This window comes from Leucopleurus acutus (assembly GCF_964270905.1).
Source record: "Leucopleurus acutus genome assembly, chromosome: 7".
NCBI lineage: Eukaryota > Metazoa > Chordata > Mammalia > Artiodactyla > Delphinidae > Leucopleurus > Leucopleurus acutus.
This window is the reverse complement of record NC_139150.1, coordinates 7533815-7810582: the sequence shown is the minus strand read 5'-3', so window position 1 is coordinate 7810582 and position 276768 is coordinate 7533815. Positions and strand designations below refer to the sequence as shown.

The window sequence follows — 276768 nt, the reverse complement described above, 5'->3', positions numbered from 1 at the left end:
ATTTCTGGGGTCCTTCCCAGTCAAGGGACACAGCTGACCCAGACTAGTCAGGGCCTTTTGGGATCAAAGAGAATTTTCTGGCCTGATACCCCGGAGGGTGGAGAAAGTTAAAACTAATAATAATAATAACAACATTTATTGTGCCCTAACTGTGGGTTAAGAAATTTACAAGATGTTATCTCGTTTAATCTTCTCACCATCAGTCAATGGCTCCCTAGTGTTCTTAGTTTAAAGGTCAACACTGGTCCATAAGGAGAGTGTGATCCTGTTAACCCCTTGGTCTTATCTGAGTCCTCTCTCCCCTTCACTCTCTGCACTCGTGTTCTTTCAGTCCCAGAAATGAATGTGACATGCCCCTCCCACCTCAGGGCCTTTGCACAAGGCGTTCCACCCACCAGGAATGCAGTTACCTTGCTCTCCACTCTTTTAGCAGCTTCATCCTATGGTCTCAACTCAATGGCTGTCTCGTTGCCCACCCTCTAGCTAAATCAGGTTCCTGCGTACTTGCACTTGATTTCAGATGACATATTCCCCACATACAAGTACATACAAATAGATACCTGTGCAGTTACCTGGTCTGGCTCTGCCTCCCATTAGACCATGGGGACCAAGAGACCAGGATGCTTCTTTAGTATGTTTTCAGAAGGAAGAGAGAGAGAGAGAGAGAGAGAGAGAGAGAAATGTTTAGTGAAGGAATAAAGAACAGTACCCAAAGACTGGTATTGTTATCATCCACATTTTTTCTTTCTTTTTTGTTTTTTTAATATTTATTTATTTATATATTTGGCTTCGCCGGGTCTTAGTTGCAGCACGAGGGATCTTCAGTTGCAGCATGCAGGATCTTTAGTTGTGGCATGAGGACTCTTAGTTGTGGCATGTGGGATCTAGTTCCCTGACCAGGATTGAACCTGGGCCCCCTGCACTGGGAGTGCAGAGTCTTAACCACTGGACCACCAGGGAAGTTCCCACATTTTTTCAAAAGCAGTTATGGGCTCCGAAAAGATCAGAGGTTTGTCCAAAGTCACAGGCAAACCTGGAAAGCTCCTCTCTTTGCAGGAGGTGGGGACTGGGGCTAGGGCCCTTCTGAGCCAGAGGGTCACAGTGAGCAGGGGGTCAAGGCTGGAGGAACTTGAGCCTACCCGTAAAGCCCGTCTGCTGGGGAAGCGCCTTCAAGGGCTGCACTGAAAGAGGATGTGCTGAGCACAGCTGCCCCAGCAGAAGAGGAAGGAACTGAGGTGGGGTTGGGCTGGGGCCCCAGACCCTGCTCCCTGCAGCTGCAACAGAATCTTCCCCACGGTCCGGCACCTCACCGCCCTCCCCCCGCCACTTCTGTGACACTTTCACACACTCATGCTGCCTAATGATGCTGTTTAAGTGGCTTTTCAAGCTTGGATAAGGGTTGGGGACCTGGCCCGCTTACCCACTGTGAGTAGGAACACAAACTGGTACAACCATTCTGGAGGGCAGTTTAACCATATCTGTGAAAACTTTTCAAGTGCATACCATTTGACCTAGCCATTCTGCTTCTGGGAATTTATCCTAAAAACACCCCTGGTGGCACAGTGGTTAAGAATCCGCCTGTCAAAGCAGGGGACACGGGCTCGAGCCCTGGTCCGGGAAGATCCCACATGCCGTGGAACAACCAAGCCCGTGCGCCACAACTACTGAGCCTGTGCTCTAGAGCTTGCGAGCCACAACTACTGAGCCCGTGTGCCACAACTACTGAAGCCCACGCACCTAGAGCCCATGCTCTGCAGCAAGAGAAGCCACCGCAATGAGAAGCCTGCACACCGCAAGGAAGAGTAGCCCCCGCTCGCCACAACTAGAGAAAGCCCGTGCACAGCAACGAAGACCCAACGCAGCCAAAAATAAAAATTAATTAATTAAGGAAAAAAAAAAAAAAGAAATGTCACAAAAAAGAATGAGCTGATCTATATGAACCGACCTAGGAGGATGTTCACGATATATATATGTATTGTTAAGATTTTTTAAAAGTTGCAGAACAATCCATGTTTCTATCATCTATTGCTTAGTTACCACTCCGAAACAGGGCAGTTCTTCAGCCCCACAAGGCATCAGCAGGGCTCACTCATGTGGATGCCTTCACCTGGGAGCTTAGCTGGCCTGGAACTTCCAAGGTGGCCTCTCATCCTCCAGGGCCTCTCTGCACGTATCTGCTAATCATTCTGCAGTCTAGACTGAGGCATGGCGGCTGGATCCCAAGAATGAGTCTTTCAAAAGGACAAGCCTCAAAGTGCAAGCCCTCATCAAGCCCTTGCTTGCTAATGTCCCTTGGACCTGATCATGATGTCACATGATCAGATTCAAATTCGACATGAGAGGGGCCTACACTAGGGCATGGATGCTGGAAGGCAAGATGCTTTGGGGGCCATTACAATAACAATGTAGCACCATATACGTAATTAGATAATATTTTAAGAAACTCTGCATGTTCTTTTTTTTTTTTTTTTTGCGGTTCGCGGGCCTCTCACTGTTGTGGCCTCTCCCATTGCGGAGCACAGGCTCCGGACGCGCAGGCTCAGCAGCCATGGCTCACGGGCCCAGCCACTCTGCGGCATGTGGGATCTTTCTGGACCGGGGCACGAACCCGTGTCCCCTGCATCGGCAGGAGGACTCTCAACCACCGCACCACCGGGGAAGCCCAGGATTTGAATATTTTAAAAGTGAGATGTGTTATTTTTGCAGTAAAAATTTTTCATAATGTACAATGAAAACCTTTGCATTAGATGAAAATTTTCAGCACCGGTTTTGATAGCATCATGCTCATTTCCCTAATGCAGGACATTTAGGCTGTTTCCAATTTTTCTGCCATCGCAGGCACATTCTGATGAACATCCCATGAGCCAAATCTTTTCACAAGTCCTAAATTATTATCTCAGGATAAGTTCTAAGAAAAGGAACTGCTGAGTTGAAGGTTAGGAACATTGTAAGGATATAATTATACATTAAGCCAGATTGTCCTGCCAACCAGCAGACAGACTCTCCCAGCCCATCAGCAAGGTAGGGGAGTGTACATTGTGGTCCAGTCTGGTGTCCACCCTCATAAGAACCCAGTGCCCATTTCACAGATGGAAGAACTGTGACCCAGAAAGAGGAAGCAGCCTTCCCAAAGCCAACACAGCAATATGCAGCCCTGGGGTTGGGGCACCAGCCCAGCTGGGATTTCTTTGCCCCCCACCTAGCCTCTGATGTCCCATCCCAGGCCCTGTCTCCCCTCCTGCTCAGGGCAAAGTCTACCCGCTCCTGACGGTGAGTGGTCTGGGCCCTGCTCACCTGCCTGCCCCCTCCTCCCTCATGACCTCCCGCCCTCACCCTCTCCCTCCACCAAGATTAATCTGCTTTCACTTCCCAGAAGGAATAAAATGCTGCCTGGTCTCCAAACCTTCATACAGGCTGACTCCTCTGCTTAGAATACCCCCCTCACCACACTCCCACCCCGCGCCACTTCCTCCTGGAAGCCTTCCCTGATCACCTGAGAGGAAGTTCAGTAATGAAGTCACATGCACACTGCTGGATTTTCCATTCATTCATGCCTGCTTGCATTCATTTATTCACCCAGCGCTTACTGGAGGCTAGTTTGTGCCAGGCACCAGGCTGGACAGAGGGGATGTGGGGTGAACAGAACCTCCCTGCCCTGCAGAGCTCAATCTCAGTCTGGATTGGGGGAGGGAAGAGAACCGGGGATGGGGCACACGATGCCAGACCACACGTGAACAGTGCTGGACTGGACATGGGCCATACATTCATGGCAGCCCAAACTTCCTCCAGCTCAAATATTAAAACCATCCATTTAAAGGGGGAAAACCTCCAGAGCCCCAGAGGTGACAGATGACTTCAGTAATTCTCTTCCCTAAATATCTATGAACTTGATAACTGTACTAGCTCACGTTTATTGCGCCCTTGCTCTGGGCCCCTGACATGTATTAACTCACCGAGTTCTTACCACCACCTGCGAGATAGGGATTGCTATTGTCCCCATTATACAGAAGAGAAAACTGAGGCTCAGAGACCTCAGTCATTTGCCCATAATCACCCAGCTGGGAGAACCAGGCTTTGGACATACACAGTCAGGGTCCTGAGTCCTGTATTCTTGGCCACTACACCACACAGCTACAAATCAAGCACAAAACAAACTACAAGAACAACAGCATTCAAGCTGCTGGACAAACTGAGTGTGACAGATGATGATGTTTTGTGGAAATGAGGTTGCCCCTCCACCGTGTTGAGTTCAGGCCTTGTGTTCCCCGGGGGCCCTGGCCTGCCCGCTAGATTTTCCTTTCCAAACCACAGGGAAATTGTCAGCTTTTTGTCCTTCAGTCGGCATAACAGCAACTTTTTTCTTTTTTTTTTCTTGGCTGCGTTGGGTCTTCGTTGCTGCGCGCAGGCTTTTTCTAGTTGTGGCGAGTGGGGGCTACTCTTTGTTGCGGTGCGTGGGCTTGACATTGTGGTGGCTTCTCTTGTTGCAGAGCATGGGCTCTAGGCACCCGGGCTTCAGTAATTGTGGCACGTGGACTTCAGTAGTTGTGGCTTGCGGGCTTCAGTAGTTGTGGCTTGCGGGCTTCAGTAGTTGTGGCACGCGGGCTTCAGTAGTTGTCGCTTGTGGGCTCTAGAGCGCAGGCTCAGTAGTTGTGGCACACAGGCTTAGTTGCTCCGCGGCATGTAGGATCTTCCCGGCCCAGGGCTCGAACCCGTGTCCCCTGCATTGGCAGGCAGATTCTTAACCACTGTACCACCAGGGAAGCCCAAAGCTGGAACTATTTGAGCAACAAAATAAATAACAGTATTGGATTACAACTCAAAGTGTAAAATAAGTATACAAGTCCATACTGATATAAGAAATTGATTGAATAAAGAATAAATGGGAGAGAAGGGACAAATCATCTTTACAGAAGAATTCCAACTAATTTACCATACTCCTCCAGCAGGTGGAGTTTAATTCCCCACTCCTTGAGTATGGGCTGGATTTCATGACTCACTTCCAAAGAATAGAGTACGAGGAAAGAATAGAGTACGAGGAAAGAACGGTAACCTTACAGTGAGGAAATATATCAGGAACCAGTTTAACCAAGAGAACCAAGAGATGAAGGTTAATCTCCTAGATGACGTCACATGGGGATCAGGCACCCCCCTAATATAATGTAATGAGGAGGGCACTGCATCTACTTCTGTGGTTTCCTACTCCCAAATCCATAACCCCAACATAAGCAAAGGAAAAACAAAGACAAACTCGAACTGAGAGACATTCTACGAAATACTTGGCCAGATCTCCTCAAAACTCAAGGTCATGAAAAGCAAGGAAAGACAGAGGAAACAGACCAGGAGAAATCAAGCAGACTTGACAAAATGCAATGTGGTATCCTGGATTGGACCCTGGAACAGATCCTGTTCATCAGTGTGAACAGGAGTGAAATCTGAATAAAGGCTGGAATTTCGTTAATAACAATGTACCAAAGCAGATTTCTCTTGACAAACATTCCAGGGTAAATTAAGATGATAACGTTAGGGGAAACTGGGTGAGGGATGATAACAGAAACCCTCTGTGTTATCTTGGCAGGTTTTTTTTGTAAATTTCGCATTATTCCAAAATTTTTTAAGTTTAATAAGAAAATGGGAGTTCCCTGGTGGTCCAGTGGTTAGGACTCTGCACTTTCACTGCCAAGGGCCTGGGTTTGATCCCTGGTCGGGGAACTAGATCCCACATGCCGCAACTAAATTTCCCACACGTGGCAACGAGGATCCTGAGTACCGCAACTAAGACCTGGCACAGCCAAATAAATAAATGTTAAAAAAATAAAAGAAAAAATGTGATGGGATGTCACTGCTGAGACTAGGTTATAGAAAGACACAGGCTTGCGGACTTCCCTGGTGGTCCAGTACTTAAGAATCCACCTTCCAGTCCAGGGAACGCGGGTTCAATACCTGGTCAGAGAACTAAGATCCCACACGCCGTGGGGCAACTAAGCCCGTGCTCCGCAACTACTGAGCCCACACACTCTGGAGCCCACGCAACAAAACAAGGAGCCTGCATGCCACAGCAGAGGATCCCGCGTGCCGCAACTAAGACCCAATGCAGCCAAAAATAAAATAAATAAATAAATATTTAAAAAAAGAAAAAGAAAGACACAGGCTTCTATCTTGTTTGCCCTCTCTTGCTTTCTTACTTGCTGGCCCTGATGAAACCACCTGCCATGTTGTGCCGCCCTATGGAGAAGCCCACGTGGCAAGGGACTGAGGGAGGCCCTGACCAACAGAACACAAGGAACTGAATGTTGCCAATAAGCAGGTGAGTGAGGTCGGAAGCAAATCCTCCTCCAACTGAGCCTTGAGGTGGGCCCCCAGCCCCTGCTGTTTGCAGTTTTGTAAGGGACCTTGAGTCAAAGATTCCTGGCCCGCAGAAACTCTGGGATAGTAAATGTTTCTTGTTTTAAGATGCTGCATTTTGAGGGGGGGTGATAAGTTACATAGCAGTAGGTAACTAATACAGCTCCCCTCTCTTCTCCGTTATTTTCTCCTTGTCCTTGACATAGCTCTACTTGGCTCAGACACAAGCAGAAATGCTACCACAGGCCAGGCTCCAGCCTCCCCCCTAGTCCAGTATGGAGGCTGGCGATTTTACTGGATTAGTGAAATAAAAATTAATAACTTGAAAATGTGCAGGGACCGCAGTTTGAAAAATACCACTCCTCTGCTTCAGTCCTCCGATATTATCTCACTGTTCTTCAAGCAGAATCCAAAATCCTTACTGTAGCCTGCAAGGCCCTTGGGGTGTCCCCTACCCACTCTCTGAGCTCACTTTCTATGTTTCCCCCTTGCTTCCTAGGCCCCTGACCACCGGCTTCCCTGTCCCTGTCCATGCCTGCCTCAGGACATTTGCACATCCGCGTTCTCTGCCTGGTATGTCTTTCCCCACAACTTCCCATGGCCTCCATTCAAATGTCACCAACCGGGAAAGACTGACCATGATCGTCTATCTCTCTGTCCCCTGCGTCTCCTGGCTCTCTGAACCACATCTCCCTACGTTCCTTGCTTCATAGCATTGATCACTATCTGAAATTATCTTGTTTATTTATGTGCATGTTTTCTGTGGGTTTTTTTGTTTTGTTTTCATGAGTGTGCTGGTTAAGAGCCTTGGACTCTGGTTGGAACCCTGCCTCCACCACAACCAAGCTCTGCCTTGGAACAAGTTATCTAGCCTCTCTGGGTCTCAGCTGCCTCATTGGAGTAATGACAAAAGGACTGTTGGACGAATTTAAAGAATATGTAAAACGCCTGGCCTGTGCCTGGCACATCGCAAGTGCCCCGCATATAGGTATCCCTCACTTTTTGAAAGTTCGCTCTACGTCACTTTGCTTTGGCAAAAGACCTACATTAGTACTTGCTTTCCCTAACTGAAAGAAATCCGAAGAGGATTTTCGTTTTCACAAAAAAGACGAAAGAGAAAATTAAAAATAGCATTCAGTGTTTGTCTTGCAGCAAGCCGCTATAGAGGCAGCGCGCACCCCATGCAGCAAGAGTGGCACCGCCAAGCTCCTTACCGGGGAAATACACTCAGCACCTCAGCGTCAAGCCACCAAAGATTTGAACTGTGTCTGTGAGCATCTGTGCTTCGTCTCGGTTTATTTTGTGCATCCATTAGCAAGACGTGTCCTAAAGCAATTGCTTCTTTGCTTTATGCCGTTTCAGCTTATGAAACGTTTCATAGGAACACTCTACTTTCTGATAACCTCTTGTTTGCCATTATTTTTATTGTTATTACTCTTCTCTGTCTCCTACCACCCCTGAGCATAAGCTCTATGAAGGAAAGGACTTAGTCAGTTTGGAGTTTTGCTCACTACTCTATCCTTAACACAGAGCCTGGCACACAGTAGAGGGATGAATGAATGAATGAATGAAGTGGAGTAAGGATGAGGAACACTGGGTTTGGGGTCAGCAGACCTGCTTTCACTCTCTTCTCAGCCTCATCCCTTAGGAGCTGTGTGACCTTGGGTGAGTGATGTCCCCTCTCTGAGCCTCAGTTTGCCCACCTGGGGCTCCTCAGAGGCTTGTGGGAAGGGTCCTGCACATTCCTGCGGGGCGGGCCCTCAGCACAGGGCCTGGGGTGCGGGCAGGGAACAGGGAACAGCAGCCACATGCTTCTTGACCTTGGTCAGCCTGGTGCTGCCGGCTTGCAGATACGTGCGGATGCACATGGCAGTTTGCAAACAATTCCTGGGGCTCCATGACCCCGGGTTCATGCTGAAACAGCCCCACCCTAGGTGATGGGCCCTGCCCCTGGGAGGGGAGGCAGGAGGGGGCACCAGGTCAGAAGGCTGTGCTCCTCACTGATGGACCGGACCACACCGGACAGGCTGGGCCCCCCTCAGAGGAGAGGTAAAGTTCTAGAATGTGGCGCATCAGCACTTCCTTCCTCTGGGTGGCCGGTAGCATCTGGGGGCAGCAGGAGGGCCTTGCCCTGTTATTCCTGTGGCTGAGGTTCTCGGATGGGACAGCACAATGAAAGTTGACAGTCATCTTGGGCGGCCGAAGGGTAGATGGTCCCGAGGTCACGCACTCGGAGCCACAGCCAGAGGATAACTGAGCTCTGGCTAAAAGGAATGTGGGCAGAAGTGACTGAGCGTCATTTCCAGATCTGACCCACGAGAACTTCTCCCACTTCATCCTCTACCCTCTCTTTCCCCGTGAGCCAGCTGGATGTCTGTGCCCAGGGCCGCCTGGGAAACCACGTGTGAAAACACAGAGCCCCATGAGCCAGCCAGATCCCCTGACAGCTCCGTGAAGCAAAGTCCTTCCCACCCACCCCTCACTGCTGCTGATTGAACTTTACAAGACTAAGAAATTAACTCCTAATCTGTTCAACACTGAGATTTCAAGCATTATTTGTTATTGAAGCCAATTTACTCTAATATGTTTTCCTACCAGGCTCATTTTAGGCAAATCTTTAAAAAAAATATTGGTTTTCCACCAGTTTACCAAACTAAGATGGTTACATCATAAAACGTTCAAACATGACGTAAATAATGAGTGAAGGTCTCCTGTGCACCCTCCCTGCTTTTGCAATGAGAGAGAACACCACTATTAGTAGTTTGGATTAATTCCTCCAGATTTTTTGGCTAGGCAATGACAGCACATTTCTATACAAAAAGCATCACATGATACATAATTGTTCTGCAAGATTTCCTTTCACTTAGTGGCATCCTTGGATATCTCTCCATGTTTCAACACAGGAATCCACCTCATTCTTTTTAACATTGGTCTAGACTTCCGTAACACGTGTACACGAAAATGGATCTAATGGGGCCCTGTGTCAAGTTATTTACTGCTGTATAACAAACTACCCCAAAACTCAGCACCTTAGAAAAACAAACATTTAGGGGCTTCCCTGGCGGTCCAGTGGTTAAGACTGCATTTCCACTGCAGGGGACACGGGCTCATCCCTGGTCAGGGAACTAAGATCCCAGTGTGGCCAAAAAAAAAAAGAAAAAACAAACATTACTATCTCAGAGGTCCTAGGGGTCAGGAATCCGGGAGTGGCTCAGCTGGATGGTTCTGGTTCCGGGTCGCTGGGGAGTCAAGCTGCTGTCTTCTGTAGGGACTGGAGAATCGGCTTCCAGGCTCACTCCTGTGATTGCTGCAGGCGTCCGTTTCTTGCTGGCTGTGCCTGGAGACTTCAGTTCTCCCGATAGGCTGTCTGAGTGTCCCCATGATGTGACAGCTGCTTGCCCCCGAGTGAGTAATGAAAGAGCCCGAGATGGAAGCCACAGTCTTTTACAACCTCACCTCGGAAGTGGTTATAATACTGCAAGGGCCGGCCACTCTCCCACCTCTGTCACTCAGAGCAACTCTGGCATGTGGGAGGGGCTTCCCAAGGTGGAACCCCAGGAATCCAGGTGCTCTGAGGCTATATGGGAGATGGAACATGGAGATGCCCCCCTTCTCTCCATCCCAAATCCTGCTGCCACGAACCTCCTTGCTTGTTTCCCTTTGCACGCCTGTGGAGGGGAGGTTTTCCATCGGGTAAGATCCGCTGGGCAATTTACACGTATTAACTCACCAAGTTCTCCCCACATGGCAGTTAGGCAGATACCGTCATTGTGCCCATTTCACAGATGAAGGATTCGATGTTCACAGGGGTCCCTCAGCTCGGTCCCATGAGGATTCCCAGCACCCTCGGGAACAGAAGAGTCTCGGGATGAGGTTTCTAGATGGGCTCTTTTGATGCGAGAAGAGGGTCAATGGAGCTGAACAGTGAAGATGACCGTGAACCACAGTAACATCAGTCTCACCCCTCGACCTGCTGTAGGTAAATGATGGGGGGAGCAAGGCCACCACCCCCATCATACAGATGAGGAAACTGAGGCTCAGAGAGGCAGAGACTTGCCTCCAGCTGCACAGCTGGTCAGTGACAGACCCAAGGGTCACATCTATGTCCCCGGACTCCTAGACCCTCCTCCTAGATTCCCACCAGGTGCCGTGCACCACACAGAACACACATCAACCCCTCCAGTCTCTAAAGAAGAACTATGAGGTCAGTTTTACTCTTCCTCCCATTTGACAGAAGAGGAGAATGAGGCTCCGAGACACGAGGTGTGAAAACGCTGCAAAAGCTGCAGGCGGGCCATGGCCATGTGCAGGCTGGGGGCTGCTGGGGGTCTGTGCAAAGGGCCAGAGGAGAGAGGAAGGAAAGAGGAGGCAGGGCTTCGCATGAGAGATTAGCTCCTGAGGCACTGTTATCGACAGTTCATATCTTTGAGGCAGAACCGGAAACAGGATGTACGTTGCCCTTTAAGAGGCTGATGCCCCAGATGGACCTGTACCATCAGATATGCAGAAACACCGTGGGAGAGGCAGTGCTGCTAAGGGTTAGAGCACGGGCTCTGGAGTCAGACAAGCTCCTGGCTGTGTGACTGCAGACTCCTGGCTTGACCTCTCTGGGCCTCTGTTAGGAGAGCTGGTGAGACACTCAGTAAATAGTGACAAGGGCTCTTTTTGGTGTTGGGAGGTGGGAGCAATTTCTTTGCCAAAAGAGGAGGCAAAGCCGAAGGACTGCTTGGCCGGTTTTATCCCCCTCCCCGTCGTGAGAACCACCAGCAGCCCTGTGCCCCGGAGACCTTGAACAAGCACACCATTGCCCAAAAAGAGTGAGCTTGCTACGGAATCCAGACAAGCCCTGGTCTCCGCCCACAATGTCCCTCCCCGTTGGTGCCCCGAGGCTCCTCCTGTGGGGTTACCTTGTCCTGAGGCCAGCCTGGCCCTGCTGCTGATCCAGGAACTCACTGCTATGTTCATGTGACAAGTTTGTTGGGCCCCTCCAGGTACCAGGCCCTGCCCTGCCCTCCCAGGGATCTCCCTGGGCCCCTTAAATGGTGCCTGCATTTAGGAGCTGCAATCCAAGCTCTCAGTTGGGTCCTGAGTATCAGGGTAACAGTAAGGGAGAGACCAGATTCCAGAGAAGGACACTGGACTGGGGGTTAAAGGCCCAGGTCTAGACCTAACTTGGCTTTGTCTCGCTGTGTGATTTTGAGCCAACCCCTGTCTCTCTCTGGGTCTTACAACTGAAGGGACCATAGATGGAGCATTTTCAAACTAACCAAAACAGAGGTAACATACTCAGGAGTCAGGCAGCCCCTAATTTTTTTTTTTTTATTGAAGTATAGTTGATTTACAATGTTGTGTTAGCTTCAGGTGTACAGCAAAGTGATTCAGATATATAGATATAGATATAGATAGATATATAGGTATTCTTTTTCAGATTCTTTTCCATTATAGGCTATTACAAGATATTGACTATAATTCCCTGTGCTATACAGTAGGTCCTTGTTGTTTATCTATTTTACATACAGTAGTGTATATCTGTTAATCCCAAACTCCTAATTTATCCCTCCCCCCGCTTTCCCCTTTGGTAACCATAAGTGTGTTTTCTGTGTCTGTGAGTCTCTTTCTGTTTTGGAAATAAGTTCATTTGCTTTTTTTTTTTTTTTTTTTAGATTCCACATATAAGCGATATCATATGATATTTATCTTTCTATGTCTGGCTTACTTCACTTAGTATGATAATTTCATTTATTCACATTTTAACATCTTTAAAATCAAGATGAATCTTTTCACAATCAGTGGTGCACCTGACAGCTATAATTGGCAGTGTTTTTTTCTTGATGGTCCATAAGTAATGGTGCGTGTTACAGTTGGTGACGTCTTAGATTCATTGAAGTATGGCATTATTTTGATAAAATAACAATTATTTTAAATAAAAAAAGAGCTAATTGGAACAGCTGCTGTTTATTGCACTCCTACTGTAGGTCAAGAACTGGGCTTCCTGCCCATGTGCTTACTTAGTATTCTAAACAATTCTGGAGTATTATCACATTTTTTAGGGAAGAATTTGGGCCTCAGAGAGGCTAAGTGATTTCCTTAATGTCACCCAGCCAGTAAGTGATAGATACAAGATATATATATATATATATATATATATCTGAATCACTGTGCTGTACACCTGAAACTAACACGATATTTTAAATCAACGATACTTCAATTTTTAAACATGTGAATAAATGGGCATCTTAGAATTGATGCAATTCTGTCTGGGCATGGGAAGCAAAACCAACCTGTGCTAAAAGGAAGATAACAACATGCATCAGTTTCCTGTCTGCCCCTCCCTCGTCTCCCCACACCACCCCACTCCAGAAGCAACCACTTCTGAGTCTTTGAGCTCGTTTTGTTTTCTAGCACTTACACATCTCATATTTCTAAGTAATAAGCACATACCGCTGTCTTTTGATGCATTCCTTTTAGCCATTATTTACTACCTACCCCGTTTACCTGTCTACCCTACACTACCTGTTATGATAAAGGAGGAATTAGCTCTCCTGCATCACCACCACCCCATTTCCTGTCCTCCCTCATCTACTGTGGAAGGTCATTGCAATTTGGGGTTAAATCACTAGTCACACTTCAGATTTATACACTTCTATATGCAACTCACCTAATATATTTAATACCTCAATTTAAAAAAATCACTCTTCAGGGCTTCCCTGGTGGCGCAGTGGTTGAGAGTCTGCCTGCCGACGCAGGGGACACAGGTTCGTGCCCCGGTCCGGGAAGATCCCACATGCCGCGGAGCAGCTGGGCCCGTGAGCCATGGCCGCTGAGCCTGCGCGTCCGGAGCCTGCGCTCCGCAACGGAAGAGGCCACACAGTGAGAGGCCCACGTACCGCGAAAAAAAAAAAAATCACTCTTCAGTGTTTACATGATTTTTTTACTGTAAATATTTTTCATAGCTAAGCACTGCTTTACTTTCTTACTGTTTTTCCTGAAGTTAATAATTACTTTTGGGGACTTCCCTGGTGGTCCAGTGGTTAAGACTCCGTGGTCCCAATGCAGGGGGCCTGGGTTTGATTCCAGGTCGGGGAACTACAGTTAGAGTTGCTGCAACTAAGAGTTCGCATGCCGCAACGAAGAGTCCGCATGCCGCAACTAAAAAAAAATCCCACGTGCCGGAACTAAGACACGGTGCAGCCAAAATAAATAAATTTTTAAAATTACTTTTTATTACAGATTTATTGAGATATAATTGATGAACAATAAACTGCACATTTAAAAGGTACAAGTTTCACTATGTGACCACCCGTGAAATCATCACCACATGCCAGACAGTGACTAGATCTGTTACCCCCATGAGCTCCTCACTCCCCTTGGTAACCCTGTTTTTCCCATCCTCCCTGACGCCCCACCCTGTTAGGCAAACACTGATCTACTTTCTGTCACTATAGATTAGTTTGCATTTTCTGGGATTTTATAAAATGGAATCACACAGTGTGGATACTTTTTTGTCTGCCTTCTGTCACTCAGCATCACTATCTTGAGATTCACCCATGTTGTTGCTATGAAGGTCAGCGATTCATTCCTTTTTATTGCCTAGTATTGTGGGATGGACACACCACATGGCCATTTGAGCCGTTTTTGTCTATGGTGAATAAAGCTGCTATGAACCTTCCCGAACAAGTCTTTAGGCGGACATAAGTTTTCATTCCGTTTGTGTAAATACCTAAGAGTGGATTTGCTGGGTGTGTAGTAAGTGTAGGTTTAACTTTACAAGAACTGCACAATTGTTTTCTAAAGTGGTTTTTCCATTTTACATTCCTACCAGCAGGATATGAGACTTCCAGTCGCTCCCTCACCGGCACTTGGGATTATTGGCCTTTTTAAATTTAGCCATTCCAGTGGGCAAACAGGTTTCAGTTTGTACTTCCCTTATGACTAATGATGTTGAGCTATCTTTTTATATGTTTATTGGCTGCTCATATATCTTCTTTTGTGAAGTAACTTTTCAAATATTTTGCCCATATTTCAGTTGAGCTGATTGTCTTATTATTGAGTTGTAGACATTGTTTTGTATATTCTGGATACAAGTCCTTTGTCAGAGGTATGTATTGCAAATATTTTTCTCTCAGTCTATGGCTTGCCTCTTTATTCTCTTTTTTTTTTGTTTGTTTTGTTTTTGCGGTACGCGGGCCTCTCCCTGCTGTGGCCTCTCCCGTTGTGGAGCACAGGCTCCGGACGTGCAGGCTCAACGGCATGGCTCACGGGCCTAGCCGCTCTGCGGCATGTGGGATCTTCCCAGACGGGGGCACGAACCTGTGTCCCCTGCATCGGCAGGCGGACTCTCAACCACTGCACCACCAGGGAAAGCCCTCTTTATTCTCTTAATGACAACTTTTGAAGGGCAAAGTTTTTAAATTTTAAAAGTCTAATTTATCAAGTTTATTTATTTATTTGGCTGCGCTGGGTCTTAGTTGTGGCCTGCGGGATCTTCCTTACCACGTGCGGGATCTTTTAGTTGTGGCATATGAGCCCTTAGTTGCTGCGTGCAGGATCTAGTTCCCTGACCAGGGATCGAACCCAGGCCCCCTGCATTGGGAGTGCGGAGTCTTAGCCACTGGACCACCAGGGAAGTCCGAGTTTTTCTTTTATAATTTGTGTTTCTCGTGTCTTTTCTTTAAAAAAAATCAATGGCTTAAAACAAAATCTCTTTACTGTAGTTTTAGGAGGGAGACAAATTAGGCATGTACAATTAATCCACCATCTCACCAAGGAACTTCTCTTAGCTCATTTTCTTTGATGGGAAGTTCTCTCCCACCCTGTTCTGCATTCCCTTCCATTGCAAGAGGTCAGACAGATATGGTAGAAGGTGCAAACAGATCTACTTTTCACACATGGCTCCAACCACTCACAGTTCTGTAGTCTTGGGAAAGTCATTTAATCTCCTTGGGCCTCTGTTTCCCAATCCAGGGAGTAAGGGAAACATCTTGACCTCAGGGGCAGGTGGCAAGGTCAGACAAGGAGAGGGATGTCACAGGGCTTGGGGCTCTGCAGGTAAGCCAGTGGCCTTCTGGGCAGCTGGTGGAGGACTTTCAGCCACCTCAGACCTTTACTGTTAGGGGTCAGATGTGGCAGGCTCTCACACCTCCACTGAGTAGGAGCGAGACTGGGGCCATAAAGGGAAGGGGAGCCAGAATCACACAGCTTGGCCAGGCGACGCAGGGCTGCGGACTTCTGTTCCTAAGTTCTCTCCACACCCAGATCTGCCTCTGGGCTAGATGGGCTGGTAGAACTGGCCATGGCTTCTCCCTGGGGTGGCGGAAGAGCCTGTTCCCCTCCGGAATAGGACACTCCTGAGGCCTCCCTCCAGCCTCACCCGTCCCCACCCTCCAGCATGGGACTTCCTCTAGGCTGTGCCCAGGGCTGCGCCTGACTGTGGCTGTCTAGTGCCACCTACAGGAAACACGGAGAACGACATGCCACAAGGCTTCCAGCCCCGATTCCCGAAACTCTGGCCTGGGAAGGCGCCCGTGGATAGAGCGCTCCCCTATGGCCTCCCAGAGCTCTGCGCCCTACAGGGGTCTCTAGCACTGAGTAAAATATGACACACTTCCTTATCACTTAGGAATTTTATTTTTATACTTATTGAATGCATTTTTTAAAATAAATTTATTTACTTATTTTTGGCTGTGTTGGGTCTTCGTTTCTGTGCGAGGACTTTCTCTAGTTGCAGGGAGTCGGAGCCACTCTTCATCGCGGTGCACGGGCCTCTCACTGTCGCGGCCTCTCCTGTTGCAGAGCACAAGCTCCAGACGCGCAGGCTCAGTAGTTGTGGCTCACGGACCCAGTTGCTCCGCGGCATGTGGGATCCTGCCAGACCAGGACTCGAACCCGTGTCCCCTTCATTGGCAGGCAGATTCTCAACCACTGCGCCACCAGGGAAGCCCCGAATGCATTCTTTTAAACAGACATTTTAATCATATATCACTATTGTGTATACATAAAAAGGAAGCTATGATCAAAATAATTTAGTGAAGATATTCCTGAAACTTTTGCACACGCAGAATCTGCATTTTTTTTTCAGATTTTATTTATTTATTTATTTTTGTTGAAGTATAGTTGATTTAGAATCTGACTTTCCTATGTCACTTTTTTGTTGGGAGTCAGAGGTCTGTGTTGTCCCAGGCAATATTGTCCTGTATCATCAAGAGCACGGGTGATGCAGCCTTTCTTCAGAGTGTGCCACTCTTGTCTCGGGGATGTCCTTCCAAGCTGCAAGTTTTGATGCACACGTGCAGGTATTGGAGAATATGTCTCAGTTGCTACCTGGTCACTGCAGTTATAAAATATTTCCTGATTTCAGAGATGTTAAAATGTGGGGTGAAAACACATCTTAGAATGGATGATAAAGGGCATTAGCACTACTTGTTCAACAGAGTTACTGGGGTGCCTACTCTCTACCTAGCCTGTGTAAAGGGCAGGAGACACGGTCCCAAACAAGACTGTATCGTCCCTGCTCTCAGGGAGCTCCCAGGGCCACAGGGAGACAGGCATCAAACAAATCATCACAGACATCGTTGTTTAATGACCACAGCTGTGCGATGACAGAGATCAGCAGCAGGAGCGACTGTGTCTGGGATCAGGGAAGGCTGACCCCGAGGAAGCGGCATCTGAGCTCTGATGAATGAGTAGGACCAAGCAGGGGAGAGAGGCTGAAGACAGGCAAGGCAGAGGTAAGAGCTTATGTAAAGGCCCTGGGGTCGGGGGGGGGGGGGGGGGGGGAGGAGTTTAGGGGCTCCACCGTGACCGGAGTGTGATGAATGAGGTGGGTGGCACCGGGAGAGTGGCAGGTGGAGCTGGAGAGGAGGGAAGGAGCAGATCATGAGGGCCTTTTTCCAAAGCAAATTGAGGAGCCATTGCAGGGTTTTAATTTGATGCAGAAACTGAGGTACGTGAACGAAATAATGCTCTTTGCAGCAGCATGGATGGACCTAGAGATGATCACACTCAGTGAAGTAAGTCAGACAGAGAAAGACAAACATCATATGATAGCACTTATATGTGACTCTAAAAAAATGATACAGGGCTTCCCTGGTGGCGCGGTGGTTGAGAGTCCGCCTGCCGATGCAGGGGACGCGGGTTCGTGCCCCAGTCCGGTAGGATCCCACATGCCGCGGAGCAGCTAGGCCCGTAAGCCATGGCCGCTGAGCCTGTGCGTCCGGAGCCTGTGCTCCGCAATGGGAGAGGCCACAACAGTGAGAGGCCCGTGTACCACACACAAAAAAAAAAGATACAAATGAACTTATTTACAAAACAGAAATAGACTCACAGACATAGAAAAGAAACTTATGGTTACCAAAGGGGAAAAGTGGGGGGTGGGATAAATTAGGACTTTGGGATTAAAATATATACACTGCTATATATAAAATATATAACCCACAAGGACCTACTGTATAGCACAGGGAACTCTACCCAATATCTTGTAATGACCTATAGTGGAAAATAATCCAAAAAAGAATAGATAGATAGATGTATAACTGAATCACTGTGCTGCACCCCTGAAACTAACACAACACTGTAAATCAACTATATTTCAACAAAAAAATTTTAAAAAGAGAAAAAGAAACTGAGGTATGAAGAGGCTAAATAACATGCCAAGTCACAGAAGATGATGGAGACAGAAATGGAACTCAAGTCTGGAAGGTTTCGACACCCATGCTCTCAGTCCTCACTGGAGGGGCCAGAGGGGGAAAAGACTGGGCCAAGTGGCAGAGGAGGAGACAGGTGCTAATCTAGAGTCCTGGTCTCCAGGCTCCCAGCTCCCTTCTCCCGCCTGGCTCCAGCAAGTCCTGGCCTGCCTTGACCAAGACCCCACCTCCCTGTGTCCCAGAGAAACCACTGGTATGTGGAGCAAAGAGCTGTCCTTTCTTAGGTCCCAGGTAGCTGTGTCAGCCAAGTGTCCCCTGTTCTTAGTCTGTACTGGTGGTGGCTGGTTCGAACCTCCGAGGCCAGGCCAGGCTCAGGGTGGACCCAGACTCCTGATGCAGTCGGGCGAGACCTATACTGCACTTTCCTCCGGCCACCCTGCTGGGGGGACCCGTCAAATTTTAGCCTCACTGACCTCCCAGTCCCTCTGAGCCTTCCACCCAGGACTCTGAGCACACAGGGCAGAGTATCAAGCTCCCGCGGAGGCCAGCCAGGCATGTCTGCAGCCCCCTCCTGTCAGCACAAACCCAGGACCAAAGATCCTGGAACAGACAACTTACTGCTACTGTTTATTTACTCTTTCAGGAAGAATTCCTAGAACAGAACTCGCTGAGTCATAGGAACCCATATTTAAAGATTTTGATGAACTATCAGCAAATAGTCTTCTCAGGATTTTGCACCAATTTCCACTCCTGCTAACAGAGTATCAGGAGTGTTCCCGCGACTCCCCATCACCAATGCCTGAGGACTCTCTTTTTTATTTTTGCCAGTCGGATGGGCCAGCACCTCTTACTGCTGTTTGAATTTGCACTGCTTGTCATTGAAGAGAGGTTCTCAGACTCAATGTGTATGAAAGTAATCTAAGGCATTTGTTACAAAAATGAAAAGGCATGCACAGACTGGGAGAAAATACTTGCAAAAATATAGCTGACAAAGGACTTGTATCTAGATAAAGAACTCTCAACACTTATTAATAAGAGGAGGATTTAAATAGAATAGTCACCTCATCAAAGAAGATCTACAGATGGAAAATAACACCACCATTAGTCTTAAGGAAATGCAAATTAAAGCCACCATGAGGTACTACTTCCCACCTACTAGAATGGTTAACATGAAAACCCCACCAAATGTTGGCAAGCACGTGGAGCCACCAGAGCTCTCATACACCGTTGGTGGGAATGTAAAGTGGAGCAAGCGCTTTGAAAAACAGTTAGACAGTTTCTTCAAATGTTAACCATACGCCAGCCATGTAATCCAGCCATCCCACTCCTAGTATTTATTCAAGGGAACGTAAGCATTGGTACCCACAAAGACTTGTACACAAGGACAACACAAGGTTCACGGCAGCTTGATCCCTCATAGCTAAATATTGGAACAACTGAAATATCCATCCATATGTGATTGAATAGATAAGCAAATTACAGGGTTTCCCTGGTGGCGCAGTGGTTAAGAATCCGCCTGCCAATGCAGGGGTCACGGGTTCGAGACCTGGTCCGAGAAGATCCCACATGCAACAGAGCAACTAAGCCTGTGCTGCACCACAACTACTGAAGCCTGTGCGCCTAGAGTCTGTGCTCCACAACAAGGGAAGCCACTGCAGGAAGCCCGTGCACCGCAGCGAAGAGCAGCCCCCGCTCACCGCAACTAGAGAAAGCCCTCACGCAGCAACAAAGACCCAACGCAGCCAAAATACAATAAATAAATTACAAAAAACCGACAAATTACAGTGTATCCTACTTAGCGATAAAAAGTGAACTACTGTATTGATAAACACATCAACATGGGTGCTTCTCAAAATAATTAGGCTTAGTGAAAAAAGCCAGTCAAAAGAACAGTACACGCTGCGTGATTTCATTTAGGTAAAATTCTGGAAAATGCAAACTCATCTATAGTGACAGAAAGGAGACCCATGATTGTTTGGGGAGAGGGAGCAGGGAGGGAAGGATGATTTTACAGGAGCACCAAGAACCTGCAGGATCCAGGAATCTGCATTTTAAACAGATTCCAGGCAATTTCAAAGCACATCAAACTTTGAGAAGCACTGTTGCAGTGAAATCCTTCTGCCACCTATACCCCATGTCACCAAGACCTCTCCTGATGGAAGGAGTGGTTTAAGCAGAGGCTCCTCTGTGAGGACCTGCTGCATACCTGGGAAGGGTATAATGTATCATGGCGCTAGTCATTTTACAGATAAGGAAACTGAGCTCTTGAGAAATAAACTACAGCTTAGGTAAAGGTCTCTTGGCTACAAGTAGCAGAAATCACCCGAGTTAGTTACTGCAGAAAGTGGAAGGGGCTATAAAAATACGGGGTCCCGCAGGCAGTGGGAAGGGAGACTTGTGCAGGGGTGTCAGGGTGGGGAAACTTATGGTACCGTGGTCACTTACATTGAACTCTCTCAGCCCCGCCTCCCCTCCTGTGTTCTCTCCTTCCTCTCCCTCCTCTGAGCAACAATTTTTTTTTTTTTTTTTTTTTGGCCGTGCTACGAGGCATGCAGGATCTCAGTTCCCCCGCCAGGGATGGAACCATGCCCCCTACAATGGAATCACACAGCCCTAACCACTGGACCGCCAGGGAATTCCCTGAGCAACCTTTTCTACTTCTTGGAGTGTGAGGTGGAAGAAAGTTCAAACAGCCACAAAAACTGAGCAGGTTTCTGGATCCCAATTCCAAATTTGGGGGAAAGAAAGCCAATTGGCCCAGTTTGGACCAGGTATCCTCTCCTCATCCAATCAGCTGTGGCCAGATTGGTGGAATCACGTGATTCAAACGTGGAGGGAGGAGGGTGGAAAAAGGAGGGACAGAGGCCGCCAGTGTTCTCCACCTTGAGGTTTAGTCAGAGTCAAGTGGGAACTTGCTGAAAATCCACATGCCTACTCCCACTCCAACACCACCAGTATCTGTTTCAGTTGGTCTCAGGTGGGGCTCAGAAATGTACATTAACAGCCCAGATGATCCTAAAGGTAAATCTTCTCAGGTTATAGCATGAGAAACTAGTCTAGGCCAGTACTCTGAAGACACTTTGACCTGGTATCTGAATCATAGACCCTTAGGGTTGGCAAACGCATTAGGACTCGTTTAGCTGCTAATGACAAACACCTGCTTAAAATGACTGGAGATTTGCAGGTGCTGTAGCTGGTACATCCAGGAGGGTAGATCTAGCTTCAGAAATTACTGGATTCTTGATATAACCACTATGGAAAACAGTATGGAAGTTCCTTAAAAAACTAAAAATAGAACTACCATACGACCCAGCAATCCCACTACTGGGCATATACCCTGGGAAAACCATAATTCAAAAAGAGACAGGTACCACAATGTTCATTGCAGCACTATTTACAATAGCTAGGACATGGAAGCAACCTAAGTGTCTATCAACAGATGAATGGATAAAGAAGATGTGGCACATATATACAATAGAATATTACTCAGCCATAAAAAGAAACGAAATTGAGTTATTTGTAGTGAGGTGGATGGACCTAGAGTCTGTCATACAGAGTGAAGTAAGTCAGAAAGAGAAAAACAAATACCGTATGCTAACGCATATATATGGAATCTAAAAGAAAAAAAAAAAGAAAGGAAAAAAAGGTACTGATGAACCTAGTTGCAGAGCAGGAATAAAGAGGTAGATATAGAAAATGGACTTGAGGACATGGGGTGGGAGGGAGAAGCTGGGACGAAGTGAGAGTAGCATCGACTTATATACACTACCGAACGTAAAATAGTTGGCTGGTGGGAAGCAGCAGCGTAGCACAGGGAGATCAGCTCAGTGCTTTGTGATGACGTAAAGGGGTGGGATAGGGAGGATGGGAGGGAGGCTCAAGAGGGAAGGGCTGTGGGGACATGTGTATGCATACGGCTGATTCACTTTGTTGTGCAACAGAGACTAACACAGTATTGCAAAGCAATTATACTCCAATAAGGATCTATTAAAAAAGAAATTGCTGGATTCAAGTACTCAAACCCCAGCTGAAATCTTTCTTAGATTTCAGCTGCTTAGCCTTTCCTTGGTTGGCTTCATTATTAGATGGGCTTAGGTTAGGTGACCTTCCCAGAGCCTCGGGTTTTCATCCCACCAGCTTGGAAACAGCAATGGAAAGAGCAAAAGTCCCAGGGCAGACTCCCATAGGTCCAATTGGGTCACATGCTCACCCTTAACCAATCACTGTGGACAGAAGAATGCTGTTCCTCTCATGGACCAGTCCTGCACCACATCCGTACCACTGCAGCCAGAAATGGGATCTCTCCCTCAAACTGAATGGACTGAGACTGGAGGAGGGATGGTTCCTCAAAGAAAAACCAGAGTGCCACAGCCAGGAGGAGCCCTGGGTGTTGAGCAGGCACTAAAAACAGCCGTAGGAGATCATGGAGGCCTTTTGGCCCAAACTCGCACCTGGACAGGACCCTGTTGGAGGCCTGGCTGGAAACAGTGGTTCTGCCAGCCTCAGCCCTGGTGGGCATTCCCTGCAGTGGCCAGTCCCCGTTTGTGCTTGGTTCCTGACAGGCAGGTGGCACGTGACTATCACTGCCACATGTGTCATGACTGACTCAGCTCGGAGCCAAGTAAAGAGCCCAGGTCAGATCCTCCCACTGAGTCAGGCCCAGCCTGGGCAAAGGAGGGGTATCCAGGAGGGACCACCTTCCTAGGAACCATTCCAGCTAGGATGGCCCACACCCATCGTATGGATGGGGAGACTGAGGCGCAAGAGAAAGAGGGATCTGGTGCCCAGACCTCCTGCCTACCAACCTCTGCCTTCCTCTGGCTCCTCCTGAGGGGTACGGACTGGCCCCCAAAGGGTGACGTACAGCTTGCAACCTGACATCCATGGCTTGACTTTAGCCCACAGGTGTGTTTCACTTGCCTTGCACAGGCTTTACAAATATTTAGTAGTTGAAATATTTAAACTGGGAGATTTCTCATAAAAGCCCAGATTTCTGGCTGCTTTTGTAAAAAGGGACTACCTGGAAGGGCGGGCCCACATTCCTGCCTGTCAGGATTGCCTAAAGCCTAGAGTACAGCCTCTATCTAGCTAACCTCCTGCAGATGCAGGCAGGAACCTGTTATCTGAGCCAAGAGATTCTTACCTGAGTGGCTGTAGGCTGTAGGACTCAGGATCCGCAGAATCCTTGGAGAATGTGCTGTCAGGGGTCCTCAGGAAGGCCCCTTCCTGCCTCTTCCTCTCTTCATATCCATTACCTTTCACAGGCCAGGCTCTGTGTGGAGCTCCTGGGTACAGACAGCCCCTGCATCACCCCCCTACTCCATCTATCTCATTTAATCCTCTCATCAGCTCTCAGCAGAAGGGGGCTGCACAGGAGGGGAAACCCCACAGCCCAGCGGGGAGGTGTGACCCGCCCAAAGTCACAACACTCAGGTGGGGCAGGGCCACTCAGGGTGGGGTTCCTGACACATCTGTCACAGGTCCAGGGTCCAGGCCACAGCTCCAGAAGGCTGATTCACGCTCAGCCTCTCATGAGAGGCTGACTCATAAGGAGGAGGCTGTGTAGCCAGACACACATGGGATAGACTCCCAGCTCTGCCTTTTACAAACGATGTGCCACCAGGTGAGTCCTGGCTTTAGTCTCTTCATCTATCAAATGGGGAAATGCAAAACATCTTATGGGAATGCTGTTGACATGTAATTCAACCAACACCGCACTAAAAAGTGGATTAGGGACTTCCCTCGTGCCTCAGTAGTTAAGAATCTGCCTGCTAATGCAGGGGACACGGGTTTGAGCCCTGGTCCAGGAAGATCCCTCTTGGTGTGGAGCAACTAAGCCCATGTGCCACAACTACTGAGCCTGCGCTCTAGAGCCTGTGCTCCACAACAGGAGAAGCCACTGCAGTGAGAAGCCCATGCATCGCAATGAAGAGTAGTCCCCGCTCTCCACAACTAGAGAGAAAGCCTGCAAGCAGCAATGAAGACCCAACGCAGCCAAAACATAAATAAATAAATAGATAGATAAATAAATAAATAAAATTACTTTACAAAAATGTGGATTAAATAGATATCCAGGGACTGTGCCATGTACTTGACAGGAAACTATAAGACAGATGTTATTGCCGTAGGACAGTTGTTCTTTTTTATTTTTTGGTTGTTCTGGGCAGCTTGCAGGATCTTAGTTCCCCAACCAGGGATTGAACACAGGCCATGGCAGTGAAAGTGCCGAGTCCTAACCAATGGACTGCCAGGAAATTCCCAGGACAGCTGTTTTTAACTGGGGGTGATTTTGCTCTCCCCACCATGGGACACTTGGCAATGTCTGGATACATTTCTGATTGTCATGACTGGAGCGGGGGGACATGCTACTGGCATCCAGTGTACAGAGGTCAGGATGCCGCTAAGTACCTTACAGCGCATAAGACAGCCTCCCACAACACGGCATGATCCAGCCCAACATGACAATTGTGTTGAGCTTGAGAAACCCTCCTATAGCAGGACCCAAACATTTAAGAGTGCGATAAAATTAAAATTTAAAAAGGGGGGAGGGATAAATTGGGAGATTGGGATTGACATATACACACTACTATACATAAAATAGGTAACTAATAAGAACCTACAGCACAGGGAACTCTACTCAATACTCTGTAATGACCTATATGGGAAAAGAATCTAAAAAAGAGTGGATATATGTATATGTATAACTGATTCACTTTGCTGTACAGCAGAAACTAACACAACATTGTAAATCAACTATACTCCAATAAAAATTAATTTAAAAAAACATAAAATTAAATTAAAAAATAAAAGTGCGATTACAGCACAGTGTGAGGGAGGAAACACAGGGTGTGACTGAATAATGCTCCCTGACGCCCAAGCTGGATGTGAAGGATGAATAGGAATTAGGAAAGGGATGAGCAAGAAAGTTGTTCTGGGCAAGAGGAACAGCAGAGACAAAGGTTTGGAGGGTAGAAGGAGCCAGCATCTTTAAGGAAGTAAATTTTCTTTTGTTTCCGCCCCCGACCATACCCCCCAGTTTTATTGAGATATAAATGACAAGGAAGTAAACTTTCAGTGTGGCTGGAAAGGAGTACAAAGTAGGAAGCAGCATCAGACCATGTCTGTAGGTTACGTTCAAGAGCTTATACTTCAATTCGAGAGTTAAGGAAAGTCACTGAAGGGATAGAACAGGGAGAAGCCTGGTTAGATTTGCTTCAAAAGACCATCCTCAGAAAGGCCTGGAGGCAGGGAGGCCAGTGAAGAGGCTGCTGTGGGCAACCCAGGTGAGAGAGAAGGCAGGGTTGGATTTGGGAAAAGAGAGACAGATTGGACAGATTTAAGGAACGTCTGGAGGACTCTTAACAGATAGTGGATGTGAGGGGCGAGGCAGTAGGAGGAACCAAGGATGTCACCTGGGCAACCAGGGGAAGGACGGTGCCATTCGCAGAGCTGGGCTATAGCTGGTAACAAAGTGGACAAGGTCGCTGAAGCCAAGAGGCTCCCAGTGAGGGGTCAGTTGGAAAACAAGCAAGTCCACGTGGGATGAGAGTTAGGGAGCCGACGGCAGGGGCTATGGGAGTACACAGCAGCAGGGAGCCTACCTGGGCTGGGGGTGGGGTGGGGAAGGGTCTCTTGAGCTAGTGACATCCAGGCTGAGCCCTGAGGGCTGCCCAGGAAGAGGCGGGCAGAGAGGGTGACCGTCCTGAGTCAGCAGAGAACCAGTACATTGCAGCTCAGCCTCTAGGCCTCTGTCTCTGGACAGGTCATTCTGAGAACCACGTACCCCTTTGTAAATACCACACCAAGTTTAGCTCATCTTCTCTAACCAAGAGAGTGAGTTTGTCCCTGCCTGTTCCTCTCAACAGCCACCTTGCCACCCTCCAAGGCCCTAACCGATTGTCTAGAATGTCTCCTGGAGTCAGGAAGTCTTTTCAGTGAGATTTCCAAGTGGGTCTGCACAGATGGTCCCCACCTTAGCCTCGGACTCCTTTCTAATGTATAAAGATTTCCAGAGTAAAAAGAGTCAAAGTGACCCAGGTCTTGCCAACGTTTTTCTCCTACTTTCTCCTTCTAATGTCTTGCCTCAAAGCTACAGGAAATGGAATAACTTCAATAGATTCCCTTGCAAAACTTGGGGAGCTCCCTTGCCTCCTGATTGGTGCACTGCAAGCAGTCCTCAATGAGGAGGAGAGGTTATCTTTCGTGGGTCTGGAGTCCTGACACCCATTTATAATAAAAGCAGCATGTTAGCTTATTTCCAACGATGGCCACCATCAGGTCCTCCTCTCCCTGTATCAGTAGCCACACCTCCATCAAGAGGTGGAGTCTAGGTACTTCCTTAGTGGTCCAGTGGCTAAGACTCCATGCTCCCAATGCAGAGGGCCCAGGTTCGATCCCTGGTCAGGGAACTAGACCCCGCATGCCGCAACTAAAAAGATCCCGCATGCCGCAACGAAGATCCCACATGCGGCAAACGAAGATCCCACGTGCCGCAACTAAGACCTGGCCCAGCCAAATAAATTTTTTTTTTTAAAAAGAGAGAGATGGAGTCTATTCCTTCGTTCCCCCAAATCTGGGCCAGCCTAGGATTGCATGACCAAGAGAATATGACAAAGTGATGCTGGCCAGATCTAAGCCTAAACAGAGGACCAGCAGTTTCCACTTCTCCATTCGCGGAACCCCCAAGCACCATGCTGTGAGGGAGCCCAAGCAGCTGCATGGAGAGGCCCAGGTAGAGGAGAACTGAGGTGCCTACCCCACCCCTGGCCCCAGATGACAGATTCAGCAGAGTGCCCAGCCCTCATGTAGCATCAGCTTATAAGACGTGTGAGGGAGCCATCTGGAAAGTGGATGGGCCCCCAGGCCCAGGAGAACTGCCCCAGCCGACACTGACAAGACAGTGACAAGCTGTTCTCTCTGGGCCCTGCTCATCCTGAAAAATCATGGGCAAATAAATGATTATTGTTTTAAGCCTCTAAGTTTTAGGGTGATTTGTTACACAGCAATAGCTCACTGAAGCAGTTACCATTATTTAGCACCTACTATGTGCCAGGCACTGTGCTAAGTATTCTGTGAGCATTAACTTGTTAACTTCTCACATCAACCTCGTTAGAGAAGGATTTTTAGATAAGGAAGCCAAGGCTTAGAGAAAGTAAGTGACCTCATGCCAGGGCACACAGCCAGTAAGAAGCAGGCTGACTCCAAAGACCTGGGACACACTTGTGAGGAGTTTAGCTCCTGGCCACAAACCAATGTGTGATCTTTCAGGCCCAATCACAGGCCATTTCAAAGGCTTTATGTGGAAGGCCTCATGTGCTCTTATGCAAAGCTGCATTCCTAGCCCCGGAGCTTCCATTCTGAGGTCTCAGTTGCCTCGGCCAAGACCTTCATATCAGGAGGAGTGGGGAGACACTTTGCTCTGACTCCGTACTTTTTCATTCCTGTCCCTTCCTGCTCTCATTCCCCCAACACACACACAAGTCTGTAAAGCAGGGGCTTCCCTCAACAGTGAAATGATTCCTCATCTGCAACACATCTGACCCTGCCCAGCACTGTCCCATGGGGAAAAATGCAACACTGGGAGAGCTGGCACTTCCCCTCTTGCTTATATCATCACAGTAAGTGATTAAAAACTTGACTGTTGGGCTTTCCTGGTGGCGTAATGGTTGAGAATCTGCCTGCCAATGCAGGGGACATGGGTTCGAGCCCTGGTCCGGGAAGATCCCACATGCTGTGGAGCAACTAAGCCTGTGCACCACAACTACTGAGCCTGAGCTCTAGAGCCCGTGAGCCACAACTACTGAGCCCGTGTGCCACAACTACTGAGCCTGCGTGCCTGGAGCCCGTGCTCTGCAACGAGAGGCCACTGCAGTGAGAAGCCCACGCACCGCAACGAAGAGCAGCCCCCGCTCACCGCAACTAGAGAAAGCCCACGCGCAGCAATGAAGACCCAACACAGCCAAAAATAAAAATTAAAAAATAAATTTAAAAAAAAGAGCAGCGGTTAAAGAGATGGGCCACCCCAGGGTATAAGACAGCTGTACGACTTTAGGCAAATTGTTCAACCTCTCTGATCCTCAGTGACCTTATCTGTCAACTGAGAACAGCATTAGTACCTGATTCATGGGGCTGTTGCAAGAAGTCAATAAGGTAATGCCTATAACACCTGGGCTCGGTAACTGTCAGTTTTTATCATCACTAAATATTGGAGAGAGTGATAACTGTGTCTAGAAAGGCTGGGCTCCCTCTAGAATGAAGGCCAATCTCAAGTGAGAATCTCTGCTTAGCAGGACCGCTCAACTGTTGAACAGAAACTCCTGAGAACCAGCCCTCCCTGGGGCATTATCCTGATTCCATCTGAGTTTGTCTTCCAGTCTCTGAGCCAAAGTTCTTAACCTTCAGAAAATATCAGAATCACCCAGAGAACTTGTTTACCATGCATATTCTTAGAGCTCTCCCTCCAGGAGTCTCTTCTAGGTTTTAGATGAGGCCAGGGATTGGTTATATTAAAAACACCCCATGTAATTCTCATCCAGAGTTTGAGACACTGCCCTAAACCAGGGGTAGGCAGCCTTTTGTGGAAAGGACCAGAGAGTAAATACTTTTGGCTTGTGGGCCAGATGCTCTGTCACAACTACTTAACTCTGCTATTGTAGCAGAAAAACAGCCAGACATTAAGCAGAAGAAGGGGTATGGCTGTGTTCCAATAAAACTTTATTTACAAAGACAGGTGGGCGGGCCGGATTTGACCTGTGAGCCTCTGCTCTGCCAGCCCCTATCTCTTCTATATATAACCAATGAAGACACAGACATGTATATCAAAAAAGGTGATATTTCTTTAATTTAAAATTATGATCTGGAAAGAACCAGTCAGTTGACGTGATCCAAGCTTCCTCTTTATACCCAGTTGGAACAGACACAATACTGGCTCAGATTGCCAACCCCAGAGAAAAACGAAACCAAGCTGCAAACCCTCAGGAAGTCCCTGAAGCTACCCTGATGGGGCCATCAGGCTCCATGGAGGGAGGGCACCCAGGCTGCCAGGGGCTGCTGCTTTCCAGCCACACTGAGAAGACCTTTCCTTCTGCAACCCAACTCCCTCACCGGCCTGATTCCTCTCCACTGCTCTGTAGCTGGCACTGCACATGTACCCCGCAGAGAGGATGGTGGTAAAGCAGTCACCTCCCAACCATCTTTGGGGGCATCTTCCCGTAATTGCAACAGTGGAGCTGAGCGATTCTTAACGTGCTCAGAAGGGCAGCACCTTTGTTGTTTAGCTGAGATCTGGAGCCTTGAGTTTATTTATTTATTATTTTTTGCGGTACGCGGGCCTCTCACTGCTGTGGCCTCTCCCGTTGCGGAGCAACAGGCTCCGGACGCGCAGGCTTAGCGGCCATGGCTCACGGGCCCAGCCGCTCCGCGGCATGTGGGATCTTCCCAGACCGGGGCACGAACCCGTGTCCCCTGCATCGCAGGCAGACTCTCAACCACTGCGCCACCAGGGAAGCCCTGGAGCCTTGAGTTTTAACCATCGGTCACGTGTGGCCAAGGCCTCGACAGCAAAATGGCAAACTTGGGAAACGATCGGGAAAGATGCAAGGGTCTCGGTAATCGATGGCGATTCTGAAAATGAAACAGACAAATGCCATCTGGGTAAAGTCCTTACACATGGGGAGGAAGCGCATCAAGACAGAACAGTGAACACCACCTCCTTCGGCACTCCGAGGTCGGTCTGCTCTTCCCCGAGCACAGAAGTCCAAGGTCCCACTTCTTAGGTCAGTTTCAATTCTCCCACTGCATACATTCAGGGCCAATCAGGCCTTCAGAGTCACCTCACCAGTCAGTGGGAGTCTCACAAGAACACAAGGTGCTGAACACTGTGAGAAGGGAGTCCAGGGTGTGATGCTGAGCAGGCTGTTTTCTGCACTGAGTTTTGGAAATGCACAGTCAGTAGAGAGGAAAGGAGGAAGGGCGTGGCCAGAGCTGCCCTCGGAAGGCTTCCCAGAGGGGTTCATGAACAGAATAAATACAACCGGCTTGCAGCAAGCCTTCTGGAAGGAGCCAACAGGTCACCTCAGACCCACTGCAGTGGGGCAATAAGTAAAATTTACAGCACCCAAAGCCTGATACTCGACCTGAGTCAAAAGCTGTTGGGACAAACCACCAGAGGGCTGCGCGGGGACACAGTGGAAGACCAGATGGCGATCAAGCTGTCCCCACCACACACAGAATTCCTGAGCCCCACGGGCTGCAGCCTGGGTGTACAGCAGGGGCAGCCCAGGGCACTAACAGGGCCCCTGCTGTGCCCGGGTGCAGTGGGGTGGGGGGACAGCACGGCACTAACTAGAGTCCCCTGAGAACTGAGGCACAGTGAGAAGGAGAAAAGGGTGGGGTTTCCTCCTCAGGCCCAGCTGTCACTCTGCCTCCCAAGGGGAGGAAGAAGATGTTTTTGTGCTACTGCCAGCACCACTGATGTTATCTTACTCCAAAAGATGGCACCTGGGTGGGGGGCGGGTATTTCCGCACAGACCCCCAAGCTGTGAGATGGTCCCCAGTGAGGGCCGACAGTTGTCCTAGTCCAAGTCTGGGTCATGTCACAAGCCCTGGCTCATGACAATATGGGTCCCATCACCAGCACCTGACCCCCACCTATCCAATCTTCAGGTTCTTAGCAGGACAGCTCAAGGGGTAGGGGGAAGAGAGTTTGGGTCCCAGGAACCCAACAAATTCTTCCCAGTCTGCTTCATTTCTCGGAAACCGTGGACCCCTAAATGTCTGTCAAACTGGGAGCCGTCCACATGGCCAGGCCTAGACTGAGGCCAACCACACAACCCACTTACAAGACCATGTGGTGTCATCCATTCACAGCGGAAGGCTGGCTCGACCCCTGCCCTCACTGGATGATGCTGTCCGGCTGCCCATTCTGGGCCACCTGTCCAGGGTCAGAGGCAGTGGTGGGGTTGGGCATGTTGCTCTGCAGGTAGCGGCGGAAATCTTTGATCATGGGCCGGAGGACCTGGATGAGGACGCTCAGGGCCGCCTGGGTGCCCTCCATGGCCTGAGCCTGGCGCTCTTGGGCACAGGCCTGCACCTCCTGGGAGCGACGGATCATCTGTAGCAAGTCATTCTGCTGCTCCAGGTGCTGGGCAATCTCCTTCACGTGCAGGTTGGTGACCCGCTGCTCCTGGATCAGCTTGGCTGAGTTGAGGGCGATGCGGCTCTTGAGCGCCTGTGGCTTGACTGAGGTGTCGGCATGCTGGGCCATCATCTCCACGGGGGCCTCCGCTGGCAGGGGTGGGGGGGCCTCGGCCGTGCAGTACTCCACCACTCCCTCCTCCAGCGTGTGATAGGCGGTCTCTGCGGGGACTGTGGGGAAGAAAGAGCAAAGGCAGTGGCAGGTCACCTTCTAGAAAGAGGGAGGCTAGCCAGGCGGGGTGGGGAGGAGGCCATTAAGCCCTCCCCTGGCTTTATAGCCTTTCATATATAAATCTAGAATCGAAGGGGTTTAGAACCTTAATCTACTTAATAACCAAAGGGCCAGCCCCAGATCTGGCAAAAGCAAAGATGCTAATAGTAAGACTAGCAAAAAATGTAGAGCGCCTACTACATGCTAACCCTTTGCACTCATGAGCTCCATGAATCCCCATAATGACACCAAGAGGTAGATACTGTCACATTCATTTTCAGAGAGGAGGTAGACTCAGGAACATGGAATGACTTGCCTAAGGTCAGCTGATTCATCAGGTCCAGGAAGAAATGCAGGCCTCCCCCAATACCAGAGTCCAATGTGTTCATCATCACCCCACTGAGCTGCTTCTGGCTAATAAAGGCAGAGCCACATGCTCCCCGAAGTGCCCCACTGGTCCGGCCTTCTTCAGTGCTTTCTTGACTTCCATGTCTTTTACGGCCAAGCAGAAAAGGAGGTGGGAGTGGGAAGGCACTAGCTAAAGTGCCCAATAAATGCCTCCCTGTCTCCTTGACCACCTTGGTCAATGGAATACCTAAAGGTCCTCCCTCTTCCAGAATAGCAATTGATTTAGACCAGTGTTTGACCCCCTTTCCCACCTCCATATCCTTGAGAAATATGACACTGTGGGGTTATGGCAGTCACACACACACACCCAATTCCCCCAAGCCCCACTGAGAATCACGGATCGAAACAGTTCCCAGCCTATCACAAAGAGCACTTAACAGTCATTGGTGCAAACCTTTATCTAACTAAAAAGTCCAACCAACCAGTTTCATTGTCATTCATAGGCGAGAACCTTTGAAGCCATTCTAGCTGGGCTGTTTGGGCCTCCAAGCATGTGGGAAAGGTCAGTCTTCTCCACCCTTTAATGCCAACATCCACTGTGTGCCCCCAACCCCACCAGGAAGCCCCCTTTCTCTTCTGAGTCCTTAGGTTCTCCCAACTGACAGTGCAGTTATTCATATATTCGTCTTATCTGTCCTACTAGAATATAACCGGCCTATCTCTTAGACACCTTGGTAATCCCAGTGCCGAGCCCAGGGTTTGGCACAGAATTGCCCTAGTGGTTGATGAGTGAACAGAAAGGTAGATTAACACCTGGAACCATGAGGTTCCTCAGCTGTGCCTGATGAATGTTCACCACACTGAAAACCGGAATGTCTTTGTCCAGAATCGATGTCCACCTACCTATTTATTCAACAAATATGTCCTGACTGCCTACTAGGTGCTAGGCCCTGTGTTAAGTCCTGTGGAGATATAAACATGGTCTCTGTCTTCAAGGACCACACAGTTCAGTCATGGACATGAATGGTGGCAAAACAGTGGAGAGCAAGCCAGCCGTCAGAAGTCCAGACTGCGTGCTGAGGAAGTCCCAGAGAGAACAGGATCACTTCTGTCTGGGGATCTCTTGGAAGGCCGCATGGTCTTCCAAGACTCCCATCTGACCTTTGACCCTTGGCAGCCAACCTTCCCTGGGCTGCCCCAGCTCTTGCTGGCCCTTCCCATTTAGGCACGCCAGACTGGGTGGGAGAGGTCACTCACTCTGTGTCAGGGTGACCGTGGCTGCGGCTGCAGTAGCCGTGGGTCCAAGGGCCACGGGGTGGATCTCTGTGGTACTGGGCAGGCTGATGATGGTGGCCTCACCCAGCAGGTTGCAGATGCGCTGTTGCATGGGGGTGAGCAGTACGGGGGCTACAGCTGGGCCACCAGCGCCACTGCCACCACCTGTCCCAGGCCCACCAGCTCCGTCTTCCTCAGTGGGCCCTGGGGCCTCGCCACCCTCCACAGCCGCCCGGACCTGGGCAACCTTGCGACGGACCTCGGTCTTGAGGTCAGACCACTTCTTCTTGACCTCAGGCAGCTCCCTGCGGCAGGTGGCCACGGCGTTGACCCTTCTCAGGATGCCATGCCATGCCGCGCTCTTGGCAGCCAGAGGGACCCCAGCGTTGAAGTGGTTCACCAGCAGGTGCTTCTTCAGTTCCAACTCCTCCACGATGATCTCCACCTCTCGCTCAGAAAAGTTCATTTTCCTTTTCTTGGCTGGGACGGCCATGGCCTCTCCCTACCTTGCTTTTTAAAGAAACTATAATCCCCTAACTGCCCCAATTCCCCTTCTCGCCTTCCTCAGCCTTTCTCCTCACCCACCCCCCCCTACAGGGGATAGGCCGGCCTTGTCCAAGGCCAAGTACCAGGCCTTTGGTAACCCCCCTTGCTACGCAAAGTGCGTAGGGCCCAGCCCCGACCGGCCCAGCTGCTGCCAGGCAGCTGCGTAATGGCTTCCTGAATCTGCCTCTTCCGCCGGGATGTGCGGAGATCCGCCCACTTCCCCTCTTCCCGCCTCGCAGCCCTTCTCCAGGGGGACCCGCCCTCCCGGTTGGTCGCGGCTCAGATATCACGTCGATCACTAGTTCTTTCGATCTGTCGCTCAGCTAAAGAGCATGCCTACTTACTGGAATTGGCCTGATCATTGGTCTAAAGGTGTGTCTGTCGCTACAGAGCGCTCCACCCAACCTAGCCTTTACTCACTTCCATTGGAAAGTTGTCCTGTCGTTCAATCATCAGTATTACGACTTTTACGCCGTTAAATTCAGCTATTTTATTGGTGGTTTTAGGGAGTTAGATTACCAAAACCCGGCTTCCTGAGGATTCCTAGTGCTTTCGGTCTTGAGCCGTTAGCCAGTTAATTTTCAGTTCCACCCAATGGCGCAAACTCTGCCTTGCAACCGCAGCTCACAATTGTTCCTCACGCAAATCCTACTTCCCACCGTAGACTGCGATCTCTCCTTACACGATGGCCCCTCCCATCCTTACGATTTCGCCGTCTAAACAGCGTTTCTCAATGGAAATAGGACGCGGGGCCTTCCGCCTGCCAATCACATGACTTATGCCTATCGCACCGTGATTTCCTCTCTCCTGCCCGGCTCAGCCAATCCCCGCCTCCCTCAGTTTGAATTGCCCCACGCTGAGCGGGGATCGCCCCGCCCTCTCCATTGATTCGGGTAGTCAAGGCCTGCGTGGGCAGTCCTCGGTGGGAGGTTCCGCCCCTCCGGGTGGCCCTCCGGGTCTGTGACTGGTCAGCGTCGTGCCTGGGGGTATGGCCATCCAGGCGGCGCGCGGCGGGGCGGGGCTCCCGGAAGTTGCCCATCCCGCCCGCTTGCCGGCACCTCGGAGCCCGCGCTAGTGGACTGAGGTCACCGGCGTGTCTAACGCGCTCTCCCCGCCGGCCCGTCACCCCCGCCTCGCGCCCGATGGTGAGCAGTGTGTTGTGCCGCTGCGTGGCTTCCCCGCCGCCGGACGCCGCCGCCGCCGCCTCGTCGTCCACCTCATCGCCGGCGTCCGTTGACCCTTGCGGCGGCGCCGTCTGCGGGGGCCCGGACCACCGGCTGCGCCTTTGGAGCCTTTTCCAGACTCTCGACGTCAACCACGACGGCGGCCTGTGTGTCAACGACCTGGCCGTGGGACTTGGGCGCCTGGGACTGCACCGCACAGAGGGCGAGCTCCAGGTAGGCAACGCGCACCGTCCGCATGGGCGGGGAGGGGACCCCTTCGTGCCCCCGCACCTCCGGGAGGTCCAGGTGACAGGTCTGGTCTGCACGACCGGCTTCTTTGGCAGTACCTTGGAGCTTGGCAGTCTTGGTGGACGGCCTCTCGGACTGGCTGGGACCTCCTGAGTGACAGACGGACACCCCATTTATGCCCTGTGGGGAGTAGAGCTCCTTCTTGGCCTCTGTGGGCGCTTGGGCCAGGGGGAAAGGCTCCCCCTGGGTACAGGTGGGCACCTTCTGGGCATTCTGATGGTAGAAAAGCCCCTTTTTGCTGGGGCTTTCCCCAGAGTAGAAGGCCAAGTCTCAAGAGTCCGGCTTATGTCACCTTCTGACCTCAGGACTAAGCTTTGATGCTCCCCTCTACCCATCATTAATGGTTTCATCCATCCTCCTCCAGGAGCACCCCTCCCTCCCCTCTCGTTTCCATACCAGTGGTGGGCCCTGATCTCGTTCCTCTCAGAAGCATGTGGGAGTTGGAAAAAATGGGAACTGAGGTTTCAGGCAGATCGTGACATGTGGGTGGTGAGAACTGACAGTTCTCATGGGTTAGATTCATCCCCAATTTGACATGCCTGTCCAGAAAATGGGATCGTGATCTCTTACAGGGTTGCAGATTAGCATGAAAGAATCTAGGGGAAAATTCTTCGTAAAAGTGAAAGTGTGGCCCACCTAGGAGGGGATTTTTTCCCCTTGTCCTAGAGTGGGCACCTGGCCAAGGGGGAAGAGGGGACAGAGATGTGTTGTCCTTTCTGTATAAATACCTCGAGCAGAGGCTGGTTCTTCCGCTTCTGTTTCTCATGGTATGTTTTCCTATCTGACTTTGTAGCTGTAGCTGCCCTTTTCCAGTATTTTATTTATTGTGGCTTAGCCTGATGTATAGCCTGGAGGAAGACTACTGAGTATTTTAAGTAAATTGTTTCTCTTCTAAGTTAGTTCCTTTGGTCCATTTGTACATACCGCAATTACAGAATCTCATAGCTAAGTGTGAAAAAAAATTTTGTTAAAACGCCAGTGAGTTAAACCAATTAGTTTGTTGGGTAGGTATACATAAAATTTTTAACTCATGTCCAGAATATCTTGGATCAACACCCAAGCTATTTAACCTAGTTAGGATAAGCCTAGGTTAACACTGTGCAAGGTAGAATCATTGGGTTAAGTCCAGCAGGCTTAGAGACAAGTTTTTTTTTTAAGTCTTTTCAAGTGAGTTTTACACAAAATGGTGTTGTGAGCTGGATATTTTCCAACCCAGAACTGATGAATAAATCACTTGGAAAGATAGGATGGCTGAACTCAGAGGGTCTGTGTCTTATGGGCTTGGGGATGTGTGGGCCTAGGAGAGCCTTTCTGCTTTTATGAACCTACCCACCTGGCATATGCCACCAGGAGCATCGAGGGCTCTTGGCTAGGGGAGTGTATTCAGTGTTTATACCATGCTTTGTGCCTCACCTGGAGTCACAGTGTGTTTTCAGTTCATGGCACATCTGATATTGATCCTAATCCCTTTTTTTTTGGCAGTAAATTTCTAAGGGCAAATAAGGAGAAGGTGATCATTTTTCTCTCCAGTATTGAAAGGAAACCTTTTAATTAGCCAAAGGGAGCCTAGCCCGTCAGGGTCACATTGGCTCTAAAATCTTTACCTCTGTGACTAAGTTCTACCATCTGAAACAATTCTTTTTCATCCTTTCGTTGTATGGCTTTAGTATGGACTACTTCTACTCTCAGCTTATGAATGTGAAATTATACAGCCTTGAGAGATTGGGAATGACCCATTTTATTTGTTTATTACCTGTGGCGGAGCACAGGCTAGTCTGTGGCGAATGGTTTAAGTATTAGAGAGAGAACCTGCCTTTTTGTGAATAGCTGGGCAACAGGAAGACACCCTGCCTCACGAACCCCATACCACTTCCTGTTGCAGTAGTATCAGAATTAGCTACATGCAGAAAAAGTAGTGTTGCAGTTTTGCAGAAGTAGCAAAGGCCAAAGAGAATTTGGGGGCCCTCCAGTTCAAAATGGGTTATCTGCCATGGGAATAGGCATTGAAAAACACAACATCAAACTTCGGTAGCTGCTTCAGATAACCCACAGGACCAGTCTGAGGTGCTAGGGTTTGCACAGGAATCAGCTGTGAGGGCTTTTCAGTGGGTGATGGGCGAACCAAGGCCTTGTGACTACACAAAGCCTCCCACTAGCTAACCACCACTGGGTCAAGTTTTCTTTAGAAAAGACCAGCGATTTTTGGCATCTGCCTTTGTTTCAGAAGAAATTGGGACAGTCGAGAAAAATTTACTTAAAATGGCAGTGGGCAGGCTTCCCTGGTGGCGCAGTGGTTGAGAATCCACCTGCCAATGCAGGGGACACGGGTTCAAGCCCTGGTCTGGGAAGATCCCACATGCCGCGGAGCAACTGGGCCCGTGACCCACAACTACTGAGCCTGCGCGTCTGGAGCCCGTGCTCCGCAACAAGAGAGGCCGCGACAGTGAGAGGCCCGCGCACCGCGATGAAGAGTGGCCCCTGCTCGCCGCAACTAGAGAAAGCCCTCGCACAGAAACGAAGACTCAACGCAGCCAAAAATAAATAAATTTTTTTTTTTAAAGAATGGCAGTGGGCAGAGAAACCGATGGCAGCCAGCCAGAGAAATTTTCCTTGTAAAGAGCATGTGAGCAAGAAGCCTGTCCTGGGACTAAAGAAGGGAAGAGTTTAGTAAAGACAGAAAAAAGATGATGCCAACAGTAGCAACTTTAGGAGATGAGACTTCAGCTAGAGCTAATTATAGCATTGCCTATTTAAGGCATTTTCATGTGACCAAACAAAATCTCTGTCTGAAAACAAATTTAACACATAGGTTAGAACTCAGGCAGCCAATTAGGGAAAGAACACAAGCTGTGTTACATGTCATCAGTTGTTCCTTCAGCTGAGGCTTGTGGGGCTCTCCTAAGGGGCTGGTGTTTGATGCAGGTGAGGATTCTAGAAGATGGAGGGGTTGAGGTTGTATATGCGCCATCTAGTTTGAGCCTCACAAACTGGTCTTTGGGGAGAACTTGAGGAGCAATCCTTTTAGAACCACATCTGTTATTCCCAAAATAGGTTTCAGGATTATCCAGAGATGATCCTGTCAAAAATGAGAATCTGCCCTGCCCTAATTCTCTCCTTGACCAGAGCAGTATATAGGAGGCAGTCTCTGTTGACCTGAAATAATCGAATGGAAGGTCATTAATATCAACTTGGTATTGCTTAATCAAACAGTACTGTTGAACTCTATACCTTTTCAGTGTTTGGCCATTTGTGGGGCAGGTATTTGCATAAGTAGCTGGACTTAGGTAAGACAGTCTACAGAAAAAGAGCCTTTTCCGTAGAAAAGGGGCAGACATAATTTGGTATAATAGAATGACACATTAGAAAAAGAAAAATGCTCTTTGCAGACTGGATTGAGTTCACATATTAAACTGATTGTGTTGTATTGTAAAATTCCTGGCTTGGAGGAATTATCAAGTCAACTAGAGGATGTTTTAAAAAATTAGTTGATATCTGGACTTCCCTGGTGGTCCAGTGGGTAAGACTCCACACTCCCAATGCAGGGGGCCCGGGTTTCATCCCTGGTCAGGGAACTAGATCCCGCATGCATGCCGCAACTAAAAGATCCCGCATACTGCAACTAAGAAGTCTGCATGCCACAACTAAGAATCCCGCATGCCGCAACGAGGATCCCACGTGCCGCAACTAAGAGCCGGCGCAACCAAAATAACTAATAAATAAATATTTTTTAAAAAATTAATTGATATCTGCAAAGGTGGAGCCAAGTACCCTGATCCTAAGACTGAGTGATAAATAAGAACCTACCAGAGTGGGCCTGATCTGGACCTTCAGTGGATGAATTCCTTTGATGTTCAAAGAGCCATCAATTGTTGAAGCCTCACAGAAACCACGGGGGAATGAGAAGAACAAATATTTTGCTGGTATTCATTTCTAGCCCAGCTGAGTACACAGCCGTGGGATGAATTCAGTGAACAAAACTGTACTCAGAGAGGACTAGTCTCATTAAACTAAAGCTGAGCAGACTTTTCATTTGTTGACCATTTCTTCTACCAGTGTGAATTTTGCAGAACCGAAGAATTTAGTCTCGGACAGGTCACTGGCCATCATAGGCCAGCCTCCCACCCAGTGTGGGAGGCATTCCTCCTGTGGCATCCTTCCCAGAGGGTCACCCAGCCCATTCCTTTGTGGACCTAGTCGGGGCCCTTGTGAGTTCTTTCTTAGGTCAGACTGAAGTCCGTCTGCTTGCATCTGCTACCCATTTGCCCCAAGGGTACCTTCAGGAGCAGCCCAGAAATGTGATCCAAGGGTCCTTGAAAACAGCTGTCTTATCTGAAAACAGCTATCCTCCTGTAATCTCTGCTGCTGCTCAGAGCAGTAGATTTCACCATGCACTTCTTCCATGGTATGCTGTCCACACTCCATGGTCCCTTCCCTGAGGCAGTGTGCCCTGGAGTTTAGACTACAGATTTTCCCTGGAAACATAACACGAAGTGAAGGAAGCCAGTCACAAAAGACCATATGTATTACATGGTCCATTTTCTATGAAAGTCCAGAATAGGGAAAGCTGTAGAGACAGAAAGTAGATTAATGGTTGCCTAGGCCTGTGAGCAGAGGGGAACGGAGAGCTAGGAAGGGGATAACTAATAATAGGTCTGGGGTTTATTTTTTGGGGGGTGTTTAATTTATTTATTTTATTTATTTATTTTCAGCTGTGTTGGGTCTTCGTTGCTGCGTGTGGGCTTTCTCTAGCTGTGGCTAGCAGGGGGCTGCCTTTCATTGCTGTGCGTGGGCTTCTCATCGTGGTGGCTTCTCTTGTTGCGGAGCACTGGCTCTAGGCCCACGGGCTTCAGTAGTTGCAGCACGCGGGCTTCAGTAGTTGTGGCTCACAGGCTTAGTTGCTCCGCAGCATGTGGGAACTTCCCAGACCAGGGCTCGAACCCGTGTCCCCTGCATTGGCAGGCGGATTCTTAACCACTGTGCCACCAGGGAAGCCCAAGGGTTCTTTATGAGGTGATGAAAATGGTCTAAAATTGACCATGGTGGTGGTTGCACATATCTATGAATATACTAAAAGCCATCAAATTGTACACTCAAATGGGTGATTTGTATGGTATGCAAATTGTATCTCAATAAGACTTCTTTAAATAACCCAGTACAGTCTTTGTGGTATAATGTAAACCTGGGTTCAAGTATTGTCTGTGCTGCTTGCGAGCTGTGTGACCTTGAGCAAGTTACCCAACCTCTCCAAGTCTTATCAGCCTCCTTATCTTGGTGGTAGGAATACCTACTTCAGTGGGTTTTTGTGGGATTGAATTAGAAGAAGTACAAAGAACCTGGGACAGGGTTCAATACAAAGTGACTTGTCCCCCCATCGAGTCTGAAAATAAGATGCCCACAGTTGGTCGTATCCTCTACATTTTTTTCTTAGGTTGCTAAGGTGAAAAGTGGGCTAGAGGGCTTCCCTGGTGGCGCAGTGGTTGAGAGTCCGCCTGCCGATGCAGAGGACACGGGTTTGTGCCCCGGTCCGGGAGGATCCCACATGCCACGGAGCGGCTGGGCCCGTGAGCCATGGCCGCTGGGCCTGCGCGTCTGGAGCCTGTGCTCCGCTGCAGCGGGAGAGGCCACAACGGTGAGAGGCCCGCGTACCGCAAAAAAAAAAAGTGGGCTAGAAAGAAGGAGAAGGTCTGGGGGATGTGGGTAATAAAGGGTGTGTCAGTAATAAAGGGCGTGTAGCACCCAGGGAGAGCACAGTCTCCTGTCAGCTGACAGAGCTGCGGAAGCCCGGGCCCTATAGCTTTAAGGAAGATTAAAACAGAAAAAAAAAAAAAGAAAAGAAAAAGAAACCCCAGTGGCAGGAGACTTCTAAGAAGTGGTCTTGTCACTCTACACCCAATGATGTCTTTGGCCCAAATGTTTCCCTGGATGGAAATGGGCCCCCTTGAGCACCGCTCTTGTCAGCCTGTTGCCCGTTGCATGAGCCATAGATGGTCTTTTCTCAAATATAGAGTTCACTTTGAGGTTGTGAAAATGGAAGCTTCAAGTAGAGCTTAATTAAAACCTTTGGAGATTATGTCATTCACCTCATTAGTGTGTAGAAGTGGGACTGAGGCTGGTTGAAAGCAAAGGCAGCGGCAGAACCCAGGATTTGGACTTTGCCCAATTTAGCTCAACATACACTGCCTCCTTCCTTCCGTGGCTGGAGGTACTTAACTAATCCTTAAAACTTTGAGACCTGGGCTTCCCTGGTGGTGCAGTGGTTAGGAGTCAGCCTGCCAATGCAGGGGACATGGGTTCGATCCCTGGCCTGGGAAGATCCCACATGCCGTGGAACAACTGAGCCCGTGCACCACAACTGCTGAGCCTGTGCTCTAGAGCCCGCAAGCCACAGCTACTGAGCCTGCATGCCACAACTACTGAAGCCCGCGTGCCTAGAGCCCGTGCTCCACAACAAGAGAAGCCACGACAATGAGAAGTCCATGCACTCCGACGAAGAGTAGTCCCTGCTCACCGCAACTAGAAAAGCCCGTGCACGGCAACGAAGCCCCAACACAGCCAAAAAAAATAAAAATAAATAATAATAATAATAATAAAACTTTGAGGCCTTTATTTTCACAGTTTGTGACAAGGAAGTATCTGTGCCATGACACCAGCTGAGCGTTTTAAGACCCCCATAGTGCTCAGGAAGCAGGGCCTGAAATGATAGGTATGCTCTGGTCTATAAAAGACTCAACACAATACCTAAAAAAAGAATTTGTTGTCTTAAAGTGCGCCTTCCTTTAAAATAAATGAATAACAAAGGTAGGACAGAAGGAGCTTCTTATCTGCTTTAAACTCTTGGCTGGGAAGCTTGAAAAGGAGGTGAGTCATGGCTTATTTTCCCAGGGTCCTGGGGAAACTGGAGCCGGTGGCTGTCCCTGTTCCTGCTGCTGCTTTGTGAAGCTTTCCACATTCCATCTACCCCTGGCCTCCTGCCTCCTTTCCTCCAGCCCTCCCTCCTCCTGGGCTGGAGTCTGATGTGACTCTTCTTACCAAACACAGGGAAAACCACCTCCATTGTGTGAGAAAACTCGCAAAAAAAGAAATGCCAGTGATGAAAAAAAAAGGGAAAAAAAGGGCAGGGAATGGTTTAGATCACCCAGAATAAGCACAAAGTGTTGAATCCTTGTCTTTGGTCTGTAACAGTGAAGATTCCTGTTGGTTAAAACCAACTCGCTACTGTGCCCACCTTCACCATCCTGTTGGCCTTTCTCCACCATCGCTTCTGGTTAAATGACTTGTCCAGGGTCTTACAGAAGCACTACAGGGAGAGATTACATTCTTATAAAAGCCTTTAGTGATGCATTTATGGACGTGGTTAACTTTTTTCCTTTATGTCTTGGATGTATTTTTTTTGCTAGAGTCTCTTCTTTAACCTATATAAGCAGTAAAAATAGGATCTGGTAAATAGTTCTACAGCTAAAAAAAATGCCTTTTCTGAATTGTTTCTAAGTGCTGACGATATAAACCAGTCATTCTTACACAGAATTCTCCCAGCTGCCCTTCACACCCTGAGCAGCTCTGATGTATATTTGCTGAAGGCAGCTGTCCATCCGGTGGGCTTCATGCCTGTGTCTGGGCTCTTCTCTCTGAGGTCCTCCCCCAGGACAGCGTAAGCAGCTGGTGACAGTTCCATTCTCACTCATTCAGATGATCTCAGTTTTAGAGTGTGATCCTGAAGTCAGCTTTAAGAAACCACAAACATTTAGTGTTGCTTTAATAATAAATCTGCTAGTTTGCCTTTTCACGTGGGAGCAGAGAAAGAGCGAATAAGGAAAGCGTGGCTGCCACAAGTGGGCTGAACATGTACCGGTGGTTTGGCTCCCACTGGTCAGTTTTGGGTTGGTTGGGAAATTCTGATTATTTAAGGTGATTGGGTGTTTACATGCCGGCTTCGATACCATATTCTCCCCCTGCCCCCCTTGTCATCTATCTAATCTGAAAGGAGAATCAGGCTCCTATAAGAGCAGAAAAAGAAGAGAAAGTATGCTGTGTTTCTATGTGGTCTCTTGTTTCTACAGATCTTTAATTTATGTGCTACATCTCAAAATCCTATACTTAAAATCAGGTTAATTTTGTACACCCCTAACTTTCTTTTATTTTTTAGAAGTTTATTTATTTAATTTATTTATTATTTTTGGCTGCCTTTGGTCTTCGTTGCTGCATGCAGGCTTTCTCTAGTTGTGGCGAGCAGGGGGCTACTCTTCATTGCGGTGTGTGGGCTTCTCATTGCAGTGGCTTCTCTTGTTGCAGAGAATGGGCTCTAGGCGCACGGGCTTCAGTAGTTGTGGCACGCAGGCTTCAGTAGTTGTGGCTTGCGGGCTCTAGAGCACAGGCTCAGTAGTTGTGACGCACGGGATTAGTTGCTCCGGGGGCTTAGTTGCTCCACGGCATGTGGGATCTTCCCAGACCAGGGCTCTAACTTCTGTTCCCTGCATTGGCAGGCGGATTCTTAACCACTGCACCACCAGGGAAGCCCCTAACTTTCTTTTAGAGAAAAGAAAAAGACATCTTTGTTAGCAGGCATTGACCTTGAACTTGGGACCTCAATGGAGACTGGCTTTTCACCAGGAATAAATAAGCATCCAAGAGACTGTTTTCTCGGTGGGGCACTTCTCTTTTCCACAGTCACAGGAGTCCCCTTCAGGGAGTTTTGGCCAAAGCTAGATTTTCTGGTTTTACTTCCTAAAATGGAAATAGATTAGGGGATTTCACCTTTTTCATTACTGCAGTTTTGTCGTCTTCAGTGCCAAATGAGGCTGGTGCCTGGCTCCTCTTCATTGTCTAATTGTGGGCTGAGTCGAGGGCATGAGGCTGTTTAATAGTCCTGCCTGACACCCTGAAACCACTGCTGCCATGGGACGGCACAGGACAGCACCCAGGATCTAAGTGTTTAAATTCTCCGGTTGATTCATTTCAGAGAAGGATAGTCACCTGCCACAGTGGCGCCTTTGAAATAACAAATCGTTACTACCAACGTATAAAGAGATCCTTCAAGCTCTTTTGCTCCTGTACCATCCGAAAAGGATTTTATTTTTTATTTCATTCTTTTTTTGAAAAAATATTTATTTATTTATTTATTTGACTGCGTCAAGTGTTCGTTGCGGCACACAGGATCTTTGTTGCGGCTCGCAGGCTTAGTTGCCCCACAGCATGTGGGATCTTAGTTCCCTGACCAGGGATCGGACACGCGTCCCCTGCGTAGCAAGGCAGTTTCTCAACCACTGGACCATCAGGGAAGTCCCCGAAAAGGATTTTAAAAAACAGTGTACCCCGTTGCACGTTAAGTTGACATCTGAACATTTTTGTCATAGGTTTAATAGCTGCAGAGGATATAATTTCTGGCATACTGTGTATCTGCCTTAAATGTTTTAGTTTGTCGGTTTGGGTTTTGATCAAAACCTTAGAGTTTTGCAGATTTGACTCATCCAATTTATGGAAAATGCCTTCCATATAACCTATTGGCCAAGCCAGTCTTCATTTTCAAGTCAAATCCATTTGACTCTCTGTCAAATAAAATCTGACTTCATTTTTCAGTTAAAAAAGAAAGTCTTAGTGGTCTTCCCTTTGACAACATCTCTTCTGAATGCTAATTGTAATTCTAAGATAGATAGATGGGTAGTAGGTAGTGAAACTTGTAAACAAGGGACATGGGGAGAGCTCTCTGCCCTGTTATAAGATGCCCTCAGGAATCTGCAGTTGTCCTTTTGTGTGATGTCCCAGGGGCTTTTATACCCTGGGCAATTCATCAGGATAATTTGGAATGGGTTCCCGCCGGGGGTTCATTCCATTAGAATTTGTTTTCTCTGAAAAGTACGGGAGATCTTGTGACACAGTTTTATCCCCAAGTCTCTATTTTCTAGATTCTTGGAAGAGTGGGTTGCTTCTGCAGGTGATTACCCTCAGCTTAACCAGGTTCTGTGGACGTTTATAAGTCTACAGTTACTGGAGCGTTATACTTGCCAGCCCTGTCTCTGGATATGGGTGGTCCCTCATACCCAAGAAAGTTAAGTGAGGTGGAATTGTATTATAGTAATAGCAAAAGAAACTAATGATCTCTACCAGATATTGGTGGTTTAGGCGATGCTGTGGTGTAAGGAAAGAGATGTACTGCATTAACCCACAAGGAGATCAAAGGTGCTTTAAAATAAAAATATTGGCAAAGTATGCAAATTGAACAGATTTTCATTGATCCCTGTCTTAGGTGCTGGTCAAGGGAGATTTTAGGATAAATAAGGCCTGGTCTCTTCCTCGCCTAGTTATTATTTCTTTTCTTCTGCTGACTTTGGGTTTAATTTGTTCTTTTCTGGTTTCTTGTGGTGGAAACTGAGGTCATTGCTTTGATACCTCTCTTTTCTGATGTAGGTATTCCCTTCTAAGTCCTGCTCTGGCTGCATCCCACAAGTTTTGCTGTGTTGTGGTTTCACACCATTCAAAATACTTTCCAATTTCTCTTTTGATTTCTTCTTGAGCATGGGCTCTAGGCACGCGGACTTCAGTAGTTGTGGCACATGGGCTCAGTAGTTGTGGCTCACGGGCTGTAGAGCGCAGGCTCAGTAGTTGTGGCTCATGGGCTTAGTTGCTCCATGGCATGTGGGACCTTCCCAGATCAGGGATCGAACTCATGTCCCCTGCATTGGCAGGTGGATCCTTAACCACTGCGCCACCCGCCACCCGGGAAGTCCGAACTGTCACTTATCTTTGAAAGAGATTTAAATAATAAGGAAAAAGTTCTTTCTATCTACCCACACAATTACCATTTCTAGTGCTCTTCATTCCTTTCATTCCATTCTTCATCTGGTTATCATTTTTCTCTATCTGAAGGATTCCTTTAACATTTCTTGTAATGCAGATCTGCTGGTGGTAAATTCTTTCAGCTTTTGTATGTCTGAAAAGTGTTTATTTTGTCTTCCTTTTGGAAGGTATTTTTCTAGGTATAAAATTCTGGATTAACAGTTTCTGATGGAAAGCCCCCTGTCATTCTTGTTTTTGTTCTTCTGTAAGTAATGGGTCTTTTTCTCAAGGTGTTTTTAAGATTTTCCTTTATATCACTGGTTTTCAGAAATTTAACTGTGATGTGCCTGAGTGTAGTTTTTTGTTTTGTTTTGTTTTGTTTTGATTTTTTTATGCTTGGGGTTTGCTGAGCTTCTTGGATCTGTAGGTTTTAATAAATTTGGAAAAAGTCTGGCCATTATTTCTTTAAATATTTGTTCTGTCCCCACCTCCATGAACTTCAGTTGGGTGTATATTAGTCTATTAGCAGTTCTCCCACAGCTCACTAATGCATTTTTCATTTTTTTGTATTGTTTTATTTTTTCTCTCTGTGTTTCATTTTGTAAAGTTTCTATTGCTGTGTCTTCAAGTTCATTAATCTTTTCTTCTGCATTGTCTAATCTGCTATTAAAACCATCCAGTGTGTTTTTCGTCTCAGACATTGTAGTTTTCTTCTAGAGTATCTGCAATGTCTCTGTTTAACGTTCTTGATCTTTCTTGAGCACGTAGGATACAGTTATGACTTGCAGTATCCTTGTGTACTAATTCTGTCATACACGTGATTTCTGGATCAGTTTCAATGGACTGATTTCTCTTCTCATCATGGGTCATCTTTTCCTGCTTCTTTGCATTAGGCTGTTAATTTTTTATGGGACTTTTATCTTGGATATCTTTGTATTCCTATAAATATTCTTGAGCTTTATCCTGGGATGCAGTTATTCAGAAACAGTTTGACCCTTTCCGAGCCTGCTTTTTTTTTTTTTTTTTTGCGGTACGCGGGCCTCTCACTGTTGTGGCCTCTCCTGTTGCGGAGCAACAGGCTCCGGGGGCGCAGGCTCAGCGGCCATGGCTCACGGGCCCAGCCGCTCCGCGGCACGTGGGATCTTCCCGAACCGGGGCAAGAACCCGCGTCCCCTGCATCGGCAGGCAGACTCCCAACCTCTGCGCCACCAGGGAAGCCCTGAGCCTGCTTTTTAAAGCTTTGTTAGTCAGGCAAGAACAGCATTTAGTCTGGGGCCAGTTTTGCCCCACTATTGAGGCAAAACCCTCTGAGCACCCTTCCGGAACCTTCCTATATTATGAGGTTTTTCCACTCCAGCTGGTGGGAACAGGAACTATTCTTAGCCCTGTGATGCCTTTGGCTGGTTCCTTCCCCACCCACAGGCAGTTTCCTCATACTCACTTGCTCTGATTTTGGGGGGCCCTCAGCAGAGCTCCAGAGCTTGCTCTCTGTGTAGCTCTGTCTTCTCTGGTACTCTGTCCTGCAAACTCTAGCTGTCCTGGCCTCCCAGCTCCTTCTCTTCAACATAGGGAGACTACTGGGCTCTGCTGGGTACCCACTCTCTGTGCCATATCCTGGAAACTCCAGGCAGGAAGCCTGGGCAGTTGAGGGGCTCATGTGTTTAGAAATCTCAGGAATCACTGCCCTTCGTTGCCTAATGTCCAGTGTCTTGAAAATCATTCTCGTATATTTTGCCTTCCTTTTGGAAGGTATTTTTCTAAGTATAAAATTCTGGATTAACAGTTTCTGATGGAAAGCCCCCTGTCATTCTTGTTTTTGTTCTTCTGTAATGGTTCTTTTTCTTAAGGTGCTTTTAAGATTTTCCTTTTTATCACTGGGTTTCAGAAATTTAATTTGTTTTTTCAGAAATTTAAGTTGTTACAGGCAGGAAGGTGAATTGGTTCCATCTTGGCTAGAACTCTATCTTGGCTAGAACCCCCCCACCCCCCGAGTTCATAACTCAGTTCCGTGGTACAGAGTAGTCCATTAAATGAAAAACCAGTAACCTCCTCAATAAGGGATTTATCTCATGTTTGTAGATGGGGGCCTAAAACATCACTATCTCCCCCAACTCACCAGATTTTCAGTGCCTAAAAAAAGATTAATTTTCACTAAAGGATTACTTATTTATATAGGGATTTTTGCTCTGGACTGGCTCTTCTTTAGTATTCAAGCTATTTATTTCTATGAACTCACAATCATTTTCTTTTTATTTATTTATTTATTCATGGCTGTGTTGGGTCTTTGTTGCTGCGCGTGGGCTTTCTCTAGTTGCTACAAGCAGGGGCTACTCTTCGTTGCAGTGTGCAGGCTTCTCATTGCAGTGGCTTCTCTTGTTGTGGAGCATGGGCTTTAGGCGCCTGGGCTTCAGTAGTTGTGGCACGCAGGCTCAGTAGTTGTGGCACATTGGCTTAGTTGCTCCGTGGCATGTGGGATCTTCCTGGACCAGGGCTTGAACCCATGTCCCCTGCATTGGCAGGTGGATTCTTAACTAACATGCCACCAGGGAAGACCCTGAACTCAATCATTTTCTTTTCTTTTTCTTTCTTTTTTTTTTTTGCTGCACCGCACAGCATGTGGGATCTTGGTTTCCCCACCAGGCATCAAACCCATGCCCCTTGCAGTGGAAGCGTGGAGTTTTAACCACTGGATCACCAGGGAAGTCCCTCACAATCATTTTCTAGATAAAATAGCTAATATGTACTATTCTAAGAGCTTTGTACATTATTTCATTTAGTCTTTAACCGACTCTGTGAAGTAATGATACGGTTCTGTTACTATCCTCATTTTGCACATGAGGCTATTAAAGCACAGAGAGGTAAAGTAACTTGATCAAGATCACACAGCCAGTAAGTGATGGCCAGGAGTGAACCTGGGGTCTGGCTCCAAAGACTAGACATTTAATCAACACACAAAACTGCTTCCAGGTAAAGTTGTTCTGTATATCCAGTGAGAGGGCAACTGATGCGGGTTCCTCAGCTTTCAAACAAGCATGCTGCCTTGCTTTCCCTTGTCGTGTTTTCTTTTTAAATTACGGTTGTACGTATGCACACGTGTGTGCCTGGTCATACATGCACATGATTTGGTTTCACCAGATATAAGAGGATATTCAAAGAAAATAAACCTCCCATCTATCTTTCTTCCTTCAAACCCCCAAGTTCCCCCCCACCCCACCCCAAACCGTTTCTTCAATTTTAGTTCGTCTTTCCAGAGAGATTCTTCACGTACACAAGCTTAGAAATAGATGGCAGCAAACGATCCCCTTTCTTCTGCACCTTGCTCTTTTCATCTAACAAGATATTTTCAAGTCATTCCATAATAGTAGGTGTAGAGCTGCCTTCCTCTTTTTTACAGCTGCCTAGGGCTCCATTGTGGTTGTGCATTAATTTATGACCTACTCCCCTTCTAAAGAATTTTACATTGTTTCCAAACCTGTGCTATTGTAAGTCAGGCTGCAAAAAATATCCTTATATTTTATCACACGTATGTATCCCATATATATCACATTTGTATATGTGATTTCCCACATGTGCAAATATATCTGCAGGATAAATCACTAAAAGTGGAATTGCTGTGTCAGAGCGTTTGTGCTTTTGATCTGTTGGTAGCTGTGACTAAATTGCTCTCCAGAGAGATTATACTGATTTACACTCTCATAGCAGCGTGTGAGGGTATATGTTTCTCTATACTCTCCCCAACACAGTCTATTAAACTTTTTTCATGCTGTGTTTGTTTTCAAAATAATGGCTGTGAACACTGTATCAAAGGGTTACCTTTGTGAGGGATGACCCGGCACTGCATTTGTCTGCCAGGAAACTAAGAAACAAATGACCAAAGATTAATTCCCTTTTGTTCATGATCATTGACTCATTTCAGCCCACAGACTTCATCTGTGCCTGGTTCTGGGCACTAGGGGTAGAAAGATCTGCGACTTGGTCCCTGTCCCCAGGAAGTTCATCTTGTAGAGCGAGACTCAGAGAAGTGGCTATGATACGGTGTGCATCGTGTTACACACAGTTGCAGAGAATGGGATAATGGAACAAGGGAAAGTGTTGCTAGATGTCTTAGGAAGTGTTGCCAGGATCTCTTGATTGTGCTAAACTTGATGGGGAATGTCATCCCGGAAACAGCCAGGTGGAGAGAAGGAAGTTGGACTCTTGAGGACCAGCCAGCTCAAGGTGGCTTCTGTGAGGCTGGAAGCTCCTCTGGAGGTTACCGCGGGCACCTCCCTGCAGAACTGCCGGCTGCATGCAGGGAATCGGTCGGCTGTGATTGGAGGGATGTTGCTGGTGGGGATAATGAACTCGGTAGTGTCGGCAGAGGTGATTGGCCGCGCCCTGCTGCAGTGAGAATGCAGGCTGGATGCTCAGGTCCTCACTTGCGTGATGATCATTAATTGAGCGAGGACAGCTGAATAATTGGGAGCTCGAAGTTGCTTCTGCCTCCAGGAGAGGTCTGTTGGGCTATCGCTTTTTTCCTTTTTTCAAAAAGCCAAGCGTTTGATCACCGTCCACCTGCAAAAGTGAGTTTTTATTGAAGAAGCTCCAGCTGCTCTCTCGTTGTCAGCGACCCGGCGGGGCTTTCAGAGTGAGCTGCTTCTCAGGCCAGGCACGACAGCAGCGCTAGCAAATTTGAGAAGGCAGGAAACAGCCACTGCATGCAGAGCTGCCAGCCTTACAACTCCCCAGGCTAGTCGTCCAAGCAGCTGTGTAGCCAGAGACCCTTGGTATTGTGGTCACATCCCTCCTCAAAAGTGAACGGTCACCGTCGTCGACGTGGGGAGGAAGCCGTGATGTTGCAGATGCTGTGGCATTTTCTGTCTAGCTTCTTCCCCAGGGCCAGGTGCCAAGGCTCCAGAGAGGGGAGCGGGAATGAAGTCAGAGGCACCCCGGCTCCGGCGCGGGGAGCCCAGATGCCAAGCTTTTTGGGGAAACAGGACGGAAGGGCTGAGGCCACGGAAAAGAGACCCACCATCTTGCTGGTGGTCGGACCCGCAGAGCAGTTTCCAAAGGTAATGGCAATGTCGAGAGGACCTCCTAGGTTAGGGGCTAGCCTAGGATCATTTTCCTGGAAAAAGCTGGAGTGTGGGGGAGGAAGAGAGGACTTATGAATGAATCCGTTTGGTCCCGGGGGCCTGGGGAGAAGTGTTAGACAATGAAGAAGCCCAGCTCCAGTCCAGAATCTTTCTGTGGTCACTGCAAAAGCTTTATTACCCAATTGTGACCACTTCAGTGCGGCCATTTGAAGAAGGAAGGTTGAATGCAATGGAAGATTTACCTTAGGATTTGTCTCTTTGGCCCCAGAAAGCCATTTGAAAGGCAGGGACAAACAATTACACCGTGTCTTGGTCTTAGCCTGTTTAAACAGCACAGGGAGGACGGAGCTCAGCGGGCAACAGAGCAAACCTTCCAAGGTGAACCCAGCTGCCGGGAGCTGGGGAGGACCAGCCTGCCCTACATCCCAAAGGTCAGACCCTCTGCCTTGGTGGGCAGGGGACCCGTCTTGCCTTTCTTTCTGGGAGAAAGGGAGCGATGAGGCAGAGTGGAGGCTGCAGTCTCAGTGTACGGAGGCCGGCACTCCTCACGGGTCTGCGGGTCTGCTGAGCGCTGGGGCCTTCCGTCCATTTCGTGCCCTGAGCGTGGCTTATGTCATCTGATCCTCACAAGAACCAGGGTAAGTGGTAGCACCCCCATTTCACAGATGAGGAAACTGAGGTGCAGAAAGGTTAAGTAATTTGCCCGGGATTAAACAGTTAAGAAGGGGTAGAGGTGAGATTTCATTTCAGCCTACCTGGAACTTTGCCATGTACTGCCCTCATCTTCCCTTAAGAAAGCCGTTTTTAATGGCACCAGTCGAGTTCTCAGGATTAGAACAGAAAGGCTACTTGGCTGTGATTTCTCCTGCCTGGGGTAGGAGAACCTTGTTCACCTCCTGAGGCTTGGTTATTTTGAATCTTTTCTCCTTTCTCAGGATAAAAATGAACTGGAAAAAGTAAGGAGATTCTGCCCTGTGTGTGGCACGCTGTAGAGTCCAAAAAAGGTTCTGCTGAATTGAGCTACTGCATTTAAGAAATGGACGTTCGTTTTTCCTTTGCTAAGTGGGAGGAACTTTTGATGCAACAACTTTTGCAGTGGTTTCAGGTTAAGCATTGAGGAGAATCCTTAGTCTGTGATGGGCTCATCCGGGGCGACAGGGGTCTCGGCATCTGTACTGTGCCTGAGATGTGACAGGTGTCGCTTTCTACCTTTTGATCATTTTACAGGAGCTCGGAAATGGCCGTGGCGTTATCTATTATGAGGAACTTTTATCTCCAGACCTGCTTGCCTTATGGCCAAGGGCTTAAGGGACTGGCTGGCTCCTTTTAAATTCACCCACTTTTGACTTTAATAATTAACTGCCCCACTTCCCAGACTCACACCGACTGGCAGCTCTTGTCAGCCCTCCCCCTGGGCTGGCCTGGCATCAGGACTGTTCTGAACGGCTTCTTCCCTGGCCTACAGAATCGGGAGCAAGGCGGGCTGAACCTGAGACCCACACCTCTCACTGACACTTCTCCCCAGAAGGGAGATGGATCAGCTGCCTGGGGGTGTGGGGAGCCCCAAGAGGGAGGTGCGTCAGCTGGTTTTGGTTTGAAACAAGCAAGAAAGCGCTTCTGGGCGGTGTGGACCCTTTAAAGGCAGACAAATTAAGAACTGGAAGAGTGTTTCAGCAGCGTGCGTCCTTTTCCAGCACAGCTGCTCTTGAAGGTAGGGGTTGGAGGTTGGGATCGTGGGCCGGTGGGGCCTGGCTCGCCATTTCTCTCCGGCAGACGCTGCCGCAGCCTCGTGGGACCCTCGTAGAGACGTTCACTTTGGGTCTCAGCCTTCTAGGTTTCCCAGTGGCGCTACTTTGTTCGACTCTCATTTCTCTCTTAAATATGTCTGCTGGTGAGTCAGGTTCCGGCCAGCTTTTATTCTCAGAACTGTTCCAGTTTCCCCCCTTATCTTTGTCTTACAGTCGATCTGCAGTTGGAGAAGAAAGCCATTAGTCTGGAGTGGGAGGTGCCCTGAGCGGCATTCAAGCTTTCAAATCCTGAGGGGCCGTCTTCTCAGAAGCTCAGAGAATTTTGCTCATTGTGTGTCTAATTGCCAAGTGCAGGCAGGTTTCATTGGAAACCGGCTCCACTGGGCTGTCATGGCAACCCGATCATCAAATGACACTACGGCTACAGCAGCAAATGAGGCTCGAGGGCCTTACGGGTGGGTGGGGCTAGAATATCTGGATGCTGGCAATATATTAATATTTTTGGCTTGGTCTGAGTCACTGGCGGGGCGGTGGAAATACTGTATGAGCTAATGCCACACTCCCAGAGGTACTCTACCTGCCCTGTTGTTACTCATGGTATTCCGGCACTTACGGGGATCTTTGGCATGAAACAGTGGTAGAACAAGGAAAGCTGGTGGGGTGGGGGCATGTGCAGATCTGAGGGTGAGAAGATGCTTGTGAGAGGAACTGCTACTTAGCAGATTAAGGGAAATCGAATGCCACTGAATTCTAAGGCATCTGGAGTGGCTGCCATTGTTTCTGAGTACTGGTTGTTACAGGAATGGACATTGGAAGAAAGGAAACAAAAGTAGATCTGGGTCACAAAATTAGAACAGGTAAAGATAGCAGAGAAGACGTGTCGATGGCAGGAGTGGGAGAGAGCACTTTACTCGGGCCTCCAGAAGCACCGGGAGCTGGTGTGAAACATCAGGAATGGAGCACAAGCCCTGCTTTATGAACTTTTTTTTTTTTTTTTTGGCCACGCCACGTGACATGCGGGATCTCAGTTCTCCAGCCAGGGATAGAACCCGTGGCCGCTGCAGCGGAAGCGGAGTCCTGTCCGCTGGGCCGCCAGGGAAGTCCTGAGCCCTGCCATATTCGTCTTCCTTATTTGTATTTCTCACGTATGTGTTCAGAGCTGTAACAGATACATTTTTTGTGTGGTTTTTTTTTTAGCTAAGGCTAAAATTACTCCCCCGCATCTGCTGCCTTCCCATGTGAGGTACTGCTCACTGTAATTCTCAGGGTCAGGCTGACAAGTGTTCTTTGGAAGCTGAATTCTGAAATCTCTTTATGGCAGTGTCAGGCTTGGATGCTGTTTTAAGTGGCCATTGTAACAGGAGCCAGGCTCTGGTGAGCCTCCGCCAGCTGGCTCTGGGGCCCGGGCAAACCAGGTGGCCTCTCCTGGTCTGTTTCTTCATCTCGGAGATTCAGAGATGACCCCAGGGCCCCTGTGGGGCCCAGTGTCTGTAATTCCAGGGAGAGAGCATTTGCCTTGGACACCAGGTGCCTGGAGATTGGTTCAACTGAGAAGTAAAGGTTTCTGTGTGACAACAGAGTTCTGCATGACCTATGCAACTCAGGAAGATGGGTGGTTTAAATAAATAAGCAAACGCCAGTTTACGTTTGTCCAATGAAGACATTCTGTTGGACTCAAACACAGTTGCAAAATAGAAATACGTTGGAGCCCTTTAAGATTAACACTGGAATAGAATTAATGTAAGCGTTGTAAAATAATAACATCTTGACAAGCACATGCAGAACTTTTCAGAGAACATTTCCTGGCCCTGTGATACCAGTGGTCTGTAGAGTAATGAGCTCTGTTATAATCAAGGACATTCCATTCTGTTGATTCTAGAAGATAGTTGCCCTTGTTTGATAATGCTTTAATAATTGTTCCTTATATATTGAATGCTGATTTCACTTTCATTTGGTATTGTTTTCAAATCTCTTCTCAGATTTGTCTTGTAAATACATCATACAACTCAGTGGTACCAAAAAAAACCCCTCAATGGTACAATTATGTTTACCAACATTATTTGAAAAACATAGTTTAGTAGGAAAGGAACATCTCCAGTTGAACAACTTATTTATTCAGTCAAAATATTTGCCATTTTGTATTGGAAGGACTGCAGTTGTCATTGAAATGAGACACTTCAACAGATCTGTGTAATTTATTTTCGTTTCAGAAGCAATCGTGAATAATTTTAAAAAGGAAGATCAGCATTTAAAATTCAGCTCTTTTATTTATAAATGTGAACTTCCTTTAAAATAAAAATAATAATACAGTATCTTTCTGAGTTGAGGTGGACAAAATACCCTGAGGACTGATTTGCTGGCACTCGGGAAGCCAAACCTAAGGTATTCATCAAGAGTGGTCGTGTTTGTTTTTTGGGGTCTCAGAGGCCTGCCAAGCACGATTCATTCATTCATTCGGAAACTGCTTATGTCAAGCACCTCCGTGATCAAGGCAAGGGCTCATTCCAGGCAAGGAGGTACAAAGGCCCTGCCTTTAGGACCCCAGCAGTAGAGATAAGATGTACGTAAAAATAGCCGTAAAGCAGAACATTCTGGATTGGGTAGCTTAAGAGACAGCTGAGTATCATGGATTTAGGTGGAGGCTGAGCAGGAATTTGCCTGAATAATCCTGAGCTGCCTCTGGATACCTCATCGGATCCTCCCTAGTGGATGGATGAAACCGCCCAAGACCTGTTTTTACAGACTCACCATCAGATCTCTTTTAGAAGGGCTGAAATATCATATAAGTTATTAAAATCTGTTTCATAATGATGTATATAAGCATCAACATCTTATTTTCAGAACCTTTTTCAAATTCTCAACAAAAAACTTTTTAGTGAATTTAAGAAGTTCCTTTTACTTTGGTGGATCCCCAAATGACATCCATCTGTTTTTAATGCATCCTGGTCGCGAGGTTTCGTCTATATTAGGAAGTGGTGCACTGTAGATGGAACATAGCGAGATGGATTCCTTTTTCATCTCTGTGACGTGGGCTCTTCCTCTGCAGCATGAATCTGACATCTTCCTTGGGAAGGAATGAGGTGGAGGTGGCAGGGTGGCCCTTAAATAAAGGTCAGATCCTGACTCTCCAAGACCTGAAGTTTCCTCTCATTCTCACCTAAAAGGGACATTCTAGGGCAGTGTTGCTCAGTAGAACTTTCTGTGATGATGGAAATAATGTGTGGCCATGCAACCAAGGAAATGAACTCTTAGTTTCATTGAATTTTAGTTTATTTAAAATTGAGGACTTCCCTGGTAGTCTAGTGGTTAAGACTCCACTGTTCAGGGGGCGCAGGTTCGATCCCTGGTCAGGGAACTAAGATCCCACATGCTGTGTGGCGTGGCATAATAAAATAAAAGTATTGAGCAGCGCAGTTGTAGACCAGAAAGCTCTGCTGCACTGAACGTTAGAGTGTCCTGAATGAATGTGGGCTCTGAAGACCACATCTGTGGATCTTAAGTGAGGCCCAGGCTGAGCCCAGATTGGTGCTGCTGAGGAGTGCCCCGGCACCATGACCTGTGGCCTAGAGTGTCCTCTTCCTGCCCCCATCATTTCAGCCTCTCGGTGCTTGTGGGGTCCCCAGGCAAAGCCTACAGGGGAGGGGCTGCTCATGTGCAGGGTGGCCTGGGGAGGGTCACTAGAGCCAGCCAGAGCTGTGCCTGGAAAGCCCTGTGGCCCAGGCAGCTGGCTGAGGGGCAGCTCCCCTGCAAGCGAAAGACCCCTCCCCACCCCCACCGGGGGCTACTTCCAGGACTTCTCCCCCCGCCCCCACCCCCCCCCCCCACCCCCACTGACTTCTACCCTCACGGCGAAACGGGGCCGTTTCAGGTGAGCATTGATTCATTCTCTACCTCCACCCACTTATTTTTCTGCTGGGAATGATTTACCAAGGAGAGAAACCACTGTATTGTGTGACGCGTTTGGGGACCTTGTGGAAAAACAGGCCAAAGGCTGTTTGTTTGGAGGGATTGGCAGCCAGAGGGTGAAGGTTTCTGGGGCAGATCCCAGGGCAGGGCAGAGTGCTCTGCCCGTCTCCGAAGGGTTAACTGGGGAGCAGGTGACGTCAGTCCTGATCTTTATCCCTCTGCACTCGGCCACGCACGCCTCCTTGCCGGGCTCTGTGCTCATTGGCTGTGGGCGGGAGGTACAGTGAGCAGACTTTTTTCAATTAAGTGAAAGGACAGGGTGGAGGCAGCCAATGACAGCTGCGCCCCAGCATACCTTGTGCAAGTGTGCTGGGCCGGGCAGCATTCTCTTGCCTCCACGCCGCCTGAAACAGCTCCCACCAGCATGCTCTGCCTGTGCCTGTACGTGCCCCTCATCGGGGAGGCCCAGACCGAGTTCCAGTACTTCGAGTCCAAGGGGCTTCCCGCCGAGCTGAAGTCCATCTTCAAACTCAGTGTCTTTATCCCCTCCCAGGAGTTCTCCACCTACCGCCAGTGGAAGCAGGTCTGTACCGTGGAAGGCAGCGGGCGTTTCATCAGTGTTGGCTGAGTGAATGGATGAGCTGGTAGAGGGTCCGCCTACCGCAAAGGTCCCCACCATTTCTAAGCGTGCCAGTTTTTTCCCCAGCTGTCGCGTAACTATAGGCAGCTAAAGGGCTATTACGTCATGGGAGTGACCGGCTCTCATGTGACTTCCAAGGAAGGCTGGAATTATAGGGAAGGCGCTTGTGGGAGACGGAAAGGAATTTTCTTGCGGAGGGCGGGGTTCTAAGCAGTGCAGGGCCAGGAAGTGCAGGGGCACAGTCTAGCTGCTTTATCTGAGCTGGGGGGCAGGAGGGGAGGGGAGAGGCCCCTCATTGGAGACCCAGGAGTTGGAACCGTGGCTGCGGAGGCTGGAGGTGACAGGGCTGTGCCCTGGGTGAAACAAACCAACGGGCAGGGGTGAGGGGACCTTCCTAGGCGTCTCTTTGGAGCAGGAGGCAGCAGAAATCATTACTAATTTAAATATGGGGAAACAGCTACAGAGTCTGAGGGGGTCGCCTGCCTCCTAAAGGGACACCCCAACTTCTCCGTTAATCAGATCCTGTGCTATCCCCCCGTGCTCACGATGGCAGTGACGGTCAGATGGTGTGCAGGGGGTGGTGATTTGCATATCCTAGGAAGGAGACCGGACTGAGGTGGAAGCAACGACTTAGAATATTTTGAAATCAGCTGCATGAGCATGTCCTTGAGTTGTCTGTGTCACGGGCACCCACCCAACAAGGCACATGGATCGCGTTGGTGCCAGAGCAACCCAGATACCAGCGAGCTTCGTGCCTAGCGTTCGCCTCCTCTCTAAGTGACGTGCAGGTTCTATTTCCGCTCCTCTCATAAATCTAGGGTGCTTAACCTATATGTAATCTGCATTTTGGTGGAGAGCACAAACGTCTGCAGGAAGTTAACGTAACTCCAGACAGCTGACAGAACACGTGCCAGCCTGTGTCTCCCATTCCAGCCACACCCTCCCTGAGCTGTTCTTTGGATCATGTTAGGTGACACAGTATCTGGAGAGGACCAGCTAGCCAATGGCCCATCAATTTCCAAACCCACTGGCTCAGAAGACTTTGAAACCCACACTGGTTTGTGGAGAGTGACTGTATTTCTTGCTGAGAGAATTGGGCAACACAGGGAGACTCTAACCATTTCCCTTAGGAGATTTTTGGTCCTAGTTTTGGGGTGTTGCTGGGTTGGAGTGACTCATGTATGTTCCCCACCTGCTTGAGATTAACCTTTAGAACGGCAGCAGACACTATACAGAGGTGGCTCTGGAGTCCATCAGGCCTGGCTTGAATCCTACCCACCAACTTCCCTAACTGTGTGACCTTGGATAAATTACTAAACCTCTGTGAGCTTCTGTTTCCTTCTCTGGAAAATGGGGGAAATGATAGTACCCACCTCCCAGGCCTGTTTGCGAGGATTCAGCGGGTCACTAGAGGTAAAGCATTTAGCAGGACCCCGGGCACAGACCAAGTGCTTGTGCTTTTGTGGAAAAGTTCCAGTTGCTGAGCATCGAAAATGGACTGCAGCTGCTGAACAGAGCTCATGCCTAAGGGCAGGCGCAGGTTTTTGGAACCTCACTGCCCAGGAAAGTGTCTTTTAAAGCTTCCTTGGGTCACTGAACTATTCCTAAGTGGAGCTGCCCTGCTTTTCAGTGCCTGGTTAAGGGAGCTGAGGTTGGTTATAGCACCTGGCTCCCCTGAGATCAGAGACAGGCAGCGCCATCATGCACAGGCCCAAGAACAGTTCCCATTGCTCTTACCACTTCTCCATCCTCCAGAGTTCTCTCTGGCAGTATTTCTGCCAAGCAGCCATTGGCAGGGGCCAGCTCTGCCCTGTACCTTTACCCTGGTCGCCCCCAATTGTTCTTGGGCCAGTGCCACTTTTAGGGATAAAAAGAGCAAGCTGCAGAGTTTCTGAGGGAATCTGGAGCTCCAGGGCCACCCCACATTTGGGCAGAGAGCATGTGGGGCTGAGGCCTGGCACCAGGGACAGAGCTGCAGGGGAGCCGGGCAGCTGGCCTGGTGGAAGTACCAAGCCCACCGCTGCCGGCCTCTGTCAGAAGGGCTCCTCTTGCGGCCTCTTTTCCCTCTTTCTCATGAGGGAAACACGGTGGGCCCTTGGCTGGGTTCTGGCCGGCCCTAGGGGATCCAGGTGGTGGCCCTGGGAGTGGAGGAGGGGAAGTGTCTCGGGTCATGGGGCCACCTCTGTTCACAGTTGAGCAGTTGTTTCCTGGGAACGGGACACCACGAGGGACCCGAAAAGCTGAAGGACAAAACCTTACTTTTGTTTTATAGAAAATTGTACAAGCTGGCGACAAAGACCTCGATGGGCAGCTAGACTTTGAAGAGTTTGTCCATTATCTCCAAGATCATGAGAAGAAACTGAGGCTGGTATTCAAGAGTTTGGACAAGAAGAATGATGGTGAGCATTGCCCCCGGGGGCCAGCGGCGGGCCCAGCGGTCCTGGGCCTCTCCACAGGGCTGGCTTCCGGCTCACGGCCTTTGTTGTTCCAGGACGGATCGACGCGCAGGAGATCATGCAGTCCCTGCGGGACCTGGGAGTCAAGATATCTGAACAGCAGGCAGAAAAAATCCTCAAGAGGTGAGTGCGTAGCCGCCCCTGCGTTTGGTTGAACAAAAGTGTGACGAAAGAAGGTTTCTTGGACTCACTCCCTCGTGCTGTTCACTGTATTGACCCTGTTTCCGCGAACTTTGGCTTCTGGTGGTTGGAAGGGATGAATAAGTAACCCCTCCCAGAGAGCAGCTGCTCCCCGGGTTCCTGGTCAGCTCCGGTGGTGGAATCACAGATCACCTGGCGGAGTGCCTGAGCGCCAGCCACCCGCTGAGAGAGAAGACTAGTGGGGGATTTCAGTAGGTGAAAGGCCAGCCCGGTCGTTCAGGGGCAGGGCTCACGTGGCCGCCCTCCACTGTGGGGAACTTCCTCTTAACACAACGCTCAGATGCGCTGCCCCGAAAGGCATCCCGCAGGCCAGGGGTGGTCCTGGGGACTGGCATCATTGCTGTGCTGGGAACTCGCACAGAACAGCCCCAGAGCCACTTCCTGTCCTCCGGAGCCTCCCCAAGTCCCAGGGGCCCGAAGCCGGCTGGCCAGGGACGGCAGCCTCTGGCCCTTGCTCCCCTCCGCGTGGAGGGCGGCCTCGCGCCGTGCCGTGGCATGTGCTTGCGCCACTAACCTCCGCTCAGAGCACTTATTTGTGTTGTTTCTCCTCTCTCCTCTGCATCTTCCTTTGTCTGTCTGTCAGAATACGAACGGGCCACTTCTGGGGCCCTGTCACCTAGTAAGTATCCGTGTCACTCGCGGGACCGCCTCCCTCCTTGACCTCTGTGCCCGATCAGGACGGGGTTCTCGTGGGCCGTCAGATCCCGTTTTTGGACCAGGTGGGATGTGGAGCCACCTGGCCTTTTCTCCTCCGGGGCAGAGGCGCCTTCTGTGGTTTCCTGGTGGCCACGCGCCTGCCCTCGGCTCCCCTGGAGGTGGGAAGCGCGGCTGACAGATGGGGCCTGTTGACAGTTGGGCGACCCACATATTTGTCTTGCAGCATGGACAAGAATGGCACAATGACCATCGACTGGAACGAGTGGCGAGACTATCACCTCCTGCATCCCGTGGAGAACATCCCTGAGATCATCCTGTACTGGAAGCACTCTACGGTGAGCCCCGCGCTCCCGGGGCCGGAAGGTGGTTTCTCCCTCGTCCGTTCATAGGGTCCCCTTTGCCCAGCATCAGCCCCCATCCTGGTGGGGGTTCCCAGCCCACCTCCCCTTCAGTGGTGGGGCTGTCTGCTTCTCTGCCAGCCTTCCACATGCTCCCTCCATCTCCCTCATGCCGGCCAACCTGAACGGCCCGCCCATGCCCCAAACACGGGGCTCCCTCTGCTAGAAACAATGCCCTCCTGTCCCCACGTGCTGCCTGTTCTTCAGGGTCCACTGTAAGCACCCTCTCCCTGAGCCTCCTTGTTCTTCCAAAGCCTCCTGAGGGCTGCTCTGCAGAGATCCAGTAGCAGAGCTGTTCAGTTTCTCCCCCCGGCCACCCCATTTTTTGTGTCATTTCTCTCTATGGCAAAAGAATACCTCCCCACTGCTCTTTCACCCCCGGTCAGAAACACACAGAGCTCTGCACCCTCACTGGTAGTGGCCCCATGGACCCCTCGCCCGCGAGCCCCCTTCACGCGTGAGCGTCCCTTTCTGCTGGTCCTTGCTGAGTATCCCCTGGTGGCAGTCTTATCCATCCTGGACCGTCGACTCCAGAAGAGGAGGCCACAGGTCCTCCTCTGTCTCCCGAGGTGCCCTCAGGGGACGCCTGGCATCTTCGTTGGCTGAAATTAGGTGGACGCTCTGCGGGTAGGAGCCGCTGCCCCGTGGGTCTGGCCTGCAGCCCCAAGGTTGGAGCAGAGCTGGCTCTGCCTGCCGAGCCGGGAGGCCGCCTGGGAGAGAGGGCATTGCACGGGCAGCACAACCTCTCGTGTTTGCAGAAGTCTTGCATAATGTTCTGCCAACGTGATCCGGTTACACATCAGGTTTCAGAAGCATTTTTATCCCTGACTTGATCCTTCCAGTACAGCCAACCTGGTGATCCTCAGCTGCAGTGCCTTTGTCAGCTGTTCTTGCAGGAGCCCCTGGCAGTGTCCCGAAGGGCTGTCCGCATGGTTTTCTACCTGCGTTCTTCCAGCTGTGCTCTCAGTTCTAACCTGGGCCTCTCCAAAGCCACAGACAGCTCAGAGCTTTGCTGCCTCCACATAGCGACGGGGTAGGGGGTCCATTCTAGGCGGCAGAAGGCTGTGGACCTAGCTGTCTGCCGGCAGTTCTGCCACAAGCGTCGGGAGCCTGCTAGATTTATCGTTGTTGGTCTTCCTCACAGATCTTTGATGTGGGTGAGAATCTGACGGTCCCCGATGAGTTCACAGTGGAGGAGAGGCAGACGGGGATGTGGTGGAGACACCTGGTGGCTGGCGGTGGGGCGGGGGCCGTATCGAGAACCTGCACGGCCCCCCTGGACAGACTCAAGGTGCTCATGCAGGTACGCAGGAAAACAGGCCCCAAGCCACCTGGTTTCCACCTTGGGTTTCTTTGGTGGGTTGGTTTCCCCTCCCTTATCTGGGGCCCTGCTTTGGGCCCATACTTTCCTGACCCAGTAAATCAGATTGGAATTATTGCTCAGACAAGGATGACATTAGATCCTGGCCTAGGTGGCCTTTTGCACATTAGATCCTGGCCTAGGTGGCCTGATCTAATTTTATCTGAGGCCCTTAAGCCAGGAGTCACATTACAGGGCCATACCGGAGGCAGATGACCCCAGTGAGAACTGGGGTGTGGCAGGAACCTGTTTCCTTAGGCGCATCTTACATAGGTCACCACGTGGGGGGGCCGTGCGAACAGATCCTCACCTGGCCTGGACACCATTCCCTTGGCTGGGCACCCAGCTCCACGTCCACAGGGCAGGTTCAGCTCATGCTGAACCCAAGTCAGGAGCAAGGTTGTGAAATCGAGCTGCCTGAGGACACACCAGTGGACTCCAGTGTCTTTTGGACAGTGGCCAGTCACCCCCTTGTCCCCTGACTTGCGTCCTGGCACTTTTAGTGCCAGGAACCCTGCTCAGAAAAGGTGTCATCCTTTCCTTACCCCCTCAGCGCCTCCTGGGCCTACCTCGGTTTGAGGTCTATGGATGGAAGAATGAGAACTCCCTTCTGGTGCTGAATCAGGGAGGCGAGTGGTTCAGGGAGAGGAGCCCTGGGCCTGGGACCCGACCCGGGGTCCCACTGTCCCAGCTGGGTGACCTCAGGCGAGTCACTCCAGCCCCAGGACTTCTACTGCTCTGGAAACTAAGGGGTTCGAACAAATTGCCTCATCAGTGTGTTTTTCTTAGCCAAATCCCCAGGAATGCTGTAGAGATTAAAAACTGTCCTTGGGTGAAACGACAAAATGCCAGGGAGGTGCTTTAAATTAATGGGCGTGGGGGAGGGGGAGCAGGGGGAGGGGGTGGGGGGCATCAGTTGGCTGGTTTGATGATGGTTGAAGCTCATTATGGGTTCATGGAAGCTCATTATGTAATCCTCTATACTTTTATATATGTTTGAAAATTTTCCATAATAAAAAGCTCAATTTTTTTTTTTTTTTTAATTTATTTTTTGGCTGCGTTGGGTCTTCGTTGCTGGGCGCGGGCTTTCTCTAGTTGCAGTGAGCGGGGGCTACTCTTTGTTGCGGTGCGCGGGCTTCTCACTGCAGTGGCTTCTCTTGTTGCGGAGCCCGTGCTCTAGGCGTGCGGGCTTCAGTAGTTGTAGCACACAGGCTCAGTAGTTGTGGCTCACGGGCTTAGTTGCTCCGCGGCATGTGGGATCTTCCCAGACCAGGGCTGGAACCCATGGCCCCTGCCTTGGCCACCAGGGAAGTCCAAAAAGCTCAACTTTGGGCTTCCCTGGTGGCGCAGTGGTTGAGAGTCCGCCTGCCGATGCAAGGGACGTGGGTTCGTGCCCCGGTCCGGGAGGATCCCATATGCCGCGGAGCGGCTAGGCCCGTGAGCCAGGGCCACTGAGCCTGCGTGTCCGGAGCCTGTGCTCCGCAATGGGAGAGGCCACAACAGCAAAAAACAAAAAACAAAAAGCTCAACTTTTTTTAAAGCAGTCCTTGTGGAGGTGTTTAGCATGGGGTTGGCACCAGCAGGTGCACAGCAGAATCTAGTGGGACCTGGAGCAGCCACGTTAGACTCTCAGGGTACCGAGCTGGCCTCAGAGTGCCATGAGGGCGGAGCCTGCCTGCCGTCGATCTTGGCTCTTTGTCAGGCAGCGGTGGCCCTGTGGCCGCTGAGCTCCTTCTGACCGCTTGTCCTTCCCCACCCAGGTCCACGCCTCCCGCAGCAACAACATGTGCATCGTGGGTGGCTTCACCCAGATGATTCGAGAAGGAGGGGCCAAATCACTCTGGCGCGGCAATGGCATCAACGTCCTCAAAATTGCCCCCGAGTCGGCCATCAAGTTCATGGCCTATGAACAGGTGAGGACCCAGCTCCCCAGGGAGAGTCGCCCATCAGCAGCTGCTTCCTGAGCTTCCCCTGGAATGAGGTCCCTGCCCTGTTGATTCCCTGGAACCTGGAACCAGTCCTTGTACCTGAGGGACAGCAGGGCTAGGTGGGGGGTGGGAAGGCCTGAGCCTGACCCCAGCTCTGCCAGCAACCAGTTCCACGGGGGGCCAGTTCCTTCCATTTCTGGGCAGCATCAAAAGTGCCAGGGATACCAGGTCTTGGCTAAAGCTGACAGGCTCCGGGAGGAAGGGCGGGGCAGGAGCAGGTATGCTGGTCTCTGGGGGGGTATCAGTCTGTTTGCTCCCTGTTCCAGATCAAGCGTCTCGTTGGGAGCGACCAGGAGACTCTGAGGATTCACGAGAGGCTTGTGGCAGGGTCCTTGGCGGGGGCCATCGCCCAGAGCAGCATCTACCCGATGGAGGTGAGGGCCACGGTGGTCCTGGGGCGGGCCGTGTGCGTGGAGGTGAGGGTGCGGAGTGGGCTGGGCTCACACTTCCGTCACTTCCGTTGGGCTCTGCAGGTCCTGAAGACCCGGATGGCCCTGCGCAAAACAGGCCAGTACTCGGGCATGCTGGACTGCGCCAGGAAGATCCTGGCCAGAGAGGGCATGGCCGCCTTCTACAAAGGCTATGTTCCCAACATGCTGGGGATCATCCCCTACGCTGGGATAGACCTGGCCGTCTACGAGGTGAGGCCCTAGAGGACTCAGGCCCCTTGAGCAGCAGGAGAGATTCAGAAACCCCCTCCTGGCCATGTGTCACCCCTCCACCCCGCTTTGTCTCCTTCCAGACTCACCTGTCCATTGCAGGGGTGTCCTAGGAGTCACACTGCCTGCCCCTGGCAGCCCCCAGGTTCTGTACCCCCAGGGGCTTGGCAGGCAGATCTACAGAGCACGATGCCCTGGGGGCTTCCTGGGCCCCCAGCAGACTCCGGAGCACAGGAGTCCGGCTCTCGGGGGAGGGAAGGGAGGGGCTGCCCCTGCGGCATCCCCATCCTATCCAGAAATCCCCAGTGACAGCAGAAACAAAGGTCAGGCAGGCCGGGAGCCCAGCCAGCCCCGGGCTGGCCCAGGCCAAGTGAATCAGGTTACAGTGGCCTCGCGGATCCCATGTGATGGGGCAACGCCTCCTGTGTGGATCCGGTAACTGTCCCCTCAGCGCCCCAGTCTCTCACTGCCTCACAAGCCCTTTCTTCCTGGGGCCTGCAGGCCCTTTGGCTCATCCCCGCCCCCCTCTGCCCTTTCAGACACTCAAGAATGCCTGGCTGCAGCGCTATGCGGTGAACAGTGCAGACCCCGGCGTGTTTGTGCTCCTGGCCTGTGGCACCATGTCCAGCACCTGTGGCCAGCTGGCCAGCTACCCACTGGCCCTGGTCAGGACCCGGATGCAGGCCCAAGGTAAGGCTGGTCTTAGGCCAGTCAGTCCCCAGGGGCCCGTCTCCCCGGGCAGGTTGGGACGTAGGGAGGGGCCGGCGAAAGGCCCCTGACGGGCGACCTCGCTCCCTGCAGCCTCCATTGAGGGCGCCCCGGAGGTGACCATGAGCAGCCTCTTCAGACAGATCCTGCGGACCGAGGGGGCCTTCGGCCTGTACCGGGGGCTGGCCCCCAACTTCATGAAGGTGATTCCGGCCGTGAGCATCAGCTACGTGGTGTACGAGAACCTGAAGATCACCCTGGGCGTGCGGTCGCGGTGACGGGAGGGAGGCCAGCCTGCCCGCGGACTCGCTGATCCTGGGCCTGCAGCCCCGGGATGTGGAGCCATCTCATTCTGTGAATGTGCCAACACTAAGCTGACTTAAGCCAAGCTGTGAAGACCCTGGGACGCACCTGCATGGGTGGGGGCAGAGCCGGCAGGCCCGCTGGGTCTGTCCTGCTGACCCTGGCTGACCCTCGGGTCCATTCCAGGGAAGACCTGTGGGTGTTCCTCAGGGTCCAGGGCTCAGCAGGACACAGGCTCGCGTGCGTGGGGACAGGACATTTCCTGTGCTGCCTGCCGAATAGCTGGGCTGGGAGGCTGGCTTAGTTCTTCCATCGCGTCCTCGCAGCCAGACCATTGGCGCGGGGCACCTTCGGGCCTGCTGAGCGTCCTCCCCGGGCCCACCTTGCTTCCTTCCTTGCTGCTGTTTTAAATGGTAGGAGGAGGGCCCGCAGCCCACTCCCCCCGCCACGCTGCTCCTCCGCCCAGTCCGTGGGGAAGGGTGGTTCTACCTGACCTAAGCCCGACTTCCCAACCGGCAGCGCAGCCACTGGCAGGGAAGAGGGAGGAGTCTGGCTTCTGAGCTGCCCCGCAGACGGGCACCTGGATGCCCATGTGCGTGACGAGGGCAAGGCTGCCTGGCGTCCTGGCGCATGGCTTCCTGGGTCCTGGGGCCCAGAGGGCCTCTGCTCCCTGCTGCTGGGGGGCTCGTGGGGCAGGACTGGCACCAGCTCAGAACTAACTCCCTCTCCCTTCCCGCCGGCATGAGGGCAGTGGGCATTGTGTTGAAGCAGGAAGGGCAGTTTCTGCCCTGAGTCTGCACGCCCTGGTGAGAGAAGGAAAAGGTGTTCAAGGCCTTAATTATGTATTGTTGGAAAAAGGGTTTTGTTCAGAAAGACAAGCCGGACAAATGTACAAGTTCTGCTCTTCCAGGGAGAAGACAAAGAGAGCCAGTGGCTCAGCCGACCGCATTAAAGTCTGTTTCTGACGCCCCGGGGATTCGTGTCCAATCCCAACTGGGGCAAAGTGGGACCAGCCTCACATTCCACTGACGCAACGTATCACACTGCTGGGAGCCTATTTATTTTGTATTTATTTGAACAGAGTTATGTCCTAACTATTTTTATAGATGTGTTTAATTAATAGCCTGTCATTTTCAAGTTCATTTTTTATTCATATTTATGTTCCTGGTTGACTGCACCTTCCTAACACCTGTGAGGTGGGGGGGGAGGAGGAAGGAGGGGGCCGTGGCAGTGACCCTTCTCGCTGCTGCACCATGTCTGTCCAAAGAAATTTCTTTCGGAACTGGCGACAGAAGAAAGGCAAGAAGGCAGAAGGGCCCTGATCACGGAGAGACGGTCCTTCGGCGGGTCAGGGCAGGGCCAGCACCTAGGAAGCCTTAGGATCTGAGGGTTTGATCAGAGGCCAGGAAGAGTGGGGGGAATCTCAACCCTGTTCAGGATGGAAGTCCAAATCATTTCTTAGACTGGGAGGGATTTCTTTATTCACCCTTTTGGAAAGACAAGGCAGTGAGGTGCCTACCACTGTGAGTTTGGGGTGGGGGCCAGAGGAGAGGGCGGCCGGCTCCCCCCCGTACCTGTGAAGCGGGCTTCCTCTGTCCTGGGCCCCCCGCTACCCCTGCTCAGTAATGCTGGTCAGCGTGCAACTGCACAGCCACACTTCCATTCACCAGAACGGCCTGATGAGGACAATTTAAATAGGATGCAAAGATCAATGCAAGATTTATTGTTATATATAAATAGAGTTATAACTGGAATTGGTGACAAAGCAAATTAAGAAAGAATTGGAAGTTGTCATTTAAAACAGCCTTCTAATAAAGTTGTTTCAGAGCTGATGATGGAGCCGTGGTTTTCCTGACCTGGGCTTGGGCAGCATGGGGCTGTTTACATGTTAGAATACAAATCCCTTTTTCTCATGAGAGAACGTGAGAAAGCTACCCCTCAGAGTAGCTACCCGCTCCGGGCTTCTGGACGCACCCCCTCTTTAGAATGGATGGTCATTGTATTTGGGGTGCTCTGACAGGTCTCCAGTGCCCCAGGAGATAGTGAGTCTGGTCCTTCCTCAGCCCTCAGCTGATTCAGCCCATGTCGAGCCGAGCGGATCCCTTGTCTCCTGCTTGAAGCACCTCCAGACACCACTGTGCCTCTCTTCACTTCACCGGGTGCCCCTCCCCAGCCTCAGATTTGGTTCCTGCCCATCCTTCTGACGTAGAGATGCTGGAGGGCCCCCCTGGACATTCTTTATTCGCTTTCTGGGAACAGGGAATGTGTCTGCAGTTGTACCTCTAGCAGTGCCCAGTGCACAGAGTGCTCAATGAAATGTTCATTAAATAACTTGACACCCCCGTCCCCATCCCCCCACTGACAGCCCTTGGTGCCACTGGCTGGTGGGGCACTGTATGAAGCAGCCTGGGGAACGTGCCAGGGGGCTCTGGCATTCAGAGGCTGTAGGGAGACACAGAAGTGTGCCCTTGCGTGAAATGCATATACCACTTGTGCTGGGTTGAACAGTGTCTCCCCAGAATTCTTGTCCACTGGGAAGCTCAGACGTTGCTTGATTTGGAAGTAGGGTTTTTGCAGATGTAATCAAGTCAAGATGGGGTCATCCTGGGTGAGGGTGGGCCCTAAGTCCAATGACTGGTGTCTTTATAAAAGAGGGAAATCTGGACAGGCAAGAGAGCGCCACGCAGGGAGAAGGCCACGTGAGGACAGAGGCAGAGGTTGGAGTGATGCATCGACATGTCAGAAAATGCCAAGGATGGGACTTCCCTCGTGGTCCAGTGATTAAGACTCCATGCTTCCACTGCAGGGGGTGCGGGTTCGAGCCCTGGTCAGGGAACTAAGACCCTGCAAGCCTCGGGTGCGGCCAAAAAAAATAGGATTGCAGGCAGCCACCTGAGGCGAGGGGAGAGGCAGGAACGATTTCTCGCTCAGACCCTCCAGAAGGAACCAACCCTGCTGGCACCTGGATTTCTGGCTTCTGGCCTCCTGAACTGTGAGAGAATTCATTTCTATTGTTTGCGGCCATCCAAGTTCATGGTGATTTGTTATGGCAGCCACAGGAGACAAATATGCCACTTGCGTCAGCTTGTTACCAGGGTAACGGGCATAAACCATTTCCCAACCATTGGTTGGGTCTTGTCAAGTTGGTCGTCCCCGCCCGCCCCCGTCCAGGCTTCTCCTTGGGACGGTGGCCGGGTCCCAGGTTCCCAGGTCCTCAGTTCCTTCCAGCTGAGAGTGGGGCTTCTCCAGCACAGAAGTTAATTTTGGGAGGTGCTCTGAGGTGGGTGACACTCGATGTGTCACCAAGCCAGCCTCCCTCCTTTGTTCCTTCATCCCTCCTTCCAGTCTTTAATTGAAGGTCACTTTCTTCCAGAGGCTGTCGCTGGCCACCCTGCTTCCTGTGGCAGCCCTGTTCCACGCCGTTCGTTCTTCTCCCTTGCACTTCTCCCCGCTAACTAGAGGGTGGGAGTACCGGCTGGCTTTCTCACTGCTGTTCCCAGTAGGTGCCCGGCACCCACTACATGCTTAATGAATAGTTACTAATCGGATAAAACCCATCCAAATGTTCTATGGTGTGGGAAGCAGAACTATACCCCCTCCCAAAGACAGCCACGTCGTAACCCCCACCACCTGTGAATTAGGTGGCATGGCGAAGGCTAATTAAGGTCACAGATGGAATTAAGGTTGCTAATCAGCTGACCTTAAAATAGGGAGAGTAGCCTGGATTATCCAGGGGGATCCAATGGAGTCACAAGATCCTGCCACGTGGGAGACAGAGGCAGGGAGAGGCGGGGAGGCGGGCGAGGACTCAGCCCTAGGTCGCTGGCTTTGAAGATGGAGGAATGAGGCCCGAGTCAAGGAATGCTGCGGCTTCTAGAAACTGGAAAAGGCAAGGACCAAGTCCTGGAGAGCCTGCGGAAGGAACGCTCCCCTGCTGACAACCCTGATTTTAGCCCGGCGAGACGCATTTCAGACCTCCGTCCTACCTCCAGACGAGCCTGGGAGGGCTGCTGGAAAGTTGAAATGAGACAGGAAACGGAAATGGCCAGTCCTTAATAAAGAGTTTTATCTCGCAGCTCCCCTGCCCCATCCTGGATTCCAAACTCACAGAGTGATTTCCCCTAAATGCTTTTCATTCCAGTCCCCCCTCCCTCCTTCCCGGGGTGAGGAGGCCTGGGATTTCTGGCATGGGATGGGGGTGGGGGCAGCTCCCACCGTGGGATCTGGCCCATCCTCTTCGTGCTTCCTTTCTGAAGCCAGACCTTCTCATCTCTTAGTCACGGGAGCGCCATCGCTGAGCGCCATCTGGGGCTCTGCAAACACAGGGCACAAGTGCTGCTGCCGCCATGTCCCCATTTTACAGAGGCAGAAACTAAGACTCCAGGAGGGGAAGGGACTCGCCCAGGCCCTCACCGTGAGCAGGTGACGCGGCCTCGAAGGCAGGTCAGAGGACCCCACTCCCGCTGCATGGTTGGGGGGTGAAGATGCCATGGGTTCTGCTGGGGCCCCTGCCCCCAGAGCAGGCCCGGCGGCCTGGAACCACACCACGACCCACCTGCAGGGACCTTCACTGAGGGGCAGGTGCTCCTTGCCTCACCTCAGGTAGGTGACACCTGGCGTCTGGCTGCTCTCCTGGCCAGGAGGCCACAGAGAGCCGGAGAAAAGTGGGGCAGGCCTGTGCTTGAATCCTGGCACCTGGCGGCGTGATCCTGGGCAAATCTCATGCCTCTCTGAGCCTCAGTTTCCTCACGAGCAAGACGGGCACAATATTTGCCTTACAGCTCAGAGCTGGAAGGGACTCCTCCGGTTCATACAAAGGGCAAATGTTGGGGATTCCCTGGTGGTCCAGTGGTTAGGACTTCTCACTCTCAATGCTGAGGGCCCGGGTTCGATCCCTGTTCAGGGAACTAAGATCCCACAAGCCATAGCGTCCCCCCACCCCCCAGAAAAGGGCACATGTTGAGCCGGGATTCAAACCACTTTTGCTGACTCTGAAGCCCTGTTCTCAACCTCAGCTCTGGCCTGGCTGTCCCCAGTCCGCATCTCGCTGGTCTGGGCAGGTTGGAATGTAGGGGAAGGGTGAGAAGAGGAACAGCCTGCCTGCCGGGCCCCTCTGCCCAGGCGTAGACCTTGGTCCCTGCCCTCCAGGGCCAAGAAGCAAGAGCAGACCAGCGAGTCCCAGTTATAGTGGCTGGAGAGGCTGGCCAGTGCTGGGTGGGAAGGCCAGCAGGAGGGGAGTGATGCAGGAGTGCAGGAAGGAAACAAGAAGGCCAGAGGCCCACCCCAGCCCCCAGGGGCCAGGCAAACCTAGGCCTCTTCTGCTGTCAGCGTCCCATAACACAGAGGCTGGCGGGGGAGCGGCACAAAGGAACAGTCTCTTCGGGCCATTTGCTGTCTCCGCTCAGCACGGTCCCTGTGGCCGAGGACCAAACATTATCTCCCCACGGCAGTTGTGAAAGCCCCATGAGCTGGCTCCACCCACGCCTGCCAGGGTTGGGGGTCCCCTGCTGCACCAAAGAGCCCAACCCCTGCCCCTCATTTTAGGGAGGAGGAAACTGACACAGGGCAAGGGATTTGCCCCCAGGTCACCTGGCTCCCTGTAGCCGCTTCTCTTCCCTGACTACACTGGTCTGTACCATTTGTATTAGTGTCCTACGGCTGCTGCTACAAATCATCACAAACGTGGCATCTTAAAACAACACAAAAGCAGGACTTCCCTGGTAGTCCAGTGGTTAAGACTCCGTGCTTCCATTGCAGGGGACACGGGTTCGATCCCTGGTCAGGGAACTAAGATCCCGCATGCTGCGTGGCACAGCGAAAAACACACAGACACACACACACTTATTCCTTTACAGTTCTAGAGGCCAGAAATCCAAAATCAATCTCACCTGGGCCAAAATCAAGGTGCCCCACAGGGCTGGTTCCTCCCAGAAGCTCTCAAGGGGAACTCATTTCCTTGCCTCCTCTGGCTTCTGGAGGCTGGCTGCTTTCCTTGGCTCTCGACCTCTTCCTGGCGTCATTCCAACCTCTCACTTCTGTTCTCACATCTCCTCTTCTTTAGTCAAACCTCCCTCAGCCTCCCTCTTATAAAGAGACTGTGATTACATTTAGGGCTCATCTGGATAATCCAGGAAAATCTCTCCATCTCAAAATCATTAATTTAATCACACCTACAGAGTGTCTTTACCACATAAGGTAACGTTCCCAGGTTCCAGGGATTAGGACCTGGATATATTCGGGGGCCATTATTCAGCCCACACCACACCATCCCCCCACTACCACGTCTGTTCCCCATTAGACACTTCTGCCCGTCCACATCCTTCCCATTGGACTGGTTAAAAAAATTAGGGAAGAGTCATCTAGTGGAGCATGGCATACCGTGGAACAGTCATTAGAAATGGTGAGGGAGAACAGTTACTGATCTGGAATGTGATTCAGGAGCTACTGTGTGATCTGAATTTTTATTTCAAAAAATATGTATCTAGAGAGAGAGAGAAGTAATGTGACATTGTGATTAAGATCATCGACTCTGGAGCCAGGAGATCTGGGTTCAAATCCTGCCTGTGCCATTTACTGTGTGACACCAGGCAATTCACTTAACCTTTCTGATGCCTCAGCTTCCTCATCTGTAAAATGGGAATATTTGTACTTACCTCATAGGGATGTTGAAAGGATTAAATGAGGTAATATGTGTAAAGTGCTTAAAGTGGTGCTTGCCACAAAATAGGCCCCATTTAACTGTTAGATATAAATATTGTACATAAAATATAAATTATAAATATAAAATATTTTATGTGTGTGTATATATATATACACACATACACACTATATGCAGATACATAAAAAATAACTAGAAGGCTATTCTCAAAAAAAAAAAACTTTTTTTTTTTTGGCTATGCCGCGCAGCTTGTGGGATCTTAGTTCCCCGACCAGGGATCGAACCTGTGCCCCCTGCATTGAGAGCGCGGAGTCTTAACCACTGGACTGCCAGGGAAGTCTCAAAACTTTTTAAATTTTTGATATTTAAATTTTTAAATCTCAGTGATGGGTCTGTGAATAACTGGTATCTTTTTGCTTATCCACAAGCTCTATTTATGCACAATGAACAATTACTTGCATAATCAAAATGAAAATTTTAAATTTAATAATCTAACAAAAATAGTGAACCAGAATCCTAATCCTTAAAGCCCCTGCTGTGGCTTGCTCTCCTGAGGGAGCCCTCCCTGACTCCCAGGGAGGAGGGATCTCGCCATTCTCACGGCTCTCTTCCCTTCTTACTTCCTGGAGCACTTGGTCGTGAACTCCAGGAGCCCAGCAGGAAACAGCAGGGAGTGTGTTCTGAGAAGAGACAGCAGACCCCACCGGCTACAGAAAAACACCCCTCACACATCAACAATGCACATCAACTTTGTGCAACCTTCCCATCCCTGATTTCAACAACCCCATGAAGGGTAACTGACCTCCGAGAGCTTGCCCACGGATGGGCAAGGATGGGGCTTGCCCAAGGTCACAGCAAACAATTGCAGAGTTCCCACTTCAGGCCTTCTGCTGCTACCAATGCCCACAGGCACAAGCCATAACCTAAGCATTACCAAGATGGGGCAAGGGATCCTAGCTTGCGGCCTTTTCCCCTGAAAGGTGTGACTTTTCCTACCTACCCATCTTCAGCACTTTGCATGCTAAACCCATTTTACAGATGGGCAAATAGAGACCCTGGAAAATGAAGATGGCCCAAAGGTGCGATCCCAGAATTGGCCACAAGGTGGCAGCACCAGGTCTTGTGGCCATCCCCTACAGGGCTTTTGCATCCTCTACCGCCCTCTGCTGGTTATGGGAAAAGGTAACTGAGGCAAGGTTGTCACCTGGGGTGGGGGGGGGTGGAATACTCCATGAGAGAAGCAGGACTCAGTGCCCCGTGGTGGCCTTGCATTGACTGGCCATTCTCCAGCCTGTCACAGGGAATGGGTCTAGTTAGCACAGTCCTTTTCATCAAGGTGACTTTTCATCAAGGTGACCATTTAGTGGAGGTGGGTGAGGAGGGTGTGGGCAGGCTCCTCTCTGCCTGCTGCAGCCCCAGGGATAAAGCCCCAGTCAGGAGTGAGGCCCCTATCCCCGGCATGGCTCTGCCATCAACCATATCCTCCTCTGAGAAATGCAAAGACAGAAGAAAACATCTCTGTGAAAACAAGGAGAGGGGTGGTGATGAGTAGCTGGGGTCTGGCCTGCCCCTGGCACCTCCTTAGCCAGACCAGGCCTCAAGAGGAAGACATGATCACTGGATTTAGCAGGGAGCAGAAAGGGCAGGAAGCACAGGGTGGGACTGTGGGACGTGAGACCCTCCCCAGGCCACGGTGCCATGGACTGAAGGTGGACGCCTCATCCCAAGCAGGTCACATCAAATGCTCCCTTTGGGGAATTTGGGATTGAGACAGAGAAAGGCGAGTCGGCCTCCTTGAGCAGCTGGAAAAGCACCAAGTAACCCTGGGGGGTGACAAGGAAAAGGCTGTCTGTGAAGAGCAGGCAAAGTGGGGAGGGGGGCAGGGATGCAGCCCCGAGGTGCTCCTGGCCTAGTTCCTGCCGCACTGAGGGAGGCTCTGGGGTCCACAGGCCAACGCAGGTCCTTGGAGCAAAGGCGCCTTGGGACTTAAAGGCCGATCAATGAAGGGGGATCTGCATCCTGGACACAGCGGTGACTCGGGAGACCTCAACACCTGTGGGCCCCCTGGAGGCAGCTTCCACGGCTCCTCAACCCACAGACTGGTGTGGCCTCAGGCCTCAGCTTCTCTCCTTCCTCCCAGAGGAAGGAGCACTCTGCAGCCATGAAGACCCAGCCAGTGTGACACGGTGACAAGGACAGATGCTCGCCATGGGAACAAAAACAAGCAGGTGGCAGACAGCCCTGCAGAAGCTGAGGCCACTGCTCCCAAAATGACACTGTCTGCCTCCAGAGTGCTTGTCGCTTCTACCTTATTTGAATGTTTGCTAATACAAAAACCATGAATTTTTTTTTTTTTTTTGGCCACGCCGTGCAACTTGTGAGATCTTAGTTCCCCGACCAGGAATCGAACCCGTGCCCCCTGCATTAGGAGCACGGAGTCTTAACCACTGGACTGCCAGGGAAGTCCCCAAAGACCATGAATTATTTTTATGTTTTAAAAAAATTAACAGGGCTTCCCTGGTGGCACAGTGGTTAAGAATCCGTCTGCCAATGCAGGGGACACGGGTTTGAGCCCTGGTCTGGGAAGATCCCACATGCCACGGAACAACTAAGCCCACACGCCACAACTACTGAGCCTGCGTTCTAGAGCCCGCGAGCCACAACTACTGAGCCCGTGTGCCACAACTACTGAACCCCGCGGGCCTAGAGTCCATGCTCTGCAACAAGAGAAGCCACCGCAATGAGAAGCCTGTGCATCACAACGAAGAGTGGTCCCCGCTCGCCGCAACTAGAGAAAAGCCTGCGCGCAGCAACGAAGACCCAACGCAGCCAAAAACAAATAGATAAAATAATTTTTTAAAAAAAAAATTAACAAAGAAAAAATTTAAACTCTCCTGAGAGGGTTGCCCAGTCACTGCACAGTAGGGAGGGCCCGGGAGGTAGAATTCAGCTCACTGGCTGCCTGTCGGGCCTCTGCAGGGCCACCTCAGCAGACCAGTGTGCCCCTCATCTGCTGAAACTAGGGGAACAGGGACCCCACAGCCCTGCCTCGTTCCCAGAACCGCTTCTCTCTATAGCCCCCTGTCCCAGCGTCCCCCCCACCCCCCCACCACCGTGAAATGCCAGGCCTGGGAGTTGAAGCCCTGGGTGGCTCTGTGCTGCCAGAGGGGCCCCTGGAAGGCACTGTGTCCTCTGCACCCTCGTCTCCTGGTCTCCAGAGCAAGACTGGAACAACCCCGGCCCCTGCTGCACCAGGCTCCCTTCTGCACACGTGACCTGTATCCTGTCATCAAGCCCTCACAACTTCCCCTTGAGGTGGGGACCACCACATTGTGCCCATCTGACAGATGAGGAGACTCGGGCCGAGAGGGGTGCCCCTGCCCAGAGCCCCACGGTCAGCGGGGAGCAGAACTGGACCTGCACCCTGGGCCATCTCTGCACCTCCCTGCTGCACATCCCATGGCCGTGTCCCAGGGGTTATGGGACACAAAGCCCACTGAGCCTTTCACCCAGGCCTGACACTTAGTAAGCACTGGACAAACCGTATTTACTGGCTGCGGACCTCCACTATGGTGCCGCCACGCGGGGAGCAGCAAACCTTTTCTTTATTGTGAACATGACACACAGTCCTGGGGACACCTGGGAAGAGCAGGAACCAGGGGGAGCCAGGGATGGGGCCTCCCCAAACCGGACGGTCCCTACTTCCCTTGCCCAGGGCAGGAGCCCAACCTGATTCCCACCCACGGGGTGTAAACACGGCAGCCTTGAGAGTCCCAGAGAAGGCTAAAGAGCAGGGAGGCCCAGGAGGGGGTCCAGCTGGTGAGGGAGGTAGCCTTCCATGCCCCGGGGGGCGGGGGTACATTTGTGAATGGAAACTGAGCCTGGGCTTTGTCCCCCAGCGCCCCAGGGCTCCAGCAGACGTCCAGTGTTAGAAGCGAGGGGGCAGTTAGGGTGGGTGGGCAAGAGGTCGAATGATCCTGTCCTCTGCTGCACTGTATCACAGCATCAGCAGGTGCTGGCCCAGCGGCCCTGGTCCCCCACAGCCGGTGTCTTCCACTGTTCCCTCCCTCCTCCCGGCAGGGATGCTCAGTTCACTGGGGGGCCTCAGCGATGGCCTTCTCCACCCGCAGGTACCAGGGCTGGATGTGAGTGTGACGCATCAGGTCGTCGAAGGCCTCCAGACCCTCCATCACACGCAGCACACCGTACACTGCCTGGGGGAGGGGGGGGCAGGTACAGAGGGGGTGTCCATGCCTGCCCCGCCCTCTGCCCCGTGTGTGCCCTGGGCCCATCACCTCCCCGTTCAGGGAGCCCCGTGACCCACTGACGGGCCAATTTTGCACGCAGGGCCTTGAATGAAGCGTGTGGGTTGGCTGTAGGATTCGGGAAGAGCGGACCCCACCACTCGCTCCAAGACCAGAGCCTTGCAATCAATATATTCTACCCCGGCTGTAGGACTGCTTCAAGGATCGGCACTGAAGTCAGGCCAACAAGACACTGTCCCAGGAACCTTGCTGGGCAGAAGCCTGGAGCACTGGTTTTCCTTAAGCCCTTGACAACCGGTGGAGGCAGATGCCTCTGGGACGGAGGAGCTGTGAGACGTAGGTATTGCCTGCCTGGGCCTCCCCCACCCCAAGGACAGACCCTTTGGTCTGTGCACCCTCTGACACCACCACACTCACCAGATCAGCCAGGTTCGGCCTCTGGCCCCCCATGAAGGGCCGGTCTTTGCCCACAGCTGCCACCCACTTGTTGGCAGCCTCGTAGAGATCCTCACGCACGTCGTCCTGGAGGCGGTGCCTGGGTAGGAACGGGGCAAGTCCATCAGAGGAACTCTGAAACCTGGCCCAGGTGGGGGGAGCGAGAAGGCCCGGGGGCCAAGGCTACTTCGGGGGGTGGAGCGGGACAAGAGACCCAACCATGGAGAGGGAAACAGAGGAAGGTACAAGGCAGAGACCCAGCTCTGGACTCCCAGGCCAGCCCTGCTTGCCCTGGGCTGGGGGAGGCAATCAGGGGTTCTGGGTTTGAGTCTCAGCTTGGCTAACGCTGGGGACTTGGGGAGGGCAGGCCCCCAGGTGCACGCACACACGAGCGCACACACACACATGTGCACCGTCACCTGCTCTTGAGCCGCTTGCTGATGAAGTACATGGCAGCTGCGCCCATGTACTTGGCCATGGCGCCCTCCACAGTCCCGAAATTGCCCTCCTTGACAATGTAGTCAAAGGAGGCCAAGGCTTCGGTCGGCGTGCGGTACACATTGGGGGAGATAAGGTGCACCAGCCAGTCGTCTGCCCACTGCCGCCACTTCATCTCCTCCCTGCGGGCAAGGGGGGACAGAAGGTGGGCCAGGTGGGCTCCCTGAGCCAGGGCCTGGGAGCTGAGGGAGCAGACGCACTATCTCGACAGCCCAGTGTACGGACGGAAGCAGGAGGTCCGCAGGAGAGTCAGTCACGCCCGTGGCTCAGCCCCAGCCCTCGTGGTCTCCCATGCTGCTCCTGGCTCACAGCATCTCGCGCAGCCTGGTCCCCTCTGGGGAAGACCAGCCCCTCCCCACATCCCCAGGGCCGGCCCCGGCCCCACTCACGTCCTGGCCTCCTTCCCACCATACATCCGCTGGGCCTCCTTTTCATCCAGCATGAGCCAGTACTTGTTGCAGAATTCGGTCACCTCCTTGCCCTGGTCGTTCACAGCCTTCATGGGTGGGTAGTAGGTGATGATGTCTTCGAGGGGCTGCCTTTGGGAGATATCCAGAGCCTCACCCTGACTCCCTCTTCCTCCAGGAGACTAAGCCCTCACCTCCTCGGGATGAACATCTACCCCAGCCTGATCCAGCCCCAGGACTGACCCACAAAAGCTTTCCCACCCTCCTGTGGGTGACACAGGAGGTCCTGCAGCAAGAGGGACTTGGGGCAGATACCAGAAGCACTTCCCCAACAGAGGGAGATGCACGGAAGAAGGGGAAGTCTCAGAGTGATGCCCGTGGCCCATCCTGGAAATCTAAGCAGCAGCTCCACCCCACTCCCATGCAGGAACCTAGGGGAGGCCTCCCTGAGACAGGAGACAGGATGAGATGCAGCGCCAGCCTGGGCCTCAGGGGCTCCTTACCCCGACACCAGGTAGGTCTTGAGGGCACTGATGATGACAGAGGAGTCGTTCAGTTGTTGCTGGAGAAGAGGATGGTTTAGATCAAGACTGTGGGGGGCGGGGGGTACTGGCTGACTGGCCACTGGCAGGATCACCAGGGGCTCTTAATCCTGACACCCAAGCACTCTGCAGAAGCTGGTCGGGTGGAACCTGGGCATTGTCTGTCCCTGGAGGTTCACCCCTAAAATCGATGCCCACTGAGCTTTCCCTTCCCCCAGGACCCACTCCCCGCCCTCAGGGAAGCCTGTCCCGAGTCAGGGAGACCCAAATGTGGCTAATGGGGAGGAGAATGTGGGTAGGACCCAGGATCTGAGCCCCGCCCACTCACCCGCTTGGCCTCCTGGGCACTGAGGGGCCGGGAAGACTCAGAAGCTACGTACTAGGAGCCAAGCCCTACACCCTGGAGAGTATGGTTCTCTGTTGATTAATGAAGCAAACCCAGAGGGGCTAAGTGACTGGCCCCAAGTCACACAGCCAGTGAGTGACAGAGCCCCACCTTGAACTCAGACCACCCTGACTTCAGAAGCCACGTTGTTAAGCTCTGTGGTCCTCTGTCTCCCTTAGACTCACGGGTTCATAAGCCCCAGCTGAGGCCCGGAGAGCCCAAGTTCCTTCCAGGGCTGCAGAGCAGGGCCCAACTCAGGACAAGCCTGGACAACGGGGCGGGGAGGGAGCTCCCCAAGGCTCACCAAGCTGTCTCCTTCCTGGGCCAACAGGATGGGCACCTTCCTGTAGGAGGAGAACTTGATCTCGGCCCTGCGCACAGGGTTCACCTCCACCACCTGGTAGGGCAGGGCGTGGAAGTCGAGGAAGGCGCGGACCTTGCTGCAGAAGGGACACGTTTTGTACTGGTACAGAGTCAGCTGCAGGCGGCTGGACAGGGAGAGCTGGATGAGGAGCAGAGGAGGGCGCTTCTGAGGCGTGGTGCCCAGGCCCCGCCCCCAGGTCCAGGCCCCACCCCCAAGCAAAAGTTTCCCAGGAGAGTTTTCTAGGATGACCTGAGAACTTCAGGAGAAATGCGGGATGGGTGACAGGGGGAAAGGGAGGTGAAGGGAGGTGGGCAGCAGGCTCCTGCAGTGGACAGCCAAGCGCCCATCCTGTGGGCTCCCCAGGTAGAAAGTCTGTTCTGTGTAGGAGGAATCTTCTCATCTCTGTCCAACGCTAGACAGACATCTCTCCTCTCCTTCCTGTCCCAAGGGAACTTCAGACACCGCCAGGTGTGCCCCCCCAGATGCAACTGTTTCAACTTGGGAGTGCCCACCCCGACCCCTTCAAGGGGTGTGGAGGCAGAGCCCAGCGTTTCCGAGCGGGGTCTACCTCAAATCTACAAGAGGGGAGCGTTATATCTGGGCCACTGGCCTGCATAGAGCAGGAGCGCCTCACGAGAGCTTGCAGCATATTCATGTATGAAAGCCACAGCTGCAGTACCGCTCCCCCATTGTTCAGAGATGAGAGACTGAGGCTGGGCCATGGAGGTGGGCGGGCAGGCAGACACGGAATTCCACTCCCCATCTACCGTTCCTGTTCCCATGGGTTCAGGAAAGGGGCGCCTGTGGGTGTGTGTGTGTGGGGGGTGCTGGTGCTGTGTACAAAGCATCGCAAGGGCAGCTGGGCCACCACCCGGCTTGGGGGACATACCCTTGTTCCTCCGTGTCTCAGGGCCTGGAGTCTAAGGGTCATCAGTTCCGTAAAAATACTAATAACAGTACTAATAAATACACAACCTCGGGATTTGGAGACAGTGGCAGGGACACGATAAAATGTTTGTAAAGCCATCCACTGTACAAGAGGCTTTCCCTTTTCAGTGATCTCCAAATCTTTCCATCAAAAAGTCTTAAAACACGTTAGAAAAACGACTTTGAAACAACGAGAATTCTAGTCAGCAGGCATCAGTAGCGCCCCATTTCACAGATGAGGACGCTGAGGGCTCGAGGACTTAAAACCAAGTCACTGGTCCAAGGTTAAGAGCGGACGGAGGAGGCGATTCCTGACACCGCCGGTTCCCAGAAGTCCCGAAGTTCGGCGCTGACCCGAACGCCCCTACCCAAGGCTTGGTCCGACCCGGGCTTACCTGCGCGGCTGAGAGGTCGGCACGGAGGTTCTGGGCGCGCAGGTGCCACCGTGCAGTGTGGTACAGCCCCAGGGCTCCTCCCAGGGCCAGCGCCGCCGCCCCTAGGAGCCGTGGGCCCCCCTTGCGGGTGGTGGCAGCGGGGCCCGGGCCTCCCGCCGCCCCGGTTAAGCCGGCCCGGCTCTGCGCGGGAAGTCCCAGCGCGGGACGACCGCCCAGCCTCCAGGTCAGAGCGAGCCCGCCGGGCCACAGCGCCCGCACAGCGTGGGCCATGTTTGCTCCGCCGGCGCAGCGGGAGGGCGCGAGAAACAAAGATGGCCCGGGCTCAGGCTCCTCTTAAAGGAGCAGGTCTCCGGCGCCCTGCAGGTTGCCGGAGTGACAGTGATGCCGAGTGGGGAGGGCCAGCTCTCGTGGGACTGGGCGTGAGTCCTCGGAGCCCAGTTCCACACATCCGTCAGAGCCGAAGAAACACACCTAGGGATGTCTGCTAAATGCCCCGGCTTCTAAAGTGTAGATGTAACTGGTCTCGGTGGTGACCCGGAGACGAACGCAGGAACTCGGCCACGTAGCTCGCCATGTGGCCGTCAGCGTCATCCGTAATACGCACCCAATCGAAAGAGAGTGAACCCTTCAGACTATCAGGGAAAGCGTCACGGCGTCGGGTCCAGGAGAGTCGCAGAAACCGCCCAGCCCGACCCACAATAGGTGGGAATCCTCGAATCGGGCTTTTTCTGCCCTCCCGCACCGCTGCACCGTTTCTTCTGTGGCCCGAACCGTAAAATTTTCCATACACACAGGGGGCCTTAGAAACCACGTGTCTCATATTTGTTTCGCCCACCCGAAGGCGCCGAGTCGCCGACCCGCAGGTGCCCAGCGGCAGGATAGGGCGGAGTGGGGATTCCAAGCCCTCCCGCCCCTCTGTCGGGCTCCTTGGCCCAAACTGAGGGCCCGAGGCTCAACTACCTAGGCTTCTCGGCGGGCAGCCCCGGGATGGCCCCTCCCGGCGGCCGGGAGATGGGTGGGGCTCGAGGAGTGGATGGGGATCTGAAGGCTGGACAGATTGTGGGCGGGGCGATGCGGAGTCTGAAGGCCGGGCGGGCACAAAGCTCCGCTCCCGGGATAAGTCGCAAGAGCTGGGCTGCGACAGGGACCAGGCTCTGAGTGGGGCGGGACGTGGGGCGGAGTCTCACAGCGGGTGGGGGCGGGGCCCGGGCGCGTTCAGTTGTGGCATTCAGCCCAGCTGGTCCCGAGTTCCACCCATCACCTCCACCTTCCGCCCTGTGCCGGCTTTCTGTGCTACAATCGCTGTGTCCCGTCTTCGCGCTGCCCTTGCGGCGCCCGAGCCCACAATGTCGGGCCCCAACGGGGACCTGGGCATGCCGGTGGAGGCGGGCCCGGAAGGCAAGGACGACGGCTTCGAGGAAGCAGGTGACCCAGGGGGGCTGCTGAAACGACTTTGCTTTCTCTGGGGTGTCCTCCTGGGAAGGGGAATCGGGGCCGGGATAGGGACCGGGAAGGAACCGCAGAGCCCTCCCATCCCCCCGCCCCAGGGTGGTTCCGGAGCAGCAAGCGCCCTCCGGGGGTTTGGGACGAGCACCTGCGAGCGGGTCGCTGGAAACCGCAGCCTTCGAGAACTGTGGGCGACAGGCCCCGTTTTACAGATGGGGAAACTGAGGCCGCTTCAGGTCACTCGCCCTTTGGGATTGGGATTTGCTCCAGACACTTCTTTCAGTCCATGTGGAGACGGAGACTCCTAAGGGGCCGGGGCCGGGAGTGGACCGTCTTGGCTTGGCAGGAGGGGCTATCTGGGTGGGCGTGCCGCCCTGCTGAGTCAGCAACCCCAGGCACCTTTGCTGGTGTGGCCTGGAGCCCTGGCGAATGTGACTTGCTTACAAAGCGGCCTGTTGCCTACACAGCACTGCAGGGGGTGGGGGTAGGGGAGGAAGGAGAGAGAACCATCAGCTCCCTTCTCCCCTTCTGCAGCCTCAGTTTCCCCATCTGTAAAATAACAATAATGGTTAGTGTTTCCTGCAATGAGATCTGTCAGAATTAAATGGGGAAATGAATGGGGAGAGTCTGGAGGCTAGTGAGGCTGGGGTGTTTTAGAGACCCCTATTTTTTGCCTACCTGGCAGCTTGCTCCATCTTTGCCAAATACAGAAAGGAAACCCAATAACCCAATCCTCCACCAAAATACTTGGCAAATTCTCACTTTGTCTTCCTGGCCAAGATTGGGCAGGACGTAAGGGCAGGCCCACGTGTCTTGACCTGCCAGCCGATGCTCACTGCCCTGGGTCCCTATACGGCCTCTTCTTTAGTTCTTTCCAGGCAGGAACCTTCTGTCTGTGGCTGAGCTGGATGGATCCCTAGGCCCAAGTCTGAGCAAACCCTAGGGGTAGCTGTGCTGTTCCCTGTTGCTATGGGACATCTGGGGACAGGTGGCCAAGACCCAGGGTTCTCACACGGGAGAGAGGACAGAGCCTCTGTCCAGGCATAGCCCAGATCGTGCCAGCCCAGGAGCCCCATTCTAGGCTGTAGCTTCTGTGACCTCCCATTGGTATGTGACCCTACTAGCCAGTCTCTTGGGCACATGTCCCTCTGAGTCCGTGACCTCACCCTCCTTGTTTTCCTTCACCCTCTCTTATGCAGCCCTGCCTCTTTTTTTTTTTTTTAATAAATGTATTTATTTATTTATTTTTGCTGCATGTGGGTTTTCTCTAGTTGTGGCAAGCAGGGGTTACTCTTCCTTGTGGTGCACAGGCTACTCATTGCAGTGGCTTCTCTTGTTGCAGATCATGGGCTCTAAGTGCGCAGGCTTCAGTAGTTGTGGCTCGCGGGCTTCAGTAGTTGTGGCTCGCAGGCTCTAGACCACAGGCTCAGTAGTTGTGGCACATGGGCTTAGTTGCTCCGCAGCACGTGGGATCTTCCCGGACCAGGGCTCGAACCCATGTCCCCTGCATTGGCAGGCAGATTCTTAACCACTGCGCCACCAGGGAAGCCCCAGCCCTGCCTCTTAAGAATTGGGTTCTTCAGGGTTCATTCTTGGACCCACTAGGCCCCAAACACGTGGCCTCGGCCACCTCTTCCCTACCCTGGTTTCTGTTACCATCTGTGTCGTGAATGCCCAGCCTATGGTTTCAGGTCAACCCTATCCTGGGTTTACAATTGCCTCTGGGTCAGCTGGGATGTCCCACAGGCACCCCACCCTCATCCTGGCAAAATCACCCAATTGACTATCTTTCCCACCTAACCATTTTCACCTTTTCTGCTCCTGCCTCCGTCGTCAAGGGAGAACCCAAGAGTCCTGCCAACCGCTTCACCCTCCATGACTGCCCAGCCCCTGCTCTGCCACTCCTCCTGACCCCAGCACTCACCCCTCTAACACCCCAGTGGGTCCTACCCAAATGTCCCACTGCCCCTTCATCTCACCCAAAACCTACTGAAGAGATGAATCTCAAAATAATTGTGCTGAATGAAAGAGGCCAGGCAATAAAGCGTATGTACTATTTGGTTCCACTTATATACAACTAGAAAATGCAAACTAATTTATGGTGAGAAAGCAGCCTGGGGGTTGCCTGGGAGTGGGGTAGGGGGTGTGTGATGACGAGGAGCAGGAGGGAAGGGGCATGAGGGGTTTTGGGGGGTGATGAGTATGTTCACTGTCTTGATTGTGGTGGTGGTTCCATGGGTATTTATATATGTCATAACAAATTGCGCGAAAACTACGATGAAAGCGGTATGTCAAAAGGACTTCAGAGGGCTTACCTGGTGGCATAGTGATTAAGAATCCGCCTGCCAATGCACAGGTTCGAGCCCTGGTCCGGGAAGATCCCACATGCCGCTGAGCGACGAAGCCCGTGCGCCACAACTACTGAGCCTGCGCTCTAGAGCCCGCGAGCCACAACTACTGTAGCCTGCGAGCCACAACTGCTGAAGCCCGCGCACCTAGAGCCCGTGCTCTGCGACAAGAGAAGCCACCGCGATGAGAAGCCCGTGCACTGCAAAGAAGAGTAGCCCCCCACTCACTGCAACTAGAGAAAGCCTGTGCACAGCAACAAAGACCCAATGTAGCCAAAAATAAAATAAATTAAAAATAAGTAAATGTATATATATAAAACAAAGGACTTCGGAGCTCCAATGGCCAAAGTTGGAACAATTTGATCAACAAAATAAAGTAGTATTGGATTATAACCCAACGTATACAATAAATATCCATGAGCCCATTCTGATATAAATAAATGATTGAATTAATAAGTAAAGGGGGGAGAAGATACAAATCTCTCGTAGAGAAGAATTCCAAATAATTTGTGTAGACATCCTGCCCTCAAGGAGGTGGAGCAAAACTCCCCCCTCCTTAGGTGTGGGCTGTGCAGAGTGACTTTCTTCCCAAGAGGACAGTGTGGGAAGGGGGAAGAAGGGTAACTGCAATGGAGAAACCTGACAGTCACCCCCAGCCAGGTGACCAAGGTCAACATCAACATTGATCAGTCATGTTGACAGTATGTGCCCTCGATAGGACGTGATGCAAAAATGGCACTTGACCTCTGCACTCTTTCTCCCCCAAAACCCATAAGCCCAGTCTAACCATGAGGAAAACACCCGACAAATCCCGAGAGGGACGTTCTGCACAATACCTGAGCAGCGCTTCTCCAGACTGTCAAGGTCATCAGAACCAAGGAAAATCCGAGGAACTGTCAAAGCCGAAAGAAACCTAAAGAAACATGACAATGTATGTATATGTACAGCTGATTCACTTTGTTGTGAAGCAGAAACTAACACACCATTGTAAAACAGTTATACTCCAATAAAGATGTTAAAAAAAAAGTTAGAGAGACATGACAACTAAATGTAATGTGGGATCTTGGAACAGGAAAAAGGGCATTATGTACAAACCAAGGAAGTCTGAATAAAGCATGGACTTTGGTTAGTAAAGTATCATTGATGGTTTGTTAATTGTAACAAATGTATCAAACTAAGATGTTAATAATACAGGAAACTGAGTGCAGGGTATATGGGAGCTCTTTTCACAATTATTCTGTAACTAAAACTATTTTAAAATTAAAAGTTTATTTTTAAAGATTTGTCAGATTGTGTACTCTGAACATGCTTAGTTTATGTTGCTCGTCTGGTATTTGTGGGAAGATTTGTTAATGATTGATTCGATTTCTGTCGTGGCTATAGGGCAGCTCAGATTGAATCCCTTTGGGTAAATTACAATTTACTGGGAAATTTCCCATTTCATTACCTGTAACATTTACCTATCCATTTAATGTCTATGGAATCTATAGTTATATCCTTCTTTTACTTCTGTTTATTTGTGCCTTATATCTTTCTGTTTTGAGAAATTTTTCTAAATTTCTATCTAAATTATAAGTCTTTTCCAAGAGTCAACTTTTGGCTTTGATATTTCTATTGTGTCTTTCTAATTCATTAATTTCTTCTCTTAACTTCATTTTCTACTTCCTTCTGTTTTCTTTGAATTTATTCTGTGGTTTCTTTTATAAATTTATATTTTGGACGCCTTGCTCATGACTCTGCAGGCTTTCTAGTTATTCTAAAACACGCCCTCAAAGCCATGCACGTCCCTTGTTTATTGTGAGCACAGCAGGGCGTTAAGAGTCTATTTCACGCTAGATCTGGTTGTCTGGTGGAGGGAGGGCCCTTCAGAGTTTCTAGACTGCTGTTCACCAGGATTGCTTTTCACATGAGTCCTCCCCAAGGTGTACTCCCCAAGGTCCACTCAGGCCACAGGAAGACTGGGCACCCCTCCGTGCCTACCCTTCAGAGCAACAGCCCTATCTTCCCGATAGCCTCCCTTTCTCTCCTCGCCAGCAGGGGCCAATCTTGACCATCCCTCGCCTTTTGACTTCTCTTGGCAGTAGTCTGACTCCAGTCCACAAGCTCCAAGACCAGAAGTCAGCCCTCCACCTTCCACATCGATTCTCCAAAATAGCCTCACTGGGCAGGAGCTGGAGGAAGCAACTCCCTGCTCCTAGTGGGGATAATTAAGAGGTAAAAAGGGCAGGGCTCTGATCACGGAAGGGAGGGACCCTGCGGCCCTGGAATACCGGCAAGGCCCTCTGGACGGGCCTCTCCCCCCTCTCCCACCTAATACAGCACACACTCGGAGGAAACACTTGGTGTGCACTGGGAACCTGTGAGAACCTTCAGCCATGTAGGAAGGGGAACATTGGAAGGGAGGATGAAGAGCAGACAGTGGGAGAAGGGCAAGGCTTCCACGCGCCAGCTGTGCAAACTAGAGGCCCTAGCATAGTTTTAATAGTCCAGGAGGCCTAAAAGATCCTTTAGTAACTCTTTAGGAGAGGGAAATGATGGGAAATCTGTCAGTGTATGGTTTCACTCTGTGAAAGTGGACAGAATATTTGGGATGTTTTCTTAGCCCAGTCTTTCAGGAAGGCTCTGAACAAGTGAAATCAATTTTCTTTTCAGAAAGCTAAACTTTAAAAAAAACTAAACTTTTTTTTTTAAAGGTTGACCAGGAATGAAGATTATCTAGGAGATTTAGAAACATGACACTTCTAGGAAGATGGGGGATTAGGAATGGATAGGAAATGTGGCAATTTAGGGACAAAAAGAGCAAGCTTAGAAGTTTAGGATTTAGGAGTCAGTAGCTGTGGCTCACGGGCTCTAGAGCGCAGGCTCAGTAGTTGTGGTGCACGGGCTTAGTTGCTCCATGGCATGTGGGATCTTCCCGGACCAGGGATCGAACCCGTGTACCCACACTGGCAGATGGATTCTTAACCACTGCGCCACCAGGGAAGTCCCAACAACAGAAATTTAATTCTTACAGTTTTAGAGTCTGTGAAGTCCAAGATTAAGGCACTAGAAGATTCGGTGTCTGGTGGGGGCCCATTTCCGCCCATTTCCTGGTTCACAGACAGCCGTCTTCTCACAGGGTCTGCACATGGTGGAAGGGGCGAGGAGCTCTCTGGGGTCACTTATAAGGACACTAATCCCATTCACGAGGGCTCCACTCTCATGACCTAATTACCTCCCAAAGGCGCCCCTCCTAATACCATTGCATTGTGGGTTAGGATTTCAACATGAATTCTGGGGGGACACAAACATTCAGTTCGTAGCAGTATCCCAGGACAGGGGGCCCCAGAGGTATGGGTAGAGACCAAGGAGCCATGGGTCCCTCAATCCTGGCAGACCCAGGTTGGCTCCTAGGGAGAGCACTCGGGCTGCACTGACCCTGGGGGAGGCCAGTGTCCATCTGAGGGTTGAGGGACTCTGGGCCCAGAGGGAGCACCTATACCTATGCCCTGCGTCCTCAGCCTGCCTGTCACACCTCTGTAGAGGGTTCGCACCCCTGAGGTGATTCTGAGAGTCATGAGAAGAGGGAAGGGGGTGGTCCTCCCTCCAGCCCAAGGTCCCCAGAAACTCACACCTGCCCCCGGCCCCTGCCTTGTCCCCCTGAGAATTGGGCTACAGAGGGGCAGTGGCCAGGCCAAGGCTTCAATGGGTGTTCTCAGAGTTTTACTCCCCTCTGCTCCCTGCACCAGGCTCCCGGGCCCTCGCCCCACTGTCCACTGGCCCAGGTCGGCCCCTTCTCCTTATGAAAATGGACACACTGCCCCTTTGGAGCCTGACCTTGTCCCCACTGTCACAGTCTTGGTCGTGGCAGGACGGGTGCAGAGCAGGAAGGAGCAGGTCTTGCTGAGTGTCAGGGCCACATACCAGGCAGAGGCCTATGGACACAGCTACCCCTGCCCAACTCCCCCGGAGCCCAGCATCCACCCACCGCCGGCTGGATGCCTGGTGCCCCCTGCAGACCCTGCTCAGAGCAGTGGCCTCCAGTCCCCTGGACCCCTTGTAATCATCACAGGCCCTCTTGCCTGCATGGGAGTCCAAGCCCTGGAGTGAAAGGCAGGAGCACCCATCTAAGGGGCATGCATGCATGGGCCGGGCACCCAAGGACCAGAAGCAGGACAAGGGCCTGGCCCCAGACCTCATGCTGCTGCTGCCCGGTAGACCCTAAGGATTTCCCCAGAGGGAGGAATCCAGTGGGTGTCTTGTGGGGGGTGTCAGAAGCAGCTGCCTTTCCTTTTCTCTTTTATTCTTTTTTAAAATTAATTTATTAATTCATTTATTTATTGGCTGCGTTGGGTCTTCTTTGCTGTGCGTGGGCTTTCTCCAGTTGCGGCGAGCGGGGGCTACTCTTCATTGCGGTGCACGGGCTTCTCATTTCGGTGGCTTCTCTTGTTGTGGAGCACGGGCTCGAGGCACGCGGGCTGCAGCAGTTGTGACACGCGGGCTCAGTAGTTGTGGCGCACGGGCTTAGTTGCTCCGCGGCATGTGGGACATTCCCGGACTAGGGCTCGAACCCATGTCCCCTGCATTGGCAGGCGGATTCTTAACCACTGCGCCACCAGGGAAGTCCGCGGCTGCCTTTCTAAGCTTTGCCACAGGTAGGCTTTCTGGTAGGTGGAAAGGGCGGGAATCAGGAGATCCTCGAGTGACCCCTGGCTGAGAGCTGAGCGATGGGGGTTGGAAAGCTGCTTCTGGAAACCTAAGACTCAAGCCAAATCTCTGGAGGAGCAGGCACCTCACACTGAACAGTCCTTCGTTCTTCTGGGTGTTTGGACCCGCAGTGGCCAAGGAGGGCCTATCTGTGGACCCCAAGAGTTGCTGTCGCCACAGCTGGCCTCCTGGGGGCACCTTGCCTGTAGGCTGCTCCCAGGTGTCGCCCTGGCCCCCAGGAGCCTAGTCGCCCCTGCCCCGGGGACCTCCTGCTCAGCCCTTCAAGCAGGGGAGAGAGGGGTGCTTTTGCCCCAAACATCCCAGGCTGGGCTGAACACTGCTCCCAAGCTTCCAGAAACAAGTCCAGGTGGTTAGAGTGGATTCCTGAGATGCAAAAGCTGTCAGAGAGCATTTGACTGCCTTCCTGATTGGATTAGACTGGGGATGAGGCCTGGGTCCTTCCATGGGAGTCAGGCCACTGCAGTGCCTGGGGAGCTTCTCCTCTGGGGCCCGTGGAGGGGGAGAGCACCTGCCAGAACAGATTCAGAGCAGCCACCGTTCTCCTGGCTTCTTGCCACAGAGAGCCACGTGTGGATGGTTTCTAAGTTCCTGCCGTTGCTAAAGAGACCCAGAGCAGGACTTGGAAAGTCCAGCCCTGGCTTCTCCCAAGAGGGGCCTGGCCCCAAGACTCCTGTGTGGCTTGTTGCGGCCTGTGGCTTGTTGTGGCCTCACTCAGGACGTCTGCAGCTCCTAGAGAGACAGCGGGGAAAGCCGGCAGGGGTGGCCTGTAAGACCAGCCCAGGGGCCACAGTGGAAACAAAGAGAGGGGCCAAGGGGAGTCAAACAAGCACCTGGGGTGCCCCACATGGCGCCACGAGTGCAGTGCAGAACTTTCTGAAGCCCTGGAGTCCAGGAACTGCTCCCAGCTCTGGGCAGTGTGAACCCGCAAGTGTCTTCCTTGGCCGGGGGCCCAGGCCCAGTGGGAGGGGGCTGGGCAAGGAACGAGGCCTCCAGGGTCCTGTCCTTGGAGTCGGCCCAAGTCTAGACAGGAGGTCTACACCACGGTCCTCACCCAGCCCTCCCAGTACCTAGTTCTGCAGCGTGTGCGAGGTGGGTGTGTGTGTTGAGCTGACCCTTCCCTGAAGCCCAGCTGGACTCTGAAGAGGGTGGGCAGAGCTTTTCACCTTTATCCGCAGCCCACCCTGCAGGACCCTTTCCCTTCCTAAGGCAGACAGCTGCAAGCACCCTCGGCTGATCTCCTGCCGCCCAGCTCCACACAGCCCCAAACCCACCTCTTGTTGGCTGGGATTGGCCTGAACTCTGCTCCAGCCGAGGCCAGGACCATCCTTGGACCCCCACGAGGTATGGCTGGGACACGGCACACTGCTGAGACTCAAATCCCTGGACAGGCCTCGTCCCCTTCACTCCTCCCTCGGCTCCTGGACCAGACCAATCTCCAGGGCTGGGCTAGGAGAGAAGGCAGAAGGCAACCAGCTGAGGAAGGGGTGATGAGATGGCTGTCACCAGGTGTGTCAGCTGAGGCCAAGACCACACGGAGATAAGGACAGAGAGATAGACAAGGCCAGTGGGTCTGAGACAGGCCTGGAGCCAGCACAGAGAGAATGGGCCCTGCGTGGGTGTGATCAGAAACTCAGAGGTGACGTCCTGTAGAGACCCCCCCACGTGTGCACCAGCTGCGTGGCCTCGCAGGATCTGCCTGCAGCTCTCTTTACAGACGGGGAGACTGATGGAGTGTGTGTGGGGGGGTGGACAGAGATTTGCAAGCACCCGGAGGCATCAGGACTCCAACAGGGGCCCCTGAGCTGGGCAGCTGGGCCGTCTCCCCTCCTGCACCTGGCCCTGGTTTTCACATGCTGCAGACCTGGCCCAAACACCCGTCCCCAATTCATACCAGGGGAGCACTGGCCACCCTGACTTTTTTATTTTATTTTATTTTATTTTTATTTTACTATTTTATTTAATTTTATTTTTGGCCACACTGAGCGGCTTGCCGGGATCTTACTTCCCGGACCAGGGATCGAACCTGGGCCCACAGCAGTGAAAGCGCCAAGTCTTAACCACTGGACCGCCAGGGAATTCCCTCACCCTGACTTTCTATTTTTTTTGAGATCGCTCAACGTGAGCAAAAATGTGAACGGGTCTTCATATTTATTGCTCATCAACATCAATGGGAAATGTTAAAACACAGAAGAGAACAGGCCACTCCTCCTTCTATCTCATTCAGTTAGTGTTTTTCTTAGGACCTATTCCTTTTTGTTTTTCAGAGTAATCCTGACTTTCTTTTTTTTTTTTTGGTTGTACTGGGTCTTCGTTGCTGTGCACGGGCTTTCTCTAGTTGCGGCGAGTAGGGGCTACTTTTCGTTGCCGTGCGCATGTTTCTCATTGCGGTGACTTCTCTTGTTGCGGAGCACAGGCTCTAGGTGCGTGGGCTTCAGTAGTTGTGGCACGCGGGCTCAGTAGTTGTGGCTCACGGGTTCTAGAGCGCAGGCTCAGTAGTTGTGGCGCACAGGCTTAGTTGCTCCGCGGCATGTGGGATCTTCCCAGACCAGGGCTCGAACCCGTGTCCCCTGCATTGGCAGGCGGATTCTTAACCACTGTGCCACCAGGGAAGTCCCAACCCTGACTTTTAGAATCTAGAATATTCCCTGCAGTGGCTCCTTGGTGATCCAGTGTACTGTCCCTCTCCTACTTAAAATTCTTTGAGCCTCCATCCATGAGTTTCCCCAACGTCTAGGAGTCATCACAGACTCGAGGGTACCTTTTAAGGTCAAAGAGAATAGCAGGGGTAGAGGCCCTGGGGCTGCGAGCACGGATGAAAGGGGTGGGGTGGGGGTGGCCACGGGTGCCTGCAGAGGGCCCGGCCTTCGGTGGCAACATCCCTGAAGAGGCTTTGCTCATCTCTACTTCCTGTGCTTTCATCACCCGGAAAGGCCGGCAGGTCAGGGCCTGAGAGGGCAGGGGTCCTGTGGGGGCCTCTCTGCCTCAGGATGCATCCTACCCACCAGCTCAGGACCCCTCCAAAGCCCCTCCCCTCAGGGCTCGGCACCCCAGAGCCTAGGCTGGGGAAGCTGATTCCCAAGCAGCAGGCAGGCAGAGCCATTGAGGTCCCCGTCAGTCTCATGCGAGGCCAGTGGATCCTCAGTTCAGCCACAGATCAGGCATCCAGACAGCCTTGGCCCTCGTGGTAAGCTATCTGGGAGACATTGCCCAGGGCCTGGGACCCACCATTGCCTCCCAAGGACGGCCAGGCCCCCAGTGAGGAAACTGCTCCCCTCCAAGGACAAAGCTGGGATCAGCCATGGCAGGGACAATTCTGGGGTCCCACGTCCAGGGCACTGGGCTCCAAGGCTGTGGCCAGAGACAGCAGCTGGCCTCAAGGACCTCTCAAAGACAAGTCCAAGTCCCTGCATTCCCTGTGCCCCAAAGCACTTGGTGTCCAGAGCAGCTGGGTGGATAGCCCACCTTCAGGCCCCAGCCCCCAGCACCCCTCACCCGGCACAGACGCATGCCCCATGCTGCCCCCCACAAGCATGGCGCTGGGACCGCAACACCTGCTCTCTGCTTTGCCAAGGGTCCACGTGTGGGGCTCTAATGCCCAGCTTGGGGTTTCATCCCCTGGGCCCACAGCAGGGACCAAGTCCTTTAGGGGTTGGCTAAGGTCCGAGGCATGGAGGAGGGGAGGGGCTCTTCCTTCAGCCTCTGGCCTGGTGTGCGGCCCCCGGGAGGCCCAGGATCTGGGCTCCGAGAGCTCAGGGCACACACCACACTCTCCGTCCTTCCTGGTCAGAAATGTTCACTCTCAGCTGCCCTACCCTTCCCTGTCCCTTCTGAGAACCAGGCCACAGCACATAGGCTGCCAGGGTAAGCAATGGTCTGTGTTCCTCGGATGTGGGAAGGGGGTCTCACCACACATACCCACCCTGGGCTGGGGCTGAGCAGGGGCCCCTGAAAGTCAGAGATGACAGCTTGTCCTGATCGGGGACCACCGACCACATACAGAGCCAACCAGAATGAAGGGAAGGGGCACAGAGAGAGTGGAGGGAGCCCTTGTGCCTGCCAGACGTGCAGAGCTCTGGGCAGTGTCCGCTCCCCACCTTCTGCCCCTGGTCTTGCACAATCCTGGCCAGCGGGGAAAGGGGCAGAAATCTTGCCAGGTGTTTCAGCAAGAGTGCTGGCAAATGCCTCAGCCTTCCCGGATATGGCAAAATATGAATGACTCCACCCTGGGAGGGGCTATGAGGCAGGTGGACCATAAATAGGGTTGCCCAGGCAGCCTCCGCACTCACTTCCCCCCTCAGCCGCTGTAGGGAACGCCAGCCAGCTCAGCCCTGAAGCCATGCCCCTAGGTCTCCTGTGGCTGGGCCTCAGCCTGCTGGGGGCCCTGCACACCCAAGCCCAGGATTCTACCCCCAACCTGATCCCAGCCCCACCTCTGTTCAGGGTCCCGCTGCAGCCCAACTTCCAGCCTGACCAGGTAAGGGCCCTGGAGGGAGAGCTGCAGGGGTGCCCAGGGAAGAGTGCAGGCAGAGGGGAAGAGAGGTGAAGAGTCCTAGCAGACAGGTAAAGGCAGGACGCCCAGGCTTCAGCTTAGCCTGCCCTGGCTCCCCCGATAGAAGCCACGCTCCATTGTCCCACACCGACCCCGACCTTGCTGACAAGAGGATCACCTGGGCAGACCTTCCCAGGTCCAGTCTCTCTCCCATAATTGCTGTAGTCCATGCGTGGTGGGGACACCTTTAGTCCCTCTGCGTGAGGAGGAAACTGAGGCACAGGGAGGCCAGCTGGCCACCCTGCCCAGGGTCGCCCCCTCCCTGCCATCCTCGGGGCTCCCTCCTGGCCTGGCTGCCTCCGGCTCCCACTGGCTTCATCAGTGCAGGAACTGAATGCCCAGTCCCAGGCTCTGCTGCTTAGTTACTGGTTCAGGGCCTGGTTCAGGGCCTGGTTCAGGGCAGGGGCCCTAGGGTTGTCCGTGGGCTCTGCCTATTACAGCCCCCTGTAGTTCCAGGGGAAGTGGTACATCGTAGGCTTGGCAGGGAATGCATTTAAGAAGGAAAAACAAGGCCAGTTTAAGATGTACGCCACCACCTACGAGCTGAAAGAAGACCGCAGCTACAATGTCACCTCCGCCCTGCTCAGGTGAGAGCTGCCACGTCCTTGGGGAAAGTGGGGGAGACCTGAGGGGCTGCTTGAGGGTCTAGCGGCAGACTGAGTCACAGTCAAGGGCTGACCGAAGGCGAGAGACAGTCATTCATCCTTCTCAGCACCGGATTCAGGTATTTGTTCATTTCTTCCTTCATTAGATCAGCATTTATTGGTCCCTTCAGAGCAGACACACAGAGGGTGCTGGGGATGACACAGTCATTCAGAAAACAAGACAGAGACAGCCTGGAACACCCCCCCCCCCCCCGCCGCCACCACCCAGGGCTTCATCAAGGGCTTACGGGGAGGTAGCCTCTGGAACTGGGCCTTGAACGAGCCACCTGCCTCAGAAGGAGGCATGAGGCGTCCACGGCAGGGGCTGGTGACCCTGAGTCAGAGAGAAGCACTCCTTCAGGAAGCAGCCATCGTACAGCTGTTCTGAGCAGCAGCTGAGTGGCTTGGCAGGGGGGCAGCCCTCACACTGCCAGGGGCCTCAGGCACCAGCACAGAAGCCATCTGGTGAGGAGTGGGTCTGAGCAGGGTCCCTCTGGGGGTGGTGGAGAGAGAAATGGTAAGGTGCCAAGGGTCGCCCAGCCCCTGTGAGTCTCTGGCTCTGGCACCCAGGGGGATTGAGGCTGGAGCATCTGTGGAACAAGAAGCAGAGGATGGGTTTGGGGAGATCAGCTCTGGAATACCAGGAGACAGGGTGGGACTCAGGTCAGGGTTGGCCCAGGAGCTAGAGGAGTCCTTGGCAGGGAGCAGACTGGAACCTTGGAGGGCGAATCCCCCAGGAGAGGTTACAGACAGGGAAGCAGCAGAGGGTAGATAGGAGCAGGGATAAATGCCTGGGGTTGGGGGTAGGGGGACAGTGTGTAGGGAAGACCACCGAGGGGAGACAGCCCTAAAGAGGAAAGGACAGTGGGTGCTGGAGGGAGGGTCTGAGCAGGGTCAGATGTCCCAGGGCAGACCAGGCAGTGACAGACAGGGGTAGGCTTAGAGGGGAAGACGCAGGCCCATCTCAGCTGGGTGGGGTAGGGACCGCCTGCTGTGGTGGGGATGGACTGTCTTGGGCTGGGCCAGGCCAGGGGCATCAGAGTCCCACCCCCTCCAGCTACAGCCCTGGCCCCCACCTCGTCCAGCCCAAGGAGTCCAAGCCTGTGTCCACTCCGGTCTCACTCACCCATCTCTCCCTCCCACAGGGACGAGCGCTGTGACCACTGGATCAGAACTTTTGTCCCAAGTTCCCGGCCCGGCCAGTTCACCCTGGGCAATATTAAGGGTGAGTCCTGAATGAGGCGGGCCCTGGGGTTGGGCTTCTGGGGGGGCAGGGTCCTCCAGGAAGGGGCACAGACCTCCCTGCCCGTCCACACAGATGCTGTTCTGTGGGAGAAGCCCTGCAGATGGGCCGGGGAGAAAGGAACGGCTCCCTCCTCCCAGCCTGGGCAGGCTGACCCCTCGCCGTCCTCCCCACAGGCTTCCCCGGGGTGCAGAGCTATACCGTGCGAGTGGCGACTACCAACTACAACCAGTTTGCCATAGTGTACTTCAGGAAGGTTTACAAGAACCAGGAGTACTTCAAGACCACCCTCTACGGTGGGTCTCCCCCACTGCCTCGGGGACCCGGCTCCTGGTCACACTGTCAGGGGAGAGGCCCACGCCAACCCAGCCCCCCAAGGTCCTCTCCAGTGTCAGCTTGCAGTCCCTGTGGGCAGCCAGGGAGGGAGGTCCTTCTGCAGACCCTCCATGAGGAAGGGATCAGAGGCCTTGTTCACGCATTCAACGATATTTATGGAGTATTTGCCGGCCACTCACTGGCCATCTGGCCACAGGGAGGACCAAGGAGCTGACCCCTCAACTGAAGGAGAACTTCATCCACTTCGCCAAATCCCTGGGCCTCACCGATGAGTACATCCTCTTCCCTGTTCCAATCGGTAATGGCCAGCTGGGGAGAGGAAAAGGGCACGTGGGGACTACTCAGGCCTGATGCTGCCCCACCAGGGAAAGGGGGGGAGGAGGGGCTCGGTCCTTTACTCCAGTCACTGGAGCCCCTGGGAGCCACTTTGGGTTCAGGAAGACCCTGCCCCACCCAAGGATCTGTGGGGCACCCGGGGATCTGGGCCCCAAGGGTTCTTCCCTGACAGATGAGAATTTCAGGCCCAGGTCCAAATTCCCCCAGTCTCCCTGCCCCAGGCCACTCCCCCGACACCCCAGGCCCTACCATCCTAGACCACTTCCTCCTCACACCCCCTTGTCCGGGGCCTCTTTCCCCCTCGCCTTGAGGCCGGCTCACCACTGACTTGAAAAGTGCCGTTGTCTTCAGGTGGCCTGGACTGGGCAGGGGGCTCCAGCTAGGCCACTCAGGGAGCCACTGGCTCCCCAAAGCTGAAGGGCTGCCAGGGTCAGCAGGTAAACATGCAGGAGGCCCGGGTGCCCGAGCAGATGTGTGGCTGGGCCTCACCTGCCTCCTCTGCAGAACGGGAGTCCCCCAGGTCTGCTCGTCCTCAGGCCCCTCTCCCAATCCCCTGCCCCAGCCCCCCAGCCCTGAAGGGAACCCCCAGATATGCCTTTGCTGGGCCAGGCTGGGGCCTGAGGTGCCCAGGGGCAGTGCAGGGGTCCCAGTGGGCAGGGGTCATACACACACACACCTGCCCATTCTGACAGACTCTCTCCCCCACAGACAAGTGCATCGATGACCAGTGAGGGTGCAGTGAGTATGGCTGGGGAGGGGGCTGATGGGAGCCAGGGTGCAGGCCTGCCTTTGCCCCCCCCTGCCCAGGACTGCTGTTGTCTCTACTTCCCCGTCTCCCTCTCAGGTGCCTCCTGTCTCTCTGCTCCCATCGCCCTCCTGTCAGCCTTTGCCCGGCTGGGTGCCCAGCTGTCCCCACCAGCCCAGACACCGGTGACAGGAGAGAGTCCAGAGACCCTTCTCATGGCACTGCCCACCAGCTGCTCTCCGAAGCCCCACCTTGCCTGCTAAATAAACACATGCCCCGGTCCCCAATCTGTGCTCCTTGACCCCTGGGCCACCTGGGAGGAGGACAGGCAAAGGATGGGCTCACATTAGCATCACTCCTGGACCCCCCTGTGGTCCTCAGCAAGTGATGGCGGCCACAGAACCCATGGCCAGCTATGGCTAGACACTTCCTAGCTCTCCACCCACCCCCACCCCACCCCCAGGCCCGTCCCTGCCTTTGAGGGATGCCTGGTCCAACAGAAACACTGATGGGGCCACACCTCATTCCCACACTCGATCACCTGCAGTGGGTGCCACAGCAGAGGCCCAGCCAGGGCCAGGGAGCTGGATGGGGGCTGCGAGGGCTGAGGTGCTGTCACCCCCAACTCACCAGGACTCCTGTGGATGCTGGAAGACAGCAGCCAGGGCAGGAGGGGGGCACAGTGGGTGGGGCAGAGGCATGCCCAGCTTGAGGGTCGCCAGGGGTGGTCCCCTGCCCCTAGGGGGTGGCAGTGTCCATGCTGACCCCATTCAGCATCTCGTCCTCACCCACACCTCTCCTCTATGATGACCTCCAGACCACCAGGGGCAGAGCCGGGGATGGCAGGGAGGGGAATACGCTGCCAGGAATTCAGATTCCAGGAGACTCGAGGGCTCCAGACCTGTACCCTCCGCTTGGCTGGGCCCAGCAAGCCCTTGTTCACCCACAGGCCGCAGCTGGAGCCCCTCCCTGTCTGCACCACACACAGGAACCCCCTGCCTGGCCTCTTCTTCCGTTGCAAGGTTAGAGGTCAGAGAGGGTGGGGTTCTGAAGAAACCCAGGCTTCTCCACCCACAAACTTGCACACCTACCCCTTCACCCTCGGCTGGGGGAAGGGGAGATACTGGAGCTGTGATAATCCTGGATAATCTCTCTATCTCAAAGTCTCAGTGTAAGCAAGTCTGCAAAGGCCCCTTTCCCAAATAAGGCACCATTCACTGGTCCCAAGCACTAGGACCCAGATCTCTTCGGGGACTGTTACTGAGCCTCTTCCACACGGGGCTTGCAGAGGGGGTGATGGCAGTTCACCATCACCATCACTTGTGAGATGAGGGGTGAGAGGCAAACAGCGATGCCAGAGGCGGGGCAGCACCAAAGCACGCCCCCTCCCCCCATCAGGGCTGGCTGGGGTAGTGGCTGTTTTGTCCTGTGGTCTGCTATGTGGACCTTGACCACAGGAGTGGGGTGGGCAGAGTCCAGGTTCGCTTTGGCTTCCGGGAGCAGAGAAGGGGCCAGCCAGGTAGGGGCCTCACCACATGTGCCACCCAGCTCTCCATCCTCCCACCCTCACTCAGCCACTTGGGGGATGAGGCTTTGGCCGGGCTCTCCTCTCCTTTCCTCCCGCCTGCCTCCCTCTGGCCACACCGCTAGCCCCAGGCCCCGGGCACACACTCAGGCCCAGGATAAAGGCCACTCCTTGAATGCCATGGTGGGGTCCTGCTGGGGGCTGTGCAGCGTCCTGCGGACCCTGCCCAGTTCTCCGTGGAGTCTGACTTTCAACCGGATAAGCTAAGTGACTCCCCTGCCTGGTCCCCACAATGGGACAGGCACCTCGGGGTCAGCGAGGGGGTACTCTCTGGGGCTGCATTGTCTCCTTGAGAAAGAGAGGAGCTGAGCGGGGTCAACACTTGGCAGAGGTGTGAGCAGGGCTGAGAAAGGAGGGCTGGCTGATCAGTGAGAGGCCCTCCCTGAGACCCTGGCATTTCACTAAGACAGAAGAGCCCTGTGTCCTCTGATGGAAGCAGAAACACCTGTGTCTGTGTAGCACACAAGTGCGCAGAGACACGGCAGAAACACAGGTCACATATGTGGACATGCTGACACAATCCAAACATGTTTATCCCTACAAGCATAGGACACCCAAAGAAAAGCACAGGCACATGTTTTCTCCCAGTTATGAAATCACACCTGAGATCACAGGACCCCACAGACGAGGGGAGAAACACAAAGACTCCCAGGCACACAGGGACGGGCAACAGACCCTCAGAGAGACATAGAGGTTCTCAGAAACATGCCGAGGCATGTACAGATACACACCACACAGACATAGCAGTTGGATGCGAGCGCTCATGCATGCAGCCTGCACGGGGATGCCTGATGCACGTGTCCACCCATCAGAGCGCCTGGCTACCCCCGGGCGCACTCCCATCACCCTCCCGAAGCCAAAGACTCATCCCTCTCCAGGAATGGCCCAGGTGCTGTCTGCCACCTGTTCCATCCATGGGCCTAGTACCTTTTTTTTTTTTTTGGCAGAAAATTTCAACTTTATTTGGCCAATGTGTCCAGTTCCAGGTAGTGGGAAGAAATAATAGAAACATTGTGGTTGCCCCAGGTGGTGGGAAGTAAGTGGATGCCTGGCTGGAGGAGGGCAGCTGGGGGGATGGGAGGAAGGGTACCCACCCATTATAGTCAAGGCGGGTCAGCTGACCTGGGTGAGGGGTTTTTCACTGCAATCCTTCCTGCACTGGTTCAGCGTGGGCCTCGCCTCCACTCAACCTGCTTCAAAGAGAAGGTGGGGCTGCCGTTATCCAAGTCAGTGGTGGCTCACGTTCCTCAGTGAAACGGTAAGGCAGCTCCTGGGACAGAGAGGATCCCTTCCCATTGTCATCATCGGGGAACATGGCTCGGTCTGACCGCCACCCAGGGATGGCCTGCTCTCAGGAACTACCAGTGTGAGACCAGCACCAGGCTGCAGCAGCCATGTGGCCTCCTCCAGGAGGCCCAGCTACAGGAGTCCCAGTAAGTGAGCCCCTCTCCCCTGGATATGGGCCTCACTCAGCGGTATCCCTGGCCAAGATCACACCCCTGGTTCCAGCTCAGGAGCGACACTTTCCGGCTGTGTAACTTTGGGCAGGGCCCCCTTTCCCAGCTGGTAAAAAGGATGGGGTATGACGGCAGCTGGGCAGACTATCCCAAAGCCTTCCTTGACTGACAGCCACAAGCTGCACTCTGCTGACCGTGACTCTCAAGTAGGCTGTGAACGGATATCTTCCCTGCACACTGGGGGCCTCAGAAACAACTCGTCTCAGATTTCTCCCATGCAGAGGCGCCGGCTAGCTTACCCGCAGGTCCCCAGCAGCAGGATGGGGCAGAGTGGGGGGGTCCCAGGCTGCCCTGCCCTTGTGCCAAGTTGCTCGACCTGAGGGCCGAGCCCCCGCCGCCTAAGATTCTCATGGGGTGGCCCAACCCTAAGATTCTCACGGGGTGGTCCAACCCGGCTGCCGGGAGAGAGGCGGGCCCGGGGACCGGCGGAAGTGGGTGGAGCTCGACTGTGAGGCAGGGTGTGGGCGGGGCTCGAGTGTGGGGGCGGAGTCTTACGGACGGGAGGGGATGGGGTTCTGGCGGCGGGGCAGGGCGGAGCTCTGGCCGCCGGGCTCCGCCTTGGGGGCGGGGTCCCGGCCTACTGGGCGCGTTCCGCCGCGGCGTTCCGCCCTTCCGGCCCCGAGTTCCATCCACCGCCTCCCGCTTCCGCCCCGCGCCGGTTGTCGGCGCGACCGTTGCCGCCATCAGTCGTCGCGCTGCCCTTGCGGCTCCCGAGCCCACAATGTCGGGCCCCAACGGGGACCTGGGCATGCCGGTGGAGGCGGGCCCGGAAGGCGAGGACGACGGCTTCGAGGAAGCAGGTGACCCAGGGGGGCTGCTGAAACGACTTTGCTTTCTCTGGGGTGCCCTCCTGGGAAGGGGAATCGGGGCCGGGATAGGGACCGGGAAGGAACCGCAGAGCCCTCCCATCCCCCCGCCCCAGGGTGGTTCCGGAGCAGCAAGCGCCCTCCGGGGGTTTGGGACGAGCACCTGCGAGCGGGTCCCTGGAAACCGCAGCCTTCGAGAACTGTGGGCGACAGGCCCCGTTTTACAGATGGGGAAACTGAGGCCGCTTCAGGTCACTCGCCCTTTGGGACTGGGATTTGCTCCAGACACTTCTTTCAGCCCATGTGGAGACGGAGACTCCTAAGGGGCCGTGGCCGGGAGTGGACCGTCTTGGCTTGGCAGGAGGGGCTATCTGGGTGGGCGTGCCGCCCTGCTGAGTCAGCAACCCCAGGCACCTTTGCTGGTGTGGCCTGGAGCCCTGGCGAATGTGACTTGCTTACAAAGCGGCCTGTTGCCTACACAGCACTGCAGGGGGTGGGGGTAGGGGGGGAAGGAGAGAGAACCATCAGCTCCCTTCTCCCCTTCTGCAGCCTCAGTTTCCCCATCTGTAAAATAACAATGATGGTTAGTGTCTCCCGCATTGAGATGTATCAGGATTAAATGAGAAAGTGAATGGAAAATAGTAGACTTCAAGCATGCAAGTGTTCTGCATGCAAGTGTTCTGTAAGTGGTTATTATTCCCTTTAGTGTAATAAAATTTAGTTTATTAACAGAGGGCAGGACTTAGTAAATGTGGGGTAAGTTTGGAGTCTGCTTTTGGTTTTGTTTTGGGTAACAGCTTTATTGAGCTATAATTCACACACTGTACAATATACCCATTTAAACTGTACGATTCAGTGGGTTTTAGGATATTCACAGAGTTGTGCAACCATCACCACAATAGTTTTAAAGCACTTCATCACTCAAGGTCTGCATTTAATAAAGAGGTAGAGTAAGTGGGGTAAGTGGTGGGCTGCCCGGTTTGCCTGGGGCACTGCTGGTGAACAAAGGCCAGGTGTGGTAATCACGCTGGCAGCTGTGCTGGGGGCATCTGGAAGGGTCTCCCAGGAGTCACACTGAGTGGAAGTTGGCAGATTCACAGGACTTAGGGCATTGGGGAGGAGGGTGTCCCCGATGGAAGGCAAAAACTTGGAACCGGGAGGTACCCGTGACACTTGACGCAGACAAAGCCTAGCCCCAGTAGCGGAGAGAGCTGCCTCCCCCGTCTTTCTCCCCATTTGTGTCTCTTGACCGGAATGTGAAATGTTGATAATCGCGACCATCTACTAAGTGCTTGCTGTGGCCAGACCCTGAGTTCTTGATATATGTATTTGAATCTTCACAATAACCCAGTTTTCATTCCCTTTTTCCAGAAAGGCGTAGTAACTTGCTGGGATGGGGCAGAGCTGGGACTGAAACCCAAGTGCCCCTGCTCCCCCAAGTCTGAATCTTGGCTCTGCCACCAACCAGCTGGAGGACCCTAGGCAGGTCTCTTCCTTCTTGGGCCTCAGTTTCCCCATTTGTACCACAAGGGAGTTGGACTCCAGGATCCAGCAGAGGCTTTCCAGGACTCTGTCCTCTGTGAGTTAGTACAACTCTGGGCAATGGGTACCCTTCCCCCAGAATGCAGACACATTTGCACCCTTATCCCAGACACTCTCCTCTAGCCTTGGTCGTTTCCACACACCACCAGCCGCTTCCCCTTTGTCCCAAGCTGGCAGCTGAGTGTATCTGAGTCATGCGCTGGCTCGGAACTGGGTCCCGCAGTGGGCACAGGCCCAGACCTTGGGTCCTAGGGGACATTGTGTGGCTGAGAGAGGCAGGTCAGGAGTGTCTGTGGAGGAGGGAGTGATGGTTTCTGGTGGAGACCAGGGAAGGATTCTTGGAAGAGGAGGCATTTGGAGCTGGTCCTTGAGCGGCTGAGGCATTCTGGATGGCAGGGGCAGTTAAGGAAAGGCAGAAAGCCTGGAAAGTCAGGCTTCATTCATTCATCCATTCATTCATTCAACAGATGCTTACTGTGTGACACTGAGGGCACTGGGGAAACAGCAGTGAACACAAGTGAACACAGTGAACACATTCCACCTCTCACACAGCGCTCACTGTAGTCTGGTGGGGGAGACAGACTAGCACACAGTCACAGCAGCCGAGCCGGCGGTGGGGGCCGTGGAGGTGTGAGAGGGCAAGCGGATCAGGAATAGAGGCCCGATCAGGCTGGGGCGTGGGAGGGCTCCCTGTGGCAACATCCACGCTGACACTTGAAGGATGAGTGGGGCTCATCCAGGAGGAGAGGAGGGAAGGAAGACAGAAGGAGGACACAGCACATTCCAGGCAGAGGCCACAGCATGTTCAAGGGGCCTGAGGTGGGCAAAGGCAGGTGTGAGAGAGGAAAGGAAAAGGCAGGGGAGGTGGGGCTAGAGAAGGGGGCAGGGCCTTGGAGTCTGCTAGGAGCTAGGGCAGGGGAGCCAGAAGGGCTGGAGAGGAGGGCCTGCCTGGGGACAGAGGCCGTGACTGCCTGGCTCAGCAGCATGGGCTCTGGCCTCTAGGCAGCTGGTGCAGGAAGTAGAGAGGAGACCTGGCACCTGGCAGGAATTCCCGGGCAGGACACTGTCTGGCTAACCTCCCTGTGACCAACCTAGCCCTAGAAAAAGCTGGTACACTAAGGTATTTCTCCAAAGCCTTTCCTCCTTTGATATCCAGCCATTTTCCAGTTGGAAGGAGTAGGGACTTGCCCAAAGCTCTTTAGAGGCAGGCTGGGGGACAGTGGCGGGGGGGGGGGCGGGGTGTGTGCCTGTGATCCCTGAGGAGATATGGGACCTTGACTCTCTTTCCCCTTCGTCCCAGAATACGCTGCTATCAACTCCATGTTGGACCAGATCAACTCCTGTCTGGACCACCTGGAGGAGAAGAATGACCACCTCCACGCCCGCCTCCAGGAGCTGCTTGAATCCAACCGGCAGACACGCCTTGAGTTCCAGCAGCAGCTCGGGGAGGCCCCCAGCGATGCCAGCCCCTAGGCTCTGGGAGCCCCTGGCCAGGCTCTGGCCTGAGCACTCACTACCTGGCTTAGATACCTTCTCAAGGGCTGGCCTACAGATTTCCCGGGGCAGGGGGAGGTGGTGTCTGCCGGCCTAGGCCACTCTTCTGGTACTTCACTTGGCGTACCTAGGCCCGCCCCACCTCCCGGCACCCCCTCCTCAGGGCTTCTTCCCCACTGCTGGCCAGGTGTGGGCCAGCGACCCACCCACCTTGCCTGTCTGCCCAACTCCTGGACGCTCCCCACGCTGCCCAGGCCTTGAGCGTCCACATTAAACTGGTCTCCAACACCACTGCGCCTCCTCTCTCCTCTGTATCCCGGGATGAGGACCCCAGTGGCTGCCAGAGGTAAACAGGGCAGTGGAGGCATCCCAGGCATAGATCACACACCGGCTCATAGGCATGGTGGTGGGGCCGGGCTTCTTGGCCTTCTTGTATTTCTGGACACAGAGGTGCAGGTGAGGTCAGGGCTTCCTCCCCACCAGGTGTGCTCCTGGCCAGCGGCTGCTTCCCCAGCCCAGCTGAGACAGCATCAGCCATGCTGTGTGACCCTGTGTGATGTGCTCAGCTTCTCTGGGTTCTAGGGCCTTTCACTAAGACAACCAACACCAAGACATGCTGTGCAATATGTATAAAATAGATAAGAACCTGCTGTGTAAAAATAAATAAAATTCAAAAAAAATAAAGACATGCTGTGCAACCTTGGGTTCCACCCTCTTTCTCCTGGCCTCAGTCTCTCCAGCTGGCCAATAATAGGGCTGGTCTGGTTATCTTGTCTCTAAGGGTCTTTCCAAATGGGGAAGTGGAACTAAAGAGCCAGCTCAGCCTGGGCCCCACTCACTAATGATTCATCATAAGGTCTCCTGACAAGAAGGGTGGGGTCCCCGCTAATGAACATGAACTCGGAACCAGAGGGCCTGAGCAGTGAGGGCCCCCACTCCTGCCCTTCAGCTTCCGTAGGGTCCAGCTGGGAGAGGCCAGGACAGGGGTCCAGAGTTCAGGCTCGGGGTCAAATCCTGGCCACTCACCAGATATATGACCTTCAGCAGGCACTTGACCTTGCTAGGCCTCAGTTTCTTCATCTGGGATAATGGGATAATTGGGGGATAACAAGACCTACCTCCTAGGGACACTGTGAAGATTAAATGAGATCTTACTTGAAGGTAGTACTTTCCTAGCTTGGGTACATTATTAAGAGGGAAACTGAGGCTCAGGAGGTGAAACACCTCATAATCCCAGAGTCCCTGGTTAGGGAGCCTGTCTTCAGCTTTCCAGTTCTGCCACCACACTACCCGCAGGGGCTGGGTGCTGACTGAGAGCTAGCTGGGGGCCCCCTTTCCCTGTCCACCCAGACGGAAGTGCTGGTGGGGACTATACAGCCAAACTATTTTATTGGATTTTGAGTAAAAACACCAACCATGTCACAGTCTCCACACAGACTCCTAAAAAGCGTAGCAGATCTAGACCCAGACGGGGCAGCTGTGGGCCGCTCCCTCCATCAGGTTTTGAGGCGGCTTGAGCGCCGGGGTAGTGGGTGCTGAGCGGGTTGGGCTGTCACCTTGCTGGGCGTTTTGGCTGTGTCCTGGGTGCTGGGCTGCGTGGGTGTGCGGCCACCGGAGGTGAACAGAGCAGTCAGGGCGTTCCGGGCGTTGATTGCACACCGGCGGCTCACGGGCCTGGTGGTGGGGCTGGGGTTCTTGGCCTTCTTATATTTCTGGACACAGAGAGTGCAGGTGAGGCCAGGCTTCCTCCCCACCTGGTGTGCTCCTGGCCAGAGGCTGTTTCCCCAGCCCAGGTGAGACAGCGTCAGACATGCTGTGTGACCCTGTGTGATGTGCTCAGCCTCTCTGGGCCAGAGCTCTAGAGCTAACAGCCCAGCCCTCAGCACCCACCAGAACAACTGCAGAGAGACGTTGGCCCCAACGTGGCTCTGATTCCCTTTGTGGGCAGAGCCTCTCACTGGGGGCTGTACCCAGGGGCTGAGGCCAAACACAGGAGGGAGGTGGCCACTGGCTGTCCCCATCAGCTAGGACACAGTCTTGACTCCCTGGGCAGGGCAGAGCCGGGAAGGGGGCCTGACTCACCTGCAGGTTCTCAAAGTGGGCCAGGGACTTGCAGTGGGAGAGCTGCGCCCCTGAGTTGCTGTGATAGAATTTGTGGCAGATGCGGCAGATGTAGCCCATCACGGGCACCAGGAAGTCCACACCTGTGGGACAGCAGGGTCTGTGCACTCACATGCCTCACCAGCCAGGTGTCCCCCCTTCTCTAGGGGCCCATTTGCTACCCCTCCCCACCCTCCAGATGGGAAAAGAAAAGAGGACGAGGGGACAGGATGCCTGGCCAGGATGCTGTGGCTGGGATCTGGGGGGTTGCCTGGAGGCAACCTGAGGGCCGCAGCTCCTGCAGGTGGGGTCAGGGCTGGGGTCTTACCATATGCCGTGTCGGGGCTGTAGGTCTCCGAGCCTTTCCATTCCTCTATGGATATATCTCTGGATCTCACCTGGAAACCCACACAGGTGTGGGCCTCCATTGGTTCTGGCTTCCCCTAGCCTCCTCCTAAACGCAGGCGGGGACTGGAACCCACCCATGCTCTTCAATCAAGGAACCCCGCCTTGATTTCCAGGAGGTTGTGGGTGGCATGCTCTGAGCCTTTGCACATGCTGATCCTGCCCCCCGAGTGCCTTTCCCAATCTATACTTTCCAGGTTCAGCTCAATCAGTCCCCTCCTCCAGGAAGCCCTCCTGCTCCTACACTGGCCATAATCCATGCCAGGTATGCCCAACACATCACACGTGTCATTTCTCTGAATCCTCATAACAACTTTCTATGGTTTGCCCATTTTACATAAGAGGAGACTGAGTCCCAGGCACATTAACTCACTTGCCCAGGGTCATACAGTGGGTTTATGGAGGTGCAGGGTAGTGAGCCCTGGTGAGCCCCCAGCCCGGTTACACTCTGCCATGAGCCCCCCGCCAGCTCCCTAATGCTGCAGCAACCACAGTCTTAGGGGGTAGGTTTCAAGTGATCAAGGATCCCTTGTCTCACTGGCTGGACATGAGCCCCTTCCAGACAAGGCCATGCCTAGCAGTGCCTTGCAAACAAATCTGGCTTTTAAGAATAACGACCACCCCCTGGGCTGTGACCCTTCCTTACAGTCTGAGTTGGGACTATTCTAAGCAGAGGAACAGGCTTATAGAGGCCAAGGGGCTTGCCCAGGGTCATGCCACTGCTGACTGCTGAGTAGCAAAGCTGGCATCTCCCCCAACCTGCTTAGGGCTGGAGGCCACCCACGCAACCTTCCATCCACAGCCCCATTATGCACCGCCCCCTGTGGCTGCCCCCTCACCACCCTGGACTGTAACAGACAAGTTCTGTGAGGACAGGGGCCGGAACTTCAACCCCAAGTACCCCTGGTATCCAGCACCAGGGCCTGGCCCAGAACAGATGCTCTGGAAACACTTGTTAAACTGCAAAGCTCCTCCAGCTCCTCGCTCATGGGAAGCAGCAGAGCTGGGGTATTTTGAGCACGGGCTCTGCAGTCTCGCCTCCTGGCATCCAAGTGGGTGAGATTCTGCCAGGAAAGTGCTTGGTACATGCGTGGCATATAGTAAGTGCTCAAAAAATGTTCACTGCTCTCGCCATCATCCTCATCATCATCTTTCACTGATTTTTCCTGTATGCACCACATAGCTCCCCTCTCCATGCCTTTTTTTTTTTTTTTTTTTGTGGTACACAGGCCTCTCCCTGTTGTGGCCTCTCCCACTGCGGAGCACAGGCTCCGGACGCGCAGGCTCAGTGGCCGTGGCTCACGGGCCCAGCCACTCCACGGCATGTGGGATCCTCCCGGACCAGGGCACGAACCCGTGTCCCCTGCATCGGCAGGCGGACTCTCAACCACTGCGCCACCAGGGAAGCCCTCTCCATGCCTTTATGATGCTGTTCTCTTGCCCTGGGATGCCCTTTCTCTTCCACAAGTAAAAACAGCAGCCAGGCTTTGAAGACCTTGCACATTTCACCTGCTACCCTATAGGTGTCATAATGTATATTTACATATCGTCATATTGAATAGAGTTCCTATTGATACTAAATCGTGGCAGGCCTTAGTGCCCAAAGATGCCAGCACAGTGCCTCCTGGCCCCTGGGAGGCGGGGTGAGGTCTCTCCTGGGCTGGGAGTCCAGCCTCCAGCCTCCGTTCCACACCACCTCCCCCCAAGCACCTGCTTGCAGAATTCCTCCTCAACCTCGATCTCTTCTTCATCATCGTCGTCCTCCTCCTCTTCTTCGTCGCCCTCAAAGCAGCCCACGGCATCCACCGTGATGAAGTGGTCCTCATCTTGGCTGGCAATCTCCTTCTCGAGCATCTTCAGCTTCCCAGGGAGTGGGTGAAGGCTCAAGTCAGCTCTGGGCAGCCAGGGTGCGACACGCCATCCTCCCCACACCCCAGAGAACTCCAGTCCCCCCGGACCTGCTATGAATTTGGACTGGAATACACCTCAACTTGCTGTGTGGCCTTGGCCAGGTCTTTACTTCCCTGGGCCCATGTCCTCTGAGGGAGCTGGGGTTACCTCCTTGGCTTTGTCCTTATGCCCCTGGGACTTCACATGTTCCACAAACTTGCGGGGGGTCTTGAAGTAGCGGTTGCAAACAGTGCAGAAAGGCCGCAGGGATTGCTTGGCGATCTGGGGACAGGAAGGCAGGCCAAGTGGGCGGCGGGCAGCAGCCCCAGGCGCAGCCAGGCAGGGCCCAGCGAGACCTCGCCTCCCACTTGCAGGCCCACCACTTCTGTGATCAGCCGGCTGTGCTGCACAGAACACAGGCAAACACCTCCCGTCCCTGTGCTATAAGGAAGGACGACAGATGGTGACAGAGACAGGACTGTCGGAAGACAGGGAGAGAGGGCAGGCACCCGAGGACCCCATGAGCCCCGAGGCTGAATGCAGGGTGAGATGGTGCCTTGCCCACACTGGACAGATGGGGAAACTGAAGCCCAAAGAGGAAACGTGACTGACTCGTCATGAGTTACGGCCACGCAGTGACAAAGGCTGACGTTCGCTTTCTGCTCCCAACCTGGGCTCCCTCCTCCCCAGCCCCGGGCTTGGGCGCCTTCGCAGCAGGTGGGCCCTCATACCTTGTGGTCCTGCGTCCTCCGGTGCTGGATCAGGTCCCCCATGTAGTAGAGCTGGCAGGTGTTGCACCAGCGCCTGGGTGGAGGCTCTCTAAATGATGACAATCAAAACAAGTACAGTGTGACACCGCATTCTTGCTGGAAAGACAGCAGCTCTTCCAGACGCTCCATAAACGGAATGCAATTCCAACAGAACCGTTTTTTGGAAACTTAACAAAATGGTCCTGAGGCTCATCTGGAAGAATACTTAAATAGGAATAAGAGAGAAAACTTGGGGGGGAGAAATGAGATTTAGAAGCATCTGGGATACCAGGAGGCCACCAGGACGGTGACAGAACTGAGGATATCTGCCCTGGAGATCTCCTCTTATCCTTCAGTTTAGATAAAACCTCCCTTTCCCAGAGCTGTTCTTCCACCTCCCCCCATTTCTGGACCTGTCCCAATCCCAGGTAGCCAGGCCCCCCTCTGGGACCCCAAAGTGCCACTGCTCCAGCATTTTCCACCATGGATCGGGAGGACCTGATCCCTTCTCTGCCCTCACTGGACTGCAAGCTCTGGGAAGCCAGGACGCCACCCCAGCATCCCCAGGGCCTGGCATGGGATCAGCCCAGAGTTTCTGACTGTGTCAGAAGGACACACAGCCTATCGGAAGGACTGCCACATTCTGCACAGGGCCAAGTCCAGATTCAAGGGCAGACGTCATCAGAAGACAGTGTAATCGGAATCCCCTCCACCTGAAGCTTGTTTATAGCTTGGGCTACAGCCCTGCAGTTTTCTTCCGTCATAAGATCTTTTTTTTTTAATTAATTAGTTTGTTTCTTTAATTTTTTTGGCTGTGTTGGGTCTTCGTTGCTGCATGTGGGCTTTCTCTAGTTGTGGCGAGCGGAGGCTGCTCTTCGTTGCAGTGCGCGGCTTCTCATTGCGGTGGCTTCTCTTGTTGTGAAGCATGGGCTCTAGGCACGCAGGCTTCAGTAGCTGTGGCACGTGGGCTCAGTAGTTGTGGCGCACGGGCTTAGTTGCTCTGTGGCACGTGGGATCTTCCCAGGCCAGGGCTCAAACCTGTGTTCCTTGCATTGGCAGGCAGATTCTTAACCACTGCACTACCAGGGAAGCCCAAGATCTATTTTTATATTGAATATAATCAAACTCATTCTGCAAACGCTATTTTGGATCCTGTTCTAACTTGACACTGCATCACACATATGTTTCCACATTATCAGAAATTCCCTAGAATTAGTTCTACCACCAAGAACTAATTCCCTAGAATTAGTTCTACCACCAAGTGGGTAAGACTTAAACTGATCTGACTGATTCCCTAGTTTTGAAAAGATCATTTCCAACTAAATTTTTTCACCATTGCATTAACTCTGCAAGGAGCAACTCTGTGAGTCACCTTTCTCCTGTCTTTATGATGATTTGGCCTAAGTATAACTCCTAGGTCAGCAAGCAAAGGGAGCCTTAAGGCTGGAGAACATCCTACAAAGCCACAGGGAAGCTCTTCTCTTAGTGAGAACTGCCTAACAGAGACACAGAAGCCTTTGGAGAGAGTGCTTCCCGTCACGCAGGAGATGCAAGCTGAAGCTACCCGAGGGCCCTTCCTGTCCCCTCACCCCATGCAGGGAGCTTCAAGCTGTGACCCTCTATAAATGCTCATGGCACAGTCCCCGACCATTGACCCAAGGCCTATCTAGCCTCTGAAAGGGTCTGATTTGGCCTCCACAGGACTTGTTTCATCTTGTTTTAATTCTGAACTAGCTGTTAACATTTTGAAATTGGGAGATTCACATACAAATCTAGGTTTCTGGATGCCTCTGGAAAACCAGGAGGTCTGGAGCTGAGTGGCAGCTGTCCTGTGAGACACAGCCCATATCCCGCAGGGCGTCCCGAGCCAGCACCATCCTGCTTCTTTCACTGATGATGCCTCCCAGCCCCTGCAGGCCTCAGTGATTGCCCACAGAGCACCCCAAGAGCCAGTCCCAGACTCTGGGAGGGCTGACATTTCTGATGGGCCAAGTCCCCACGACAAAGAAAGGGGGTGACCCAGGGAAGCTCTAACCTCAAGCCACAAGATGAGCAGATCCTGACCTTCAGGCCCCCGTGGTTGGGGTCAGCATATATGCCAGGGGAGCAGGGTGTCCCACAACCCACTTCCCTCCCACATACATGGTCACACTGTTCCTGCCTGGATGTAACCTTAAGAGACTGTCTAGCTCATGAGTTCCTGCATTACACCCCTCATGAGGCCATTTTACAGATAAGGAAAACTGAGGTCCAAGGCCACACAGTTAGTGGTGTGACAAGGTGTCTCAGGGAGGGCAATGCTTAACCCAAAAGCAGACCTTGTGGATGGTAGATTCAGGGTCCCTTTCTGCCGGGGCTGGCTTGCGAGGCCGCCTACCCCCCCTACAGTGGCTCTGAGATCCCCCACTCACTGGTCCTCTCGCTCCAGGACATCCCGGGGCACAGGCAGCAGGGACAGGAGGCAGGCTTGGCTCATGTGCTGGATCTCTCCGAGCCGCTGCTGGTGCTGGGCCCCCGACATGTGGTCCTGGAACTCCTGCGGCAGGCAAGAGGGAGGAAGGGGCCTGAGGAGTGAGCCCCAGAACGGTGGGCAAGAGTGCGGCCCGGGGAAGAGGCCTCCAACCTTGGCTTCATGCTCACCCCACCTCCGCTGGGAGGCCGTTTCTCTTACAACCCTGTGTGGGCCAGAGGAGGATGGTGAACGGAGGCACGGAGTGAGTACACGCCAGCCAGAGCCTCTGCTCCCCCTGGAGACTGAGCGCCTCCAAGGCGAGGAGCAGTCTGATCAAATTCCAGGTCCCCATGACTCTGCTCAGGGGAGGCACAGAGGGACGAAGGTAACAAGAGCGATAGTAATAATCATACCAGTATGATGCTGTTATTAATGCTGGACTCGCTCTGGGTCGGGCCTGGGGCTTATGACTTCAGTGTCAAGTCGCTGAATCCCCAGAACTTGCCAGTGAGGTGGGTTCTATTTTTTTTTTCTAGAGGCGGGTTCTAAATGTCTCCTCCTCTGACACATGCGGAAACCGAGGCACAAAGGGTGGAATTCACCTTCCGAAACCCACATGGCCAGTCAGGGCTGATTTGAACCAGGTCCACCCAACTCTAAAATCCTGCCCCCTTGGCTGGTCAGGAAATGTTTTGTGAGCAAATGTACAGCTGCTGGGGGTGGGGCTTGAGGGCCCATGTGGCCACAGAGGCAGCTGTGGGAAGGGCAGGCTAGGCATCACATACAGACCCCAAACCCTCCGCCCGCCCACGTGACCTCCCCACCCACCCGCTGGGGGCGGTACCTGCTGGCTGCTGCAGCCGGCCTTGCAGATGTAGCAGAAGAACTGAAGGGCCTGCTTAGAGGGCACGCTGGCCGCCGCAGGGGTGGCAGAGGTAGAGTCTCCGGACCAGGGCCCAGGTGTGAGGGGTACGGTGCTAAAGGCCCGGCTGTCACTGCTCTGCAGGATGGTGACCTTCAGGGAGCCCCCGGCACCCCACACCTACACCGGAAGCAGGAGCAGAGCTACCACCAGGTGGGCGCTTACAGTGGGCCAGCCCCATGCTAAACATCTAGGAGCCGTCCTGACAGCCCACTTTACAAGTGGGGAAATTGAGGCTCTGAGTGGTCAGGTGACTGCCCAAGCTCGCTCAGCCAGGAAGCACCACAGTTAGGATTCAAACCCAGGTCCGCCTCACTCTAAAAGTCTACCCACCCCACCCCCCCACATGACAGATGGAGATGCATGAAGAAGGGAGGGGGTTTGGCCAGGAGGCAGGGCTGGGCCCCAGCCCCAGGCACAGGCTTCCAGCTGCGCTCCCTCCGCTGGAGCAACGTTACCTGTGGGGGGCTCTGGGGGCTCTAGTTTCGGGGTGAGCCGGCTGGAAGGGACCCTTATCACTAAAAGTACCTCCAGGTCATCAGAGCAAAGGCATATGAAGGCTGAACCACTGTCACTGAACCACTGTCAAACCCAGTCTGGTCTGCCCACGAACCCAGGTGGAGGGCTGCTGTCACATTTCACAGGAGGGGAAACCCGAGGGGGCGCTGAGGGGGTGCACCATGTGGGCCTCATCAGCATCTCTACCCACCCCCAGCATCTCTCTTGCTCTTTCTTCACATTCTCCCACATCCAGGCCACTGGTCAACTCTTCCTGGCTCTCCTCCAGGCCAACCTGGGCGCCCACTGGCTCCGGTGAGGCCTCCTCCAGGCCTGAAATGACAGATGTGCTCTGCTTCCCCAGGGTCCATCTCCCACCTGGGCCCTGAGGGACCCAGGCCCAAGAGCCACCTTCTCTGCCCACATCCAGGACCTTGAAGCCTCCAGTGCAGACGGCCCCGAACCCTAGATCCAGGCCCAACCCTCAGTCCCAGGCAGCACCCAGTCAGGGTTGGACAGTGCCAGGGTAGGACTGAAGGGTTCAGGCAGAGCTGTCCCATCACCAGGCCGGCTGGGAGCCACTGCTCACTTACCTGCTCCAGCTTCCACTGTATCGGGCGGCGTCTCCAGCACTGCAGAGTGAACCGGAACTGGGGCTTTCTCCAGTGCCGGCACCGACACCTGTGGCTGAGTCTGAGGCTGTCTCTGGTTTGGCTCCAGTGGCTGCACTGGCAACTGCACTGGACGTTGCTCCAGTGGCAGCTCCAGCGGCTGGACCCTCGGCTGCACTTCTGTCTGGACCTGTGGATACGTCTGCGTCTGTGCCTGCTTCTGCAGCAGTGGCTGCACCTGCCTTGGGGACTGTGAATGTGCCTGTGGCTGCACCTGTTTCTGTGGCTCTGCCTCCTTCTGCAGCTGCAGATGCTCCTGTTGCGGTACTAAGTGCTCTGGAGAGGTCTGTGTCTGTGCCTGCTTCTGCAGCTTTGGCTGCACCTGGGCCTTCAATGGTAGCATCTGTGGCTGAGTCTCTGGCTGAGTCTGTGGCTGCACCTGGGCTTGGATCTGCAGAACTCGTGGCTGAAATCGTGGCAGCACTCGAGCTTCCAGTGGCTCAGGCAGCAGCTCGGTTGTCTGTGTCTGCTTTGGTGCCATCAACCGGGCCTGTGGCTGGACCTTTGCCTGTGGCTGCCCTGGGGTCCCCTTCTCTGTGGGCTCCTCTGAGCTAGGAAGGATCAAAAGAAGATCAAATTCAATTGGCCCCAGGGGCTCCCAAGAAAGGCCATGACCTAGGCTCCAGTCCTAGCTATGCCACATACAAAGCTAGGGATTTGGACGAGCCCCCTCGGCTCTCTGGGTCCCAGTTGCACCTAAATAAATTGGATCACTTGCTCCCACCTCCCACAGCTTGCTAATATGTATCCGAGGTCCTGTAAGCCTGCCTACCCTCTGCCCACTCTCTGAGGTTCCAGGCTCACGTCTTCACCCCTCCAAGCTGGCCACCTCACCTGCCTCCAGGTGATTCAATCACAGTGAAGATGCCAGAGTCCGTCTGGCTGAGGGCCTTCCCAGGTAAGGTGAAGAATTAGGTTTGACATTCCTCCAAGCCAGAAACCAAGGCCCTTTCCTTGAAGGATCTCACCCCACCAACCCCCTACCCTCTGCCTTTGCAGGAATCAGGGTACAGGGTACCTGGGCCCCAGGCAGGTTTTCAGCATCAGTTACCTCTTTGACCTTTTAGCTGGTGGCTCAGACACCACACAAGACTCAGGCTCAGGTGCTGCAGTGCATTTCTCCTTAGTGATGCCATCTGGGTAGTGGGGAGACTCTTGGTCTGGAATGGAGGGCAGGTAAATGACTGCCGTGCTGGATATAGCACGTACGAGCTCCAGGAGATGGGGCCTGGGCTCACCCCCCCCCCACCCTCCAAGATCCCTGCCTCCATGACCACCCCTGCACCCCACTGCCCTAACCCGCGTCCCCTCTGAAGGGCCAGCAACCTCCCTCCCTCACCTTCAGGTGTGTCTCTTCGGGGCTCTGCAGCTTCCTCAGACCCCTCTGGGGGGTCCGACTTGTCCTCCACAGGCATCGTCTGAGAAGAAGAATCCTGCTTCCTTTCAGAAACCGTTTATGATACCTGCCACCCACCCCAGTAAATACTCCCTTGCCCAAGAGCGGCTGCAACACGTCCCCCAGAGGATGACAGGGCCTGGCCCCAGAGAAGATCCTAAACACCCCAGGAATTCTGTCCAGGGGGTTCCATCTAGCTGCCTGCCGGTTAAGTAAATGCAGGTTTGGGGGATGCAATGCCTTCACGTGGTCCACGGTGCTGCCTCCTGATTCCCCACCCTGTTCTCCACAAAGCAGCCAGAAGGATCCTTCTCTCTCTTTTTTTTTTTTTGTTGGTCATGCCGCTCGGCTTGCGGGATCTTAGCTCCCGGACCAGGGATGGAACCCAGGCCACGGCAGTGAAAGCGCAGAGTCCTAACCACTGGACCACCAGGGAATTCCTGAGGGACCCTTCTCAAACCTGATCATGTCTCTCATCTCTGGCAGGCTGCAACCCTCCCGTGATTTCCCGTAGCCCTGGATGACTCCTTCCTTAGCCCAAGCCTGAAACTACCCACCCGCCCCACCCCCCTGCACAATCTGGCCCGTACCCCATGCCCACCCCTGCAGCCTCAGCTCTCCCCACGCTCCCCCTCCCCCTCCCTATGTCCACACTGGCCTTCTCTCTGTTTCCCCAAAGCCCCAGGCCTTCTCCCAGAGCCTCAAAGGCACTTCTTGCAGGAAGCCTTCCTAACCCATAGTACAGGCCCCCAGGGGCCCCAGGCTTCCTTTCTGTGGCATTTTTCAGTCATAATTCATTGGCTGGAGCATTATTTGCATTAAGGTCTCACCACTACCACCACCCCCTCCCCAGCCCAAGATCTCCAGGAGAGCATCTCCAGATGCCTTCCCTGCATCGGTGAGTCCTCCGCAGGACTTAACAGACATCTGTGAAATGAACACACAGCTCCACGTGGTTCCAGGGCACCCCAGGAAGCCTCAGGAATCCACATGCAGCTTCCCTCCCTCCTACTAAGCCCGAGGAACCAGGGCTGAGTGCAAACAGGCACCACATCAGGACTCCACACCCTTCAGAAGCTCCCCAGCTCTCACCCTGCACGACATGGGCACTGGCCTGTGAGTCAGGAGGGCTGGACTCTGGGTCTGTCGTGACAGCTGTGCAGTCCAGGGCAACCTCCACCCCACTGCCTCGGTTTTCCCATATGTAAAACGGGGGCAAGGAGGTAAACACTAGGCCAGACTGTGTTAGGACAAGCCCGACCGTAAAGTCAGAGGCCGCCTGGACCCCCCTCTGGAGGGAAATGCCTCCCCTCCCGATGTGGGCTGGCGCCGGAGCAGCCAGAAAAGGAGGGTGTTCCAGCCCTCCACCGCCAGGTGCTCTCAGGAGTGTGGTGTGTGTGAGAAGCTGCCAGGACGTTCAGGGACAGGACAGGCTCAGGGAGGATATTATTCCCTTTGAAAATCTCTCTGAGGCTTCCTGCTTTTGTCAGGGAAAGGCCTGTAGAGGCTGAGAACCTTCGGCTGGCAACGGGGTAGAGTTGAGGATTTTAGAACATTGTTTTACCCCCAGTTGCTTTTCTTTTACTTCTATGTATGGCAATTAATTTAGCTTTTTTTTTTTTTTAACTTTCAGACAGTGATATAATGTTTCCTTTTTAACTAAATGTAGCAGAGAAGCAGCTACTTCATTTAAAGCTGTGCTATCCCAGACCGTAGCTACTAGTCACATGTACCTGGCTTTTGAGCCCTGGAAATGTTGGAAGCCGAATTGAGACGTAAGCATAAAATATACACCGGAATTTAAAGACTTACTACAAAAAACAAAAAAAAACGGAATGTAAAATGCCGTGTTCATTTTTTATATTGATTACAGGTTGAAATCATTTTTTAAATATATTAAGTTGAATAAAATATGCTAGTAAAATTAATTTCACCTGTTTCTTTTTACTTTGTTACTGTGATTACTAGAAATTTTTAAATTACATGTATGGCTCACACTTTATTTCCACTGGGCAGAGCTGATTTAAAGAAAATTGGTAGAATACACCTAAAATGAATACAATGTTATATGTCAGTTACATATCAGTTTTTTCAAAAAGAGAGAGATATTAGTAAATAATATAAATAGTAATTAAAAAGGGAATAAATAATAGTACTGGTGGTGTTTGGATATAGCAAAAATCACATCGGGGTTCAGGAATATTTAAAGTTTGGGAAACACTAAGCGAGTCTAACTCCTGCCCCCTTCCCCATTTTGCAGATGAGGAAACTGATGTACAAAGAGGGGTATGACCTGCCCAAAGGCCAATGTGAGCCAGAGAGGGCAGAGCTGGGCTGATCCCCAGATACACCCTCTCCCATTCCCATCCTCGCCTGCTCCAGTCCAGATACCACTCACCTTGCGACTGGGGGTTGTAGAGGAGGTCCGGGCCTGTTTCTGGGTGTTCCGCCCTGAAAGGTTGAGTTGCGAGGGGTTTATGGGGACCCCAACAGGAGGAGGGCCCAGCAGGGACTGCCGAGTGGCCTGGGGAAAGAACTGCTGTAGATTTGGGGTGGCCAGCTGCGGGGGTGTGAGGCTGGGAGCTGTCAGGTTTGGGGTTGCCAGGTTGTAGCCACGGAGGTTACCTGTGTGTGAAAAGAGGGGAGAAAAGGGATTACAACTGTGGTTGGGTGGTAGAGGCTAGGGTCAGGGGTCAGTCCCCCAAAGCATCATCACAGTTAACTTCCAAGGGGACCCTCCCCACCCAAGGGCAGCCAGAGGGGAGAGATGAGAGCTGAAGACGCAGTCCCACCTGGACCACTGGTGGAGAGGGGGCTTTAGGGCTAGCGTTTTCTGCTCCAGCTGGGGAGGGAAGGGGGCCTTTTCCCACCCCAAATGCCTCCCTGGTCAGTGGCTTAAGCACCCCCAGCAACTCCGCTCACCCTCAGGCATGCTTTAGTGTACACCTTAAGGTATGTGAAAGATTCAGCACAGGACCCAAAGGGAGAACCAGCAAGATGACTGGTCCCTGGAATAAGACGACACTCTCCTACCAATAGCAGCTACCCTTCATCAAGTTTCCTGGGAAGCAGCCACTTGCTAAGCACTTTCTATGCATGGCTTCACTCACCCCGCCCAGCCACCATCAGAGTAAGCATTATCCTCTCTACTGATGACAAAATAGAGACACAAAGCGAAGGAGTGGCTTGTCCAGGGTCTCTGGGAGTGGCACTGCTGTCCACAGCTGGCTACCAGAGAGGATTCAGGGCATCTTCCTGACTCCTCCCTCTCTTCACCCTCCCCCATCCAAGCCAACACCGGATTCTATTAACACTGACTCCTACTCCTCTCCTCAGTCTAGCCTGACCCCTCTTCAAATCTCCACTCCTACCACCCCCCTTCCTCCAAAGCCACTTCAACCCCTGTATGAATTTCAGCCACAGTTTTTGCACTGGATAGCAGCAAACAGTGATCTTTCAAAAACCACATTCTGACTTTGCCCTTCCCCCTGCCTAAACCCTTCCGTAGCTCCCTGATACTCAGGAACAAAGCCCATTCTTCACCGTGCAAGGTCCAGTCCTGCGCTCCTCCCTGACCTCCTTTCTCGCAATTCTCCCCACACACGTGCCCACATTATTCCAGCTACATGCTCCCATGCATCCCTCAAACAAGCCTGGTCTCTGCCTGCCTCTGGGCCTTTGCAAATGCTGTTTCTTCTGTCTGGACTGTTCTACATCCCAATCATCCTTCATTCCTCTCTTTAGGTGATTCTCCTTTGGGAGGCCTTCCCAGACCCTCTCTGTATCCCCAGGGGCCCCAGCTTCCCTGTTCTAGGACCACCTGCGCAATTTCCTTGTCTGCTTCCCATTGCCCACCACCTAACCACCCTGCGAACTCCTTAAGGGCAGGTACCTCATCTGACTCAGAGATCCATCACGGGGAATTGTGTGACCCAATAAAGGACAGTTTAAATCCCTGACCCAGTGCTGGGATGGGAGGCACAGGGGTTAAGGGCGTGCATGGGTCAGATGTGCTGGGAGAACTGGTTCAAATGCAGACTCCACAGTACAAGACCTGTGACCTTGAGCAAATCAGTTTCCCCTTCTTAGCCTCAGTTCCCTCATCTGTAAAATGGGGATAGTAAGAGTGCTTGACTCACAATGTTCTATAAGGATTCAATGAGATATACAAGTGTGCCTGGTATTTACTAAGGGTTTAATTAACATTAACTTAAAACAAATACATATACACATATGTGCAGACAGAATGCTAACGAGCTCTTAAAAACAGTAAGATAAAAGGTGGCACACTCTAAAAGAAAAATAGACAAAGCACATGGACAAGTCACAAAAGGAATTACAAATGTTTAACAGACAAATATAAAATATTCAACCGCACTAGCACTCCAAGAAATGTAAACTAAAACATTAATGATATAGCTTTTGCCAAGCAAATTAGTAGATTAGATGTATATATACATATATATATATATCAAGAGTATAATACCCAATGTTGCCGTGGGCATGGTGAGACCGGCACTGTCATATGTGGCTGGTGGCATTGCAAACTGGTCCAGTCCTTTGGGAAAGCAATTTGGCAATACTTATCAAAAGCCATAAAATACCCATCCCCCCTGACCCAGTCATTCTACTTTTGGGAATCCATTCTAAGAGAAAATTCTGAAACATGATATTCATTCCATTATTTAAAGCAAAAAAAAAAGAAAAGAAAAGAAAAGAAGTAGAAGAAAACAGCTGAGAAAGTTTAGGGACACAAGGGCACACACCTCCAGCAGAATATTAAACAGCTGTTCAAAAACAATCTTTACAGAGACTTTCAAATCATTTGGTAAATGATCATGCCACTGTATTCAGTGAAAAAGAAACAAGATACAGCCTTTCACTTATATCAATAACCACAATCATATACAAGTTCCCAGGTTTATGCCTAGAAAAAAAAGGGGAGGAAATACACCAACACCTTAAAGGGTGGTTTTTTCTTTAGGAGTGAATCTGCATATGACAATTTGGGTTTTCTTATACTCTTTTTAAAATATTTCTTTCACTCTTCTTTGAAGAGTATGACTTTTTATTTTGTTTCTGTTTTTTTTTTGTTTGTTTCTTTTTGCGATACACGGGCCTCTCACTGTTGTGGCCTCTCCCGTTGCGGAGCACAGGCTCTGGACTCGCAGACTCAGCGGCCATGGCTCACGGGCCCAGCCGCTCTGAGGCATGTGGGATCTTCCCGGACCGGAGCACGAACCCGCGTCCCCTGCATCGGCAGGCGGGCTCTCAACCACTGCGCCACCAGGGAAGCCTGAAGACTATGACTTTTAAAATGAGTAAGAAAAAGTGAAAAAATATATATACATTGTGGGTCCCTGTGTGTGGTTTTATCTCTCTACTCATCATCTATCATTTATAAGCCAGCTCTCAGGACCATCCACACCCATGTGACCCCAGGAGGGCTGAAGAGTGATGACCATCACATCTTCTGACCTGACTGCATACCCTGCTAGGAGGCAGGATAGCCTGGTGTCTCAGAACATAGCTCTGTAGTAAGACCACTAATCAACACCTGGGCCTCAGTTTCTTCATCTGTAAAATGGGATCATGAGTGTATCTCCCCTTAGGGTTGTCAGCAGAGTCAAGGAATTGGGTTTGTCAGGGCCTCAGCACAGTGCCCAGCCCTGAGGAACCAGCCAGCAAGCCACAGCTACCGTGCGGGAGAGGCTGGGTCTGAAGATGAGCTGGTCCCACGTCTCTGGACCCCTGGATTACTCCTGCAGGGGCTAAGGTATCGGGAGCAGCTTCTTGTAAGGAAGAGATGAAAGACTGCTCTCCACATGGGGAAACTCAGGTAAGGACACAGGCTTAACGCAGAGGGCTAGAGACATCCACTCAGAGATCCAGGGGGTCAGGAGGCCCAGGCCTCTGTCTAGCTCAGCCACTGCTGATGCTATGTGACCCAGGGCAAATGACTTCCCTTCTCTGACATCCTCGGCATCCTCATCTGTCAAATAGGATGCAAAGAAAGGAGGGTGGTCAAAATAGATCTTGCCATCCATCATATCATCTAATCTGAATGTCAGCAAACTGTGCTGAGTAGCACCCACAGAGCTAACACCATGGCCAAGGGTACACCTCTGTGATCAGACAGACCTGCATTCAGTTGAGCAACTTAGAGACTTCCACCTCCTGGAGCCTCAGTGTCCTCATCTGTAAACCAGGACGCTGACACAGCTCCCTCTCAGGGTTACTGTGTGGATTTGATGAGATTCAGTGCCGTGGGGCTGCTGGGGATCTCCCGCTAAGATGGAGCGAGACAGGGCCCGCAGTCATACCTTGCAACTGCTGCAGAAGCAAAGCTCTCTGCAGCACAGAGCCGTTGAGGAGGGAGGCTGAGTTGGTGCCCTGGAGATTCAGGAGCTGCTGCTGTGGCTGCTGCTGGGGGAGCCCCCTGTGTGTTGAGAGCAGTGTCAGAGGGCTCTGGGGAGAGTCAAACCCTCCCTCTTCCCTGAGACCCCTCACCTCCATTCTCTGCCCCCCTCTCCTGCAGACAGAGCATCCCCTTAGGGTGGGAATTGATGACCTCCAGGACTCAGACAGGGATGCTCCTGAGAGAAAGGGCTGGGAGGAGGTCTCCAAGGCATGGGTCAGAGGGGCAAGTCTAGAGCCGCCCACCCCTCCAGTGGGGAGCTTACCTGCTGACGGCCATGGGCAGTGGGGCCTGCGGTGGGGACTGCTGGAGCAGCTGCTGGAGCTGCAGCAACTGCTGCTGCTGGAGCTGCTGGAGCTGCTGCTGCTGCTGCTGGTTGAACATGGCGGCTGCGGGAAGGGAAGGAGTCAGGCCGGGTCCCCGTCGCCCAGCCCCAGCCCGCGGCCCTCACACGCTGCCGACCGAGCTTCACGGCTACCCTCCCGGTCCTGCCCAGAGCGTGCCACGCGTGCGCCCCATCCTTTCCATACACCTCCAATTCCACCAGCAGCAGAGTTCAACCACCCTCCCGCCAATTTCCCCCATATCTTCCCAATAGTCCCTCCTCCAAATGCCCAACCGCACCCTCCATCCCTCCGACTCCCTCCGCTCCGCAGCTCCAGGACGAGCGTCCGACAGAAATACACCTCCCACCCCACCCTTCAGCCTTTCTCTGCGCCAATCACGTAGCGAAGCCAGCCCCTGTCCACTCACACCCCTCTGATACGCCCACCCTGTCCCTTGCGCACATGTTGTCAATAACATCAGCGCCGCCCCACCCCCACCTTTCCCTTTCTTCCACGAACAAAGTAGGAGGAAGGCTTCCCTCCACCCTAATCCCCCCCATTCCGCTGAACCCCTTCCTCTACAGACAGAGCCAGCACTACACGTCAAAACCGGTGTCCCCACCTGTCAACGAAGCCCTCGGCCTCCATTCAAGTGGCCCCTAAGGCTTCCGGCGTCCCCCCAGCCGCGCTCGGCCCGCGCACTTCGCCTCCCAGCGCGGCTTTGGCCTCGGGAACCACACAGCCTCCTCCCCGAACCCCCTCCTCAGTCGCGCAGCCCCCACCGTGGGGGGTGGGCCGCGAGCTCCGGATCGCGGCTCCAACGGTCCCCGCAGCTCCCGGGGTCCCCGCTGCTCCGCCACGGCCTGTCCGCTCCGAAGGCCAGTCTGCAGGCCAGGGCAGGGCAGCGCCCTCTGGAGGACGGGAGGCCCGGGTGCCCACGGCCGCGCCGTGAGATCCCGCCCCGTGCACCCTTCGCGCTGCAGGGGCGGCACCTGCTCGCCCAGCTGCTGGGCGGCGCTGGGAGTGGTTCCGAGCTGCTAGGGGACCCTGGGCAGCGCAGACCCTCTGCCCCGCGTCCTCCGCATCGGTAAGGGGCGGCTCTGAGCCCCAGGTCCGTCTGTCGCCCAGAGGGGTCTCTCGTCTGGCAGGGACATCGCGGGCGACTTTGAGGGGGACCATCCCCAGCGGACCTTGCCGCGGCCGCCACTGTCCCGCGATCCGGAGACCCCGCGCGGGGCTGGGGTGGGAGGGGGCGTGAAGCCGCCGGCTGTACATTCGGGGACCGAGACCCAGCGAGAGGACGACCGGCACAACGGGGCAGACGAATTAGCCCTGGAAGGGGTGGGGAGATCGGTTTGAAAGTGTTTTTTTGTTTGTTTGTTTCTCCGGTTTGGCTGGGGAGTGGGTGAGGAGGGCAGAGTTTAATGGTAAAAACGGCGCTCATCCTGCCCCTGAACGGTCCTGCCCGCAAGGACCCTTTATTTTCGACTCTGTCCCGCGTCCCAGTGCGCCTCTCCTCGGTCCCCACACAAGCACTGAGGCGAACAATCCGCAGTTAGTAAGAACAATTCCCTTTGCTTTTTCTGTTGCTCAGAGCCTACCAGAGCTGTAACAGCCCTAGGCAATGCGCAAACTTTGCATTAAGCGCCTACTGTGTGCCACACGGCGCACGGTGGCGCTAGGGACGCGCAGACTTAAGGTCGGCCCAGCGGAGACCCGAGTGTCAACCAGTTACTGCAGTCATGTGACTGCAGTCATGTGACTTTATCGCTGCCCTAAAGCTAGGGACCTGCTCTACTACAGCCCCTGGCGGCAGCACAGGTGCCTAACTCTGTCTGGACTTGGAGGCGCGAACGCGGCTTGGCGTGGCCGGAGGGCGGGGCGGGCTCGGGCTCAGGGGACTTTGCGCCTTTGGGTGGAAGGGAAGCCCGGACTATGCGGGCTTTGAAGGCGGGCCTGAAGAGTTGGGCTTTACCCCTGAGGGGCAGGGAGTGGCTAGGGAAGAGTGTGACAGCATCATATCCGCCCAGATTAGATCACTCGGCTCTGGTGAGAACCAAGACGGAGGCAATGGGGAAGGAGGGGTGGGTTGAGTCAAGATCGCCTAGGCTTGCAACCAATAGATCTGGGTGCTAGCCTTGGAGAGGTCCGGTGTTGAATTGGGGCTCCACTGCCTTCTAGCTAGGCGACCCTGGCTGATGCAGGAGTCCTCTCTGAGCCTGTTTCTTCGTCTGTAAAATGAGTACCCCCTGCCGGGGATTTTTTGTGTGTGTGTCTGTGTGTGTGTGTCTGTGTATGATATTACATAATGTTTAGCACTGGGGAGCTTAGCAAATTGCCAAAGTAAAAAAATAATAATGCTCATGCTGGTGAAGGTAGGGAAGGCAGCGGTGGCTTCCTGTGTTAATTCATCTTTCTGGAAAGCAATCTGAAAATTCTCTATCAAGACTCTTGAACGTGTTCTGACCCTTGACCTGGTCCCCACTTGTAGGAATCTAGCCCAAGAAAATAATCAGAAACAAGCCTTTTAAAAGACAGCACGGGGCTTCCCTGGTGGCGCAGTGGTTGAGAGTCCGCCTGCCGATGCAGGGGACACAGGTTCGTGCCACGGTCTGGGAAGATCCCACATGCCGCGGAGCGGCTGGGCCCGTGAGCCATGGCCGCTGAGCCTGCGCGTCCGGAGCCTGTGCTCCGCAATGGGAGAGGCCGCAACAGTGAGAGGCCCGCGTACCGCAAAAAAAAAAAAAAAAAAAAGACAGGAGGTTTTGGGCTTCCCTGGTGGCACAGTGGTTAAGAATCCACCTGCCAATACAGGGGACACAGGGTCGAGCCCTGGTCCGGGAAGATATCACATGCCACGAAACAACTAAGCCCATGTGCCACAACTACTGAGCCTGCACACCTAGAGCCCGTGCTCCGCGACAAGAGAAGCCACTGCAATGAAGAGCCCGCGCACCGCGACAAAGAATAGCCCCTGCTTGCCGCAGGTAGAGAAAGCCCACGTGCAGCAACAAAGACCCAATGCAGCCAAAAATAAATTAATTAAATAAATTTATTTTTTAAAAAGACAGCAGGTTTCTGTGATAACCTATATGAGAAAAGCATCTAGAAAAGAATGAATATATGTATATGTATAACTGAATCAATTTGCTCTATACCTGAAACTAACACATTATAAATCAACTATACTCCAATAAAATTAAAGTATACTTTTTTTAAAAAGCCAGCAGGTCGCTCACAGAAACATTATTTATAATAGCTGTCTGGAAAATAATCAACTTGGAGAACAGCTAAATAAATCATGGTGTCTGCTTCTTAAGGAATAGCACACAGCCTTCAGAAAGTATGTCTTCAAAGGATATTTAAACACTCATGATATGATATGAATTGAACCCAGTATGTTACAAAAGTGCATACACATTATGACCCCAGTTTTGGAAAGAATAAATGTGTGTAGTGGGCTCATGGGTGGGGGGCTGGGGGGGATTCACTTTCTCTCCTTTTTTACTAATTTGCTGTGACCAGTTGGATGACTTTATCATGGGGAGGGAGTGAACATTTTTTTTTTAATGTATATGACCTTGTGCTGCCTCCTTGAAGACCAGACTAGATTGTGGATGGAAACACTCTGGGGACACTGTTTGGGACTAGACTCATGTTAATTGCTTTTAATCAGTCCCTTACAGGCAAAGCCCCCCAATGAAGTATGTTCCGAGGGAGAAGAAAGGCCCCATCTCTCTGCATCCCAAATGAAGTCTGACGATGTAGCATCACCTGGAGGCCTCATTCCTGCCTCCACTTTGAGATGCACCTTTATCAGGAAGTAGACTCATGCTCATGTGGCTCTATGTCCAGACCTATTTGCTCCAGGAATCTACTTGTCTCTTCCAGTGATGATATCACATAGTGTGATTGTTATAGTTTTGGAATATATTTTAATGCCTAACCACACAAGCCCCTGATACTGTTATGTTTTTTTAAAATTTGCCAATTCCCAATCATGTAGATTTTGGGGGGTAAGTTACAGAATGACTTTTGTCAAACCTTCTCCCTCCACCACCCATGCCAAAATCCCATCAGAATTTCGACTGGTGTTGCATGAAATGTGTTTAAGTTGGAGAAACACAGCCAACTTTATCCCAAGTTTTTCAGTTTAAGAATGAGGTAAACATCTCTATCTATTCAAGCACTGCGTTATGTTATGGTTTTGCAGGCTTCTTGATCTAGCATCTGTGCAGTTTCTATAGTGGCTCTTGTCGCTATTTTCCCAGTACACTTTCTAACCAGCTATTGATTATGGTGTCCTTATCCTGTAACCTGCTACTTCCTCCTCTTATTTCTGCCCTCAGTAATGTCATGTGCCCTTTGACAGTAGAAGGCAGCTGCTGAGTTGTCCCCATGTCCTTGGGACACCAGCCCAGGGCCCTGTACATCATGGTTGCTTGGGGAAGGTTGATTAATGAGCAAACGAATGAACAAATGACTCCAGGATGCAGTTTCCTCCTTCCATCCTTGGGCTGGTGTTCATCACAGCAGCTCTTCCCTTCTTGACATCTACGTCCATCACCGCACAGCAGCAAGTCCCAGCAAGGCACCCAGCACAGCACACCAACGCAGGCTCACAGAGTATACCCACAACCAGACGCCCAGCTCAGAAACCCCAGGAATAGTCCGTGCTTAGCAACAGCTCCCGGCCAGATTAGAGCAGAGAAAAATATAAGCCCATACGGTTATCATGTATCAGTATCTGTCATCCACCTGCGCCTTTACCTATTATGAAGCAGGATGAGGGGAACAGAGAACAGAGGTGGGAGTGGCACGGTGGGCACAGCCTTGTTGCTGCCCCTACCTTCCAGAGAGACCTGGGGCAGGACCCCTCCCGACTTAGGATCTGAGTTTGGCCATCTCTTCTAGACAGGACTGGCTTATGTGTAATAGGGTCTCCCCACCGCTTACCAGGTTCAGCCACAGTGGCTGCCTTCCGTCCCCAAAGGAACTAAATTTCCCTTACAATGCTCCCCCCTCCTCTCACTTGTCACCAGGCTGATCCCTGTCCAGTCTTCCTAGCTCAATTCAAACATCACCTCTTCAGGAGGCCTTTCCTGATTGCCAGATATACCTTCAAAGGCCTCTGTCCACATGGGGAATAATTGGGTAATCTGGGGCCCCCTGGGGCCTGGGATTTCCACAGGCTGAGCCATCCAGGGCCGTTATATTTAGTCACTAAGTCTGCTCAGGGTCTGGCCCTTTGGATTCATTCATTCATTTGGCCCCCAATCCACACCTCCAGACCTAGCTCTGTCTCTCCCCCACAAATCCTGGCACGTCTATGATCCCTTACCCTTCCCACCAAGAGGTGACATGCTTTGCTACCTTCATGAGGCTGAGGTTTCTTCAGGCAGGACAATGGTAATGATGATTATAATTATACTAATCGTAGCTCTAATGATTCACTGTTTTAGGCATGTTTTCATGTTTTACCTGAATTATTACATCACTGAATCCTCCTCACACAACCCTATGAGTTAGCTAATAGTCTTATCCCCTTTTACAGATGCAGAAACTGAGGGCCAGGGAGGTGAACTGACTTGCCCAAGGTCACTGGGTTAGACAGTGGTAGGGGTGGGATTTGAACAGCAGGCAATCTAGCTTTGGAGCTGCGCCCTTGATCCTCAGCATACAAGGGATCTAGGCTTATGCTGTTGTTCCAGGCTTATGGGGAGCTCCTCATTGTAAGATGGGGAATTCCAAGCACAGATGCCTGGACCATTGGTGCCCCAAAGCCCCTGGGAAATCTTGGTGCCCATCCCCCAGCCACACAGAGGAGGGCACTATGTGTGCTCCAGCCTGGCCCAGATGCTTCTTCAGCAGTGACCTTGCCCCAGACACGGCCAGGTGTCTTGGCTTCGTGCACCAGGTCTGCTTAGCTTGTCTTCTTCTCACAGTGGATCTGCATTCTAGCAGGACAAGTCCTGCATCTTATTAACCTCTTCATCCCTCTATGTCTTGCTTAAGGTCTGGCATGAAGTAGCCACTGATTAATACCTGCTGAAGAATAAATGAATGAAGGAATCCAAAGGGCCAGACCCTGAGCAGACTTAGTGACTAAATATAATGGCTTGACCCAGGAGCTATAGGGTCAAGGCTGCGCAATAAGACCGTTGCACAATTTAATGCAATTAGCATTTATTAAGCACCTGCTCTATGCCCAACAAAAACCCCATCAGAAGGGACTAGTGTTTTATTTCATGTGCATTAGAAGTGTATAGGTTGCAAGGGCTGGTGCAGTATAGGATATAAACATAGAAGACCTGAGTCTCACCTACCTCCAATTCACATCTTCACTCCATCACTTTTTGGCTTTGTGACCTCAGCCACATTCCTCTTTGTGCCTCAGTTGCCTCATCTGTCAAGGGGAACTAATAAGAACTTCTCCCTCCTGAGGGTTGAATCAGCACAGTAACCTGGCCCAGGAAGAAATGCACAGTGAGTGTTCCTGCTACTGATCTGCAAGCATAGGTGGTGGTTACAGCTTCAGGGGCTCCAGAGAGAATTCTCCCTCGTCAGCGCTCAAAATAGAGGGTCAAAGCCATTTCTAAGACTCTCATTTAACTCATTGGCCTTCTGGATCCCCAACTTCTCAGCACCCGGGAGAACCATCTACAGTATCCCTCCTTCGGTCCTCACCAAGCCCTGTGGGAACAAAGACAGGGTAGACTTCAGGTTCATTTCCTTTCTGATTCCATACCTTTGCTTATGCTGATTCCTCTGCCCAGAACATCAGCACTTCTCTATTCACACTCCCCTCCAAGTGGCATTTTATCCATCTGTTCTTCAAGCCCAGCACAGTCATTTTTAGCAGACCAGGGAACAGAACCAGAGCACTGCCAAACAGTGGGAAACTATGAAGCCGTGAACAAGGAATGTGACCAAACTGTTCTTACGCTGAAAGACGTCAAAGACATACTGTTGCTAAAAAAGCAAGTTGCATGTGATAATATGTATTAGAGTTCCAACTTTGATGTGCACCGGAATCTCCAGGGGCCCTTGGTTCTGGTTGAATGCAGGTTGTGATCCAGCAGGTCATGAGTGAAGCCTGAGAGTCTGCATTTCTGACAAACTCGGGGTGATGCCCAGGCTGCTGGTCTGGCATGGGTGATACAGCAGTACAGGATTTATAGTATGATCCCATTTCTATGAAAACAAAATGAAACAAAATGAATATATATGGGATAAGCCAGAGAATAAACTCTAAGCTACAAGTAGTGGTTATTTCTGGGTGGGAGAATGACCAGAAGCTTTCAAACACTGTGTAAAGTCTGATTTTTACAATAAGTTTCCCTATTGTAATTAGGAAAAACAACCCAGCCATGGTGGTGCTCTTCTAGGCAGACATCTGTAACCTGCACCCTCTTTCCAAATTAATGGCTCCAATTCAGGCTTCATCTCTGCCCTCTCTGGCTCTCAGAGCATAATAATGGGCTGGCTTGGAGCAGCTGCACGGGATGTGTGTTGTGTGTGACTGATGCTCCAGCTATCTGGAAGGCTGTGATCAACAGCAGCAGTTTAATAAGGGTCTCCTAAGTGCCAGGCCAGGGCCATGCCCTTCGCAGTCATTCCCACATTGGATAACTGCGGCTCAAAGATCTGCAGGGACCTGGATCACACAGCTCGTCTGAGACCCAGGCCCGGCTCCTGGGATGGGATCCGCTTATTCCCCTCTGCCTGCCTGGAAAATTCCTCCCCTAGATGTGCACATGAGCTGCTCCCTCACTTCCTTCAGGTCTCTGCTCAAATTTTTACCTTACCAGAGTCCTCCTCTGACCACTCTATACAAAATAGCAACACTACCCCCTCCTCCAACTTCCCCAGCTTCCTTGCTTTCCAAAGCACTCATCACCATCTGACAGTCATATTTATTGGCTTATTTGTGCTTTGTCCTTCTTTTTCCACTAGACTATAAGCCACATGTGGGTAAGGGCTTTATCCATTTTGCTCATTGCTTTATCACTGGGGTCTAGCGTAGTTCCTGGCTTAATAAATATGCATTAAATGGGTGAATGCACAACAGTCCCCAATTCACAGGCCGCTGATCTCCCAGCAGTGTCCCCACTCTGTTCACAGACAGAGTAACCTGCTGATCCCCAGTAGCACAGGGTAGGCGGGCCTTTCTTTCCAGCCTTGTGGGGAGTCCAAATTAGGTTCCTTAAATGCAGACGTGGATGCCTAGGCCTGGGGTCCCATGGTCTCTCCATGTGAAAAGGATAAACAGGGTAGGGTTGTAGAAGTCCTGGATTCAAATCCCACTGTTTTACCACCACCCTGATGGTTTGGGGAAAAGACTGTCACTCTCCAGCATAAGAAGTCCCAACTGTCCCATGAAGGTCCTTCCAAGTGTCAGGGTCTTTGTACTTGCCATTCATTTGGCCTGGCTGGCTCCTTCTCAACATTTAGGTCTCTTCTCAAATGTCACCTCCTCAGAGAACCCCCCTAACCTCCCAGGCTAAAGAGGACTCTGCACCCACACAGGTACTTCTCTTCACACCCCATGTTTATTTCTCCCATCACTATTAGTATAAACTATTTTCACTTTTACTGTTTCATTTATCTGTTTATTCATTTACTGTCTGTCTCCACTGTAAGGTCTATGAGGGAAGATCTTGTTCTTGTTCTTGTTTACTGTTGTATCTCCAACTGTCTGTCTTGTTTATTGTTGTATCTCCAGCGCCTAGAACAGGGTCTGGCTTATAGTAGGTGCTCAGTAAATATTTGTTGAATTAATGTTCTATATCTTCTCCTTCTAGAAACGGGGAAACTGAGGCCCAAAGTCGGGGAGGGAAATGCCGGAGGTAAATTAGTCACAACCTAGAGTAGAAGGCAGTGAGGGCAAGTGGAACTGAAGGTCAGGAGACTATGACCTTGGAGGATGCCCATGTCTCCAAGCCTCAGTTTCCACACCTGTACGATGGAGTCAGGCAGTCATGACCACTATCCGAGGGGCCTGGTACTAACGGTACCTAGTACCTAGGAGACCGTGACCATTTCCAGGAATGATATCTGCGGTGCAGCATCCGCGCTTCCCCCAGACATGGCTCGAGCGCCCCAAAAGCCGCAGAAGGAGAAAACTACAGTCCCCATAGTGCCACGGGCGGCGCCTGCGCATGACTGCCGGCCCGGAGGGCTGCGGACGCTCTCTAGCGGCACTCTGGCACAGCGCTCCGCTCCGATCCCCGAGGGGCGGGGGCCCGCGGCGCAGGCAGTCAGAGCGCGCGCTGCAGCGGCAGAGCCAAAGCCGGGAGCCCAAGCGGCCGCCGGATCGCAGCCCGTGGGGCCAGCCGCAACCATGGGCAACCGTGGCATGGAGGATCTAATCCCGCTGGTCAACCGGCTGCAGGATGCCTTCTCCGCCATCGGCCAGAACGCGGACCTCGACCTGCCGCAGATCGCCGTGGTGGGCGGCCAGAGCGCCGGCAAGAGCTCGGTGCTCGAGAATTTCGTAGGCAGGTAGGAGCGGCGCGCCCCTGAACTCGGACTCCCCCCGCCCGGGTCCTCCGGGCCTCGCTACCCGGCCCCGACGGCAGCCCCTGGCGCTGCACCGTGGAAGGCGCGCCCCCCGCCTCCAGCCAGAAGGAGGCGGCCCACCCCCGCCACGAGAGCCCCTCAGGGGCGCAGCGCCCCCGGCTTGTCCGCAAACGTCAAGCCAGCGGCCGCGGGATCACGCCCCCCTCCTCCGCCCCATCCTTTGGGGAAGACAGCGAGACCCTGGCAAAGGGCTGTCCCCCCAACCCCCCTTGGGTACTGAGGGGCCTGCATTACTCAGCTCCTCCCTTCGGCTCTGGGGGTCTCTTGAGGCGGGCAGCATCCCTGGGGCAGTGCCCCCAACCCCAGGCCCTACGGGGGACAGCTCCCTCCTCTCATGGGAATTCCCGGCCCGTGGCAGGGGACCCCCCCCCCATAGCCCCTGGGAGAGGAGATAGCCCCGTGGGCATCGGGGAGCAGACGCAGCCTCCCCCCCCCGCCCCCCCGTCACACACACACCTCTGCGGCTCCAGCCGCCATCCGTGCGCAGCGCGGAAGAGGGGGGCGGCGCGGGTTGCAGGATGAGGAAGAGGACGGGGTGGGGGAGAAACCGCTTCTGATCCTGTACTGAGCAGCCGGCCCCTTGCCTCGCCGCCGCCCCTGGGTGGGGGCACCTGTCAATGTCGTTCTCCCCTTGGCCTGGCAGAGGGATTGTAATGGAGGGAGAAGGCGGCGGAGGGCAGAGATGACTAAGACAGGGAGGCAGGATGGCGGGGAGGGGGGAGCCATTTGCACAACCTAATCCCCCTCCTGTCTCTGATCCCACAAGGCGCTGGGAGGGCCGGGTGGCAAGGAGTCGGGGGCAACCACAAAGACAAAGGGTGTCCTGGGTTTAGGGAGGCAGGCAGGGTCGTGACCCCCACCCCAGGGTCCCCCAAGAAAGGGGAGGCGGAGATGGCTTTTTCGGGTGCTGAGAAGGAGAGAGAGAGGATGACGCTCTCGGCCCGGTGCTGGAGACCGAGTGGGGGCTGGGCAGACTGAGGGGGGTGCGGGAGAATTGACACTGACCGGCCCACTGTGTCATCTCCCTCGGAACTCGCCTTCTTCAGAAACCCTAGCTTTGTGCCAATGACCTTCATGGCTAAAGAAGCGAACGACATGTGGGAGAGGGAGGCAGGTAGAGGCTTTTGCCCTCAGAGGGACAGCAGTTCCAGGCCAGACATCCTGGGTCCAAGCCAGCTTCTGCTGTGAAACCTCAGGCAAGTCACTGCCCTCTCAGAGCCTCAGTTTCCCCATCTCTAATATGGACAGTTGGACCAGGTGGTTGTTCCTGCCCCACAAATGACCTGGGAAGCCCAGTGTCAACCCCAGGGATGAGAGGGAAGGATCCTGCCTGGAGCTATGAATCTGGGGGAGCAGCCAGACCCATCTGGTCAGCAGAGGGGGACGCTGTCTGTCTCCCAGGGACGGGCTCCCAAAGAACCCCCCTCCTAGTCACGTGGCCCCCCAGAGCAGCACAGGCAAGAGACACACAGATGGTCCCCGTCCCTACGCCTGGCTGTCAGAGAGGGGGTGGGAGGACCCTGGGGACAGTAAAGCCCCGGGGTCTTCGTGCTTTATATAGCACTCGCGGACATCAGAACTTTCCAGTGTACAAGCCATAGGCCTGCCTTTCATCCCCTGGACATCTGCTGAACGCCTGCTCTGTGCCTGCTGCGTGCTCTGGGCAGGGGGCACAGAGGGGAAGGTGACCTCAGCTCCCACCTGCTGGGCCCTTCCCATGTGCCCCATGCCATGCAATATGGGATGGGTCGCAACAGCCCCATGAGGCAGGTACCATGATGCCCATCCTGCAGGTGAGGAAACTGAGACACTGAGGTTAGAGGCCATGTCCAAGGTCACAGGGCCAGGAAGGACAGCATCTATTAGACTCCAATCTGGAGCCTGCACAGCCTCTAAGAGCCCAGCTCTGCACTGAGCAAAGGGACATGCAGGGGTGTGGGTCCCCATTTTCCCCATCTGAGTGATGGGCAGACTGACAGCTGCTGCCTTGCCTTCCTGAGACAGTGGCCGTGGGGCTCCAGTGAGTTCATGGGTGTCAAAGCCCCCTTTTGTAAACACGTGGGAGGGAGGTGTTGATTGTCAGTTAGGTTTGGGGCCTTCATGTGCCAGTACAGACCAGGCCCCTGCCCTTCTGGAGTTCACTGTCCAGCAGAGAGAGGTGCCAGTAAGTAGACAGCACAGCAGGCCAGCCTGGTCACAGCTGACTTGGGCAACTGTTTGCTTGTTGAGTGGTGGAGTGAGATGTGGATTCTGCCCCAGGAGGCCTGGGCCCTCTCACAACCCAATACCGTTTGACTGTGGCCCTGCAGGAGGATGCACAGGGTATACAGACACAGGCCAGGGGCAGAGCAGGGGTCACTGGGCCTGAGGCGGAGGAGTGAGCAGGGAAGCATTACTTGATCCTCATGAAAGCTAGTGAGGAGGCCGGTGTTGGAGTGCAGTCGGGAAACTGAAGTTCACCGGGGCCCCCAGCCAGCCCTGCCTGGTCTGTCATGGGTCCCAGCCTCTCTACCTAGGACTAGGTCCCCAGACGCATAAGCATGGTAACAGTGGCTCTGCCTCCTGGGGCTTCCCGGCAGTCAACCCCCCATGGAGAGGAAGTGGAAAATACAACAGAGGAAGCAAAGATTGCTCCAGGCCAGCCCGGGCTCCCGGGCAACAAGGAGGACCCTGTTGTCAGCTCTGCAATGGAGGTGACCCAACCAGCTGCCCAGGACCCTGCTAGGACTGGTCTGGGTCTATGCTATTTCTTTGTCCCCCTTTTACAGAAGGGAAAACTGAGGCTAATTCATTGAGTCATTCAGCAGATATATGAAGAAGAAAACTGGGGAATGGGGTCAATGCTGGGAGGGAAAAGGGCCACTTTCCACAGGGAGGTCAGAGAAGGTCTCTAGGAGGTGGTGGCATCTGAGAGGAGAACTGAGAGATGAGAAGCCACATGACTATCTGGGGAGAGCATTCTAGGTGGAGGGAACAGCAAATGCAAAGGCCCTGGGGCAGTAATGAATTTGGTGTGTTTGAAGAACAGAAAGGAAGCACTGGGGCTGGTGTTTTGTGAGCAAGGCGAACACAGCATCGGGGAGTAGGCTGGGGCTAGATCTACAAGGCCCTCAGATTATGCTGAGGAGCTGGGTTTGTTTTCATTATTATCAGAAGCTTTTAAGTAATGGAGTGACTTGAGCTGATTCCAGCAAGTATGTGACTTGGGAAGGGGGGCAGGAGACACATGAGGAGGCTGCTGCGGTGGGCAAAGGTGACAGGGCCTGGACCAGGGCTTTAGCAGAGAGAGGAGGAGACCTGTGGGGTTCCGGATGTATTTTGGAGGAAAGTCCCACAAAACCTGCTGGTGGATGGGATGTGGAAGGTGAGGAAAGAAAAATCCAAGATGACTTTTGCACCTTTGACCGCAGGTGGGTGTTGGCGCCATTAACAGAGTATGGGAGGAGCCAGTTGGGGGGGCTGGGGGTAAGACCAGGAGTTTGGTTTTGAACTCTTTGAGTCTGACATGTCAGGTGGGCAGTGTGGTGATGCAAGTTGGAAGCTCAGGGGGAAGGCTGGCTGGAAATATAAATTTGGAAGAGATGGGATGTAAACCCGTGAGCATAGATGAGATCATCTTGGGGGTAAGTGCAGACAGAGGAGTGTGTGTGGGCCCCAGGACACCCCAGCATTTTGTGAGCAGATGTCTGGTGCCCTAGATTTCCCTTTGTCTGCCCCCAGCTGCGTGCCCCCTCCCCGCAATACCCATCCTACGTCAAGTCTGGTGTCCTGGGATAGGCTTCCAGCCTCCGCCGCCCCTGGCCTTACTCACTTTGGTGCCCAGGCATGCTGACATTTGGGCAGTGCCCACCTTCCCTCCTGTTTGGCCCCTGGGGAGGCCAAGGCCAGTGGGAGTGTGGTAGAGGGGCTGAGTGCTCAGGCTCTGGAATCAGACCTGGGTTTGTAGCTTACCTCTGCCACTTACAAGCTGGGCAACACTGGGCATGTTTCTTAAACCCTGCTCAGCTTCTATTTCCTCATCTGTAAAATGGGGATAATAATAGCACCTTCCTAATGGGATTGTGGCGAGTGTTGACGTCATACCCGTGAAGCACTCGGGGTGAGGTCTGGCACAGAGGATGCACCCATTCTGTTCCTGCCTGGGCATAGGTACCAGCTGGGAGGAGGGCCAGGGTGAGGGTGGAGGTGGGAGAATCTCCTCTAGCCAGGATAGCGAAGGGAGCCTGGGGAGTGAGCCTCTGCCCAGAGCCCACGGGGCAGCCTGGGGGTAGTGTTTTGGGTTTCCCTGGTGACTCTGCCTACCCCTGCTCAGGCTCCCTGCCTCCTACCAATCCCCTTGCCCCTTTCTCTGCATTCGCGTCCCAGCACAGACTTGTGCTGGTCTCTGGCCTCAGAGAGCCCCTCTCTTGGTCAGCCCCAGCTCCTGCCATGGGGGACAGCCCACTCCCCACTACTAAGATCTGTCGCTTCCTCTGAACACTTCGGGCTACACCTTAGTGGTCCCATTTCCCAGGTTTGGAGACTGAGGCCAAAGATGATTAGGGGATAATTGAGACATCAAAAGTAGAAAGTCACTGACTGGAGGGGGCAGAGAGAACTGACATCTCCTTGGCACTTGCAGCGTGCCAGGCCCTAAGGATACAGCTCTGAAGAAGCCAGACCCACCCCTATTCTGGGGGAGGGGGGGCTGCGGGGGAGGGGGCTCACAGCTGAGCAGGACAGACAGACGCTACATCACACAAAGAGCTCTTTTGTTGTGTGTTGGAAAAAGGGTACCAGGAGCCTCGATTTTGAAGGGAGGGGAGTCGTCAGGGGGCCCGGGAAGGCATTTGAGCATTTAAGTCTGGGCCTGAGCAAAAATAGGACTTGGTCAGGCAAAGGAGTGAACACACTCCAGGCGCAGGGTCCCACCTGAGCAAAGGCCCGAGGTGGGAGGGAGCCCAGTGGGTCTGAGAACCCGGACGAAGGGCAGTGAGGAGCAGAGGTCACAGTGAGACCAGGAGGGTCGGGGAGGCGCTGCCGGCCCTTCAGCCATCCCCACCCAGAGAGTCCGCGATGCTGCCGGGCAGCCACACTCTGCTCCCCGTCTCCCTGCTCAGAGCGCGCACCTGCCACGCGCCCACAGCCAGACCCGCATGCCCATCCCCGCCAGAGGACGTCTTCCCCAAACCCCCGCCCCACCCAGTGGCCCCAAGGAGCTGGGAATGAAAGGTGACTCTGGCAGACGGCAGCTGATCCCGGCGCCAGGAGAATCGAGTTTCCCAGGCCTTGGCTGGGGTCGGAGGGTCGGAACCTGGTGGGCGGGTGAGGAGGGGCGGGGCGGGAGCAGAGGCAGCCATTCACGGACGTCGTGTTATCAGCCCCGGAACAAGAGCAGAAGTGGAGCCCACGTGCCGTAGGTCTAAATACTCCTGTTATAAATCAAGCTAAGGAATTGCTAAATACAATACATTCTGCCCTCCCACCTTGACAAACACACCTTCAACGCAACCTGGCAGGCTTGTGTTGAATATCGAATTTCAGACTCCTCCGAGCTCTGTGATGGGATGGGAAGCGTCTCTCTCCAGGCCGCCCTCATATTCCAGCTCCATCCCCGTCCCCAGAAAGGATCCCCCTTAGCCCCCCAGGGTTGCCTCCCCGAAGCGAGGGCCGCCCCCAGTGGGGACAGAAGCTAGAGGTAGGCTTGAGACCCCTAGGAGGGGTGCACAGGCTCCAGTTGGGCACCTTCCCTTGGTCCTTGGGAACCCCATGCTTCATGGGGGTGGTGAGGCCGGAGATCTCAACTGGGATGGGGTGCAAGGTCAGGGCCCCGATTCCCCAGGTCCAAGGGCAGCGCTGATTATTGTCTTCTTGGAACCAACAACCTGTCAGTAGGAGGAGCATCATCCCAAGTTTTCAGGTGGTGAAACGGCACAGAGAGGGTAGGGGACCTGCCTGAAGTCACACAGCGGTGGAATCAGAGGCAGGACAGGAACCAGCACAGGTCTCCTGCCTCCATGTGAATGTCCACCATCTTCACCCCAACCCATGTGCCTACATCTCCATACACCTCAGCTTCTCCTCCTCTGCTCTCTCTGGTTGTCTCTCGGGCACTCTTATCCCCTCCCTGGACTGAAATCTGGCTAGGGAATATGAACTGTTTGCAGCAGTCAGCTCTAGCAACTTGGAATTACTACAGGAAACAGGAAAAAGAGGAATATTGGCCTTGGAAGGTGTTTGAGACAGTCACCTAAATGGCATCTTCCCAGTGCCCTGGCCAGAGGCCCCGGGATCAACTCCCCGCTCCTCTCTCATCCTCTGCATCCATTCAGTCTACAAGCCCTGTGTATTCTGCCCCAGTCCACCCCCCTCTCTCTACCTTGGCCACCACCACCTTTGTCTTAGCACCTGGGGCATCTGCCTCTCTTGCCATTCTCCATCTGACAGCACAGAACTCTCTATGGCTTCCCAATCTGATCCCCTCTGCTTGAAGCCCTCCTTAGCCCCCCTGCCCTCCAACCAGAGCCCTAGCTCCTGAGTTGGGACCCTGAGGCCTGCCTTACCCAGCCTGGATTCCCCTCCAGCCGCTCCCTGCTGGGCCACCTGGGTATCTTGCAGTTCATGGGGAAATGGGCCATCCCTCTCTCTCACTCTCCTGAGTGCCGTTGCATGTGCTGTTCTCTCTTCCGGGAAGGCTCTTCACCACACCTCTGTCTTCTTCCTTCACTGGCTCAACCGCCAAGGCTCACATCAGCCAACACCTCCTCCAGGATGCCTTCCCTGATCACCCTCCAGCCCATGACCTCCGTGTGTATTGTAGGGCTCAGTTTTTCCAGAATGAGGGACCATAGAGGGAGAAAGAGGCCCATGGCCTTGGGCTGAGAGTGAGTTCCAACCAGGGTTACTATGAACATTCTACCTGTTTATTACTGCGTCACTCTTTTATCACTGGTCTTAGCACAGGGAAACAAGGCCACCAGCCAGGACGGGGAGAAACATCTCAGCAGGTGAATGCAATGCTCTCTAGCACACACAGGCACCTAGCCCATGATGGGCGCTCAGGTGGCTCATGGCATCACCAGTGGGCACTCTGTTAGATGTTAGATCTTTCTACAGCCAGGATCTCAAGGCATCCCCTCAACAACCCTAGGAGGGAGCTGCTGGATTGTGTCCCTTTTCACTGATGAGGAAACTGAGGTTAGGAGCAGGGAAATAATTTAGTGGTGGAGCTGAGATTCCTTCACAGCAAGCTGCTGGTGATAAGAAATAAGGATCCAGATGTAGCTCTGTATTGAGCGACTTGGGAAAAGTTTGTGCTGAGCTGTTAGGCAAGCAGAGCCACTACCCAAGTGTGGCTCAGAGCCCCGGGCACAAGTGGGCACGTGAGGGGCACCTGACTTCATCTCTCTGAGCCTCAGTTTCTTCCCCTTTAAGTTGAGGAAACTGGACATGCCAACCTCACACAGCCATTCGAGAATCAAACGAGAGGATGCAGATTTCTTAAACAGCTTTATCAAGGTATAATTTACATGCCGTAAAATTCACCCATTTTTAGTGCACACTTCAATGATTTTTAGCATATTTACAGACTTGTGCAACCATCATCACAATCTAATTTTAGAACACTTCCATCACCCCCAAAAGAAACCTCGTGATGATGCAGATTTCAAAGCCCCTGGCAGAGTCCTTGGCCAGCAGTCAACAATGCATCAGTGTTTGCCATGACTATTATTATAAATGATAAAATGTTTACAATGGTGAGCCCCAGGTGTTGCAGTGTTGGTTGCTTTTTATTTTTTCAACATTTTATTTATTTATTTATTTTTCTGACTCAATAGCTGGAAACAGCAATTTCCTTTTTTTTGAATTTTATTTTATTTATTTTTTATACAGCAGGTTCTTATTAGTTATCCATTTTATTCATATTAGTGTATATATGTCAATCCCAATCTCCCAATTCATCCCACCACTACCACCACCCACCCCCGCCGCTTTCCCCACTTGGTGTCCATACGTTTGTTCTCTACATCTGTGTCTCTATTTCTGCCCTGCAAACCGGTTCATCTATACCATTTTTCTAGGTTCCACATATATGTGTTAATATATGCTATTTGTTTTTCTCTTTCTGACTTACTTCACTTGTATGACAGTCTCTAGATCCATCCACGTCTCTACAAGTGACCCAATTTTGTTCCTTTTTATGGCTGAGTAATATTCCATTGTATATATGTGCCACATCTTCTTTATCCATTCGTCTGTCGATGGGCATTTAGGTTGCTTCCATGACCTGGCTATTGTAAATAGTGCTTCAATGAACATTGGGGTGCATGTGTCTTTTTGAATTATGGTTTTCTCTGGGTATATGCCCAGTAGTGGGATTGCTGGATCATATGGTAATTCTATTTTTAGTTTTATAAGGAACCTCCATACTGTTCTCCATAGTGGCTGTATCAATTTACATTCCCACCAACAGTGCAAGAGGGTTCCCTTTTCTCCACACCCTCTCCAGCATTTATTGTTTGTAGATTTTTCGATGATGCCCATTCTAACTGTTGTGAGGTGATACCTCATTGTAGTTTTGATTTGCATTTCTCTAGTAATTAGTGATGTTGAGCAGCTTTTCATGTGCTTCTTGGCCATCTCAACATTTTATTTTGTGGAAAAAAAATTTTCAATTTTATTTTTATTTTTTAAATTTATTTTTATTGGAGTATAGTTGATTTACAATGTTGTGTTAGTTTCTGCCGTACAGCAAAGTGAGTTAGTTATACATATACATGTATCCACTCTTTTTTTAGATTCTATTCCCATATAGGTCATTACAGAGTACTGAGTAAAGTTCCCTGTGCTATACAGTAGGTTCTTATTAATTATCTATTTTATATATAGTAGTCGAAAGTTTTTTTAAAGGGAGAACATATGATTTTTTAAGGTACAGGCAAAAGAGAAATTGATTTTCATTTTGAGAGTATAAAGTCATCAACACTTGAAGGAAAGGAAAGAGGAAAGAAGGGAGGGAGGCAGGAAGAAAAGAAGCAAAGAAGAAATGTAGGAAGGATGGAAGGATAAGGTGGAAGGAAAGATCACAGATTTTCTTTTTTTTAATTAATTAATTTATTTTTAACATTTTTTAAAAATTTATTTTACTTATTTATTTAGGCTGCGTTGGGTCTTTGTTGCTGCGCTCGAGCTTTCTCTAGTTGCGGTGAGCGGGGGCTACTCTTTGTTGTGGTGCACGGGCTTCTCATTGCAGTGGCCTCTTGTTGCAGAGCATGGGCTCTAGGTGCCCGGGCTTCAGGAGTTGTGGCTCACGGGCTCTGGAGCACAGGCTCAGTAGTTGTGGCGCACGGGTTTAGTTGCTCCACGGCATGTGGGATCTTACTGAACTGGATCTTACTGAACCCGTGTCCCCTGCATTGGCAGGCAGATTCTTAACCACTGCGCCACCAGGGAAGCCCCACAGATTTTCTTTAATAGAGAAAATGGATGTTGTGGAGAGAGCACCAGGCTTGGAGTCCAGAGCCCTGGGCACCAGTCCTACCCTGTCACCAACTTGCACTGTGAACTTGGGCAACACTCTTCCCCTTTTTATGCCTCAATTTCCACATCTGTGCAATGAGGGCGATGGCGGGAAAACTGTAGGAGCTTCATCAAATCATTCTTTTGGTCGACAGGGGTGTCCCGAGTGCCCGCTCAGTGCCAGGCTCCAAGCTGGGTGCTGGGAATACAGTGGTAAACAGGACCAACCCTGTTTACTGGACATCAGAATATCAGGGGAAGCTAAGGCCAGGGCTGCCCTAAAATGTTCAAACCTCAGCTGGAAATTCATGGGCTGTGCAACGAAGTGGGCCGGCCTGGGACCTCCTGGGGCAGCAGGAACAGAGCAGGACTTGTTGCCTGGCCTCACCTCCTCCCCACTGTGTTTCTTGGCCCATCCACTCCCTCACCTCCACCCTGGATCCCTGCTTCAGAGGGCATCTCACAGCCTGCCTGGCCCGCTTGCCTTCCACTTCCAAGGCAAGGTTTGGCAGGAAATATCCTAGCCTCCATCCACTCTTCCGGCCAGCCCCCAGGAGACCCACCTTCCAACTCCCTCCCTGCTGCATCAGTTGGTGACATGGTTGTGGGAGCCCAGCCTGTGTTCTCAGATTGCTCAACAAGTTATATTTATAATCAATGCTACCATTTATTCAGGCATTAATTTATATAAGCCTCACAGAAACCCATTTTACTGATAAGGAAACTGAGGCTCAGAGAGGCCTGGTCATTTGTCCATAGCCACACAGCTCCTAAGTGGCAGCTCTGACATCCAACGCCTGGCCCGTCTGACATCAGAGCCCAGGAAACAAGAGACTTATAAGGATGACTGCCGCTGGGTACACGCCAGACCAAGCATGCTACTTTCTGCTGTTGTTTACATTCAGCAGGACCCGGAAACCAGGGTTCCGGAGCAATAGTCCCGGATCTCGGACACCAGAGTAGGGGTGGGGCCACTTCGGCCCTTTGGTGTAATTTCTCCAGGCCCCTCTGGGGTGACAGTGCCAACTCAGACGGGGAGTATGTAGTACCTGGAGGTCGTGAGACGTGTTTATTTCATCCTCCCTGTGCTTCAGGTTTGAAGGTACTTCTGCAGATGGCAAGGCAAGGCCTCCCCGGGAAACCACCATCTGTCCAGGATGAGTGGGAGGGGCTGGCCTGTCACCATCCACCCCTCCCACATGTCACTCGAGGCTGGTGGGCCCGGCACACTTTTCTCTGGGCACCTGTTCTGTCCTCCCTCAGGCTAACCAGGAGCTGGGTGGGAGGTGCAGGGGGCGCTCTGGCTGGAAGCCAGATCAGGCCCGAATCCCCAGTGGGGAGGCACCAAGGTACACTTTAACAGAGGGCGTGGGGCAACCTTTCCGGTTGAAAGGCAGGAGCTGTGGAGCCGCTCCGCCGTGCTCGCTCCTACCAGTGTCGCCTGAGCCCCTGCTGTAGCCCAGCCTGTGCCCAGCGTGGGAATCCAACAGGGAGCAAGGCGCTCAGTCTGGACATGGGAACCAGCCGGTGCGTCACTGCCTGTCCAGCCATGCGGGGCCGGAGAGCCGGCCTCCTGGTCCTGGTCCCATCTCGACCACCTCTCCTACCTCTCCCATTGCTGTGTGGCCTCGCAGCTCCCTGCCCTTCTGTGGGCCTCTGTTCCACCCTCTGGATAATGACAGGGGAGTGAGATGTTCTCTGAAAACTGCACCTCCTTGATGTCCATCGTTTCCATCCAACATTCTGTGGTCAGAATCCCAAGATCCAATTCAGTGCCCGAAGGAGGTGAGGCAGAGGGCTCTTCAGGATCTTGGATTCCTTGCTGAAATTTGGGGAGCCTCCGAGGGAAGAGACCGAGGACAGGAGGACCTCCTTGACAGGCCCCTCCAACTGCTGAGCCCTACTCTGTACCAGGCATGGGCTAAGCTCTTGGTGAAAGGGCTCAAGGCTCCTCCCGCAGCCATGCGTGGTAGTGTACGATGCCCGGTTTAGATCATGTGGTTTACAGCTGAGGCCCCTGAGGCCCAGAGCACGAAGCAACTTGCCCCGGGGGCACCAGGCCGGGGAATGGCCAAGGCAGGATTCGAACCCAGGGCGTCTGCCTGGCACTGGCTCCTCACCACTGAGCCAGTGATCCTTAAACTTGACAGGAACATGAAAATCATATGGGGATCGTGTTTAAAATCCAGATTCCCTCCTCCCCTCCCCTGCCCCCCCAACCCGGCCCCGAGATTCTAACCCAGCCTGTCCGAGGAATGTGCATTTGAACAGGCTGCCTGGGGAACTCTGACACAGACTGTGTGAGGGCCTCCCTTTGAGAACCTGGGCCAGGGCCAAGATGGGGCCCCTCCCCACCTGGGCACCCCATCCTCACCCCGGCCCTGGGAGATCCTGGTCTGAGGAGGCGCTCTTCTCCCACACATGGCCCTGTGCTCTAATCTCAGCTTCCCATAAGCTGCTTGTCCTTTAAGTAGCCCTGGGAGGCAGCAACTCGGAGCAGGCTGGCGCAGACCCTTGACCACCCCTCCAGCTGGGCCCTGGGCTCCCCACACCCTCTATGTGGCACCTCAGGGACCTCCACCCCTCTGGCCTGCCAGGGCCAAGTGGGCCCATCGGTGTGGGGGGCGGAGGAGTGCTCTCAGGGAAGAGCTCCAGGGAAGGTTCATGTCTCTGCATGGGGAGGGGGCTCTCTGTGGGGAGTCCCATCCTTCCCAAACCCTCCTGCAGTTTCCATGGCAACTACTGTTGCCATGGTACTGCTGGGTGAGGAGCTGGTGGGGAAGAAGGTAGACCCCAGGCCCCCAGGCCCACCCCAGCCTCTGTGAGAATAGATGTCTTACCTCCACAGCCCTGACGGATCCCAAGTACTAGGGGGTCACCCCTGCAAAGGCATCAGCAGATAAAGGATGGGAGAGACAGAGACAGGAAGCTCCCACCCTGCTCGCTTCCCCCTGCCCCCAGTTAATCACCTCCCTCTCTGTGCTGCCTGGTGCACCTCCATTCCAGCACATGTCACATTGCATTGCATTATCTGTTTACTTCTGTCTCTCCCACCATGCTGTGAGCTCCTCGGGGTGGGAACTGTCTGACTCATCTCCTCCCCTCCCCAGGGCCCAGCACAGAGCCTGGCACAGAGCAGCTGCTCCCAAATATATTCTAGACTGAATTTAATTGAATTACATAAAAAGCCAAGTCTGGCTTCTCAGGTTTAGAGGGCAGCAGAGTTTGATGGGAAAGTTCGCAGGCTCTGGAGTCCAACAGCACCAGGATTGAATCCCAGCTCTGCCATTCCTCATTGGGTGAACTTGGCCAAGTCACTTCACCTTTCTGAGCCTCAGTTGCCTCATCTGTAAAATGATCATTTCCATATGAGAGCACTTTTGGAGGACTTGGGAATTCAGTGCCCATTTATTAAGGACGTCTTGTGTGCTAAGCCTTGTGCTGAGCCATGGGATACAGCGACAGACGGAAAGAGGCAAGCCCACCCTTCTGAAGCTCAGAGTCCTGCACAAATGAAAAGCATTTGCCTGGCACCTAGAAATGATGGATAAATGCAGGATTTATCACTCTCCTTCCCCATAAGGTGGCTGACTCTTCCCAATTAGCCTCTGCTCTCCCCAGAGGTGGGGCAAGGTGAGAACAGGGGATGAAAGAGGCCTCCCCAGGGCCCCCAGATGAGGCCTTGAACCCAGAAACCTGGGCCTACTCTGTTGTCCCCAAACCCTCTGCCCCAAACCTGCTTTGTGAGTCCGGGTCAGGCTCTGGGCTGGGGGCAGGGGATCCATGTTCATGATCTGGCTGTGTCCCAGCCCTATAGGATCTTTTTTTTTAAAAAAAAATATTTATTTATTTATTTTTGGCTGTGTTTGGTCTTTGTTGCTGCACGCGGGCTTTCTCTAGTTGCAGTGAGCCGGGGCTACTCTTCGTTGTGGCGCGCGGGCTTCTCATTGCAGTGGCTTCTCTTGTTGTGGAGCACGGTCTCTAGGTGCACGGGCTTCAGTAGTTGTGGCTCGCGGGCTCTAGAGCACAGGCTCAGCAGTTGTGGCACATGGGCTTAGTGGCTCCGTGGCATGTGAGATCTTCCCAGACCAGGGCTCGGACCCGTGTCCCCTGCATTGGCAGGCGGATTCTTAACCACTGCGCCACCAGGGAAGTCCCCCTTATAGGATATTGAGTGTATCCTTTCCCCTCCCTGGTCTCCATGTGCCTCTCCATGAATGAGGTGACTGGCCAGATCTCTGTGGTCCCTCAAGCTCTGGCCTCCTCCCCCCTTTCCTGAGTCCTGGGAATCCCATAACTGTGATCCCAAGAGCCTGATCCCTGGAGAGGCCTCCACCCTCCTTCTTGTGCTGGCCTGGGTGGGGCCATGGTTGTGTGGGTGGGGAGATGAGAAGAGCTGACAGGACAGAGAGAAGTGTCACCCTCAAGAGTTAGCTGAAAGGACTGCTGAAGTTGACACAGCAGATGTCTGAGGAATAGACATCAGGTCTAGGGGCATGAGGTGAATTTGGGATGTCTCAGTCCAGTCCTTCAAAGGAACTGGGGGGCTTCCCTGGTGGTGCAGTGGTTGAGAGTCCACCTGCCGATGCAGGGGACGCGGGTTCGTGCTCCAGTCGGGGAAGATCCCACATGCCGCGGAGCAGCTGGACCCGTGAGCCATGGCCGCTGAGCCTGCGTGTCCGGAGCCTGTGCTTCGCAACGGGAGAGGACACAACAGTGAGAGGCCCACGTACCGCAAAAAAAAAAAAAAAAGGGAGCTGGGTCTTCAGGGAGTTGAAGGGCAGAAAGCTTTCACCAGAGAGTCAAACAGATCTGTGCCCAGGGTCTGGTAGATACTGGCTGGGCAACCTGAATGTCTCTGAGCCTCAGTTTCCTTGTCTGTAAAATGGGGATAATAACAGTATCTTCCTCATGAGGCTATTGTGTGGAGTCCAGGAGATATTGCCCACGTAAAAGCCTGGCATGCAGTAGGTACTTAAGGAGCATGAGTTCTTTTCCTTGCCTCCTCCTTCCCCCCATCCCCCTCATCCTCAACCCCAACCAGATGGGGCCAGGGAAGGGGAAGTGAGATGCTGCCTTTCCCCACAGCGGAAGGAGGGGAGGAGGTGCAACTCCATTTCCTTGGCATCCACTCTGTGGCCACTGGACGCTTGGGCACATGGGGTGGGGCACCCCATGCCTCAGTTTCTCCTGAGTTGAATGGCAGTGGCTGGGTTGGGGCAGGGACTTCCTGTTGGCTCAGAATTAACACAGGGCAGACCTGAGAGAGGTCTGGGGGCCAGTTCAGAAGCACAAATTCTGTGACCCAGAGGATTTGGGGGTGATCTGTTACACCTTTCTCAGCTGACCTCTTCCCATAGTGAAGCCCTTAGGCTAAGGTGTGGCAGGAAACTTGGGGCAAGCTTTGGGGCTCCCAGTGGCAGGACAAGTGCCCCTGGGACAGAGGGAGCCTCCTCAGACCTTGCCCCTCTTCTCACCCCCAACTCACTGCAGGGACTTCCTGCCCCGAGGATCTGGCATTGTCACCCGACGCCCCCTGGTCCTGCAGCTGGTCAATGCTACCACAGGTATGGGCTTCCCCTCTTTGGGCCTCATTCCCCATCCGAACAGCGGGGATAAAAATGCGTAACAGAGAAGTGGCTTTGCGTGGGGGGAGGGAGAAGAAGGCAACGTTTTGTGTGTTTGTGGGGGGGGGGTCTTTTCCCAGCGGAAGATGGGACCCAGGTGGGTGCCGGCTATTATGATGCTTACTCGCCCTTGCCCCCCTCCTTCTGGGGCAGAATATGCCGAGTTCCTGCACTGCAAGGGGAAGAAATTCACCGACTTCGAGGAGGTGCGCCTGGAGATTGAGGCTGAGACCGACCGGGTGACTGGCACTAACAAGGGCATCTCTCCGGTGCCCATCAACCTCCGCGTCTACTCGCCGCACGGTGAGGAGACCTGGCCCTGGCCCCGCCCGCAGCCTCTTGGCTCCGTCTCTGAGCCCCGCCCCTTGGGAAACCATCGTATTGGCCCCGCCCCTTAGCTGGCACCTCCTCAAGGGCTTCACTCCTGCTGTAGACTCCGCCCCCACAGCGACTCCTCCTCTGCGCGTCCTACCCCAGTCCCACACTGCCACGGCTCCGCCCACCCCTGGCCACGCCTCTAACGGGCCTCCGTTTAGCCCTTCGCGTTTCCCTAGCCCCACCCACCTACGGCCACGCTCCCAAACAGATCCTCTTTAAGCCCTGCCCTGTTCCTTAATCCGCCCGCCCCCGGCCACGCCCCTCGCCTTGAACACGCCTTCTCGCCGCCCTGTCCAGTGCTGAACCTGACCTTAGTGGACCTGCCCGGAATGACCAAGGTCCCAGTGGGGGACCAACCTCCCGACATCGAGTTCCAGATCCGGGACATGCTTATGCAGTTCGTCACCAAGGAGAATTGCCTCATCTTGGCCGTGTCCCCAGCCAACTCCGACCTGGCCAACTCTGATGCCCTCAAGGTCGCCAAGGAGGTGGACCCCCAGGGTAGGTTTTCACAGGTAGCCGATGCGCAAGGCCCTGGGGGTCTATTCACAGCGTAAGGGGGAGCCACTGGAGGGTCTAAGCGAAGAGGGGTGGGATCAGATTTATGCCTTTAAAAATCGTTTTGGCTACTGTGGAGAATGAATGCGGTGGGGAGAGCAGAGGCAGGCAGCGGGTAAGGGAGGGAGTGGGCTGGGAGATGGGGAAGGGGGGTGGGATTGGGAGTGCCTGGGGCCGCCTGTGTGAGGGCAAGTGCAGGTGTAGACAGCCCTCTCCTGCCACCCCCAGGTCAGCGCACCATCGGGGTCATCACTAAGCTGGACCTGATGGACGAGGGCACAGATGCCCGTGATGTTCTGGAGAACAAGCTGCTCCCGCTGCGCAGAGGTCGGCAGGCCACACACCTGACCCACCCCCACTGCCCCTCCTCGTAACACCGCCCCCCACCCCCCACAAGGCTGGTTGCCCCTGACCCCCACCCCATCCACAGGCTACATTGGAGTGGTGAACCGGAGCCAGAAGGACATCGATGGGAAGAAGGATATCACGGCTGCCTTGGCTGCTGAACGCAAGTTCTTCCTCTCCCACCCTTCCTACCGCCACTTGGCTGACCGCATGGGCACGCCCTACCTGCAGAAGGTCCTTAACCAGGTAGGGGCTCCTTAACCAGGTAGGGGCTCAGGCCAGGATGAGGCCTGAAGAAACCAGCGTAACAGAATCATTTAAGCATATTTTGTGAGGGTTGCCCACTGTCCCACAGTGAGGTAGCACCAGAGCTTTGCTGACCGTTCCCTGTCCAGGGCCAGGAAGGGGAGCCCTAGGAATGCCCCAGAATGGAGAGAAGTCCAAGACCTTGTGTGGACGGTGGCATTGACAAGGGCTTGGGCTTGGGGGCTAGGATTGGAGTATGGTTGGCTAAAGACCTTTGCTCCTTCTGAAATGGGGAGAGGCTGATCTGTGGAGGGGGTGATCCCAGGGGCTTCCCTAGGATGTTTCTCCATCTGGAATGGGGCTTCCAGAATTACTGAGGGGTGTGTGTGTGTATGTGTATTGACAGTAGGAAGGCAGTGTGGCATGGGACAAAACTGGGGTCTCTGGCGGCCACATACCTGGGTTCTAGTCTCAGCTTTGTCACTCACCCACCAAGACTCTCCAGCTCTCTGAGCCTCTATTTCTGCATCTGTAAAATGGTGATAATGGAGATGAGACCTGTTTCTTAGGGTCCTTCTGCAGTTCAGGGAGATACTGCGTGTGGAGACCTAACCAGAGTGAGCCTCAGAACTTGAGAATTACCTTAAGGGAGGCCTTAAACCCAAAGGGCACAAGGGGGCAGTCTTCCAGCCATCACTGCCCCTGATTCATTTCATCTGGCTCTTGTGGTCTCTAAAACTATTAAATTAGTCAAGATCAGGCAATTTCAGATAAAAATCTAGACTTCTGGCTTCTACTGAAAATGGAGTTATTGACTCATTCATTCAATTAATACACCTCTGTGAGCACCTACTGTGTGCCAGTCCCTGCCCTCAGGCAGCTTTCATTCTGGTGGGCAGGACAGCAGTGGGCAGGGCTGTGGCTCTGCACCTCACCACATCCACATGGGCCCCAGACATCCTGGCCCCTGCTTGGTCCTGTGGGCATTCTGGGTCTGTGACCATGGCCTTAACCCTTTCCTCGCCCCCACCGCCAGCAACTGACAAACCACATCCGGGACACGCTGCCAGGGCTGCGGAACAAGCTTCAGAGCCAGCTGCTGTCCATTGAGAAGGAGGTGGAGGAGTACAAGAACTTCCGCCCTGATGACCCAGCGCGCAAGACCAAGGCTCTGCTGCAGTGAGGCCCTCCCCAACTCCTGACTCCCCATCATGGGGCTGCCCCTCCCCGCAGCCTCTCAGCACAGGGCTCTCCCAGGGCTCCCTGCCCGGGGTGGCTGCTGCCCCCTCAGGTCATACCACTCTCTCCCCAGGATGGTCCAGCAATTTGCTGTAGACTTTGAGAAGCGCATTGAGGGCTCAGGGGACCAGATCGATACCTATGAACTGTCGGGGGGAGCCCGCATCAACCGGATCTTCCATGAGCGCTTCCCCTTTGAACTGGTCAAGGTAGGCAGACCCCCCCAGGGGCAGGAGGGCTCAGGACTACCCTCCCACCCACCTACCTAAGACTCTCTCATGCATACATGTGCTGACCCCACTAGAGGCCCTGATGCCCAGCTCTGGGAGTGAGGTGGACCCTGTTTGACCTCCCAGGTAGCAGAACAGGCCCTGACCAGCCATCTCTTTGTCTCCTACACAGATGGAGTTTGACGAGAAGGAACTCCGAAGGGAGATCAGCTATGCCATCAAGAATATACATGGCATTAGGCACGTATTGGGACCGGGGAGGGGAGCTGAACCCTGCAAGGCAGGAGGGGTCTAGTGCAGAGACAGAGGGAGTGATGGAGTGAGCCTCCCTGAGAGAGGACCAAGAGCCCTACCTAGTCCCCAATCTCCTCAACCCTGACTTTCTGGCTCCCAGCTTGGACAGGCTCTGGATAGGGGAGGTGGATGGGAGACCCAGGCCATCCCCCTACCTGCAGCCTGCTACCCTCCTTTGCTTGTCCCTGGGAGCGGCCCGGAGGCTAGAACAGTGGGGTAGAGCCCAAGACACAGGTGGCTGGGGAAGCACCCTTCGGGCTTGGGCCCCCTGCCCATCCCCAGGGTAGGACAGCTCCCCCCAGTGCTATCCAGAACAAAGCTGCCCCAACCACTGGGTAGGGCCTGGATGGTGCATCAGGTGTTAGTCTGTGAACCTTTTATGATGGGATGAGGCCTTTCAACCCTCCAGACCCTGCCACAGTCCCATTAGCCCGAAGTTGGCCCCATTCCACCCCACTTCCCTCCTGCTAGCCAGCCCCAAGGCCTGTGGAGCCGGGACAAAGGCTGGAAAATAGACTGTTCCTAAAAAGCTTAGCCCCGCTCCAGGGACCCAGATCGACACTGTCCGTTCAACAAGAAAACTTAAAGCACCTGCTATGTGCCAGGCAGTGAACAAGACTGAAATGTCACTGCTTTCATGCAGGTTCAGTTCCAAGGTTTGGCATGGAATTTACAGACTGCATTGGCTAAGGCACAGAAAAGAAAAAAAATCTCTTTCCTAGTCTTAAAATAAAATGCTTTATTCCCAGAAAGGCTCTTAAAGAAAACCCAGTTTGACAGTTTTCAAACCATTTCTAGCCATAGAACATCTTGTATGAGCAGAATCTGAAGACAAAGCAGGACAAATGCAACAGTTATAAGCAGACCTTGTCTTGCCCTAAAGAGCTTCGATTGCAAGGCCTTCATCAGAATCCCTCCTGCCCATTTTACAGATGGGGACACTGAAGTCCAGACAGGGGTAGTGGGAGGACCCCGAGGGCAGAGCTCAGGGGGGCGGGGCGGGGCCCTGGCCTGGTGCTCCTGGCAGGAGCCGGTCTGTGACACCGTGCCCTTCTTCCGCTCCGGGCGTTCAGAACGGGGCTCTTTACCCCAGACATGGCCTTTGAGACCATTGTGAAAAAGCAGGTGAAGAAGATCCGAGAACCGTGTCTCAAGTGTGTGGACATGGTTATCTCGGAGCTAATCAGCACCGTTAGACAGTGCACCAAGAAGGTAACCAGCTGCCCGGCCAGCCCCTGCCTCTGCCCCGCCCTGCTCTGCTGCCAGGCGCTCCTTCCCCACCTCCCCCAGTGCCTCCTGGTAGCATGTACAGACCTCAGCGGGGTGGGGGAGGCAGGCCACCACAGTCCAGGAGACGGGGACTCTCTGAGGGGGCCTCACCCAGCCCCGGCCCCCAGACCAGGGGAACCAAGGGATTAGACATTGGAAAGACAGGTATGATGGTGGTAATTTGCCCTGAGAGCCCACCAAGAGCTGCCCCAGCTCAGGGAGAAGAGGGGACCCTGAGCCCCCTCCCTGCTCTCAGAGATGGGGTCATCTTTGGGGGCTCCAGGGAGGGGTCTTGGGGAAGTCTTGTCCCTGGAGACAGATGAAGTACAGGACCTTCTTGGGTGCTGCCCTAGGGGCCTGGAACACCAGAGGGATTCAGAGGACCCAGGTCAAGCAGGTACCCTGACTCCCCACTGTCCTTCATCTTCCCCATCTCACGCCATCCTCACTCAGGACCCTCACTCAGGACCTTCCCCATCCCTTCCATCCACATCCAGCCTTCCAGGGACAGAGCCCCCTCTGCTATGTCATTTGAGCCTCACAGAACCACTCAAGGAGGGCACGGCAGGGCAGGGAGGATGGCGCCCACTTCACAGCAGGAAAACTGAGGCTCGGGAGATCAAGTGACTTGCCCGAGGTCATATGAGCTAGGAGGTGGCAGAGCTGTTACTTGGAGCCAAGGCTTTGGACTCCAAGTCCAGTGCCCCAGACTCCCTTCCTTTCCCCTCCCCACTGCTGCCCTGGCCCCTCTCTATCACCATCTCCACTCTTTCTGTCTTTCCTCTTCTCTCTCTCTGTCTTTCCAAACTGAGCTCCTCCAGACTCCTTAGGAGGAGAGGCAAAGGATGCCCCTTGAGGAGAAAGGGAAGGGCAGGAGTAGAGCAGGGAGCTGGAGAATGGCGATCAGGCAGCTACACAGCAACTCCAGGAGGCATCATCTGCCCCGTAGTCTATGGAAATGGAGCCCCCTGGAGTTGTGCAGTGCACAGCCTGGGCAGCTGAATGCAACAACCTTGGTGGAGAATAGGGAATGGTGCTGGGCTTTGGAGTCGGGATGAAGCGAATACAGGAGGTTCTGGGAAACCTAGAATTGAACAGAATGTGGGTGGGTGTGTGTGGCCTGGGTCAGCTCCTCAGCAGGATGGCATAGGAAAAGGACAAAGAGAGAGAGGGCAGGCTCGGTGTAGCTGAAGAGTGGGGGAGAGGAGGGAGGCAAGCCCTGGGGAGAGAATATGAACTCAGTAAGTGCCCTTGGACGGGGCAGGGGCTTGGTCCCTCAGACCCCTCCCACACCCTCAGAGCCCTGGGGGTTGCTTGGCAGCACCTGGGAGGTGCCGATCCAGGTGGGCAGGAGGGCCAGGTCCCACGCTCACATTGTCTTCTCTTCTGTCTCTCTTTCTCTGTGTCGGTGTCTCTCTCTTCCCTCGTGTCCGTGCCATCCTCCACCCCGGCCCCTGGCTCTGCTTGGCTTTCACTGCCCTCCTTCTCCTCGCCCGCCCACCCTGGCTGCTCCTCCCCTGTTCCTCTCCTCCTCCCCGGGTGCAGGACAGGCCTCTTCACACCTGACCTCGCTTTTGAAGCCACAGTGAAAAAGCAGGTGCAGAAGCTTAAAGAGCCCAGTATCAAGTGTGTGGATATGGTAGTCAGTGAGCTCACAGCCACCATCAGAAAGTGTAGCGAAAAGGTATGATGGCCGCCCGGGAGGGGCTGGGCCTGGCCACCCCTTCCTCATGGCCAGGGCCTCCCGTGGGCAAGAACCAACAGCTGAGCAAGCCCGGCAGCCTCTCAGCCCCCCAGGTGGACCCAGACGCCCAGGCCGGCCCGGCTGATTCCTGGCCCCAAGGTCTCATGCCGGCTTCTAACCCTGGGTCTACTGTACTCATGACTCCTTCAGGCCCCCACCTCTCCCAGAAGACTTTGCTCTAACCCAAGCATCCTCAATGGCCGCTTTGATGGTGATGATGATAAGGAGATGGCCGCTGTTTATTGAGCACCTACTGTGCGCCAAGCACTAGGCTAAGTGCCTGCCCTTGTCATCTGACTTAATCCTTTTAACAACCCTAAGCAGTGAGTAGTCTTATCCCCATTTTACAGATGACAAAACTGAGTCTCAGAAAAGAACAGCAGAGTGGGATTCAGATTTAGGGAGGCTGAGGGAAGAGATCTGGGATCAGGGCCTCCTGGGGCAGGGGAGCTATCCCAGCCCCTCAAAACCAATTTGCCTAAAAGCATATTGGGTTACTCACTTTACTGTAATCCATACATGTTTGACAGGGTCAGCCTCTTTTGAGTCGTCCGTGACCTTTTAGATGGCTTTTTCCTATTTGTCTACTTTGGGGCATTTTGGGGACTTTTCGCCAGATCATCTAAAGCAGTTCTTCCCAGGGGCCTGCATGAGCCCAGCCTCACTTGTATTTGCAAAAGCTCCCTACACTGGGAGGTGGGGGAACATCTGCCTCAACTTCATGTTTTAAATAAGTATCACGGTTTTTGTGGATCATATATAATTAGTCCTGTGCGCCCCTTACACAATCCTATCTCACTTTTGCCAAATGGGGATAGATTAAGCAGATTAGCATCCACTCAGTGCCTGATCCAGGTGGAATCAAATCTGGGCTGGACTTTCCCTTGCATAGTATATATATCATGATATCTAAATCATGGTCCCACTGCATCATGAATACTAAGCAATGCAATCTTAACTTTTGTTAAACTAAAAAATACCGAGTTTATTTTAAGCTGCCTCAAATCTCTTTACAAAAGAACACAAAATATATCTAAATTTTTAAAATTTTTGGGTTTTCATTTTGAAAGGAACACATTCTCAATTAGAGAAAATTTGGAAAATGCCCAAGAGTGAAAAGGAGGCAACAACACTCCCTTTCCAAGAGCCACACTGAGATTTTTGTACATTTCCTGCAAATACACTCCTTTTTTAAAAAAATGAAATTATCGGTATTGATTTTGTTCTGATCATACATGATTGTTATCAAAATATTCAAACTGCACAGAGAAAGCAAAAGTCCCTATAAGCTCACAGCCCTAGAGATGAAGACTGCTAGCAGCACACCCTTCCTAACTAATTACAAATATACACTGGTTTTAACCTAAAAGGGATCACACTGACCACACTGATAGTGAACTCTTCTTTTTTACTGAGCAATGTGGAGTGGAATCCTTGTAATAGTTACATAAAGATCATGCCCTTGAACAGCTGAATTGTATTCCACTGTAGAAATATGACATGATTTATGTATTCAATATCCTATTGACAGACATTTAGGTTGTTTCCACTTTTTTTTTTCTTTTACAAACAGTGCAGCTGTGAATAGCCTTATAAATATATTTGTAGTACTTATCCTGTCATTTCTTTAGAGCAAATTTCTAGCATAGAATTGCCTAGTCAATGGATGTGAGCACTCACAGTTTTGGTAACTTCTGCAAGATTTGCTCTCCAAAGAGTTTTCACCAATTTATTCCTCCAAACTCTTTTTTCTATACATAGGTTTATTTACTTTGTTAGGTATTTACACTGTGAATATATTAGTATCCTGTTTTTTCTCTTAATAACGTACATTTTGGTGGGTGTTATTACATAGTCTATGTGAACATTTTTTTTAATAAATTTATTTATTTATTTATTTATTTAATTTTTGGCTGCGTTGGGTCTTCGTTGCTGCGTGCAGGCTTTTCTCTAGTTGCGGCGAGCAGAGGCTACTCTCCGTTGCGGTGCGCGGGCTTCTCATTGCAGTGGCTTCTCTTGTTGCGGATCACGGGTTCTAGGTGCGCACCCTTCAGTAGTTGCAGTGCATGAGCTCAGTAGTTGTGGCTCACCGGCTCTAGAGCACAGGCTCAGTAGTTGTGGCGCATGGGCTTAGTTACTCCGCGGCATGTGGGATCTTCCGGGACCAGGGCTCGAACCCGTGTCCCCTGCATTGGCAGGTGGATTCTTAACCACTGGCCCACCAGGGAAGTCCCTATGTGAACATTTTTAATGATTGCATAATATTCTATTGAATAGATTTATCACGGTTTACTTAACCATTTTCCTATTGGTGAACACTGAAACAGTCTCTAGTTTTTCAATATTATAAATACCCTGGCAATGAACATCTTTGTGTATAAAGAATTTTATTTTTCTTTCTCTAGGATTATTTCCTTAGGATAGATTCCTAGAAGACTGATTACTAGATATAAACATTTAAAAACTGTGGAACACTTTGCTGAATTGCCTTCCAAAAAAGCACTAATTAGAGTAAATGGTAATATTTTGGAAACAACCCAGATGTCCATCAAGAGGGGATTGACTATGGTATCACACAGACAATGAAAGAGTATAGTTGTTAAAAGGGCAAGGGATATTTATTTCCATTCACGTGTCCTTCCACAATGTACTGTGGGGGGAAAAGCAGGTTTCGGAGATGAACGTATAGAATTTGGGGGGGAAAGTAATATATATAAATGATAAATATATATAATATAATAATCTACATAAGCGATAAAATTCCAAAGGCATAGTTACTAACCATTATTTTAAGAAGGCAAAGAACACAGGAATTTTTTCATTTCTACTTCACAAACTTTTGTCATATTCAGATTTCTTACAGTGAGTCAGTAAATTTTTGTAAGGAGAAAAATTGATCAACAAAAACTTTAGAAAGGAAAGCTTATAAATTATTTCTTTAAAAAATTGCCTTTTAATTGATTTAATGCATAGTAGTTTTTGTTTACATAGCAAAATTCACCCATCTTCCTCTTTTTTTTTCCCTCCCCAAATCTTCTAAATTTAGCAAGCCACCCCTGCTGATTATTCCTAGCCCTGCTGGGATTAGAGTTTCATCTCTGGATGAAATCTGGAGTTTAATGTCCAGCACAGGGTGTGCTTCTCAGTCCTCTCAACAACCCTAAGAGGGAAGGTGCCATTATTACCTCATTTCACACATGGAGAAACTGAGGCTCAGAGGGGTCCAAGCACTTTCCCAAGGAAGGTCAGCAGGGTAGGGGGCTGGCTTTGAACCCAGAGCCATGGTGGCTCCAGGGCCTGCATTCCTGACCACTAAACAGTGGGCTCCAGGCGGACTGCCCCACTTAGCCAAGACCTGAGAGAGAAAAGTTCCATTTTAAAAACTGGCTGAAAGTTCTGGAAATGCTCAGAGGCAGCCAGAATGGAAAAAGATGCTCAAAGGGAACAGAACTTCTCAAAGGGGCTGAGGCTGCCCTGTCATTTGTGACACATGGAAAACTTGACAAATGTAATATCCAGGCCGTTAGTGGGAGAACTGGTCATGCTCTTTGGCAAACTGCTCCCTCCTCCTCCCCCCTTGCCCCTCCCGCGACGCCACCCAGGGAGGGAGCACTTGGGACCATCTCAGAGGAGGCTTTGCTGGTGGCCGTGACTCGGTCCCAAATCTACCCCAACTCGGGGACTGTGAGAAGGAGTGATGGCCTGTCCCTGAGCCTCTCGGTGCAGAAGGGTCCACTGGGTCCCTCCAGCCAGTGCTGTTTCTAAGCCCCGCCTCTCAGGCTGCCTCTCTTCCAGGTCCCCTGAGCTTGGCCACATGAGCCACACCCTTGGCAGAGCCACGGAACAGTCGGGGGGAGTGGGGAGGATGTGGCATCTCTCAAGGCTGCCTCTCCTGGGCTGGCATCCAGGGCGCTGCTCTCTCCCCCATCCTCCTGCCTCTCCTGACGCCCCCCACCCCTCCCCCACCCCATCCCCTTGGCCTCCATCTTGCCCTCAGAATCACTACCTGTGACCCAGGCACGCTAACCTCCAGCTCTCTTCCCACATAGGGGGATCCACCTGTGGGGCCTGACCCAGGATGGGAAGAGGGACAAGGTGTGGGTCTAGCTTTGCCCAGCCTGGGCCCCTCCATGGCAGAGGAGGAGGTCCCCTTGGGTAGACTCCCACCATCAGCAGCTCAGCGAGTCCCCCTCTCCAAGGAGCTGCCGGTTCATGAGCCAGAGGGCAGAGGAGCCCATGTCTGCTCACCCTGGCAAGGAGGGCAAAGATCTCCATCCTTCATTCATTCCCTCATTCTTTCAACGTGCCCTCTTTGGGCACTGGCAGTGTGCCCAGTCCTGGGCCCTACCTTCAGGGCAATTACAGTCCAGTTTGGGGAGGGAAGTGGGGTGGAGAGGGGTGGGGCACATGGAGGTGGTCACAGTAGGCTCTCTGGAAGACACGATATTCAACAGAGTCCTGAAGAAGGAGTCAACCCGGGTTTTGTCCAGAGCCTGGCTGAGCTGAAGGCAGAGTCCACAGGCAGGGGGGAAGGGTTTGGAGCAACTTCCCCTTTGGCCTCAGTTGATAAAAACTGCGGGGGGTGGGGGGGTGGGTAGAAGGGTGCTGCTGAGCTGCTACCCCCAGAGGAGTGGGGTAGAGACAGGCTGGCCGGCCAGCGCTGAGCCAGGCAGATGTGTCGGGTTAGCGGTGCCGGGACAGGGCATGCAAAGGGAGGCAAAGCCGGGTGGATTCGACCAAGAGGGCCCCCGCAGGGTACTGCTCATGCTGCTGGCACTCCCACTCCGCATGCCCACCCCACCCCCAATGCCCTCGCATGCCTGTGCCTCCTGCATGTCCTTTGTGTAGCTGCTGGTCTTCCCCTGCTCCCCTCCCCCAGCTCTGACAAGGAGCACTGCCTGTCCCCAGCCTGACTCAGGAGGCCACCTGGCACCTCGGGCCCTGCCCTCCCCAGATTCTCCCTGGATCGTAATCTGCGGGCTGTTACCTGCCTGATTCCCCACCTGACTGTGCCTCCAAGCCTTTGAGGAGGCAAGGGGTAGCCCTGAGGATCAGTGAAAGTTTGGGGCGCTCACAGCGCCCCAAACAGAGGCCTCAATCAAATAGGTCTGTTTCCAAGATGGCTGCCACCAAGATGGCGGCCGAGGAGCAGGCTGATTCCCAAGGCATTTGTGCTCATGGGAACTGCCGGCCCCCGTGAAGTTGCCCAGGTAGGCTAGTGAAGAGGGCCCGGGACTGGGAAGACCCTTGACTTGCCATTTGGAACCCACAATTGGGGGAAAGGGGTGGCTGTGGCTGGGTGCCATCAGCTTCCTGGGCCCCCAGGTGTGGGGCATTCTGTGTGTCCCTCCCACCCCACGGCCCTGGATTCTGGTGGGGTTTGGGTGCCCCCTACCTGTGCCCCCAGTGTACGTGGCTCTCTCCCCTGCCCCCCTGCCGCAGCTCCAGCAGTACCCCCGGCTGCGGGAGGAGATGGAGCGCATCGTGACCACCCACATCCGGGAGCGCGAGGGTCGCACCAAGGAGCAGGTGAGCCCACGCACCACCCCCTCTTCCCTCACCTTTCACTCCTGCCCTTGGGCTCACCTCCTTCTTCCCACTTTGTCTCTTCTGTCTCAGTCTCTCTTACACTTTCTCTCCTTGTATTAACTTTCTGCTTCTCTCTTGCTCTCTTTTTTGTTGTGAGAAAATATATACATAACATAAATTTTACTATTTTAACCGCTTTAAATTGTGCAGTTCAGTGGTGTTAAGTACATTCAGACTGCCGTGCAACCATCACCACCAACCATCTTCAGAACTTTTCATCTTCCTAAAATGAAACTCTGTCCCCCTTAAACAGTGACTCCTAGGGACTTCCCTGGTGGTCCAGTGGTTAAGACTCCACGCTCCCAATGCAGGGGGTGCGGGTTCAATCCTGGTTGGGGAACGAAGATCCCATATGCCCCACAGTGCAGCCAAAAACAAACCAAAAAAAATGACACCCATTCCCCCTTCCTCCCAGCCCCTGGCAACCACCATTCTCCTTTCTGTTTCTGTGAATTTGATGACTCTAGGTACCTCATATAAGTGGAAGCATACATTTGTCCTTCTGTTTCTGGCTAACTTCACTTAGCATAATGTTCGCAAGCTTCATCCACGTTGTAGCACGTGTCAGAATATCTTTCCTTTTTAAGGCTGAATAATATTCCATTGTATGAATAGACCACATTTTGTTTATCCATTTTTTCCCACTTTTGGGCTATTGTGAATAATGCTGCTCTGAACACAGGTGCACAAATATCTCTTTGAGAGCTTGCTTTTAAATCTTTAGGGTATATTTCCAGAAATGGAATTGCTGGATCATATGGTAATTCTATGTTTAACTTTTTGAGGACCTGCCATACAGTTTTCTAGAGAAGCCGCTCCATTTTACAATCCCACCATCTGCTTCTCAACTATCTATACTCTGGTCATCTCACTTGGGGCCTCTCTCTCTCTCTTTGCTGTTTCTCTGGGTCACCATACACCCCTCATAGGCGCCCTCCCTTCCTTTTATGTAGTCATTTATCAAATATTCTTTCATTCATTCAATAAGAAGCATATTCCCTGAATGCTCCTCTGAGCTGGGAGGGGCAGAGGTGAGCAGGCTCCCTCATGGCTCTCACAAAGCTCACAGGCGAGTCCTTTTCCCTTGGCCATCTCCCTGTCATCTTCTGTCTATACCCACCTCTGGCTCCCAATTCCCAGCTTCCATCCTCATACACCCCTTCTCCACAATGGTGCTGTCCCTAATCACTCACATTTTTGTTGCCGATGTTGTGTTTCTAAATCCTCACTGGTCTCTTTTTAATGACAAAATGATAAATACTCAATAAAATATTCAATCAGTATAGAAGTCATTAAATTACGAGTAAGTGTTCCTCCATTCACGCTTCCCCGCCCGCAGTCTCCCATAAAAGAAACATTATTAAAAGTGTGGTGTGTCTCCTTCCAGACATTTTCCCTAGGCACATACAGATTCCAGATTTCCTCTTACTCTTAAAGAATCACAACCCTGCGGTGTGTCTTGCCTTTTTTTCTCTGAAGAGAATTGTAGCTAACATCTGTTGAGCACCTATTACAGGTCAGACCCATGACCTTCCTCCTCTCACTGTGTCTTCACCACTCCTGTGAGGCTGAAACCCTTCATTTGCGGAATTTGAAGCTCGGTGAGGACAAACTCACAGGAAGCAGCAGGGCCTGGGTCTGAACCCAGCAGTGAGCATCAGGAATGTCACCCCCATCACAATTTGGTCACAAATCCCATCACTCTTAATTATTTGCAAAGGGGATTTTCCCATGCCAGAATCTGGAAGTTATCCTCATTCTTCTGAACAGCTGTAGAGTGCCTTTTAGTTTAGAGGATACCATAATCTATTTCACCTTCTGATAGCCATTGGCTTGTTCCCAGTTTTTCTCTGCAACACACCACACCAGACTGAACACCCTGGTACATGTATCTTTGCTCACTCAAGGAGCTTATCTGTGAGATATAGTTCTAGAAGTGAATATATGCATTTTAATGTTGTCAAATATTGCCAAACTGCCCTCCAAGAAGGTGATACTAATTTACAGTTCCACCAATGGTATGTGAGAGAATCTGTCTTCCCACAGTTGTGCCCACACTGGTCATTATCAATATTTATTATTAGTTTGATAGGTTAAAAAGGGGTCTCACTTTAACTTACATTTCTTTATCAATGAGAGGGAGCATTTTCTACATATCCTTATTGGTTGTATGCATTTCTTCTATGGGTTACCCATTCATGTTCTTGGACTATTTTGATTTGTGTTTCTTGTCTTCCACTTATTGATTTATAGGAATTCTTTGTTTATTATGGATACATTTATTTATTGTGGCTTATACATTGATTTATTATGGACTCTATACATGCTGCAAGTATGCTTCTCCCAGCTTTTCATGCATTTTAAAACTCTGTGGTATCTTTTCCACTTTACTGCTGACCTGTGTATCCTTGAAGGTCATGCTCCTCATCGATATTGAACTGGCTTACATGAATACCAACCATGAGGACTTCATAGGCTTTGCCAAGTGAGTGCTCCCTGGTCAGAGAAGGTGACACCTCGTGTGACTGTGTGTGTATGTGTGTGTAGGACCCAGGCCTGTTGGGTTAAGCCTCTGGGTCTGGTGCCCACTGAGCAGTAGCAATGAAGCCGGGCCTCTTGAGAGAAGTTTCTGGGACTCTTCTTTCTCTCCTCATTAGTGCTCAGCAGAGGAGCAACCAGATGAACAAGAAGAAGGCTTCAGGGAACCAGGTGAGTGAACTCCAGTGCCCCAGCCGGAGGGATGGAGGGTGCCGGATGGACGCCAAGCTCTGAGATCCCCCTCCCCCAAGGGGAAGGGTCCCACAGGGGCCAGAGAGCCTGTCAGATGCCAGCCACAAGCCTCCCACTCTGCATCAGTAACCCTCTCTCCTCTCTCCCGGTGCTTCTCGTGGTTGCTATGGTTACCTCTTTGCAGGATGAGATTCTGGTGAGTACCAGGACTGGGGCTCTTGGTTTGTGTAGTGAGGGGGAGGAGGGGACCCATTTGTAGTGGGGATGTGCAGGGGTCAAGAGGGCACCCTTTGGTTTGCACACACCAGCCCATGGGTGTCCACATATGCGCTCAGGCCAGAGGCAGGGTCTAGCCACACACAGAGTCCCACCAATCTGTCCATCACTGCGCATGAACTAAGCATCTACTTCAGCCAGAGGTAGACCATGTGGGCTGGGGTGGGTGAAAATGCCTGGCAGGGGCCTGGCACTGAGTAGGGACTCTTTAAATATCGGTCGGATGGATGGATGGATGGATGTATGGATGGTTGGATAGATGGACGGATGGATGAGAGAGAATGTTTTTAAGCTGGCATCTCTACCAGAGAGTTGAGTAAAGAGTGAATGGAGTGTCAAGAGACCAGTGCCTCCTTACCTATTCTGTCCTTCAGATCTCTGCTGAAACATCACTTCTCAGCCCCGGTTGTACCACCAGCCATAGAGTTTGAGCTCTTCCAGAAGCTGTAGTTTCTTTGTGATAATATAGGTGTTTGTGTGATTACTGGCATCATATCATTTCCCTCTTGAACCCTATAAGGGGAAGGGCTGGGTCTGTCCTGTTCACCAGTAAATCCTCAGCCCCCAGTGCAGTGCCTGGCACACAGTAGGTGCTAAATAGAATGAAGGAGCTAATGAATGCAATATCCCAGGGCAATTCGGTTCAGCAAACACTCACTGGTGCCTGTACTGTGCTGGCCCCTGGACAGGAGTCAGACTCTGGCCCTGCCCCTTGGAAGCCTGGACTTGTAGTCAGGCCCCAGGCAGGGTGGAAGTGGGGGGAACAGGAGGTCCCTGGTGCTGGGGCTCTGGAAGGGGGTTTTGGGTGAGCAGGGAGTAGGGCAGAGCTGGGGGTGGCCGAGGGAGGACAGGAGTCAGGGCGGGAGCAGGGTGGAGAGGTCTGTTGGTCAGACTGGGGAGATGGAGGGCCAGGGAGTGGCATTCAGACTCAATTCCAAAGACAGTGACAAGATGCTGAGGGGATCCTCTCCAGACCGGGACAGGGTGGGAGGGTGGTCATGAGGCACTTGGCTACCACATCCCTGTTAATGACTAAGGCAGCTACTAGCTGTGATCCGCTGTGTGACTTGGGTTCTCCGCAAGGTTCTCAGGGAAGCCAGAGAGGTTTAAGGAGGGCTGGGAGTGGGGGCGGGGGGCGGGGGGTGGTGCTTTGAGGGCCTTAGAAGCAGGCTTGACCCCAGAGGGCTTTCCTGCCAGCAGCAGGCTGCTCAGTCTTCTCCGGATGCTCAGGGGAGAAGCCAGGGAGGCCAGGGCTGGGGGAGGGAGCAGAAGTAGCTCCCTTGTCCCCTCAGTCTGTCCCACCACGAGGGTCTGGTCAGTGTCCCTGCCCTTGAAGCAGAATCCACAGGCCCTAATCTGCGTCAGTCGCTCAGGACAGTCCCAGAGACAGCTGCTTCCTGCTGTGAAAAGAGACCTTTGCCTGTTACTCTGGGCTTCTCCAGGGAAGAGGAGTCTGGACAATTTGTGCTCAGCTCCTCCCCGCCGCGTCTGTGCTCTACCACCGCACCCCTGTCCTGGGGCTTGGAGGCAAAGACTCTTAGAACCCTACTATCACAGCATTCATGTATTCATGCCACAAATATTTATTGATACCTTACTGTTTGCCTAGCACTCTGCCAAGTGCTGGGATACACCAGTGAGGGAGAGAGTTCACAATTTAGCAAGACAGACTGACATCAACAGATAATCACACACACGCACGCAAATTCAAAATTCCAGTCATTGTCATAGAAGAAAGCTTAAGGGAGTGATGAGAGATGATAATAGGGGTCTTGACTTATATGGGGGGCCGGGGAGAGTCTGCCTGAGAATGTGACTTCTGAGCTCATACCCAGAGGATGAGTAGGATTTGCCAGGCCAACAGGAGGAAGTGCTTTCTAGGCAGAGTCAACAGAAGCACGTGCAAAGTCCCTGAGGTCAGAAAAAGTCTTTGAATAAACTGACTGTTAACCTGAAAAGATACTCAGAGTTATCTTGCCCAATCAGCCACCTAAACTCTGCTTGCACACTTTTTAGCAGTGGGGAGCTCGTCCCCTACCAAAGCCACCAGTCCCCTACTCAGATGGCTCTGTCAGAAGGCTCTTTATCCTGAGCTGACCTCTGCCTTCCTCTGTCTTCCTCTCTGTTCACTTGTGGTTCAAACCAGGGCAGGTCTGACCCCCACCCTCTCTGACCAGCCAGGCCTTGAAGAGCTGGGGGAGGGGTGAGCTTTTGAGGGTCTCTCTTTGCCCACCCCATCCTCCATGGGGAATCCTGGCCTCTGTCCACTGACTTCCTGCACCCCCCCACCCTCCAGGTCATCCGGAAGGGCTGGCTGACCATCAACAACATCGGTATCATGAAGGGGGGCTCCAAGGAGTATTGGTTTGTGCTGACCGCCGAGAATCTGTCCTGGTACAAGGATGACGAGGTAAGTAAAGGGCCACTGGTCATCAAGGGGTTTGGCTGGTGGCCAGAGGCAGGCTGAGACCCTACCACACGCTTGGAGTAGTCTGAACCACCCAAAAGGGGGATTTAAAACTCTCATCAAAGACCTCTGGGTGGAGGTGGGAGGTCAGGACCAGAGGCAGGCACTCCTGAGGGCTCATCCAGGCTGGATGGAGAAGAGGGCTTGGCAGGACTGGGGAGCTTGGGGCTCAGCGCCCTGGGGTGGCAGGGGTGCTGGGCATCCCTCCCTGACCCCAGCAGCCCCGCAGCCTTCCTGTTTTCTTGCTCCAGGGCGTGCCTCCTACTCCGTGGCCTCCACAGGCCCATGACACACACGAGTCCAGCTGCCAGATACGCTGTTAACCCCTGCACCCCAGCCCCCCAGCCCCCAGCAGTCCGAGGGGGATGCCCAGGGTGCCTCCAGCCAGAGGGGCGAGGAGCGATGGGGCCCCACAGAGGCACCACCCCAAACCCCTCCCTGCCCACTGGGCACAGAGAAGCCCAGCCACCCCCCTTCCCTGCTGCTGGTCTCCTTTAAGAACGAGTCCCTTTGGCTTCCACATCTGGATTCCAGAGGTGACCAGAGAGAGCAGGGAGGGCTGGGGGGGAGGGGGCTTGTGGTAATGAACTCCAGCTGGCCAAGGAGTGGGGGGAGGGACCCCCTTCTTCCTGAGGGGTCTGTTGAAGGCGAAGGTGTTCTCCATGGGGGAGCAGAGCCTGGGGCAGTGGCCTCTGATTTCGCTCTCCAAGCCCCCCTCCTTGATCCCTGCCCCCTCCAAGTCTCCCCAGGCAGGGCCCCCCTCCTCACTTTGGGCGGGGCCCTCTGTCGTCACCGGCGGGGGCGCCAAGCCATCTGGACCTCATTACCCCAACCCTGGCCTCTCCCAGAGCATGGGGCCCCTCGAAGGGTGGAGCGTGAGGCTGTGCGGGGCACGGGTGTGGGGACCGCTTCCTGCTCTACCGCCTGGGCAGCCTTCCTAGACGTGCCCGTGCCCCACCATTCCTTGGGCTCCTGTGTTGAGGTTCCTTGCACAGGGCCAGGGGACAGTGTGACTGGGGCTGGGGGCTAGAGATGGGCTACACTGGGGGGAGGAGGGAGTATATCTGAGCAGGGCCCCCGTCCTTGTATGTGTGTGTGTGTGTATCGGGGGGCTGGTCTCTGTGGAACTTCGTGTGTACATTTGAGTTGAGTCGAGTGTGACCCCGGCATTGAGTGTACGTGTGGGTGGGGGAGGGCTGGGCAGTGAGTGCTGGGAGGTGAGGGTGTGTGTGAGGCTTGTGGACGTGGGGTGTGGGTGTTTGACAGGAGAGTGTCTGGGGTATAAGCGTCGGGGCGTGTTCGGTGTTTGAGGGTTCGCATGTGTGTTTGGGGGCAGACCATGTGTGCCTGAGTCGTGTGTGCCCGTGCCTGGTGTGTAAGCATCTGTGTGTATGTGTGGCGAGTGGACTTGAGGAGGGAGGGCGTGTGTGTGGCACGTTTGAGGATATGTATTGTACGTGTTGGGGATGTAAGGATGGGAGAGGGCTGGTGTTCCATTGTGAGCGGGTGTGTGCGTCTGTGTGCGCATGTGTGTGCATACACTTGTGTGTGCTTGGGACACGGATGTGTGATTTAAAGTTCGAGTGTGGGAATGTATGTCTCCGAGTTGTAGGTGTGTTTGTGCCGAGGTAAAGTTGCGTGTGTGGGGGGGGTTGTGAGTGGATCTTTCTGCCCTAAAACAGCTGGGGACAGGGAGGTGGTCCGGGCTGGGCGGAGGGTGATCTGTCCCCCTTCTCCACCCAGCCACCAACCATCTGGTCTTTGGGACTTGGGTGATCCTCTGGGCAGACAGGCAGCCGCCCACATCCCCAGCCCTCACTGACCCCCCATCTTCTCACTCTTCCTCCGCCACCCATCAGCAACCCCACCCCATCCCACAGCATGGTGGCGCCCCCATCCCTGTTGCCTCCTCCCAGCCCACCCTGTGCCCCCCAAGCCCCCTGCCCCGGCTCCAGGCTCCGGTTCTGGGATGGCGCGCGGGGGCCGCTCCAGCTCTCCAGCGGCGGTGCCGAGGGTCTAACCCAGCCCAGCCTAACCAATGTGCAGACTACTGTACAATTTGGAAGTCCTGAACAGATAGTCTAAACACTGGGTAGACGGAGTGGAGGTGTCCTCTGATCCATCCAGGCTGCAGTGTCTGTCCGTCGGGTGAGAGCTTCAGCCCCATGTCCTGGAGATGCAAGGTCCCCAGCCCAGCCCAGCCAGCCCGGGGTCCCCTCTCTGCTCTGACTCCCCTTCTGCCTCCTTTGACGTGGCAGGGGTGAGCGGGAGCTCTGGCTGGGGAGGAGGGGCCTGGGGACGGGCCGGCCTGCGGGAAGGAGGGGGCTGCTCCTACCTAGTGTCCAACCCCAGAGCAGAGCGCAGGGCGGGTGGCGGCGGGGCCTCCCTCGAATGCTTCCAGATGTTCCCTGGCCGCGTGTGCAACTTCCTCCTCTCCTCCCCCAGCCGCCCTCTGGGGCTCCCGGCCACCCGCCTGGCATAAAGAGGGCTTTATGTGGCTGGACGGGCCAGGGGGGTGAGGGGGGCAGAGAGAGGTGGGCAGGATGACACCAGGACGTGGAGCAGGGTCCTCCGAAACCCAGCCCCCGACCCAAGATCCGTGGCGAGGCTCATGCCCAAGCCCCGAGTCCTCCAAACCCACACAGGCACCCCAGCCCGGGCCCCCGGGTGTGGGCCCTGTGGTGTTGGGTTGACTAGTGGGGTACAGGCAGCAGAAACCCCTCCCCTCCTCCCAGAGCCCCATCCTGGGATACCTCCTCCGAAGACCCCTGAGCTCCTCCCCTCTGTCTGTAGGACAGAGGAGCCTACAGTCACATGTCAGCCCCCACCAGACGTACACACATGTGCACACAGGCCTGGCACCCACATGCCATCCACAGATAAGCGTAATTCCTCCCAGATAAACCACACAGATTCAGCCCATTACGAAAACTCTGCACGTAAGTACGTGCACCCACAGCGCAGGTCTCGCAGGTACATTCATGCAGACATATGGACATTTACAGTTGCCACACCTACGAAACTGCACACATACACACATGCTCACACGCACACACGGCCGGGCTGGCACCTCCTCAGGCACCCTCGTGCACACACAGGGACACATTGGCACACGCACAGTGGTGAGAGGACACGTGCTCAGACATGCACATGTTTGCACAGACATACAACCACACACGTTGCACACACACACACTCACCATCTCCAGGCTTGTGCTGTGTGCCTGATCGCTAACACATGGGCAGCTGTGGGGAGTGGGCTGAGCCAGCCCTTTGAAGCTGCCAGGCCTGGTGGCCGCCCCCCTTCCCCGTCTCTCCAGTCAGGAAATGAAGTCAGAGGCTTATCCAGAGCAGGCCCCATAGGCCAGGCTGGCGGCAAGAGAGGCCGAGTGCGGGGTCCCTGGCTGGGGCTGGCCTGGCTTGCGTCCAGGGCTTGCTTGGGGCGGGATGTGGGAGCCAAGCTCAGCCTCGCCACCCCAGGCTCTTGAGCTCTGGCATGGATGCGGAGGCGGTGGGAAGGGCTTGAACGCCGTGGGGAGCCGAGGTGCCCAGCAGACCCGGGGCTCCGTGGCCAGGCTTTCATCAGACAGCGCCCACGCAGTGCAAGGGGGCTGGTGGTCTACAGCCCCAGGTCCCCCCGCGCCGCAACATGGAGCATCCTTAGGGAGTGAGGCGTAGCACAGACAGCACCAACCTCACCCATCACTCCTCCCTCTCCCCCAGGAGAAAGAGAAGAAATACATGCTGTCCGTGGACAACCTGAAGCTGCGGGACGTGGAGAAGGGCTTCATGTCCAGCAAGCACATCTTTGCCCTCTTCAACACGGAGCAGAGGTGCGCCTGCCTGCTCCCACGGGGCTCTGGGGAGTAAAGACGGGCCCACAGATCCAGAAGACAGAGAGATCTGCCTGGGCTCCCCAGCAAGTCATTCACTTGACAAATATTTGTTGAGTTTCTAATCTGTGCTACACTCATGTCCAGATCTCGTTCCTGGCCTCCCTCCCGCCACCCCTTCCTTTCTCCTTCCTGCCTTTCCTCCCTCCCTCTCCGTCTCTCTCTCTCCCTCCCTCCCTCCTTCCTCCCCTCCTGTCCTTCTGCAATCACTCGGTTAGTACCTGCCCTGCATGAGATACTGGCAGTACAAGGCCTCTCCCCTCCCAACCCAGGGCTGACTCTAGTGGACTTTCTCCTACTCAGAGATGAGGGTTCAATACAGCTGCCAAGAGGGGAAAGCCTGGGAGGGGGCCAATGGGGGTTGAGATCTAAGCCAGGGGCTGCACTGTCATGGGTCCCCCTTTCATGAGAGCTCAGTCCCTTTCTAATAGAGTATTTTACTGCTCATTTCACTAAATCCTCTCAATGACCCTAAAAGGCAGGAATTGTTATTATTAACCCAAGTTCCAGATGAGAAAACTAAGGCTGGGAGAGAAGAAGGGACTTGCCACAGCTGGCAAGTAAGAAAGCCAGGATTGGCCCACAGGCACGATGACCCCAGTCCACGCACGCCCTTAACCACCAAGGTGAATGGGCTTTGCCCCCCATCTCCCCTCACCACCTGCCCCATCTTGCAGGAACGTCTACAAGGATTATCGGCAGCTGGAACTGGCCTGCGAGACACAGGAGGAGGTGGATAGCTGGAAGGCCTCCTTCCTGAGAGCTGGCGTGTACCCCGAGCGTGTTGGGGTGAGTGGCAGGGGAGGTAGGGGAGGGGCAAGCTGCTTAAAATAAGGGGCTCCGGGGGAAGCCATCCACAGTGATGCCAAGCCATTCCATATTTTCCGGCTCTTATTGGGCTCAGAAATAGCAGGGATCCTCCCCCTACCTGCTCTGGGGTGGGATCAGAGTAAACCCTTCCTCCCATCCTTCTCCAGTGCAGTTTTACATGACTCTTTGTCTGACACAGATGGCATTTCCGACATCCCTTTCATATGAGCATGCTTTCTTCTGACTGCCTTCACTTTTCTACCCTCTTTCACTGTGACAATGTCTAGAGTTGCCTTACAGTTGGGGTGCAGTGCCCTGGGTTTACTCAGTCCCTCCTCTTTTCCTGTGTGTGTCTGCTACGGCTGTGCTCGCTGGTGGCGGCGGCGATGATGGCAATGCTGGTGTGGTGACCTCTATGGCTTTGGTGTGGGCCTCCCAGGACAAAGAGAAAGTGAGTGTGTCCCTCTCTCATCTTCTGCCAGGCATCTCTAGCCTGGCGACAGATCTGGCCAGGCCTTTAGAATCAGGAAGGGTCCTTGGAGATGTCCTTTCCTAATTTATGGACTGGGAAAGTAAGGCAAATTCTAGGTACTAGAGTCAGAGCCAAGATAAGGCTGAATGAGGGTTTGGGGTCCTGAGAGGCACTGGGGTGGACAGAGCCCAGAGACCCAGAGCTATGGGGGAGCTGGTGTCTTTGTGTACAGGCCAGTTGCTTCTCTCTGTATCTTAGCGTTCCAGGCATCCTTGAAGGGGCTGGGACCCTGGGGATGCCTGGAACCTGGCTTTGAGGTCCTAGCCATCCTGATGCCCTGTCCTCAATGGCAGGCCAGTGAGACGGAGGAGAATGGCTCAGACAGCTTCATGCACTCCATGGACCCACAGCTGGAGCGGCAGGTGGAGACCATCCGGAACTTGGTGGACTCATACATGGCCATCGTCAACAAGACTGTCCGGGACCTCATGCCTAAGACCATCATGCACCTCATGATCAACAATGTGGGTGCACCACCGCGTGGGGGGCGGGTGCTCTCGTGGGACCAGGGAGGCAGGTGGCCAGGTTGGCCTGGAGTAGGCACGGGCTAGTCATGTGGGACCAAGTCTGGGGAGGGAGGCATGGGTCCACGCCAGAGGTATCCAATAGAAATGTAATGTGAGCTTCATATATTATTTTGTAGATTCACATAACCAAGTTGTTCCAAGCATGCTTAAATGCTTTCCAGGAGGGGCTAGGAATATGCATCTTTTGAGAACTCCCAGACCATGTTTTGAGATCTCCCACACCATGTTTTGAGATACACACCCCACGGAACCACTTCCACCCATGGCTTAGTGAAAAAGCATGGCCTGAAGGGAATTAGAACTGTGTTGGAATCCTGGCTGTGCCTCAACCCTGTGTGACTTAGAGCAAATGAACTACCCTCTCTGAGCCTCTGTTTTCTTATATGTAAAATATGGATAATGATAGAGTTGAGGATTAAATGAATATAAAGTGCATAACAACACAGTGCCTGGCATGTAGTAGGTGCTCAACATAAATTTAGATGATGAATAAATGAGACACAGGCCTACGGCATAAAAAACCTCAGCATCTCTCCACAAATGTTCCAGAGCCTGGCCCAGGTAACATCTGGGAATTTTTAAGGAGAACATTAACCCATGCCCTACACACAGACACTCACATTTCACCCGATCCAGGCACACATTCACACCTGCTACTCAAGGGCTCAGAAAATTTTAAACTGTCGTCTTCCTTATTTTGGTCCACTGGAGCATACAAGTCTTTGGAAAGTGTGTAACTACCCCATTTTACAGATGAGGAAACTGAGGCTGAAATAAGCTGAGTAACCAGGTGTCCTGGTGCATAATAGGCCCTGAGTGTTCTCCTAGATCTATGACCTTGAACAGTTCACTTTTCTTCTCTGGACCATCTGAGAAAAAGGGCAAGCGGGGAGGCGGGGAAGCAAGGGAGATCTCTGAGTTTAGGCAGTGGCAGAGCCCCATCCCCGAGCTAGTAGGGCCCGGCGGGGAGGGCAAATTGGTACAGGCGTCAGGTCCCAGCCCTCTCCTCTCTTTGCCCGCCCGCAGACCAAGGAATTCATCTTCTCGGAGCTGCTGGCCAACCTGTACTCGTGCGGGGACCAGAACACACTGATGGAGGAGTCGGCCGAGCAGGCGCAGCGGCGCGACGAGATGCTGCGCATGTACCACGCACTGAAAGAGGCGCTCAGCATCATCGGCGACATCAACACGACCACTGTCAGCACGCCCATGCCCCCGCCCGTGGACGACTCCTGGCTGCAGGTGCAGAGCGTACCGGCTGGACGCAGGTACCAGGGCCGGCTCCCACGGCCCCAAAGCCCCCCAGCCCGGGGCCCGCTGGAGGAGGGCCGAGACCGGGCAGTGACGCGACGGCGTCACCGGGATAGCTCCCACCTGGAGCGAGGGGCGGGGCTTATCGCGGGGCGGGGCTTATCGCGGGGCGGGGCTTGCCGTGGAGAGCTGGCTGCTGGGAGGGGTGGAGCTGGAACATTGGAGCCTCTGGGGGCGGGCTTAAACTCCGGCGAAAACCTAAGGCGCGGAGGGGCGGAGCTTGCGCGCATGGGCATGACCGGCACCCAGCTGGGGGCGGGGCCTCACGGTGGGGCGGAGCCGCTCATCTCTCTCCCCTCCTTGTCCTTCGCTCCCTGTCGCCCGCAGGTCACCCACGTCCAGCCCCACACCGCAGCGCCGAGCCCCCGCGGTGCCCCCAGCCCGGCCCGGGTCGCGGGGCCCTGCTCCTGGGCCTCCGCCTGCTGGGTCCGCCCTAGGGGGGGCGCCCCCCGTGCCCTCCAGGCCGGGGGCTTCCCCTGACCCCTTCGGTCCTCCCCCCCAGGTGCCCTCGCGCCCCAACCGCGCCCCGCCCGGGGTCCCCAGGTGAGTAGGGGCTGAAAGCGGCGGCAGAGACCGCCGGGCGGGCGTGGCCGGGAGGGAGGTGGGGCCGGATTCCGGAGCATCGGCCCAGGTCGCCAGAGCCGGCCCTCTCTGTCCGGGTCACTCGGACCGTGGGTGCCAGAGCCACCGGGGGTGTGGCCGAGGGCTGGCGGAGCCTGCCCCCAGGGAGCGCTGAGTTCCGCAGGTGGTCGTTTCTGGGGAGGGGGCCGTGGGGCTCATCCCACCTGCCCTCTTCTTTCCAGCACTTGCATGGCGCTTCCCTCCTTTTTCACTCTCTCTCTCTCCCACGCGTTGCCTCCCTTCTCCTTTCCCCTTCTAGCCGCTCTCCTCCGTTCTCCATTCCGTCCTCTACTTCTGTCTCCCAGCTCCTAGTGAGCCTACCTCAGGTCTGAGGATCTGAACCCAAATCCTCTCTGGATGGGTAGATTTTATTCACTTACACTCAGGGCTACCCTGGTGCCCGCACTTCCCAGTCCTGACTCTTTGGACCTGTCCCCGAGGGTTGTGACTGTGTGACCAGCAAGGTGTGTGATGTGTGTGTGGGCGTGCACACGGATGTGAGAGTGTAAGAATGGCACCCAGGCATGCGGTAGGATGTGGAGCAGCTGGGAAAGGGGCCTGGGAGCCATGGGACAGCCTGATGGCTTCCTTCCTTCCCCTTGCCTCTGGCCCTAGCTGGCCTGGACCAACGTGGTGGGTGTGCGGGCAGGAGTGGAGGCTGCCCCATTCCCAGAAATCTCCAGGGAAAAGGGTTCTACTTCATCCCTTGCCTTTGCCTTCTTGATCCATGACCCTCTTTCAAGGAAGCTCACTCTGATATTTAACTCAGTCTGCCCTGTTTCCACTGGCCGTGTTCTCTGAGGAAGAACACATCAGACCAATAATATCCATTTATGTTTCCAGATGGCTGGAGGGTAGGGCCATGGGTCTAACCTCCATGAACCTACAGTGAAGCAGAGATGGGGCTTGCTCTATGGTTACCTGACGGCCAAGGCAGATGGGGTAACGCAGGCAGCGTGGTGTCGGTCAGGGGCACTGGACTGGAGTGGGCCTTTAGGCGAGTCACTTTCCCTTCCAGGGCCTCAGTTTCCCTTCCACCAAATGATATTTAACATTCTGCCTTTCTCCCAGGGTTGGTGTGGGGATCAGGGGAGGCAGTGGCTATAGGGATGCCACATTAACTGCAAAAGTGGCTATAGGAACTATTTGCTAACTTCCAATGTGAGTTCAGATTCTTAAGGGTATTTGACATGCCCAGGCCTGTGCTGAGGTGTGACATGAGAACTGTAAGGTCTGGTACCTGCTCCGCTCTAGTCTGGCTGACACATGGGAAGTCACAGCCTCAGAGGAGAGAGCAGTCTGGGGAGCTTCAAGGCAGCTTGACTTCGGTGAGATCCCAGGGTTGATGGAGATAAGGCTCAGGTGGTGAGGAGTCAGGAGGGCGTTTGGGTAAGGAGCAGCACGTGGGCAAAAGTTGAGTGTGGAATGCGTTGAGAGCTGCTGGCCAGAGCAGAGTGCAGGTAGAATGAGGAAGAATAAGAAGAGGTTGCCCTGGGGACTTCCCTGGAGGTTCCAGTGGTTAAGATTCTGCACTGCCACTGCCGGGGGCACGGGTTCGATCCCTAGTCAGGGAGCTAAGATCCTGCATGGCGCGCAGCACGGCCAAAAAAAAGAAAAACAAATTTGCCCTGGGTAAGGTGGGGCAGGTAGGAGAACCTTCAAAGTCCACAGAAGAGGTTGACTTGGGACTCAGTGCTGTGAGCAGCAGGGAGCCATGGAAGGCTCTTGGGTGGAGACATGACAGCTGGACCCTAAGAAAGCAAGACCTGTCCCTTCTGGAGCAATGCAGGTGGCCCTCTGAGCACGCCAGGCACGAGTGTGCAGGGAGCTGGTGCAAATGCCTCCTGTGTGGGGGCGAGCTTCTGTGTTGTGACTCCGCCCCCGCGTGTGCTTCAGTGTGCCAAGTGGCTGCATGCCCCAGATCCATGCTGCACGTGCCGGCCAGCGAGGTTGCTGGGCGTTGGGGGGTGGGGTGTATGCGTGTTGTTTGTGGGCATGTGTGTCAGCGTGTGCATGCGGGGCCGTGGGGCCTCACCGCATGTGTGTGCACGCCCGGGCGTGTGCGTGTGCGTGTCCCCCCACCCCCAGGCCTGACCCGTCTGTGAGCGTGAACTGCCACGTTGATTTCGTGCTGTCTTTCAGAATCACTATCAGTGACCCCTGAGGAGCGTCAGCCACGGTAGGTACAGGCCTCTCCACCTGCTGCATGAACCGGTGTGTCTGCCCCCTGCCGCACCAGCTCCACACTGCAGGGCGAACCTGGGACCTCAGAGGCAGGCCCCCTCCCTCTCCCTTCTGCAGCTCCAGACTTATTCTTTCCTCTTTCTGTCCTCGCTGCCAGCTGGCTCTCTCACCTCCCTTCTCAGCGAGCCTCGGGACTCAGTGCCACTGCCCAAGACCTCCATGGCTGAGCCTGGGGAGGTCTTGGGACAGGCTCCGCACCCAAGCAGGCAAAGCTGGGTGCTCTCTGGAGGCGTCAGAAAGAGCGCAGAGCTCATGGTTCGTGGTGTTAGGGGCAGGGAGCTTGGCTGGACTCAGGCACCCAGAGGCCTTGGCGTCTCACCCTGGGGTGCGATCTCACCCTGGGGTGCCACACTCATTCCCCGATCTGAGCCCTGCTGCGGGGGCAGGGCAGCCAGCTCCCAGCCTGGGAGCTCTGGAAACCGAATCCACGATAGGGCAGAGGAAGTCAAAGTCCCACCTCCTTTATCAAGCCAGCAAGCGAGCAGCAGCTGGGGGTGAAGGCTCTGGTTATTTGATGATTTGGGAAAGCCTGAGTGTCCCCCCCACCATCAGCCCAGAGCACAGCTCACAGGCCAGGCAGGTCACACCGCCCCTTCCCCTGCCTCCGTGGTACTGTCACTCCTGCTGGTGCAGGACTGAAGGCAGCGTCCTCAGCCCCAGGTGGAGCACCATAGCCGGCCCGCAGGCTCATCCACCTGGGCCTGTTGCTCCTAGGGGTGACCTCCACTTTTCCGCTAAGGGGATGACGGTGTCTGCGGACCTGGGCAAGCCAGCTTCTCTGAGTTCCGCCCCAGCTGGGCCCCAAACTCGCCCAGCGAACCTGCCTGCCACTCCGCGCCTGCGCTGACTCTTGCTCTTCTGCTTTTCCCCAGCAGGAAGGGCCCAGCCTCACCTACGCGACCTGCGGCCCCCCGACCAGCTGAGGCTCCCCTCTTAGACTTATAAGCCTGTGGCCACTGGCATCCGGCCGCCTGCCCTCCCTGCCTCCCCAGGGTCCCTTTAGAGGACTCGTGGGCTTTCTGCCCACCCAGAGGGGCCTCTAGCACTCCCTCCAGCCATTCTGTTAGCTTTGCCCTCCTGGTTCAAACAGTGTTCTTTCTCGTGTGTTTCTCCATCAGGCCTGGTGGCTGTCGCCTGGGGCTCACGGCCCCATACTCCCTGAGGCTAGGGATGGCCCTGCGCCAGTGGGTTGAAAGACAGGGGGCCAGAGAAGAGGGAAGCCAGAGGGGGCCGAGCACGTGTCTGGAGCTGTGGGTGCACTGCCTGGTGGTGTGTGAGAGTCTAGCGTGTGTGGAGGGGTGGGCGCTGCCCCAGCCTTTACCCCAGACCCCCGTGAGGCTCTGGCCCCTGCCCATCTCCTGCCCTTCTACCTTCCCTTTCTCGTCTCTCTTCTCTATTCCAGAACCCTTGCCCACACCTGGGTCTTCTGCCCCTCCCCTCCTCTCCCCTGACTGCCGGGCTAGGCTGCCCTTGCCTTACCAGCTCTCTCCCCCTTTTCTCTCTCCTGTTCTCTCTTTGCTTTCTCTCCAACTGCCAGCCGATCGGGTCAGGCAAGTCCATCCCGACCTGAGAGCCCCAGGCCCCCCTTCGACCTCTAACCAGATCCCTCCTATTCCTCGGAGACCTCCCTTTCCAAGCCTGCCTGGACAGCTGTTCTGTGACTTGACAGTGGCTACCCGGCCCCAGAGCTTCCCCTTCATCTGTGACTTAGTCTGTTGTAGTGGTGAGCTGACACATCCAGGCGTGACATTGGTGAAACTTGTGCCCCTCTGTGGTCTTGCTCCTGCCCAGTTCTATAAATATCTATAAATACTCATATATATATATATATATACACACATATATATATATATATACATACACACACACACACATATATGGCCAAGCCTCACCTCTAGTGTCGGGAATCAATCACCATGCTGTCCTTGAGGAGTCTTGTGGCCCAACTACAAGGGAACGCTGTCACCCTGACATCCCCCTCCAAAGCGTGCCACCTCCGATGAGCCCCCGTCGTACGCAGCCTGTGGACAGCCAGCCCCCTCTGCCGCCCTCCCGTCCCTACCCCCCCCGAACACGGGGGTGCCGTACTGGCAGCTGTGTGGTTCTCTGACCACTACCGGTCTTGCTGTCTCTTGGCTGAGAATAAAACCCATTTCTGGATGATGGGGAACAGCGTGTCCTCTGTGGCCTGTGTTCTCTGTGGCACTCAGGGAGAGGTAAAGGTTTAAACATTGGGGTGAGGGATGGGGAAGGGCCCAGCTATTGCTAGGGTGCTGTAAGATGTGGAGAAAAAAGCCGCATCCTCTCCGAGGCCTACTGGGAAAGCACCTGGAGTCAGCTGATACTCGTCCTGTGAAACCTGCTCTGGCCACTAGGGGGCGCGGAGGGAGGACCGTGAGGTGCTGGCCAGGCAGGCACTGTGGAAGGACAGGGAGAACAGGCCACCAGAGGGGCAGGGCGATGGAATGGAAAACACCTGGACCACAAGTCAGCACTCAGGGTGCTGTGGCACCCTGCTTTCCCTCCCTGGGATTAGATCTGACTTCTGAGTCTCTCCGTCATTAAGGCAGGACTGCCCCGAGAGCCCCACGGCGGTCCCCCGGGAACCCCCAGTCTTCACCAGGCAGCATGCAGGTGACAGGCCTTGGAAGATCTCTTAACAGCCCGGTTGGATGTGCTCAGACACACTGGGGACCAGCACAACCAGAAGCTTGCCCTCTGCTGGCAGGACCCACTCCCTGTTCAGTGCTCACGGCACAGGACCCAGCGACAGAAGAAAAAGGAACACGCAAGAACAAGCAGTATGGCTAAATTCATTTATTCTGAAATAAAAAGTGAAACAGGAGTCGAATCACCCGGGCACAAACCCGTCCCCGCCTCCACCTTCTCTCTCCGACCTACACTATCAATAAATAATTTTCCCCAGCCCCAAATATTTAATAGAAGGTCCTCCCCATTTACCAGCGCCAACCTCCAATGTGATACAGGGGGCTTCCATACCTCCAGAATATACAAAATGTTACACAGTTACAGTATAAACACTGGGGAGGGAGCCCACCCCGCCACCAGCTTATGTCCTTGCCTGGCCTCGGTTTGCCCAACCTGCCCAAGGCCTGTGAGAGTGCTGCCCAGTTGTCTGGCTGGGCAAGGGGGAGGGGGGGCACTTGTGCCCCAAAGTGCCTCTAAATGGAGGACTGCTTGGTGGGGGTGAGGAGACCAGCAGGGAGCCCCTGCTCCCCAAGAACGGCAGCCTCTTAAATAAACTACCTTTACTGAGCCTCCGGCTCTTTGTTTTTCTGGAACTATTAATAGCCCAGAGATCAAGACACAGCCCTGGCCAAGATGGCAAGGGGTCTGCACCTATTTGTCTCCCCCCATTAGACAGGGGGCTATACCCCTTTTCAGGGGTTTTTTTAGGGATGAAGGGGTGCCAGGAAGGAGGGACGGGGCAGCAGGTACGGACAGGGGCAGAGCGCCCCAGCCCCAGGTCTCCGGTCTTTGCCCGCTAGTGTCAGGCAGTTAGACCACCAAGATCTTCACTTCATCGTTGTCGTCAGTCTCGTAGAAGAAGGGGACGCAGGTGCTGCTACCCAAGACTGGGCACTCCTGGGGGTTCTGGATCTCGCGCAGCAGTTGCATGATCTGCTGCGCAGTGGGGTTCTCAGGGGTCGTCTGGCCCCGCAGGGCTTCCCCCTGGGTGGGGTCCACGTTGTCCTTGAGGCTCACCTCGCGGAGACCTTTGTAGAGAGAGAGAGAGGCAGGGCTCGGAGTGGTGTGCCAGCTCTCCCCTGCCCGCCCGCCAGTCCTCCCCGAGGGCGCTACTCACCACCGTGGTCGGCAGCACCAGGCTCCTGCGGGGCTGGGGGCGCTGTAGTGGGCTCACCAGCAGGGTTCTGGGCAGCCAGGAACTTGCCATACCATTCATTTCGCTCGCCCACCAGGCGTAATACCAGTTCCCGGAGCTCCAGCAGCTTCACCTGGAGGGACAGGCGCTCAGCACCCGCACCCCACCCCACCCCGCCCACAGAGACGGTCACAAGGACCCCTACCTTCATTTCCTCCTTGTCCTGAGCCAGGCGGCTGATGTACTCCTCCTTCTCCTGGTGCCGCGCCTTCAGCACCGCCCTCTGACTCTGATAAAGGGCGATGTACTCTCCTGCGGGGCGGGGAGGGCGAACAGGGCTCAGGTGCGGGGCTGCCGCGATCCAGCCCTCGGCCCCCTGCCCCGGGCCCCCGCCTCTCCACTCACCAATAGTGTCTGTTTCTCCGGACAGCTGGATACAGCGATGCTCCAGCTCCTCTACCCGCTCCTTCAGATCCACTTTCTCCTGCATGAGCGCTGTGAAACGGCCCTGAAGCCACAACAGCAGGTCAGGGCTCGGCAGCGATCTGACCGCAGGCCCCCACCCTTCCTGGACCCCACTGGGGGCGACCCACTCACCTGCAGCTTGTCCATGGCCACCTGGAGGGCCTGGTGGGTCTCCGCAGGCACACTGTCCCCCCCGATCCCGGAGGCTGGGGCCTCCTTCTCCGCCCCGTCCTGGGCCGCGGCTGCCAGGTGAGCCAGGCGCTGGCAGCGCAGCTTTTCCTCCTTCAGCTGCCCGCGCAGCCGGGCCTGCTCTTCCTCAGCACTGGCTAAGGCCGAGTTAAAAAATGCCACCTGCGGGCAAGAGGTGTGCGCATGCTTTTGTGGGGGATACTGAGGACCAGCGAGGGGCGGCGGGCGGAGGGATGCTCCTCCTCTCGGGGTCTTTGTGGGCATGCCTGTGGTTCAAGGATGACATGGCATCTGACTATGGCTCCCAGGGGAGCTTGGGGGTCCACAGAAGTCAGAGGGAGGGAAACCACAAAGAGTGTCTGAGAGGAAGCACAGGAGGAGGTAGGAAGTAAGACAGGCAAGGAGTAGGAGGTCAGCTCACCAGCAGCTCTCGGCTGTCGAGCTCCTCCGGCACGCTCAGCTTCGGCCGGGGGGCCTCCTCATCCTTCTCCTCACCGTCTGGTCCACCTCCTGCTGGGGACACATGGAGGGGCCTCAGACAACCCGACAAGGCAGGGCGAGCAGGCCGGGAAGAGAGCGTGCCGCCCAGCTCTGCCCCTCACCTCACTCGCTGCAGGAAGAGGATTCGCTGTCCTAAAGGTCTCTTCTAACTCAATTCCACGCTGCTAAAAGTCCCCCTGCTCCTCAGGCTGGGTGTTCTCCCTGCGGGCCGTCCTACTTACCTTCCCCAGGCATAGCCATGAGGTTCAGCTGGGCTTGTAGCTGCCGGTTCTGCTGGTTGGCTGTTTCCAGGCGCTCCTAAGAGGCCAGGAAAGAAAGTGAGGAGGGACACAGGTTGCAGGCTTTCCCGTCAGGGGCCCAGCACTCCGACGCCCTCACCTGGGTCTCCTGTAACTCCTGGTGGGCCATCTGGACCGCCACCTTGCCCTGGACTTCCTCGTGCTGCAGCTGGTCCATGAGCTGCGTCTGCAGCAGCGCCTGCTTTTGCAGCCCCGCCTTCTCAGAGGCCAGCTGCTGATAGGCAGCCACGTACTGCTGCAGGTGGCTCAGGTACTGGTCCCGCTGCTGCTGCAGATCCTGAGCCTCCTGGCTCTTCACCTCCACCTGCGGGAAGACCCTGGGGGTGAGGACAGGCTGTGGCTCGCTTCCGCAGTCGGAGCCCATAGACTGGGGAGGTTGGGCACAGACCCCTCTGCCTGAGGCAGGCACCGCGAGGCTCTGCTGGCTGCCCAGAGCCCCATGCCGCCTTCACCCAGCCCTCATAGCAAGCTTCTTTCTATCTTAACTTGAGGCCGCAGACAGGTGGAAAAGTAGAGCTCCAGCCAACATCTGTGAGGTGCACACTGAACGCCTAAGGCTTTACATGCATGATTCTCTAATCTCCAACACCTCTAGGAGGAAAATGATAACCTCCTTTTTTTTTTCTTTTCTATTTTTTTGGTAGCTCCACACCACCACGCAAGATCTTAGTTCCCCAACCAGGGATCAAACCCGCACCACCTGCAGTGGAGTCTCAACCACTGGACCGCCAGGGAAGTCCCGCTAACCTTTTAAGATAAGGAAACTGAGGCTTAGAGATGCGAGGGCTGAATCCAGGGCTGAACCCAAGGAGCTGGCCACCGTACACACTCTCTTCCCCTCTAATTAGGGGCTCGATGCCTCTAGCGGGGACAATGACCTATGGCCCAGGGCTACTCAACTCTGAAAATCAGAGGCCAGGGGGCAACAAGCAGTCACAGGCTCTGAAGGACTCTGGGGTCACCTGTCCTGGTCCCAGGTCCCTGGCTCCCCAGAGGCTGGTGCCTATCTCCTGGCCCTCCCGCTGGGGCAGGGCTTACCGTCTCCTTCAGCTCTCCTAGCCTCCCCTGCAGCTGCTCCAGCTCCTTGGCCAGCTCCTTCTTGATGTGCTGCTCCGAATGCAGCGCGCTGGTTATCTCCATGTTCTCGTTGGACTGCACAGAGAGAAGCAATCAGCGGCCACCCAATGCAGCTGGAGACCCCAGAACTTGGTGTCTGCCACCCACAGCTCAGGGAAGGGTGGAGGCAGGTAGGAAAATCTGCCCCTTCCCCCCATAACCCTCCGAGCAGGGCTCTCCGACTCACAGCGTGCCTTCGTGGGCACCATTTCACAAAAGGTCCATATCACCCATTTTACAGGTGCGAAAACCAAGGCCCCAGACAGGTTAAGTGCCTCGCCCCGCCCCCAGAGGACTTGGCCAGGGAGGAGGGCAGGCTGGCCGCGAAGGGCTGCGCACCAGCCTGACGAATCCATTCTGCAGTTCAGCCAGCTGCTCCTTGAGCTCGCGGTTCTGGAACAGCGCGCGGCTGATGGTGGTGCGGTCGCTCTGCATGCTCTCTAGAATCTGCCTGCGCTCCTCGGCCTGCTGCCCCCAGCACTCGGCCGCCCGCTCCAGCTCCAGCAGCCGCTGCTCCTGTTCCTGATTCAGGCGACTCAGATTTTCGTTGTCCTTCACCTGAGCCTGCAGCTGCTGTGCCAGGCTCTGCAGTTCCTTCTGTAGCTGTTCGGCCTCCGCCTGCAGCCGTTGTTCTACCTCCGAGGGCCCGGCTGGGGGCTCCTGAGGCGGAGGCACAGCTGAGAAAGGGAGCACACCGTCAGGGCCTCTCGCCTCTGCAGTCTCCAAAAACCGGTTTTGTTTTGTTTTTTTTTTTTTTTTTGGCCACACCAGTGCGACATGAGGGATCTTATTTTCCCAACCAGGGATCGAACCCGTGCCCCCATGCAGCAGAAGCACAGAGCCTCAACCACTGGACCGCCAGGGAAGTCCCTCCAAAACACCCTCTTCTTGGTCCACAGCTCCTGATTCAGCCTCCTTGCCCCAAATCTTGGCTTCCTGGCTCAATCTTTCAAGACACGTTCAGACAGAGTTCCTCACATCTTTATGCTCAAGACCACAGTGGGCACTTCACCCCTTTTTTGCAGATGGGGACCCTGAGGCGCAGGGAAACTGCAAGACTTGCCAACTCCTGGGACAGACCTCTTTCCCTTGGCCACGGTGCCCTTCCACCCACTCACCTCCATTCTCAGCCGCCCTCACCAGCGCCGACACAACCCTGCTCCCGGATCCCCTGGCCCTGGCTTACCCATCTCGGTCCTCAGTTTGGCCAAACTGGTCTCCAGCTCCCGCACCTGACTCATGCTGCACTCCTTTTCTTCCCTCAACTTGCCCATCTGCCCAAAGCATGGGTGGGGAGGTGGGGGGAGAGCACAGGAGAAGGTCAAGTCCGGGCGACCACCTCCCTCTCCACCCCCACCCTCTAGATACACACTTCCACCTCTGGCTGCACACAGCAAGTGTCGTGATTCCTATTTCACAGATGCCCAGGTGGCCTGTCTAAGGAGGGGGGTAGAAGGTCACCTCTCACCTGCTCCAGCATCTGCTGCATCTTCTGCTGCCAAACGGCGTTCTCTTCTTTCATATTCACCACATACTGGTCTCTCTCTGCCTGCAGCTGCTTCAGAGAATCCTTCAGCTGCGAGAGTGGGCACAGAAGTTACCACGGGCTGTCTGGGGCCTCACCTGCTCCCGGTCACCTGGGGTCATCGTCCTCCCGCACCCCTCTCCCTGCACAATCTCACCCGCTCCACGTGGGTCTCCAGCTGTGCCTGCTCGTTCAGGGCCTGCTGTAACTGCTGGCTGCTGTCAGCGGTAGGTTGACTAGAAAACTGGATGGTGAAAAATGAGGTTGGATCTGGGAAGCCCAGGCTGCCCCACGCAATGCCCCCCAAAGGTCAACGTACAACTCAGGGTTGTCCTCGTGTTATTAGAACCAGGTCCACAGGCTTTATTTTTACTAAATACTCATGGCTCCCCAACCACCCCAATCCAGTGTGTATCCTTCTCGACCCTTCTCCATACACACGCAAACACGTTTAATTAACGCACGGTGCAGTTGTGCTGTCACGGGGTGTATCATATATGGTTCTGCACCTTAATTTCACTTTGCTGCAAACAAGATATACTTAATTTCTGTAATGGTTACATAGTAGTCCAATAAATGAACATGGCATACTTTAACCGTACCCTTACTGAGGGCAGGAAGGCAGAGAATCACTGTGCATGCAGGAAAACTAAAGAGGAGGCTCTCTGAGACCTGAGCGCCCTGTCTACCTGGAGGCTTGGCCCCGAGAGGAAGGGAGCGGACTCTCGGGCTAGCCTTGTAACTGTCATCCATAAAACAATGGTTTTCAACCAGGATGCTTTAAAAATAAAACTAAAAAAGGCCTATCCCTGAGCTTCTGATTCCAGAGGTCTGGGCAAGGCCCCAGTTTTTCTCCTATCTCTAGAGGAGTCTATGGCAGGACCAGAACGAGGATCCAAATGTTCTGGCTCCTGGCCGGAGGCCACCCACAGTGACCCTAAGAGGCCCGGGCCCCGCCAGGTGGGGCCCACACTCCCTGGGGCTCCAGGCCCACCTGCCGCAGCAGCAGCTCGGACATCTCCACCTTCTTCTGCAGCTCCTCCATCCCCAGCTGCATGGCCGCCTTCTCTTTCGCCATGACCCGCAGCTTCTCCTCCAGCTCCGAGGTCTGCTGCTTCAGGTCCTCGTTGCTTTTGCTGTGACCGGCGGTAGTGGAGGGAGGCGTGAGTAAAGAACAGAAAGGGTCACTCCGGTGACCAACCCACTACCTTTGCCACAGAACCACAGAACAGTTGCTTTGGAAGGGACCCCAGGATCAAGAGTCACAAGTGGCAGGCCACAGAGAGGACATGAGTGGCCTGAGGCCACAGCAGGAGTCGGTGGCACAGCTGGGACAGCAGAGCCTGGCTCTGCATGCATGCGAAGCTGTACCAGCTCCTCACCCGCTCCCTCGGCTCCTCCCCACTTCCCAGCCCTCCCCCACTATCCCTATCCTACTTGTTCTTGTATAAGTCCAGCCTGAGGGCATCTCGCTCTTTGGTTAATTCTTTGTTGTACTGCAAACACAGAGAGGCGAGGTCAGGAGAAGGGAGGTGGAAGATGCAGACTAACAGCAGCAACAGGACGACTCCCAGCAACACATCCTCACCTGGTGTCAGGCTTTATATTTTTTCAAAGCACTTCCAAGCTCACGTTCTCATTTGGTTTTAATAAGAACTCGGGAAGGGTGGAAAAGGCAGGTGGAGAGCTCTAACTCACGGCGGGCTCACAGGCCCAGGGACAGCAGGTAACACTGCCATCATTCTCACTGCTATCAGCCCCATGTCTGAACCTTTCCTGAACACTCTCTCAGCCAACATTCCCATTTCAAGCTCACAATCACCCTGGGAGGCAGTTACTACCCCCATTTTACGGGTGAACGACACGGAGCGTTAGAGGTTAAGTGGCTCGCCTAACATCACTTAGAGCTGGGACTCTTGAACCATGTTCTCTCCCCGGGGCGGGAGCACAGATATGATGCGGGGATTAAATTGTATTGTAATCTCTTGTTCATTTTTTGAATGGATGATACACTCACACAGCCCCTAACTCAGAAGGTGCCGAAGTGCCACGTCTCGCAGCCATCCTGTTCCTGTCCCCTGGGCTTTTATGAATCCTTTCCCACCTGTCTTATACGTATTTCACACACGTACTTCTCTCTCTCTTAGTGCGGTAACGGATAAAAATACTGTTCTGAACCTTCACAGCCCGAACACCTAGCACTTGGGCCAGAGCCCGCTGCCAGTAAAGGGCAAGGCTGGCGCTCTGGCTGTGGGCTCTGCATCCAGCGCTCGCTCTAGACAGCACTCTCCCCTCCCCCAACAACTCGCCATAGCAACCAACTCGCGCCGGGTTGCTTCTCACAATCACACAACTTTAAAGCAGCAACACAGGGCCAGTGCTGCCTTCTGGGCAGCAAGTCACTCCATGCTGCCGAAGGGACCTTTAGGCTCACCCCACCCACGTACCACCTCCAGCGGATGGGCAGACTGCTGGGCTCACCCTATCGGCCTGCTTCTGCTGCGTGGAGACGGCAGACAGCGTCCGTTCCAGCTCTCCCACACGCTGCCTGGATGACCGCAGGCAATTAGCAAGGTCCTCCAACTCTTCTGAAATGACAGCATGAGAAGGGAAGCCCAAAGAAGGAATCCCGCTGAAGGCCAGCCAGTGCGCCCCTCGGGCCGAGGGGTCAAAGGGTGCCTAGATTCCCACCTGCTTTCTGCCTGGCTGCCTGTTGGGTGTGAGCCAGAGCTGTCTGTAATTCCGTCTTCTCAGACACCAGAATCCCTATGGTCTGGATGTGGACCTTTGGGAGAAAGGGCAAACAAGTGCTAAAAGCAGAAAAGCAATGTTTCCTGGGGGCCGTGAGGGACCCTGGTTCAGCCCACTCACCTGCAGCTGTTCTCTCAGAGCCCCTTGTTCCTTCACGAGCTTCTTCTCAAATTCCTTCTTCTCCTGCAGGAAAAGAGAAGAAACAGCTCTTACTGGTAGGCAGAGGTGAAATAGCAAAGGATATAGCCCCCAGAATGTCATCACTGGCCCAGGACAGGCCCAGCGATGAGAACAGATAATTGGCCACCCCGGGAGTAGGGGATGGGCGGGGAGGGGCAGGGGGTAGGCCCCCTCTTTCTCCAGGCTGCCAGCAGGCAAGAGGAGAATGGGCCTCTACATCTGACTCCTCCCCCAAACCCATCAGCCACGGGAGGAGCAGACAAAGAAATCGCGTTACTTTTTCCAGTCGATCCAAAGTTTCCTGTTTCTCTTGTTTCTGTGGGGAGAGTCATAGGAAGGTGACTGAGATTGTCCCCCTTTCTCACGATCCTCAGACCAAGGAGGAGGGACGGGCAGGGGCCAGGAATGGGTTAGAAAGGGAGAGTTCATGGGGACATAAATGGATGAACGCTTCTCAAGCTAAGAGACTTTGGGTCTTGGGAAGTTTTAATCACGGCTACAGTAGTGAGAGTCTGGATCTGATTCCCTTGAAGGGACAATGACATAAACCTCTAGAAATGGAGTCTGAGAAGGTCAGACCACCCTCTGCCAGCTCACAATATGGAAGGGGGCATTCATTCACTCAAGGAATGTTTCCTGAGCACACACTGCAGGCCAGGTTCTGTTCTTAAGAGCAAAGATATGGGAACGAAAAGGACCTTTAAATCTCTGATTTTTTGAGCTTAAAGGAACCTCGGACACCCTCTAATCCTACCTCCTCAGGAAACTAAAGCCCAGAGAGGACAGCTGACTTGTCCAAGGTCCAAGTCGGAACAAATCAGGGGCTGAGTCAGGGCTGGGACACAGCGGTCAAGCTAGTGCTCCCCCTACAGGCAACAGCCCCAGGGCAAGCGTGGGGAGGACTCAAGCGGGGGTCTCTGGAGAACAGAGTAGGCAAAGAGGGCAGCCACAGAGAGAGCCATGCTGCGTGCCGTGCTCCGGGGTCCCTCCAGCTGAGACCTAGGCCCCCCTGCACCCCATTCTCCCTTGGCACCGGGGTCCCCAGCCCCTTTCTTCAGAGCCCCAAGGTGAGACTGGGGCCCCAGACTGGCAGCGTGGAATCCGGGGACAACGCTGGACTCTTACCAATTGCTCTATCTTGCTACTGAGTTGTTTGTTTGTTAGATTGCTGGAGTCCATGGCTACTGATAGTTCTTGGTACCGGCTCTGAGGCACATGCAGAGAGGAAGAGGAGGACTTGGAGGAGGGGTGGGGGAGGCAGAGAGAGCGATCACTAGGGTTGGGGGGTGTCTGGGCTGTGTCAGCTGGTAGTGGGGCACCCAGCCCCCGCTGTGGGAGGAGGGAGGTGGGGGCAGGTGGGGGCTGGCCTGCAGGGTCACCGGGCCACGGTGCAGGCCCCCTTACCTCCAGATTCTTTATGTCAGTACAGGATGCTAGACCCTCCCCGTTGATGTAAGATGGAGACTAGGAGAGATGAAAGGGTTCACATGGAAACGTGATCTATCCCCCTCAAGGCCTAAGCCCTCCAACATCTTCCCCATCAACTGGCAACATTTCCTTTTCTGCCTAACTTGCCACCCGCCCCTTAACCCCTTCCTGTGCCAATTTCTCCTTGTTCTTAATTCCCCCTTGTCCCCCCCTCCCAAGCAGCTCTCATCTACAGGATAAAATGATGTAACCAATCTCATGATCCAACCCCTTCATTTGGACAGCGTCAAAGAGGAGACTCAGGGCTTCCCTGGTGGCACAGTGGTTAAGAATCCACCTGCTAATGCAGGCGACACGGGTTCGAGCCCTGGTCTGGGAGGATCCCACATGCCGCGGAGCAGCTAAGCCCGTGTGCCACGACTACTGAGCCTGCACTCTGGAGCCCGCGAGCCACAACTACTGAGGCCCGCACGCCTAGTGCCCGTGCTCTGCAACAAGAAGACAGCGCAATGAGAAGCCTGCGCACCACAACGAAGAGTGGCCCCCGCTCGCCACAACTAGAGAAAGCCTGCGTGCAGCAACAAAGACCCAATGCAGCCACAAACAAACAAATAAATGAATAAATTTATAAAAAAAAAAAAAAAAGAGACTCAGAGAAGTAATGACTAGCTAAACATCATCTAGCCAAGCTGCCTGGTCCCAGGACCTTCCCTTCCTCTTGGGAACCTCTGTCTCGGTTTCTTTCCGTCATATTTTCCTTCCCTCTCTAGCCCACTCCGGGCTCCAATTTTGGGGGTGGTACCTCGGACACAAGACCGTTGAGCTGCTGAGATAGCTGTCGCAGGCTCTCAGTGGATGAGAAAGATCTGAGGATGAACACAGCAGTCAGGGGTGCAGGAGGCTCGATGGGAAAGAGGGGGTCACGGGCAGTGGCCTAGGGATTGCTGGCCCCGCGGGAGACACTCACGTGCTTTCGTCAACGGGACTAGGATCATTGTCAGCATCACGGTTCTGTTTGGAAAGAAACGTATGAATCGGTCATTCAGTTTCCAGTAAGAACCACCCATGGCGCCAAGCTCATTCCAACCGCTTTCCGTCTGCCCACACCTCAAGGAGAACCTGCTCTTGGCCTCCCCCACCCCAGTCCTCAGGAAGGGCGCCTCGCTCTAGGAGCCAAGCTACCTGAAGAAAGGGGAAGAGGCTCCACGGTAGGTCCAGTCCTCCAGGAAGGAGGAGGGGGTGAGCACAGAGTGGGGCAGCAGGCCAAGGGGGAAGAGGCACGAACCTGAGTTGATGCCATGCTAGTGACACGGGGGGGACTAGCACAGGGGGAAGGGACACCGCCAGGTGACACGGTGTCATCAGCAGACGGTGTAACAGGAGCGGCGCGGTCTTTGGGCGCCTGTCACAGAACAGAGCAGGGGGTTAGGGGGCCACGCAGGGCAAAAGTCGTCTCACTGCCATGAATGGAGGGGTGCAGAGCGGGTAGGACAGGTGTTGCTGCAGTCAGAGTGACAGTCACACATGCTGGGAGCCACTCTGGGGGGTGGCTACGGCTCGCCCAGACCTCGGGCCAGTCTGCAGCCTTCCGGGACTGCACAGCCTCCTTCGAGAACACGAGGGCCTTGTTCTCCCTGGAGCTCAGCTCCCTGGCTGACCTACGGCAGCTACAGCAGGTGGAAGGAAGGTGTGCCAAGTCAGGGAGAAGCAAGGCCCTGCTCTTCCAGAAAGCCAGTCTGTGCCCAGAGGGCCCCTCACCCGGGGCCCCACGCTGGGCAGAGGGTGGCAGTGATGAAGGAGCAGAGCGATCTGCCTCTTTCTTCTTGTTCTCCCTTCCTTCCTTCCCTCCTTCCTGCAACTACTGGTGTGTCTCCATGACTCAGGCCTTTGCTGGGAAAGAAGCTGCCCAACGAGAAGGCTCTCCCTGCTCTTACAGGTAAAAAGAAAACCATGGCCACTACCCATCCCAACCTCCTGGCTCCAAAACACCTACCCAACCAAGAAACAGCTGAGAAACCAGAGGTAAGACGTCTACGCTTTGACTCCTGTCATCCTGGAGAACAAACGTGGGATTGAGGGCCAGGAGCCACGGAGAAGTTCTCTCTTGGCCCAAATGGATCCACTTGCTTGACCAGAGCCCCACTCGGCCTCTCTCCAGGCTCAGGCCTGACACTTAGTCCAAGCCTCTGGCTCGAGGGATCTAATGTTCAATAGGTGAGATGGGGAAGAGGGCTGATAAGCCAAAGCTTGACGAGGGAAGCGCACCGGGGAGCCAAGGCCTGGCCAACGAAGCTGAGTCTGGAAGGAAGAGGCTGCACCTCTCTTGGGGGAAAGGGCTGCCTGCTCTCTGGAGCCTCAGCCCTGGCCTCTGAAAACCCAAATCTACTGCCCTCCTTAGAGCAAGCAGCACAGAGCCTGGGGAGCTGAAGATGAATCAAGCTGTTTGCTTGGTGACTGTCCACGCTGTGGCCTTTGACGCCAGAACCTGGTGTTGCCTTGTCAACCTGGACTACTGAATCTAATAGGTAAGAGCGGGGGTTCAGCAGCTGGCTAGGCATGAGACTTTGGGGGAGGGGAGCACACTCTTAGCCACGGGCCCTGGCGAGCCCTGGGTCCCTCCTGGCCTCTTGGGTGCCCACGGATCCCTAGCATTAGAAACAAGAAAGCTCAGAAGGGGAAAAAAGTCTTTTTCTGAGGACTTAAATATACTTAATATGACAATTTTGTGAGCAACCAAGTTAGTTCATAATTTTGAGTCATATGGCTAAGTATGGAATTTTAAAAAACATTGTCCACTCCCCTCCAATGTCCCATCCCATTAAAAAAAAAAACCTTTTTTTTCTATCCACTAGTCCTCAGTTCTGGAAATGTCATCAGCTCTGCCCAGGATACTGCAATCACAGGCCTGCACTACTAGAGCAGAAAACTTAAGTGAGAAACAATTATTGATACAGAGAGAATTTTAAAACGACAAGAAGGGAATATGGGGATCTGCGTCTTCATTTCCAGGACAGCAGAAGGATGCGGGCCCAGGGTCTTAGAACAAGAGTACAGATGCACAGCTTTGGGACTCCTGCAGGCCTGCGCTCCCCTCCCCGTGCCACCCAGCATCTCCTCTGAGTCAACAAGGTGAGTCACAGCACCTGGACAGACCCGACGGACTGGGCATGAGCAGTCCTGATGATTGAAAGACTCTCTAACCCCAGCCAACAGTTCCCCGTCCCAGCCCCTCTCCCCGTGCCCATCTCCAGCAGGACCTGGCCCCCTTCCAGCCCTACTCCTCTAGCCTGACAGATGTCCCCCGAGGAAGTTAATTAAGGAGGAAGTGACAACATCATGTCCGGAGGAGGTCATCTCCTAGTCCAGGGGCACCCCAGGCTCCCCGCCTTTCTGGAAAGTACTCTGCGAGCTCATAATCCTGGCTGTTACCTGTATTACACCCTCTGCCTGGGACTCCCATTTCCCCTACTCTCAATGTGGATGACTGCTACCCACCTCTAATCTTCAAACCGGCCTCAAATGCCACACCCTCCAGCCTCGAGTCCATTTAGAACGAACCTCTGCCTTGTCGAGCATTTGGAATGTTGCCATTTTCCAAATGTTTCTTTCATCTGTTTTCTACAGCCCCTAGCAACATGCCTCTGCTCTCAAGAGCCCACTGAATATGGTTAAATGTCCAGTTAATTTTTTTTATTTATTTTTTTTTTTTGCGGTATGCGGGCCTCTCACTGCTGTGGCCTCTCCCGTTGCGGAGCACAGGCTCCGGACGCGCAGGCCCAGCGGCCATGGCTCACGGGCCCAGCCGCTCCGCGGCACGTGGGATCCTCCCGGACCGGGGCACGAACCCACATCCCCTGCATCGGCAGGCGGACTCTCAACCACTGCACCACACCGCCCTGTCCAGTTAATTTTTAAAAGAGAATAGGGGCAGAATGTCCTGACCACTCATGTGTCTGGTTAACCTCACATCCCTTACAGATAGCTCCACTGAAAAAAATAACCTCAATCCTTGTAACTATAATGCAAACTCCTTTTCTCTTAACCCTACATTCCCTACTGCCAAACCTAAATGAACTGATCAACTCAAAAAAAAAAATCACAAACTACTTTGTGGTCTATTGGTCTTTTGGGGTCAGATGCCCAGGGGCCAAGACTTGAAGGTTTGGTTTTATTTAACCTCTCCTAGTTTGATAGCACCACGGACATTCAAACTGGAGGCTCAAAGAGCCCAAATCCCACACACCAGCTCTGGAAGCTATTCCCAAGTTACCTTTAACCTCCAAGGAGCATCTCACCTTCTCCAAGACGATAAAAGATGGGGGGGTCAGGGGGGAACCCAATCAACCAAGCAGGTGAAAAGCAGACATGAACAGGCCCAGGGTTAATGACAGCAACATAAAATAAGCCAGAGGCCAAGTATCCCCCAAACCAGAGAAGCCTCAGGGCATGCAGAGCTGGGAGGGAGCAAGCCAGAGAGGGGGTCTCGGCACTGCCTCACCTTCCACTTGTCCAATGGGGGGATCGCTACCCCATTGGAGCGGTTAAGGTCGGACACCAGCACCTTCAGAATGTCCTGAATCTACAGGAGGCGAAAAGGGAAAAACAAGGGCAGGGAGAGAAAGAGAAAAGTGGCTTAGAGAGGCAAGAGAGTCAGGGAAGGAAGAAGAGATGGGTTCAGGGCAATGGAATGCTGGAGAAGACAGAAAGGGATCAATACCACAGCCTGTGCCATTATCCAAACAGCCACTTGCTGCCTTGCCAGAGGCAGAAATCAAGGTAAACAGATGGAAAAGTCCCCGGAACAATGCAGTCACATAGCTCCTTAGGCCAACAGTGCAGCTCTTAATAGCTTCTTAGATCCTCAGGCCCAGACTTTTAAAAACCAGACTTCAGAACAAGGGTCCGCTTGAACAAAGTGGGCTACAGCTAAAAAATAAGTCTGAAAGACAAGGATCTGATCCAACAGTGTCATCTTACAGATGAGGAAACTGAGGCCCAGGGGAAGAAGTGATCTTCTTGAAGTCACCCAGCAAGCTGGTGGCAAAGATGGCCTTGAAACTCAGATGATCTCCTAATCCAAGGGACTAGGGACTCTCCTCACCACACCCTGGGGTTCTGTTGGTGCCTCTAAATGGAGAGCCTGAGGACAAGAGGCTGTTCTCACTGCCTGGCTTCCCACTGAGGACGGGGCTGAGGAAGATCACCAGAGCAGTAAGTCAAATAGCAACTACTCCTGACTGAATGTTTACTCTGCACCAGGCCCTGTATTAGGGGATTGTTATAAAAACAACAACAATCTCATTTAAACTTCATAAGTGTAAGACAGTATTACCCCAGTTTTACCAATGTGGAACCAGAGACCCAACGAGCTTAAACAATTTGCCCAAAACCATATCCCCAACAGAGGGAGAGGTAGAATTCAAACCCAAACTTCTTAGCCAATATCTGACATTTCTTCCACAATCTTAACCACTGCCCTCTCCTGCTGTCCCTTGAGCAGCCCATCCCCGGAAGGTGGCAAGACTCACATCCTCAGGTGAGGGACAACCACCCGAAGTGGTTTTCTCCGGGCTACTGCCATTCTTGATCTTTCTTTTTTTCTTAGCTGCTGCAGGAACACCAGGGCTGTTCTTCTGCTGATACTCCCTTAACTGCAAAAAGGAAAAGCAGTGAGGCTCATGAGACCTATAAGCCCCCTATATTCACATCCTCCTTTACAGTTTACAGGAAGCAGAGGTGGAAAAGTAAACATTTAATCAGACATCAGGGTCCTTTCTTACACCTCTTTTAGAGCTGCACACCACTGCCTCTCAAACTTTTACATCAGTGTATCCTAATGGCAGAAGGCAGTGAAGGCACACACCCCTAGTGAATCTGGGAACGTAACAGAAAGAGGACAACCCAAACACCATTTCAGAGAGAAGTCTATTATAATCTTACAAATCTATGCAAACGTCATCCCTAAGCACATTAATATAAAAGGCTTTTTCTCTCTCAAGAGAATCAAGCAAAACTGATGCTCCAGTCCCATGTTTATCCTGTGGCACTCAGGGCAACCCATGTTGAGATGATGATTTGGGAAAGAGTCCCAGCTGTGAAGTTCAGTTTCACGCGATCTGTTCCACAGAGGATAAGCAGATCTCACTCCAAAGGAGCACTGAATGACGGGCATTCTGGTCTCAGAATCATAGCGAATTAGAATGTAAGGTAGAAGATTCAGATTAAAACTGTGAAAGTCTCTCTGCATAGAAACCTGGGAAAAAACCAAACTAAACAAAGCACATTCTCCCCACTGCCACCCAGAGATATTGTCAATGTTTCGAGATCACTGGCTTTTTACGCTATCGACACCAAAGGATGGGGTACAGTCTAGAGTGAGGGAGCCTGAAACCCAGGTGGGACCTAGGTCCCATAGTCCCAAGTCCCCTTCAAGCTAGAAATTTGTGCTGCGACCAGAGAATCCGGAAAGAATGTGAAAACACAGGGGGACTGGGTAGTAAGATCAAACACCGGGCTCGTGGCGGTAATGACAGTTCAGAGGGGGATTATGACGTAACTACTTTCCACTCCTCCCTACCGATGCCCGAGTCGCCGTTCAGCGGTGGGGGAGGGGAACGCAAGGCCAGGACCGAGGTCCTTGAGACCGGGAGCCCAGGGAACCCAGGAGGTCCGGTTCTGGGCGGCAGGAGGCGAGGGCCGAGCCTGGTGCGGGAAGCCCCCGGGGTCACCGGCCCAAAGTCACCCCGGGGTGACGAGCGAGGGCGGGGGCTGGGCTGCCGGGGGGCGGGACTGGCTGAGAATACTTTTGGAGGGGGACGCCAAGGGGCGCCGAGAGGCTCGCCCCGTGTGCCTCGAAGGCAGCAGACTCTGGCCATGGCCCGGCCGTCGGAGGGGTCTCGGGCTGGGTCAGGGAGCCGCGACCCCGCACGTTTTACCTTTTTCTTGGCCGCAGCCAATTTGCTCTGTCGGGTTTCTTCCGACATCCCGGGACGGGGCGGGGGAAAGGGGGGGGGCCACATCAGCACGATCCCGGCAAGCACTGCGGAACTGCTTCCGGCAGCCACAGCGCCGCTGTGAGACGGAGCCAAAAGAGGCGGGACCAGGGCGTTACTAGGCCGCAGCGGTTTGAGCAGAGCCTCAAATCCCTAATCCTATTAGTCGATGAGAAAGTTGAAAGGGAAAGAGGCGTGGCTAAACCACAGTTTACCAGGAGGGACGGGGGAAGGCCTAATAAAGACTGCGTGCGCAGCCGCTCTCCTTGTCCACCTGGTCGACGAACGGCGGGGAAGGGCGGGGCCGGATCTCGCAGCGTGCTTACGTAGCTATAGCTCTGGGGAGTTTCGGTGTGCGTCAGAGAACTGCGAATACCGGGCGGACCTGAGGGGCCGCTTCTCCGCACCCGCCCTGGACCCTCCGGCACTGCAGAGCTCCCCGAGTCAGGGGCCCCGGACCGCAGGGCTGAGGAGGTGGGCGAGGAGCGGACAGCAGGGGGAAAGCACATCTCCTCCCAGTCACTTTTCCTGACTCCCCGAAGCTCTGCCCCAGACTTTTCTCTCCCCAGAGATCGCCTCCAGAGACCACCCCCCCCTTCCCCTGCTCCACATCAGAATCTCTCCTTCCTCCAGGATCCCTACCCCGATCCCGGGAGCGTTATCTACCCTCTTCCCAACCGGATCCAGTCCCGGTCTCTGTACTTCACAGCAGTTCCTCCTCTCACACCCTCACAGTACCCCTTTCCTCCCAAAGCGGCCTCTAGGTCCAATCAGCCTTTTTCCCTCGGATTCCTCTACAGGACTCAAGCAGGACTTTCCAAAAGTTGCCGCGGGGCTTTCCGATCCCCTGTGAGTATGCTTGTGCCCCCTTCCTTGCCCTCCACCCTGCACCCCACTGCTGCTCCCAGCCCTCCTCTCCGTCCCCAGCAGCAGCTGACCCACCCCCAGTCCTCTTCAAGGTCTTCCCCCAGCTGACCTCATTCTGCTGAGAAACTCTAGGTCATTCCTCAGTCCTTCCCCATCTTTTCCTCCTGCCCACCAAGCTTCAAAGAAGAAACAGCGTCCTGTACTTTGTCAGTGGTACCCCCAGGCTCTCCAAATGGGCTCTGTCTCTCATCCTTCCTGACAGCACCACAAGTGGCTGGCTGGTTTTGTTCTTTTCACACCACTATCCCTCCCTCACCCATTCTACCCACATGGAAACCACTCCGTTTTCCTCAAATACGTGTACTCTCTCCTGCCTTAGGGCATTTCTGTACACTGTCTGGAATACTTTTTCTTCCAGCTTTTTGCCAAACTGATGCCTACTCATCCTTTAAAGTTGAGCTTCCTCAGAGAAGTCTTAGGCCCACTTCGGGCTCAGGCCAATAGCTTTGTTAGCCACTCCCCTAGAACACTGTACTTCAACTTCAAAGCGCTTTTCAGACTGGTAGTTAGTTGATTGGTTATTTGTCATTCACTCATTCAGTTTGACGAATTCATTCGAAATAGTGCTTACTATGTGCCAGGTACTGTTGTAGACACAGGGCAATCAGCGGTGAATAAAACAGAGTCCCTGCCGTCATGGTGTTCACACTCCAGTGGTATAAGGCCGTCAGTGAAAATAATATTAATGAAATATACAATATGTCAGGGGTGATAGATGTTAGAAAACATCAGGACAAAAGGATAGTGATTGAGGTGTGGCCATTTAAATGGGGTGGTCAGGAAAGGACTTTCTGATGACGTGTGACCTGTGAGCAGAGCTTTAAACGGAAATTTCTGGAGGAAGAGCGTGACTGTTGGGGGTTCTATGTCTGGGACTAGGCTATACGTTCCGTGAAGGCAGGGCGCCGGGCTTGATGTCTTATCCATTGCTGAACCCCTGGAGCCTTTGCCATGGTAGCTAGTGTTTACTCACGATGTGTTGATTGACTGGTTAAAATCCCCTGTCCTAAGAATGGGAACCACGTCTTCCTCGGTCTCTTGTATTACAGTTGCTCCAACAAACATTTCCTGAAAATTAGCAGTGTACCAGGCACCGCCCTTCACAGCTTGTAGACGCAGAAAGGACAAAGATGAACTGTAGCCCCAGGGATGGGTTTTGCTACCCAATGCGATTATAAAGCCAGTGACATCATAGACTTGACAGGAGAATCCAAGATTCTCTAGGGTCAGATTGGGAACCAGGATGGGCCCTTTAGTTAAAGTTGGGTTTGGCTGGGAGTGAAAGAAAACCCCAAATAATGGTGGCTTCAGGGACCAACAGTCATCAGGGACCCATAACCTCTATCATCTAAGACACCAACTCCAGCATCCCTCCAGCTGGTAAGAAAGAGGAAGGCTAGAGAAAGGCATGCCCTTTCCCTGGAAGGACAGTTCCCAGACATCGCATATGCTATTTCTAGTTAAGTTCCACTTGCCAGAACTTAGTTATAGGGCCACATCTAATTCCAAGGGAAGCTGGGAAATGTAGTCTTATTCTGGGGTGGAGGGTGTCTATTACCAGCCAGAAGCAGGGAGTGGATATTGGGGGATAATGTGTAGGTTCTGAATTGTAGATAATTGGTCAGTCTGGCTTATGACCCTTTGTGCCACGCAGCGGCCATCTCCCAAGTCTGGCCAGGCTGATGGGGCCAGCGAGGATTCTCTGCACCTTGACGTTCAGAAGCTGAAGGAGAAGAAGGACATGCTGGACAAGGAAATCTCCCAATTAATATCTGAGTAAGTCTCTTTGGCTTCCTCAGTGTGCTTAAGATAACTTTTATTTTTATTTTTATTTTTTGGCCATGCCACGCCATGCAGCTTGCAGGGTCTCAGTTCCCTGACCAGGGATTGAACCTGGGCCATGGCAGTGAAAGCACCGAGTCCTAACCACTGGACTGCCAGGGAATCTCTAGATAACATTTAACTAGTGCCCAGTAACTGCAACCTAGCTTAGCATAAAAACAGGACTGTGCCAGGAATTCCCAGGAGAATAAGGGGAACTAGGAACTGGAAAGCCATGGCTCTCCCAGTCTTTTCTGGGGCCCACGGTCTCTGCCTCTGCTTCTGTCCGCACATGGGCTCTGTCCTCCCTCTGCAGGTGGGGTTTTCAGTGCCCAGGGGAAGCTGGCTCTTCCACAACTCCTGGGTTTTCCCATGCCCTTTGCTCCAGCCACATGGCACAGACTGACCAGCCTTTGAATGTGCATGTCACCCTTGAGGGGATCTGATTAGCCACTCATGTGCCCATCTGTGAATCCCTTGGCTGTGACCAGGGTTACATAGTACCAGCGTGGCTGAGGCTGCCTCCCTAAGAGTACAGGGAGAATTTTCCAGGAGTGAGGGAGTGGGCAGATCTCCTGCCCTACCTTAAGCTTCATGAGGGCAGGGTCTATCTTGGCATCACTATCTTAGTTCCCAATGCCAAGCACCCAGTAGGCCCTTAGTGAACATTTGTTAAATAGATGCCTCGTTACTCTCTGAACCTTGGAGCCTCATCAGCCTTCTCAACGATATTTTCTCTCTCTCTCTCCCTCTCTCTCTCTCCATTTCTCACCCCAGAGGCTACAGTGTCGATGAACTGGAGGACCACATCTCCCAGCTCCATGAGTATAATGACATCAAGGATGTAGGCCAGATGCTGCTAGGCAAACTAGGTGAGGGAGTCCCCATGCCCCAGGGGTGGTGGGATTTTGCTCCTGGGCCTGCTAAACTTACCCAACCCCCCTCCCATTCTCAGCTGCCACGCTCCCTGAATGCCCCTCCCCTTCCTGGCCACCTAGCGAAGCAACTGTGCAGCTCTTACCTGAGTGCCTGCGGTTTTTCCCTCGGGTATAGAGCCTGCTTTGGAGCTATAGGCAGGTTTGAGGCTGGGCTCACCCGCCTGCCTGAGGACTAGGATTCCCAGTCCTCCGGGGCCTACTCAGACCAATGGAGACCCCAGCCTCGCCTCAGGTGGCCGACATGCTACAGAGGCAGAAAGTGCAAGGGGAACTCTGTGGCTTAAAGGGGTATTTTGTTCCTCCTCGAACACAGTCTCACTATCTAGAGGGCTGAGCCGAGACACAAGCACCTGTGTGTCTGAGCTGGCTGGGACAGCCCACCTTGGAGGTGAGGAAACATGTAGGTGGCCTTGGTTCCATCACCTGGCTTGGATCGGTGGGCATTCTGATGTTCAGCCAGCAGGGACCATTTGGGACAGTGCCCAGAGCTGGGCTGTCTGCCCGCTGGCTGCCTGAGTTGTAGCTCTTGTCGCAGAACTGCCCATCAGCATCCGGGATTCCACGGCAGGAAGGGCTTCTCCGTGTGTCAGTGGGGAATGGGTCTCAAAGGAGGGGAGGGAGAAAACAGAAGGGGGTGGAGGACGATCAGGGCCCAAGAAGAAAGGAATGTGAGGGGACTGTCGCCTAGAGGCCAAGGGGAATAAGCTCTTGTTTCGACAGAACCCAGTTTGAGACCTGTCCTTCCAGGTCATAGGACCTGGAGCAGGCGGAGTGTCCTCTTTCATTCATTCAGTGAGTATTTCCTGAGCACCTACTCTGTGCTACTCAACAGGGTATGGGGACATTTTGGTGAACCAGACACTTGAGTGTCTCCATTCTCATGTGACTTATGTTTTGGTGTTGGGGTGGGGGAGGGGAATGGTCAAGAAGTAAAGGAACACAAATAAATGAATTATAAAATGTGTTAAGTGCAGTGAAGGAGACAAAAGACAGATAGAAAATATTGAGGTATGAACAGGGTGGCAGGTGGGGATGAGACAGGGTGGTCAGGGCAGGCCTCTGAGGAGACCCCTTCCCTTGGGAGGAGAGACGAGTCTGTGAGGAGGCATGAGGAAGGGCATCACCAAGTGGCAAGGGCATGCACATGGGCCAGGGTTTGCAGCTGGCCACTGATGCAATGTGAGTGTACACTTACACTTTCAGCACATGACTCTTGCTGCTGCTTCACGTGGGTGAGGGTTAAGTGAGTCTAGTTTGGAGGGACCAGACAGGGCCCACTGTGGAGGAGCCTGGAAGGGGTAGCAGGAGGGTTATCTGGGCCAACTAGGGGAGCAGGAAGAAAGTGCTGGAGAGGGTCCTGGGTAGGCCAGGGTTTTGGCCATTTTCCCTCCTACTTCTCCTACTGGACATTCTTCCTTCCTTCCTTCCTTCCTTTCAGCTGTGATCCGAGGTGTCACCACCAAAGAGTTGTATCCAGAATTTGACCTGGACATGAATGACTGAGCTTACAGCCCCTTGTCCACGGCCCACTGGGAGAGGCCGATATGGACATGAGAAGCAGTGAAAGCCCAACCAGAGCACCTACAGGCTTTCCAGTGAGAAAGTGTCAGAAGCCCTTTTCTAGAGAGCCCAAGCCGAGTCAGGAAGGGGTGTTCCCAGCCCTGAGGTTCCTGAAATGTTCCAGTGATACCTGTGTATGTGTATATGTATCCTGTTTGTAAATAAACATATGAGCGATTTTGGTGCGAATCTGTATGCTGATTACCTCTCCTCTGATAGCCCCCGATCCTACCCTGGAAAAAGAGAGCCTGCCTTGGATTATAACAAACTTCCATGTGCCAGGCACTGTACTAAATGCCTTATATCCATTATCTCTTAATGCTTCAATCCATCCTATGAGGAATTAGTATTACTATCCCCGTTTTACAGATGAGGAAATTGAGGCTCAGAGAGGCACAGTGGCTTGCCTGAGGTCACACAGCCAGTAAGTGGCAGAGCAGGGATTTGAGCCCAGGTCTTAACTCTGAAGCTTCTGGTGTGCAACACTGCCTTTCTGGGCTGGGAAACAAGTGGGTAAGAGCTGAGAGTGAAATAGTGACATTGGGAGAAATTCTTCCCTGATCTATAGAATCAGGGTTCCACTCCCCAGTTGTAATTCTCTGCCAAGCATGGGTGAGCTGTTGTCATTTCCTTACCGCGTGTTGCTCATCCTGAACAACCGTCACTGGCAGAAGTACAGCTTGAGTGTTGCAACTGCGGAGTGCAATCAAGAATGGCAGGAGTCCACTCGGACTCGCCAAGTGTTCTGACTGCTCCCGCTGGACATGCTCATGAGATTTCGGAAGTTATAGCAGTGCTTGGGGACAGGCTTTCATGAGGTGAAGTACGTTTAGTTTCTAAAAACCAGCCATGCAAGTCAGGCCTGGGCTTGAGTTCCAGCTCTGCCCGCTTACAAGCTGTGTGACTGTGGGCAGCTGTCTTGGCCTCGATAAGTAGAAATGATAGTAGTGCCGTGTGCGTCAGGGCAATTAGCATGAATTGCCTCAACAACCCCCAAACCTCCTTGGCTGAATGCAGTAAAGGTGCCTTTGTTTCACAAAGTCCGATGAGGATCTGGTGGCCCTCCTACGTTTTGGAGCTTCACCACTGGAACCCACAACTGGGGGAAAGAGATGGAGAAGACACGTCAGCTCTGAACCGACTCACCCCCAAATGGGCAGACGTCACTTCCGCTCACAGACAGTGGTCCAGAACTAGTCATGTGGCCTGAACTGCTCTGGGTGAGCACCCAGGTATTTGATGGGGACCAGCTGCTGTCTCAGCCACAAGTACCTACCTCCAAAGAGTGCTTCAGGGATTTGATGAGCAACTGCCTGGGACCCAGCACCTGGGAACGTCAGTCCAGCTCCCCTTTAATGTTGGACAGCAACCCGTCCTGCTCAGGGGACAGCGTGACCCAGGCCCATGCTCTGGTTCTGTTGCAGATCGCAGACAGTTGGCTTATCCTGCCTCTGTCCGCAGAAGGAGGAGCTGGGAGTCACGGTGTCTGGGTCTCTGCCACACAGCGCTTCTCTGCCAGCAGTAAGTAAGAAGCAATGACAGTGCAACATGATAAAGGTTGTCATGGGGTTACAGGAGCACATTTAAGCGGCACCAGCCAATTCGGGACATTGGGGAAACGCTGGGAGAAGAGACATCGAAGCCTGCGCAGTAAAAGGAGTCAGCCAGACAAGAACGTGGGAGAGTAGTATTCCAGGGGGGAAACTATTTACAAAGGCCCAGAGGCCGAGAATTTAGTGGACCCAGGACTCCAAGGGACTCTGGTTGCAGAGTGATTAGGAACGAAGCCTCTCCCAAACACAATTGTAACCCAACTCTGCATTTTGGGCCAGTCTTTGTTTTGTTTTTTTTTTGAGATGGGTGTGGTTTTTACTTTCCACAACTTACAAGTTTCATAATTTAAATCTTTTTTAAAATAAATTTATTTATATTTATTTATGGCTGCGTTGGGTCTTCGTAGCTGCGCGCAGGCTTTCTCTAGTTGCAGTGAGTGGGGGCTACTCTTTGTTGCAGTGCGCGGGCTTCTCATTGTGGTGGCTTCTTTTGTTGCAGAGCACGGGCTCTAGGCGCGCGGGCTTCAGTAGTTGTGGCACGCGGGCTCAGTAGTTGTGGCTCACAGGCTCTAGAGCTCAGACTCAGTAGTTGTGGAGCACGGGCTTAGTTGCTCTGTGGCCTGTGGGATCTTCCCGGACCAGGGTTCGAACCCGTGTCCCCTGCATTGGCAGGCGGATTCTTAACCACTGTGTCACCAGGGAAGTCCCTATAATTTAACTCTTATGATTTGAAAAAAATCCAATAAAGACTTTAAAAGCAAACATGTAGGAAGCAAAAACAAAGGGAATGGACCATAATAATGCTTAGTTAAGATGGTAGGATTATTGGTGGTTTTCCCCTTTTTTTCCCACTTCTCTATACAGCATGCAATGTTATTATACTGTCGTCAGTACCACAGTTGTAGGACCACGTCTCCCCACCTCCACCACTTCTTACTCTCTTAGTTCTCAATCTAGCTAATTAATGTTGACCTTCCTGTAATTAATTCATCCTTCCTTTTATTTTATTTATTTCTCCCACCTCGTTTTGGTAGCTAATTTCAAATCTTATAGCAAGAGGGCTTCCCTGGTGGTGCAGTGGTTAAGAATCCGCCTGCCAATGCAGGGGACACAGGTTCAATCCATGATCATCTTCCATGATCCGGGAAGATCCCACGTACCGTGGAGCAGCTAAGCCTGTGCGCCACAACTACTGAGCCTGCACTCTAGAGCCCACGAGCCACAACTACTGAAGCCTGCGCACCACAGAGCCCACATGCCGCAACTACTGAGCCTGTGCTCTAAAGCCCATGAGCCACAACTACTGAGCCCACGTGCCACAACTACTGAGCCTGCTCACCTAGAGCTCATGCTCCACAACAAGAGAAGCCACCACAATGAGAAGCCTGCGCACCGCAACAAAGAGTAGCCCCCGCTCGCCGCAGCTAGAGAAAGCCCGTGCACAGCAACCAAGACCCAACGCAGCCAAAGATAAATATAAATAAGTAAATTTATATTAAAAAAAATAGCAAGATATCTTTCCCTCTTTAACTCTATACTAGTCATTTTGCTTAACTCTAACCTTATCCTCAACCCTAATTCCAGCCATAATTCCAAATGTTACTAGAAAGCAAGGACACTTCTCACTCGTTCCCTAAAATCCCTGCCTCTTTACGGTTTTTCGTTTTTTCCGCCTTGCCACGCAGCTTGTGGGATCCTAGTTTCCCAACCAGGGATCGAGCCCGGGCCCTCGGCAGTGAGAGTACAGAGCCCTAACCACTGGACCGTAACCACCGGACCGTCAGGGAGATCCCCCTGCCTCTTTACAAATTACAGACCTCCTGTGGCTATGCGCTTGTTTTCTGATGATCGCCCAGAGTTGCATTCTTCTGGAAGGCAACAAAAGGCACTAAGGTAGATTCCAGGTTCTCAAATTGAGAATGAATACACTGCCAGTGCTCCAAAGACTTTTGCATTTGGAGCCAATTTTAAGGCACCCCTGGAGGATGCTTGGAAAGCATCATCTGGGTCCTCTTCCCTCTGTGTGAAGTCAGCGCTCCCAGGTGTGATGGCAAGCAGAGGCCTCAAGGGGGCAGTGTCTGCTCAGAGATGCGTCCAGCTGCCGGGGAAGCTGCCCCTGGGAGGGCTCTGCCTGGGAAGGTCTGGTCCTGCCAAGCCACTGGCCACAGACAAGATCCTCAGAATGCCCCACATAGAAGAGGGGGTTCTCTATGGCAGCACCTCTCCCAGAGTCTGAAGTGACCCCAACCGCCACCCTGGGCAGTAAGGAGCCAACTGGTGGTGAGATGTGCATAGTGACACGTGCCATTGGTCAGGGCGTGCCCTGATGGTGCTAGGAAACAGGCTACCAAGGGCAACTGACACTGTGAGTGCAGGAACATTGTTTGATCACATCCAGTGTAAACCTTACTCCAAAACATTCATCATTTGGTACATACTAGAGTTCAAAACACTAATGAAATACAGCCTGTATTCTCATCCCTGAGGGCAGAAAGGGGTCGTTTCCGGGCAGCCTGACCTCATCGAGCCAGTGTCACCAAATAACACCCCACTTTAGCTTTGCTCAGAAACAGAGGACAATTTGCAGAGGGGAGGAAGGCCAGATCGGGGGCGTCTGTTATGGAAGAGTGGTGCCTGAGGGGCCCGCAACCTTGACGCCTGGAGGCTCTGTGATGAAAGCTCTGGGTACTGTCAAGTCAGGTGTTGTCACCAGATGAAAGGTGACGGCCACCATTCAAACCAGTCACAAGCTGAAGGTTTCCCCAGAGAAGGGTTGATGGAGATAACTAACATTTCTGAAACCCTGTGGGTCAGCAGGGAGATGAGTGCTTCATGGGCAGTATCTCACTGGCACCTCCCAACCGGAGTGTGGTTAGGTGGAGTATCCCCATTTCCAGACTGAGGTCTGAGGGGCAGAGTAACTTGCGCAAGGTCACAGTTCCAAGAAGCAGCTGAGCCCATCTGGCTCCAGAGCCTGGCTGATGGTGAGCTGTCTTCCTCCCAGCCGAGGCTCAGCCTCTCTCTTTTTTTTTTTTTTTATATTTTGAGATTTATTAATGTTTTTTGTTTTGTTTTGTTTTTTTGTTTGTTTGTTTTGCGGTACGTGGGTCCCTCACTGTTGTGGCCTCTCCCATTGCGGAGCACAGGCTCCGGACACGCAGGCCCAGTGGCCATGGCTCACGGGCCCAGCCGCTCCGCGGCATGTGGGATCCTCCCGGACCGGGGCACAAACCCGTGTCCCCCGCATCGGCAGGCGGACTCTCAACCACTGGGCCATCAGGGAAGCCCAAGGCTCAGCCTCTCTTGAGTCTCACCCAAGGTCATACATTAATAAAAGAAGTCAGAACTTGAATCCAGAACTCTGAGCCTTTAAGCCCAAGGTCTTAGCCACAAATCTTCACTGTGCTTCTTCGAAGTTGTACCTGCCCAAGGCCCTGACCTAGAGGCCTCTACCTTGAGTTTGGCCTTGGCACCTCTCTCCTGATTCCTCTGAGCAGGAGACTTCGCTCCCTTCCCAGGGAGCCTCTCATCCCCAACATTGGGAACTCTGAACAGGAGCAGATCCTCTCCTGGCCTTTAGCTCCCTCAGCCTCTCGTGTTCATTCCAGAATCCCAGAGGATCTCAGCGGCAATGATACTCATAGCAGCCAACACTGGGAGCACATACTCTGTGCCAGGCCCCAAGCCTAGAGCTCAGCATGACTACAACAAGTATTTCCAATGGCAGCCCTAAGAGGTACATCATTAGCCCCATTTTCCAGATGAGGCAAATGAAGCTCAGAGAGGTTAAGTCACTTTCCCAAGGAAACAAAGCTAAGTGGCCAACTCCAAGGTTGAAGTTCCACAATCATTCTCTCTTTTTTTTTTTAATATTTATTTATTTATTTATTTTGGCTGCACCGAGTCTTAGTTGCAGCATGCATGAGGGGTCTAGTTCCCCGACCAGGGATTGAACCCGGACTCCCTGCATTGGGAGCGCAGAGTCTTACCCACTGGACCACCAGGGAAGTCCCCACAGTCATTCTCTTTAAAGACCAGGTAATAATTTCCAAACCTCGAGTGTCACAATTACCTGAGAGGGCTTTTAAAGGAAGAGATATGGGTCCCTAACTCCTCCCTAGGGATTCTGCTTTGGTAGGGGGGCAGGCCTGTATTTTTTGTAACAAGCTCCCCAGGTGTTTTTGATATCTGGCCTCTCCGGTGAGCATTCCTGGATGCTTGACAGGTTGCTTCTAACCACCAGGAATAACATCCAATCAAATCCTGCCTCCAAACCAGCCATCTTCAAACCCATCTACAGAGCCACCAGACCCTAAGAGCCAGCTCTGGATCAAACCTAGGTGAGATTGTATCTGGCTTCTCCCCAGAGCCTTCTCATAGGCCCAGGCATTTGCTAGCTCTGCTCCTCTGACCTCCACCCTGGCACCAGCAGACCTGCCCAGCTGGTTTGCCCGGAAGGAGATTGGCCTGTTTTGCCATCTTAGGGCTCTTCTCGTTTCTGATTTACTAGGGGCTCAGGAAGTACCTGTAGGGTTGGGGGCGGGGACTACTTGGAGAAGGTTGCTGGGCAGGGGGTCACAGGCTGCTTTGCAGACCACAAGGGGGCTGGAAGGCCCCGGGACAGCCCACCACCCCACCCATCACACTCGGCCACCCACCTGATGCTTGTCTCTCTTAGTCAATGTCCACTGCCCCGAAAGCATCCCGATCCAGGTCTCACCAAGAGGGAAACTTCTTGGAGTAACTAATGTCTGTCCCTCTGGTTACCCAGCCCACCTCCAGGTGAGTCCCACGCCTCCCGCTGAAGTGCTCGAAGGAGGGGGTTAGTCAGGGTCTGACTGGATATTGCAGAAGAAATCAGATGATGATACGGTGGTGGGAACGGGGTTTTGTTTGTTTTTATTCTATGGCCAGAGCTAAAGCTCAGCAGGCCATGCCATGTGTAGACAGATGCAGGAGGCTGGGCTGGTGGTGGCGGCACCTCCCCAGACCTCAGTTTCTTCATCTATAAAGTAGGTAAAATAATACCTGCCGTGGCCACTTCACAAATGATCATAGATATAAAAGCTGGATTAATGACTCTAATGAAATAGGCAAATGTCAGCTCATTGTTAGGATGATAGATTTGGGCGTTCTAAGCATATTCCTGGCTCCCCTGGGAATGCAAGGTCCTTACAGCTCAAAGTGGGGCCTTAATGAGCTAACATTCGTGGTGCAATAGGGGGGTGGGGGGAGTGAGCTGGGGAATGTAAGAAGAGAAAATTCGTTACCGTGAAAACTGCGGTTATCTGGGTATTGATATTCATTCATCTAAGGTGGGGGAGACAGACAATAAAGCAAATAAAACATAAATCATTCTTCAGATGGTGGTAAGTCCTGGCACTTATGAAAAAGGGTTGGGACCCAGGGACTTCCCCGGCGGTCCAGTGGTTAAGACTCCACGCTTCCACAGCAGGGGGCACCGGTTCATCCCAGATGGGGAACTAAAGAAAGAGAGGGAGGGAGGGAGGAAGGAAGGGGTCAGATTCTGGAAACAACAGTCTTTTGACGGTAGAGCCAGCAGGATTTGCTGATGGGTTAAATATGGGGTGTGAGGAAAAGGGGGCTTTTAGGATTTTGGCCTGAGCGAGTGGAAGGGTGGAACTGTGAGTTACTGGAGTGAGGAATTCTGGGGGAGAGCAGGGTGCAGGGGAAGATAAGCAGTCAGTCTGGGGATCTGTTAGGTTTGAGATGCCAGCTCAACATGGAAGTGGAAATGCTAAAGAACAGATATTTAGGAATGGAGTTCATGGGAAAGGTCCGGTAAGAGGTAACATAAATGTGGGCACCAGCAGCATGACAGATTGATGGGATTCAAGCCATGTGATTTCAGACTGACATCCTCAAGGAGCGAGTGAGGGCCGAGAGTAGAGCTGCCTGGAGCTTGTGGGCACCGCGGAGGAGAGCAGGGGAGGAGGGGCTCCAGCAAAGAGGCTGAGAAGGAGCCAGGGAGGGAGGAGGAGACTGTTCCAGGAGGAGGCAGTGACCGGCTGTGTCAGACCCTGCTGAGAAGGAGCCGCTGGATTTAAAGAGGAGGAGGTCGTCCTTGACCTTGGCAAGAGCGGTTCCTGGAAAGCAGTGGAGAGTGAGTGTCTGATTAGAGTGGGTTCCAGGGAGCATGTGGTGAGAACTGGGGGCAGCGACTAGAGACAAGCTTTCCAGGAGCTTTACTCTTTTTTAAAAAAAAAAAATTATTTATTTATTTAATTTTGGCTGCATTGAGTCTTCGTTGCTGCGTGCAGGCTTTCTCTAGTGGCAGAGAGCGGGGGCCACTCTTTGTTGCGGTGCGCAGGCTTCTCACTGTGGTGGCCTCTCCTATTGCGGAGCACGGGCTCTAGGCACGTGGGCTTCAGTAGTTGCAGCACGCAGGCTCAGTAATTGTGGCTCACGGGCTCAGCTGCTCCACAGCACGTGGGACCTTCCCAGACCAGGACTTGAACCCATGTCCCCTGCATTGGCAGATGGATTCTCAACCACTGCGCAACCAGGGAAGCCTGGAGTTTTACTTTTAAAGGAGGCCGAGGCTGCAGCTGTGCAACTCGGTGATGTGGGAGCAGCTGGAGGCCGAGGAACAGAAGCTGCCTGAGGCCACTAGAGCCAGCGGACACTGAGATGTCAGCTAACAAGTTTGAGAGCCAATTCCTGATCATTGGAATTCATACCCCTTTCTGGTTTTGATGGATAAGGGCAAAGAAGGGAAGAAAAGATATACTCTCTGGAATCTTTCTCCCCTTGGATGTGCAATTGCTGATGTGTCTCTTCAGTACGCAGCCTCTCACTGTTGTGGCCTCTCCTGTTGCGGAGCACAGGCTCCGGACGCGCAGGCTCAGCGCCCATGGCGGACTCTCAACCACTGCGCCATCAGGGAAGCCCCACCTTTATTCTTAAAAGGGTAGGATTGGATCCCTGGTGATGGAACTAAGATCCTGCAAGCTGCGTGGCCAAAAAAAAGAAAGAAAGAAAAAGAAAAGCACTTTAGGTTTTTAATGTACACAACTATTTTTAATTTTTTAAAAATTTATAAAGAAAAGTTATATAAATAGCCCATTGAACATATGTTCAAATAGAGATGTAAAATGTGAGTAAAATCTTAGTAAAGCATAAGGACTTGCATATCCGTTAGTTCCATTATGTTGATTGGATTAACCAAATCCTCTGTTTTAAATTCAGGTATTCTTGTGTAGGGTGAAATAAGGTCATGTGTTAAAGCATGCCAGTAAAATTAGAAAGTTGTTGGTTTGTCTTTCAGTGGTTAACCTTGTTTTTTTTGTTTTGTTTTGTTTTGGCTGCGTTGGGTCTTTGTTGCTGCATGTGGGCTTTTCTCTAGTTGTGGCGAGCAGGGGCTACTCTTCCTTGCGGTGCACGGGCTTCTCATTGTCGTGGCTTCTCTTGTTGTGGGCTCTAGGTGTGTGGGCTTCAGTAGTTGCAGCACGTGGGCCCTAGAGCACAGGCTCAGTAGTTGTGGTACACGGGCTTAGTTGCTCGTGGCATGTGGGAAATTCCCAGACCAGGAATCGAACCTGTGTTCCCTGCACTGACAGGTGGATTCTTAACCACTGTGCCACCAGGGAAGTCCCTAACCTTGTTTTTAATTGCATGCCGATTAATTTGGTGCATTGAAGTTCAGGTTTGATTGGTATTCATCACTGACTGTGCTTCTCTTCTATTATTTTTGCTGGATATTAATATTGTTGTCTTTTCCTTAATTGGGTGTAGGTTTCTGTAACATATTTTTGGCTTTAAGCTCTTCCACATCATTCTGTTTTAATCTAATTCTTTAGAAGCAGATTTTTTCCCAATTTTATATTTTGATACAATCTCAAATGTTTGCTTCCTATAAACAGAATTTAAACCATAACATTTTGCCTTATCTAGTGTATTTGTTCTGTCCGTGAATTTTTTGTTCTGTAAATAATTCTGAAATGATTTAGAATATATGTATCCTTGTTTTTAATCAAAACAGACCTTAGGTAAAAATTCATTTTCCAAGATTTTTACAGACATATTTACCTAACTGAAATTAAAAAAACAACTTTTGACTTCTCAAAAAAATAAAATAAAAAGGAGGCAGAGAAATGCAGCAACTGGAGAGAGATGGAAGGTTAAGAAAGAGTATGCTTGTTTTTCTGTGTGGAGCTTTTTTGAGGGTAAAATATACATAAAATACACATAAAATTTACCATTTTAAGCGTCATTAAGTGTACAATTTGGTGGCATTAAGTACATTCACATTGTTGTGCAACCATCACCACTGTCTATCTCTATATCTCTTTCTGCCTTGCAAAGCTGAAATTCTGTACACATTAAACAATAACTCCCCACTCCCCAGCCCCTGGCGACCACCATTGTGTTTTCCGTCCCAGTGAATCTGGCTACTCTAAGTACCTCATATAAATGGAATCACACAGTATTAGTCTTCCTGTGACTGGCTTATTTCACTTAGCATAATGTCTTTAACGTTCACCCATGTTGTAGTAGGTGTCAGGAACGCCTTCCTTTTTAGGGTTTGAATAATATTCTGTTGTGTGGATAGACCACATTTTGCTCATCCATTCATCTATCGATAGACACTTGGATTATTTCCACCTTTTGGCAACTGTGAATAATGCTGCTCTGAACATGGGTACACAAACATCTGTTTGAGTCTGCTTTCAGTTCCTTTGGGTATATACCCAGAAGTGGAATCGCTGCATCATATGGTAATTCTATGTTTAATTTTTTGAGGACCTGCCATGCTGTTTTCTGTTTGTTTGCTTTTAAGATAGGAGATTAAATAGCATGTTTGTATTCTGGTGGAAATTATCAAATAAAAAGGAGGAAATTGGGCTTCCCTGGTGGCGCAGTGGTTGAGAGTCCACCTGCCGATGCAGGGGACGCGGGTTCGTGCCCCGGTCCGGGAAGATCCCACATGCTGCGGAGCAGCTGGGCCCGTGAGCCATGGCTGCTGAGGACCCTTAGTTCCCTGACCAGGGATTGAACCCGGGCCACGGCAGTGAAAGTGCTGAATTCTAACCACTGGACCACCAGGGAATTCCCCGGGGCAGGAATATTTCAAATGTTGATACATACTACCAAATTACTCCTAAAAGGTTACACAGTTGTATATTCCTACCAACAGTACAGATTGCCCATCTTCTCACATCCTCCCCAATACTGGGTGTTATCTTTTCTTAATTTGTTTGAAAGGCAAGGAAAAGTCATCTCATTTTCATCTGAATGTCTTTCATTATTAGAGAAGTTGAGCATCATTTCAGGTTTACTGGCCATTTGGATTTCTTTTGCTGTATAAACACACAATTCATGTCATTTGACCCATTTTCTTGTCATCTTTTTCTTATTGTTTTATAAGAGCTCTTTATATATTATAGATATTAGTTCTTAAGTATATAACAAATATTTTTATCAGTCTGTCATTCGTTTAACATCTTTTCCACTGTACAGAAGTTTTTTTCTTTTTAACTAAGCCAAGTCTGTTGATCTTTTTTTTTCTTTTGGCCGTGCCATGCAGCTTGCAGGATCTTAGTTCCCTGACCAGGGATTGAACCCAGGGTCCTGGCAGCGAAAGCACCAAGTCCTAACCACTGGACCACCAGGAAAGTCCCTGTTGGTTTTCTGTCACGTGTTAAAAAGCTCCCGCCCACCCCCCACATTCTGCACAGTCATCAGTTCTGGCTCATGAACAATTCTTATCTTTATACACCCACCGCTCCCCCAGCAGCCTGGCCTTTCAATGTCCCGCATGGCTCTCCAGCCCCAAGGCAGAGCTTGGCCCCTCGGAGTCCCAGGGCCAGCCTGGACTGAAGGGCTACTGGGTGCCCAGCCCCGGCCTCAAGTTCTTCTCCAGCTCTGCTGCCACTCGGGGTGCTGCGGACTGGATGGCATCCTGGATGCTGGGTAGGTCCCATTGGGTCCTTAGGAGGGCATCGTCCAGGGTGAAGAAACCATCGCGTGTACGCCGCACCTGGGTGCAGACAGCGGTGCTCTTCAGTTCCAGGCCGATTTCGTGCACCAGCCTTCGCAGCTGCTTCTGCGTCTCATGCATGCACTGCACCTCTGCCAGGGACACACAACAGAGGTGGTGGTCAGAAGCACAGCCTCTGGTGTCCGCTGATCTAGATCCACACCCCTTGAGACCTCCTGGCTATGTAATAACCTTAGCAAGACAACTTACTTCTCTAGGGCTTTGTTCTTCAAAGTGTAGCCCAGGGTGGGTCCTGAAAGTTTGTTAGACATGCAGAATCTCAGGCCCCACCCAGACCTGCTGAGTCATAATTTGCCTTTTTTTTTTTTTTTGGTCTCGCAGCTTGTAGGATCTTAATTCCCCAACCAGGGATTGAACCCATGCCCCCCTGCAGTGAACGTGCGGAGCGCTAACCACTGGACCACCAGGGAATTCCTAGAATTGGCCTTTTAAGAAGAATCCCAGGTTGGGAATTCTCTGGCGGTCCACCAGTTAGGACTCAGCGCTTTTACTGCCGGGGCCTGGGTTCAATCCCTGGTCAGGGAAGTAAGATCCCGCAAGCCATGTGGCATGGCCGGGGGGCGGGGGGAAAGAAGAACCCCAGGTGATTGTGGGCAGGTTAAAGTTCGCAAAGTGCTGCTCTAAGGCTTGGTTTGCTCATCTGTAAAATGAGTGGTTGTGAGGAATCTAAGAGATAATTTCTATAAGGCACTTAGCATCAGAAGAGTCTTGGTCAGCACTCGAGAAAAGGAGCAAGATAGCACAGAGAGATCAGCTCGGTGCTTTGTGACCACCTACAGGGGTGGGATAGGGAGGGTGGGAGGGAGACACAAGAGGGAGGAGATACGGGGATATATGTATATGTACAGCTGATTCACTTTGTTATAAAGCAGAAACTAACACCATTGTAAAGCAATTATACTGCAATAAAGCTGTTAAAAAAAAAAAAGAAAGAAAAGGAGCAAGGAGCCCTCGTTAATACGATAAACAAAGAAAGAAGTGGTGGTCGGGTTGCTGAGTTGGGTGGGATCCGGGAGGGGAGAGTGGTGTCTGATGCCGCACAATGACTTGAAACACTGGGCGGCTCTGGAAACGAGCCACTAAATATAATCTCTGCTTGTTAAGGTCTGGCTTCAAAGGGGGACTTGGCAGGAGAGAGGACATCATTTGTTCTGTGTGCTGTGTGATCAGCCAAGTCCAGCCTGAGGCTAGGAAGGAAGTCGGCCCGGGTGCCTTGGCCAGCGGAGCCTAGGGCTCACACGTGCTGGCCTCTGCAAGGGCCTTCCACAGTGACCCCCCCAAACCCAGGAGCCCGGTGGCACTGCTCCCAACTTCCTGGAGCAACTTACCTAAGAGGAATTCTGGAGGCGCAAACTGGAGGCATCGGATGCCAGTTACCAGCATTGGGGACTTGTTCATGGGCCGGAGCACGCCGCTCACGGCCATCTCATAGGCCTCCTGGGTCTGTAGGTCAACGTTGGAGTACCTGGGGATCAGGAGGCACCAGAGTGGGCAGCTGACTGCCTACCCCTGGCCCTGCCCTATTCATGCCTTTCCTGAAGCTCTTCATTCGCTTTCCACCTTCCCTGCCCCTCTAGCCACCTTTGCAGCAGCCTTGTTCTGTCCCCTCCAATCCCTAACTGCAGGCTCTGACCCCCTCTCACACTCTCCTTGGCTTCAACGGTCATACCTGTGTTGACCACTTCCGCCCCCTGGTTCTGTGCCGTGATGGTGCGGACCCCTAGCTCTCCTCTCCCTTAGCTCATATACTCCCTAGGAGGCCAGCTGGGATCTCTTGTTCCCCTTGGTCTCCCCAGGGGCTGGCCCAAGACCCAGCACAAAGAAACACTTCTGCAGGCTGTGAAAGGAATGGGTGCTTGTGTCTGGTTTTGGAATTTGCCCCAGAGTAGGCGGAGCCTACAGGGAGCCTTGTGGGCAACTTCTTGCCCTTCCAGCACTTCCTTGAGGGTCCCCTTTCAGGGAGGTGTGGGTCGGGCCTCACTTACATCACCAGAGCCTTCTGATGGGAACCTTGGATCAGGGACAGGATTCGCTCCAGCTTCTCTCTGGTCACGTGGTCTGGAAAAGCCAGGGGATGGTCAGCACACAGGTGCCCACTGAGGAGGCAAAACTGGCAATTTCCCTTCCCACAAACCAGCCCTGTCCTTGGAACCTAGATGGGGTCCCAGAGCATCCTCTGGTCCCAGGGTTCCCATTTAGGGGGTTCAGAGTCCTTTGAGAATCTTATGAAGGCTGTGGACCCACTTCTCAGAAAGATACACATGAACTCAACATTTTGAGGACATTTTCAAGGGGCTCACACACCTCAAGTTAAGAACACTTCCTTCTGGAAATGAGGCTCCAAAGATGTAATGTGATTTGCCCCATATTCTTTTTTTTTTTTTAATAAATTTATTTTATTTATTTTTGGCTGTGTTGGATCTTCGTTGCTGCACACGGGCTTTAGTTGCGGTGAGCGGGGGCTACTCTTTGTTGCAGTGTGCAGGTTTCTCATTGCGGTGGCTTCTCTTGCTGCAGAGCACAGGCTCTAGGCGTGCAGGCTTCAGTAGTTGTGGCTCACGGGCTCTAGAGCACAGGCTCAGTAGTTGTGGCGCAAGGCTTAGTTGCTCTGCGGCATGTGGGATCTTCCTGGACCAAGGATCAAACCCGTATCCCCTGCACTGGCAGGAGGATTCTCAACCACTGCACCACCAGGGAAGCCCCTTGCCCCACACTGTAAGCCTGGTCCCCTGAGCCCCAGTCTGGGGTTTTTCAGGCCAGGGACACCAGGAGGGAGGGTGCCATCTGTCCAAATGCAGAAATGGGTGGCAAGAAGTGGGAGTGGCTCCTCTGCCTGCTGGTCCAACCAAGTGACTGTGGAGCAGGCAGCTGCAAAGCCTGGGGATGCCCACGGACTGCAGGGAGGCCGAGCCTGCAGGCCAGCTGGGGCAGCCACCAACTTCTGACTCCACAGGCCAGAATCTCTGGGAGCAGGTGTGGTAACTGACTAAGGCCTGGCCAGCTGGGAAGGGCCTGGGCCTCTCATCCCTTCTGTCTGGTTTCATTCACGCTGTTGCCTTATCTGAAGGCGCCTGCTGCAGCCTCCTCCCCACTCAGTTACAGCCCAGCTCAAATGCCGCCTGCTCCAGGAAGCCCCTCTTACAGCACGTGGCTTCTTCCTTCTGCACCTGGGTCTCTTTCCCAGCACTTAGTTTTCTTTAGTGTTTATGTCATTATTATTTTATTTATTTATTTTTTTTGGACCCAGGCCCCGCCAACCAGGGACTGAACCCAGGCCCCGTCAGTGAAAGCGCACAGTCCTAACCACTGGACCACCAGGGAAGTCCCTATAGTATTTACTTATTTATTTAAATTTATTTATTTTTGGCTGTGTTGGGTTTTTGTTGCTGTGCGCGGGCCTCCTCTAGGTGTGGCGAGCAGGGGCTACTCTTCGTTGTGGTGCGTGGGCTTCTCATTGCGGTGGCTTCTCTTTGTTGCGGAGCACGGGCTCTAGGCGCGCGGGCTGCAGTAGTTGTGGCTCGTGGGCTCTAGAGTGCAGGCTCAGTAGTTGTGGTGCATGGGCTTAGCTGCTCCGCGGCATGTGGGATCTTCCTGGACCAGGGCTTGAACCCGTGTCCCCTGCATTGGCAGGCGGATTCTTAACCACTGCACAACGAGGGAAGTCCTATTTTTAATTATATAATCAATACAAGAATCTTCTTCAAAAAATTTAGATCAACACCAACAAACATCTCCCCTCCTCCAAATTCTGGCTTCCTCCCTCTCAGAAGTGTCAACTTGGTAGTTGTCTTTAGACATTTTTTGGATGTTGACACGCACATACAAGTACAAATATATAGAGAGCACTGCTTCGCCACATGTTTTTAATCTTCTCCAGGAGACGCAGAGGTGTGTGTCTGCTCTCCCTGCTAGACTGTGAGGCCTAAGATTGGGGACCCCATCTGATTCATCATATGCCTCCGGCCCCTGCCCCCAGTGCTTGGCACGTGGTTGGTGCTCAAAAAACGTCAAATAAGCAAATGCAACAGATCATATAGGACGTCTAAGAACATGGGGAGAGTGAGAAATGAAGAATAAGCCATCCATCCACCCACCCATGCATCCACCCGTCTACCCATCCATCCATCCATCCATCCATCCATCAATACAGCACCTCCCATGTCCCAGGCGCTGTGTTGTGTGTGACCACAGGAGTGGAACTACACAGTTCCTGCTCTCATGGTTGACATTCTGGTGGGGAGACAGATATTAAATAATCACTAATCATTAGTTGATTACTTTTCTGACGGTACACTGAAACCACTTAAGGAGGTAACATTTAAGCAGAGCACAGGGGAGCACAGGGCATTCCTGGAAGTCAGACTCACACGTCCGTGCCAACAGCCAGCCCCGGCTTGGTGTGTCTGAGAATAACTGAGCGGGGGCCCTCACAGCCCACGTCAGGGTGAGGAACCAAAGGAAGCAAATGAAGAGGCAGCCGCGCCCGCCCCTCCCGCCCGCCCTGGACTCCCGTGGGCTCTCACCATACGTCGTCTTCTCCACCAGCCGCCCGTCCTCACAGAAGTCGTCTGTGGCTTTGCCCAGGAGGCCGTGCACTGTGTAGTCCTGCGAGGACAGGGAGAGGGAGGTATGATCAGCCTCTCGGCTCTAAGCCGCCATGGCAAGGAGGGAGATGCGGCCCAGCAGCTCAGGCCCCCGAGGCGCTAGACTGAGGCTGGGGGGCCCTCTGGTCTCCCCTCAGGGAGTTCAGGTGCTCAGCCCCTGCCCAGCTGCCCCTGGGGAAGGACACCCTACTTCCTCTCCTATGACAGCAAGCATCAGAAGCCTGCGAAGGGTGCCCCGAGCCACCCTGCAACAACCCCGGGCCTCCACACCTCTCCACTTCTGCCCAACCTGACAACTCATAATGCCAGGCCCCTCCCAGGATGCTCTGTCAGCTTCTCTCTCCCCTCCAAATTTGATCTGTGCAGCTGCCTGCCTCTGCGTCCAATAACAGTAATGACGATAACAGAGAGGACGACAACAGTGACATCGATTGAGCATCCACCACGTGCCAGTGGCTGTGCTGAGCACATTACATATGGTCACTGACTAAATATTCAAAGCAACCGCACAGAGGAGGTACTACAATCACTCCCATTTCAAAGATGAGGAAACGGAGGCACACGGATGTTAAGTAATTCACCCAAGGAGACAGAACTGGCAGAGTGGTACAATCTGAGTTCTGAAGCGAAAACTTGGCTGCAGAGTCTGTGCTCTTAACCACTGAAAACACGGGCCTTCTAATGTGGCGTCTCCACACATGATCGTGATGCCAGACCCTGCAGCCCAGCATGGATGTAAGCTTCCTGACACCCAGACGGTGTCAGACAGAACCAGGTTCAAATCCCAGCTCTGCCCCTTAAAGGCTGTGTGACCCTGAGCAAGCGTCGTCTCCTGCGCCTCATTCTCTCATCTGTAAAATGGGTTAACAACAGATCCCATTTTACGGGGATGCTGTAAGGCATCCACAAGGGAGTCCGCGTACAGTACTCAGCACAGAGTAGCCAGCATGCGATGATGCCAGCTGTCATTATGATGTTACAGCCTCCCTTGGTACATGACCCGAAAACAAAATGCTTGCTGATGGCCTGGGTATTCTCCATGGAATCATCTCTGCTTCAGAATCATACCAGTGACCCCCAGGGAAAGGGCTAAGGGATAAGCAGGCCGTCCCCAGCCCCCGTACCTTGGTGAGGTGAGCGTTGTACATGTCGGTGAGGAGCCTTCGTCCACGTCCCACGCCGAGCACTGAAAGGCACCCAGCCTGGTCTCACACCTGGGTCCCCCTTCCTGTTCCCCTGGGCCCTCCAACCCTCACCCCCTCCAGCAGAATACTCCCACTTCCAAGGTTGTGGAAGCCAGCAAGGAGGCAAGAAGAGCTTCTTCTACAGGGAACAAGTGAGCTCCTCTGTGCATATATGAAAATGCAGATTTCCGGGACCCACCCATATATACTGACTCTGACTCGTGTTGGGGTAGAAGCCTAGGGACCCTTAGCAAGCTCCCTGGGGTCCTGATGCACTCAGAAGTAGGAGACCACTGGCCCAGTCACACAGACCTGCATTCACATCTGGGGTGGCTCTAAGCATGTCCTTTAACCTCCTTGGGTCTCAGGCTCCCCATCAGTAAAATGGGGATAAAAATACTATCTGATCCCTGTGGGTGTTGTGATGATCGAGGCAATGCACACAAAGGAAGAAGCCGGCAAATAAATAGGGGCATTGTGGCCACTCCCTGCCTTTCCTCTGGTCTGTGTCTCCCTCTGGCTGAAGGAAAGAATGACCATCCATCACTCCTGGAGGGAGCGCGGCATGAGATCACGTCCACCTGCCTGTGTCCCAGGAAGCAAGACAAGTTGCTGTGACTGTTGTGTATGAAGGACGTGGCCGCCGCCTGACCCTGGGGACACAGATGGCTCATGACTCAGGGCTTTGTGTGTCCAGCTCCAGCGACATCCAGAGCCCAGCCGGTGGGGCCAGGGTCACACACTTGGCTACCCCATGCAAGCGATGATGGTTTTCCCTCTCTGGTCCAGGGACATTCACTAGACACATGACCCAGGATGAGTTACCTATGCTCCTGGAAGCCTTACTTTCTTCCTAAAATCATATGGTATCTACCAAATGAGGTCATTATGGTGAATGCATGTGCACAAAGAGTTTCAAACCACACGTCACAGGCAGGAATCACTTGATAAACGTGGGTGATCACGACTTCCCCCTTCCCACCAGTCACCTCTCCAGGGGATCAGACTTGGCAGGAATCAAGGGAGTGAGGCAGTAGCGGGAAATGGCTGTCAGGTTAGAAATGGTCTGCACTCCTGGGAGCTCCCCGATCCTCTCCCAAGCCTCTATCATTGCACCCCAGGCTCACCACACCACCTACCAAGCACCCCAGACGCCTGGGCATCCAGTCGGTGCCCCATGCCAATCTTCAGGCTGGTGAATGCTGGTCCACGTACTGGAAAGAAACAAACGAGGTCCTTTTCCTCAAAGAATCCAGCCTCCAGGATGGCTCTGGGCTGCATGGTGACCTCATTCCTAGAATGAGGTCCAAAACCAGCATCAGGCTGGACTTTCAGGTTTCCTCACCATGGAATTTGGGGCCCAAAACCACTTCTTCAGTTTCTTGGGCCCAGAGAAAGGGCAACCCAGGGGGCCTGTTAAGTCCATCCATCACCATTCCCCCCATGAGACACTTTGAGTGGACTGGGCAGAACACTGGAATCAAGACTGGGGGGGTTCCCTATCCAGCTCCTGTGGAAGGAGAGTCCTGGCCACTCTCCCAGGGAGAAAATGGAGGCTGTGAGCTCCTTAAGGCAGGGGTCTGGGTCTGTGTGTTCACAGTTCTGCCCCCACAGCCCAGAACTCACTGACTGCTCGGGAAATAACCCATTTCCCGAAAGAATGAATGACCCATCAAATTAATATACATTAAGTATGTATAGTTTTTTTGTATATCAGCTATACCTCAAGAAAGCTGGAAAAAAAAATGAATGAATGCAGGAATGAGCTAGATGCTTTTACACTTCTGCAGATCAAGAGGAACCTGGGAGACCAGTATGGGGCGGTTAAGAGCCTACTGAGTCCAGGCTACATGACTTAACATTAGTCAACACTGAGCATCAGTTTCCTCATTTGTGAAATGGGACTAGGACCCACCTCACAGGATTCAGTGGGGTAGTATTTGGAAAAGCCTAACACAGTACCCCGTACAGAGTAGGTCCTCAACACATCAGACTTGTTATTGTTGTTACACTGTAAACTCACTGATCACTTCTCTCCAAGGGGTTTTAGAGGTTCCTGGTCAAGCTCCTCAGCCCTCCTATAGAGCCTCCCCAACGCATGCTTTAATCATGTCTAATGACAGGGGCTCATTGTCAGAACTAGTTTCACTGTTGGGCAGGTTTGTTGACTATAGTAAGTCACTCTTCACAGACCCAGAGTACAGACTTGTGGTTGCCAAGGGGGAGGGGGAGGGGGGGAGGGATGGATTGGGAGTTTGGGATTAGCAGATGCAAGCTATTATATACAGAATGGGTAAACAACAAGGTTCTATCATATAGCACAGGGAACCATATTCAATATCCTGTGATAAACCATAATGGAAAAGAATATGAAAAAGAATGTACATATATGTATAACTGAATCACTTTGCTATACAGCAAAATTAACACAACACTAAATCAACTGTACTTCAATAAAATAAATTTTTTAAAAAATCACTCTTTCACAGGAGCCCAAAACTCCCTCCTTATGACTTCTACCTGAGGGTCTCAATTCCTACCTGGAGTCCCAGAATAATAGAGGTCAACAAACTATAGTCCACAAGTCAAATCCTCAAGCCTGTTTTCTTTTATGGCCCACAAATTAAAATGGTTTTTACATTTTTCAATGGTTCAAAAAAATCAAGAGGATAATTTTCATGACATATGAAATTATATGAAATTCAAATATGAACATCCACCAGTAAAATTTTATTGGAACACAGCCAGGCTCATTGCTCTACATACTGTCTATAGCTGCTGCTTCTGCACTACGGCAGAGGTGAGCCTGCAAAGCCTAAAATATTGACTATCTGGCCCTTTCCAGGAAATTTTGCCAATCCCTGGTCAAATACTTCATCCCCACTGTGGCCCTACACTGGTTTGGGACAGAAGGAGTCTGAGCTCTGGCTAGGACACTGACTCTGGGCAGGGATTTCCTGGGAAGTGACATCCAGGCCCCTTCCTGAATGTGCTTTACCCAGCGGATGGTCGATGAGGGTGGGCACACTGGTGGCTGTGAGGGTCAGCTCCTTCTCTTCACTGCCTTCCACGGGGCCCAGCAGGAAGCGAACACGATGTTCAGAGGCAGGACGCTTCCCAGCATTGAGACCTGAGCACACACAAGTAAAGAACATCTTGTCGATTCTGTCTGAACACCGGGGGTGGGGGATAGAGGGACAGGTAAGTATGGAAATGTAGAAGACAGATGAAAGCCCACACAGCGCCTAGTACAGAGTAGGTCCTTAACACATTATCCTTGTTATTGTTGTTATACTGTAAACTCACTGACTACTTCTGTCCAAGGGGTTTTAGAGATTTTCTACTTCTGAAAGCAGAAGTTAAGAAACAGACTTGGGTTTAAATTCTGACTTTACTACTTATTAACTATTTATGACAACGGACAATACTGAGTCTGTTTACCCATATGAACACAGGGGAAGGCGAGGAGTGTATAGAACAGTCGATTAGGAAACCGCTCTGCCCAGACGACTAGGTCACGTGACTTTATTTTGCAGCAAGGATCAGAAGCGTAGATGACCTCCCGGGAAAATGGGAGCGGGATCGTGGGTCTCGCTAGAGGCACTCACCTTTCAAAAGCTGCAGCTCCACGGTATCGCGCAGATGCTTCCACTTTAGTCCCGGGGGCTTGTAGGCGGCGAAGAGCCCATGCAGCCGCGCCAGGCCGTCTAACCCCATGCCTGAAGCCCTTGTCCCGGGCTCGCGGAAGAGCTGAACCCGGACGGAAGTGCCTTATGGTCCCGCTCCCAAATGTGGTCCTTCCAATGGGCGCCGCCATGTTTCACAGCCGGAAGAGGTTCTTGTATTATTGTCCTCGGGGAAAACGTGCTTCCGAGAAGGGAGTAGGGTCCGGAGCTGAACCCCCAAAGCTAGCGGAGCTTACTTGGAGACACTTTTTGGGGTTAGGTGAAACGGGGGGAATTTTATATCTGTGGAAGTAGGTTGCCTGGGTTTCCTCATACTTAGAGACCTTCCCTGTCCGTGCTATCTGTCCCGCATAAAAGGCCCTACTTAGCGCAGTAGGGATCGAGTCCTTGTGACTTCTGCGCGTCGTCGCCAAAGGAGCTTGAGGAGTCGGCCTTGCCCCGCCCATCCTCCCTGGGAAGTCCTACAGTGTCCGCTGCCATGAGGACGCTGTTGCGCGGGGTCCTGCGCCCGCTCCGCGCGTTCCGAAGCCGTCCCTGGCCCGCTGCAGGCAAGTGGTGGGGCCGGGAAGGAGTGCTGGGGACCCGCCACGTCGCTGTCCCCCCCACCCCCCCGCTCCTTTCACCGCGGCTGTTTTCTTTCCCCGCAGATGTGCCCCTTCGAGCCACGAGCCATGGCACCGGCCTGCTCTACCCCGAACACATCCCCACCTCCCCGCTGCAGAAGGCCCTGCTGGCCGCGGGCTCTGCTGGAATGGCGCTCTATGACCCGTATCGCCACGGTAAGGCAGCCCACGCCGGCGCTTCCTTGGGGCGGCTTGGGGTCTGGGCGCGCCCTTGCCTTGCCTTGAAAGCCCGGGGAGGTCCCGGACACTGTCAAAGCCTCCGTTTGCTTTGGGTAACTGGAGACTAGACTAGGCCAGGGTACCCAACCCTGGCTGCACCTCATAATCACCCGCAACATTCATAAAAATGCAGATGCCTGGGTCCCACCCTAAACTTACTCAATTCGAATCTGCCGGGAGTGGGAGAGGAGGGGAGGGGAGGGAGGAAGGGGCGTGGAATCTGAGCTTCTGCCTTTTTAAACTTAAAAAGTTTAAACTTTTTAAACTTCCTAGGAGATTCTGTCATCCAGCCACACTGAGAACCTCTGGGTTAGATGATTTATGAGGGCCCATCAAATTATAACATCCCATTAGCATCTTAGATAGTGCATGGCATATAATAAATGCTCAATAAATGTTTGCTGGATGTTTTAATAGAGCATTTTGGGATCCTACAGTGTTTTTCTCATCTCCTCCAGGATTCTTAAGTCTGGAAATTACTGTTACTCCTTCTAGTAAAAACGCTAATGCTAACTGCTCACTGAGCCCTTGTTTTGCTTACTCAGTGTGCTGTTTTATATGAATGTTGTGATTGATTTTTCGCATTAACCCTATATGAAAGGTATCACCTGCGCTTCACAAATTAGGACATTGAGGCTTGGAACTGTGAAGCAGTTTGCACACGGTCACCTAGATAGTGATCACACCAGCCCTCAAACCCAGCACTCTCTGATACCAAAGCCTATACCCATCCATGGAGACATGGTATTCTGTCGTGATGATGGATGTGGAAGTGATTTATGAACTCTTTAGAGCACTGTGCTAACCAGAGCCATCTCACCCCTGAAACTAACAACCATGGTAGTAACTATAGATATATTGGGCTTTTACTGTGTGCCGGGTGATTCACTAAGTGTTTAACTTGAACCTTCATGACTAAGAGGTAGATATTCTGTTTTATCGTGTAGGAAATTAAGGCTCAGACCAGGTCAGGTAACTTACCTAAGATCATATTCTCCATTTGTCCCCATTTCTTTCCTTTCAGACATGGTTGCAGTTCTGGGGGAGACCACAGGATGCCGTGCCCTGAAGGTCCTCAGGGACCAGATGAGGAGGGATCCAGAGGGTGCCCAGATCCTGCAGTAGGTCCCAGCTGTGCCTGGGGGATTGAGGGCGTTCTTTGGGGATTCTGATCTCTCTGGAGTCACGTTGTGTTCCTCTAGAGAGCTCTTCTTGATACCTTGGCCATGGATGATTGCACAGGCTGGGCACTGCCCAACTCCGTGAGTGCCATTCACATAGACACTGTGATGACCCCTGGGTAGTGCAATATGGTGGCCTCAGCCCAGTTCCAGCAACAGGGCTCTTGTGCCTTCACTAAGGTCCCATAACATATGCTGCCTATAACCCCCACCCCTCAGTGCCCTTTGTGAATACCCTGATCACATCTGAGGCCTGTTTACCTAAGGCAGGAACCATAGCCTTAGCTTGTGGTAGTCTCCTCAGTCCCTGCCACTGGCCTGGCCAGTAGTAAGTGCTCCATTAGGACTTGTGGCCCCATTGCTGCTCTCTTCCCCTTCACCTTTCACACCCTTGATCTAGTTGGACCTTTCACCTGCCTTTGCTGGTGCCCTCCCAATACCTGAGTCCTGCCTTCTGCCCCACAGGGAGCGTCCCCGGATCTCGCTGTCCACCCTTGACCTGGGCAAGCTCCGGAGTCTGCCTGAGGGCTCCCTTGGCCGCGAGTATCTCCGTTTCCTGGATGTGAATGTGAGTTTCCAGCTTCTGTGCATTTGGTAGTCACCAGGAAGGGGAGAGGAATGGCACAGGAGTAATGTCCTGAGGAAGGAGGAGCCTGAGCTGCCAGCATGGGCAGGAGTGCCTTGCAGTCTCTTGCGCCAAGGCTTTGTCATTCTCTGTGGGACAGGCAAATGGGCCGGGAACATCGCTGCGAGCAATTACACTGGCCAGCACTTATTAACCTCTTACTGCGTGCCAGGTGCCAGGCTCATACATGATCTCACTGAATCCTCCCAACAACCCTGCCAAGTATGTTCTATTATTATCTCCTTTTATTTTTATTTATTTTTTTATAAATTTACTAATTTATATATATTTTTTGGCTGCAGTGGGTCTTCTTTGCTGCGCACAGGCTTTCTCTAGTTGCTGCGAGCAAGGGCTGCTGTCCATTGAGGTGCATGGGCTTCTCATTGCGGTGGCTTCTATTGTTGCGGAGCATGGGCTCCAGGCGCGCGGGCTTCAGTAGTTGTGGTGCATGGGCTTAGTTGCTCCGCAGCATGTGGGATGTTCCCGGACCAGGGCTCGAACCCGTGTCCCCTGCATTGGCAGGCAGATTCTTAACCACTGCGCCACCAGGGAAGTCCCCATCTCCTTTTCGTAGATGAGGAAACTGAGGCCCAGAGCAGTTAAACAACTTACTGATTTCACAAGCCAGTATTAATGGAGGCAGTATTCAAACCCAGATTATGTTCTTAACTGTTGCATTGTGTCCCCCTGTTCTAGAGACAGTGTCTTCCCTGGGTTTGACAAGTGTGGCACTCTCCAACCCCAGGCAGAGAGGACAGGGACTGGGGGGCAGAGTCCCATCTATCAAGGGACTCATTCATTTGTTCAGAATCGGTCATGTGCCATCCATTGTTCCAAGTGCTGGGGATACAGTGGCAAACTAGACAGACAATGTCCTGCCCTCATGGAGCTAATATTCTAGCTGGGGAGGTAGACTATAAAGCAGTAAAAGAAGGAAATTTTCATATACAAATTCAGGCAAAATATTTATTTAGTACTGTTCTAGCGGGTGGTGCTGTGAGGACAGCAGTCAACATGATAGAGGACGGGGCGGAGTGGGGGTGGCAGGTGGCCACTTCTAACAGGGTGGTCATGGGAGGCCCTGCTGGGGAGACTTGGAAGATGGGGAGGAGCCAGTTCTGAGGAGAGATGGGGAACCGCATTCCGAGCAGAGGAACTGGCAAGTGCAAGGCTCTGTGTGGTTAGGAAAAGGAAAACTGTCCAATGTGGCCAGTATGACCTTAGAGGAGTGAGTTGGGGGGAAGCAGGCAATGGGCTGGGAGGTCAGCCTGGCCCAGCCAGACCCTGCCTGCCACGGGAAGTGTTACCCGAAAACTGCGTTTGCCTCTTGGTGGGGGCTGAGCCAAAAGAAACAATCAAGCCAAAGATGGGGAGAAGGAAGGATTTATTACTTGCAGCAAGTAAGGCGAACACTGGGGAGCTTTCCCAAAGCAGTGTCTGTTAACAGCAAAATTGGGGAAGTTTTAAGCTAAGGGTATATGCGTATTCATAAAGGGGCTTGAGCAGAGGAGAATTCAGCATAGAATTGGGGCAGAGGTCAACGAAGTCCAAGTGTTAGTTGATTGAAGTCAGGAGGGTCAGGAAAGGTCAACATCATCATTTCTTAGGTACTGACTAGTCCGGGATCTTAGCATGTAGTTACCATCCTCCACCTGGGTGTGGGCCTTAGTTCCTATAGAAAAGCTTAAAGATACACATCAGATTGTTATGTATATTCTTTGAGGAGGAACGAGGACACTGTTTTATTGCTGAACTATTGGGGGTTTTTTTTTCATTTTTATTTTTATTTTATTATTTATTTATTTATTTTTGGCTGCATTGGGTCTTCCTTGCTGCACACGGGCTTCCTCTAGTTGCGGCGGGCGAGCGAGGGCTACTCTTCCTTGCAGTGCACGGGCTTCTTTTCGCAGTGGCTTCTCTTGTTGTGGAGCACGGGCTCTAGGCACACAGGCTTCAGTAGTTGTGGCACACGGGCTCAGTAGTTGTGGCTCACGGGCTCTAGAGCACAGGCTCAGTAGTTGTGAAGCACAGGCTTAGTTGCACCACAGCATGTGGGATCTTCCCAGACCAGGGCTCGAACCCGTGTCCCCTCCATTGGCAGGCAGATTCTTAACCACTGTACCACCAGGGAAGTCCCTGAGCTATTGTTTCTTGACTGCTTTTCCTCTGTTCCTGCATTCCTTTATTCCTTGAAGATCATTAATTACTGAGACCTGTTGAAGGGCAAGCATTTTGTGTCTAGGCTTAGGTCACAAAATGGCTTAGGTCAAAATGGCTTCTCTAATGTCAAGAATGCCATGCCTCGTTCTTTTTCTCCAGGGATCCCCTACCCTATCTGCTTAGAGACAGAGTCTGTATTTTGTAATAGAAGCAATAGGAAGCCATGGAGTTTTCGAGCAGGGTAGTAACATGATCTGATTTATAGAAGGACCCAAGGATACAGCAGGGCACCTTCCCTGTCCCTTCCCCTCCCTGCCCCAACACAAATACTTCCCATCAAAGCGCCTCTGTCAAGTGGCTCTCCAGTCCAGCTGCAGGAGCCAGCCAGGCTGGAGGAGGTGAAGGAGTGAGCAAAGGTTGCTCTAGAACTGGGTTTCTCAGCCTTGGCCCTGTTGACTTTGGGGGCTGGATAATTCTTTGTTGTAGGGCTGCCCTGTGCATTGTAGTTTGTTTAGCAGCATCCCTGGCCTCTACACACTCGACGACGGTAGCATTCGCCCTCCCAAGTTGTGACAACCATAAATGTCTTCAGACATTGCAGATGTCCCGTGGTGGACAGTTGAGAACCCCTGCTTTAGGAGATTATTGTCCCTGAGAAAATAATCTGTTCCCCATACTCTCCCGAAACTTGCCTCTGCCCCATTTTATACCATCACCCGGAGAGTTCACCAAGATGCAAGTTTATTTCATCAGTGGGAAACCCACAAGGGTGACCTGCTCCAGGTGCCACCCAGGAATGGAGAATCTTCTGAAGTTCTCCTAGAGCCTTTTGTCCTATTGTTGTGGAGGGTATGGGACTGCCAAGGCCCCCCTGGGTTCGCCTTGTTCAGCCACAGCCTTAGTTGTGGTAACAGCCCTAGAGACTGTGACACTTCTGGAGCCTGGAAACCAGCAGCCCACACACCGTAAAAGAACACCTTTGTCCCAGCAGAGCTTTAGATCAGAGTTCAAGGTGAGGCCACCCTCCCTGAGGCTGACTCAGAGGGGTGGGTGGTTGTCCTTGTGGCATCAAGATTACGGGCATGGGCTCTGGCGTAGCCTGAGTTAGAAGTCTGTCTTTCTTCCCAGCTTTAAAGCCCTGGGCAAATCATTTGACCTCTGAGCCTCAGACTCCTTATCCGAGGTAAGGAAACCTCATGTTTATCTTCCAAGGCACTTATATGGCTGATTAATAATGGACGCTAAGGCGACTGGCTTTGGAATCCAGCAGGCTGTGTTTGGAATCCTGACTCAGGCACTTGATTAGTCAGCTGTGTGAACTTGGGCAAGCTGCTTTGTATCTCTGAGCCTCATTTTTCTTATCTGTATCTGAGGCTCATAACAGTATCTACGCCCAGGTGGTCTCAGGGATGCAGAATGACGATATGTGTAAAGGACTTCATACAGTGCTGGCACATAGCAGGTACTCAATAAATGTAGGCCGTCACTGACCACCTTCAGCTTCACACAGCAGGTAGAACTCTGTAGAAGAAATTAGGACCTGGGACCCAATGAAGTCACAGACACAGACCATGGCACAGGGCCAGCAGCCCCAAGCAATAAAGGCATCAAATCCCTTGGCCTCTGGACAGGCTGAGGCCATGCTTTGGCACTAGGAAGACCAGGGTGTCCCTACTGTGCATGGGTGCTGCCAAGGACTCAGAGAGGGTGGGTAAAGGAGGACAGTTGCCATCCCTACCTGAGGTCAGAAAAGTGCCTGGGGCTGGCCTTTTACTCCTGCATTTAAGGTATGTTTATTCATCCAGGCCCTGGAGATAGAACAGTGAGCCCCCGTCCTGTGCATCCTGTGCTGCTGACAGCCTGCTGCAACACTCTTCATAGAATAGTGTGTAAGCCCCATAGGTAATCTGCTGCTAGCAGATAAATAAAAGCAAATAGAAACAGGTGGAATTAATTTCAATAAGATATTTTATTTAATCCAGCATACTAAAATGTCATTTCAACATGTAATCAATATTTTTAAATTATTGAGATTTCACATTATTCTCTTCATACCGTCTTCGAAATCCAGGGTGCACTTTACATGTACAGCACATCTCAGTTGGAACTTGTCACATTTCAAGGCTCAGTGGCTGCCATGATTGGCTGCTGTACTGGACAGTGCAGGTCTAGACGAGAGACGTTAACAATCACACGCACTAAACGTCACGATACAATCATGTCAAATGCCACAAAAAGGTACGGGTTGCTGCAAGAGACCATAAGATAGGTAGGAATTGTCAAGGTGAAGGTGAGTGGGGAGGGAAAGAGCATCCTAGGCTGGGAGCAGCTCATCTGACGAATTCGGGACTTTGGGTGCTTCTTGTTTTTTCCCCCCCATTTTATTTCTAATTGTGGTTTTAAAAAATAATAATAACCTAAGATTTACTGTGTTAACCATCTCTAAATGGGCAGTTCAACAGTGTTAAGTATAGTCACATTGTTGTGAAACCAATCTCCAGAGCTTTTTCATCTTGTAAAACTGAAACTCTATATCATTAAACAAACAACTCCTGCTTCCCCCCACCCCACCCCCAGGGGTTTCTTTGCCATAGATTCCAACAGGGTGTGTACATTATGTGTGAGTTGGGGTAGGCAAAGGGGGCGCCAATCCACCATATTCCCTGCCTGAGGACTCCCCTGTCAGCAGCTATGCACAGAAACAAAGTCCCCAGAGATTTTTGGTGGGGTTTGAATTTGGTGGGCGTGGTTGAGAGTCAAGGAGAGGCTGGCAAATTGGACCCTGGGAGCCATCAGGAAGGGGTCTAGGGGAGGTTCATGGTTGTCAGAGGGTCTCCCCAGACACCAGAGCGCCCACCCGGTTCGTGGACAGTGAGGAGCTGGCATACGTGATGCAGCGGTACCGGGAGGTGCACGACATGCTCCACACGCTGCTGGGGATGCCCACCAACATCCTGGGTGAGTGCCAGCCAGCCAGCTGCTGAGTGCATCCGGAGTGGGCGTGGGGCATGGGTGGGGCAGGGTGCTCCGGCCAGCGTGTCTCCCAAGTCTGTCTTCAGGGCAAGGGCAGGGCACACCTGTCCAGCCACCCACCAGTCAGCTGGCCCAGTGCCTCATTGTTTGCTTTACCCGAACATCTTGGTGCACCTGTGCCGCGCACCCCCTATCCTCCATCCCCACTGCCTCTTACGGCTCCTACACTGATGTAGCAGCATCCAAACACCAGGGCTCCCTGCCCTGTTCCGGTTGTTAGCTCCCTGCGCTCTGAAGCCCTCAGCAATTCCCTAAGGCTTGGAGTCCTCAGCCTGGCTTTCGGAGTCCTCTGCATTCTGACCCCAAGCTTCCTTTCCAGCCCTTATTTCCTTCTGCTCTTTCTTGCACCCTCTCCCCAACCCCAAGCCAAGTGCCCCAGGGCCCAGCACAGGCTGGGACTGGGCACTGCCGACCCCTAGTAGAGATTCGGAGCAGAGCAGACGCCTCACTGTGTCCTGCCCTGAGCGGCAGCATCACTGGCCTCTCCTCCTGGCCCCTGCTCACCTCCCACCCCATTCCCCACCCTGCCTGCCAGGGGAGATCGTGGTGAAGTGGTTTGAGGCTGTCCAGACCGGCCTGCCCATGTGCATCCTGAGTGCACTCTTCGGACCGATCCAGCTTAGTGCCCGGTAAGTTCTCAAGTGGTGAGGGGTCAGGGGAAGGCTCAGGGCTCCAGGAAATAGAGAAGAGCCCACAGCCTTTCTGAGCAGCCCCAGTGGTTCTCAGGAATCCAGGATGGGAAGAATGGGGCAGAGAGGTGAAACTGGCCTGGCACAGGGGCTCCAGGACTATGAATGAAGCCTGGACGTTTCATAGGACTCTAGGGTCTTTTGGGCCAGGCCTCAGTATCGGGTGAGAACAGTAGAGTCAGGGAACTGGGGGGGCCAGGGGGATGCAATCTGGCATTAATTTCTGGAGTGAGGTAGCCCTCGATTTAAAGCTGGGCTTTGGCATGTTCAAAATGTGTGGCTTTAGGCACAGGGCTTTACCTCACTGAGTTTCTGTTTCCTCATCTGAAAAGTGGGGATAGCAACTACCTCCTTCTTGGGTCTGTGTGAGGATTAACTGAGAAAATGCACGTCCACTGCAGGGAACGTGGTGTGCCCAGCACTCAGGACCTTATGTCTTTTGTCTTCTTTTTCCTCTGCTGCCCTACAGAAACCTGCAAGTGCTGGTCTCGAAGCTGATCCCATGGGCAGTTCAGAATGCGCGCAGAGCCCCGTGTGTCCTCAACCTGTACTACGAGCGGCGCTGGGAGCAGCCCCTGAAGGCTCTACGGCGGGAGCTGAGCATCACAGAGCCCCCCATGCACGTCCAGGGCCCAGCCTAGGCCCTGAGCCCCTGAGCCCCTGAGCCCCTGAGCCAGAGGGCCTGGCCTGGCTCCCAACCCCCCACCCATGCTTCCCCTGGGGGTGGAGCGCTCCTTTGCCATCACCTTTGAACACTGACCCTTGGACGCCACTAATCATAATTTATCATAACCACTGCTCAGTGGCTTTGAGGGCCAACTCGGGAGGGAGCAGGCAGTGGTGGAGCTCCTAGGGGAGCCAGGAGCTGCCCAAAGAGAACTGAAACAGGAGGGAAGGGGGCAGGGCACAACCTTTGAAAGAACAACAAAGCCCGAGGACATGACATAAACTGATTAAAACCAAATGGGTCCAAGATGGCGGACAAGTCAACTTCCACTAGTCCTTGAGCTTCAGTATACGCTCACTGCAGCACGTCATCAAGCTAAATGACACACCCCCAGGCGCCATGACAGTTCCAAGGATCCATAATGATCAAAAAGTGGGCTGTGGCCCAATTCCTGGAAATCCCTGCCCCCACCCAAAAATAGCTGGAACACTCCCCCCACTCATTAGCCTATGAAATTACCCACCCCTGTAAAAACTGGCAACCCACATACCCTGGGGCCTTTCTCGCCTTCTGAGGTGACCCACGCTCTGTCTGTGGAGTATGTTTCTCTAACTAAATCCACCTCTTACCTATCACTTTGTCTCATTGAATACTTTCTGTAATGAAACATCAAGAACCTGAGCTTCATTAAGTCCTGAAACCAGGTGTGTGATCTCAGTTGGAAGAGTGTGGGTTTTGGTCGGGTTCAAGTCCTGGCATGGGGTTCAAGTTCCAATCTGAGGTGCACGGTTTCAGAACCACGTATGCGTAGGAATCAGTTGTCTAGGCTCATGCCCGGATGGCTCAGGTCCACAACCCCTGTTCCCAACCCCTCCCTGCCAGCCAGGGTTCTCTGGGTGCCAGGCTGGGGCTCTTCGCAGGAGGGAGGGCTGTACCCAACTCCCAAGGCCTGAGAAGAGGGAGGCAGGGGGAGAGGCGAGTCTCTGCTGTCTGAATAAAGGCTCCTATCAGGTCAAGAGTCCGTTTCTCCTGCCTTTGCCCTGTGCTGCCCATGACTCTGGCAGCCTTGGGCCTTCGAGCACTGAGGGCAGACGTTCCTTCCAGCCTGAGCTGCTGCTGCTTGTCCCTTGTCTGGTCTGAGGTCGGGCAGACTGGGATTCAAATTCCCCACTCCTCCTCCGCTTTCTAGTAGAGGGACTTAGGGCAAGTCCCTTCACCTCTCTAGACCTGTTTAATCATAAGTAAAAGGGGGATGAAACGGCACCCACCTAGGGTTGCTGTGGGGGTGTGTGAGGTGATGCCCAAAGAAAGGGCCCAAGCAGGAGCTATTTTATGGTGGGTTTTTTTTTTGGCTGTGTTGGGTCTTTGTTGCTGCGCGCGGGCTTTCTCTAGTTGCAGCGAGCAGGGGCTACTCTTCGTTGTGGTGCGTGGGCTTCTCACTGCGGTGACTTCTCTTGTTGCACAGCATGGACTCTAGGTGTGCAGGCTTCAGTTGTTGCAGCATGAGGGCTCAGTAGTTGTGGCTTGTGGGCTCTAGAGCGCAGGCTCAGCAGTTGTGGTGCACTGGCTTAGTTGCTCCGCGGCATGTGGGATCTTCCCGGACCAGGGCTCGAACCCATGTCCCCTGAACTGGCAGGCGGATTCTTAACCACTGCGCCACCAGGGAAGCCCCAAAATTTCATTTTTAATTCCTATAAACATACCCTGAAAACTGTCCTCCTTCACTTTTAAGGACTTTGACTGGACTAAGGGATTAAGGAATCTATTTAAGGACAAGTGGCAACTGTGGATGCCCAACATGGTTGATTATCAAGGAACCCAGTTTTCAGAGGTCCAGAGTGACACAGTGGGTGGGAAGTTGGCAGATGGCCCAGAACTGGGTGGCATGACAAACGTGGTCACAGCCCTCAGGGTCCAGACCATTCAGAGGCCAAAGATACGTACGGGTCTCCAGATCCGTGCCCTTTGTGCCACCAAGTGTGCCAGGTTGCTTTCAAGAGACCAAGGATGGGAAGGGGTTCCTACGCAGCAATCCCTACACCAAGTTTATTGCTGTCCCAGAAGCACAGGTGCCAGTCTGAGGTCTGCAGGAGCCTTTGGGTCTTCGGAACCTTGTGGCCTTGGAGGCCATAAAATTTCCGAATGGAAGTGAAGGAGGAGCTGTCAAAATTTGACTCTGATGGGACTCGAACCCACAACCTTTGAATAACCACACGAGGCCAGCTAGAAGTCCAATGCGCTATCCATTGCGCCACAGAGCCAGTTGCTAGATTCTTTCCACCCGACTCGCCTCTGCCTGAAACAGCCTTTTTAGCGTTCTTCTAGGTGTGGCGCCGGGCCTTTGCTGAACTCTGCTCGGGTCCGGGCGCGGACTCCAGATTCCGCGCCAACGGTGCGGCGGGGGTGCTCTCCCCCACGTCCGGACGCCCAGGGATTGGGGGTCGGGGTCCAGGCAGAGCCCGCCTGCCTCCTCACTGCCCCGGGGGCCTCTGCTGCCCGGCGGGGCTGCGCGGCGCGGACTACAACTCCCAGCGTGCCGCGCGGGGCGCCGCCAGGAGCCGTCGCGCGCGTGGGACGGGCTGGGTCGGGCGGCGTAGGGCTCGCGGAGGCTGCGCGGCGTTGCCAGCTCTGCGGCGTGCTCACCCCGGGCAAGGCGCGGCAGGCGGCGGTGCCGGCCGGCGCAGCCGGTTTGGATTGCGGGAGGCGGGCGGGAGGCGGGCGGGAGACGGGCAGGGGAGGAGTCCCGCGGGCGGGCGGGCGGGGCCGGCCGAGCTGCTGGGCCGTGCAGGGCGCAGAGCCGGGGAAACGCTGCTGAGACTCGGCTCTGTGCGCCCAGGAGCAGCTGATGCTCCTCCGCGCTCCCCACTCTGCTACAGCAGCCGGGCCGCATCTGGACTGCGTGCTCCGCGGCGGGGCCGACACCAGGTGAGCACAGGCTAGGACAATGGGTCCCCGGGCGGGAGAATGTGCCCTACCGAGTCCGGGGAAGGTGGCGGTACCGGTCTGGGGTGGGGGGCGCGCCCTGCTGCTCTGTCTCCTTGCCGGGCGCTCTGCTACCCTGGCTTTTCTGGGGGTCAAGGCGGTCCGCAGTGACCCGGGATCGGGGCCCGGGAGATCTGGGCATCCCGTTCCCTCCTCGTCCCATCCCCCAGGTTTCCGGGACGGGTCCTTGTCTTTTGCCCTGGCGGGCTCTGTTAGTCCAGAGGTCTGAGGACCTTGGAGACCCTTGGCATTGGAGTTGGAGGCGCTGGTTCGTCCCCCTCCCGGCTTTTGCTTTTCGTGTGGAGGAGGGAGAGATGGTGTAAGGGTTCCCTGTGGTCCAGACCATGTCTTCGTCCTGGCTTGGAGAATCTCAGGCTACCTCATAGACGTGACCTTCAGCCCCTCCCCAGGAACAGGAGAACCTGAAGGAAAACAGTCCCATCTGCTGCCCCTTGAGCAAGTCTGTAAAGCACCAGGAATAGAGTCCAAGAGTCCTAATCTCAGCCCTGCCAGCCGTTCCTCTCCCCTTAAGCCCCAATCCCCTAAGATTCATCTGAGTGGCTTGCTGAGTGTGTTTGTGGGGGTGACTTCAAGCCCCTCTTCCTCTCCCTCAATCACCTTTCCCCTCTGTGCGGTCACCTCTCAGGCACCTCCAGGCTCTCACCTGTTTTCTCCATCGCCCTCTGTGGGCCAACAGAGGCATGGCACTGCCTGGACCTATGGGCAGGGACTGAGCAGGGCCCCTTCTCAAGAAGTTGCCCCTTTGGGTGTTGTGGCTTGGCCTGATCATCCACAGAAACTCCGTAGGTCTCTGGGTGGGGAGTCGAGCCCGAGGCACTCAAGTCAATACCCGCGTCAAGGCATTTTGGTTGGGATCCTGGATGTCAGGAGAGTGGACTGTCTTCTTTTGGTTGGAAGGGCCTCTGAGAGCAATTCTCATTACACCCATTGCACAGAGGGGAAGACTAAGGACTGAAGTGGGAAAGGGACTTGCCCAAGGTCATTCAGAGAGTCATAGGCAGAGATGGGACTTAGGGGCTAGAACCCAGCCTCTGACTCTCAGCCCTGGAACTCCTCACCTCAAGTCCCATGCCTCTAGCCTGACCCTTCCCGACAGCCCCAGAAAGGGACCCAGACCTCGGCTACCCTACTCAATATGGCCTCACTACAGGTTAACCCTTTGAGATGATAGTGGCCTGGTTGCGCGAGCCAGGAGGTAGGGGATCCAGGCATTTGGGTCCACTGACTGCCCTGTGCCCACAGGCCACAATGCTGCTTGGGGCGTCTCTGGTGGGGCTGCTGCTGTTCTCCAAGCTGGTGCTGAAACTGCCCTGGACCCAAGTCGGCTTCTCCCTGCTCTTCCTCTACCTGGGGTCTGGCGGCTGGCGCTTCGTCCGAGTCTTCGTCAAGACCGTCAGGCGTGATGTCTTGTGAGTACCTGGTACAACCCTTCCTGGGTTTCCTACACTATGCTGGGCTCCTAATCCCCCAAATCTCCCCAGGCCAGACCCTATGGTCTCTACCAGCACAGGGCACCCAGGCCCCAAAGGAGCAGTCTGTGTTCCACACCCTTCCCCTTGCAATAGTATGTGGTACCTCCATTGCCAAGGTCAAGGTCTCCTCCCAGGGAATCTCCTTAACTTGGTGCTCTTTAGCCTGGGGCAGACTTGGGGTCCTGGGACATACATCCAACACCGGGCGTGTTGAGGAGACATCCGTAAGGAGTCCTAAGAACATGCTATAACTTGTGAGAGGGTGAAGAAGAACCCTGTGGAGGAGGCCCTGTCCTCCAGTTGGCATGAGTCTGAGAGGGCACTGAGTTCTAGAGCAGGCCCTGAATCGTGTCAGGGAGAACCTGCTTCCCAGAGAAAGTCAGGGATGGTCCATGGGGATATCCTGTACCAGAAACACCTGCTGCTACCTCCTCTGTGAAAAGCGCTGAGCTGACTCTGGGGCCTGGGGTGGGGAGGGGAATGAGGCAGCCCCAGACCTGGGCCAAGCTTAGACTGGTCAGGGAGACCGGAGGGAACACAGTCAATCCCTAAACTGGCAGTGCCATGCGGGCAGAGACCCTGGCAGTCTTAATCACGGTAGTATCCCAGTGCCCAGCACCCCGACCCACACCCAGGACAGGTGGCTCAGTCTTTGTCAGTCTGAGTTGATTGCAAAAGGAGGTTTTGAGTGGCCACTGCAGGAAGGGTGGTCGCAGCAGAGAGCTGTGGGAGCGTGAACAAAGGGAGATGGCTTCAGGCCCGGGCCCTGGGGAATCAGAGGAGGCCTCCTGGAGGAAAAGCAGTTGTACTTGAGAGTCACCTCAAGGAAGTGGGAGTGGGGGATTCCAGCCAGAGGGCACGGCATCAGCAAAGGCACAGAGGCTGGGGGGCCAGGAGAGTTCAGGGGTCAGAGGTGGCACGGGTGGGGCAGGAAAGGAGGATGTTGCCAAGTGATTCCACAAACACTTATTGAACATCTACCCTGTGCCTGGCACTGAGCAGCGCCCGGGGGCAAGATGGTGAACAGGGCGGACCTTGCTGGGCTCACCGGGAGGGAGACGGGACAAATCGCAAACTCGTCCTTTTTCACTGCGGCAGTTATGGGGAGAGGGACAATACAGGGGTGTAGGAGGTCCAGGAGGAGGAGTTTGGACTTTGACTTGGGGCCCTGTAGTCGTGGAAGTCCCCAACAGAGCAGCAGACTCAGAGCAGAGCTTAGAGTGTACTTGGAGTTGAACTCTGGAGCCGGACAGGACTGAGGTTCAAATGTCAGTGCTGCCACGTTCCACCCGTAAAGCCCAGGGCAAACCCTGGCACCGGTTTCCTCCTCTGTACCGGGGAGGGAGTAATCGCCCGGGTCCCTGGTGTTATCGGCTCCCTGATGTTATCGTGCAGCATCAGTGAGCCGCTGCATGTATCGCTGCCCCGCACACAGGTGCTGGGAAAGGGGTGTCACAAGTGATCAGACCAGGGCCTCCGGACCCCCACTCCCAAGCCCAGCAGTCACAGCTCCCTTGCTCATCCCTCTCCCGCCCCACACCCAGCGGCGGCCTAGTGCTCCTGAAGGTGAAGGCCAAGGTCCGACGCTACCTGCGGGAGCGGCGCACGGTGCCCATCTTGTTCGCCTCCACGGTCCAGCGCCACCCGAACAAGACGGCCCTGATCTTCGAGGGCACGGACACCCACTGGACCTTCTGCCAGCTGGATGACTACTCAAGCGGCGTGGCCAACTTCCTGCAGGCGCGGGGCCTGGCCTCGGGCGACGTGGTCGCCCTCTTCATGGAGAACTGCAATGAGTTTGTGGGCCTGTGGCTGGGCATGGCCAAGCTGGGCGTGGAGGCGGCGCTCATCAACACCAACCTCCGGCGGGACGCGCTGCGCCACTGCCTGACCTCCTCCCAGGCCCGGGCCCTCATCTTTGGCAGCGAGATGGCCCCAGGTGAGCCCCGAAGGGGCAGGGGATAGGCAGGGAGTCCCACGGGACCGCCACAACCCCCTCCCCCCCCCCCAGCCCTGGGAGAGTCTGTGTGGCTCACCGGTTAAGGGCATGAGCCCTGGAGTCAGATGGCCTGGGCTGTGCCCCTGGTAGGCTGGAGACCCGAGTGAGACCCTGTGCTTCAGTCTCCTCACCATAGCACCTGCCTCCTGCTGTTTTCAGGGAGACTTCACCTGAAGTAATAACACAGTGGCCGATGCTAGGTGACCCCTCAGACATAATGGTAACTGTTCTTGTGACTAATTAGGCCTCATCTATAAAATGGGGACAAGAGTCTGTTCCCTGCTCTCCTGCAGAGCTTATGTTTATTGGCCACCGCGTTGGGCACTGACCACGTGCTGAGTTTGGGGCTTTACAAAAGCAGCTCTAATCTCCACTAAGCCTGGTGAGGTAGAGATTGTCATCTTGGCTTCACAGATGAGGAGACTGAGGTTCAGGGTGGCGTGAGGCACTCACCCAGAGCCACCCAGCTGTTAAGTGACAGAACCGGGGTTTGATCTCGGGCTTTGACCACAGTGTCCCTGTTCTCTCTCCCCATGCTGCTGTGACTGTGGAATAATGGGCAGGAGAGGTTCTTAAGATGCTGAAAGGGGAGGAGGAAAGATGCAGCAGGGAGCGGGGAGAGGGTTGGACAAGTCAAGAGGAAGCCAGAGGAGTTGTGGCTGTGTGGGCCAGACTGGCCTACGCTCAGGGCGGGTGAGTATCTGGACATGTGTAGTGCACAGGAGAGCCTGAGAGAAGGTTCCCACCCTCTGAAGAGGCTGGAGGGCTGCCGGCCTCTGACCCCCCACTCCTCCCTCCTAACCAGTCCCCCATAGACTAGCATAGTACAGTGGGTAGGGCCATAGTAAGCCTTGGTGTGAGATAGAGCTGACTTTGAGTCCCAGCTCCAGCACATTCTAGCTGTGAGTGAATCCCTCCCATTCTCAGCCTCAATTTTCTCATCTGTAAAATGGGCTGTTATTGGAACCTGTTTCCTGGGGTGTGTGCGCAGGAGCACGCATGTAAAGAGCCCGTGGCGTAGTTAGCCAGCAGCTAATGGGAGCCGTTGCTCCTCTCAGCATCTTCCTTACGACGAGGTCCCAGGTGCTTCACCCATCTCTCTGCCCTACCCAGCCAGCCTCCCCTGACAACATGCTCAGCCCCGGCACAAGCAGAGGTCCTGGGAACACGGGGTGTCCTGGCCTGCCTGCTGATCTGCCTTGTTTCCCCCACAGCTGTCCTTGAGATCTGTGCCAGCCTGGACCCCTCCATCAGCCTCTTCTGCACCGGTCCCTGGGAGGCCAGCGCAGTGCCCGCCGGCACGGAGCACCTGGACCCCCTGCTAGAAGATGCCCCAAAGCACCTGCCCAGCCGCCCCAACAAGGGCTTCGTAGGTGGGCCCCTCACCCCCACGGGGGAATTCTAAGATGGCCAGGGACAGAGCAGTGGCCTCAAGGCCTGGGTTCTTCTGTAAACTTGCTACGTGACCTGGAGTGAGTCATGTCACCTCCCTTTTCCATCCGGGAAAATGAGGACAGTGATCCTGGGCTTACTACGAAGGCTGCATGAGCTGATGTGTGTGAAAGTGCCAGGCACACAGAACGCAGTTCTTGAACAGCCTTCGTTGACGCCTGACTCGTGCAGGATCACGTGGAACCCAGGAGCCTGCCTCGCCTGAGTTTGGGCTGCGCTTGGACCAGGGGCGAGACCCTTTGCATGGTCACCCACCACCTGTTCAGTGCAGGCCCCTGTTGGTCTGTGATCCCCTCCCTGCTCTGGGCTGCCTCCCCCCGCCTTCTAGGCAGCCTTCCAGGCCCTCTCACCTCTCTTCCTGCCCACTCCAGCCCGCCTTCTGCAGCCCACGGCTTGCTGCATCGCCTGGGGGTTCAGAGCCTGGGCCAAGTTCATATCCCAGCTCTACTGCTTCCCGTGTATGACCCTGAACACCTGAGCTGCCCTTTGAGCCTCGGTTCCCAGAGCCATAAAATTGGGGATGGCAACAGAGCCTGTGTTTGAGGGTTGGAAAAGGTCCAGTGGAAAGCTAGGGTATGACCGGAAGTGCTCAGTAACTGGCCGTCATCGTCATTATCGTTTAACCTCTGCCGTGTGTGGATATGGTCCGCCGGGTGCTTTTTTAAGCTCCTTGAGGGCGGGACTCTGGCTGGTTGAACCTGGCGCCAAGCCTAGGGCTGACATACTGCACGCGCCCTGAGAACGTGAGATAGTTACTATATAACGTGCAGAGGCATTCCTGACCTCCTGGAACCTCCAGCCTGGTGGAGCTGACCTCACACAGAAACCATAACGTGACAATCCCTGGTCCTGGCAGTGGGGGAATACAGAAATGGTCAGTGGTGCAAAAGCTACCTCTGCACCCGGCTTCCTGCAGCTGACCCTCCCCACGCAGTAGGCATCACCTCCTTCGAGAAGCCCTCCCTGGTGCCACCTCCCCTCCCTGGAGCCTGGGTCAAGCGCTGCAGCTGGGCTTTGACAGGCCCTGTGCTTCCCAACACTCTGCGCTCAGTATTGGAAATACCCGTGTCCTCATCTTCCTGTCCCACTTGGCTCTCACCTCCACCCAGGCAAGGCCTGTGCTCATCTTAGTCACTGATGTCTCCCCAGGCCTGGCACAGAGCGAGGGCTCGGAAAAAGTTCGTTGAAGGAAGCAGTGCAGGCATTAGAGCAGAGAGTGGTGCCTGGGATCATCAGTGTAGGCTTTCTGGAGGAGGTGTGATGGGAGTGGGTGTTGAGTGATGTACACCTGCAGATGTCTGCCTGCCTGACTCTTTGCCCAGCCCTGTGCTGCTCCCTCTCACAGTGTCTGTTTTCTTCAGATAAGCTCTTCTACATCTACACGTCAGGCACCACAGGGCTGCCCAAAGCTGCCATCGTGGTGCACAGCAGGTAAGGGGAAGGTGCCCTGGGGGGAGGCCTGGGGATGGTGGGGCCTCGGAGCCACTCCTCCTGCCTTTCCAGCGGCCCACAGAGCCCTTGGCCCTCTGCCCTCCCAGGTATTACCGCATGGCTGCCCTGGTGTACTACGGCTTCCGCATGCGGCCCGACGACATCGTCTACGACTGTCTCCCCCTCTACCACTCTGCAGGTATTCCAGGCCTGTCCACTCAGCCTCCAGCACCCCCAGAGTCTTGGAAGCCCCACCCTTCTTGGCAGGCAGCATGTTGCAGTAGAAACATTTGAGCTTTGGAGTCAAATCTGGGTTCAAATACAGACGTGGGCATTGATCTCTGAATGAAAGTGGCCACACCAGCAAAAGTGGTGTGTGTGGCTGTGTCCCGCAGGGCACCTGGGCTGGTCTGACCATTCAGGTCGCTTCCACAGGTATGCACAGTCTTAGGAGCTGCTTGGTCTTAGGAGCTTTTAGAAAGACAGAGATGGAATAAATGTAATTCCTGCCCTCAAGGTGCTTAGGGTTTGGCTGTGTGTGTTTGGGGCAGGATGAATGATGGGACCCTATCCTGACTCTTAATACAAGAAATGGCATTGAGTATGGGGAGAGGCAGGGAGCAGGAGCTCAGTTCAAGGGAAGAGCCCAGTGATGGCCTGGAAGGCTTCCTGGAGGAGGTGCACCCAAGGCAGGCAGATGTGAGGTGCAGAAGCTAGGCGGGCTAGCTCAGTGCCCCCTGGCTGAATGGTAGCGTTACGGGTATGGGAGCAGGAGCTTGGGGCCAGCTCCAGAGGCCTCAGAGGACAGTCTAAGGATTGCGTACTCAATCCTATAGGCACTGGGGAGCCATGGAAGGTGTCTGACTGGCGAGAGAGATATGACCAGTTAGTGTTGGAGGGACAGGACAGGAGAGAGAAAGGGAAAGAGCCTTTGAGGAGATTGGGCTGTACAAGAGGAGGCTCTGGAGGGAAGGGTCTCCTGTCTACCTGACCTCTGAGGCCCACCCCTCTGCCTTCAGGAAACATCGTGGGAATCGGGCAGTGCCTGCTCCATGGCATGACGGTGGTGATCCGGAAGAAGTTCTCAGCTTCCCGCTTCTGGGACGATTGTATCAAATACAACTGCACAGTGAGTGAGAGGGGACGGGGATGAGCATCCCCGTCCCCTCGGGACCCTCCCGCCAGGTCTACCCAGGGACATCTGTCTGACAGCTGAGGGCAGCCAGCCATTTATTTGGGGCAGCACTCCCGTTGTTCAGATGGGGAGACTGAGGCCCGGAGAGGGAAGGGATTGCACAGCCAGCCCCTGGGGTAGTAGGGGTAGGGGCTTGGGGGGTTGGGGGGCAGTGAAGTAAGAGTAGCCCCAGGGGCCCAGACTCACACCAAGTCCATCCCCAGATCGTGCAGTACATCGGCGAACTCTGCCGCTACCTCCTGAACCAGCCACCCCGGGAGGCGGAAAACCGGCACCGGGTGCGCATGGCCCTCGGCAACGGCCTCCGGCAGTCCATCTGGACCAACTTTTGTAGCCGCTTCCACATTTCCCAGGTGGCCGAGTTTTACGGGGCCACGGAGTGCAACTGCAGCCTGGGCAACTTCGACGGCCAGGTGCGGCCCAGGTTGGGGACGCAGATGGACCACGGAAGGCACGGGTGGCAGAGGGGAGAGCAGAGTTCCAGTGTGGGAGTGTGGGTGCTGGAGGCCCCCCGCAGCCCCCAGACTGTCCAGTTTCAGGCCCATGGTGGGAGCAGCTGGGCCCGAGTCTCGGCCTTTGCAGGTGGGGGCCTGTGGATTCAACAGCCGCATCCTGTCTTTCGTGTACCCCATCCGGCTGGTTCGTGTCAACGAGGACACCATGGAGCTGATCCGGGGGCCTGATGGCGTTTGCCTTCCATGCCAACCAGGTCTACCCTAGGGTTGCAGTTGGGGGTGAGAGTGGGAGGGGCTGACTCAGGAGGGGGGTGGGGCTGGTGGGTGGGGAGCCCCATCCTGGTCAGCAGCCAGAAGTCATCTTCTCTGAGGGCTTCCAGGCATTTATTTCTTCATCCGTGCATCCGTTCAGTCACCGTCCCATCCACCCAGTCCCTTCGTGCACTTTCATGTTGTGGACCCTGGGCCCAGGCCGCCTCAGCCCCCCAGCTCTGTGCCTGAGTCCCTCACCTGCACGTGGTTGTCCTGAGGAGTCCATGTGGTACAGAACGTAAAGCTCTTTAAGCAGAGCCAGGGCCCTGGGAGTGCCGGCTCTGGTTAGACCGTCTGCGTAGGGCTTGACCACCCTGTCATTTGTTTGTTCGACTTTCCATCCATCTGTTCAGTGACCAGACTTTACCGAGACGCTCCCTGCCCTCGGGGCTCCCAGGGTGGGGCGGGGAGAAGTGGGCGTTTCTGTGGACAGCTGCAGGGTGCACTCAGTGTGAAAGAGACCCCAGGGCAGGTCTGACCCTGCCTCCCCTGCCCACAGGTGAGCCGGGCCAGCTGGTGGGCGCCATCGTCCAGCAGGACCCCCTGCGGCGCTTCGACGGCTACCTCAACCAGGGCGCCAACAACAAGAAGATCGCCAAGGATGTCTTCAAGAAGGGGGACCAGGCCTACCTCACCGGTGGGTGGGCACCTCTCCCTAGGCCTTTGCCGCCCCTCGGGTGGTGGGGGGGAGGAAGGGGCCTTTCGCCACCCTCTGAGAGCACCTCCCCGGGAACCCCCGGGACCCAGCTCACCCAGCTCCCCTCTAGGCGACGTGCTGGTGATGGACGAGCTGGGCTACCTGTACTTTCGGGACCGCACGGGGGACACCTTCCGCTGGAAAGGCGAGAACGTGTCCACCACAGAGGTGGAGGGCGCGCTCAGCCGCCTGCTGGCCATGGCCGACGTGGCCGTGTATGGCGTCGAGGTGCCAGGTACCCGGGGAGGCGGGAGGTGCCGGCGTGTGTGCGGAGGGGCCGCAGGGGCCATCGCCAGCCGCTCACTGCCCACTCTGCCACCCCCAGGAACCGAGGGCCGGGCCGGCATGGCCGCTGTGGCCAACCCCTCTGGCAGCTGTGACCTGGAGCGCTTAGCCCAGCTCCTGGAGAAGGAGCTGCCCCTGTACGCCCGCCCCATCTTCCTGCGCTTCCTGCCTGAGCTGCACAAAACAGGTCTGTCCCCACCCCTGACCCCAGCTCCAACTCGCAGGTGCCAGGCCAAGGTCCCTTCCTGGGTCCTTCTGAGAGGCCGAGGTGCCTGTCATTTTGCCTTCACCCACAGCCTTGCCAAGTGGTTGGTAACCTGACCTACCTGTGAGCAGACCCAGGCTTCAGGGAGAGAGGGTGCACCCATTCTCAGTGGGACAACTGAGAACAAATACCGACTGAGTGTCTAGTCTGCTCCAGGCACTGTGCTAGGCCCTGGGGGTACAGGTGACAAATTCCGGCAGGACCTGTGCCTTCTGGGAGCTTCTAGAGCAGCAGGGGAGGCAGCCACAGGATAAGGAATTCCAAAGATAAAGAATGGAATGCAGATCAAACTGACAGGAAAGTGAGTGAGGGGGTTGGGGGTGACTGGGAGGCTCCCCTGAGGAGGTGCGGTTTCAGCGTAGACCTGAGAGTGAGAGGGAGGGAGGGAGGGAGGACTTCGTGGGGGTGGGAGGCCTTCCGGGCTCTGGGAACAGCCACTGCGGAGTCCCTGAGGCAGGGAGGCACTTGGCTGCTAGAGGAATGAAAGGAGGCCCCGAAGCTGGAGCAGTGAGGGGTGGGCAGCGGCGTGAGGTGGGATGGCAAGGGCAGCAGGGGCCTTGTGGGCCGGGGAGGGGGGCTTGGACTATACCGGGGGCAGTAGGGAGCCACAGAAGTGTTTGAGCAAGGTAGTGACCTGGTCAGATTCCTGTCCTGTGTGGAGGCTGGGGGAGGCTGCAGGTGGCCCAGGGGGAGGGCCGCGTGGTGGGTCCACCGGCACACGGCGGGGTGGTGTCCTTCTGTCTGTCGGTCCTCTCGGGAGCTTCTCTGGGCAGGCAGCTCTGAGGCTCATGCCCTGACCTCCCCTCCACTCTCCTCAGTCCTGGCTGCCTCCAAACTTACTTAGGGCTCAGAACAGCCATTTTATTTGCTCGCAATTTGTGGGTCAGCAGTTTGGGGTTAAGTCCAGCTGAGTGTTCTTCTGTTGGCCCCATCTAGGGTCAAATAGTGCCATCGGGTGTGAGAGGGCCACCCTCACGTGGGGCTTCCGGCTGGTTGGCTCTGCAGTGATGTCCACAGAACGGTGGTGATGGCAGTGCGCTCTAGCTGCGCTCTGCGCTCTCCGTCACGGCAGCTACCAGCCCCGAGCGCTTGAAGTGGGACCAGTGTGACGTGGAAACTGAATTTTAAATTTCGTTTCATTTTAATTAAATTTGCGTAGCCACATATGGCCAGTGACTACCCACTTAGCGCCCGTCTAAGCGGCCCTTCCTGGGGTGGTTCTGCTCTGTTCCATGTGGTTTCTCCTCCTTCAGAGGCTAGAGTGGTCTCAGGGCACCCCGAGAGTGTGGGGATGGAAGCTGCAAGGCCCCTTGAGGCCTAGACCACCCACAACATGGCCTCTTCCGCATTCTGTGAGTCAGAGCCAGTTGTAAGGCCAGTCTGGATTCAAGCAGCCGTTGAGAAAGACTCCATCTCTTGCTGGGAGAAGTGGCCAGTCCACGCGGCAGAGGAGTACCTGGGGAGAAGCTGTAGCCATTTCTGGCATCTGTCACACCTGGGTTCAAATCCCAGCTCCATTGCCTACGAGCTGTGTGACGTTGGCTCAGATATGTGCCTCTGAGCGTCAGTCTTCTCATCTATATAGAGGGGCTAAGACCGTTGATTGAAAGATGCATAATTTATATTACATACTATTAAGGGGAAAAAGCACGAATTGAGCTATTTCAGAGATGTTGAAATCTGAAATCTTGTGCATCTTAGAATCCATAGAATATGGTTGTGCACCTGCCCCTGGGGTTGATGTGCAGATTGTGTGAGATCACGCCTGTACCTGGGAGGTGCTCAGATGAGGGGGAGCCATCAGGGAAGACCTGCGGTCTGGTCCTCACTCTGCTGTCACTCAGCATGTGGCCCTGAAAGAATAGCTTCTCTTCTTCAGGTCTCCGTTTCCCTGTCTGCAAAAAGGCCTGGGTAACTCGGCCCCTTCCCCTTTGCCGGGGCTGCTCTGAGGAGTGATACATAATGTAATGGATGGAGCCTTTGCAAACTGTAGAGGGCGGTGCCCCTCCTCCCATGCCTCCCCTTTCCGGTGTCCTCTGCAGCCCTCCTCTCCCTTCCTCAACCCTGGTGGGAGGGCGGGTTCTGAGAGCTCGGGGCCCTGCCCTACACCCTTCTGACCCTTCTTCCCCCTTGTCTTCTCCCTCCCTCAGGGACCTTCAAGCTACAGAAGACAGACCTGCGGAAGGAGGGCTTTGACCTAACAGTTGTGAAAGACCCACTGTTCTACCTGGATGTCCGGAAGGGCCGCTATGTCCCTCTGGACCGAGAGGCCTACACTCGCATCCAGGCAGGCGAGGAGAAGCTGTGATTTGCCCCGAGTCCCTCTGAGGGCCACCGGATGCTGGACCCAGAGCACCAGCTCCCACCCCAGAGGGTTCCTGGGCAAAGCCAGACCAAAGCAAGAAGGGCCTGGCCTCACAACCCCGAGGTGCCGACCCCCACCCCTCAAAACTGCCAGGGGACTCACTGCTGCCTCCCCCTCCCCCCCGAGGCTTTCTGTGAAAGCCTCATCTCCATGTTGTGTCTTCAGGGGGCCTCTGGGCCCCAGGCTGAGACTGAGACTGGGCCCCTCAGGATGATGTCTTAGGGCAGGACAGGGGAGGTGGAGGGTCACCAAGCACTCTCCAGAGAACAGGCAGCTTGTAAACGGGACCAGGGCAGAAGCCCCCAGACCCAGGAAGCCAGCAGAGTGGGCGGGGGCAGCAGTGGCCGTTGATCAGGTGTCCGAATAGGATCCAGGCCCTGGAGCCACTCAAGCGTCCTCAGCCCTGCCGGTGCCTCTAGGAGGGCAGGAGAGGGACTGACCTTTATCAGGCAGCCTGGACCTGTAGCAGGCAGACTGGACGGGGCACCCGTCTCATCCCCCTCTCTCTGGGTGCCTGCCTGGCTGTCCCTCAGGCAGGGCCTCTCTGTCTTTGTGGGTCTGTCCTTGTCCCCTCCTCCGTCTCCGTCCTGGCCTGGCTATGAAGGGAGAAGGGGTGGGGGGCGCTCAGGGGCCAATAAACTCTGCCTTCCTCCCCCTGCCCGTGTGATGCCACCTGAGCTCACCCCATCCTGCTCAGGCCCCAGCTTCTGCCCCATTCACTCCTCCATTCATTCGTTCATTTGGACTGAGGGATATAGCAGGTTATCTTAGATGGGGGGCAGTTCCCACCTGAGCCTGGCAGGGTGTTTTCACAGCATGATCTTGAGAGTCTAAACCAGCTGTGTCACGAGCTTGTGCGCTGGGCAAGTGACTTTGTCGTCTCTGTGACAAGGGAATGATCAGTTAGGATTCAGAGAGCTAAAGGGAGCCAGTATGAGGAAAGGGCTGTTCAGAGCCGTTGAGGGAGGAAACCCTAACCCAGCACAGGGTCCCAACTCCAGACCCTTGCCCATGCTGTTCCTTCTGCTAGGGGTGCATTTTCCCAGGGGGTTTGGCAGGGGTGCTGTACAAGGCAGAGCAGGGCTGCCTAACCAGCTGGGTAGAGTCTAGGAAAGCTTCCTGGAACAGTGTTTGCAGAGCTGTCAGCAGTGCCAGCGGAGGGCCAGCTGGCCCCTAGGGCCCAACCCCTGGAGTCGCACGCAGGCTGGAAATGTGCACAGCCCAATGGAAAGGGGGTCCACCCCAAGCCAGTGCAGCAGGCAGCGTGTGTGCCCCAGGGTGTCATCTTCACTATTTAACCCTCAGCACCGTCTGTCACTTGACTGAGGTCACACAGCAAGTAGTGGGGACTGGAATGCCAGCCCCAGCCCCTTGCCCTTCCCGCTGCTCCTTGGTGCAGAAGGCAACAGGAAAGCCAGATGAGCTTCCATTCCACGCATGCTTGTGGAGCCAACTGTGAGCCACACCCCAGGCCAGCAGCTGACTGGGTGGTGGGTGACCAGGGTGAGAAATCTGGGGTGCCTCCTGGGGGAGTGACCTTTGAAAGATAGTGGAGTCTGGTGCCACTCTTGGGAGAAGAGGGAGGCAGCGCTGGAGTTGGCCCCTGGAGAGCGAGGCTGATGCGGGTGGGGTTTGGGAGTGGCAGGCATGGCTGCAGTGCCCTAGTGTGACCAGCAGAGGGCGCACGGGTCCTGCAGAATCCAGTCCAGCCTTTGGCACTCAGCCGAGGGAAGCTGGAAGGAGGGAGTGCAAGTCCCCACTTCACCCCCAGCGGTACTCATCCCAGAGGACTCTGTGGTGGGCCTTTGATCAGGCTCCCAAGGGGCTGGACTTGGCTGACAGTGAAGCTTTGTGTCTTTAACCCGCAGCAATGACTGCTCTCCGACGGGAAGGAGCCCCCCAGTGGTCCCTGTTCCTTTCCCCTGGTTGAACACAGTCACCCAGAGGCAGTAAGGAGTGGTGGTTAAAAGCTCCTGCTGAGGAGCCGGTCAGGCCTGAGTTCAAGTCCATTTGCCAGGCTAGGCCTCAGTTTCCTCTCCCATAAATGGTGGTCTAGGAATCCCTACCTCGGGACAATTGTGAACGTGTAATGAGATCGTGCTTGGAAATCTCTCAGCACGGGGTCTGATGCTGATAGCTGTGCAGTATGTGGTAGTTAAAAGAAAAAAGGAGCAGTGTTGAGGTGTTAAGACCCCAGACTAGGCCCGTTTCCCACTTCTGCACCAGCAGCCGCCCCCAGCCCCTCCATGAAGGGACGGGGATGGCGGGCCCCTGGGCCTTGCAGCTCTCCTGTCTCATCCCAAACCATGGCTGTGTGAGTCATCCCCCGCCACCCCCTACCCCCCCACCCCCACCCCCCGGGCCTGCAGTCGGTGCTCAATACCTGCTTGTGAAGTTAAGGATAGCTACTGTTTACTGGGCATTTCCTGACATTTACATAGCACTTCACAGTTTACAAAGCACTGTGTAAGTACATCAACGGAGCAGATGCTAAAGCCCTACTCTGTGCAGGGGGTCGGGGCATGGTCAGATCTGCCCTCAGGGAGCCCACTATCTGGGGGCAGAGGAGAGGGTCCTAGCCAGTCAAGAAGCAAAGGGTGTGTGCTTAGCTGCACCCTAACCCAGAGCCCGGGTCGGCGTGTGGGGTAGGTGAGGAAGTCGCGTTTCATGGTCACAGAGGCCATGTGAAGAGTCATCCAAGAATGGGAGAGGGAAGAATGGCCCAGACAGAAGGATCCACAAAACATAAAGGCCTGGAGGTGAAGGGCAGGGAAGGGCGAGCAGGGCGGATGAAAGAAGGGCAGTGAGGCTGCAGCGGTGGGACTGGGGGGAGAGTTGAGGCAAGGTATGCAGAGTGAATCCTTTGTGGGCGTTTCTTGCACACTTGAGGACTGGGGGCTCAGCTAGGAAATCCTTGTATCAGGCCAAACCCATTGCCTTCGACTTGCTGACAGCCACCACGTGTGGAGCACTTCCTATGTGCAGGACGTGAGGCCAAGCACTTGATGTGCGTTATTTCATTAAATCCATCACACAGAGCAGCTACAATTTTTACCCGCACTCCACAGATGAGGAATCTGAGGCTCAGAGAAGCTAAGTCTCTCCACAGACCACAGGGCCTGTGAATAGCAGTGCTGGGATGCAAGCCCCCTTCCCAGAGCCTCAGTGTTCCCATCTGCAGGCTGGGCCGGGGAGGCTGGAAGGGGCCTGCCTTGAGCGTCCCAGAGGTCCTACCACCCTTAGACAGGCGAGTGGCTGCCCAGGCCAGTGCTTGGTGTATCACTTTCAATCCCTGGGAAGAAGGTTAAATACCTCTGAGGGGCCTATTGAGGCGCTGGCGGCAAGGGAAGGGGCGACCGAGTGACTTTCAAAGGGGCCTGAATGCGTGGCCAGCCCCTCCCCTGGAGGAGGGGGCCCTGCTTCCTCCCGGCCTAATGATATTCTGGGCTCAGCCCTCATCTTTGGCGGCAGTTTAACCCGAGCCGGGGAGGATTTCTTTCTCACTGATCTCAGCTTGACACCCAATTAGCACAAGAATGGGAGGTGGAAGCCTGCAAGAGGCGCCTCCCAGCCTCCCGGGGCGCACGAGGGGAGCAGGCGGGGAGACAAAGGGCAGCGGGCAGGGGGGCCCCCGCGCCCTCGTCTCCCCTGCAGACCCCGCCATTGTCTCCCTAGGAGCTTCAGAGGGGATGGAGACCAACACTCGGCTAGCCGGCCTGCTGGAGGGACAGGGTTGGGGCCCAAGCCCCTCTTCTGCCTGGATCCCAGGGGAAGGCATTTGGGTGAGCCAAGCCCAACAGGACGCAGCGAGGGTCAGGGATCCTGAAGGCGCAACAACCTGGGGTCGAGGCCTGACGCGTAGGGGTCCGTGAACAAGTCACCGGTTCTCAGCCTCAGTTTTCACATTTGAAAAATGGCGCTAATAGTAGCTCCTGTGAGGCATCAATCAGGTCATGCATGTGAAGCTCCTGGCAGAGGCAGAGTGGGGGTCAGTACTCGCTGAATGAGTATAACATGTTAAACTGTTATTGTTACTAATTAGGAGGTTGAGTAGGGTAGGCTTGGGGTCAGGAGAAAGGACTTTCTAAGAATGAGAGCCAGGCATTGAGTGCGCTGACTTACCGAGAAGTGAGCTCCCAGTCTCTGGGGCTTTGCCAGGAGAAGCTGGAGGCCCCCCTGCCTGTTGAAATGTGGGAAGGGTTCCCACTCCTCTGGCATCCCTACATGCCCTCTCCTGCCCACCTCCACCTCCCACAATTCCTTGGGACTTGGGCTTCGATGTGACTTCCTCTGGGAAGGCTTGCCTAACCCCAGGGCTGGACAGGGCCCTCCTCCATGTTCCCAGCACCAGCATTGGACCTGGCACTTAATAGGTGCTCAGTGAATGTTTGTCAAATGGATGAAGCTTTTCAAAAGCTCCTTAGCTTTCCCATTCCAGCCTCAGAAGGCAGCGGTTCACAGGGTTAGAGGATATTCAACTCATAGAGGTGGGCTAAAGTCAGAGGCCTTTACATTGTCAGCAAAGAGAAGACATTAAATGGCTTTGAGCAGGGGATTGATATGTGTTTGCTCATGCATTCATTCATTAACTCATTCAGCAAGCACCTACCAGATCTGTACAATGTATGAAGCTCTTTATTATGAGCTAAGGCTCTAGGATGAATCAGGCAAGGTTTCTAGAGCTCAGCCCTTGGAGGAGCCGGTGGAAATATCTTAGAGTGTGTGTGTGTGTGTGTGTGTGTGTGTGCGTGTTAATACCTCACTGTGCTGCTTGTGGGATCTTAGTTCCCCAACCAGGGATCGAACCCAGGCCCTTCGCAGTGAAAGTGCAGACTCCTAACCACTGGACCGCCAGGGAATTCCCTAGAATATTTTTGCTGAAAAGACCTTAAGAGATCATTTGGTCCCAAAACCTTCTTTACAGATTGGGGAGACTGAGTTTCACAGTTTCCACTGGGGCCTTTCCATTTACCACAGGATTCTTCTGTGCTTTTCGAGGACCAGGGCTGTCTCATTTGCCCTCATTTTGCCAGTGACCTGGAACCGTGCCTGATACACGGAAGGTGCTCAGGGATGTGGAGTCGAATTATACAAGGAAGCCAAGGCCAGAGGGAGGGAGTGGGAGGCAGGCAGGCCAGAGAAGTAGGTGTAGGTGAGAGGTGATGGGGGTGGCAGTGGTGGAAGAACGGAAGAACGTGGGCTTGCAAAATCAGCTTAGCAAGGAGACGAGTCCAAATGTGGTGACTGTCTGGGTGTGGAAGAGAATTAAGAACAATGCCCAAGGTGTCTTGCTGGGTGTTTCCATGGATGGCAGTGGTATCCTTGAGATGGGGAACAGGGGGAGCCCGTTTTAGGATGCGAGGCACTGTGCCAAGAACTCACTTAGTTCTGACTGCAACCCTATGGGGGCTGTTACTGTCTTCATTTTACAGATGAGGAAACTGAGACACAAAGACGTTAGGGACTTAACCAAAGACACAGTAGGAAGTGGTGGGACCTGGATGTAAAGCCGGCAGTTGAACTCCCAGCTCTTAGTGATGACTACATCCTTATATCCACCCTTAACCACCAGGCTACCCCACCTTCTCTACTAATGCTTGGTTCGATTTTGGAAGTGTGGTTTAGATGCCCTGGGAGATCCACTTCACCCCTTTTGTGCCCTGGGCTTTTGTAACAGGCTGCAGTGGTCTCCCTGTCTCTTTCCCTGTTCCCCCCAAACGTTCTCCACACTGCAGCCAGGAAGGTTTTTTGTTTTTTTTTAATACATTTATTTATTTGTTTATTTTCGTTGCTGCGAGCGGGCTTTCTCTAGTTGTGGTGAGCGGGGGCTACTGTTCATTGCGGTGCGTGGGCTTCTCATTGCAGTGGCTTCTGTTGTTGTGGAGCATGGGCTCTAGGTGCGCAGGCTTCAGTAGTTGTGGCGCGTGGGCTCAGTAGTTGTGGCGCACGGGCTTAGTTGCTCTGACACATGTGGGATCTCAGACCAGGGCTCGAACCCATGTCCCCTGCGTTGACAGGCAGATTCTTAACCATTGTGCCACCAGGGAAGCCCGGATATTTTTAAATATGTTTATGTATGTATGTATTTATTTATATGCCACGCCTCACAGTATGCAGAATCTTAATTCCCCGACCAGGGATTGAAACCGCATCCCCTGTAGTGGTAGCACAGAGTCTTAACCACTGGACCACTAGGGAAGTCCCAGGAAGGATATTTTTATTTTATTTTATTTTTTATTTTTTTTTGGAAGGATATTTTAAAACACAGTTCTAATAATGTCACACACACACACACACACACACACACACACACACACACACACACACACGCCCCACCCCAAAATCCTTCCAAGGTCTACCATTGCTTTTAGAATAGAGACTGAAATTCTTACCTGGCCCGCAAGGCATGATTTGGCCCCTGCCCACCTTTCTAGCCTCATCTCTTACCAGGCCCTCTGTTCCCCAATTTCCACCTTCTCTTGGTGTTCCAGCACGTTCTCCCACCCAGAGTCTTTGCACGGTCTGTTCTCGCTGGAATGCTCCCAGAGGTTTTTCTCCCCTCACATTCACCTGGTTAGCTCTACTCAGGCTTTAGCGCTCAGCCCAAGTCCAGTCCAGTCCATTTTCATTTTGAAGTTCTTACAATTCCAGATCATTTTTCAGTTTGAGATTTTACATTTATTAGCATGACTCGTATGTTTATTTGATTAGTTTCCCCCACTAGACTGTGAGTGCCCTAAGGGCTGGAACCTTGCCTATCCCGTTCACCCCCGCATCCATTAGCACCAACCAAAATGCCAGGCACATGGAGGACGTACAATAAATATCTGTTGAATGAGTGCAATCCAAATCGACAGGGCGGTTGGATTGCTAGTCGATGGCTCAGGAGAGAGATTTCTGGGCCGGAAATAAAGACTTGGGGGTCACTTATAATTCAAGACGAGTGGACAGGCTCGTCCAAGCGGTGTGCGGACTGAAGAGAACTGGTAACTAGTGCAAGATAAACTGTAACGTGGCTCACAGTCTCAGCACCAAGATGCCAAAGCTCTCCTCCGCTTAGCTGCGGCTCATGCCAGTCGCTGCCCGCCCTGGTTGTTGGAGCCTCATCCCTAAACTTCACAAAAGGACCAACGCAAACGCCCTCAACCGGGCCCACTATCCTCCAAGCTCAGCTCCCTGCTCCAGGCCTCCCTCCAATAGCTGAGCAGGAGCGTTTCCCTGGCACCGCCTCTTCCGTCCGCAGCAACCGGAAACGAGGCAGTAGCGTCGGAAGTTGAAGAGAGTTTCCTGTGAGCGCGGCTTCCTCAACATGGCAGCGCCCTTGTCAGTGCAGGTGGAGTTCGGGTGAGTCACAGAGCTGGGGCGCCGTGGGGATGGAATGAAGTCGTTGCGTTCGGAACTCCCCTCCCTCTGCCTTGGGGCCTGTCACGACCGAATCGCCGAGGCTCCCGGCGACTTCCTTGAGCTACGGCACCCGCCTCGGAGAGCTTGAGAGGTTTGGTCCGCCTGGGCCACGAGGCCGTATGTCCGGGAATAGAGGCGCACGCCGGGGGCGTGGAGGTGCGGTCTGGGCACTCCTCCGTATCCTGAGCCCTGCTGGACTCAAAAGGCTTGATGGTTAGCGGGCGGCCTCTCTACCTTCGTTGTCAGCCCCGTTTTGGAGCAGGCCCGTGTGTCTGGTATCTGAGTTCCTCGGATCGCGAAGGAGCACCTCCAGCCCCTGATTTCTTTCTTCTGGCAGCAATTTCCGTTTACACGGTTCTTGGAGCCTTGTTTCTCGTGGGGTGTGTGGCCAAGACGAGATTCCTTTCCTCCCTTTCCCAAGATTTGGGGGTGTTGAACAGACCTGAACCCCTTTCAGTACATTCAGTAAACCTGCTACTCACCAGTCATATTACTGAGTGCCTCCTGCAGCTCCTGAGTCAGGGGGCGGTGCGGGGCTAAGTAAGGTAGTAGCACAGTGGAGGAGACTAACCCTGATGACAGTACAGTATGCCCAGGATGAAAAATGCAGGATTGGGGCACACACACCAATAACTGAAGAAACACAGAGGAGGGAGGAAGTCTCCTCAAGCCACTATCTTCTGCCTCCTACAAACAGAAGGTTTTTCATCTGATTTCGGAGCTGAGAGAAACTGCAGAGGTTAGAGAGAAGGCAAGGAAGCTGAGACCCTAGGAGATGGGTGATATAATTTCCAGAGTCCCATGGAAAAGCTGGGACTAGATTTGTCTTTGTGTGTGAAGATAAACAAGACAAGGCTTATGTGAAAGGAAAAGTCCGGGATGGGAATCTAAAACCTCTGCCCGTAGATGCCTTTCCTTCCATTGGATGCCCCCAGTTTCTTTCATGTTTTTCCTTCATTGCATAGCCCATTCACCAGTCATTTATTGAGTGCCTACCATGTGCCAGGCGGTGAGCCAGGCACAGAGGATACAAAGATAAATAGAACTTTGTCCATGCCCTCCAGCGTTCAGCGTTTCTGGCCCTTGCAAGGGGGTAGTCTCATGAATGTTAACTGCATTTTAATTGATGATATTGTCTGGCCCCACGGGTCCAATTAGAACTATGTTTGTCTGGCCTCCTGATTATATTGCTTTTCTGACCCTTTGCCCAGCTATGCCCACCCCCATAGCCTGGGGGTTCTAGGAGGATCCCTGCCGCTTTGACAGGCCTCAGCAGAGCTGAAGAGGGAGAAGTTGCAGATTGCCAGTGTTAAGGCTTATCTACAGCCGGCTTACCTGTCATGCTCACTGAGTCAGACATGGTGTTTGTTCCTCAGAAGTGTCTTCTGTTTGCTAGGTCCTGTGCTGGCAGCAGTGGGGAAGTCATATGAGGAAGATATGGTCTTTGCCCTCCAGAGCTTACAGACTAGCTTGAGCACCCGTTTTCTGGTTTGAGCATCTCTCAGCCTCCCTTACCCCCAAGAGCAGTAGTGAACCCTGGCAAGGCAAGACAGTGTTCCCTTCACCCACCACCCCAGTGTCCCCTGAGAACTGCAACTTCTCGGGAAGCAAGAATGCCCAATATGTATGCCAAGCCCAGATTCCTTCCCTCTTGGTCTCTGTCTCAATGCATGTTTTTGCCCCGGCCTTTCTTTCATTTCCTACGTCTCTTAGCAGACTTCCCTCATCCTTTATTCTGAACCCAAGTAGGTTTGCAAAGAAGCTGCCTTGCCCATCATTCTCTCCCTTGTGTCCCTCAGTTCCACCCCAATCCTTGAAGAGTCTGGGTTAGGCCTTTGCCTCTTTCCTCTGAGCAGATATGGTCCCCTCAGCCCCACCAGCTCTGATAGACGCTCTAGAAGACCTCGCCCACCTTTCTCCCTCTTGTCCTTGACCAGTTCTGCCATCCTCATCTTGCCTCCTGAACAGAGCATTTTCTCAGGTCACAGAGGATGCAGAGTATGTAGTACAGATGTGAGATGCCCTCTTCTTCTCCCTTTTCCTCCTCCTTTAGTCTGGGAGGTATTGGCAAAGGGAGGGAATGCCGTTGAGGTCAGAGAAGAAGTGAGGGAAATGGGCATTTTCATTCATTCATTAGGTATTTATTGAGTGCCTGCTGTGTACCAGGCCAGCAGGTGGAGGGGAAATAAATACAAATATATAAGGTAAAAAGATGAAGATAAACTAGAAAAAGTGAAGGCCATATTGGGAATGTCTGTACCAGTCACTGGTACCAACAGACACCTCCCACCGAGTACTGGGGAGCAGAGGAAAGACAGGTATCTTAGCTTGTAATGCCTTAATTGCGTTTGAATAGGAAATCCTCTAGAACATAAGAGTCTGGCTTTGGTGCTCTTCTGGGACCAAAACAGGCCCCTCCTGCCTCCCTGAATCACTCTAGAAGCTGGGCATGCACCTTCCTCCCCTCCAGATGTGCTGACAACAAAAATGTCAACCCCTCCCTCGAGGGCTAGTGAACCCAGCAGTGACAGGTCACTCTCTGAGCCAGACTGGTTCTTTATCCGCTTGTGAAGGGAAAAACAGCCCTGGCCTCTGAGCCTGGCACCACCAGGTTTGGCCAATCTGAGTTGTTTGCCTGGATCCCCGTGCTTCCAGTTCCCACTCCTCTGACCCCCAACTCCTGTCGCCCCTTGCCTGTCACCCTCCCCCACCCCAGCTGCTCCATGTGCCAGCCCCCACCCAGGAGAGAACGAGGCTCTTGGAAGGGGATAAATGGACGCTCTGTGCAGGCTTGCAGCTGAAATGGCCCTGTGCACGACCACAGATGGGCCTCCTCTCCCCCTCCACATTTATGCATCAACAAAGCATGACCTTGTTTGGATGACAGTCGCCCCATGTTTCCCCCATGACAATGCTTGCCTTGCCTTTGCCTCCCAGTGGACTGTCTCAGGACATCTCTGTTCTCTGAAATTGGGGAAGGGTGGTGGGGTGGGAGGCATCACATCCGTCAAAAGTCTGTTAAGGCCTTCTCAGTTAAGATCCATGTGAAGTCTGAGACGGGAATGGAGAGACCCAGGGGGAGGAGCAGTGTGGGGCACTGAAAGAGCCCAAGTGTCTGCATCCTGAGCCCTGGCTTCTGCACTTGGCTTTGAGCATCTCTGCTGTCCCAGTCTTCCCTTGGCCAGGTGTTGGCACACAGAAGTGAACCAGACTCTGCCCTCAAGGGGCTTCCTGACCTTTGGGGGAGTCTTGGTTGTTTCTGCGAGAAACCAGTTAGAATTCAAATCCTAGTTCAGCCACTGCCCGTCTGGCCTTGGACAAGTCATTTCTGGCCCCAGTCTGCTTCTCCACTGGTTGGAGTTAATAATACCCGCCTCCCTCCCGCCTTCCCTGGGATTCCCTGAAGATGAAATGAGAGGAAGAATGTTGTAGCAAATGGCAGGGTTATTGCTAAGCCCAGTGGGGTCTCTTACCCTCCAGCACTGTGGTGCGCCCACCAGGCCAGCAGCGGGGGTGGGCGTGGGGCACAGGCTAGGAAATTTCAAAGCATCGCCAAGCCAAAGGAAACCTCTAGATACGCAGGGTCTCTAGTGTGCCACGTGGTAGCTTCTCAGCATTTTTGCAGGTGGAAAGACTAAGGCTTCAGAAGATGAAGTCACGTGCCCAGGGCCTCGCCGTCAGGTGCAGGTAGAGCCTGGTCTCCATCTTAGGGCCCACAACTCCAAAGCCTGTGCTCTGCCCCTGTGCGCTAAGGCAGAGGAATAAAAACAAGAATCTGCAAATTTGGATACTTAAATATTAATAAAAATTGTTTCTCTCCTGCTTTACCACATCAGGAAGCCACATTTGAGACTTGATCACTGGTACCCAGGGTGTTCCTGAACCTTGGGCTCTGCATCTCTTGGGCCTCTGGAGCCACCCTCCTCCTCAGTTTTCAGTCTCTGAGGCGTTTGCAGGAGCTCACCCAGCTCTTTCTCTGGCCCTCCTTTGCAGAGGCGGTGCGGAGCTCCTGTTTGACGGTGTGAAGAAGCATCAGGTCACCTTGCCTGGACAGGAGGAACCCTGTGAGTATGGGCTTTCTGAGCCCCTCTCTGGGGGCCACTGGGCAGGAGCTGCTCCCCAGGGTCACTCAGCCCTGTTCAAGTGAGAATGGGTAGAATTTCCCTGGCCAGTGAGGAGGAAGGAAGAGAGATCTCCAAGTTGTCCCCGCATCCTCTCCGCAATCAGCCAGCTTTGTAGGGAGGAGATGGCCTAGCTTAGTCCTTACGAGCACGGGTTCTGTATTCAGACAGACTTGAGTTTGTTTTGGTTTGGTTTTTTTTGGCCGCGCCACGCAGCTTGTGGGATCTCAGTTCCCCAACCAGCGATTGAATGCAGACCATGGCAGTGAAAACCCGGAATCCTAACCACTAGGCCATCAGGGAACTCCCTGGACAGGCTTGAGTTTGAATCCCCTTAGCCCCTTAGGCCAGTCACCTCACTTTTCTGAGCTTTAGTGTTCTTATTTGTGAAGTGGGGATGGTAATCCCTATCTCTCAGGGTTGCTAGAAGGTGTCAGCCAGCTGTACCATGCACTGGACGGCAACAGAGAGATGTCCTTATGAAGGAGGTAACCTTCGTCAAGAATGGAACAATGCAGACGGGCTTACGTGGTGGGAACAGGATTTGGATGAGAAGAAAAGCATCCAGCCAGAAAGGAGGTTAGAGGAGGGAGGTTGACTAAGGGAGACGGGGGTTTTTCCATGTGTTCATTCAAACACCTGTTCACCTTTCTTTAGCAAATGTGCACTGAGCACCTCCCATGCTGCAGACCATGTACCAGGCACTGGGGAGACAGACCCTGCCTTCAGACAGGGGGAGGGAGTGAGGAGTTGATTTCCAGAGGTCCAGCTGGGTAAATAGCAGTGTAACCTAGAGGCAGGGGCTGGACATTGCAACTGCGGAGGTGCTCTGCAGCCCTAGCAGTGGATCCTAGCAAGAGCAGAACGTTCAGGGACGAGAGCCCGTCTCACCTAGGGCTGAGATACTTCTGGGAAGAAGATGAAATCAGTTCTATGAGGAGGCAGGGGAATGAGGTTCCTGGAGGTGAGCAGTAGAAAATGGTCAAGTGAGGTTTGACAGGAGTCTTCTGGGGCTGGATGTGCATCTGCCAAGAGTCAGACAGTTACTGCCCAGATTCACTGGCTACCGAGGCTGTTTCTGACCCTCCCTTGGGTTGGAGAGCAATGGCATAGGGCGGGTTTGTGTGCCACATTCAGAGGCCAGGGGACACTCACTAAGGGACAGAGGGCACTGCCCCCTGGAGCTGGGTGTGGGTATTAGGCTGGGGTTAAATGTCAAGACTGTGGGATTGTGTCCCTGGTGGGGGAAGACCCAAGATGATAAAGGCAATGGTTTCTTAGTTTGACAGATGGCTATGCAGCCTTGGTAGAGAACAAGGGGCTCTCAGAAGCCTCTCAAAGATTCAGCCATAAAGACTTATCTGGGAAGTTATTAAAACATCACAAGTTATTATTTAGTTCCCCCTGCTTTTGCTTGGCATGCAAGTCCCCGAGTTTAATCATTCCAGCCCCTTTCATTCATTCATTGGCACCAAGTGCCAGACATGGAAGTAAGTACTTTATTCTTTCTTGTAATTGGCACACGTGTTTTTGAATGTCTCCTTTGTGCCAGGCACTGTACTAGTTGCTGGGTATTTGGTCGTAAGCAAAACAGATATGGTTCTTGCCCTAATGGAGCTTACAGAGTAACGGAAGTGGAGCCAGGCAGTGAAGAAGTAAACACGCAAACGCGTAACTGAACAAGTGGTCATCACTGGCATGAGGAGAACAAAAGGGTGCTTTGAATGAGACAACAGGGTGGTAAGGGAAGGCCTCTTTACAGAGCTGACCTTGAGGCTAAGTCCTGAGGAACGGAAAGAGGCCACCCTAATAAATTGGAGGGAGAGTAGAGATGCAGGGGGCCCACTCCAAGTACAGAGGACGGCACTTGTGAAGCCCCTGGGCAGAAGGCCTTGGGGTGGTCAAGGACCTGAAGGAAGGCCAGTGTTGTAAGGGGCACAGGCTGAGTGTGGCATGGTAGGCAAAGCCCCAGCTGGTTGTACCAATAATTGTCACAAATTCTTAGGTGGTAGCTATCATTATCATTCCCATTTTAAAAAGTGGAAACCCAAACCCAGAGATGTCAAAAGTCTTACCCCAGGTCATGCTGTTATATAAATGGCAGAGCTGGGGTTCAGAAGCAGATGTCAGGGTCGCCGCCGTCCTTGCATGTTACCACTAACCCATTACCTTTTTTTTTTTTTTTTTGTGCTGTATGCGGGCCTCTCACTGTTGTGGCCTCTCCCATTGCGGGGCACAGGCTCCGGACGCACAGGCTCAGCGGCCATGGCTCACGGGCCCAGCTGCTCTGCGGCATGTGGGATCTTCCCAGACCGGGGCATGAACCAGTGTCCCCTGCATCGGCAGGCGGACTCTCAAGCACTGCGCCACCAGGGAAGCCCCAACCCATTACCATTTATCCCAAGAGGTTCCCTGAATCACATAACATCTCAAACGTGCAGTGTATTTTCCAGTTTTTACACTTTCTTTCATGCCTCCAGCAGCTACTTGTTTCAATTTTCATAATGAGCCCAGTATATATTATCTATCGACAAGGAAACCAAACCTCACAGAGAGAGAGAAAGAGAGTGACCTGTCCAGAGTTACTCAAGTAGGGAGGCTGGGCTGAGACCCAGGTTTTGGATCCCCCGTCTACTGCTTAGGGGGCAGGTGGGGGCCTATCCTTCCCACTCTGGAATAAAGAAAAGGAAGCAGGAGAGGCAAACGGAAATGGCCCATGTGCTCAGTTTTGGACCCTTGGCTGTGGATCTCTACCTCTGGCTTCCATGTTTGCCCTTCTGTGCCCAGAGGTGTAAGTCACATCACAGCCGCAGAGCTGGTTGGCAGCTACCAGGCCTCACCCTGGCACACGGAACCCAGTGCCACTGGGAAAGTAACACTCTTTCCCCCAAGCCTGTGCCCAGATCTGCCATCTGGCAGCCTTCCCAGCCCAGGGGCTGCCACTTGGCCAAGCAGGTCTTGGAGACTCCAGCAGAGAAAATAGCAGCCATAAGATCATGGATTGTGACAAGGCTCACAAACAAGGGGACTAAACAGGGCCCTGGGTCCTGGGCCAGGGGAGAGCTTCCAACCCAGCCAACTTGGGAGAAGAGTCTGGGCAAGGCCAAAGTGGGTGAGATCGCAAGAGAGGAGCCCTGGCAGCGCGTGATGGCAAATTAGTTATTTCTGCAGGCCTCTTTTTTTCCACCTGTAAAATGGGAAGTTGGGCTGGATTTAGTCTGGAGTGAGCTGGTTATCTGTTTGACATCTGCAGTTTGGAAAAGTTGCTTCCAGTTCTAAGTATATGGTTCTGGGAAACAGGGTGCACTGATCCAATGAGCAGTTGTGTGTGCAGGGGAAAGGGGGGGTGGGTCCTTAACCGCCACCTCCATGGAATAGGCCTTGTGTGGCCAGGGTTGGGAGGCACCCACCAGCTTTGGCACTGGCCACCGAGAGCTGGCTTTTGTGCCTCAAGGATCCCTTCAACACAAGGCTCGCAGCCCATGGTTGGTCAGTGGCCTGAAGCAAACCCAAAACCTCGGCCGTCCCATTGTGGGCATTACCTGCCTTGGCCCCCAGGAAGAGACTCGTCTGCCTCACCTTTCCCTGCCCCTCTGCCCTGCCATTGTATTAAAGGGGGGCTGGCGCGGGAGGCAGGGTCGGCTAGGGAGCTCCCAGGCGCTTTAAACTGCTTAGCATGCATTTCACAGCCTCTCTGGGGCCAGCTGTTCCTTTCTCTGCTCTGGGGCCTGTTTGCTGATCCCCTCCCCACCACCCTCCTCTCCCCCCAACCACTCTCAGTCCCTGTGCAAAATTGCTTTTGAAAAGATCCACTTTCTGCTTAATTAAACAATGAGGAGCGTCCCCACGCACATCTGTAAACCTCCTTCTGAGGCCAGTTTAGCCCACAAACTGCTCCATTCTTACCCCCATTCACTTGTAAATGGACCCTCTGATGTTCCCTCTACCCTCTCTTGTCTTTTACTCCCCCCATCCCAGCTCTTTCTTCTCCCCTTTCAACTAAGGCCTGGGGTGGGCTCCCAGAAGAGCCCTGTCCTGGAGCCTGGTGGACTTGGTGGGGACAGGAGCGGCTTAACCTGTGGAAGAGAAGACGTAGGGGATCCGTCTCTCCCAAGTCTGCATGGTGTGGGGAAGCGGTGCCACATTTGTTGGCGTGGTCCCCAGGACTAGCCAGGCTCGGTGGGTGGGAGGGACAGGAAGCCAGATTTCTGGTTGGGAGAAAAGCTCTCCCCGGAGGCCTTCAAGAAGAGGCTGGATGAGGGTCCACCGCAGCCGGGATGCAATATCAGAGGAGACCAGAGAGCTAGGACACCACGGGGGCCCTGCCACAGTGGGTGGCTATTGTCCCCAGACAAGGACAAATCCACTGGGGCACAGGATTCTGGTGGGACCCTTTGTAGGTGCTAAGAGGGGCATGTGTGGTACCCCTTTCCCAGCAGCCTTTAGGAGAAGGTTCTGGCAGCCCACAGGATAAGCAATCCTGCGTCACTGGGGGCAAATGTGCATTTGTCTGGTCTGTTTGACACTGCTGGGCCTGCTGCTGGCATTAGGAGTTTGGATTATTATCCCCATTTGTTAGAGGATAACCCTGAGACTTAGGTCAAGTGATATCCCACCCAGGGCCATCTAGTGCACGGCCCAGGGCCTTCCGGCTCCAGAACCCGAGCTCTTAACCCCTCTGCCATGGGAGCAGTAGCTCCCATCACTTGCTCTTCCCCCAGTAGGCAGGCCAGGTCCCAAGGCTTCCTGCACTGGAAACCTTACACTGGGGTGCTCATCTCCCTGCCCTGGGCTGCCTGCCCTCAGAGTGTGATTCCTTCCACCTGGGTTGTCCAGGGAGCATCTTAGGAGTTTGAAAATCTAAAGTGGAGGGAAGGCCGGTGTTTGGGGCCCCTTCGCCACTCTCCCAATGCCCCCATTCTCTCATTCCCTCTCCAGGTCTGATAGAAAGGTAGTGGATCCCACAGAAAACCCCAGCCAGTCCCAGCAGTGTCTGTTCAATAGTTCACTGTACCGCATCCTCCAGAGCTTCCTAAGCATGTCCTCGAGGTGCCAGGCCCCTGGGCAGAGCATGTGGAAGCTCAGGGCAGCAAGAGAGATTAGAGGGTACAGTTCTTCCTCTGGCTCGTGGAAGAATTACAGCATCACTATGCCAGGCACAGTGCCAAGAGCTCTATGTGGACCATCTTATTTGAGCCTCACTACAACACTATGAGGCATTCTTACAGTTCCCAATTGACAAAGAAGGAAGCTCAAGAGAATTCCTTGCCCAAGGTCATATAACTAGGAAGTGATGGAGTCGAACTCAGACCCAGGGCTGAGTCCCATTCTTAACCAGTCCTCCTCCCCTGCTCCGCCCATAGTTGTCCGTGTGCTCAGTAAACGTCTCAGGGGCGTTTTGTGTGAGAGATTCCCTGCTGCATGCTGGGGCTCACACTCAGGAAATACCCCTGGGGCTCCCGAGGAGGGAGAGGCCTCTTCCCAAGCAGCCCCTTCTCAAGGCCCACACATGCCCTGCATAGTCCAGCCCTTGCTACCTCTCTGACCTTGTCTCAGGCTGATCTTCTGGCCTTCTCTGTTCTATTACCTTGAACCTGCCAACTCCAACCTGCCTCAGGTCTTCCCATATGTTCTTCCTTCTGTCTGGCACACTCCCGCATCCCACGCTTCTCATCCTTCAGGCCTCAGCTTCAGTGTTAATATCCTCAGGGGAGCCCTTCCTGATCCCACACAAAGGAGAGGGCGTTTGTCACGACTAATTAAGTAATGTCTGTCTCCCCTGCTGGCCTCTTAGCTCCATGAGGGTAGGCTCTGTGTCCGCCTTACTCTCCGCCGTCTCCCTGGCACCTGGCACGTAGTAGCTGCTCAGTAAATATTTGTCTTGTGAGTGATTTCATGGGATCCCATGAGGTAAGCCACCATCGGTAGCAATGGGAAGGCAGGAGGACACAGAGGGGGAAGGTGCAAGTGAGATTCCCCAGAGCCATCCCCGAGCCACCAGCCCCTGACTCTGCTTAACCCTTCCTCCTCCCCTGGGCGCCTTTGGAAGCTGACCATCTGGCTTGGAGGCTATTTGCATATTGTCTGGGCCTCGGCAAGTCTAGCACGATGTCCCTGGGGGTGTGTTTCAGGCTAGGCGGAGTGGCCCTTGCAGCCTGCGAAGGGAGTCGGGAGTTCCACCTCTCCCCACCCCCAAATCCAGGCATGGGGGAACAATACGGGTGGTGATGCGGTGGCCTCACCATGGTAACAGGCTATCAAGAATGTGGGCAGGCCTGGGGGGCGCAGAGGAGGGAGGGAATGACCTCAGCAAAGAGAAGCATCATGATAAATGAGCCAGCACCCACAGCAGACTCCCCCCAAGCCCACCCCTTGGGGCCTCCACGATGGTGCCATCACTTGGATGACCCCGACATGACCATTAGTCCTCCCCACCACCCCCAGCCTACGAGAGTGGAGCAGAAATCCCCTCTCGGAGGGAGCCAGGGCTGCCACCCAACTGGGTCCTGGTTCTGAACAGGCCAGTGGGGGCTGTGGAGGTGCAGCTGGTGGCCCTCAGGCCAGGCACTGCCCAGTCCCTCAGTGCCTCTGCGCACACAGGCACAACCCCGCCTGCCGGGGCTGGTTGATGGATGTGTCAGGCCCCGGCGGCTCTATCGAGCGGCCACAAGATGTATGGGCTGGCGGCCCACCAGACAGTGCCAAGATGGAGGCCAAGGGGAAACCTCTGAAACCCAGGCCTCTGGGAGGAACCCAGCCAGGAGTCTAAATGGACTGCAGCTAGTTGGAGGCAACACTCCCTGTCCCCTGCCCACTCCAGGGACCGTGAAGACTCCCATCTGCTTTGTTTAAAAATAGGAGTTAAAATTGAAAGGCGCAGCCTCAGTCTGTGGACACTTTGCCCATGGCCCTGTGCTCTACTGGCGTACGATCCAGGGAAGCTGGCACAGAGCAGAGTGAACCAGTCCATCCAGGGTGCAGCCTGCCTGAGTGCCATAAAACCCTGCCCAAGGCTGGTGCTTTGTGTGACACGCGCTGGGCCTCTCCTTAATTGGCAGCCTTTCCCTCGCCTGCGTGCCAGGAGTCCACCTCCAGTTAGGGAAACCAAGGCACTGCTTGGACCCTTCTCCAGCTTAGTCCCTGAGCTTTGTCTCAGGCACGGACCTAGGACAGAGACCCCTCTGAGACGTTGACTCGGGATGGGGATGGCTAACCTCCAGCCCTCTGCTGGCTTCTCAGAGACTAACTGTCATCTCAGCTAGTCTCTGAGAAGGCTACTCCTGCAGCCTCAGGGATGCTCTGTTTGAGCTGTAGATCGTTGAGAGCCATAGCCTTCGAGGAGATGATGGAGCCAGGTTTCAGTGTGCTGTGGCCTGGGACCTGGCTCCCAGAGAAGGAGAGAAGGCCTGGAGACAGGGGGCTCTGAGCCTCCAGATGACGTACCGAGCTTGATGGCTGTCCCAGAACCACAGAGGCAGATCACAGTGTCCAGCTGAGCAGGAGAGGCCCTTTCGACCCTGAACCTCTCGCCTCTTCAGGGTGGCCGCCCCTGGCCTGGAGGGCTCTGTGAAGGGGGAGTAGAGGGGCAGTGATTTGTCAGCGTCTCCGGCTGGTGAAGGATCCTTCTCTCCTTCTGTCAGAGGAAATTAAATGATGTTATCAGCTCAGCAATTGTTTTTCTTCCCTGACAAAGGGAAATATATGCAGACCTTCCAAGAGCAAAGCCAAATGCTCCCCATCTGGGACTGGCTGGGGAGATAAAGGTGGAGGGGCTCTCCCAGAAGCCTACCCGTGGCGGTTTCAGACCATCTTCAAGGGCTAGTGGGTGGAGGTCTGTCTCTCAACCCTTTCTGACGTGACCGTTCCTCTTGCTGTCTGCCTTGCATCCCCATTGCCTCTTCTTCAAGCTTTCAGCAGTGCCAGATGCCACTTTTCTCGGAAGACCTCTCCAGGTCCATTTCCTCACCTTGGGAATCCACTAGTTCAGGGGCCATGACAGCCCGGTCTAAAAGAGGCCCTCTCAGCCCCATATTCACTTCCTCCTGGTCCAGGCAAGGCCCTGAGGGCCAGGAATCATTTGGATTTGACATTAGTTTGTTTTGTGCCTTCTTCTCCAGGGGACATCCGGAACCTCCTTGTCTGGATCAAGAAGAACTTGCTAAAAGAGCGGCCGGAGTTGTTCATCCGGGGAGACAGCGTGTGAGTCCCTTTCTCCCTTCTCTGAGGAGGGCAGGTGAAGGGAAGGAGGTTTGAGCCCCTGTCCTTGGTTCAAGCACAACCTTCTCTGGGTCCTGTTCTCCCTTTATCCTCCTCTTAGCCCTCCAAGGAAAAGGCTGCCTCTGTCCAGCTCTGTTGAAGTTTATTTTCAGTTTTCTTGTTACCACATTGGACTGTTGGGGATTTTTTTCAAAACCTGGGTCAGGAGACTGGTAAATTTATCAAAAAACTTAGATTCCACCTTCTGCTTGCCGCAAACTTGCTGTGGAACCTTGGGCAAGTTACTTCACTTCTCTGGGCCTCAGCTACTTTCTCCATACAGACATTACTGAGGAAAAGATGCCACCCAAGGTCTCTCTCATCGCTTGACAACCTAGGACAGCGTTCTCCCATGGAACTTTCTGTGATGATAGAAATATTCTCTATCTGTGCTGTCCAGTACGGTAGCTGCCAGGCACGTGAGGATATTGAACCCTTGAAATGTGGCTAGTGTGACTGAGGAACTAAGTGTTCAGTGTTACTTAAATGGAATTTAAATTTAAATGTGGCTCGTAAATACCGGGCTGGACAGTGCAGGTCTAGGATTACAGGGAGTCACTGCATGTGTGTGCACACACATGCACATTCATGCTCACTGGGGACACCCCTAGCCCAGCCCAAAGCTTCTGTATCTGTCCCAGGCCCAGCTTAGCCTCCTAGGAAAAGATCCAGATTCCATGTGCCATGAAGTCACTATACTCCTACAACAAGGCCAGCCTGATATGTCACAGAAGTGGCCAGGGCATTTGTGGGACTTGTTCATCTGCCTCGAAGCAGAGGTTCACCAGTAGGCCCTGGGGGCTAGGGCTGCCATCCAGCCTGTGGCTCAGGTCATGGTCCAACAGTCGTGGAGGTCACCCCCGAGGACAGCAATGCTCTTTGGGTCATTGCCAGCAGGAACCAGGCTAAGGTACCTGTCCAAATATCGGCCTGCCCTGCCTTACTCCAGGCAGGGCTGCTCTCAGGCCTTCAGGGGCTTGGGGCCACTAGCAGGTTTCCCTGATTCAGAAAAGCCAAGGTAGCCTCCTCTCCAGGACGCGCATGCGGGAGGCCTAGGACAGTGAGGTTAGACCCCTGGAAAGATAGGCTGCTACCAGGGGTTCCCATGCTAGACCCTGGCAAGCAAGCACCTCACACGCATCATCCCACTTCATCCTCCCGCAGAGCTCGTGAGGAAGGTGCTGTGATTTACCCTGTTTTCAGATGAAGAAACTGATGCTCAGGGCAACAAAATGACCTGCCTGAGGTCTGGGAGGTGGCAGTGGAATTTGCACCTGTGTTGCATCTGGCCCTCAGACTTTCCTATCGCCTCCACTCCCTGGGAGAAATTTAATGGGGACCCTCGAGAGAAAAGGCTCCCACCACACTCCTGCGGCCCAAATGTCTAAGCCTCTGCCCCTGCCCCAGCCAGCTCCCGCCCTTCACGCCCTGCTACTCACCACCATCTTTCCCACAGGCGGCCAGGGATTCTGGTGCTGATTAACGATGCCGACTGGGAACTGCTGGTCAGTACCTCGGGGGACAGCCCTCCCTCAACCACTCCCCTCACTGCTTTGGTAGGAAAGCCTTGGGCCTCTCATGAGACGCAAATAGGGTGTCTACGTAATCCTCTGTCCTGATCTGGCCTCCAGACTGAGGCTACTTGAGTCTCCCACCCCAAGTGAGGAAGGAATGGGTAGCTGGGGGAAGTGATGAGCTCTCCTCCACCCTGGAGATTTGCTAGTAGTTAATGTATAGGGTACCTGTTTTTTTCTGGTAGATCCTATCTTTTTCTCCCAGAGCAGCCAGGCTCCCCCTCTTTCCCTCTCAACACCTGGGGAGAAACTGGAAAAGTGCCCTTGACGGTCTTCTTATTTCTCTTCTGGACCAGGGTGAGCTGGACTACCAGCTTCAGGACCAGGACAGCATCCTCTTCATATCCACGCTGCACGGCGGCTAAGGGCCCTTCTCTGTGCCTGGGCCCCCTTGGGGTGGGGAGAACAGAACAATCAGACATCCCCTTGGGCCCTGCTTCCAGATCTCCCTGTCTCCCTTGGCTGCTTTCTTCCCTACTCTGTCCCCTGAGCTCCCTCCAGGCAGGGAAAAGAGGCCAGGTGCTAAAAATGAGCCTTTCTCAGGCACGTGAGCAGGGGAAGGCAGGCAGGCGGGCAGGCGCCCAAGCCCGGCACTCCCTCTCCCAGCAGCTGAGGTGGGGGAGGGTGCCCCTCAGTTTGTCAGGAGTGGAGGGGTCTGTGCGGCCAGGTGACCCGGCAGCTCTCTACTCCTGTGTCTCAGTCTAAACAGTGAGTGGCCGCTGACGAGGCACTCCAGCTCCTGGGCCGTGGTGCCTTGCTGGGGGAAGATGAATGAACCTGAATAGCTGATGGCAGGCCCTTCCCTTCTCAAAGATTGGAGGGGTCTCCGCCTCAGTTTCCCCATCTGGACAGCAGAGGGCTCTGCCTGTCCCCCACTGATATCATTGTGGAGCCCCAGCTGGGGTCCCCTATTCAGTGCTGCCCCCCCCCCACAGCAGCTGCTCTTCCAGCCGCACCCTTCCTCCTGCTCCCCCATCCACAGTGCTTGACCCTGGCTGGCCTCCCCCCACACAGGCCACCAGATGGGCTCCTGAGACGCTCCTCCCGGCAAGAGGCTGCCAGCGTGCAGCTCATTCTGCTGAGCGGGGAGAGAAGGAGGGTGTCGGCTAAACCTTGGACTGGCAGATAGAGGCTTGGGGGGGTCAATGTGCCTCAGTTTCCTCTTCAACAACAACTGAATTTTTATAGTATCTGAAAACTGGGGAGATACTTGATGGCACAAATGTACACTTGATCTCCTCTCTCTCCTCCTGCAGGAAGCAGGATGGGGGCAGGCAGCACCTGGTAGGCAGGATGGTTCACCCCTCCTCCCTCCATCCCTTCTGGAAGTCTTGGGGCCTCAGTGCCTGCAACAGCTGGCCTTGGGCAAATAAAAGACTAGGTTGTTTACTGGCCTTGCCTGGAACTTCGTCCTTAGAAACCGGTGGCACCCCACATTTCCCCCAGCCGTGGTCTCTGGTCCAACCTCTGTCTTCAGCCTAGGGCTTTCAGAACTTCCCTTCACCCAAGAAGAGAGCAGGGGTTGCAAGCCAGACTATCCAGACTCCGAGAAAGGGTGATAGGACGGGCCATCTGGAGAAGGGGTGGCAGAGCCGGTCTGTGCTGACCAGCCTGCGTCCCGAGATACTTCCCTACCCGTCTGTCCGAGGCCAGGCTTTGTCCCACCAGCTGCAGCCAGCGGCCTCAGGACGGAGGAGGCATAGATAAGACTGCAGAGCCCCACTTCCCATGACCTGGAGGAAAAGCTTTGTATGCTGGAGGGAGACCTCAAAAAAAAAAAAAAAAATTAGGGCATTAACATCATCCCGCCCCCAAACTTTGCTTTCCATTAAATGTTAATAATTTAAGGTGGAATTTCTCTCACTCTGGAGACGAAAGTGCCAAATGGTTGTCCTAGCAATGTTGGCGGTGGTGTGTGCACATCATTCTCAAGGCTTTGTGGGCAGACGACCCCGGGCCGGTGAGCTGCTCTCCAGCACTGCTGCAGGTGGAGGCCCCCTGGGTATGTGTGTGTGTGGGAGTGGCCATGTTGAGGTTACGGTGCAGGTGCTGTCTAGGGAGAGGCTGTATGACCAGCCCGCACTAGGTGCTGAGGTCGGGGTCTGCATGTTAGGGAACAGGGTAAGGGACAGCCTCACTTGAAGGATCCACCTGTCCCGGTTCTTGTAACCTGGAAGTGCCTTCCTGCCTCCAGCCCCGCTGAGCTTCGGAGTGCCCCTGGATCCACCCCTGCAGGATTCCAAGTCCTGGGAACTGGGCGAGAGGAATCCTTTCCTGCCTGCACTGGGGAGAGGAGGGGTGAAAACGGGATATCCCTTCCTCCACAGCGTGCCAGTTAATGCTGAGGAGCAGGGCAGGAGGACGTGCTGGGGAAGCCAGGTTCTCCACCGAAACGAGGGATGCCAGCATCACGGCTGAAATTGGCCAGGGCCACACTCCAAGCATTTTGGGTCATTTTCAGCTTGGGCGCGAAAGGGGTCAGGGATAGATGACCTGGGCTCAGACCCGGTGACACCCAACTGCCCCCCCACCCCGCAACTCCTGAACCCACTTTTGAGGAAATAAATAAATAAGCCCCACTATCTCCAAAAATTTGTCTTTAATGAAAAGAATTCGTTTGTCCAAGTTCTATTTCCAAAGCCGAGGCGATTGCCCCGGTGGGGCAATGAGCGCATCATTCCCGACGCTTCTCCCACTCCAGCCGCGGCTGGAGGAGACTCAGCCCATGGGTCGGTCTGGAGGGGCTGGCGGGAGGGGTCGGTTTATTTGGGATTTAGGGGTCGGTTTAGGCTTGCTTAGGGGATACTGGTGGGGGAGGATGGGTTAGAATCAATTCAAAACGAGTTAGCAAGCGCAGTCCGCCGGCATCTTCTTTCGTCCCGGACTTTCTGCGGCTCGGGCCGAGGGCGAGCTCCCCGGACCACATTTGGGCCGCGCCGCGGCGTGCCAGCTTCGTTCCCGGCCGAAATTTGAAAAAGGGAAAAACGACGCTATCGCTTGGAGGACCCCGCCAGCCAGGACTGGTCACCCGCAGAGGAGGAGGAGAACGAGGACGACGACGAGGGGAGGAGGATGGCGGCGCTGGTGACAGGGACCGGTGTCCCTCCTTCGCGCGCCTGGCCAGGGCCGCGATCCTCGCGCTGGGTCCAGCCAGCCGCCACCCCGAGGAGTCTCGCCCGCGTTGAGCTCGGTCCCTGCGGCTCCCGCCCCTGTCGTGCCCGGAGCTCAGCCACAGATGTCCAGCCACAATTCTCGGTTGGCCGCAGACTCGTACAAGAATTGCGTTTGGACAATCAGTGGCGAAGCCCCTGAGTTCAGGGCCCCGGTCTCCTGCGGGGTTCCGCCTCGCTCCTTCAAAGCGCCGGACCAGATCTCCGGAGATTCGCGGACCTCGCAGATGCTCGGCAGTCGCGGCCCATCCCGCGGTAAGGTGGACGAGCAAGCACGCGGATCCCGACCCTGCGTGGGGATCCCGGTCGCTCCTGGCGCGTGTCTCCTTCGATCGCGGCCCGGGGTCCCTAGAGTAGCCCGCGTTGGGTCTCTACGCCGCCCCAGGTCGGGGGACTCTCCTCTGTCATCCCGGGGAACCCCCGACTCCCCTCTCCCCGCCCCCAGCCTGGGCTCCCCGGGTTCGCCGGGAATCCGGAAAACAGGGACCCGAGGCCGGGTCGCGTTTCCGAACCCGGGGTCCGGGCTGCTGGACTCGTGGGTCTCCCGCCCCCGCCCAGCCCCGCGCACGCACCGGCTCGGGCACTCTCCGCTTCCCTGTGGCTGAGTCGCGGCCGGGGCGCCGGCGGTAGCAGTGGCGGCAGTGGCTGGGACGGCGGGGAGCGCTGGAATGCGCCGCCGGGTCACCTGCAGCGCCCGGGGAGCCGGGCTGGGAGCCGGCGAGCTGGCGAGGCGCAGGGCTGAGCCCGAGCGGGCGCCTCTGGCGGCTCGGGGCCGGGGCGGGCTTTTAGTGGGCCGCTCCAACAATACGGGCCTGGCGCGGAGAAAGGGGCTCGGCTGCAATTGGTACTGGATTTGAATAACGCCACGGGGCCATCAATGGTCATTGTGTCGGCGGGTAATGAATCTCCGCTGTCTCTCGGGCTGGCCAGGCAGCTGCAACCTGCGCTCAGGCAGCTCTTAAAGACATAGCGAGCCCCTCCCCGGGGGCCGCCCCCCCTGCACCGGCCGGACCCCTCGCCCTCCCACCCCCACCCAGCATCCTAGACTCCCAGTGTCCCGCCAGCTCCTTCGCCTGAACCCTTTGCACATCGCCCCCTCCCTCCTCTTGGGCCAGGCACCCGCATCTCGGCCCTGCACTCCCATGGACCCAACTTAGGCCCCTGGCCTTGGTTGAGCTCCCCAGGAGAGCCCAGGGGACTCCAGAATCTTTTAAGGCTCAACTCTGGCCTTCCATCTGCATCTAAACCTGAGGCCTCTGGAGCCTTCCTGCCTTAAGCTCCTGCCCCAGGGGCTTCTAGCTGGAGGGTGAGGGGGACTGGTCTAGAGGTCAGAGGGTCACCCCCTTAAAAGGCTGTGCTGCAGGGTAAGGGAGGAGGGGATGCAGTCCCAACCCCCAGGCTGAAGATGCCATCTCGAGAGACTGCACTCCCACTAGGGATCTGGAGACTGCCCTCTCTGCGGCCAAGGACAAGGGCTTATTCTCAGGATACCTCCTGCAGGCTCCTGGATGCCTCAGCTCTAGCAGGGTTGTGGGGATGGGGGTGGGGGAGCAGGAGGGTGTGAGAGGAGCATGGAATCTGTTAATTCTTGTCATTGTCTCTTCCACTGGACAGCCACACTGGTCCAGGAGGGCAGGGGCTCTGTCTAGGTCTGGTATGCCCCCACCCCACCCCAGCCCACCCCAGCCGGGTCTGGCACAAAGAAGGTTCTCAGTCTACTGGGAGATACAGACCCAATTCCTCACCTGCAGAGCTCACTCAGCCTATCTTTCCCAATGAATCTCACACCCTGGAGGGGACTTTGTGGCCGTTCTTCCCATGCATTCTGCTCTCCATTTACCCCAGGGTTCCCCAGGCACCCCAAGCGTCCCTGCCCATGCCCTGAAATCCTCTCCTCTCCCCACAGTCCGTGGGCCACCGCCACGTGCCCCACTGAACTGTGATTATTGCTTGATCTGTTTTCCTCTCTGGGACGGGAAGTGGGTCTTACTGATGATCTTTGTGCGTCCAGAGCCTAGTACAGTGCCCTCCCCCCAACCCATCGTTGAAAAGCCGTTGCTGACTTAAAAACGAGCTGCGTGAACTTCTTGGAGTTTCTTACGGAAGTTGAAAAAATAAGCTTCTGGGGAGTAATACTTGAAGTCAAGGTTTTATAGAGAGGGAACCCTGGCTAACCAGGTCCTAACTCCTGTGAATGCTCCATCTGATAAAAATAATAACAACAATAACTGTGACAAGTACTGTAAGTACCAAGCACTAAGCGTCTTAAAGGTAGGAGCCTTTTGACTCCTCACAACAACCCTGGGAAGTAGGCACTGTTATCAGCCCCATTTTACAGATGAAGAAACCGAGACTGGTGGCAGTTAAGTCCCTAGTCCCCAGCTGGAAGGTGATGGAGCCAGAGTTGGAACCCGCCGCACACCACAGATTCCCAGCCTTTACGTGGCAGATATGGAGGGGGACTGGCGTAAATGCGCACTCCAAACGGTGAAACCCAGGAGGCACCCCGTGTCTGTTTATAAATTATAATCCAGTTCCAGCCCCACCCCAGCCTGGCAGAAACACAGCCTTGACAGAGAGGACGAGAGTGGTCTCTGCACGAGTGGGTCGGGAGGAAGGCTTCTCCGTGTATGTGAGAGCTACTTAAAGCCATCAGCCCCCGGCAGAAAAGGGTCAGTTCCCCTCACCCTCATCCTCAGGGAAACTGAGGTGCCTAGAAGGGTCCTCCTGCTAGTCACTGAACAGATATTATAGCATGCCTACTGTGTGCTAGTCGGGGACTCGGCATGGGCAGATGTCCCCAAAGGAGATGCACAACAGAGCACCAGGGAAGGAGAGCCGCCCCGAGGAGCTGCCAGCAAGGTGAAGGCGGGCGGAGCGCCGAGGCGGGCACTGTTCCAGGAGGAGGGAAGGGCACCTCCAAAGCTAACACGCAAAAAACGACTTGGTGAGTTTTGGGAAGGAAGGAGATTTGGCGTGGCTGGAGCACGAAGGGGAAGTGGAGTTGGAGCTGGGGTTGACCCCACCGGGCCCCGTAGGACACTGGAAGTGTTTGTGATTTTACCCTAAACGCAGTGGGGATCCTGAGAGGTTTGACAAGTTCAGATTTACATGTTTAAAGGTGTGCTGGCCCTGGAGTGTAGCAAATGGGAGGCAGGGGGGCGGGATAGGGGCAAGCTGGTCAGCGACAGAGACCAGTTAGGCTACTGCTGGTTTGCAGGTGAGAGCTGGTGGGGGGACCTGGACTTAGGTGATGGCAGAGCAGAGTCCCCAGCTGTGTTTTTGACAGTCTTGTTACTAATGAGTAACATTTAGTGAGCACCTGTGGTGTACTGTGTGTACGCTGGAGCCTGGGGGGAGGGGGAAAGAAAGATGAACAGAGTCTGATGCTGCCTGTCCAGAAGTATCCATCCAGTGGACCAGTGGACAGACAGACACACAGCAAAAGGAGCCAGCCCCAGTGAAAGGAGCGGAGCCAGGGGAAAACCCTTTAACTGAAGCATTAGCAAAATTCTCTGGGATTATAGAAGACTGAGTGATTCATTCCAACGGGGAGGATGTGGGAAAACGGCTGGGAGAGGCAGCATTGCCTTGGGCTTCCAGGCATGTGAATTCCAGTAGACTGAACCTTACTTATTGCCTCTGTGAAATGGGGCCATCATGCCGGTCCTGTGTCCCTAGAGATGGTTATTAGATGCTCATGGTGTTGGGAAGGTCCAAACATGCCTTGCATTTGCTTGCAGTCAGGTTTTATCATTATCTTCCAACATATACAGACACATATATACACGTTCAGGCTCAGGCATGCACTCAACTCTTCCTAGCCTCTGCTCTCTCCGTTCTCCCTTGTTAAGAAAGACCAGCTCTCAGGAAGAAGGTGGCAAAGTCTCCCACACCGCCAGTTAGGCATGCCGTTCCTACCAGGACTGGCATCTAACCAGGAACTAGTCCAAACACTGCCCGGCACAAAGGATATGCTCAGTAATTGTCTGTTGAATGAATGAATGAATGCTGTATAGGAGTCATAATTCAATGAATGGGTGGATGGATAGACAGATGGATGAAAAAGCAGACATTGGGACAGCTGAATAGAAGAGAAAATGAATAAAGAATTGACTGTGGGTGCCTAATGACGCCACTCAGATGAGGTTCTAGGTATGGAGCTGGACGCATCGCTGTGAGGTGCTCACTAAAGGGGGCTTCCTTCATGCTGCAGCCTCGATTCTGTGCTTCAGAGGCAGGCTCATGACCAAAGCTTGGCAGGCAGGTGCACAGGAAACAGCTGTGGCAACAGGTCGGTCAGGCTGCATCTCTGATCCAGATATATCCAACCCTGGAGTCCTGTCCCCAAACGCTCCCTTTCATCCGGTTTCACCGTGGCCCGGGAGAGAGGAAAGAGCCCTGCTATGACTCAATGTGTCTCCCCAGGCCAGTCCCTTGCCTGCTCGTGGCTCCCACTGCCCCATCCGTGCAGAGTTCTCTAAGAGCAGCCAGTGCTCTTACATGGTGACGAGCTGAGCAACCTGCCTTGGAAATGAATTGACAACCTGATACATCCCCAATCTCAGAAGATGACAAAGCCAGGCCACTGACCCCACTCAGAGGGGATCCTAAGAACCCCTACACCCTGCATAGTATATTTCCGTTTACAAAAGATGTTCCTCTCCATGAGATGAGTGAAGGAAGGGCAGGGAAGCCTTCCTCCCCAACCTGGGATGCTTCATCCCATCATGCTGTGCCATTGTCTTTATTACACATATCCCTCTCTGAAAGCCTGATATTTACCCACTGTCGAATTTGTCTCTCCACTAGAATGTAAGCCCTCCGTGGACAGGGATCATGTCCTTTTCATTGCTACATCCCCAGCACCTAGAAGAATGCCAGACCCTTAGAAGGTGCTAACTTTTATTAAATGCCTGGGTAAAGGGATAGATAGATGGGCGGATGCATGGGTCATTGTAATCCAGTTCAAAACGACCATATATTAAGTCCTGGGCACTGGGCTAAGCACTTCTCGTGGATTATGACAGCTTTGTGAGGAACGCTGTTACTGTTCCCATTGTACAGACCAAGAACCCGAGGCCCAGAGAGAGGAAGTGACTGCCCCCAGGTGCAGAGCCCAGGTTATTTATATTTTTTTAAAATTTTTGGCTGTGTTGGGTCTTTGTTGCTGCACGCGGGCTTTCTCTAGTTGTGGCGAGCGGGGGCTACTCTTCGTTGCAGTGTGTGGGCTTCTCATTGCGGTGGCTTCTCTTGTTGCAGGCACGGGCTCTGGGCATGCGGGTTTCAGTAGTTGCAGCACGTGGGCTCAGTAGTTGCAACGCGCGGGCTCCAGGAGAGCCCAGGTTTTACAATCAAGTCTGTCTATCAGCAAAGGCCGTGTTCGTACCCAAGCCACCATCTGACACGTCTATTTTCCCAGCACCCGGTGATGTTGGAGCCATTGGAAGTTAAGAGCTGGGACTCAGACATATTGTCTGATTCCAGTTATGGAAATATTCAGAATAGGTAAATCTATAGAAACAGAAAGCAAAAAATCATAGCTTAGGGATGAAGGGAGGAGACGTTTGGGGGGAACAGGGAGTGAAAACTAATGGGTATGGGGTTTCTTTTGGGGGTGATGTAAAGGTTCGAAAGTTGATTGTGGCGATGGTTGTGCAACTCTGGATACACTAAAAACCATTAGATTGTACATTTTAAATGGGCGAATTGTATGGTATGTGGATTACATCTCAGTAAAGCTGGTATTAAGAAAATGGTCGGGGCTCAAGAATCTCACCTCTGCCGCTTACCTGCGAGGCACATCACGTCGCATCTCTGAGCCTCAGGTTCCTAAACCCGTAAAATGGGGAAAATAAACGTCTCATGGGGTTAATGTAAGCACTAACTAAGATAATACATGTTACTATCCTCATTTTATCGAAGGGGAGCCTTAGGCCCAGAAAAGGGAAGTGACTTGGCCTAGGATGCACAGCTGGTGGGTGACAGGTGAGGGGCTCTGGCCTGGGTCTCTGAGCACTGCTGCTTCTTCTAGCATGATGTAGACTGGGTCAACATTTGTGCACCCACCCAGCCCACCACCACCACTCCCTTCCCTCTTCCCCATCTTCCCCCTTCTCTTGGGCTCTGAGGCCCTGTCTCCCCACTGCACATGCCCATGAGCAGACTGAGGTAGCGAGATTCCCCCAGAGCACAAGACGCCCTCTCCCCCAGCCCCTACCCTGCTCCCCTCCTGGAGCCATGATGCTGTCTTGCCTTTGCTTGTAATAAAGAAAATATCTCAGCTACCCTTCCACAGTTGCTTGGCAACCCCAAAGGGGGGTGGGGGGAGCAAAGGGGAGGAGGAAAGGGGGAGAACTCTGGAGCCAATCTGGAGACAAAGAGTAGGATTTGGGTGACATGGAGCCTGTTCTTAGTGCTAACCTGGCCTGGCCGGGGCGACGGGTGGGGGCAGGGGGCTTCCTCTCACCCCACTGTCTCACACCAATAAATATGGATTAGGGAAATGGGCAGAGTTTTTCCCACGGGCCTGAAAGACCACATCTGACCTTTCTACCCCCTTTATGTACCAACATGACAGTCAGAGAGAGCAAAGAGTAGGACCCCCTGAGATGCCTCCCCCGTGGCCTTCTGACTTGGGGAAACTTTTCACCCTCCTCCTTCCCCAGGCCCCAGACCAGGTCACAGCCCCGCCTGGGCCCAGGTCCCAGAGACAGGAGGAGGCTGCTCTTCAGGGGCCAGTCAGGAGCTCCCAGCCTCGACGGCACAGATCCCAGGCGGGCGGCCCTGGGGCAGCCTGTAAAGGTGCTCCCTGCTTCCCGTGCCAGCCCCCTGCCCCGTGGCTCGGGCTCTGTGCCCCCCGTCCCGCCCACCTCTGCCTGGGCTCCCTGCATTAGGAGCCCTGCTCTCCCCACTGGCCCTCCTACAGCCCTGTCCCTCTTCCTCGTCTTTCCTGACCTCACTTCGCACCCCTCTTCCCCCACCACCCTTGTTTCCATTTGGTTTCCCTCTTTTCCTCTTCTCCAGGGTGGGCCCCCCTGCCGTAGTCCCCCCCCAGACCAGGAAGCTCTTGAGGCTGAGGTTCCTGAAGTGAAGATGGCAGAAGGGGTTGCAAAGGCGGGAGGGTGGGGTGGTGATCTCTCTCCCTGGTGCCCCGGCTCCCTGGCCACTGGCCCGGGGTGGAAAAAGGCCTCTCTGAATGGAGTCAGTGTGGAGACAGGAAAAGCAAACACCTCAGCCTGGGCTGTACTGGCCTGCTGGGGCGGGGGACAGGATGGGGCAGGGGACTGGGCTCGTCTCAACCTCGCCCCGTCAACCCTCCCTTGGTTCCCGAGGGCCCATGGCTTCCTGGACCCTCAGCCCACAGTGTCCAGAAAAGGAGTGGGTTTAGGGACTGGGGACAAGCCCTCCAGGAGACACCTTCGCCCCAATCTTTCCCTGCCCCCCTGCCCAACCCCCAGCCAGTGCCCTTCCTGCCCAGCAGATGCCAGGAAAATCTGTGCCCGGGAAGGGCGGGCTAGCACCTGAGGGCCTGCCTGACCAGCCCTTCTCAGCAGCGGGAACTGGGTAGGCAAGTCACCTTGTGCCAGAGATGGCCCCAGCAGTGCCATCCACCTCCCGGGCCGAGGGGACCCCAAGATGCTCTGCCCAGGTGAGTGCTCCTCTGGAACCACAGCCGGGCAGTGAGGGAGCGGGAGGCTTTGTCGGGGCTCCCTATGCGTCCCCAGAAATCTGTGACATTTTCTGTCGGACTGTCTCACCCTCTGTCTGCGGTGCGTGTGGCACTTGTCGTTTGGTGAGAGGAACCAAAAGGATGATTAGAAGAGCTGGAGGTGATATGGGGATGAAGGGAGACAGAAGGGGCTGGAGTCTGGGAGCGGTACTTCTAGATTCTAAGCCAACCTTTTGCTTAAGACCTATGGAATCACAGAGGCTCCTGTGATGGTCTCCTTTGAACACTTTGGATCCTAAAAGACTTTTGGAATGAGCTCAGAGAGGGGTAGCAACTCATCCTGGGTGACACACCGAGTTGGTGGAACTGGAACTCAAACCCACCAGGTCCCCTTATGACGCCAAGGGCAGTACTGTTTGTGCTCTGGGCGCTGTGCTCGGCCACCTTGCCTTCGCCCTCCACACACAGTTTGGTCCCTCTGACTTTCAGGGGCAGTTGGGGGAGGGCAGACTCTGGATAGCACCTCCCAGGGCATCCTTCCCTTTCTATCCTCTCTCCAGGCACCATGCCCAGGGCCAAGCAACCCCCTGCCCAGGCATCGGAGAAGCCACAATCTCTTCTGTTGAGAAGGCATGGTTTGGCCTCGACCTTACAGATCCCAGAGAATGTGGCCCCCTTAGGTCTCAGGGTCTAACTGTAGTCCCTTATGCTGTAATCAAAGCCCAACCACTCCTTGGAAAGCAAGGCCAACAGCTGACTGCCTGCTACAGGGTCCCCAAAGTGCCCACCTTGAGGTGCCCTGGCCATGGCACCTTCCTGAATAGAAACAGGCAGGCCTCACTGAGTCAGATGCTGTTCTAAGGCCTTGCATATACTTCGCTGAATGGTCTCCACACTCCTAAAAGGTGGGTTCAGTTTTACAGATTGGAAAACTGAGGCACAGAAAGTAG

General features: G+C 53.6%; 12 protein-coding genes across 34 annotated transcripts; 7 read left to right on the top strand and 5 right to left on the bottom strand.

The window, feature by feature from the left end:
* Positions 1-30725: 30725 nt before the first annotated feature.
* Positions 30726-33505, bottom strand: NAIF1 (nuclear apoptosis inducing factor 1; the record flags this gene model as incomplete). Its single annotated transcript, XM_082843331.1, has 2 exons — positions 30726-31349; positions 32995-33505. 2 exons carry the CDS (start codon positions 33503-33505, stop codon positions 30877-30879), a joined length of 984 nt encoding a protein of 327 aa, XP_082699457.1. The 3' UTR covers positions 30726-30876.
* Positions 33506-34683: 1178 nt separating this feature from the next.
* Positions 34684-66587, top strand: SLC25A25 (solute carrier family 25 member 25). 6 transcript variants are annotated; one of them, XM_082842501.1, is made up of 11 exons: positions 34684-34955; positions 59442-59568; positions 59661-59748; positions 60410-60445; positions 60707-60818; positions 62026-62184; positions 64002-64154; positions 64496-64603; positions 64703-64870; positions 65428-65578; positions 65690-66587. In XM_082842501.1, the coding sequence occupies exons 1-11, from the start codon at positions 34701-34703 to the stop codon at positions 65872-65874; spliced, it is 1542 nt and encodes a 513-aa protein (XP_082698627.1). In that variant the 5' UTR covers positions 34684-34700; the 3' UTR covers positions 65875-66587. The 6 variants fall into 6 exon arrangements, with proteins under 6 accessions (XP_082698627.1, XP_082698632.1, XP_082698628.1 ...); XM_082842506.1 differs by lacking the exon at positions 60410-60445 and adding an exon at positions 57026-57112; XM_082842505.1 differs by lacking the exon at positions 34684-34955 and adding an exon at positions 52351-52586.
* Positions 66588-76009: 9422 nt separating this feature from the next.
* On the bottom strand, positions 76010-81045 carry PTGES2 (prostaglandin E synthase 2; the record flags this gene model as incomplete). Of its 2 annotated transcripts, XM_082843632.1 has the most annotated exons (7): positions 76010-76771; positions 77240-77357; positions 77677-77877; positions 78145-78294; positions 78666-78724; positions 79394-79591; positions 80776-81045. In XM_082843632.1, 7 exons carry the CDS (start codon positions 81043-81045, stop codon positions 76649-76651), a joined length of 1119 nt encoding a protein of 372 aa, XP_082699758.1. The 2 variants fall into 2 exon arrangements, with proteins under 2 accessions (XP_082699758.1, XP_082699757.1); XM_082843631.1 differs by lacking the exon at positions 76010-76771 and having other exon boundaries at positions 77102-77357.
* Positions 81046-93548: 12503 nt separating this feature from the next.
* LCN2 (lipocalin 2) lies at positions 93549-97405 on the top strand. Of its 2 annotated transcripts, XM_082843000.1 has the most exons (7): positions 93550-93750; positions 94276-94412; positions 95615-95694; positions 95889-96008; positions 96245-96346; positions 97093-97122; positions 97229-97405. In XM_082843000.1, the coding sequence occupies exons 1-6, from the start codon at positions 93613-93615 to the stop codon at positions 97113-97115; spliced, it is 600 nt and encodes a 199-aa protein (XP_082699126.1). In that variant the 5' UTR covers positions 93550-93612; the 3' UTR covers positions 97116-97122; positions 97229-97405. The 2 variants fall into 2 exon arrangements, with proteins under 2 accessions (XP_082699127.1, XP_082699126.1); XM_082843001.1 differs by lacking the exon at positions 96245-96346 and having other exon boundaries at positions 93549-93750.
* Positions 97406-100867: 3462 nt separating this feature from the next.
* BBLN (bublin coiled coil protein) lies at positions 100868-104902 on the top strand. The gene is made up of 2 exons (XM_082843075.1): positions 100868-101031; positions 103880-104902. The coding sequence occupies exons 1-2, from the start codon at positions 100953-100955 to the stop codon at positions 104050-104052; spliced, it is 252 nt and encodes an 83-aa protein (XP_082699201.1). The 5' UTR covers positions 100868-100952; the 3' UTR covers positions 104053-104902.
* A 572-nt stretch (positions 104903-105474) lies between these two features.
* CIZ1 (CDKN1A interacting zinc finger protein 1) lies at positions 105475-122733 on the bottom strand. Of its 4 annotated transcripts, XM_082843074.1 has the most exons (18): positions 122523-122733; positions 121840-121963; positions 121480-121595; positions 119643-119714; positions 117555-117781; positions 115100-115193; positions 114812-114920; positions 113975-114311; positions 113683-113890; positions 113301-113422; positions 112514-112711; positions 111629-111753; positions 109200-109287; positions 108637-108750; positions 108289-108438; positions 106502-106571; positions 106156-106277; positions 105477-105785 (listed from the first exon to the last, which is right to left on the bottom strand). In XM_082843074.1, the coding sequence occupies exons 2-18, from the start codon at positions 121956-121958 to the stop codon at positions 105570-105572; spliced, it is 2487 nt and encodes an 828-aa protein (XP_082699200.1). In that variant the 5' UTR covers positions 121959-121963; positions 122523-122733; the 3' UTR covers positions 105477-105569. The 4 variants fall into 4 exon arrangements, with proteins under 4 accessions (XP_082699199.1, XP_082699197.1, XP_082699198.1 ...); XM_082843073.1 differs by having other exon boundaries at positions 105475-105785; positions 113683-114311; positions 115100-115178; XM_082843071.1 differs by having other exon boundaries at positions 105476-105785; positions 113683-114311.
* Positions 122734-131243: 8510 nt separating this feature from the next.
* DNM1 (dynamin 1) lies at positions 131244-175507 on the top strand (the record flags this gene model as incomplete). Of its 10 annotated transcripts, none has more annotated exons than XM_082843356.1 (22): positions 131244-131404; positions 146474-146547; positions 146761-146910; positions 147283-147486; positions 147772-147870; positions 147974-148134; positions 149171-149313; positions 149447-149582; positions 149776-149843; positions 152712-152850; positions 158353-158439; positions 160914-160984; positions 161157-161208; positions 161414-161425; positions 163802-163915; positions 167695-167804; positions 168542-168653; positions 169114-169125; positions 169500-169670; positions 170760-171001; positions 171372-171587; positions 175447-175507. In XM_082843356.1, the coding sequence occupies 22 exons, from the start codon at positions 131244-131246 to the stop codon at positions 175505-175507; spliced, it is 2595 nt and encodes an 864-aa protein (XP_082699482.1). The 10 variants fall into 10 exon arrangements, with proteins under 10 accessions (XP_082699482.1, XP_082699483.1, XP_082699480.1 ...); XM_082843357.1 differs by lacking the exon at positions 152712-152850 and adding an exon at positions 150971-151109; XM_082843354.1 differs by lacking the exon at positions 175447-175507 and adding an exon at positions 174785-174854.
* Positions 175508-176731: 1224 nt separating this feature from the next.
* Positions 176732-194269, bottom strand: GOLGA2 (golgin A2). 3 transcript variants are annotated; one of them, XM_082843434.1, is made up of 28 exons: positions 194176-194269; positions 193143-193278; positions 191736-191858; positions 190706-190786; positions 187493-187609; positions 187175-187218; positions 187010-187073; positions 186184-186243; positions 185905-185985; positions 185057-185095; positions 184720-184782; positions 184540-184633; positions 184330-184436; positions 183286-183344; positions 182843-182984; positions 182006-182092; positions 181792-181899; positions 181510-181597; positions 180663-181000; positions 180246-180359; positions 179287-179511; positions 179130-179205; positions 178829-178920; positions 178351-178569; positions 178159-178261; positions 177959-178065; positions 177736-177886; positions 176732-177646 (listed from the first exon to the last, which is right to left on the bottom strand). In XM_082843434.1, the coding sequence occupies exons 1-28, from the start codon at positions 194178-194180 to the stop codon at positions 177429-177431; spliced, it is 3141 nt and encodes a 1046-aa protein (XP_082699560.1). In that variant the 5' UTR covers positions 194181-194269; the 3' UTR covers positions 176732-177428. The 3 variants fall into 3 exon arrangements, with proteins under 3 accessions (XP_082699560.1, XP_082699561.1, XP_082699562.1); XM_082843435.1 differs by having other exon boundaries at positions 178829-178917; XM_082843436.1 differs by lacking the exon at positions 190706-190786.
* Positions 194270-209749: 15480 nt separating this feature from the next.
* TRUB2 (TruB pseudouridine synthase family member 2) lies at positions 209750-219561 on the bottom strand. Its single transcript, XM_082843630.1, has 8 exons — positions 219416-219561; positions 218806-218937; positions 216947-217021; positions 215748-215809; positions 214543-214624; positions 212005-212077; positions 211348-211484; positions 209750-210090 (listed from the first exon to the last, which is right to left on the bottom strand). Exons 1-8 carry the CDS (start codon positions 219522-219524, stop codon positions 209843-209845), a joined length of 918 nt encoding a protein of 305 aa, XP_082699756.1. The 5' UTR covers positions 219525-219561; the 3' UTR covers positions 209750-209842.
* A 159-nt stretch (positions 219562-219720) lies between these two features.
* COQ4 (coenzyme Q4) lies at positions 219721-229363 on the top strand. Its single transcript, XM_082842654.1, has 7 exons — positions 219721-220041; positions 220141-220272; positions 221360-221456; positions 221982-222084; positions 227130-227259; positions 227870-227963; positions 228493-229363. Exons 1-7 carry the CDS (start codon positions 219972-219974, stop codon positions 228662-228664), a joined length of 798 nt encoding a protein of 265 aa, XP_082698780.1. The 5' UTR covers positions 219721-219971; the 3' UTR covers positions 228665-229363.
* A 2130-nt stretch (positions 229364-231493) lies between these two features.
* On the top strand, positions 231494-244203 carry SLC27A4 (solute carrier family 27 member 4). Its single transcript, XM_082842013.1, has 13 exons — positions 231494-231615; positions 232936-233102; positions 234710-235104; positions 236379-236537; positions 237978-238047; positions 238155-238246; positions 239067-239176; positions 239446-239655; positions 239825-239951; positions 240509-240646; positions 240777-240941; positions 241032-241178; positions 243407-244203. The coding sequence occupies exons 2-13, from the start codon at positions 232942-232944 to the stop codon at positions 243562-243564; spliced, it is 1932 nt and encodes a 643-aa protein (XP_082698139.1). The 5' UTR covers positions 231494-231615; positions 232936-232941; the 3' UTR covers positions 243565-244203.
* A 6708-nt stretch (positions 244204-250911) lies between these two features.
* URM1 (ubiquitin related modifier 1) lies at positions 250912-267547 on the top strand. 2 transcript variants are annotated; one of them, XM_082843348.1, is made up of 5 exons: positions 250912-250965; positions 255019-255089; positions 263264-263345; positions 264859-264907; positions 267304-267547. In XM_082843348.1, the coding sequence occupies exons 1-5, from the start codon at positions 250931-250933 to the stop codon at positions 267313-267315; spliced, it is 249 nt and encodes an 82-aa protein (XP_082699474.1). In that variant the 5' UTR covers positions 250912-250930; the 3' UTR covers positions 267316-267547. The 2 variants fall into 2 exon arrangements, with proteins under 2 accessions (XP_082699474.1, XP_082699473.1); XM_082843347.1 differs by lacking the exon at positions 267304-267547 and adding an exon at positions 265273-267279.
* The last annotated feature ends 9221 nt before the right edge of the window (positions 267548-276768 follow it).

What these genes read in the sequence shown, in the direction of transcription:
- SLC25A25 (XM_082842506.1), top strand. Translation starts at nt 34,701, where the DNA reads ATGGTGAGCAGTGTGTTGTGCCGCTGCGTGGCTTCCCCGCCGCCGGAC. An exon ending in CCTACCGCCAGTGGAAGCAG is followed by an intron (nt 57,113 to 59,441) that starts GTCTGTACCGTG and finishes TTTGTTTTATAG; the next exon opens with AAAATTGTACAAGCTGGCGA. An exon ending in TTTGGACAAGAAGAATGATG is followed by an intron (nt 59,569 to 59,660) that starts GTGAGCATTGCC and finishes TTGTTGTTCCAG; the next exon opens with GACGGATCGACGCGCAGGAG.
- SLC27A4 (XM_082842013.1), top strand. Translation starts at nt 232,942, where the DNA reads ATGCTGCTTGGGGCGTCTCTGGTGGGGCTGCTGCTGTTCTCCAAGCTG. An exon ending in GCCATCGTGGTGCACAGCAG is followed by an intron (nt 238,048 to 238,154) that starts GTAAGGGGAAGG and finishes CTGCCCTCCCAG; the next exon opens with GTATTACCGCATGGCTGCCC. An exon ending in CCCCCTCTACCACTCTGCAG is followed by an intron (nt 238,247 to 239,066) that starts GTATTCCAGGCC and finishes CTCTGCCTTCAG; the next exon opens with GAAACATCGTGGGAATCGGG.
- GOLGA2 (XM_082843434.1), bottom strand. An exon ending in CAAACTGAGGACCGAGATGG is followed by an intron (nt 181,001 to 181,509) that starts GTAAGCCAGGGC and finishes TCCCTTTCTCAG; the next exon opens with CTGTGCCTCCGCCTCAGGAG. An exon ending in CATGGCTATGCCTGGGGAAG is followed by an intron (nt 178,921 to 179,129) that starts GTAAGTAGGACG and finishes ATGTGTCCCCAG; the next exon opens with CAGGAGGTGGACCAGACGGT.
- LCN2 (XM_082843000.1), top strand. Translation starts at nt 93,613, where the DNA reads ATGCCCCTAGGTCTCCTGTGGCTGGGCCTCAGCCTGCTGGGGGCCCTG. An exon ending in GTCACCTCCGCCCTGCTCAG is followed by an intron (nt 94,413 to 95,614) that starts GTGAGAGCTGCC and finishes TCCCTCCCACAG; the next exon opens with GGACGAGCGCTGTGACCACT. An exon ending in CCTCTTCCCTGTTCCAATCG is followed by an intron (nt 96,347 to 97,092) that starts GTAATGGCCAGC and finishes TCTCCCCCACAG; the next exon opens with ACAAGTGCATCGATGACCAG.
- COQ4 (XM_082842654.1), top strand. Translation starts at nt 219,972, where the DNA reads ATGAGGACGCTGTTGCGCGGGGTCCTGCGCCCGCTCCGCGCGTTCCGA. An exon ending in CTATGACCCGTATCGCCACG is followed by an intron (nt 220,273 to 221,359) that starts GTAAGGCAGCCC and finishes CTTTCCTTTCAG; the next exon opens with ACATGGTTGCAGTTCTGGGG. An exon ending in GATGCCCACCAACATCCTGG is followed by an intron (nt 227,260 to 227,869) that starts GTGAGTGCCAGC and finishes CCTGCCTGCCAG; the next exon opens with GGGAGATCGTGGTGAAGTGG.
- TRUB2 (XM_082843630.1), bottom strand. Translation starts at nt 219,524, where the DNA reads ATGGGGTTAGACGGCCTGGCGCGGCTGCATGGGCTCTTCGCCGCCTAC. An exon ending in ACAACGCTCACCTCACCAAG is followed by an intron (nt 214,625 to 215,747) that starts GTACGGGGGCTG and finishes CTGTCCTCGCAG; the next exon opens with GACTACACAGTGCACGGCCT. An exon ending in GGTGGAGAAGACGACGTATG is followed by an intron (nt 212,078 to 214,542) that starts GTGAGAGCCCAC and finishes TGGCTTTTCCAG; the next exon opens with ACCACGTGACCAGAGAGAAG.
- BBLN (XM_082843075.1), top strand. Translation starts at nt 100,953, where the DNA reads ATGTCGGGCCCCAACGGGGACCTGGGCATGCCGGTGGAGGCGGGCCCG. An exon ending in CGACGGCTTCGAGGAAGCAG is followed by an intron (nt 101,032 to 103,879) that starts GTGACCCAGGGG and finishes CCTTCGTCCCAG; the next exon opens with AATACGCTGCTATCAACTCC.
- URM1 (XM_082843347.1), top strand. Translation starts at nt 250,931, where the DNA reads ATGGCAGCGCCCTTGTCAGTGCAGGTGGAGTTCGG. An exon ending in TCAGTGCAGGTGGAGTTCGG is followed by an intron (nt 250,966 to 255,018) that starts GTGAGTCACAGA and finishes CCTCCTTTGCAG; the next exon opens with AGGCGGTGCGGAGCTCCTGT. An exon ending in ATGCCGACTGGGAACTGCTG is followed by an intron (nt 264,908 to 265,272) that starts GTCAGTACCTCG and finishes CTTCTGGACCAG; the next exon opens with GGTGAGCTGGACTACCAGCT.
- CIZ1 (XM_082843071.1), bottom strand. Translation starts at nt 121,958, where the DNA reads ATGTTCAACCAGCAGCAGCAGCAGCAGCTCCAGCAGCTCCAGCAGCAG. An exon ending in CTGCCCATGGCCGTCAGCAG is followed by an intron (nt 121,596 to 121,839) that starts GTAAGCTCCCCA and finishes CTCAACACACAG; the next exon opens with GGGGCTCCCCCAGCAGCAGC. An exon ending in GCTTCTGCAGCAGTTGCAAG is followed by an intron (nt 119,715 to 121,479) that starts GTATGACTGCGG and finishes GCTTTCCCAAAG; the next exon opens with GACTGGACCAGTTTGCAATG.